The 261,834-nt window shown below is 42.4% G+C and overlaps 1 protein-coding gene across 2 annotated transcripts; it reads right to left on the bottom strand.

The window, feature by feature from the left end:
* Positions 1–1,856: 1,856 nt before the first annotated feature.
* APBA1 (amyloid beta precursor protein binding family A member 1) lies at positions 1,857–238,962 on the bottom strand. 2 transcript variants are annotated; one of them, XM_027549431.1, is made up of 13 exons: positions 238,796–238,962; positions 88,647–89,906; positions 47,873–47,968; positions 43,508–43,547; positions 39,980–40,125; positions 28,695–28,727; positions 27,581–27,667; positions 26,504–26,689; positions 22,802–22,981; positions 20,117–20,329; positions 8,410–8,529; positions 6,295–6,435; positions 1,857–5,560 (listed from the first exon to the last, which is right to left on the bottom strand). In XM_027549431.1, the coding sequence occupies exons 2-13, from the start codon at positions 89,835–89,837 to the stop codon at positions 5,489–5,491; spliced, it is 2,505 nt and encodes an 834-aa protein (XP_027405232.1). In that variant the 5' UTR covers positions 89,838–89,906; positions 238,796–238,962; the 3' UTR covers positions 1,857–5,488. The 2 variants fall into 2 exon arrangements, with proteins under 2 accessions (XP_027405232.1, XP_027405233.1); XM_027549432.1 differs by lacking the exon at positions 28,695–28,727 and having other exon boundaries at positions 238,796–238,868.
* Between the last annotated feature and the right edge of the window lie 22,872 nt (positions 238,963–261,834).

The raw sequence follows: 261,834 nt of genomic DNA on the forward strand, positions 1-261,834 counted from the left end.
ATTTCTGCTTAGAAAAGAGGATTCCAAAGGTGATAGTTATAGGGCCTTGAAGGACATTAACCAGTTATATCTAACCTAGAGGTTTCATTCTAAGTCCTTTTAAAAAACTTAATATTTCGTTCTTCAAAATACTCTTCCCATCTTACCTGTTTCATCAATTCAGTCGCTCAGTTGTGTCTGACTCTTTGCGACCCCATGAATCGCAGCACGCCAGGCCTCCCTGTCCATCACCAACTCCTGGAGTTCACTCAGACCTACGTCCATCGAGTCAGTGATGCCATCCAGCCATCTCATCCTCTGTCGTCCCCTTCTCCTCCTGCCCCCAGTCCCTCCCAGCATCAAAGTCTTTTCCAATGAGTCAACTCTTCACATGAGGTGGCCAAAGTATTGGAGTTTCAGCTTTAGCATCAGTCCTTCCAATGAACACCCAGGACTGATCTCCTTTAGGATGGACTGGTTGGATCTCCTTGCAGTCCAAGGGACTCTCAAGAGTCTTCTCCAACACCACAGTTCAAAAGCATCAATTCTTCAGCGCTCAGCTTTCCTCACAGTCCAACTCTCACATCCATACATGACCACTGGAAAAACCATAGCCTTGACTAGACGGACCTTTGCTGGCAAAGTAATGTCTCTACTTTTGAATATGCTGTCTAGGTTGGTCATAACTTTCCTTCCAAGGAGTAAGCGTCTTTTAATTTCATGGCTGCGATGACCATCTGCAATGATTTTGGAGTCCCCCAAAATAAAATCTGACACTGTTTCTACTGTTTCCCCATCTACTTCCCATGAAGTGATGCGACCAGATGCCATGATATTCGTTTTCTGAATGTTGAGCTTTAAGCCAACTTTTTCACTCTCCTCTTTCACTTTCATCAAGAGGCTTTTTAGTTCCTCTTGAATTTCTGCCATAACAGGGGTGTCATCTGCATATCTGGTGTTATTGATATTTCTCCCGGCAATCTTGATTCCAGCCTGTGCTTCTTCTACTCTGCATATAAGTTAAATAAGTAGGGTGACAATATACAGCCTTGACATACTCCTTTTCCTATTTGGAACCAGTCTGTTGTTCCATGTCCAGTTCTAACTGTTGCTTCCTGACCTGCATATAGGTTTCTCAAGAGGCAGGTCAGGTGGTCTGTTATTCCCATCCCTTTCAGAATTTCCCACAGTTTATTGTGATCCACACAGTCAAAGTCTTCGGCATAGTCAATAAAGCAGAAATGGATGTTTTTCTGGAACTCTCTTGCTTTTTCGATGATCCAGCGGATGTTATCAATTAATGAGTTAATAAATATTTGATACATGTTCATTCTGTATTTGATAACATGTTCATTCTGTATTTGTATGAGTCAGATTTTGTTGTTATAGTTTATTTACAATGTTAATTTTTGCTCTGCAGCAATGATTCAGTTATTGTTCCGTCACTAAGTCGTGTCCAACTCTTGCCACTCCGTGGACTGCAGCCTGCCAGGCTCCTCTGTCCTCTGTGATGGGGTGGGGGATGGGACACGGAACTTTTCCTTCTGCAGTCCACTTAAGCAGGGCTACCTCCCCTCCCTGGAGATTTCTTGGGAAGGTAATTCACTTCTACTTCCTTTCCCTCACTGAGAAGCCCAGAGGGTTCCTATGTCTCATTCAGTGTGCTCCCAGGAGGTCGACGAGACAGTGGACTTTCTAACAGCTGACACAGCCGCTTGTGTTTCCTAGGTTCACAGAACCTGCCCGTTTAGGCAATGGGCTCTGAGCACGGAGCAGGCCCCACGGGGTGGGGAGGAAGTGGCCTTTGGGCTGATGACATCTTTCCCCCACTTTCAGTCTTGTCCCTCCCCTGAAACATGAAGACGCTCAGCCAGGGCCAAGAGGTGATGTTCTTGTTTATTGTTGCGGCAACTCTTACAGACATTAGCGTTCAGTTAAATAAAGGAAGAGAACACATTAAATACATCACAACCCCCAAAACAGTACGGAGGAGGGGAGGGTGGGCCAGCCCAGTGACCAGACTGTCAGGGGAAATACATTCAGTGGGTGTGCGGCATCAACATTCCAGGCTCACGTGTATATATATCTTATTTATATATATTTATAATTATATATAGAGATTGAGTTTTGTGTATACAAAGAACCATATTGTTACAAATACAATACTATACTTCTCCCAACGCTTTACAATAAGCTCTATTTCACCCTCTTTACAGAACAATAGTACAAGTCCAAACTCTAGGGGCTGTGCTGAGTATGTACAAGGAATATCCTTCCCACACAGTCCTCACCATGGCCTTGACGGATGGAGGGTCGGGACGTAAGATCAGGGTTGTGTGTTCAAGTCGGCCTCAACCAGGGAAGGGGCAGACGGACATGAAACTCAGACCAGCAAGTGGCCTTGGGAGTGGGGGAGTAAACACGCCTCAGAGGAGGTGCCCCTAATTGTAAACATTGGTAACAGCCTCACTGCTGGGCTCGGGGGCAGGTCTCATCTGCGTGCAGACGGGGTGGCGGGTGTGACCAGGATAGCGGGAGCGATGGGGAGGTAGTAGGTTACTCTGGGACTCTCTGAGGCCGGGGCTGATGGGCAATGTTGGGAAAGCAGACCCGGGTGCAGGGACTCAGAGTCCAGTGCCCCATGATGGGCTCCAGGCACTGGTCTCTGGGGGCTTCATCTTCTCGTGAACCCAAGGCTGAGGGTGGCTCCCTGAAATGGTCACATTTGAGAAGGCAGAGGCAGGGCAGGTTCTGGCGCATCCTGGCTGGACCAGGAAGAGTAGATGGATCTGGGAGTCTATCCCCAAAGCTGAGTCACCACATGTCCAAGCCAAGTGGCAAGAGTGGCTTTTTGCCTAGGGCCACGTTTGGGAAGGCTGCTCTGTCCACAGTCTTCACCACTGCATGGGGCTTTCAGATATTTACATATGTAACTATAGATACTGGGATGTCAGAGGGAAACAGGCCATTACTTCCCGTGAGACTTCCCAAACGGAGTTACTGTTAAGATCCAGCCTCCTGCTTAACTTCTAAAGATGGGCTGACTCCCCTGACTTACCGGCAGTCAGGCCGGTAAGAATACACTATAGCTGACTGAACCTCCACCAAGCTAGAGATCTGGCTGTCCGGGTGTGAGGAGCCACTCTTATTGATACAAAGGTATGTGGTGGGATAATCTTATACTAAAACATTAGTCTCCTAGGACAGTTTACCAAACTGGCAAAAACACCCACCAGACTTTCTAGATTTTTGTACAATATCAATAGAAAGTGTAGCCTGCCTCCTCCTCTGCTTTGGGTGAAGACGCTGCATTGTAACGACGTGGAGGGCTGCACAGGGATGTGCTGGCGGGATTCCTGGCCAGTGGCCGATCACCGATGCCTCTGAATGGGCATGGGGGCAGGTGGCTCAAGAGCTCACCTGGGAGCAGACGGCACGAGCCTCTCTCCGGTTATATCCAAATACCACCCAGAATGCTGCATTCCTGTTTTATCCACTCTTTCTGGCAAAGGTAAGGTGAACTCAGGACTCTTTAGTATTTAATTGTATGTCATCAGACACTATAGTTTGGTAAATGGTACTGAAGTTCGTGGCTCCTCAGGTTCGCAGTGGGTTAGCCTTGGGGCTGATCTCCTACTTAGCAGCAACTTAGCAACATTCAGCTAATTGTCCTCAAAAGTTGTCCAGGGGTCCCATACTGCCCACCCTGAACCCTTGGAGAAGGGGCAGCCCCATCCCAGGGGGGATGTGTGGGCAGCACAGCCTCTCTTTGGCAGGGTCTGACCCACGGTCACACTGGGAGTCCAGCCACTAACGCCACTGAAGCACCTGGCTTTCCTGCCTAAGCAGAAAACTCAGCACAGAGATCCCAGAATGCACCACCTCTCTGGCAGAAGTCTCTTGTTCCCAGTCTTTTCTCATTCACTTTCTCCCTCCCTGAAATCGCTCTGTTCGAGGTATAAATCCATACCACCCAACATGTGCTCACCAGGTTGCTATTTCCACAGACACAACATAAATAGCCCAGATGTTGAGAACAGGGACTATAATAATATCACAAAATAGTTTCTCTTACCCTGTCTCTGTGGAGGTCACAAATGGAACAAAACGAAAAGCAAACGAAGCCACACCCCACCCACATGAAAACAAAAGCGCTCTTTGGACCAAGAGTAAGTGAAAACTGGCTCAGAATCAAGGTATTACAAGAACATCTGCACCGACTGAGACGAACGAAACCCACGGATGGGAGGCGCCTGATGAGAACACGCAACATTCCACACCAAGTAAAAGCTTTTTCAGGCCCCCGAGGCAGCAAGATGTTTTTGGAATTCATCTGGGGATTCTTAGGCATCGCTTGAGGTTCCGACTGTCCCCTTAGTTTGGTGGTCTGTGTACCGCGCTGGCCTCTCAAATGTCACATCCTGCCTCGTGGCCCTGAGAAGAGAAGGCGGCCGGTCTCACCTTAGACCAGGAAGCTTAACACGATCACATCGGGTTCCTCATCTTCAAGGGGAGCAGTCCATCCTGTCCAGACTCCCAGTGTGTGGGGTGTGTGTGTGTTGGGGTGGGGGGGCATGGGAGTCCACCAGAACCCCCCTGAGCCAAGGAGATGCCGGCAGGGCCGGATCTCAGCCTCAGAGGGCTGTCTCTCTCTGGACAGGGCTCACCGGCCCCCGCGGCCCTCACCTGTGGGGGAAGGGGCCTCACAGAGAGGCCATGTGGGTTTTCCAGGGGCTCTGGGTGCCTCACTGGTGGCGGGCAGGAGGGCAGGGTGGAATATATGCAAGTGAGACGTGTGTACGTACGTGTGGTGTAGAAGAAGGCAGAAGTACCTGCCTGTGTTTATCTAATGGTTGGTAACCTCGGGAATCGCCCAGTTCTCTGCACAGGTATCCGCGTCCCCATAGTTCCCCTTCTATCCCAGGGTGAAAAGGTTCACATTAGAAAAAACAATTATGTTGAAACTAAAACTGGCTAAAGAAGAGGCATAAGGTTGGCTCAGAAATTCCGGGAGGAAATGGCGTATGATGCTCCAAGTACACGGTGGGCCGGCTCCCCCATTACTACCATATTCCCATGAACTGACTGGAAGAGAGCAGAGATCAGCCATTGGATCGTAGGCACTGCGGAATCGGCTTCTTCACCGTCCCCAGGGGCTCCTCCAAAGAGGTCTGCACCTCTTGGAAAGGGAGGGTGCAGCGTGGTGACAACCCTCCTCAGGGCCCCCTCCTGCAAGGGCCCTTCAGGAAGGTCCTCGGCAGACTCTGGGTGACTTTGACCTGCTCTCCAGCCTCAAAGGAGTGTATACAAAACTTCCCTGGCATTTAAAACAAACAAAGCAAACCGGAGAGAGAGAGAGAGAGGGAGGTCACTGCGGATTCTCTTCCTCCGTGTCAAACCGAGTGCTGGGCGTGAGAGGGGAAGGTCTCAGTGGGCACACAGATGCAGCACGAGAAACACAACCACAAGTGAGGAGAGGCCTCCATGCATGCCACCGCGGAGCGCGGCCTCAGATGTAGACGGGCTGCTCCTGGGCTGTCAGCAGTCTGTACATGGCAGCCGGCATCGTCTTCATGTGGATCTGCAGGCAGAAACACATATCAGCTGCAGGCGGGGACTCCAGGGCTGTGTGGGTGCCGCCGCACGGCTGGGGCGCCTTTCAAGGTACAGCCCTCTCCCCGCCCACCCCCTTTCTAACACGGATCTGACCCAGGCAGCCTCCAGGAAGAGCAGAATCCATGGGCTTTCTAAAGCATTAGGGGTGATAGAGAGTGAAGAACGAAAACCAGAATGCTCTACTTTCCCCAAAGCTCTGGCTCTCACCAGGCTTTGGCTTGTTTTTTTTTTTTTTTTTTTTTAAGGAGAAAACCCCTTAAAACAGGACGAGGACAACTGTGGGGTTTTGGCTGCTCCTGCCTCCCTCCCTCCCCCAGAACAGCTGTTCAGACCCCTGTTCAGCCTGGCCGTACCAGGGAGCTGCAGATTAGACTTGAATCTGAGACTTAAATCTTGCAGGCACATTTGGTGAGATTAGCTGGGAAAAATGGAGAAAACTTGGGTAGCCACAGAGAGAATATGCCCAGATCAGAGAACTAGAAGAGGAGGTGGGTAGATGCTGCCAGAGGAGAAGGCTGAGGTGATGTGATGATGTTTTTGAGGAGCAGCTCTCAGACAACCACTTGTTATTGGGTTTCAATTCTGGTCCAAGACAGTTTGGTTGTAGGGATGTGTTCAGGATCTGGAAGAACTCTCAGGAGGGCTTCCTGGCTGGGACGAGGGGCTCCAGGGGACTCCCACCCCAGGCTCCTCCCCTACCTCCCCCACGGCGTTGGAGAGGATGTGGACGATCTTCTCGTGTGGGGTGGCCACCACACTCTGCCCGTTGATTTCAATGATGCGGTGTCCCACGCGGACGCCTCCTCTTTCTGCTATTCCCCCTCGCATGAGGCTGCAGATCTGTCAGAGTCGAAGGCCAAATTTAGTCAGAGGCCAAGTGACCCATCCCAGGGGGCACCATCTGCTAGGAAACCCATTGGGGCAGGAGATTGTCTTTTCTGGAATTTTCCGCCCCCAGTGCTCTCATCTCTGAGAAGCTGCCATGGGCAGGCTTTGGACGTTGACATCTTTGTTTCTACCAGCAAGAGGACTCTGGACCCCCAGGCGGCCCGTTCGTGTTCATGCACTCTGCATAGGGAACGCACACATCACTGGATTTCACGGCACTGTGAATCCAGACTACTTTCCATCCCAGCTCAGCTTTGGTAAAGAGAGCTGTCTGGGCCTGTCACAGAGCTGCCAGTGTTTTCAAACTGTCAGTCTACATAACGCAGGTTAGTATTATCCAGGACTCAAACACTGAACTGTGTGATGCTAGCGGCTGGCTTCTTAGGGTCAGTTACATGACTTACGCTGGGGCTAGAACCTGCTAGAACCCCACTGTGTGTGCCACAGTTTGGCCAGCTGGAGGGCAGAAGCTCGTCGGCCTTCCCAGCGCAGTGGTTCTTGTTCCACTCGCCCCTGGCAGAAACGCTAACGTGGCTGTTTTCTGTCTCAGTGCAGCCAGGCACAGTGGTGGGCAGAGGCTGGAGGCTGGTGGAGGGCTCTGGCCTGAGCCTGCAGTGGCAGGCACCCCCACCTCACCCACAAAGCAGTTGGAATTGTCCCAGAGGAACATGGTTTGAGTTAACAGAGCTGGCTTTTCACTCCTGACTGTGCACCTTTCTCTAAAAGCCTATGAAGACGATACTGCAACACCTCAGGACAACACGCTTTCTGCGTCTGTGAGCATGTGGACCCTTCAGCCTGTCAGGTACTCTGGGAGTTGGGCCCTTAGGTGCTTCCCACACTTGAGATAAAACTGAGGGCTCTGCATCTCTTATAGGACAATCCTCTGTTAACAATTGAACAACTTCTAATATTATTCAACTTGGGAAAAACACACACAAGGAAGTTTAAACTGATAAAAACAGGTAGTCAGACCAGAACAATAAGGAGTAACCTTGGCTCTTCTCTTAAGAAGGAAATGAGGCTACATGGGTACAAAAAATAGTTAAAGTGGGTTAGGTATTTCAACTCCAACTGGGAACTTCAAAGGTATTGCTTAAGACACACTTGGAATAAAATTTTAATTACCTACAAGTCAATTAAAATTTAAGGGAGGAAAAAGGATAGGGTTTTCTATCTTAAAAGATGAATGCAAAGAGAGGGAGGGCACATCCAAAATCTGTAATATCTAGAAGGTTACAGATTTGTCACCAAAGCCCAGAATTACTATGAGTCTAGAATAAGGCAAACCAGGATGAAAGGGGAGTAGTACTGAATATGGGGATTCTGTTTGAGATAAAGATGTTTTGGAAGCATGGTTACAACCACTTCATGAATGTCCTATAAAGGCACTAAATTGTATGTTTAAAAATGGTTTAAATGGCAAACTTACTACTGTGTATGTTTTATCACAATAAAGGGGAAAAAAGGGAAGTACTGAGTTGACCAAAAATTTGTTAGGGTTCATCCCATAACATCTTGTAGGAAAAGTCAAATGAACTTTCTGGCTAACCCAGTATTTAAAAGCAGACATCCAAGTGATGAAAATACACTTTATCCCCAAACTGCCAAATTCAGGTCAAGAAGGCAAGGAGGAAGTCATTCACACATAACCCCCACAGGGGTGGGTTCTCAGCCAAGGCTGTGGGGAAGGTGGGTACCTTCCAAACTATCTCAAGTCGGCAGCTGGGAGGGCCATTCTCCTCCCAGGGGAGGCAATGAATTCTCTGGCCACGGAGGAAGGGGGTCTGCCTTCACCCATCCGCCCCTCTCTTGCCAGATTCTTTCTGGGAACAGACCTGCTTTAAAAATACCCTCCAAAGACCCAAACCCTGGGCCTTGGTTTCGTGGGTCAGACTTCTGGAAGAGGTATGGGGCTGAACTTACAATTCCGTTCTGGACGCTGAACCCTAGCTGGTAGCGAAGGTCTGGTCTCCTGATCAGCACGGTGGTCACCGGGGGACACCTCACGATATTCAGCTTCACCCGGGCCTGATTCTTCAAGCCCTGCAGTGTGAATAAAAGGGAAACTGATGACCATCGAGGCTGACACAAGGTAAGATCAGACAGCACTGAGGGCAGAAGATGCCCTCAGTACCTGGTCAGCTCTCGCAGGGCCCCTCGTCCAGCCGGACGGCGCCCGAGCTGGACAATTCAGGCGAAACTCTGTTAACCTAGGGGAAAAAACTGCTGGGCTTACATGGAGCCCTTCCGTCCTGCTCAGCCTGCGAAGAGACTAGTTTCTGTGAGCAGGGAAATGGGCTGCGTGTAAGGCATCTGAAAAAAGCAGTCATCTATCTGTACAGTTAAGAGAAAAACTGCCAAGTGTGATTTCTGGCTTGAAAGATGTACAATCTCTCTTCTGGACAGGTGAGAGACAGGCTTTCGAGAGGAACTTTACTCTGAAAGTCACAGTCGTAGCAATTTCCCCCTTTCTAACAAAGGACATCTAACTCACAGCAATGGCCCAATTCATCGGGTTCGCTCTCTCTCACCCCGAGGGTCCTACTTCCTCATTCTCTCTGCCTGTTAGGGATCTTATGGTCAGTGTAAGATCCTCCAGGTGCACGTGGGAGAAGCAGGGCACCGGGGCAGGACGGCAGCCCAGAAGACCTCCTTGGGAGACCGAACAGGGTGTTAGGACCAGTGCTGGGAGAGCAGGAAATAGACGGAAAAAGGTCTTGGAAATCATCTCCTGATTTCATGCTCCCTGGTAACTTAGCCCTCCCTCTAAATTGGAATGGAGTGTAGAAGCATGTTGGTCTTGTAAAGATAAAGAGGGACTTCAGCTGGTTTCTGAGCCTGGACCTCCTGCACCTGGTTCTGACTTCTGCTGAGCTCAGGCCTGTTTTCCTGCCCCCTGAACATTTGCTCAGCAGGGACCAGGGCCTGATCTATGCAGGAGCACCCCTAGAAAATCACCACAAAGCCCCTCTTTCCCTCACTCAGGCAATGGGAAGATTCTGCCCCTGCTGGTCCCACCACCAGCTTGTGAGTTTCACCCGAGAGGAAGGGGCCAGACAAAAGTCATTCAGTCCTGAAATGAGCTTCCCTCTCGCATGTCTGCAAGGCTGTGTGCTCTGCCTAAGGGACCTCCTACCTGCCCTCTGGTCCAGACCGAATGGCTACAGCAGGTGCTTTCCAGCCCGCTTCAATCGCGGCATGCAGGAAGAAAGGCTGGGTACACAGATCGCTCAGCTTGTGTTCAGAGGCCCTGTTCTGAGAGGCGAGACAGGGAGAAGTCGGTACTACTGTCAGACGCCTGCCTCACTGGACTCCCAGCAAGTGAGGCCAGCTGTTCAGGAAAGGTTTCAGGCCTGCCACAGCTCCTCTCCTCCAAAGGGGAGAAGCTCTTTGGTACTGCAGCGTTGAGGCAGGAGATGGATGGACCCAGGTTGAACAGTTTCTCCCCTGTGGACAGAAACTCCATAAGAGCAGGATGATGTAGGAGGCTGGGCCCTGTCCAGATAAAAGACAGAAGACCACATACTCCTCATTCCTGAAGTTAGGAAGACCTCCCCGACGACACCTGTGCAGAAAGTCTCCTTGGAGGTCAAGAGAGAGAGGGTGTCCCCGCATAGTAAGTGATGGCAACCTACCCACACGCCTCTTCGCTAGAATCCATCTTGGCTAAGAGACACACATGCAGACATGGGAGGACCCTGAGATACAGGGCCAGCAAAGCAGGATGACTGACCAAAGGAAACTCAGAAGAAATGCCCCAGAAAGGTGATTCAAACCGCCAGAAAGGCACAGCTCTGAGCCTGCCTGTCAGTCTATCCACACACACCGTATTCTTTTTCCTCCTAGTCAACACTTGTTTCACTACTTTCTAACTGTATGTGGAAATCTGTTTCTGCACAGCTGATGGGTTAGGATCTTGCCACTGGTCCCGGGGGGTCTAGTGCCTGCCCTCGATATCAGGCTGGGAACCGAAACCCTGCCTCAGGGCGCTGCAGGCCGAGGGCACCCGAGATCGGGGGAGGAGACATCCCGTCCTCCAGGAGGGAGCAGCCAACAGAGGAAGGACAGGGCAAGGTGGGCTCTGTGCCACCCAGTTTGGAGCATCCCCTGGAGATGCCCCTCCCCGCATCCCACCACCCCCCCATCATTTCACAGATGGGTCCAGTGTGTGCCCCTTACAGGCCAAGTAGAAAGAGAGGGCCTGGAGGACAATGACAAATCCGTTTCAGCCTGAAGGGTGACCTATAAATAGAACTCTGTAAATTGCACAGTCGCTGTTGCCCACTGTCACTCTCCCAGCAGTCTGCAGACACTCTCTCTGCGGGAGGTCAGGACTCCTACTTCAGGTTTTTATAGATGAGGACACAAACATGGACATTACACCTGCCTTGTCCGAAGCTCAGTGGGGTCAGCATTAGGGTGACGGAGGCTCTGCTCAGGTCTCTGCCTTCCTCACAAGCATCCTGCCAAGCTGAGAGGTGAAACTGGTGTTAGATGATTTCAGTGCCAACAGAATTTGTGGCAAGAGTGTGACCTGCCCCTCTGAGTGGCAGGAGTAACCCACACTCCTTTTGCTTCTAAGAAATGAAGATATGCTTTAGACTAAGGGATGGATAGGGGGTTTTTTGGCCTCTAGTTATCTGGCTTTCTTGTGCTTGGCCAACAGGTTCTCAAAGGGGGGTCCCCACACAGCAGCCCCAGCATCATCAGCTACTATTGTTAGAAATGCAGGGTTGGGGAGGGATAAATAAGGAGGATGGGATTAACATATACACACTGCTAAGTCGCTTCAGTTGTGTCCAACCCTGTGCAACCCCATAGACGGCAGCCCACTAGGCTCCCCCATCCCTGGGATTCTCCAGGCAAGAACACTGGAGTGGGTTGCCATTTCCTTCTCCAATGCATGAAAGTGAAAAGTCAAAGCGAAGTTGCTCAGTCGTGTCTGACTCTTAGCAACCCCATGGACTGCAGCCTACCAGGCTCCTCCGTCCATGGGATTTTCCAGGCAAGAGTACTGGAGTGGGGTGCCATTGCCTTCTCCAACATGTACACACTACTATATAGAAAACAGATAATCAACAAGGGCTTACTATATAGCACAGGGAACCAAACCCAGTATTTTTTAATGAGCTACAAGGGAAAAGAATACAAAAAGGAATATATATGTATATAAATAAAATGCATCACTGCGCTGCACACCTAAAACTAACACAGGATTACAAATCAGTCCTACCTCAATAAAAAACCTGCCGAGTGTGGCCTCCAGCCAGAACTACAGAATCAGAAACTCCAGGGGTGGGGCCCAACAACCTATGTGTTAACAAGTCTTCCCAGGGACGGGACACACATTTCCTGGGGGATCCACTCAATTTTGAGAACAACGGCTATAAATCGCCACTGCAGAACAACAAACTCACCTGCGCTCAGGGATGATCTCAGCCGTCAGTTTTCTACTCAAGACCAGTGGCCAGTGTGCTCTGCGAGAGCATGGACTAGCCACACCACAGGGAGGGTGACAACTGGTTGGCCTGGTGCCCAGTCAGCAGCCACCCCTGCGGGGAGCGAGCTCCGCCCCTGGCAAAGGTCATGAGGAAGGAGGCTTGGCATACGCAAAGGCGGGATCAAGCCTCAGGAGTCTCCCTGGAAATGCTCGAGCAATCTACCCCCAAAACCAGAGTCTGCCTACTTTCTGCTTTGTGCTTTCATCTACACCTCTGACTTTACGGGGGGCTGTCCCCCACTACCTCTCTGAAAAAAGAGTTAGCTTACAGCTCCAGTTAATAATTCCTGGGTGTGACAGTGTTTAACCTACAAACTCCTTTGGAAATCCTCTAGCCTGCCTGAATAGGTTTTTCTGGCCACATGTGATTGTTCAGAGCCTCCCATCTGTGAGAGGCAGGAGATGTTCTAAACTGTCTAAACACAGATTCTTTTGAGTAGTTAAAAGATTGATTAGAAATTGTATTGGTGAAGGGATTTTCACTTGTTGGGCCAATGTTTGCTGCTAAGTCTCCATATCCCTTACCTGCTGTGTCCCTGGCAGTGTATTGATTAATATAATTGGTGTAAGTAGTAGCTTTAATGTTTGTAACCTGGGACCCTTGAGTTAATTCTTTTTCTTGTTATAGCCCACCACACCTTTGCTCTGTAGGAATGCAACTTTATCTAATGCTTTTGGAGGGTGGCTCCTGACCAATCACCTTTAGAGAAAAATAAGTTTTCTGAAGAAAAGGTCTTAAAATGTTAACAGGCCTCCGGGCCAGAAGATGATGCAAATCACCTAAGCTTTTGCATATGATAAGTTTGCAGGAAGAAAGCCTGGCTTGCTGCCTGACTCTACCCCTTCCCCCATTATCCTCTATGCATAACTTAAGGTATAAAAACTACTTTGGAAAATAAAGTGCAGGCCTTGTTCACCAAAACTTGGTCTCACCATGTCGTTCTTTCTCTTACCTTCTGGCTGAATTATTCAGCCTCTTTTCTCCACTGAATTTCCTCACTGAGCTATCCTCATTCTATTACTCTTTATATCCTTAATTAACGTTTAATTAAGCAATTGTTTCCTGATCCTCGCCGACGCCGTCCCCGCTTCGAATTCCCTGGATCAGCCGGGGCTGGTCCCCGGCACACCCCCATGTGTGAGAGCACCCCAAGGTCACTGACCATCAAAACCCACCCTGATGACGAAACCAGCCGAACCACCTGTCATTGCACACTGACTCCTGCCAGGCACTGACCTGGAGAGTCGCAGGAGCTGTCTCCTTTAATCTCCTTGACGAACCAGCAGCTCTGATTATGCCCATAATCAGAAGAGGAAACTGAGGCTCCACAACTCACCCAAGTTCACCCACAGCAAGACAACATCCCATGTGTGTTTGTATTTAAACTCAGTGCATATTCTACTCAATGATCCGCCACTTAGACAACTGGATGCTGAGTGTTATTCATGAATAAGGCCTGCTCAACAGAGAAGCTAGGGAGAGTGACTGAAGAATGACCCTGTGCCCCCAGCTTTGCATGGCGCTATGATTTTACTTTCCTACCTAGGGTGAGAGTTCCTCAGGGCTCCTGCTCCCTTTGGGGGTTCCAGGTCGTCCTCTCACATGTGCATTGTGAGGGGTTTGGCTTAACTCCCCACGCCCAGCTGCATCCTCAGGGCCCTGAGTTGCTGTTTTCTGTGGGACTGGAGCTCCCTGTGGCTGGGATTTGGCTTGCGGTGGTGTGTGTGCATCGCAGGAGCTGTCACCAGCATCTCTCTGTGGTTTCTAGAACAGCTCTAGGAGGCTCCTCTGGTTCCAGAAAGGTTTTCAATCAGGAGCAACAGAATAAGCTGAGGTGATTCTGCTGGAATAGGGGCAATCTGTGCAGATCCAGGCCTTCCTCCCGCACAACAGCCGGTCCCGTCACCTGTGCCCAGGGGGACATGTGCTGGAATTCTGCCCGACAGTGTGACCAGAGGGACCTGATGAAGAGGCCTCTGCTGTGGCAGCAGACCTGTGTTTCCACCACCACAGCCCAGGGGGTCTTAGGCCCTCTGTTCTACCTCCTCCTATCTCAGTCTCCATGTCTTCAAAACAAAGGCTGACACCCACTAAGGGCTCTTCCATCTCTAGTTGTGACAATTTTGGCTCTTGTCATGCATTTTTATTCTTTCCTAAATGCATCTGCTGACAACACCACATCTCAACCATCGTGCTTAGAAACAGCTATTTCTAACATTACAAATCAGCTTCTCTTCTGGGGGTGTTGCTCAGATACCATTTGTACATGTATTCTCTCCCCCTTGAGTGCTTCTTCTTTCTCACCCAGTCAGTCAGTACTTACAGATCACCTGCAATGTGCCAAGACACCAGGTGCTGGGAGTTCATGGAGCTGGGCCGTGGTGAGCTCAGGGGAGGGCTGTGGGCACAGGCAGGGCAGCCAGAGTCCCTTCCTTCTGTCTCCTCGTCACAACTCCCCAACCCCCACCCAGAGACCAGGAGGGTGTGGAAAACAAGAGCAAAGAATGCTGAAAACAGGGCAGTCAGAGTCCCCTCCCTCTGTCTCCTCATCACACCTCCCAGAGACCAGAGCAAAGAATGCTGAAGACGAGGAGCACACTGTCAGAAACAACCCTCCAGACAAAGCTGCCTGCTTTAAGTGTTTAACCCTGTGAATCACTGGGGTGGCTCAGGTGTGCCTGTGCGGTACAGGAAAACCTTGGAGAGCTCCTGAAAAGCAAGAGAAGGACTCTGGGTTCTCCATGTTACCTAAAAAGTTCACGTAGGTCCAGTAGGCTCTTTCCTTTTCTGTGAACTGATTTTAGGATGCTGATGTGTCCCTTGATCTAGACTTGGGATACTTGCTGCAAGATGAAGCTCAGAGAGCAATTGAAACAGGCAGACCACACACGCACGTGCTCTGCTGTTCCTCATCTATGCTCCAAGTTGGGTTTCACTAACGTGGATTTCTCAGCTGCCCTTTTATTGGAGGTGCCAATTTAAATAAATGGTCATTTCATCCCCATGACAACAGCGGAATGGTGCAGCAAATTAAGGAATATGGTGGGAGGGTAAGAGTAGGGAAGAGGGGACGGGAAAAGTGAAGTCAGAATGGTCTCCATAGCAACAGGAAAGCAGACCTGTGATGATCCTGTTGAAGGTAAGAAAGCGGTGCTCTACTTTCAAAAAGAAAACAAATCTGAAGGGCAGGACCGTGGAGGTGAGGGTGTGAAGAGGTGGTGTGCTAACACACTTGCCTACCACTAATTATGCTTTAGGAATTATGACAGGAAAAATAAGAGCTAGGGAAGAAAGTAAAACAATTCAATACCTGTAATCTATTCTAGAAATGTACTCTGTTCGCTGTAACCAGGGAGAGAAAAGGCCAACACGCATTACAGTGCCAAGATGCAGAACACTCAGCTTCAGACTCTTGTTTCTCAAAGTCCAAGGCTGGCCAAGTCATCACCCAGGAGTTTACTGAAAATGCAGAATCCTATCCCAGACCCACTGTTTCAGAACCTATAGTTTAACAAGATCCCTGAGTGATTCAAATCAGAGTTTGCAAAGCACTGATTTACCAGGATGAGAGCTGCTCATTAAATTCATCGCAACACAGACACAGCACTGAAACAAGTAATACTAACGCGAAGCCTTGAAGAAGCCCAGAATGGTCCCCTGCAGTGGCCTAGAGGGTGAGGTGGGGCAATGTGAGCATCTGCTCAGGTGCAGGCAAGAGACAGATGTTTTTAGATAAAAACAAGAATATAAGCCATGAAAGAGCTTCATCCCATGCTGGTAATTTTAGCTGAAATCAGTGGGAAAATTCTCAGGGTGGGAGTGGGGAGAGGGGGATGTGGTTGGGCCACTCACATTTTTCCACTTGACAAGGTTGTGCATCCTGCAGCGCCATCCTAGCTGGGCCTGCCTGCTAAAGTACTTCTCTGCCAAGGGTGGCCACAAAGGTGCTGTCTTTCCTCCTTTCCATCTTCATCAGTTACATCTCTCTTCATCACCACATGGCCTTTTAATTTTCCAATTCCACAGAGACTCCATTTATAGACATCAAAGGTCAGCTACGTGTGCAAACAAACCTTTTGCCCTTAGGAAACTGCTCAGACAATGAATCTTGCACTGGTCTGTCTCCACCTCGCTGTGTGATGCACGAGACGGCAGGCCAGTCCCCGGGTGGCATCACGGGAAGGCAGCGCGGGCCTCACGGGTCTCACAGCCTCACCCTGTCTGCCTCCTTCGTGCAGAGGCAGCGAGGGGTGGAGGGGGTCCCGGACATGTCTGCACCTTCTGAGTAGCTGATGACTTATCTATGAACTGGATGTTTGCCACTGCCCTCCCTCGTGGGCTACTGTTTATGAAGAGGAAGGAAGGTGGCCAGTGCCAAGGGCTGGGTGCTGCCTGGCTGGTGTGTAATAGGCTCAGGTATATAGCCCCACAGTCCTTAGGAAGCCACCCGGGCCCCAGCCCCACCTCAAGTTATCCCCTCTTCTGGCTCCTCCTCCCCAAACCTTTCCCCAAACCAGGTACAGATTAACCCCCACCTTCCCTCACCAACCTCTCTTTCTCTCCCACACTGAACTATCTCCCAAGGCAAAGGCTTTCTCAACCTACAGACACTGGGCTGTGTGGGTGTTCCTTAGTTGGGTGGCTCATCCTGTGTATTGCAGGACATTTGGTAGCATCCCTGACCTTAGGGGAGTCCCTTGGACAGCAAGGAGATCAAACCAGTCCTAAAGGAAGTCAACCCTGAATATTCATTGCAAGGACTGATGCTGAAGCTCCAATACTTTGGCCACCTGATGCAAAGAGCTGACTCATCGGAAAAGACCCTGATGCTGGGAAAGACTGAGGGCAGGAGGAGAAGGGGACGACAGAGGATGAGATGGTTGGATGGCATCACCGACTCGATGGACATGACTTTGAGCAAGCTCTGGGAGTTGGTGATGGACAGGGAGGCCTGGTGTGCTGCAGTCCATGGGGTTGCAAAGAGTCGGACACAACTGAGCGACTGAACAACAACTGACCTCTACCCACTGGATGCCAGCATCTCCTCCTCCCTAGTGGTGATGACCCAAACTGTCTTCAGACACTGCCCAATGTCCCCCACAGAGGTCAAGATCCTCCAAGCTGAGAACAACTTCCCTAGGGTCTGACCATAGATGCTGCTGGAATGATATCAGGGTGGCTGAGCAACCTGGCTTCACTACTGACATGCTGTATGAACTTGAATGATTACATCATCTTCTATGCCTGTTTCCTAGCTTGCACAATGGTACCTACCCTCCAGGAGGCCACTGTAGGGTTTTTCAAGTGAACGTACACATTCTAGAATGGTCTCGGTGCACAGCACTCAGTCACTGCTAGTATCAGTCCTTTCATTCACTCCTCCCCAATGAGGCCAAGCTCCTTGGGATGCAGACAGTGTCTAATACAACTCTGATTCTCGGGGCCCCTCAGCGGTTCACACACATGCACAGGTGTTAACTTGCTTCTGGTGTGAAAGTGCATGTGTGAACCTTGGCACGTGTGAGTGAGAAGCCAGAGGTGGGTCCTCTCTTTCTAATCCTGGCCCTCCCTGGCTTTTCCACATGATCACACCATCAAGTCAGCCTTCCCAGGCTGGCTCAAACCTCTCTCTCCCCACCACAATCCTAGTCCACTGTCCGTCAATTCCAGGAGAAACTCCCAAAGGCCAGTTTCCTTCTGGTATCCACCTGGGTCTTACCCCTCCTTCAATATCCACCAAGATCCCACCACCACCAATCTACTCTAAACGCTCTTAGCATCTCAGCTCTATGTTGCCATGAGGGTTCACTAAACCCTTTCAATGATAATTATCCCCCAGATGCATACTTTCATTCTGGCTCCTCCACAGTTCAGCTCAGCCTAACAGAAGCCCAGTTAAACATGTCTGAATGAATATGCATGTTTTAAAGTAGGTTCTTTAATCTTATCTTTAATGTACGTTAAGCAAAAGGTAAAATTTAAGTGTAAGATATAACAAAAAGAAATGAGGCCAAAGATGGCTCTTTCTGGGTGTGATTATGAGTTTGTTTCACTAAAAACAAACAGGCAAAACAAAATGAAAAGACAACCATCAGACTGGGAGAAGATATTTGCAGACAAGGCAACCAAGAAGGGCTTAAAATCCAAACTATACAAACAGCTCATACAACTCAACAACAAAAAACCCCAACTGAAAAATGGGCAGAAAACCTAAATAGACATTTCTCCAAAGAAATACAGATGGTCAATAGGCACATGAAAAGATGCTCAACATTGCTAATTATTAGAGAAATGCAAATCAAAACTACAATGAGGTACCACCTCACTCCAGTCAGGATGACCCTCATTAAGAAGTCTATAAAAAACAAATGCTGAGAAGGTTTAGAGAAAACAGAACCCTTCTACACTGCTGGTGAAAATATAAGTTGGTGCAGCCACCATGGAAAACAGTATGGAGGTTCCTCAGAACACTAAAAATAAAATTACCATATGATCCAACAATCCTACTCCTGGGCACATATCCAGACAAAACTATAATTCAAAAAGATACATGCAGCCCTGTGTTCACAGCAGCACTATTCACAGCAGACAAGGCATGGAAGCATCCTAAATGTCTGTGCACAGATGAATGGATGAAGGAGATGTGCTTCACATATACAATAGCATAGCACTCAGCCATAAAAGAGAACACAGTAATGCCATCTGCAGCAACATGGAAGCAACTTGAGATTATCATACTAAGTGAAGTCAGTCAAAAGGAGAAACAAATACCATATGGCATCACTTATATGTACCTCTAAAATATGACAGAAATAAACCTATCCATGAAACAGAAACACGAAAACAGACTAGACTGGTGGTTGCCAAGGTGGAGGGAGTGGGGAGAGGGATGAAGTGGGAGGCTGGGGTTAGTAGATGTAAGCTTTTAGACATAGAATGGAGAAACAGCAGGTCCTACTGTCTAGCACAGAGAACTATAATTCAGTATCCTATGATAAACCATAATGGAAAAGAATACACAATAAAGAATGTATATATATGTATAACTGAATCACTTTACAGCAGAAATTAACACATTGTAAATCAACTATACATCAATAAAAATATTGATTAAAAAGCAGGCAAAAAGAGACAAATTCCTGTATAACATTAAAAAAGGAAAAAACAAGCTGTCCTATACACTTACCTTGACCTTTCCTCCACCCGAGGCCCCTTGGCCAAGGATATCGTCTCTTGTGATTTTCTCCTGCTTAGAATAACTATTACATGAATTCATATTTATTCTCTCTCATACTCACACACAGAGCTATGTTCTAGTTTACAGTCTTTCAGGAAACCCCAAGGAACCAAAGAAAGTCATAGGATCCCAGTGTGCCTATACCACAGTGCTCGCTACAGAGCCAGTAGGGTCTCCAGATATTGCAGTGGAGGGAAAATATTCTTGTTCCTATTGGCCATGCAATCAGAAAATTCCAATGTGCTCAAGAGAACTATACTTGCATGCTTTGTTTCTAAGAAAATCTAATTTCTTCCCCTTAAATACTCATATTCAATTTTCCTTTAAGTAGCTCTTCTCAGTCTTATGAAAGAGCATCAATTCAGGTTGAACAAGAAATAATTATGTTCAGGTTGTAGAAGGTGTACACAGATGGTACCAGTTTCCTTCCTTCCACTTGGCACGTGAGCATCATGTCATGCAGGCTCTGGGGAGCACTCACTCACCTGGGTCACAGTGGAGGACAGTGCTCTGGCATCTGAAGCATTTCCTTGACTTGTGATAGGGATGGCAAGTCACCTCAGGCACACCTAGCTGACTCTATGTGAGTGTCTTGATTACTGAGCTGAGGAAAATTCTGTTGAGGCCGAGTCTTAGTGGGAGATAGTGCTGTGATTGATTAGTGATGTCTGCAATGGGCATGGTGTTAGTCAGTGGTGTTATGTGAGCTAAATATATCATCACTGAAAAAACAGCTTCAGGGAGGATTCTGTACAGAGCAAAAACAGCCCAAATGCAAGTTCATGCCTTTTGTATTTGTGTCCTCCTTAGTGTCTGGTACTCAGAATACGTTCAATGACTTAATGTCATCTTGGGTCTACAATGGCATTGGACTTTTCCCATCTCTGGTTACCTTAATGATGCTCTGGCAGGTCGACAGAGGCAGGCCCACCAGGCTGGTGCCGTTGATGGACATGATCTGGTCCCCAATATTCAGCTTTCCTGACTTCTCTGCTGGGCCTCCGTGCATCATGTTGGCTATGATCACAGTCGGCAAGATGGATCCCCAGCCAGACTCCACAATCACCACACCTAGGATTTCCCCTTTCTGCTTCTCTATGAAGACCTGAAAGGAGAAACATAACACTTAGAAAGGCTGAATCAGCAACCATCCAGGGTAGAGAGAGAAGTCAAGGCATTTCCCCTGTTCCTGTCCTGATGAAACATGACAGACACTTCCCTGATGACTCCAACCCAGACGAATGCTGTCCTCTCTGTATTCCACGGCATCTGGAGTTGGTAAGAAATGATGTCATGCAGGCACATACCCCTTTTTTGTAATTCTTACTCCGTAAAAGCCATCCTGCCTTGGGGCTTCCCAGTGGCTCAGTGGTAAAGAATCCACCTGCCAATGCAGGAGATTGAAGAGATGCAGGTTCAATCCCTGAGTGAGGAAGATCCCCTGGAATAGGAGTGGCTACCCACTCCAGTATTCTTGCCTGGAAAATCCTATGGACAAAGGATCCTGGCAGGATACAGTCCACAGGGTCGCAAAGAGTCGGACTTGTACAAGTCAGACTCAGCACTTGTACCTGCCTTGGTACTACAACCACGAGGGGTGTCATATTTTGTTTTGTTTTTCCTGTAGTCCCCAGTGAAGGGCAAAAGAGACTGTAGGTGGGGACTTTGGCGGGATCTTATGGTTTCCAGAACAGCTTTCGGATTCTACCACAGATCCCCCATTTCACAGTGCCTCATAAATTCCCTCCAACATTTAAGATTTTTGAGTTAAAAATAAACATGCATTATAGAAACACTTCTCTGCAACAAAAAAGTTAAGAAAAAAAAGGTTGGAAGTGCAAAAACACTGGCCCTAGATATGCGTCATTACTGTGGCTTTCCCCAGCTGGGCAGAGAAGCCGGGAGCTGGTTTCAGATATGTTCAGTTTGATAAGGCAGACACACCATAGACAGGTAAGATGCTTCTTGGAAGCAACCAACAGATAGTATGTGTGTATTTATTTCTTCACATTTACAGATCCACACATGCTCAAACTCATACTGGAGTGGGGGCTGCTGGGGCCTGACAACGTCCCTTCATGGGCTGGTGTCCTCCGCCCTGCTGTTGCTGCCGCTCACAACTGGCCCCTTTCCTGGAGAACTGCCCTAAGCCACATGGCAGTCACCACCTACTAGGAGTTGAATCGTGTACCCCTCCACCCTCCAAATTCATACATTGTAGTCCTAACTCTTAGTACCTCCAAATATGAACTTGTTTGGAGACAGGGCCTTTTAATAGGCAATCAAGTTAAAATAAAAATGATTAGGGTGGGTCCTAGCTCAATATGATTAGTATCTTTATAAAAAGGGGAAATGTGGCCACAGAGACATGTGCAGAGTGAAGACAGAGTGGGGAGAAGGTGACCATCTATCTACAAGCGAGTGAGAGGCCTGGGATAGGTCTTCCCCCTCACAGTCCCTAGGAGGAACCAAGCCTGAAGACACCTTGATCTCAGGCCTCCAACCTCCAGAACTGGAATACAATGCATTTCTGCTGTGGAAGCCCCCAGTGTGGGGAACTCTGAGCACAAGCACACTCACCTACCTCTGTCTGACCTCACTGCCAATGACTGATGAGCGCTGGGCACAGGCCTACCAGCTCTTTTGGCTCCAGGTGGGACAAGACAGTCCTGTGATGTGTGACCCAGTGCTTCCATTTGGATCAGAGGATGCTCATCCCCAGCGAGGCCACCCCACCACCCTTGTGCCCACACTCACTGTTTCCTGAGTGTACCCTGCCCCCACCTCCCCACAGACCCCTTGAACCAGAATTCCCATCTCAGGCTTTGCTTCCAGGGAACCTAGGACACCTAGCAACCATGAGTGAATTAAAAGATCACTGGCCCATGTCTAGGGAATAAAGTCCAGGCCTCTCACCTTGGCTGGACTCTCAGGCCTGCCAGTTCTGACCCAGGCCTTGCATCCTCTCATATACACAGTCCAGCCTCAGTGCCTCATCCGTGGCTCCCCAGATGATTCCTGAGTGTGTGAAACCTCATGCTTCTGTTACTGGGGCCCAGCCCTCTGCACTCTACACTTTTCAGAGAATACCCAGACCCCAGAGCAGGTCAGATGGCCCTGCTTTCCTCTAGCTGTTCCTGCAGAGCTCGGTCCCAGGGGGAGCCCAGCACCGCTCATCTGACCCCAGAGAGCTGGGACCAGCTCCACTCTGCCAGGCACAGCTGTCTCTGAATAGTGCCCACCGAGCATCATCATTTAAGATCCTCCCTGTTATAAATGTGTCCTTTCCTAGACCGGGAGCTTGTAAAGACAGGGTTTAGGTCCTGTCTGCTTCTGGAACCCATCCCCAAAGTCAGCTGTGGATCACAGCGGGCAGAGGACACCCTGCCACGCTGGCCACGGCCCTCAGCTGAAGTCTTTAAGAACCTGGGCCACACATGAGGGGAGCCAGAGACGGGGCTGAGCGCTCCGCAACGTCCTGTGAACACCATGTTCCACCCCAGCACCCTGCCTTCCCCTCCTCAGTGGGCAGGCCCAGCCGGCCCAGTCTGGGGAACAGGTTCAGGGAGGTACTTGCATCTTTGCAGTTTTCCGACTTGGAGAAGTGGATGAGGTCGTCGTTGTACATGTCCTGGGTATTGAGCAGGTCGCTGTACTCCTTCTGGCTGAGATCTTCGGGGTTAATCCCATTGGCCCTGAGGAACTCCTGGTAGGCCACGCTGAAGGCCTGCCCGATGGACTGTGCAATCAGCTGGGCCTGGAGAGGAGACACAAGGTCAGCAGGCCAGTGCTGCCAGTAGATAACCTGGGTCCCTGAAGACTGCCGGGCCCTAGGCACTGGCTAGCCCAGTGGGTCTCCATGGCACAGCGGTGCCTTCTAGAGGGCATTTCCAAAATTACTGGGGACATTTTTTACTATGACAATGATCATAGGGCGCTCCCGGCATTCGGTGGACAGGAGTCAGAGATGCTAGACTTACTGCTGTGCAAAGGACAGTCTTGCCTAGGATGAGCTGTACATGAGCTTTACATCCTGCACAATTTTAAGATATCCCCTCTGGACATTCATGTACATATTAACACCTGTGCTCAATTACCTGAGTCTAGGACTCAACTCTAATTTATATAAAACCATAAGACTTATTGCATGGCTGTAAAACACAGTCAATGTTCCAAGAATATAACTATTATGTGAATTGAGAAAAGATGTGTTCTCCAGCACTTTACCACGAGTAAGCTTCATGACTTTAGAAAATCATCAGCATCAATGCTGTTTGTGAGATGTGGGTTGCCAATAAATTATCTCCGTCATTCTGCACACTGGCTATGGAGTTCTTCATGTGTGTGTGTGCGCGAATGTGTCTATCAACTATTGTATTTTAGCTATCAACAACTTTATTTTGACTTTCCTTTTATTTCTCCTTTGTATTACATTTATGGCAATACTTTGGTTATTTTGTGAAAACTTTTTCAGAAAAGGAGATTATATGATCTATGAATTTCATTCATATTATCTATGAGCAGGACTCTATAAAATATTTGCTATGTCAAAGGACTGTTGGGTCCAACAGAATTGAGAACCCTGATCGAGTCCAACCCTGCATTTTCTAGTTGAGGAGGCTAAGAGGCCCAGAGATGCAAAGGAACCTGTTCAGGGTCACACAGCTCACAGGATGGGAACTCTGCTTCCGTTGATCTTTCTCCTGTACTAGAATTGAACCACCTTTCCCTGCATTAATTAATAAACATCACAACTTGGGAGAGCCAGCAGCAACCAAGCCTGTGCCACATCACATCCCATATAAACAGCATCACATAAATTCACATCAAGTCTATAATGTAAGTATGACTGGTCCACAAGCCTTCATCCTAAGCTCTGGGGGTAGGGTTTCAGAATTCAGAAATGTTCAAATTTTACAAAGGTAACAGACTGCATACATCATACATTGTGTAAAAACCCCACCACAGGTTGGAGAAGTTCCTAAACACATTCAGTAATATTCCTGCAACAAAATGTGTGAGATTCATAGTAAGCTGGACAAATCCTATAAAGTGTCTCATTGCAGCTCAGAGCAAGCTTATCAGCCACATGAATACAAAAATCTCTTTTGTTTCTCAGAGCTCTTAGACTTTAAAACTGTGGATCTGTTTTACGTATTGTTTCCTTGTTTGCACTGGGGAGATGAGGAAAAGGAGGTTGAGAGCTTAAGTTGGGGTGGGGTTGGAGGCTGAGAATCCTGGCAGCTTAATTCCAGAGCCAACCTCCTGCCCGCCCCTGGTACTGCTGCTCTCTCAAATTCCAGGGGGTAGAAAACCCACAGAACAACAACATGCTCTAGGGCAATGTTTCAAACACACAACTCTCATCTCCATTCCTCCTTTCCCTATCTTCAGTCATTTTTGCTGAAAGCAGTTAACAGTGATATCAGAACTTTCTGCATGGTTGGCCTGGGGGAAAGAAATGCTGCTTAACATTTCTCACTCTGAGAGTCTGGTGACATCACATGTCATGCCAAGGACCACCACACTGCCTCCTGCCGAGGCCTCGCTGTGGGCTTCAGAGGCTCGTGTGAACAGACAAACTGAAAAAAGTGTCTGAGAACGCAGTTAGTGGACTTCCCGACCATTGTGAGTGGATGCGCCGGGCCGACAGGTCAGACTACTCCCATCTCTGCTGGGTCTACCTGAGCCACGTGGCAGCCTGCTCTATAGAAACTAAGCGGCTGCACTGCCCGTACGTGGAGGTGGGAGTCACATCCAGGTCTCCCGGCTCTGGAGCCCATGCTCTCCTCTCCTATCCTGGCCTTGGAAGCAAAGATTTCCAGGTCCACTCTTGCTTCTTCCTTCTTCCCCTTCATTGTCTCCCCTACAGACCCAAAGGAGCCCCAAGGGAGACAAAGTCCTCCTTTAGGAGCACCAAGCCTGGAGAGGTGGCTGAGGGTTGAACCGGGACCTCATGTCTGGTAAGCAGAGCTAATGCCATCTTTTTGCAGGCCTGCAGGACACATGAAACAATGTTCTAAGTGTTACTCTGTGGGAGCTTTACAAGAAACTTCTCCCAGTTTGCAAGTTTGGTCTCAGTTTCGCAGGAAAAGTGGACAGAACGGCCAGGACAGGTGCTTCAAGCTCTGTCTTCTCAGCAACCTGTCTCTGGGGCTGAGAACCAGACAAGTAAAAGTTGGTACAAACATGTAAGCATCTCCTCCTGTCTGAGGCTACAGCCACGAGGGCTCCGCTTCCCTGGAGAACTGCCTCTGACTTCTAACTTCTTAGAGGTTCATTTACTGAGGCTCAATGAATACTCTCTGGCAGAAAAACAGCCCCTTTTAAGGAGACAAGGCTACGGGCGGCAATTTTCTTTAAGTAGATAAGGTCTCTCTGCTCAATATATGAAAGACAGCTTGTTTCACTGCGGCAGGAGGAAAATTTATCTCAGTCAATGGCACTGACCTGGCTATCTCCGGGCAGGCTCTGCAGTTTGAAACCATTGCGGGGCTATGGCCCCGGCCTGGAGGGAGCTGCCAAGGCCTGTTGAGCTTTGGGAAAAGGATGGTGCTGAAATAGCTTGAAGCTCGGTGGCCTCACCAGCAATTCTAGGGACAACTGGAGAAGAAGGCTGAAGGGAAGAAGGAGCCCCACCTTTGTTTTAAATTAGCTTCCTCTGCTGACTTTATCATGTGGAGAGATGGGTATCAGGAATCCCTGGCTTTGTGACTAGAAGAGCAGTTGGGTTTGCGAAGGAGCTGGGGGCTGATGCTCATGCCATGTGGTGCGGAGGGGCAGGGACGCCAACTTTCCTGTTAGGGAAGGGCAGTCCTGCACAGCCCTCCAGTGGCTTGTCTCCTTGCCTTTCCCCATACTCCGTCAGCAGGCCTGTCTCAGGGCCTCTGCACCTGTTCTTTCCTCACTCTCAACTCTACTCAGGTTCGGCTCCAATGTGACTTTTGAAAGGACTCTGATCATTGCCCTACCTGAAATAGCCCCTGCCCCTCTATCCCTTGACCTAGTTTTTCCTGATTAAACATTCCTCTGCCTAACGTTATATTATGTATATTTATCTATTCATTTTCTGTCTCTCTACAACCTTCAAGAGAAGTACCTTGTCTGTTTTACTCAGCCTCATATCCCCAGCACTAAAACAGGGCTTGACACATAGTAAGTGCTCAATAAGTATTTGTCTCACCTATCATTAAGGCTCTGAGAACTAGAGGGAACCCGTTTACCCAAGGGCAGCTCAGATCAGATTACGGGGAAGGAGATGAGAGGAGGCCACCCTTACATCTTCAGACTCGAAGACATGGCAGATCATCTTGTACTGCCTTTTTCCGTCCTGGGATGGGTGGGAGGCTTCCACATTCTCCTGGGAGTTGGAGCGGGGCATCCGCCTGCGGGCCATCAGCACAACTATGTTCCCGATATCTGCGATGTAGGAAATGGTCCTCAGAGGGTGGTCCATCATCGTTTCCTGGAGGGGAGATGGGAGAGGCTGGTGAGTCCAGAGTATCATCTAAGACCCAAGAGGGAGTCTGCACCCACAGTGTAGCCAAGCGCAGCCCACATGTGCTGCGGGTGTGGGAGTGGGTGGAGGTGCTCTGGGGCTCACTGCCAACACTGTGTTGGCAAATTTACATGTACCTATCCAGGCCTGGAAGCAGTTCCCTTGACTGGTGATAACCCAGAGCAGGCAGTGGTCTGTGGTATGTGAAAAGGAATTTAAATCATTTTACAACCAGTAGAATCTCTGTGGGTGCGTGCTAAGTCGCTTCAGTCATGCCTGACTCTTCGCAACCCTTTGGACAATAGTGCCCACCAGGATCCTCTGTCCATGGGATTTTCTAGGCAAGAATACTGGAGTGGGTTGCCATGCCCTCCTCCAGGGGGTCTTCCTGACCCAGGGACTGGACCAGCATCTCTTGCGTTTCCTTCACTGGCAGGTGGGTTCTTTACCATTAGGGCCACCTGGGAAACCCCTGGTGGGGAAGCTAAAAAAATAAAAAATCTGCATGCAACTACTGTGTTTTGTTTATGTGTGTATGTGTGGTTTTAAACAAAATTTCTTCAAAGGCTAATCTGTTTAAATTCATGAATCTTCTGACAAAGGTTTGTGAGAATTATTAACAAACAATATCTGTGGCTTGTTTTTCCCTTTGATCTTTAACAGCCCCAACCTTCCTTACCAAGTCCCTCCCTAACCCCTACCCCCCACATCAGCAGCAAGCACTGCAGACACAGCCTCCGAGATTATGTGGAAGCCAGCCAGCATCTGGGCACAGCTACCTGACAGACACGGGCACAATCTCCTGGTTGCCATGCTAAGCTTCACCCCCTAGGAAGGTGGGAGCCGGGGAATTAATACCTGTGTGTCGGCGTTCAATACTTTGATTCTCTGGGTAGAAATGAAGAGATCCACCTCGGTCATTGGCTGAGATTCACCTTCAGGAGCCTGAGAAGGAAAACGCACCAAGGGAAAGCTTAATATGTTGCTCTGACCCAGGTGCGTGGGAGCAAGCTTAACTCACACACAGGGGCTTCGAGACACAGTCACCAGAACAGCGATTCAGACTCCAGAATGAGGCTGCCAAAGCCAGAGGGACCACACAGAGGATGGACACAGGGACAGGAGTGAGCACCTCCAGGCTACAGGGAGAAATGCGGACGTCCTTTGCCTCTTCCGCCATGGAAGCAGTAGCTCACTGCAGCAGATCTAACTCTCTGAACAATGACGTGAATGGCACGTTCTGCAAGGGTTTCAGAGCCCAACAGATGGAAGGAATCAGGGTGACTGACTCATACCCCCAGGACCTTGGAGAAGTCAGAGTTTGCTCCTACCCAAGTGCTGGGGGCGGGGGGGGGGGGGGCGGGTGTCGATGTTTACAGCAGGTGCAACAAGGCAGCTGGAGGCAGTTCTGGTCAGAGGGTCTTCATGTTCCCACACACCGCAGCAACACAGAAGCCACCCCATTAAGAGCGAGCCCCAGTGCCTCAATGTCCCACGGGTAGCTCTTAAGCACTGGAAGCTCCACACCCAACAAAAGCGCACCAATCGGTTCATTTAGGGCTTGACTCTGCACACATGTGGTTATTAGCGAGTTTTCTTTTTTGCATCCAGCAATCTGACAAATCCACAAATCAAACATGACTAGGATTGAGCAGACCCAGGTCCCTGCCATGTGAATGCTCCTGAATGGTGGGCACTTGCACACTACTGCAGGATCCCTTCAGCATTCCCAGTCTGCTCCCTGGCCTTCCTCTGGAGTGAGATGACTAATGAGCAACAGAAAACAGCCACTTTGGGCAACTGAGTTTTGAGAAATGTTGGCTTATGGGGCGGTTCAAAAAGAAATCTGAACAAAAACTTGCTGGATGCAGAAAACAAAAACACGAAGTACGAAAAAAGGCAAAACATAAATAAATGAAAAATAAAAAAAAACAGGCATAACATCAAGCTGATGAAGTTGTTTGTACTGCACCTTCTTCCTGCTTTTGGCTAATTTCTGGGCCATCTGCTTAGCATGGAACAAACAGAGACAGGAGAACAGTTAGAAAAGAATTTGCAGAGACTCAAGTTGAAAAGGGAATTGACAAACTAATATCGACAGTGGTATATAGCATTTCTGTGGGAGGTGGACTGGCTTTAAAAAAATCCCACTAGACTACTGATTCCCTAAATCAGAATTTGGTAGTTGGCAGGGGCAGGAGGAGGAAGGACATGTACTGAGGTGCCTTACACTTAACTGCAATTGATGCTTTCAAAGAACCAACTTTTGGTTCTGTTGATTTCCTCTATTGTATGCCTATATTCTGTTTCATGGATTTCAGCCTATATCTTTATTTGTTTCCACTTTCATTGGGTTTAATTTATCCATTTTTTTCTAGCTTAAGATGAAAACTTAAATCATGGATTTTCAAACTTTTTTCTTTCCTGATAATATTTAAAGCTATGAATCTCCCTCTAATCTCCACTTTAGCTATATCCCACAAATTTTGATACATTGCAATTTAATTATCGTTTCATTCAAAACACTTTCTAATTTCCACTGTGATTTCTTCTCTGAACCTTACTTGTGTTCTTAATTTAAACACATCTGAAGATTCCCTAGTTACCTTTTTGTTATTGACTTCTGAATCAACTGTTCTTCATTAACTCCAGTAATACTTCTTGCCTTAAATTTGTATAATATTAATAGAACCTGTGTGTGTTAGTCGCTCAGTTGTGTCCAATTCTTTGCAACCCCATGGACTGTAGCCCACCAGGGTCCTCTGTTCATGGAATTCTCCAGGCAGGAATACTGGAGTGGGTAGTCATTCCCTTCTCCAGGGACCTTCCTGACCCAGGGATCGAACTCTCATCTCCTGCACTGCAGGCAGATTCTTTACTATTTGAGCCACCAGGGCTTCAATAAAGCCTATTTCTAACTAGAAATGGATATAAGATTTATTCCAGATAGCAGAGTTCTATAAGAGTAGAAACTCTGAGGCCAGACTGTCCAAAACTGAATTCTGGCTCTGCTACGTACTAGTCATGTGACTTGGGACAAAACACTTAACATCTCTGTGCTTCAGTTTCCTCAAATGTAAAATGAAGGTAAAACCAGAATTTACTTCATAGGACTGTTGTGAGGATAAAATGAGTACAGCTGACCCTCGAACAATGTGGGGTTGGGGTGCCAACCACCACGGGCTCATCCGTGTATCACTTACAGTTGGCCCTCTGAATACATAGCTTGGTTCCTCTGCACCCACCATTCTGCATCCTTAGAGTCTACCGATCACAGAGTCAACTGATCTTGGACCACATAATACTGTACTATTTACTCCTGGAAAACATCCAGGTATAAGTGGACCTGTGTTGTTCAAGGGTCAGCTGTATACACAATGCTCTCAAAACAGTGCCTGGTGTGTTATAAGCACTCTATTTGTATTTGCTCTTAAAAGATTATGATGTTAGACGATTATAATTTGCCTGGGTTGGGATGCAATCTCTTGGCTTTGGTAAGGCCTGCTATATACACGCAGACATTACCTGAACGATGGTGAGTCAGTGGCCGAACCACGGGCACTGCTGTGATGATGGGGGTGGGGTGTGGGAAGAGCAGCTCCCTCACACCCTTGGTACTCACCTGGCACCAAAGCTCTTGCTCTCAGCAACACACCACTACCTCATAAGCAACTACTTGTGTTGTCTGTGCAACCTCATGGCGGAGAAACTGGATGAGTCAGCCATCCAAACACTGAACAGCTGATCTGGTACACCCAGCAGACCAGGGCAGCCCCAGCCCCACAGCTCACACTGATGGTCAAGACTTAGTGATGAAATAGTCTACTCTGGGGAAGTCTGGAGGCAGCAACTGCAAGCGTTATCCTAACTGCTGCAATGACAGTGGAAATATCTGTGCATCTGAGGAGTGGCCCCGGGCTGATGCTGTGCCACACAGATTCCTGATCTGCACCAGTTATAACCCTCAAGATGACAACTGCTGTAAGAGCCTAACCTTTGTCTTACCTCCCCTGAAATGATACGGCAGTAATATGTGAATTTCCACTATTTTTGATACCAAAACTTAATGGCCATTGGTCAAAATTCTTCACCTGCAGGATGAGAAATCTAATCTGAAGGGCCCCTCTCAAAGGAAAGCAAGCCTGCCACCAACAAAACGCCCACTTTCTGTTTTTACTGGGATGGGTGATGAGGAAGAGGATCCAAAAGGCAAACCAAGTTTCATGAAAGGAATTTTGAGAATTTTTTTATGAAGTCAAAAATATGTTGTACACTTAAGAGTAACACCACCCTTAAATCACTTATGATGTCCAAGTGCCCTGAAACAAGTTAGAATTAAAAATTTAGGCATAAGTTTGGAAATCTTATGGGGGTCAGGGCCAGAATGAGAAGCTGGAGCAGCAGAGAAAGGACTTAGAGCCTTAAGGCCCACATGCATCTTGAAGCAGGGGCTGATAACATCCATTTAAAGCCCTGGCTTTCACGAGACTTGGGGCTCACCACCAGCAGGCTGGCGATCACCAAAGGACACGTGCAGCAGTGTGCATCCAATCACTCCATCCGCAACGTGTACTGAGTACCCGCTGTTGCTAAGACCCTCTAAGGCTAGTTATGTCTGGGATCCTCTGACCATTCTAGCTTTTCTTTCCCCAGCTAACACTTACTGAGCACTTAGCACATGCCCATATCCTTCTAAGCAGTTCACATGTAACAGTATAAAACCTTACAATAACCCTGTGAGGCAGGCAGTACATTATCCTCATCTTTCAGAAGAGAAAACTGAGGCACAGAGAGGCTCATTAACTTGCCCAAGGTCACACAGCTATTAAGTGGCAGAAGAGATAATCAAACTGGAAACCAAATATATTCCAAATTGCTACGGTGCCAGCTGGACATGTTTCTCATCTATAAACTTCTCAGTCCGTCTCAGTCCATCTGTAAAATGGGGTTAATGATACCTACCTCACAGATTTCCCACCCTCTCCATTTGGAGGAGTTAATGAGATAATGTACGTAAAGGGGCTGCTATCCATGTCAATATCTTCTTTATCGACCATAGACTTCTTCAGGTCAGATGGGAAATCAGCTGGCTTAGACAAGGTAACACTGACAGAAATTCTCATTTTACAATTAAATTTTGAAACACCTAAATAAAATCTCTCCATAAAAGAATGGAAAAAAAAATCTGATCTTTTGGGGCAGGCTAGTAAAGACAGATGTAAGAATATTTGATAATGAACACACCTTACAAAAATGTGTGGACCAAAACAATACCAAAAGGCCATGGAGACAAACACACCACACTGCGTGGACACGAAGCAGTTTCTACAGCTCAGGCAGTTTCAGCAGCTCACCCTGTCTTCGGTGGAGGAGCAGAGAGTGAAGTGGGAATGAGGGTGAAATGAAGCATGGAGATGCAGTGAGAGGAAGGGGCGAGTGAGCTTGCTGTACAGGCTTCTCAACTGGTTCTCTAGGTAGGGTCAAGGCAGGGTTCCCACCTGTGGGAGGGCTCGGAAGGGGATGCCTCTGCCTGCTTTAGATACTGAGTGTAGGGCAAAGCTCCCTCTAGAAGTTTTTCCTAAAACATATTTAAAAGAATCCCAGCAACAAGACGATTAGGTATCACCATAGGGATAATGTATTCTGCTTTCAAGTAATTGTGGAAGCTTCTGGTGAAACAAACTGAATTAAATCTCCTTAGTACAGGACTTCTCAGAGCCTTCACTAAGATAATACATGTGACAGATACCAAAAATATCTATGTGGTGGCGTTTCTTGTGTTTATCTGCCAATAGAACTCCATCAGCGAGAAGCGCTGCACTTGACCAGAATGTGAGAGCACGGCTAGAGAACAGAGGCTCCTTCACACTGGACGGATGGGCCACACTTCTCTCAGGGGGCGGTTCCCGACCTGCAGCACACATTACCACCTCCTGGAGGGCCTATGAAAACAGGTTCCTGGGCTTTACCTCCCTGAGTTTCTGACTGGGTTGGGAGTCTGCACTTCTAACAAACTCCTGAGAGTCTGTACTTCTAACAATTTCCTAGCTGATGATGCTGTTGCTGGTCCCACTTTGAGGACCATTGCTCTAATGCATTTCTAAATCATATGGGAAGCTTTCTGGAAGGTTATTCTTACTTCTCAAAAACAGATGAACTAAGGCAGAAAGAATAGATTAGGGAGGGTGCAAAGATGAAAAAAAAAACTGCAAAAAAAAATGGCAGATATCCTCTAACTCTGCTGCTGCATTCAGATGTACCTTGTATCTTACATTTTGGTAGATGGAAATGTCTTAATTACAGATTCCTCAGTCTGCCTTGTACTTCGGTTACCTAAACACTCTCCCTGACTCCCTCACAAGACTGCAGGTTTCTCAGGGTCAAGGACGTGGTTGACTTTTATCTGCTAAGAGGCCTTGTCACAGGGATCTTGCATAGGGACAGTTTGCTTTTTGAGCCAGATTCATATCTAGAAAAACCACAACTCCAAATCTTCCCCCCAGTTTTGGCAAATAAACCTGCACATTATTTGTAATTTAAGAAAACTGCAATTCTTCAGACTCCAAGTGTAAAGCCAGTATCACTATTAAATGTCAGCCCACAGTTGGTGCTACGTGAGTGACAGACACCACATAATTGACGGACAGACCAGGAATTAAAGCCTGCTTTGAAATGGAAACCCAAACATCAGGGGTAGAGCTGGCTCAGAGCAAAAGCACCTCAAACACAGGGCCACAGGGGGGTCCTGAGAGGAAGGCCTCCCTGGCACCCATCGGGTCAAATAAACAATGCAGGCAGAGGAAGGAGAGGGCCTAGCTGGGGTCCCTGAGGGAGGGAGGCAGGCAGAAGGAATCAGAGAAAGAAAGGAGGACGCTCTTCTGTATGTAGGTGAGAGCACCAAGCCAGGAATTACTCCAGTTTGTGGTGAGGATATCACTAAATGGATTTCTAAATAAATCCACAGAGCATCCCTTCCCCCTTCCTTCCTGGATGGACGTGGCTAGAAAATCGGTAGCCTCATTCTGCTTGCTCTGTATCTCTCTAGAGGTGGCCCAGAGTAACTCATTCCTGAAAGGCCAGCCTCTTTACGAAGAAGCGTGCAGCACCTTCCTCAGAGGAGGGAGTGCATGCGGGCACCCCAGTGCAGGCTTCCCTGGACCACCCGAGTTCATCTGGAGACCCGCTCTCGGCCCCTTGGCTCCCCGTGCACGTGGTGAAGTCTCTGTGCACCATCCCCACAGTAACTTTCTTGGGGGAAAGGAAATAAACCACGGGTTCTGAACGTGGCCTTCTCCACTTATAATTTGAAAAAGTGGCAGGCTGGGTGTAAAGGCAAACAATCTGACAGGCATTTAAATGGATGTAAAAGGAACACGAGGCAGAAAATATTTAATGATAGGCAACATTCCCTTCAGATGCAAGAAGCACATTGTGAAATGATACTTATACATGAAATGCGACTGTTTAATCTCACCACTCTATAATGAATTCCTCACACTAGAGCAATTTGCTGTAAAAATAAATATACATTTTCCAGCTGCTTACTCTGCTCTAGGCAGGTCTAAAATGGATTTATAATCAGAGAGCCTGTCTTGCCTGTTCTGATTGACAAAGCCTTCTAATTTTTTGTTCAAATGATTTGTGGAACTTCTGGATACTAATCCTTTTTGAAGATTCAAAAGTAAACTTTCTGGTTTCTCATCAGGGAGCTGGACTTTAAAAATGGAAAAGAACACTCTCAGAAACCACTGGGGAAATCAGAAAGTATACCGTGCAGAGGACTTGGTGCTTGGAGGGGTCTGGCATGGGGATGCTGGAGTCTGGGGTCTTTCCCCAGACCTGCCCTACATTTGGGTCTGTGCCTGCTGTCCCCTTAAGGTCACTGAACACACACATGTGTCTCAGGGCAGCAGACAGACAGACTCTAGCTGTGGGAGTCAAGGACGACCCATCAGGAAGTCAATAAACAGAAACCAGGAAAAACTCATCTCAAAGCAACATGCAATGCTTGGTCTCAGGGTTCCTCAGTACTCTTTCGGGAGTGGATTATTGCTTTGTTCTGGAGGATTCACCTGAATGGACCCGGGTAGTGTGCCTTGACAGGGAAGGGTGCTCTAGCAATCTGGAGGAGATAAATCTTTGTCACGTGGCTCTATCTTGGACCTAACAGGGTGGCAAAGATCTCTGGTTCTAGCCTCTCATGCCAATAAAAATGTCCCAGGCGACACGACAACAACCAAAAGCACTGCCTCTTTTCCAAATACCCCCTTTACTGGTGGTCCCTGTCTATCAGAGAACCATCCAGGGTCTCTGCACTCCCACTCACCCAGGGAGAGCTAACGGTACCATTATTAACCCTGGAAACTAAGCGCTGGGTCAAGAATTCAGCTAAGTTACTCCATGGTATTACTGCCTCAGCATCCATTCTGTTTGGCTAAGCAGCCTGCCTGAACCTTAAATTGACATTATTCCCTTCATGCACGCAAATGCTGTGGAAAGCAGCCTGCAGAGTCACATGCGCATGTCAGCTCCTAAAGGGACCCCACCCCCACTCATCAGCCCTTGTCTCCCCCAGCTGCCCAGGGCCTTCGCCAAGGCGCCCCTAGCTAATACCTCCATTGAGCTCACCAAGACCCCATTTTGGTTTGCACTGACCAATCTGGCCTTCATCTGGAAACCTCAAAGCATTCTACCCATGGACTCCAGTGAAGGCATGGGCCCAGGTCCTGCCTGACCTCCCCACATGGCCTCTCTAGGTGTGCAGGTGCTTCCTCCAGGACTGCTGAGTCTTAAACTTCTCCATCTCAATTTCTCTTGTAGTCTTCTGCTCACCTGGGGGTTTACTTAACAAATGCTGATGTAACAAAATTATAATCATATCTGGTAACTGTGGGGACATGAGGAGTCAGAACTCTGTCCCTAAAGATTGTGCTTTTCAAGTTCTCCTGTATGAGATAAGGCAGGACAGTCCCTGAAAAGCAGCTTGTTCCCAGGGAGTTTTGTGCATTCTTGAACTCTGCACCTGGGAGATCCTAAATTAACATGGAAAACACTGTGGGGACATCTCCAGGTATTGATGTCACCTCTTTAGGCTCAGGGAGAGCGTAAAAGGAGATCAAGCAAGCTCTGATAGACAGCTCAACAGAAACCTGAGATTCTACCAGCAGCATTATTGTGTCTGAAAGACCCAGAAGGTAGGAGGGTCGGTCTGATACACTGTCAGGAAGTGGTCTAGTTGGGAGTCACAGGGTAAGATGCACCTCTGGAGGTAGGGGTGGGACTTGATATAGTTGTAAATTACTCTCTGGATCATACATCCTAAAGCCTCAGTAGTAGCAGTAGTAGAAACAGTAGTAGTAGTATTGGTCGCTCAGTCGTATCTGACTCTACAATGCCATGGACTGCAGCCCACAAGGCTCCTCTGTCCGTGGAATTCTCTAGGCAAGAATACTGGAGTGGGTTGCCATTCACTTCTCCAGGCAATCTTCCTGACCCAGGGATCGAACCTGGGTCTCCTGCAATTGCAGGCATATTCTTTACCACCTAAGCCACTAGGGAAGCCAATAAATTGTCAATAATGCTATCAAAAGTTGCAGCATGGGCTTCCTGTGCAGTGATGGGTAATGAAGGGCAGGGCCAGCGCTGACCCTGTCGACTATTCAGGACATAGCAGAGCCTGGGCAAATTCGTGAGACGAGCATCAGCCCTGGAGGAGGTGGGGGAGTGGGGGTAGAAGGACGTGAAGTACCACCCCTGCTCCGTGTGACCTCCATGACCTCCGTGGTTGCTGCTCTCTCCTCCCTCAGGCTTCCAGGCAGTGTCTCACCTCACAAGGGCTCCCCACACTCCTGTGGCCTTTTGATCCAGACACCCCTCTCTCCTCCTCCGGCACCCCCTTGTATACTTGCTGGCTTAATTCACTTCTCATGTGTGCTGCTGAACTTGAGTGTAAGGATCTCACCTTATAAATCACTATTTTTCCTCCCTCCCAGGACCCTGCACAGCCTTGCACACGTAAATGCTCAACAAATATTCTTTCCCTTGATGAAGAAAGTTAAGGACTCTTGCTTCTTGTTCCACACTGCCATACAAAGCCCAGGATGAAGCCTGGGCATGTGTGAGAGAGAAGACATGTAAAGGGAACAGTCCCTTGAGAAGGGTGTTGATTCTGACCAATGGAAACTTGACAGAACCCAATCTGGCAAGTCCTAAGCTATTTCAACTCACTCGAAGTCCCCAGCTCTGATTTCAGTGGTGATGAAATGCCTGTGGCTCTAGCTGAAAACAGCCTCAGGGGTTCTAGGTGCTGGCAGCACCTGAATGACACGATGGCACCATCAGGGTCCCTGTCACCACTGGCTTGTCCACGGTTCTAGGGGCACTAGCGTCATGGCGGGTATTCTAGAGGCTGCATTTCCATGGGGTCAGGCCAGTTCAAACCAGTTCAAGCTAGTTTGGCTGGTTCAAACTAGCTGTGAATGACTTAAACTAGACAAAAGTGGTTTCAGGGATCAAAGAAGCTCGCTCCTTTTAAATCTTGACAATACAGATGCAAACAGGTTATGACTGGTTTGAACCGAGTTAGCCTTGCACTGACTTGGTTCAGATTAGCCAGAGTAGATCTGATCAAATGCTTTCTTTTAGGTGAAGCAAGCCAGTTCAGCTGACTGTGGCTCAGATCATGAACTCCTTATGGCTAAATTCAGACTTAAATTGAAGAAAGTAGGGAAAACCTCTAGACCATTCATGTATGACCTAAAACAAATCCCTTACGATTATACAGTGGAAGTGACAAGTAGATTCAAGGGATTAGATCTGATAGAGTGCCTGAAAAACTATGGACAGAGGTTTGTAACACTGTACAGGAGGCGGTGATCAAAATCATCCCCAAGCAAAAGAAATGCAAAAGGCAAAATGGTTGTCTGAGGAGGTCTTACAAATGGCTGAGTGAAGAAGAGAAGTGAAAGGCAAAGGAGAAAAGGAAAGATATCCATCTGAATGCAGAGTTCCAAAGAATAGAAAGGAGAGATAAGAAAGCCTTCCTCAGTGATCAATGCAAAGAAATAGAGGAAAACAACAGAATGGGAAAGACCAGAGATCTCTTCAAGAAAATTAGAGATACCAAGGGAACATTTCATGCAAAGATGGGCACAATAAGGACAGAAATGGTATGGACCTAACAGAAGCAGAAGATATTAAGAAGAGGTGGCAAAAATACACAGAAGAACTATACAAAAAAGATCTTCATGACCCAGAAAATCACGATGGTGTGATCATTCACCTAGAGCCAGACATCCTGGAGTGTGAAGTCAAGTGGGCCTTAGGAAGCATCATTATGAAGAAATTTAGTGGAGGTGATGGAATTCCAGCTAAGCTATTTCAAGTCCTAAAAGATGATGCTGTGAAAGTACAGGACTCAATATGCCAACAAATTGGGAAAACTCAGCAGTGGCCACAGGACTGGAAAAGGTCAGTTTTCATTCTAATCCCAAAGAAAGGCAATGCTGAAGAATGTTCAAACTACCGCACAATTACACTCATCTCACACACTAGCAAAGTAATGCTCAAAATTCTCCAAGCCAGGTTTTAACAGCACATATACTGAGAACTTACAGATGTTTTAAGCTGGATTTAGAAAAGGTAGAAGAACAAGAGATCAAATTGTCAACATCCACTGGATCATAGAAAAAGCAAGAGAATTCTAGAAAAGCATCTACTTTCTGCTTTATCGATTATATCAAAGCCTTTGACTGTGTAGATCACAACAAACTGTAGAAAATTCTGAAAGAGATGGGACTACCAGACCACCTGACCTGCCTCCTGAAAAATCTGTATGCACGTCAAGAAGGAACAGTTAGAACCAGACTAAATGGAACAATGGACTGGTTCAAAATTGGGAAAGGAGTACGTCAAGGCTGTATATCATCACCCCACTTATTTAACTTACATGCAGAGTACATCAAGCCAAATGTTCGGCTGGATGAAACACAAGCTGGAATCAAAACTGCTGGGAGGAATATCAATAACCTCATATATGCAAATGACACCACCCTTCTGGCAGAAAGCGAAGAAGAACTAAAAAGTCTCTTGGTGAAAGTGAAAGAGGAGATTGAAAAAAGTTGGCTTAAAACTCAACATTCAAAAAACGAAGATCATGGCATCTGGTCCCATCACTTCACAGCAAAGAGATGGGGAAACAGTGGAAAGGGTGATAGACTTTATTTTCTTGAGCTCCAAAATCACTGCAGGTGGTGACTGCAGACATGAAATTAAAAGACACTTGCTCCTTGGAAGAAAAGCTATGACCGATCTAGACAGCATACTAAAAAGCAGAGACATTACTTTGCCGACAAAGGTCCATCTAGTCAAAGCTATGGTTTTTCCAGTAGTCATGTATGGATGTGAGAATTGGACCAGAAAGAAAGCTGAGTGCTGAAGAATTGATGCTTTTGAACTGTGGTATTGGAGAAGGCTCTTGAGAGTCCCTTGAACTGCAAGGAGATCAAACCAGTCAATCCTAAAGGAAATCAGTCCTAAATATTCATTAGAAGGACTGAAGCTGAAGCTCCAATACTTTGGTCACCTGATGTGAAGAACTGACTCACTGGTAAAGACCCTGATGCTTGGAAAGACTGAAGGCAGGAGAAGAAGGGGATGACAGAGGATGAGATGGTTGGATGGCATCACTGACTCAATGGACATGAGTTTGAGCAAGCTCTGGGAGTTGGTGATGGACAGGGAGGCCTGGTGTGTGGCAGTCCATGGGGTTGCAAAGAGTTGGACACGACTGAACGACTGAACTGAAGCCAGTTCAATCTAGCTTGAACAGGATCGACAGGTTCGAAAGCAATGACACCTAGTTTGAACCACTCTGTAGCATGAATGTTCAAGGCACTGATCTCTGTCAGCAGAAATGCAGTGATACAGGGCTCACATATTGGAAAGATAATATTTAAAATGCTGTCCTTTCTCATCTTTCCACCTTTCCAAAGCTTATCATCATATGTACTTCTTCCTCAAGGCTGGCCATTAAGAACAATCAAATTATATAGCATTTATGCATCAAGACTCCAACACACTTTGCAAATCATTTTTCTGTTGAGAACTTTGGCAGGTACAGGTATAAGCCCTGCCTGTCATGTCACCTCAGTCCACTCCACTAAACTTGGGACATGTGGTGTGGGGTGACCACTATGGACGGCTCAGCTGCCCACACTGGCCCACCACCCCCCCTCAGGGCACAGGGCACCCCCTCACCTTGATCCTGCTTACTGCTTCCTGGGCCTGCATCATTCGCACGTTTTTGGAGGGAGTTTTGTCTGAGAGCAGCTGGGTGGAGCCAAGGTAATTAGCAGCAAAAATGATTCCATCAATCAAGTCCTCAGGGTCACAAGGTCCAGGAACTGTAACACACAGACCATGGTGATGAGTGAGGCCACGTGTGCCCCCCATCACGCCCCCTCCCCTCTGCTACACGCCTCCAACACAGGTGGTCAGCTCCCGACACCCCTGAGCAGGTGCATCTACCTGAGAGTCTAAGGCATCTCTCTGATCTCCCTTCACTATGCCCTCATTTTCAAACAGAAGGGCAAATTCTTCCTTAGAGGAATCTACTTCACCCAGACCATTTACTATGAGAAACAATGTGAATATTTATTTAAACATAAAATATAAAATTCATTGCTAAATGATGCTGTTTTTTGGGAGAAGGAACACTATACCATCACGTCTGGCTCTCCTGGGTCTAGTCAGCTTCTGTCACACAGTGGGTATCAAATAAATGTTTGCTGGACAAATGGTTAGATGAGCAGAAGGCCATCTTGTTAGACAGCCTCATCATCCAGTAGTTCCTTTGCTTGCCACTGACTCATATCACCTACCCCCTCCATTTTATCCATAATGGGGGAAATAAATATTATAAATCAGAAAAATGAGTATTTGCTGCAGAATGTCTGGATTCCCCAAAGAGCCTCTAACCTGAAGTCTGTAAGAGAGGTAACATGACCCCAGAGTCATGGTCTCGTGCTAATAACCTTGTTGACTTACCTGCTATAATGTGCCCGGCCTGGATCCACATACATACCAATTCCAAGGAAATTTGGAATTTTCTGTTCTCATTCACCAGCCTTTCAAATCAAACCTTTAATTTTAAATAATTAACATGGAGGCATCTGATTCTAACCATTGCTGTTGTTTAGTTGCTCAGTTGTGTCTGACTCTTTTGCGATCCCCATGGACTGTAGTCCATCAGGCTCCTCTGACTATGGGATTTCCCAGGCAAGAATACCGGAGTGGACTGCCATATCCTTCTCCAGGGGATCTTTCTGATCCAGGGACAGAACCCATGTCTCCTGCACTGGCAGGCAGGGTCTTTACCACTGAGTCACCTGGGAAGTTTGATTCTAATCATGATCACCTATAAACCCCACTGGAAATTAAAACGTGTTGGGACTAATACATAACTTTACAACAGATGTGAAAAGAAAGGCATTTTAATTCTGCAGTGAAAACATATGTATTTTCTTTGGCTTGAATGCCATATTTGGAAAGACTAAAATATACTTTTTAACCCACTGTTAAAAACTCAGGCTCTTAGACAACTCGAAATGGAAACAATTTGCCTTTTCCTCTTGAAGAGCTAATCTAGAATGATTTTTATTTTTATCCTTACACATCAAGCTCATCTTGAGTTTAAACAGCTGGTTCCCACGATAAGCTACTTCTCAGGGTACAGACAACGTAATCTATTTGTTTTCCTAAAACCACGGCGCTGGTGGAAAAAAAGAAATTAACTGTTTTAGGAAAGGTCTTCACAAAGCATCTGTGTAAAAGTTAAATCAGGAAACCTGTTAAGTTTTCTGATTCTCAATCTTTCTGAGAAAGGTTTCTGGACAAACACAGAGGGATACAGCCAAACCTGCCTCTATCACATGCCAGTCATTTGTGTGCTTCTTGAAAGACACATGCTTCCTACCCTGAAGGTTTTACAGATATGAGCAGAATTCAGGTTATTTACAATGTATAACTTTAGTTATACAGCAGGGAAGCACTGTTAAAGTAAAATAATACATGGACAAGTTTGGATCTATACTATGTCTTGTAAAAAGTAAAATATCATCATAAATCCCAGTGATGGATTTATAATGTTACATAAATGTAATCATTTTTGACAACCAAGAGAAAAAAAGACCTCATCCAGAACAGCAACTTTTAAAAGACTTCCATTTATTTTGTGAAAATAATGAATGTTAAAAGAAAAAAAAATAAAACATCTTTTTCCGCTTTGGGATTTCTTTTCTCTATGGGATTTCCACTATCATATATTCATCGGTGGGTTTAGCTCTCTTTACTGAAAAGGGTCCCTTTTCAACCACAGTTAAGTATGAATACGTAGATGTGTTTAAGAGTAATTCAGGTGATATTTAAGCAACCATATAAATGTCAAGAAGCTGAGAGAGAGAAATATTGGACCTAAACAAATACATATTTGAGATACAATTTTATGTCAATTATTTTCTAGGGAAATTGACTAGAATCAAATGTCACTGTATTACACTCACAAAAAATAATCCTAATTTCATTTTACACTTAGTGCTAGTGTAACTTTTTTAAAGTTAAAAAAATTAAAGTTATATTTCTCCTAAGTCAAAGAATTGCAGACTTTCCTTTTCAGTGATGCCTTTGTGTTGCTCTATGGGTGAACAAGCACACACATTATATCTTCACATTCATGTTGATGCTGAGCTTGGAAATCTCGAAGAATATTTTCTAAATTCCTGAAAACTCCCCCAAGTGCTCTTCTGGAGTTCTGGGTCTTTGCAAAAACAATGCATATAATTTCCAGGTTACTCAAGAAAGAAACGACCTTGTCCTGGGCTTCAGGCCAAAGGGTTCAAAGGAAGGTTTATGAATTCAGGTAATTTATCCTCGGGCAGTGGAACAGACATAGAACCTGAAGGTCAGACACAATGTCTGGGTATCCTATGGCCCCTAGAAAACCCTCCTTCAAGGATATGATAATGCCCCTGCTCCCTCAGATCATCTGCCATCCTCCCTGGTAGAGGATCAGTAGTCGTGCCATCTGTGTGGTCCAACCTCAAGCTGCGGTGCCTAGTCTGCACAACCACGTGGCTGTTCTGCATAGATTATCAATCCCATGGAGAACGGTGAAGTTAAGACTGCTGGTTCCCAGCCTGTCTCTGCGACTCTCACTGCAGGATCTTGGGAAGGCTGCTCACCCTCGCTCTATGCCTTAGTTCTCATGCATAACACGGGGATAATGATAAAATCCACTTCACAAGATCAATCTGAGGATTCAATTAGTTATCAGTACCTGGCAGAGTAAGAGAGCTTGATAAGTGTTACTATTATTAGCTCACCCAAGCAAGAGACAGGAATTACTGGGAATTTTTTTTTTTTTTTTAAACTTCCCCCTTAGTTAAACACTGTTTCTAATTGAATGGTTCCTGATGAATGCAAGAGGTATACTGGATTGGAGATGAGGAGACATGGGTTTTGAATCCAATATGGCCAGTTCTAGGCTAAGCAAAACCCCCCAGCACCCCTCAGCCTCACCGTCTCCTGGACAGAATCAGCAAGGACAGGGAGGAGGGTCTTTGAGAGGTTCATGGCTATTGCTGTTTTAGTCTAAGATTCTAAGACTGAATAAGTGACTTTGTGGCCTTTCTTTCCCACTAGTATCTTACAGCCCAGTTCTTCCAATACCCAAAATGCTAAAAGATTCATGAATGACTCAGTGTTTAGTATTTCCTTTTCAGCTCTTACCTTCAACGTAGGTTGGGAATGAAGCCAAGCTTTTTCTTGACTGTAAATAAGACAAAAAGTTTCAAAAAGGACAAAGCATCATTAAAAATTCATTAACACAACCATCCATGCAAAATGAAAAATGAATACATCACCAATGGCAGATATTAACAGATGTCAACCACTTTTGGCTACAGAAAATGAAGTGTGAATAAATATATGCATTTATTATTAAAAGTTACCTGAAGCCCAGAACCATCCATTCATATTTTAGATAATCTAAAAACCCTACATTCCATAATCAGAGAAATGTTTGTTATCTTAAAAAATAATCCACGGACCAAAATTCATAATTAGCAGTAACAATAAAGGCTCCATTTATATTTGTAAGAATCTAGGTGTGTGAGAAACTGTTGATTAGTAAAAGCACCAATAATACAATTATATGTTAAAATTAAGAATTCCCTTTGAGAATTTTATTCCACTTTAGGTCTTTGCAGGGCAAATTTTGTTTGTACTTTAGGTCTGATCTCTCACTGTGCTAAAAATGGTTGCTAGGGTTTTTTATCTCTTCCTTTCATCTCTTACTGGTGTATTTTAGTTTAAAAATTCCATTACATAAGTCATTATTATGTGTTACCATGTATTGTATATTATTCTTAAAATAAGAGCCCAATAAACAAAGAAGTTTAAGAAGCAGTTAAAAAATCTGTCACAATAATGATTTATGTAATGGCATTTTTTATATTAAGTAAAACCCCATAGCAAAGGTTAGTCTCCCAACAGCATCCTTGAAGTGGATATAATCAGTTAGAAGGTTTATAGAACCTGACTGGATGACAGTTTAAACGCCAGCTCTCAGAGGACCAACACTTAACCCTTGGTTCCTTTCACAAGCAAATGTCCCAGAGATAACTCTCAGTGGAGTAAGAGTCAGTAATTCATTTCTACTTCAACCAGTAACAGAATTTGCAGCTGACAGTCTGGGGCAGGATGATGTGAGCATTGTAGGAGAGTCGAGAGCTAGTGTAGAAGAGTCCCTAAAATGGGCAAAATCAGAGTCTGCATGGCCAAGGGTTATCTTCAGAAAGCCTAAGGATTTCCACTGCTAAGAATCTACCAGGTGTCAGGTGATGATTTCAGAACAAGACCATCTAGTAAAACATAGCTGCTCAGTAGGGTGACTTGAATTGATGGAATACTCTGGGGTGCCTAGTGGACTGACAGAGGGAAGGGCCCTGTGTGATGGCTGGGATATCATGGGGAACACCTTGATACAGTTTATACAGTGCTGCTCTTCATTTGGAAGATGGGAATGGTAAAGGGATGATAAATTAAATTTGCATAATATTAAAAAAAAAAACAGTAATGTTAGCTGTTATGTGAAAAACTGGAGGGAGTAAAAGAAACAATTTTAAGACTTTAAACTCAACCCAGGACAAGGACAAGAATTCAACACTAATCACACAATACACAATGCAGGGTAATCTCAGTAAACGTGCTGGAGATGTGCTCACTGGGATGAAAAAGCTCCTCATACCAAAGGCGGGTTTCTGGTTTCAGAAAAGAATCACCTTTCGGGACACTAAGGACACAGTTCACCAGGAATGAAAAGTCACTGGCTGCTAGAGCATCTACGGAAAAATGCACACCTAGTGAACGTCAGATTACGTGGACAGGAGAAAAAGGGAACTCCAAGTTCAAAAATGCTTTACATTAATTTTACTTTCTATTTACTCAAACGAGAAGACAGGCCCAGTTGAGTGCCTGCTGGCTTAAACTCTGTTGCTTTAAAGAAAAAAAAATCTATAATTTCATGGTATGCAGATGAAAGCTAGCTTCTTCACAAGGGCCTAAGACTTTTAGATTATTATTCCCCAACCATTTCCCTCTCCTTGCCCTCAGCATTTAGGGGCAATAAGGGCTTTACTTCATCTAATCAAAATGGTTTAACTTCCAGGTACAACTAAGAAGCCAATTTATATTTTCTTGGACTATTCGCATACTTTTCTGAATGCTAATCTCAAGGACAGTGCTCAGATTTGAGCAGAAGCTACAAGAATCGCATTAGTCTACAGCTCTAAAAGCTGCCATTTTCTTTAGAGTCACAATGCAGGGCATTTGGTTCATTCGTGTATTCTCTATTCATGAGCTCATGACTGGCTTTCTTTAGTCTCCAGGGTAGTAAACTTTTTTTTTTTTTAAGAGTTTTGTGAAATGAAAGAATCTCTACTTATTGCACACAAAGAGGATTTTCATCATTATTTCTAAAGATATGCAGAAACATGTGCCAAGTCCTGTAGGAACTGGGAAACTAACAAATTTGCCTTGCTTATTATATCTGATGAATAATCAAATGCTGAATATTCAGATGTCTGATGAGCCCTTTGTTTTCTTACATGTGGACAGAAATGAACATTAGTTGATCCTTAACAATCAAGAATTAACAGAGACACATTCAAGAAGATAAAGGCCAAATCTTTGGGATGTTTAAGAGGTCACACAAACCGTGTGTAGAGCCTGGAGGCCTGAACATTGAAATAATAACACACAAGCTACCTGTCCATACACTGTATGTCCTGTAAGTACTCTTTACCCCAGGGACAACAGATTGTGATGTTAAGAGCCTGGGCTCTCCAGAATTCTGGATTTTAAACCTGGCCCTACTACTTGTGACATCTGGGATGCAAGGTAAGTTACTTAACCTCTCAGCTTCCTCCATTAATAATTGAAGACAATAATTCCTACCTCATAGAAGTCATTTAATGCTTAAATGAGATACTATGTGATTTGCCTGGCCTGGTGCCTGAATGCATAAACGCTCAAGAAATGGTAACTCTCATTACTGTTATCATCACTGTGGCTTTTCTTCTTGCCATTTGTGCTCACCTATTCATGTGCTATGAATAAAATATAAGGGGTGCAGGGCCAGAAGAAACCGTAACCCCATTACTCCTGTTCCCGAGGCCTGATCAAGACCAGAGAAGGACAAAACATATTTCAAATCTAAATTCTAATATTGGTGTCATTTCTGAGACTGTCTCCCTGTGTTTGTTTGCTTTAATATGAATAGATTAATAAAAAATACTTCTCCCCTGCATGAATATTTAATGGCAAACGGATGTGTATTCAATGATACATCAAGGGTAAATTTTAACTAAGACTCCTTTTTAGAAGTGATCGCCACTCAGGTTAAAATGGAGATCACTTTCTCCACTGAATTTAACTTTCTTTATCAGCAAAAAGGAAGGAAAATTAGATAATCATTCATTATGTGGTTTATCTCTTTCATGAACATCCCCAGTGCTGATTAGGCATTATCTATATTTCGAGCGAGCTGAGCCCACGCATAAGATGATCGTGCAGGTCAGTATTGACCTGATGCTACTTCATACACAGGTGGGAGGAGCAGTTAGCCAGGAGTAAAAGGACAATGGGTGCTGAAGAAGGCAATGTTTCCCCCTCAGGGAAAAACACCTGCCCTTTTCTAGCCTCAGAAACCTTAGTAGGAGCCAGCAGCATCTTCTCTCTTAAATATTCTCTGCCAGAGCAGAGCATGGCCTCCATCAGTAGGGTGACCATAGGATTGGCTGTTCAAAGAGACACTTTACAGTTGCACTTCCCAGCAGCCCCTAGCCACACATAGTTATTTAATTAAAATGCAATAAAATGAAAAATTCAGTTTCTCAGTGCCACTGGCCGCATCTCCAGGGCTAGCAAGGCACACACGGCTGGTGTGTGTCTACCAAACAAGACAGTCCAGAAGCAGAACATTCCCGGCATCACAGGGAGTCCTCTTGGACAGCACTGCTTTAGAGTGAGAAGGGGTGCTCACCCGGTGTGCTGCTTGGACAACAAGTATGAACAAGAACTACCCCAGATAAACAGGACAAGCAGTCGCCCTGTTGTCAAAAAGCTATTTTACTTGGGCCTGAAATAAATGAGTATTTAAGAAACCAGCCCACTTCCCAAACCACATAGCAACTGTAATGCCATGGCATCGAGGCTCATAACCTCACTGCTCAACCGTTTTTGATGTTTCACATTCAACAGTATTTTCTGCAATCAAGGAAATGTTCTGTCAACTCTGCTTCCAGTACAATAGCCACTAGTCACATGTGGCTACTGAGCACCTGACATGTGGCTAGTGTGCTCGAGGAAGTGACTTTTTCAACTTATTTATGAATTAAAATAGACACCAGTGGCTAGTGGCTATCGAACGGGATGGCACAGCTTTAATCACTGAAGTCCGTGCTGGAGAGATGAGGATTGTTCTCCCTACAGTAATCTGGGTCAGCAGCTCTATGGGAGGCTGGGTAAAGCATAAACCAGAATTGAAATAAAACATAATGGACTGATGGCTTTTGAGACAAAATGGTATCCTACCTCTTTATTTGTGGAGGCTTCCGCGGGGTCACCAGGATGAAGGGGTGTGCTCAAAGACTCTGCACCCAGGGGTGAGGAACTGCCCGGAGATGGGGACTGGAAAACAGACAGCAAAGCAAAACAGTGAGAACTGCACAGGGAACGCCGGGGTGAACCACCTGGCCTTAGGGACCTGGGGAGACAGGAGAGAGCTGTACACGACTGAAGAACATTTCAGCAGTGAGAAAACTTCCTGGAACGGAGTGCCAACGGTACCTAGAAGGCTTGGATTTGTCAAGCTTTCTTTAAATTCCTGCCCTGTTTTCAGAGGCCCTTACAGTTCCCCTTCTCCCTCATCCACCACCTCAGGCCAAGTGTTGAAACACAGCAAGAGCTGACGACCGAACTTAAAGCACAGATGAATAAAGCTAATAGTGATACTCAAGTGGTTTCTGTTTTTAAAACATTTTTCTTATTGAAGGATACAAAGACTTTGGATGCTAAATGTCTTAAAAAATCACCTGCCTAAGATGACCTAAGTGAAAAAGTAAAAATTAAAGCATAAATTTTTAAAGAGGCAGCTGGGACTGGTTTTGATGAATGGAAACTGAACCAGTTGTAAAATATTTTGTCTGATTTAATCCAGCAGCCACGGAAAACAGAGATATTTCAGCATTCAAACAACATTACCTTGGTGACTCTTAGAAGAGTTAAACTCTTTGTTAAGCAATATGTTTAAAGATAAGGCTTATCACTTAAAATGAACAAACTACAATAAAAGATACAACATGGCTAAATCTCAAGAATATTAAGAAAAGGTTAAAGGCACAGAAAACCAAAACCACAGTTTGATTCCTTCAAAAACAAGGAAAATGAAATAATTTATTAAATAAGGAGAAGGAAGAAGGGTATAGGCTTGAGGAAGAGAAGAAAGGAGCCTTCAAAATTACTGGCAATTTTCCATTTGTCAAATTAGGTGATGAGAACACTGTTTTATTTGTTATAATAAACACAGCTTTTTTTAAATCTATTTTTAATTGGAGGATAATTGCTTCACAGCATTGTGTTCCTTTCTTCCATAGCACAACATGAATCAGCCCTAAGTATACATACGTTCCCCTCCCTCTTGAACCTCCCCCTCCCACCCCCTACCCCACCCCACCCCACCCCTCTAGGTTGTCACGGAGCACCAGGTTGAGCTCCCTGTGTCACACAGCAACTTCCCAGTAGCTATCTATTTTACCTATGGTAATGGATATGCTTCAATGCTACTTTCTCAATGTGTCCCACCCTCTCCTTTCTCCACTTAAAAAAACACTTTTAAATACTCATTGATGTACTTAATAATAAAAGAGAAAGAAAAAGAAAAAGACTTAGAAAAGGTTTGGAAAGCAGGGGTTCCATCAGGCATGTTACTGCCCCCAGGTGATGGGCTCAGGCTCCCTCTGCGGGCCCTGCTTGAATGGATCTGAAGCTCCAGGCCAGTAAAGGTGCTTAAAACTCTCCTCAGCTGATCCCTGAAGATTTCTGTATGCTCCCAAAATCTGGGGGATGAAGAAAATCTTCAGGTGAGCCACAGGGATGCTTAAGAATTCTGTAGCCATGGTCCTCTGAGAGCAAGAACACACCGCTTCACAGCTTGTTTGATGGAAGGCATAAAACCTAGTCCAGGTAAAGATCTATTCTCTGAGGAAGTATAGGGCTATGAGTGAGGAGAGGTACATGCTGGGCAATGAAAGCAAAATCACACGAGCAGTAGCTTGAGCCTGCTCCTGATCTCTACAGACCAAGCCCCAGGGGAAGCGGGGGTACAGAGACATCAGGAATGTATCTCTGCTTGGGGAAGGTGAACGTTCCATGGAGTGTGGTGCAGAGGAGGGGAGGGGGCATGTTCATACATGGCAGGGGGGTCAGCAAGCACTGGGTGAAATCATAAAAACAATACATTCTTTCCAAAAAGTCTCAGTTACAGGAAATACCCAATGAACTGAAGGATGATGTGGTGAGACATAGAGTTACGCGCACAGACATGGTGCTGTCTCGACCTGCTGCTGCGAGGCCTGGATGTGTTTCCTATGAGCTGATGTACCTGATTCTGAGCAGAGAGGTGAGGACCAGCGAGCCTCTTCATCACTCACGTGCAGAAATCAGCTGCTCCATAGTTAAGCCAAGAGGATACACATCAGGGTGACGTGAGGTACAAAGTACCTGAGCCCCTCAGTCTCTGGATGCAAGAAAGGTACCCTGTGTGCCTCTGAAAAGAACACACAGAACTTTTCATTTGGCACCCCAGAGAGGTGGTGGGGACTTGCTGAGTTAGCTCTATGTCTGGCCTACTCAAAATTAATGGAGTAAAGTTTTCATGAGAATTTAATGCCTTTAAATTTTCCTAGTTTTTCAAATATGAAGCACTTCTTAGATATTTATGTCTATTTTTCCCCAAGTAATTTTCTCTGTCACAAAGATTTTAAAGGTCTAATCCCTGGGGAAGCTAGCGCAGCTGCTTTTTCTTTAATTGCTTTGTTTGAGGGCCAATGTATCACTTTCATTTAAAAAAAAAAATGCTCCCAAAGTATCCCACAGTGCCTATTTCTCTAATTAGCTTCTGTTGCAAAGCTTCTAAAAACGGAGGCTTTGCAGTGCTGTGAGCACCGGGTCATCTCTGGATGATGTGAGAAGACAGGTTATCTGCAGAGCAGGCTGGGGTACAGGAGAGGCAGGTCCGACCCCACAATAAGGCTTGGTGACCAGCGCCAGTCACCCACCACGGGACCCCCGGGAAGAGGTACACATGTGACTCTGGTGCGCATGTCTCGCCGAGGCTCTCACGGGACCCACACCAGGCCTGATTAGAAGCCACTTCCCGTCCCTAGCCTTCCACATGCACATGAGGTCCCTTGAGCTTCCTTCTATTTGCACAAGCAATTACTGACCTCCACCTAGAGCCTTCTCCCTTGTTCTCTCCTTCTAAAGCGCTCATCTTGTTGAAGCCTTCTCAGACTCTGTTTAAGCTACTATTCTCCCCTGATGGCAGGTCCCAGGTTTGCTAATTATCTGTTTCTCTGTGTGCCTCCCCTTTCCCAAGAACTCTTTAGCAAAGCTCTTGTCTTCGTCTTGGTGATCCGAGTGCCTCGCCTTGGGCACTCGTGAACAGCAGGGATTCACTCACTAAATGTTTACTGAATAAATGATGTCAATGTGGTTTTCAGCCTTACCATGTTTTCCAAGTTGTGCCAAAAGCAGTCAATAACTACTTTCTTGTATTATTTTTAGAGGTCAGTGATAAGCCTCCTTCTGTTATGGGACCCCTACACTGCTACATCTGCATTTTGAACTGGAAAACTAGAGAAATGGCTTTGCCTGTGAAGACTCTGACCTTAGCTCCAGCAAAGTCCCTTTAAAGCACAAAACTGTCCCCAAGAGATTACCCTACCTGGAAGCCTACTACCCACTACACCACTGCTGACAAAGTCAAGATGCAAAAACACCTTCAGAGCAGACACAGACTCCATGGAGCCCAAACCAAGATGTTAATGTCAATTCATCTCAAATGTCTGCTTTAAAAGCCCTTTGCCCCTCACCCCAACTTCTGCCTCTTCATATGCTGAAGAGCAGAGAGAAAACCAGAAATTGGAAAATAGTTTTTACTTTCAAAGAATGTATTGGAGGCAAAATTTCGCAAAAGTAAAAACTATCATTACATATTTCTGTCTGGAGTCTCATGCTTTCTGGGTTACTGGATGGATATTCAATTTCAGGCAAATGAGACCAAGGGTGGGAAGCAAAGGTGGGCTTGGAGATTGACAAAGGCAAGTGCCTGGGTCTCTAGGAAGGCACTGTTCAAAGATGACTTGACAACTCCCTGCTCTGGAATTACAGGAGGTCTCCTTAAGCTCAACCATTTGTTTTCTGTAGATTATGTTCTAGCTGATTCACCACAGCTCTGGGGTGGTAAAAGCAGAGCTCCCAGTCTTCAGACTTAGGCTCTTTAATGCCAGGACAAGAGATAGATAATCCTGTCCTTAGGTCCGAGGATGCAACAGCATCTGGAGGGAAAGCCAATCAGTCATTTTCATTCACTGGACATCTCCTAGGGGCACATAAACTGTTGATGGTTGGGGGTGAGACAGACAAACAGTTCATGGCACTTTCAGGCTATGCTTGCAGGGGTGAAAAGCAGTGCATGATTAATTATTACTTATTTATTCCTCCAGTAGATATTTCAGTGCCTCCTTGTGTTCCTAGCACTGGACCCAGAAACAAAGAGGCAAGAGATGCTGTGGTTGTTCCATCCACCCCTTTCCAGGTAGGAGGAGGAAACGTATGAAGTCAGCGCCACGGCAGGGGGTGGAGACACGCATTCATACACGGAGACACAGAGTTGGGAGGGCCCACTTCTGCAGGAGGGAAGGAGTGTGTACCAGCAGCGCTACTGCACTGGGAAGGCACTGCTTCAGCTGAGCCCTGAAAACTGGATGGTCTTCATGCAGCAGGATGGGATTGGGAAGAGGGAGGGAACTAGAAACAGAGGCAGGGAGGGAAGCACAGCTCTGCAGGGAGGGGAGAAATAGGCTGAACAGCAGGGCTGGGACCAGTCACTGGAGCCCCACTTGGTGACAGACTGTGCCTACTCTCTGCCCAGAGGCTATTTTCTTTATAAGTCACTGGCCTGTTGTCCTCATTGGAGAAGCACAGTCTAGGCACTTTATTAACTATTTCCTGAATTGAACTGGAAGATCTAAAGGACTGAGGGGTTGAGTTACCACTTTGGTCTTCCCTTTCCCCTAATCCTCTTTCATCCTTGGATATCTGCAAAAAGAACACATTATCACCCAGAAAAGCTGACGGAATGACACTGAGAACACCCCAAGGCTATGGGTAAAGAACCCCTGGCTCTCTCCAAATGGACAGTGCTGTTTTCAGAAAAGCCTAAGGACTGAGGCAGCGCTGAGAGCAAGGCTGTGATGTGGAGAGGTGTACGGGGATGGTGAGAGACTTCAGGAGGAATTCTAGTCAAAAGACAAAAAAGTAAGTTTGACCTGGGTCATTCACTCACTTATCTAATGCGGAAGTGCTGATAAGTGTCTGGAGAAGCCCAGGTCCCTGCCTGTGCCCAAGGAGCTCCCGGTCTGGCAGGGCAGACAGACCCATGAACACATGCAAGATGTCCTCTGTAAGGAATGTCATTGAGGCCCTGAGAAAGCAAGTCACCTTAACATAAAAACCACCACTGAGGAGCCAACTACTTGCAGGGTTAGTGTCTGTCTTCACAGTCTTCCCTCTCAAACACTAGCATCTGTCTGGTCCACATCTTTGTCAGCTGATCTCTGTTGACTGCTGGGACCATCTGGTGTTTCCAGACAAAACCAAACCAGAACAAAACAGCAACTGCACTGCAGGGCAGAAGTGCAAATACTGCAAAAATAAAGAGAAAGCAGAATCTCAAAACTGAAGGTGGTAAAACTGGAGAACTGCTCAAACCCACTATGAGCCATCAAAAAGTTGGCAGAGTTACACCAGTTAACAATTAAAAAGAGAAAAAAGGAAGGATACTGATGTTCAGTTCAGTTCAGTCACTCAGTTGTGTCCGACTCTTTGTGACCCCAAGGACTGTAGCATGCCAGGCCTCCCTGTCCATTGCCAATAATGATGTTAGAGGTGCTTCAAAAAAAAGCATGACTGGAACATCCGATAATAGAGGCCCTTGGGAAAACAGTCTTTAAATATTTTTGCTGAAATGGTCCTTTCTCTGATCGAAAGGACTGTTTCTGCTCATGCTGCAAGAGTCATGTGTGAACTGAAGGCAGTTGTTCTAGTGTATGATTCAATGACTTTTTTCTGAGAAAAATTATGACTCTTTAAGTCAATACTTCTTCTCTTAGCTCATACAACTCAATAACAAAAACAAACAACCCAGTAAAAAAAAAAAAGTGGGCAGAACTAAGTAGACATTTCTCAAAAAAAATTCATATAAATGGCCAATAAGCACATGAAAAGATGCTCATTACCATGAATTATTAGAGAAATGAAAATAAAACTACAGTGAGGTATCACCTCACACTAAAAGCGATGCTGGAGAGGGTGTGGTGAAAAGGAAACCCTCTCATACTGTTGTTGGGAGTGTAAATCGGTGCAGTCACCATGGAAAACAGTATGGAGGTTCCGTAAAAACTAAAAATAGAGTATGATCCAGCAATCCCACTCTGGGCATACATCCAAACAAAACTATATTTAAAAAGATAAGTGTACCCCTATGTTCAGAGAGGATGAGATGTTTGGATGGCATCACTGACTTGATGGACATGAGTTTGAGCAAGCTCCAGGAGTCGGTGATGGACAGGGAAGCTTGGCGTGCTACAGTCCATGGGGTCGCAAAGAGCTGGACATGGCTGAGTGACTGAACTGAACTGACCCGTATGTTCAGAGCAGCACTATTCACAGTAGCCATGACATGGAAACAACCTAAATGTCCGTCAGCAAAAGGATGGATAAAGAAGATGTAGTACATATAGCCAATGGAATTCTACTCTGCCACAAATAAGAATGAAATAATGCCATCTGCAGTAACATGGATGGACTGAGACCATACTGAGAGAAGTCAGAGAGAGAAAGACAAATACTATTGGAATCTAAAATATGACATAAATGAACTTATCTGTGAAACAGAGACAGACTCACAGACAGAATAGACTTATGGTCGCCAAGACGGAGGGAGGAAGGAGGAGGGAGGGACAGATTGGGAGTCTGGGGTTAGCAGAAGCCAACTATTACATATTATATATAGGGTAGATAAACAACAAGGTCCTACCAGGGACAGGGAACTACATTCAATATCCTGTAATAAGCCATAATGGAGAACAATATGAAAAATAACATATATATGTATAACAATCACTTTTCAGCATAGCAGAAATTAATACAACATTGTAAATCAACTATACTTCAATGAGATAAATTGAAAAAATACTTCTCTAAGAGTTCATATATAGATGAAGTTATAATTGACATGTTGATCAAAAAATAAACTAAGCTTATGTTTGTAATTTTTAGTACTGTTTTTCAAGGTAAAGTGAAGTGAAGTGAAGTCACTCAGTCGTGTCCGACTCTTTGTGACCCTGTGGACTGTAACCTATCAGGCTCCTCTGTCCAAGGGATTCTCTAGGCAAGAATACTGGAGTGGGTTGTTTCAAGGTAAAGTTCTAATCAAATCCCTTTCTCCCCATACTTCTTTGAAATCTTGGCATTTGTTGTAAGTGAATTAATTTTAAGTAGACCTTTGAAGGTACACTGACACAAGAATCCTTTGGGACACTCCTGCTGTCTCCCCTGGTTGGTTAAAATATGACATGACAGCAGCCATAGCAGACATGAGCAGGTGGGAGGAAAGACCATTGGATCAGAGAAGGCTTCCAGTGAAGACACAAGTATTCTGTGCCACAGAGCCCAGGACTTGGAAGGCCCTGAGAAAGGCTCCTGGTTGGCGGGAAGTTTAAAAAAAAAGTCAATGAATTCCTAAGACACTGGTCAAGTTTTCAAAGCTACCATGTTCTGGCTTTCCAATATTAGAGTCCATTTTCAAAAGCATAGGTGATTATAGGGAACACAAGTTACATTTCTCCTTTGAAAATACTGACGTTTTAATTTTCTCTTGTGGCAGAACAAGTAAGATTGCAACTCAGGTTTCAGGATACTGAAAGGGCTAAGCACTCAAACAACAGCATCTGGCAGACCTGCACTGCATGTGAATCCTGGCTTCACCACTCACCGTGAGGTTCCCAACCTCTCTGACTCTTTTGAGAATGACATGAGGGTTGGGAATGACATGAGGATTAATCGGTAACAATGCACACAGAATCAGCTCAGTGCCTGGGCATGAACAAAGCACTTAACCAATATTTGAGAATCTTTTAAGATTACAATAATAACAAAAATTACTTTGCCCTTATGGGAGAGTGTTCACAAGGACAATGCATACCCATGGGTATATTTTCTTCATCTCATCTTGCTTCATTCCTTATTAACATTTTATTCATGAATAAAATTAAAAAGCACACAGAAGGCTCTATAAAAACCATACGACAAAGATTTTAAATTACTTTATAAGCCCCAAGACTCTCACTGGTATAATGGCAAGAATAACTCATTATTGGCTATGGCTAGGGGGTACACACCATGACTGTATGAAGTTTCTGGCATGTTCACTATCTCCCATTCAAGACAGCATGTTGGAATATGAAGATTGAGGATGATGCTATAACGGTGATTGATTTACAAAAGAGAACCACGTTCATGTTCATTGTTCTAGGGTTAAATGATGACAGCTCACATATGACCATGACACACTCCACTGTTTAGGACACCTGGTAAAAGATCCCAGCTGGCTCCAGCCAAGTCTGATGAATCCCAATACACAAAGATCCACTTCTTCAAAGGGGACTCAGTGACAAAAATTTCACTGCAACCAAGGGTAGGAGAAATAATTCTTTAAAATTACAGTTTCACCAAGCCTATGAATTATTTAGCAACTTCAACTATATGGAGAAACTCACAGAGCCTGAAAATAAGGTTGTTTTTTTTTGTTTTTTTTTTTTAAAGTTACAGCTGACATATAACATGTAACCCAAACACTAAGAACTCATGAACATTCTTCACCAGTGTTATAGTTAATGTCCCTCTCAAACATATATATTAAAACCCCAACCTGTCCCCCTCCCCGCAGCAGAATGAAATGAGGAGGTGGGGCCTCTGGGAGGTGATTAGTCATGAGGATGGAGCCCTTGTGAACAGGATTAGTGCCCTTATAAGAGGCACAAGATAACTTGGTTCCTCTTCACCTTCCACCCCAACACAGCAAGAAGATGGCCATCTACAAGCCAGGAAGAGAACACTCACCAGAAACTGACCATCCTTGTACCCTCATCTCAGACCTCCTAGGCTCCAAAACTGTGAGAAATAAATTCCTGTTGCTTAAGCCACCAGGTCTATGCTATCTTGTTACATCAGGCAAAACTGAGTAAGACATTGAGACCTCTCATGAAGCACCTATTTACTCTCATTATTTTAAATACAATTTTAACAAGCTATGTGCAGAGTACATCATGAGAAATGCTGGACTGGAAGAAACACAAGCTGGAATCAAGATTGCCGGGAGAAATATCAATAACTTCAGATATGCAGATGACACCACCCTTATGGCAGAAAGTGAAGAGGAACTAAAAAGCCTCTTGATAAAAGTGAAAGTGGAGAGTGAAAAAGTTGGCTTAAAGCTCAACATTCAGAAAATAAAGATTGTGGCATCTGGTCCCATCACTTCATAGGAAATAGATGGGGAAACAGTGGAAACACTGTCAGACTTTATTTTTTGGGGCTCCAAAATCACTGCAGATGGTGACTGCAGCCATGAAATTAAAAGACGCTTACTCCTTGGAAGGAAAGTTATGATCAACCTAGATAGCATATTCAAAAGCAGAGACATTACTTTGCCAACAAAGGTCTGTCTAGTCAAGGCTATGGTTTTTCCTGTGGTCATATATGGATGTGAGAGTTGGACTGTGAAGAATTGATGCTTTTGAACTGGGGTGTTGGAGAAGACTCTTGAGAGTCCCTTGGACTGCAAGGAGATCCAACCAGCCCATTCTGAAGGAGATCAGCCCTGGGATTTCTTTGGAAGGGCTGATGCTGAAGCTGAAACTCCAATACTTTGGCCACCTCATGCGAAAAGTTGACTCATTGGAAAAGCTCTGATGCTGGGAGGGATTGGGGGCAGGAGGAGAAGGGGACGACAGAGGATGAGATGGCTGGATGGCATCACTGACTCGATGGACGTAGGTCTGAGTGAACTCCGGGAGTTGGTGATGGACAGGGAGGCCTGGCGTGCTGCAATTCATGGGGTCGCAGAGAGTCGGACATGACTGAGCGACTGAACTGAACTGAACTGAGGAATTCATTCCTCAATTCAAAAACTTTAGAGGTTCCTTTTGCTTAAAGAATAAATCCTAGACTCTTTTACCTTGGCACTTAAGGCATCCAAGGTTTGACCTTAATTTTTTTTTTACCATTTTCCACCCTTCCAGTTCTTATTGTCTGTGATCAAGCCACTGAACTTTCTGTTCCCTGTGAGTTTCTGCTGTGAACCTTTGTTTATGTTCTTGTCTGAACTCCACATGTTCAGAACCCTGCAAAGGCCCACTTCAAATACTAGTTCTTTCATGAAGTCTTTCCAGTTCTCTTAGGCAAAATGAATCCCTCTCCTATGGGAATTGCTTGTATTTTATCTGTGACATTCTTATGGTGCATTACTTTCTCCATTATATTTCATAAAATTATAATACTATTAGATAATATTTTAGTTACAGTATTTAATAATCACTTTGAAGGCAGAATTTATGATTAACTTACATTTTCTTCTTCAAGTGCTTAATCAGGATTCCCCATAAAAAAATACAAAAGGAGTTCCAGAAAAGTGTTAAATATATGGAAGGATGCATGGGCACCAATTCTTTAATATCAGAGGAAAAAGGAAACACAAAAAAGAAAAAGGTTTACATACAAAGTATGTTCTGGACACACTCAGCATTGCATTCATGTGCTCATATGGAAGTTTGTGGGCACATGTAGCTCAGAGTTCTTGTCACTATTTTTATTTTATTGATTTATAGTGTTGTGCTAATTTCTGCTGTACAGTGGTGATTTCGTTATACATATATATATACATTCTTTTTCATGTTCTTTTTCATTACAGTTTATCACAGAATATTGAATATACATTGATTGCCTGGTGGCTTAGATGGTAAAGAATCTGCCTGCAATATAGGAGACCCAGAAAAGGTCAGTTTTCATTCCAATCCCAAAGAAGTGCAATGCCCAAGAATGCTCAAACTACCGCACAGTTGTGCTCATTTCACATGCCAGCAAGGTAATTAATGCTCAAAATCCTTCAAGCTAGGCTCCAGCAGTATTTGAACTAAGAAATTCCAGGTGTACTAGATGGATTTAGAAAAGGTAAAGGAACCAGAGATCAAATTGCCAACATCCATTGGATCATAGATAAAACAAAGGAATACCAGAAAAACATCTGCTTCATATACTACACTACAGCCTTTGACTGTGTGGATCACAACAAACTGTGGAAAACTCTTAAAGAGATGGGAGTACCAGACCATCTTATCTGCCTCCTGAGAAACCTATATGCAGGTCAAGAAGCAACAGTCAGAACTGGACATGGAACAACGGACTAGTTCAAAACCAGGAAAGGAGTACGTCAAGGCTATATATTGTCACGCTGCTTATTTAACATGTATGCAGAGTACATCATGGGAAATGCCAGGCTGGATGACTCTAAGCTGGAATCATGATTGCTGGGAAAAATATCAACAATCTCAGATATGCAGATGATACCACTCTAATGGCAGAAAGTGAAGAGGAACTAAAGAGCCTCCTGAAGAGGGTGAAAGAGGAAAGTAGAAAACCTGGCTTAAAACTCAATATTCAGAAAACTAAGATCATGGCACCTGGTCCCTTCACTTCATTGCAAATAGAAAAGTGGAAGCAGTGACAGATTTCATTTTTGTTTTTGATCAGTCACGCAGTCATATCCAACTTTTTGTGACCCCCATGGACTGCAGCATGCCAGGCTTCCCTATCCTTCACTATTTCCCAGAGTTTGCTAAAACTTATGTCCACTGAGTCAATGATTTCATCCAACCATCTCATTCTTTGTCACCCGTTTCTCCTCCTGCCCTCAATCTTTCCCAGCACCAGGGTCTTTTCCAATGAGTCAGCTCTTCGCATCAGGTGGCCAAAGTACTGGAGCTTCAGCATCAGTCCTTCCAATGAATATTCAGGGTAGATTTCCTGTAGGATTGACTGATTTGATCTCCTTGCTGTCCAAGGGACTCTGAAGTCTTCTCTTTCAGCATCACAATTCGAAGCATCGATTCTTTGGCACGCAGGCTTCTTTATGGTCCAACTCTATTTTAATTTTCTTGGTCTCCAAAATCACTGTGGATGGTGACTGCAGCTATGAAGTTAAAATACACTTGCTCCTTGGAAGGAAAGCTATGACAAACTTAGTGTATTAAAAAGGAGAAACATCACTTTGCTGACGAAGTTCCATATAGTCAAAGCTATGGTTTTTCCAGTCACATGTGGATGTGAGAAGTGAAGTGTTAGTTGATCAGTCATGTCCAACTCTTTGTGACCCCATGGACTGTAGTCTGCCAGGTTCCTCTGTCCATGTAATTTTCCAGGTAAGAATACTGGAGTGGGTTGACATTTCCCCTTCCAGGGGATCTTCCTGACCCAGAGATTGAACCTGTGTCTCTTACGTCTCCTGTATTAGCAGGTGGGGTCTTTACCAATAGAGCCACAATGGTTTTTTCAGTAGTCACGTATGGATGTGAGAGTTGGACCATAAAGAAGGCTGAGTGCCGAAGAATGCATATGGACTTTCAAGGGCAGGGGATTACCTAGGGCAGGTCACAGTATAGGCTCTAGTCTTTCTGAGAAACTTCTACTTTGGGGGTGGGGTAGGGTGTGGGGGGTGACTTCTGTGTCTCTGGTGTTCTCAGATAGCTTTTTCAGTATGTATATCATTTCAACCAGTGTTATCCTTTTCCTCAAGTAAATGCACACTGTTTTCCTCACTGATACAAAGTGTTTTAAATTAACCTATTCTATGTTACAATTATTAAAAAAAATACCAAATATATGATTAGTTTTTCCTTGCTCCAAGATATGTTTGTGCTTCTGAAAATCAAAACTGCTGAAGAAACCCATAATTATTCACTTTCCATTCAAACTGTATTATCAATGCATATTTGTATTTCCTTAATGTGGTGAAGCAGGAAAGTTAGCATAGGCATTGTAGGGGCATAATTATGTCATTAAAATGATAATAGCCTGGGCCTAAGGAAGTGTTTTATATACACATTTATAATGGATTCAATTAATACTAACGGAACATTTTGAGATAACTGTCAGAATATTCTAAGCATTTCCATTTTCTTTTCCCACAGGGAAAATGCTCACATTCCCAGTCCCAAGTCTGCTAAACCCTCGGCAAGACTGCTAGTGTGAGGATCCAGTCCATCTAGCAGCTTGGAGAAAGCCTTGCACTGCAGCGATCTCCTAGGTACAGGCTGCTTTCCTCTTCAGGGGACCACGCAGATCACTCATTTTATCACTACCTGAAGGGCTCTACGCTTCTGAAACCATGTTCTCAAAGGAAAAAAATCGACTAATTATTATCTAAAGTCATTCCTGAAACATTTGATAACTTATCATCTGATAAAACTGATCTATAAACCAATGTTATCTTTCCCCCTTTGAAAAAGCCTCACTGTATTTATTTGAAATGCTACGACTTGTGATGGACTCATTTACGAGGAGGCCTCCATCATGTTCATTTTCCATCTAGGTCCATATTCCTGATGGTCCTCCTGCACAAGCATCCTCAGGCCATACTGAACGTGAGCTCGGTGAGAGGAAAACCAAAGTGGCTTTTAGTTTGTATTAAGAGATGCAGCTAAGAGCAAACCATTTGATGTAATAACACGTTATCTACTAAAAACAATAATAGCTACTGTTTGTTGACAGCTTACTATGTGCCAGGTACTATACAGGGTTCACTTTGCCCATCAGCCCATTTATTAGCAAATCAGTTCCTAACGTGCAAGGCACTAATCTCCATTCATTTTCATTAGCATTATGGACGCAAAAGACACAGCAAAGAGCCTGGAATTAGAGGCTACAGTGCCTAAATGAACTCATTTATCAGAACGCTAATAGCAAATAATGTGACGCTGATGGAGAGGAAGCTAAGTGCAATCTTTCTAAGTGGTCAGCCTTTTTTTTTTTTCAGGTCGTCTTGGACTAACCAGCAACAGGCAAAGCTGATTACATCTCTTCCTATCCTATTTCAGCTCTGTTCACTTACTCCTACTTTCAAGGGAAATGCAGAAAGCATACAATCTGACAGGACTAGAAGAAAACCAAGAGCAAAGCAGCAAACATAGCTGTGAAGCTGAGGATCCACTTACCTCATCTTCGTGACACTCAAATTGGTACATCCAGAAATTCTCCATCTTTATGGGTGCTTTCTGGGTAGCAGGGCCAGCTCTTGAGCATCCACTTGTGAGCAGAGGCTAACTCCCGATCCCAGTGTGTGTCTGGTGGATTGTTTCCAGTGGTGTTAGATGGCCAAGTCAATAATGTAACTTGTAACAGGAGATGTGACCAACTCCCAGGTGTCTGACCCAGCTGCATTAACCCCTCAGTGCCCGATGGTCCCGGCAGTCGTGCGTCACTGCTGGAGCATCATCACCTGATGTTTCTGAGGAGGGGCTGGCCTCCCTCTTCTGGCAGTAAAGCCTACTATTTCTGGGGGAAAATAAAGTCGGTTCTGAGGTGCTACCAGAAACTTTCACACGCTCTAAACTCTGCTATGTTTATAGAACCTGTGAAAAGAGCATCCAGTTCATATGGAAGGAAGGGGCGGGAGTTGGGGAAAAGAGGCTCACTCAGAGCCAGTGTCAGAACAAACCTGGGCATGTGGCCAGCCAGGGGCTGGGGGCACAGGATGCTGAGAGTGGACCCTCCCCACCTCTTCACATTTCCTCAACACCCTCGCACTGAAATCTGAATAAGCGGAAATGGCAAGTCAGATACCCAAACACAAAAAGAAGCTGCCCCCATGGTCAACGTGGTTTGATACACACCAACAAGAATACACAGAAGAATCACACAAAAAAAGGTCTTAATGACCTGGATAACCATGATGGTGTGCTCACTCATGTACAGCCAGATATCCTGGAGTGTGAAGTCAAGTGGGCCTTAGGAAGCATTGCTACAAACAAAGCTGGTGGAGGTGATAGAATCCCAGCTGAGCTATTTCAAATCCTAAAATAATGATGCTGTTAAAGTTCTGCACCCAATATGCCAGCAAATTTGGAATACTCAGCAGCAGCCACAAAACTGGAAAAGGTCAGTTTACATTTCAATCCCAAATAAGGGCAATGCCAAAGAATGTTCAAACTACTGCACAAATGCACTCATGTCACATGCTAGTAAGGTCATGCTCAAAATCCTCCAAGCTAGGCTTCAATAGTATGTGAACTAAGAACTTTCAGATGTAAAAGCTGGATTTAGAAATGGTGGAGAAACCAGAAATCAAATTGCCAACATCCATTGGATCATAGAAAAAGTAAGAGAATTCGAGAAAAATATTTACTTCTGCTTCATTGACTATATTAAAGCCTTTGACTGTGTGGATCACAACAAACTGTGGAAAATTCTTAAATAGATGGGAGTACCAGACCACCTTACCTGTCTCCTGAGAAACCTGTATACAGGTCAAGAAATAACAGTTAGAACCAGACAGGGATCAATGGACTGGTTCAAAATTAGGAAAGGAGAATGTCAAGGCTGTATATTGTCACCCTGCATATTTAACTCATATGCAGAGTATCATGCAAAATTCTGGGCTGGATGAAGCACAAGCTGGAATCAAGATTGCTGGGAGAAATATCAACAACCTCAGATATGCATATGACACCACCCTAATGGCAGAAAGCAAAGAAGAACTCAAGAGCTTCTTGATGAAGGTGAAAGAAGAGAGTGAAAAAGCTGGCTTAAAACCCATTATTCAAAAAATGAAGATCATGCATCTGGTCCCAACACTTAATGGCAAATAGATGGGGAAGAAATGAAAATAGTGACAAACTTTATCTTCTTGGGCTCCAAAATCACTGCAGATGATGACTGCAGCCATGAAATTAAAAGATGGTTGCTCCTTGGAAGAAAAGCTATGACCAACCTAGACAATGTATTAAAAAGCAGATTCTGCCAACAAAGGCCCGGGTAGTCAAAGCTATGGTTTTTCCAGTAGTCGTGCACGAATGTGACAGGTGGACCATAAAGATGGCTGAGCACCAAAGAATGGACACTTTCGAACTGTGGTGTTGGAGAAGACTCTTGAGAGTCCCTTGGACTGCAAGGAGAGCAAACAGTCAATCCTAAAGGATATTAACCCTGAATATTCATTGGAAGGACTGATACTGATGCTGAAGCTCCAATACCTTGGCCACCTGATGCAAAGAGCTGACTCACTAGAAAAGACCCTGATGCTGGGAAAGATTATAGGCAGGAGAAGAAGCGGGTGACAGAGGATGAGATGGTTGGATGGCATCATTGACTCAATGGACATGAGTTTGAGCAAACTTCTGGGAGATAGTGAAGGATGGGGAAGCCTGAAGTGCTGCCATTCATGGAGTCACAAGGAGTCAGACACTCCTGAGCAACTGAACAACAGTAGGTAAACCCAAACTGGCTTTGAGAGCTGGACTGTGTCCACTTATTCTCAGGAAAGACAAGACTAATACAGGTGGAATTGAGTTGGAAGGAACTAATGGGAACAGAGTTGGGCAGGGTGGTTCTGAAGGCTGAAGACAGACAGACAGACCTCCCAGCGTCAATCTACCTCTTAACTAGCCATGGCAATGGGGGAGGCCGTGGATGCACAAACGATGAAAGGTACAGAACGTGCAAGACACCCACCGTAACAGATGGCTTCAGCCTTCTTTCTCACCAATCCCTTTACGAGACAGGATGACAGGTCTCTCTCCCTAGTTCACCTGATGAACTGTAAGAGTCAAAAGGTAGAAGAGAGAGAAGCAAAGGACCTGAATGATCCACAACTGGAAAATCCACCCATGTTAGGGGACAGCTTCCTGTGCTATGGACAACTCTGTAGGCCAGGCCAGAGAGAGCAGGTCCTCGGGCACTTCTCTGCGCTCCTCGCCTGTTCTTGTGTTTCTGACCGCTCTGCTCACAGTCAGATTGTACCTACTATAATCTGGGTCAGTCTGCTGCAAAACTTGTGGCTGTCAGTCCCATTCAAGGAGGCTTTTTCTAAATGGTGAGCAATGCAGCAGGTATTTCTTCTGAATTTATAGCACTGGGCATTTCTCCAGATACTGTCTTCTTTCCATCGATTATTTAAAAGACAGAAACCTTTGGGTGTTGATTCTCAAGTGTCCAGACTGAATAACCCCTACCACTGAACTCTCCCAGCTCAAGGGTGGAACCAATCTGCCATTATCACTCTTAGAAACTGCTCTGATTTGAACTCATGAACCACTCAGGACAGGCTGAAGTCATCAGAATCTTCACTGTTGCTGTGGAAAGGTTGGAATTTTTTCAGTTATTAACCAGAGAATCACCATCACACCTAAGACTTAAAAATCACTAGAGAGACTACAAAGAAAGGCAGATCTGGAACGTTACAGAAAGCACCTTCACATAGCATCCTCTTGTTGCAACAGAATCCAGAATGCTTCCCCTGGCTCTCTTCTTTTCAGCCTTTCCTTCCCTTTAATGTTCAATCTGCACCCGAAACCTGCTAAATTATTCACCACGGCCTTCTCCATGCCTCATCCATAATGGATAACACCTGCAATGGAAAACAGCCCCCATAACAAGACGACGGTTGAGATGGGAACACAAAGAATGGGAGCCGCACCCACATCTGGGGGAGGACTCAGGGCATCAGGATGCCAGCCAGGCTCCAAGGCTGTTTTCTCAGCACCAGCAAGACCCCTCATCCCAGGCGCCTTGCCACCTCTTTTGTGTCATGACGTGTGGAGAGATGATAGCATTCAGAGTCACCCAGACAGGGTCTGGAGCCCCAATTGATGCTGCCGGAGTTGAAGGCAACATACCCATTGGTCCAGGCCTCCCCCATCCCCAAAGTCCAGGGGGATCAGCAGAACAGTGGTTGAAAGCTCTGCCTTAGCTTAAGAAGCACTCTTTATGGCAAAATCTTTTGGCCCCGGAAGTCCCTTGACAATAATGTTAAAATGCTTCTACTTAAGAATGCGTGTGGTTGTGCGTTTTCCTTCGGGACAATCCCTCTTCCTCCCCATTTCCATAGGTTCTTCTGAATCCCAACTGTCTCTGATGTAGCCACCTGCCTCTCACCCCTATTCTCTTCTGCACCACTTTGGCTTCATTCTTTGCTGGCCAGCAGGATCTGCCCATTCCTGGCCAGATGACAAAATTAATACAGCCTGTGAGTTGGGAATGGCTGAAGAGGTCCACTGGGGAGGATGAGGCCAGCAGCTGCTGGTTTTAGGCCCAGCAGGTCTTGGCCAACACAAGGGGATGACAAGACATCAAATGGAGTAGATGGACTTCTCGAATGGGCCCTGTGATCCTCAACTCTTGGTATACAGACCCTTGTGTAATTCTCTTCCTGGGGAAGAAGAGTGGGCTAGTGATTTACTCTAAATACAGCAAAGGTGATAGGATGTCATTCTGTAATTAGAAGTCACAGTCTTTTATAGCCCAGCTTGCTAACAGACTCAGCTGGCATACTTTATTAACACAAGCAGCCAAGGAGGAGAGTACCCATGTGGCACAGAACGAAGAGGCCTGTGGGCAACACTCAGCTAGGAACCAAGGCCCTCACTCCAAAGGCCTGTGAGGAGCTGTATCCTGCCAACAAGCTTACTGGAAGCAGGGCTTTCCCCGGGTGAGCCTTAAGATAACTACAGACCACTGACCCCTTGACTGCAGTCTGAGAGAGGCCCCAAAGCAGAGGACCAGCGAAGTAATGCCAGAATCTTGACCACAGAAACTATGAGATAATCACCATGGCATGGTTCATGCCACTAAGTTCTGTAGCAATTTGTTACACAGCTGTAAGTAGCTAAGACATTAAAGGTGGCTTCAGAGGAAAGCGGGGAGGCCTGGAGGTCGGACTGAGGGCTCAACAAAGAACTAGCCTGGAACAGATCATAAACTCTGCACAGGCAGGTTCTGTGTTTTAGACAGCACCTGCATCTGCATGCCTGCTATATCCCTGGCGTCTTGTACACTGTTTGAGATATAGGAGGAACTTGAAAATATGTGTTAAATGTGCAGATGATAAGTTGAGCGAGACCTCCAATTTCTGATGAGATACCGTAGTCACCACTCTCTCTGGTTCACTGACAAAGCAAAGAATAGTGTGGCTTTGTGGCCTGGCTCTATTTCTTACTCACAGTGTCTTATATGTAGCCTGTGCTCTATTTAACCCAAAAGTGTTAGCAAGGGAAGTAACAGCTCAACCCAATCACTTCATGGCAGTTTGCATGGCAGGTGGTTGAGAGCACATTTATTCCTTTGCTATCATTCACCTAAGAAGAGGTTTCTTATTGGTTTCTGAGGTCTATTTGGCAAAGTACACTGCGGCCCATTTTTGCTGTCCTGACAGCAGATCCTTTGGTTCTAAAGTTGTGGTTCTGGATAGGCTTCTGGGATGTTAACCTAGAGGGTCTGCCAGCCCCCCTTTGCTAAACAGTATGAACCATACTGCAGAACGAAGTTGGTTTTAGAACCTATACTGGGATGCATATTCTTCTGCAGCAGGCCCGGAGAACACTCTGAGTTAAGGATGTTTAGGGTCTAGTTCTTTTCAAGCCAAAAAATGACACAAAAGCGAGCTGACTGTCTTAGGAAAACTCTCCTTCCTGACTCCTACCTGCTAAGAATACATCACATTCCAGCTCAGAATTTACCCACTTAGGAAAATCAGGCCTCAACAGAACACATGATTCATTCTGAAGTCTGCCTACCTGACTACAGATCCCATTTCAGCTCCATCCTTTGCTATTCAGATCCTGGAAAATCTATGGCTGGCCAGAGCTCCCTGAGGAGATGTGAACTGGCAAAAAGGACCTCTCAGAGAAAGATACTTTTACAGGAATCCTTCATGAAAACAATCCTTCAGCAGCAAAAACAGTTCTTTTCACTCACTCACGTACACTTGACAACACAATCACAACAGGATAAGATGTTGCTAACAAGCCTTAATGAATTAGCATGTACACTTGACCTTGGTCAACAGTTTCCTAGCAACAAGAACAACAATCAAGTCCATGTAGGTTGATGCTGAAATTCAGGGCAGAGGGAAAGGAGAGAGGACAGGGAGCAGGTGACACCAAGGAAACCAAGGCCGAAATGAAGCCAGGATGCTTCTCCACCCTCATCACATCATCTTTCTCAAAAAAAAAAAAAAAAAAAGAAAGAAAAACTTTAGGCACAAAAGTACACATGATCGGGGCAGGTGTTAACATCTAGCCCTCACTTCCCAGGATTTTGGCAATACCTCCCTCTCAGCAGGAGAGTGGCTGGTTTCTGACTAAGAAATGTTAGTGCCAAAATCGTTTCCTGCCTCAAAAGATTTTCACCAATTGGTCTCTGGAATTGGGGACATCAATAAAAGCTAAATGTTAGCTGAAGGGAGTGATGCAAAGTGCCATTATCACTAATTAGCAGTTTTGTTTGACTTAATCAATCAGACTGGGGGTTGGCGAGGGGAAGAGCTTACAATATGACAATACAGTGCTGCTTAAGGTGGAAGTGGAGACCCTGAGGCATTCAGAGTGCCTGAGCAGATGGGCAACACCATGTGAGTGCTTGCAGAAAACAGAGAAAGTGGAGAAAGTGTGCTAATGGCCAACTTCTCTAATTCACAGTCTGCCACTGACCAGTCCTAAATGTTAAATGAATTTCGACCTACTAAGGCCTTCCACTGTGACTCAGCTGGTAAAGAATCTGCCTGCAATGTGGGAGATGTGGGTTCAATCCCTGGGCTGGGAAGATCCCCTGGAGAAGGGAAAGGCTACCCACTCCAGTATTCTGGCCTGAAGAATTCCATGGACTGTATAGTCCATGGGGTCGCAAAGAGTCAGACATGGCTGAGTGACTTTCACTTTCAAGGCAACAAAATACTCCAAAGTTGTAATTCTGATTTCACATTTCCATGGATGACTTAGGATTTGCAAAACCATTTTGCTCTGTAATTCTGGGGAAAAAAATCTGATAACTTATTTTACTGATGAAGAAACTGAAGTCGAGGAAGAAAGCAGGTGACCAACTCAGTTGAGCTACAGCAGGTCAACGACAGGGCTAAGATTTACATATAGTGAGTGCTTACTGAGCATCATCAACATTGTGCAATTTGAGTTGGACTGTGAAGAAGGCTGAGCGCCGAAGAATTGATGCTTTTGAACTGTGGTGTTGAAGACTCTTGAGAGTCCCTTGGACTGCAAGGAGATCCAACCAGTCCATACTAAAGGAGATCAGCCCTGGGATTTCTTTGGAAGGAATGATGCTAAAGCTGAACTCCAGTACTTTGGCCACCTCATGCGAAGAGTTGACTCATTGGAAAAGACTCTGATGCTGGGAGGGATTTGGGGCAGGAGGAGAAGGGGACGACAGAGGATGAGATGGCTGGATGGCATCACTGACTCGATGGACGTGAGTCTCAGTGAACTCCGGGAGTTGGTGATGGACAGGGAGGCCTGGCGTGCTGCAATTCATGGGGTCGCGAAGAGTCGGACACGACTGAGCGACTGATCTGATCTCTGACAAGAGGAGGAGGAAACACTACACCTTCAATAGACTGACAGTGGCTAATGCATGTGAGACAAGTAGAAAGTAAGACAGCAAAGAATCAAGTGTTAAACTGCAGTTTACAGTTTAAGCTGGTGGTTACCAGTTTTGGGGCTTCCCAGGTGGTTCAGAGGTAAAGAATTCGCCTGCCAGGCAGGAGACACACAAGTTTGATTCCTGGATAAGGAAATGGCAACCCACTCCAGTATTCTTGCCTGGGAAATCCCATGGACAGAGGAGCCGTGTGGGTTCATGGGGTCACAAAAGAGTCAAACACGACTCAGCAACTAAACAAGAAAAACAAATTTTGACTGCGCCTTAGAAATACTGATGGTAAGACCAAATCTCCAGAGATTCTAATCAAGAATCCTGGAAGCTATCTATTCAAAGAGTAGGGCCCTGCCTGCACTAAATAGGAATGCAATCTGGACAGAGGTGAGAGCCAGTTTAAGAAGTGGAGTACAGACGTAAGTCTGTGTAAACAAGAGCAGATTTAGGATTTGTAATTACTAGTCCAATGAGTAAGCCAATGCAGGGTAGGGTGGGGTCTGCTTAATCACACCTGAAATTTACATCAGGAAATTACTTCCTAGAGGAATGTCTGTCTTTGCCCAAGATAAAGGGCATAGACATTCGGGATGATTTGTCTTCTAAAGCTGTAAAATATGTCAAAGACCAGTGGGACTCTGGGAGAGCAAGGTGGCTTTTGTCAAAATAAAATAACATCCTCTCTACAGCTGCTCTCGACAAAGTGGTCAGTGAAAATCCGTGTTTCAAAGAAAGTGAACTGACAAGCTACATCTCTGTATTAAGAACACGTCAGTTACACCTGTAATGGGATCACTTCCCATTTAAAAGATGATCACGTTTATAGATAAAGTGCATTTCATAATTCCCCAGGACGACATGGGTCCAGGATTTAATTGGGTTACATATGGAATTCAATTATCTATGATCTATCTGCTCCTCTCCCTGTACCTTCTCTTTGTCCCCTATACAGCCCCAGTCCACTTACAGAAAATACCAAGGGTGCCCAGGTGGGAGAGCTGACACAATTTTTCTAAAGACTCCTGGGAAGTTTCTGGAGTCCCAACTTATTAAGCAAGCATGTCAAGACACCCAAATTGTGGTCCCAAGTGCTGTGATTCTATCTGGAAAGTGATAACAAAATGCTCTCAGGTGAAATCATCAATTTCCTTCCCTGTTGCTTTCCCCGTATTTCCCCGCATAATAGTTTCACAGATACACTGACTAGTGAGACAATTCATTACAAAGTTGAGAAAGATTCCTCTTGGGAGTGGGATCAGGTCAAGAGAAAAAACTGGAGCCTGGGGTTAAGAAAATCAATCTTTCCCATCACTTATCTTCATTCCATTGAGCACAGGGTAGCTAGAGACCTTGCCTTCTGCTGTGCAGATCATCAGACCAGTTTGCTCCGATCATTCCAATACAATGCTGATATGATGACAGTGGGGAGACAACTGCTTGGTCCTGTGGACAGGGCAGGCCTGGAGCTGAACTGACAGGTACCACTCAAAAGGTGAGATAAATTAATCAGCAAAACTTCAGATCCAGGAGGAGAATGCAAAAGCACACATTCTTCTAGCTCCTTTTGCTTTTTCATGATTGAAATAAACTATATATTTGCTCTCTGATAGGGACTTCCAGATCAAATCTTTTCATTTCCAAGTTGTAACAGCAAGATGATGACATGTTTAAAAACATTACGCTGGTCGCATCAGGTCCTCACAGTTCATAGAAAAGTGTATTTTTGTTGTTGTTGTTACTGACAACGAAGTTCTGTTATTTAAGAGCATTACTTGCCATTGGCAGGGATATGGCAATTTATTGCTGACCCTAAGTTGCAGAATGGGCCGTTATATGTACTCTGGTAAAGGTAGGCACATTGAAAACATTTCATTTTAAAAGTATGGACCATTAACTTAAGTAAGTATATAAACCTGAGGAGAAATCAATGCATCCACTTTGACCTCAGCAAACATCATTCTCACTGCAGCTATTCATATTCTGGCTGCCATCCTTCCCACATGTGTTCAGCAGTTTCCACACTCTAAGCCCATTATCAAACCCACAGATCCTGAACTCATCAGGGTTTTTACTGTCAAGATGCAAATCCACTTCCCAATTAGGGTTCTTCACCTGAAGTAGTACAGCCCACTCCTTGACCTACTTTTTACCTCTTTACTCTTATGCGTGTAATATAAGCAAAATGTAAGCGTGTGTGCTCAGTGCATACACAAACACAGCAGGAAATTAAAATGAAAAACTCAGAACACTTAGCTCATCATACAACAGAGGTAATACAGCAGTCATTTTCTACAAATTGTGCACATAATATACAGAAATGTTTGCCTTTATTTTTTTTTTTTCAAGAAAGTGGACAGTAATGTGGAAATAACCCCTTTATACAGTGACTGATCTCTGCATAATGATTCCAGCTCTTATTTTTAAAACATAAAGCAAAGAAATAGAGAAACATAGTTTTGAAAGTCAAATGGTACTATAAGGTTTACAGCAAAAACCGAAGTCCTTTTCCGTATTCCTCCGCGCTCCATGGTTTCCTTTCAGCATTTCTCCCTGTATTTGCTTCCACAGGCGTAAAGATTGTGTTTACACTGCCTCACCTTGATTTTCAACTGCTTACATTATTTCCCAGGGCTCTCCTGGTAAAGAATCTGTCTGCAATGCAGGAGGCCTGGGTTTGATCCCTGGGTCAGGAAGATCCCCCGCAGAAGAGAATGGCAACCCAGTCCTGTATTCTTGCCTGGAGAATTCCATGGACAGAGGAGCCTGGTGGGCTACAGTCCAAGGGGTCACAAAGAGTCAGACACAACTGAATGAATAACACTTTCACCTTCATTTTTCAATTGCAGATATTATTTCTTGGCTTCTACTATAAAAGACTAGGAGTTATCTCCTTTATACTATACCTTCCCTCATCTACTCAATGATACTGTTTTTGGTTAATCAATATTGGGTGTTTGCATTCTGAAGACTATGCACATGCTCTTCTCTGAGACACACACAATGTATTATTGCATTTCTTGCATAACGAATGCTTTTAGTGAGGTAAGTAGCTGAATTGTTTTTCCATTTGCTTAGTTGTCTATGTTCTGAACAATAACTTATGCCAAACTCAGAGGCAATCTAAGATTCCTCTCAGTACAAATGTATTAGGAAACCCAGGACAGAGAGAAGATGGGGGAGTAAAAGGACATGAGCTCATCTCTTCTTAGGAAAACATCAAAATCACAACTAACTGCTGAAAAACCATCAACAGAAAATGCTCAAAGGTACCAATAAAAGATACCCCACACTTCTAAAGGCGGATGCCACAGTGAGACGGTAGGAGGGGCACAGTTATGATAAAATCAAATCCCATATCCGATGAGTGGATGACCCACAAACTGGAAAATAATTGTACCACAAAAGCTCTCCCACAGGAATGAAAGTTCTGAACTCCACAACAGGCTTCCCAGCCTGGGAGTCCGGCAATGGGAGGAGGAGCCCCCAGAGAATCTAGCTTGATCGCAGGAATTTCAAGGGACTCAGGGAAACAAACTCCACTCTTGGAAGGCACACAAGGTCTTGTGCACACCAGGAACTAGGGAAAAAAAGCAGTGACCTCATAAGACACTGGGCCAGACCTACCTGCTAGTACTGGAGGGTCTCCTGCACAGGCAGGGGGTGGCTGCAGCTCACTGCAGACAAAGACACTGGTGGCAGCAGTTCTGTGGAATATTCACTAGCAGGAGCTCTCCTGAAAGTCGCTATTTTCTCACCAACACCTGGGTCCACCCAACTGCCTGTAGCTCCAGTGCTGGGATACCTCAGGCTAAACAACCAACAGGCTGGCAATACAGCTCTTCCCACAGCAGACAGGCTGCTAAAAGCCATCCTGAGCACATGCTGCTGCTGCTGCTGCTGCTAAGTCGCTTCAGTCGTGTCCGACTCTGTGTGATCCCACAGACGACAGCATAGCTGCCCACTAAACACACTCTTTGACAGAGCCTTGCCCACCAGAGGGACAAACCCAGTTCCAACCGCCAGAGGGCAGGAACCAGTCCCTCCCACCAGCAAGCCTGCACAAGTGTCTTAGACAGCCTCATCCACCAGGGGGCAGACAGCGGAAGTAAGAACTACAACCCTAGAGCCTGCAGAATGAAAACCGTAATCACAGAAAGTCAAATGAAGTGAGAGAGCAGAGGAATATCTTCAGGATGAAAGAACAAAATAAAGTCCTAGAAGAACAACTAAATGAAATGGAAACAGGCAATCTACCTGAAAAATAAATCAGAGACATGACAGTAAAGACAATTCAAAATCTCAGAAAAAGAATGGAGGCGCACACTGAGAAGTTACATGCGATGTTTAACAAAGACCTGGAAGAACTAAAGAACAGTGGTGAACAATACAGCAACTGAAAGTAAAAACAGAGGGAATCAATAGCAGAATAACGGAGGCAAAAGAATGGATAAGTAAGCTTGAAGGCAGAATGGTGAAAATCATGTAACAGGATAAAGAAATGAGGACAGTCTTAGAGAGCTCTGGGAGAACATTAAATGCAAGAACATTCACATTGCAGGGGTCCCAGAGGAGAACAGAGAGAGGAAAGGCTTAAGAAAATATTTCAAGAGATAATAGCTGAGAATTTTCCCATGGGAAAGGAAACAGTCACCTGAGTAGAGGAAGCACAGAGTCCCAGGCAGGATAAATCCAAGGAGGAACACACCAAGACACACAGTAATCAAAATGACAAAATCAAAGGAAAAATGTAAGAGTAACAAGACAAAAGGAACAAATAACATACAAGGGAACCCCCATAATGTCATCAGCTGATGTATCAGCAGAAGCTCTGACTCAGTCTTGACAGAGAAATCAAGGTTTTACAGATAAGCAAAACTAAGACATTGCAGCACTAACAACAGATCAGCTTTGCAACAAATGCTAAAGAAACTTCTCTAAGCAGAAAAGATCACAACTAGAAACAAGAATATTATGAATGGAAAAGCTCACTGGTAAAGGCAAACATACAGTAAAGGTAGGAAATAACCTACATATAAATACCCTGACAACCACCATGGTGCTGTCACCCACCTAGAGCCAGACATCCTAGGGTGTAAAGTCAAGTGGGCCTCAGGAAGCATTACTACAGCAAAGCTAGTGGAGGTGACGGAGTTCCAGCTGAGCTATTTCACATCCTAAAAGATGATGCTGTTAAAGTCCTGCACTCAATACGCCAGGAAATTTGGAAAACTCAGCAGTGGCCACAGGACTGGAAAAAGTGTTTTCATTCTAATCCCAAAGAAAGGCAATGCCAAAGAATGTTCAAACTACTGCACAACTGTGCTCATTTCACATGCTAGCAAGGTAATGCTCAAAATCCTTCAAGTCAGGCTTCAACAGTATGTGAACTGAGAATTTCTGAAATGTTCAAGCTGGATTTAGAAAAGGCAGAGGAACCAGAGATCAAACTGCCAACATTCACTGGATCACAGAAAAAGCAAGAGAATTCCAGGAAAATATCTTCTACTGCTTCATTCCTAAAGCCTTTGACTCTGTGGATCACAACAAACTGTGGAAAATTCTTAAAAGAGATGGGAATACTAGACCACCTCATCTGCCTCCTGAGAAACCTGTATGCAGGTCAAGAAGCAACAGTTAGAACTGGACATGGAACAATGGACTGGTTCAAAATTGGGAAAGGAGAATGTCAAGGCTGTATATTGCCATCCTGCTTATTTAACTTCTATGCAGTGAAATGCCAGGCTGGATGAATCACAAGCTGGAATCAAGATTGCTGGGAGAAATAGTGATAACCTCCAATACACAGATGAAACCATCCTAACGGCAGAAAGAAAAGAGGAACTAAAGATAAAGGTGAAAAGGTGAAAGAGGACCCTCTTGATGAAGGTGAAAGAGGACACTGAAGAAGTTGGCTTAAAACTCAACATTCAAAAACTAAGACCATGCATCTGGTTTCATCACTTCATGGCAAATGATGTGGAAAAAAAATGGAAACAATGACAGACTTTATTTTCTTGGGCTCCAAAATCACTGCAGATGGTGACTGCAGCCATGAAATTAAAAGGCGCTTGCTCCTTGGAAGAAAAGCTATGAAAGACCTAGAGAGCATATTAAAACATACAGACATCACTTTCCAGACAAAGGTCCATACAGGCAAAACTATGGTTTTTCCAGTAGTCATGTACGGATGGGAGAGTTGGAATTTAAAGAAGGCTGAGCACTGAAGAACTGATGCTTTCAAATTGTGGTGCTGGAGAAGACTCTTGAGAGTACCTCGGGCTGCAAGGACATCACACCAGTCAGTCTTAAAGGAAATCAGTCCTGAATATTCATTGCAAGGACTGATGCTGAAGCTCCAATACTTTGGCTACCTCAGGCGAAGAGCCAACTCAGTGGAAAAGACCGTGATTCTGGGAAAGATTGAGGGCATGGGGATAAGGGTGAGACAGAGGATGAGATGGCTGAATGGTATCATCAACTCAATGGACATGAGTTTGAGCAGTCTCTGGGAGATAATGAAGGACAGAGAAGCCTGGTTGCTGCAGTCCATGGGGTCACAAAGAGTTGGACATGACTGAGCGACTGACTATCACAATATCAAAACTAGCAATTGTGAGAAGAGGAGGGAGGGTACAAATGCAGGATATCAGAAATGCATTTGAAATTAAAACTCCTACAACTTAAAACAATCTTATTTATGTATAGACTTCTATATTAAAAGGGTGGCTCCGATGGTAAAGAATCTGCCTGCAATGCAGGAGAGTCAGGTTTGATCCCTGGATTGGGAAAATCCCCTGGAGAAGGGGATGGCAACCCACTCCAGTATATTCTTGCCAGGAGAATTCCCAGGACAGAGGAGACTGGTAGGCTACAGTCCATGGGGTCCCAAAGAGTGGGACATGACTGAACCTCATGGTAATTGCAAGCCAAATATCTACAACGGATACACACACACACAAAAGTTAAAGGAACCCTAATACAACACTAAAGTTAGTAATCAAATCACAACAGAAAAAAAAGACCTACACAAGTAAATCGAAAACAATCAACAAAATGGCAGTAAGAACATAGATACCAAGCTTCCAGTTCAAGATGGCAGAGTAGAATCTGTGTGGTCATCTCCTGCTGTGAGAGCACCAAAATCACAATAAGCTATTGAACAATCGTCAACAGGAGGATGCTGGAACCTACCCAAAGAAGATACCCCATTTCCAAAGACAAAGAAGAAGCCATAGCAAGACAATAGGAGGGGCACAATCATGATAAAATAAAATTCCATACTCACCCAGTGGGTGACCCATAAACTGGGTAACAATAATACCAAAGAAGCTTTCCTGCTGTTGCGAAGGTTCTAAACCCATGTCAGGCCTCCCAGCCTGGGGATCTGACAGACAGACTGGGAATCCCCAGGGAATCTGACCTTGAAGGCCAGTGGGATTTGATTACAAGACTTCCACAGGACTGGGGGAAACACAGCCTCCAGTCCTGGAGGGCACAAACAGAACCTTGGGTGCACCTGAGGAAAGGAGCAGTGACCCCACAGGAGACTGAGCCAAAACCACCTGCTGGTGTTCAAGAGTCTCCTCTGGAGGTGTGGGTTGGCAGCGGCTTACCAAGGGACGGGGGCACTGGCTGCAGCACTCTGGAAAGGCCCCCCTTGGCATAAACTCTCTTGGAGGTCGCCATTAACCCCACCATAAAGCCCTTAGACCTGTGGGCTGGGTCACCTCAGGCCAAAAAACTACCAGGGAGGGAAATAAGAGAAAGAAGCAACAACAGAATAAAACAACATTAAAAGAGGCCCTGAAGGTCTATGAATAGGATGAGTATTTTTGGCAAGATGAGTGATCTGGGCGTGTATTTTCTATTTTGATTTTAAAGTGCACATTTTTTTCACATCATAATGTCTCTATACTGATGGTATGAAGTGAAGTGAAGTGTTAGTTGCTCAATGGTATCCAACTCTTTTGTGACTCCATGGACTGCAGCCCGCCAGGCTCCTCGGTCCACAGAATTTTCCAGGCAAGAATACTGGAGTGGATTGCCATTTCCTTCTCCAGGGAATCTTCCCAACCCAGAGATTGAACCCACGTCTCCTGTGTCTCCTGCATTAACAGGTGGATTCTTTGCCACTGAGCCCTAATTATTAATTAATAATTATTAATAATACTGTGTTGCGTATTTGGAAGTTGCTGAGGGAACAGGTTGTAAAAGTTCTCGTCCCAAGAAAAATTTCTGTAACTCTGTATGATGACAGATGTTATCTGGACTTATTGTGGTGATCATTTCACAATATGTACAAATATATACACATCATTATGTTTTATGTCAATTATACCTTGAGAATATAAAATAATAATCATAAAAGAAAAAAAAGAACATATATATTGAAAATTACTTTAAATGTTCCAACCAAAAGACACAGACTGACTGAGTGGATACAAAAACAAGACTCATACATATGTTGTCTATAAAAAACTCACTTACAGTCTAGAGAAACATACAGGCTGAAACTAAGGATATGGAAAAAGGTAGTCAATGCAAATGGAAATCAAAAGAAAACTGGAGGAGCAATACTCAGACAAAATAGACTTTAAAGAAAGTTTAGAGAGACAAAGGACACAAATAATGATCAAGGATCAAGCCAAGAAGAAGATACAACAATTGTAAATATACACGTACCCAGTGCAACAGCACCTCAATATGTAAGGCAAACACTAACAGCCATAAAGAGACACCAACAGTAATACAATAGTAGTAGGTGACTTTAACACCTCACTTTCATCAATGGACAGATCATCCAGACAGAAAATCAATAAGGAAACACAGGCCTTAAAAGATACATTAGACCAGATGAACTTAATTGATATTTATACAGCATTCCATCCCAAAGCAGCAGGATACACATTTCAAGCGCACATGGAACATGTTCCACAACTGACCACAAGCTGGACCATAAAATAAGTGCTGGTAAATTTTAGGAAACTGAGATCGTATCAATCATGTTTTCCCACTATAATGCTACAAAATAAATCAACTACAAGAAAAAGACTGTAAAAAACACAAGCACAAACACAAGGAGGCTAAATAATATGCTACTAAACAACCAACGGATCACTGAAGAAATTGAAGAAGAAATAACAAAAAAATCCATAGAGACAAATGAAAACAAAAACATGATGATCCAAAACCTATGGGACACACAGCAAAAGCAGTTCTAAGAGGGAAGTTTATAGCAATACAAGATTACCTCATGGAACAAGAAAACTCTCAAATAAACAACCTAACCTTATTACCTAAAGCAACTAGAGAAAGAACAAACAAAACCCAAAGTTAGAAGGAAAGAAATCATAAAGATCACAGCAAAAATAGAGACAAAGAAAACAATAGAAAAAAAAGCAATGAAACTAAAATTGATTCTTTGAAAAGATAAATGAAATAGATAAACCTTTTAGCCAGACTCACCAAGAAAAAAAGGGAGAGGGTGCAAATCAATAAAATTAGAAATGAAAAAGGGAGAAGTTACAATGGACAACACTGAAATGCAAACGACCATAAGAAACTACTGAAAGCAACTATGTGCCAATAATATAGACAACTTAGAAGAAATGGACAAATTCTTAGAAAGGTACAATCTTCTAAGACTGAACCAGGAAGAAATAGAAAATACGAACATCAATCACAAGTACTAAACTGAAACTGTGATTTAAAAAAAAAAAACAAACTTAAACAAAAGTCCAGGACCGGATGGCTTCACAGGCAAATTCTATTAAACATTTAGAGAAGATGTAACACCTATCTTCTGAAACTATTCCAAAAAACTGCAGAGGAAGGAACATTTCCAAACCCATTCTATAAGGTCACTATCACCCTGATAAAACCAGGACAAAGATACCACAAAACCAGACAAAGATACCACAAAAAAAGAAAATTACAGGTCAATATCACTGATGAACAGAGACACATAAACAGACACGGTGTATGATTAAAGGGATCATACACCATGATCAAGTGGGATTTATCCCATGGATGCAAGGATATTTCAATATCTGCAAATCATTCAGTGTGATACACTACACCAACAAACTGAAAAATAAAAACCATATGATCATTTCAATAGACACAGAAAAAAGCTTTTGACAAAATTCATCACCCACTTACAATAAAAACTCTCTAGAAAGCACCTTAACATGTTGTTCAGTCACTAACACCTCAACATAAGCCATATATGAGAAACCTACAGCTGATATCACACTCAATGGTGAAAAGCTAAAAGCATTTCCTCTAAGATCAAGAACAAGGCATGGATGCCCACTCTTACACTTTATTCAACATAGTTTTGGAAGTCTTAACCAGAGCGGAGAAGAAAAAGAAATAAAAGGAATGTAATTTGGAAAAGGAGTAAAACTGTCACTATTTGCAGATGATGTGATACTATACATATAAAATCCAAAGATGCTACCAGAAAACTACTAGAACTCATCAATGAATTTGGTAAAGTTGCAAGATAAAAAATTAATTCATGGAAATCTCTTGCATTTCTATATGACAATGAAAGATCAGAAAGAGAAATTATGCAAACAATCCTATTTACCATTGCAACAATAATAATAAAATTTCTATGAATAAAAACCTACCTAAGGAGACAAAAGACATGTAGTCTGAGAACTGTAAGGCGCTGATGAAAGAAATTGAAGATGACACAAATAGATGGACAGATATACCCTGTTCCTAGATTAGAAGAATCAATATTATCAAAATGACTATACCACCCAAGGCAATCTACAGATTCAATGCAAGTCCTTTCAAATTACCAACAGCATTCTTCCAGAACTAGAACAAAAAAACTTTAAATTTGTATGGAGACACAAAAGATCTAGAATAATCAAAGCAATCTTGAGAAAGAAAAATGGAAGCTGGAGGAGTCAGGTACCTTGACATCAGACTATACTACAAAGCTACAGTCATCAAAAAACAGTATCATAGTGACAGAAATATAGATGAACGGAACAGGACAGCAAGTGCAGAAATAACCCACTCACCTATAGCCAATCTATGACAAAGGAGGCAAGAATACACAATGGAGAAACGACAGTCTCTTCAATAAATGGTGATGGAAAAATCAGACAGCTACATGAAAAATTAGACATTCTTTAACACCATACACAAAAATAAACTTAAAATGGATTAAAGATCTAAATGTAAGATGGGACAGTATAAACTCTTAGAGGAAAACATAGGCATAACACTCTGAGATAAATTGCAACAATATCTTATTTGATCCATTTACTAGAGTAATAGAAATAGTAACAAAAATAAACAAATGAGACCTAATTAACCTCAAAAGATTTTGCACAGCAAAAGAAATCATAAACAAAATGAAAAGACAACCCACAGAATGGGAGAAAATATTTGCAAAGGATGTTAACTGACCAGGGATTCATCGCCAAAATTTACAAAGGGCTCATGAAGCTTAATATCAAAAAGCCAAACAACCAATCAAAAAATGAGCAGAAGATCTAAATACACATTTCTCCAAAGACATACAGATGGCCATGAGGCATATAAAAAGATGCTCAACATTGCTAATTATTAGAGAAATGCAAATCAAAACTGCAGTGAGATATCACCTCAGATTGGTCAGAATGTCCATCATCAAAAAGTCTATAAATAATAAATGCTAGAGAGGGTGTGGAGAAAAAGGAACCCTCCTACAGATGGGAGTATGAACTGGCACAGCCTCTAATGGAGAACAGTATGGAGATTCTTTAAAAAATGAAAAACAGAACTATCATATGACTCAGCAATTCCATTCCTAGGCATATCTCTGGAGAGAACCATGGTTTGAACGGATATGCACCCCATTTTTCATTGCAGCACTGTTTACAATAGCCAGGACATGGAAACAACCTAAATGTCCATGGACAGACGGATGGATAAAGTGGATGTGGTGTGTGTGTGTGTATACATATATAATGGAATATTACTCAACCATTCCATAATATAATGGAATATTACTCAACCATTAAAAAAAATGAAATAATGCCATGAAGCAACATGGATGGGCCTGGAGATTGTCACACTAGGTGAAATCAGACAGAGAAAGATAAGTATCATTTGATATCACTTATAAGCAGAATCTTAAAAAAATGATACAAATGGTTATTTGAGCTTATTTACAAAACAGAACCAGAATCATAGACTTAGAAAACTAACTTACAGTTACCAGGGTAGGTAGGGTGTGGGGAAGGTTCAGGGAAAGAGTAAATTGGGAGTTTGGGACTGACAAGGATCTACTGTATAGCACAGGGATCTCTGTTCAATATTCTGCAATAACCTAAACGGGAAAAGAATTTCAGAAACAATAGATACATGTATTTGTATAACTGAACCACTTTGCCATACACCTGAAAATAAGCAACACTGTTAATCAACTGTACTCCAATATAAAATAAAAAAAAATTTAAAGTAGCATATCCTTCAAAGATAAAAAGTCCTAGTGAAATATAGATTTAAAATATTTTTAAAATATTAGGAAATCTCTCATTTCCGTGTTTTCTGGAAACCTCCCACGTGGAGCCCTTCAAACTCCAGTCCACCCTGAGCTGGCCTGGCTGCTGCAGAAAGACCTTGTCTTTCTACACACCTACCATCTCCTCCCCTATCATCACAGGCAATGCCTGGTCTCTTTCCTGTGTGAGATTCTGTTTCCCAGTCCCATCTTCTTTCTTGAGTTTGATTTACACTCCCATTTTGGAGGGAGCAATTCTTGAACAGCTTCCTGAGAAAAGGTGCCAGGGAGGTAAATGTTCTGGGGTTCTGCGTAACTGAAAAAGTCTTACTCCACCTTCACACTTGACACTGGGTGTCGGCCTCCCAGTTTCCAGTGTTGCTTTTGAAGCGTATACCATTGTTGTGATTCCTAATCATTTGTAACCTGTTTCTCCCTCTCTGAAAGCCTGGCAGATATCCTCCTTCTCCTCTGTTTTGAAATTTCTGTAGGTCTTTTATTGTTCTAGGTACCTAGTAGAATTTTCCAATCAGGAAACTGTCATGTCCTTTGCCTTGAGGACATAGCTTTTCATAATTTCTCCATTTTATCTATGTTCCTAATTCTTTCCATCTAGTGACTTAACTATTCTACTTTTTTGAAGATTTTTTTCTACTTTGTCTTCTAATCATCCCACTGAAGGATTTTAAAAATTTCTGCCATTTTTTTAAATTAAATTTTGTTTGGAATGTTCTCTTTTAAAATGGCATCCTATTTTAATTTATGGCTCCCCATCTTCTTATCTGGTCCCATCACTTCATGGCAAATAGATGGGGAAACAGTGGAAACAGTGACAGACTATTTTGGGGGCTCCAAAATCACTGCAGATGGTGACTGCAGCCATGAAATAAAAAGATGCTTACTCCTTGGAAGAAAAGTTATGACCAACCTAGACAGCATATTAAAAAACAGAGACATTACTTTGCTGACAAAGGTCCATCCAGTCAAGGCTATGGTTTTTCCAATAGTCATGTACGGATGTAAGAGTTGGATTATAAAGAAAGCTGAGCGCTTAAAAATTGATGTTTTTGAACTGTGGTATTGGAGAAGACTCTTGAGAGTCCCTTGGACTGCAAGGAGATCCAACCAGTCCATCCTAAAGGAAATCAGTCCTGAATGTTCAAGCTGAAAATCCAAAACTTTGGCCACCTGATGCGAAGAACTGACTCATTGGAAAAGACCCTGATGCTGGGAAAGACTGAAGGCGGGAGGAGAAGGGGATGACAGAGGATGAGATGGTTGGATGGCATCACCGACTCAATGGACATGAGTTTGAGTCAACTCTGGGAGTTAGTGATGGACAGGGAGGCCTGGCATGCTGCAGTCCATGGTGTCGCAGAGAGGTGGACACGACTGAGTGACTGAACTGAACTGATCTTCTTTGAGAGTGTTAGTGAATGTTTTATAGTTTTTCCCTGCTCTAAGCACTGCCTTTATTTCTCCAAGTTCCTTTCCATTTGCTTTTTGTGTGTCTTTCATGTTAGAGATGTTCTTTAAATGTCCAGCGATCCTTGGATATCCACTCATATATAAGAGGGTCCCCAAAAAGCCTACTGGAAGATCCATAAGTGGCAGTAAACTGCACTGTGGGGTGATCAGGTGGGGACCCAGAGTTTTGCAGGAAAGCACCCAAACATTAGTAACTGAAGGTGTCTATTCTTGGGCCTTTTTGTTTCCTCAGAGAGGAATATTCTAATCTCTGGCTAGTGGGTGGGAGAGGGTAAATTCTAAGCCTGATCGCTAAGAACTGCAAGACCTTCTCAGGCCCAATGATTAGTGGCCCTGTGTTCCATAAGGCACCCCTAACACCCACTTTCTGCCGTGGCTAGTGTCCCCAGTTCCAGCTTTTCTCTGGTCCACGATTTCTTTCCAGTAAGCCTCCCACCTTCTGTGGAGGCGAGGGAGGAATGGTAATCTGGTGGCATGGGCTGGAGAACAGATTTGGAGTCTAATTTCTCCCATGACACAACTCCGAACAATCCTCTCTTCTTTTTCAGCCATACTCCTGCCATCTGAGATATCCAGTGTTTCATTCCTTAGCCTTTTAAGGGGCCTACAATACAAATCCTCACAGACACTAGGCAGAGTAGGGAACACAGGAACCTTATCAGTGTATTGTGAGAACCCACCAGGCTATGAGGCTATGCTGTGGCAATGAACCACCCCAAACCCCCAAGGTTTAAAGCAACGAACACTGAGTCCTCTCTCACACTACATGTTTGCGGGGGCAGCAGGGAGCCCTGCTCATCAGTCACCCAGGTGGACAGAGGCTCTATCATCCTGTGACACCAGCACTTCTGCCTGAGGCTTCGGCAGAAGACGGTGCTCTGAGCTGCTCCCACGTAGAAGCAGCATCACGCTGCAGTGCGCCCATGCCACTGCCGCGTCTCACTCTGCGGGGATCAGGAGGGGCAGGACAGTCCTCCCTGGGCTAGAACGCAGAGAACAACCGGCAATACAGGGTTGGGGGCACAAATGTCTACCACAGCCAACCACCACTTTGGTGTTCCAAAATTTTGTTCTCACCTGCTGCCATTTCCTGTCTCCTGGCACTTATGGGTTTATATATTTTTACTATTTTTACTGTCACTTTAGCGTAGCTTAAAGAGCAAGTAGAGATAAACACCAATTCAAGCCACACAACACACTATTCCAAGTAGCCAAAACGCTCCCATTTATGATGTGTGCTTGCTCCTATCCATGTCTCTGATTCTACCACGATTCTGTTCTTTACTCAGAGTGAATCTCCTGCCTAAAGAGAGAAGGGCTCAGCTCGGTGCTCTGTGATGACCTAGAAGAGTTGGGAGGGGGTGAGGGTGGGAGGGAGGCTTAAGAGGAAGGGATATAGCTATACGTATAGCTGATTTCGGAGAAGGCAATGGCACCCCACTCCAGTACTCTTGCCTGGAAAATCCCATGGATGGAGGAGCCTGGAAGGCTGCAGTCCATGGGGTCGCAAAGAGTCGGACACGACCGAGCGACTTCACTTTCACTTTTCACTTTCATGCATTGGAGAAGGAAATGGCAACCCACTCCAGTGCTCTTGCCTGGAGAATCCCAGGGATGGGGGAGCCCGGTGGGCTGCTGCCATCTCTGGGGTGGCACAGAGTCGGACACGACTGAAGTGACTTAGCAGCAGTAGCATAACTGATTCACTTCGTTGTAAAGCAGAAACTAACACAACATTGTAAAGCAATTATACTGTAATTAAAAATAATTTTTTTTTAAAAGAGAGAGATGGGTAGACTGTGGGACTTTCAGAACTAGTCATTCATTAACAATATTTTCAAGAAGGGGACTGGAAGGTAGTTCTCAAACACATACCTGGAAAAGAGACTTTACTAGAAGCAAAGCATTTATAAAGTACTTTTTTTCAGAATTTCCACTCACTGCTGAGCATCTAGTCTGTATTCAGTAAGTCCTTGCTAATGAGCAGTTCTATTTTTGCATTTTGTAGGATTCAGTAGCAAGCAGATGTCAGTTTCCTCCAAGTAAGAGGAAAATGCTAAAGTTCCGAGAGAATTAAAAGTAGTGTGAAGAACAAATTTAGCTATCAGCAGGTATCTCTGGCAGGTAGTAGTACAGGTGGTTTTTATTTCTGTCTATTTGCATCACTATGGTTTCTGATGATGCTATTTTGAAAATGCACTGCTTCTGTAACAAGAATTCCAGCGCCCCTTCCCCAGGCCTGTTGACCATAACCAGAGTGGGAGAGACCATTCCAGGAAATCACACCCATGTTAATATGAGATTTAGCTAGGTCTCTAATCCATAGGGGCTTACATGGAAAAACTACACACATGATACTTGTCTTTTACATCAGTGGTTGTTTTTTTTTTTTTAAACACACTCAAGAATCATAGGGAAAATTTACAGAACAAAACAAAGCAAGGAAAACAAACCCAAAGAACAGGTCACTGGACCCCACCTAAGGTATTCTGGTTTGGAAAGAAAAGGTAGTAATGCCATTTTTAACAAGTACCTTCCAGAAAGACTTCAGACCACAGTGCTTTTAATAGTGTTTTTCCATTTTCTACAACAGTATACATGAAATGAACACTCAGTAAATATTTTTTGATGCTGAGGTGGAAACTAACAGAATGTATACACTTGTATTTTCCCCCATAATATCATCAAAGAGGTAGCAAATGAAGGGCTTTCCTATGGCATGACAGATGAAATGCAACGCACAAATTCAGACGGTTTAAAGACAACTGGTGGATTACTTTAAGGTACAGGGTTTTGGGTTTGCTTTGTATTAACTATTAATAACTCAGAAAGCCCTATTCACCAATTTATTAGTGTTAAGTTGAATTTCTGACGAGATGGGATTCTAAAGCATCACCAACTATTCTAAAATCAATTCTACCTTCTGAATGAAACAACTTGTAAGAGGGTTGTTTTATTAGTTCAAATGGATAAAAGCAAGCCCCCCAGCCCTAGTGGAGGCTGTGTGGTGGGTTCATCATCAGGTTGCAGGGACCAGGTGGTGAAGCAGGTCGTTTCATGGAGCTGGTACAGGTGAGAAAGCTGAAGGAAGAGGCCAGCATCTGTACCAAATGCTCCTGTGGCTTTTTTCCAACAGCTTTCCAAGTTTCTAAAAGGATTTAGAACCTGGTTTCCTGCCAGCTCCCTACTTTTAAAAGCCTGCTCCATTTCTACTACATTTGCAAAAATGCTAGCTGCACTCCATCCCTCCAAGCCAGGAGAAACCTGTTAGAGACTGGAGGTCACTCAGAATCCTGCATAGGAGCACACCTATTTTAAACTGTTTGAATGTGAAGCCTGGACTACAGAGGGGAGATATCGAGGAGGCTGAACTCACCCAACGCCGCCCCCTGGCTGGGGAGGATGCAGATCCTTTTCCAGCCTGTTCCAACCCTGCCTTAAAAGTGATTGAATCAGCTAACAGCCGTTGTTGAAATTTCACTTTAGTGTTAGTTGCTCAGTCGAGTCCGCCTCTTTGCAACCCTATGGAGTCCTATGTCCATGGAATTCTCCAGGCAAGAACACCAGAGTGGGGATATTCCTGATCTGGGAATCAAACCTGGGTCTCATGCATGGCAGGCACATTCTTTACCATCTGAGCCACCAGGGAAGCCCATGATTTAAAGGTGCCTGTGATTTAATCAGTTAACAGCCCATGCTGACTGTTACTAAAAGAGGAGGCAAATGACATCTCTGACCTGCACAGCCTTTTACCTATAAGTGAAATGAACAAACAGCTTCCAATAATGGTTTCTCACTCCAAAAGGTATACTCAGAAATAGATAGGTGCAATCATAAAATGCAGAATTAAATGAAACCACATTTAACCTCTTGACCCTTCTTTTACTCCAAGCTCCCATTTTAAATGAAAGTGCTTAAAAATTATTCAAGAGAATGGAAAAGTGAGAGTTGGAGGAGAAAGAGAATCTTTAGAGTCAGGTAGTGGGGGCAAAGGTTAGCCTTCTTGATTTATTTCTGAGTAGACTGTGACACCCAAGCTTGCCGAGTTATCAAATTTCTTGGATATTTCAAAAATGGAAAGTGAAAGGCCGACGAGGCAGCAACAGCTTTCTGTAGCTCTTCACAAGAAAGTATACTTCCATTCAAAAGCATGTCTTTGTGAGGTGAGAAGCTCCCTCTCTGGTACCACCAGAAATGAAAATTAAGCCCTTCTTGTAAGTCACAGAGAAGGGGAAAAAAAAAAAAAGGCAAACAAACTGTAAACACCCCTTGGCTAGAAAGGGCCTGGAAGAATTTCCTTGATTTCCTCTAAAAAGGCCACTATTCATCTTAAACCTATAAGGGGTTGATTTAAGACAGTGGTTTTCAAATTGTGGTCCTGGGACCAGCAGCCATCAGTATCACCTAGGAACTTATAAGTGACGACGCTGAACTTAACATGAGCCCTGAGATCCCAGAAAACAGCAAAGGTTAAAGACCCCCCAATCCTCCCATTTCGTTTGTGAATATGACTTATGCAAAGAACCTCTTTCCCATAGGACTTGAGTAACTCACAGGTGCCCCTTTGTTTACCTATGACAAGGCCAGACACAGACCCCTCAAATTCCCATTCTTTGCCTGAGAAATGATTAGCTGAGCTGATTAGTCAAAACGGAATGCTTATTAACCAACCTTTGATTAAGCTTCTCACCTTCTTCCAGGTACCTGGACTTTCGCCAGTTTACCGCCCCTCCTCAGCAGCCCCTCCTAGGAAAAGGCTGTTCTCAGATTAAAACACTATCAAGGGCAGTACGTTCAAGCCATGCTTCATCCCACTTCTTCACATCTTGTCCCTTCAGGCCTTGCTTACTCCTACCTACGAAAGAATCCCCTTTTGCCTAACCCTAGAGACCCTTGCAGATCCCACAGTTCTACTCCAAGAGTTCCTGTTACAACAGTAACTTTCCAATGAAGTCTCTCCTTCCTCAATCCAGACTTGTTTTTTATTTAACGTTAAAAAATACAAATTCGCAGGCCCTGCCCCAAGTCTAAGTGTGAAACTAGGGGATGGAAAGAGGTGCGTCTAGAAACCAGGTTCTGAACACGTGCTCCAGTGACAGTTTGAGAACCACTGATTTATCGCAATCTCTCAACACTTAACTCCTTCCCACCTAGTTTTCGCTCACCGGCTGTTAAGCGCAAGCTGTTTCTGAGCATGCCCAGAGATCATTTCTGTCATCAAGTCATTTCTAATGACAAATGACGCCACCCAGGGCCCGTCTCCCCTCCTGGCCGCTCGTGGAGCTGAGCGAGCCCAAACCCGCACACACTTACATCGCCATCCACCGGCCTCTGGTCGTCACAATCCCTGGTGGGACTAATGTCCTGGCGCATGACCCAGATGGGCTCTTTGGGCTCGTCGGGGGTGTAAGGCGAACGGATGGTCCTGGTTTTCACCTCCTCGATGGCCTCCTTGATGTCCTTGATGGCCAGGGAGATAGCATCCCTCTTCTCCTTGCTGTACCGCTGCACCGCCTCGCCGGCGGCCCGCTGCGGCCCCGCCGGCGCTTGCAGCCCGGGGCTGTCGGGGCGGCCCCCGCCCGGGGTGGGGGCGCGCTCCAGGTCCTGCTCGGCCTCGGGCATGTCCTCGGCCGCCTTGTCGAGGCTTTGCGAACTCATGCTCTGCTTGACCTCGGCCACGATCTGGTCGATGTCCTCCTCCTGCTCGTAGCTGTCCATGCGGGGGTAGGGCGCGAACTCGGCCTCCTTCTCCGGGCTGTCGGACTCCCCGTCGGAGCGCTCGTCATAGTGGTGCAGCCGCGCGCCCAGAGCCTCCTGGCGGTAGGCGGCCGCCTCGTCGCGCTCCTGCTCGTACAGCCGCAGACCGTCGCGCGCGTCCAGCTCGGGCGCGTCCCCAATCTCCTCGTACACGTGCTCCTGGAGGCCCCCGTAGTCGGCGTAGGGCTCGGCGTAGGGCTCGTCCTCGCCGCGGTGGAAAAGCCGGTGCGTGTAGACATAGCCCGAGTAGGCCGCGTTCATGGCCTCCTCGTGCTCCAGCGAGTGGAAGTGCAGGTGGTTGGGCAGCGCGCGGCGGTGCGTGGCCTCGGCGTGCTCAGCCTCTGCCTGCTCCGTGTACTCCTCGGCCTCGGGCCGGTACTGCACAGCGTAGGCGCTCTCGTCGTCGGGGTCCTGAGTGCGCTCGGCGTCGTAGCCGTCGCGGGCCGCGGCGATCACGTCGCCCTCGGCCGTGTCCGTGTGGTTGTGGAAGCCGCTCTCTGTGCTAGCCGAGCGCGCCAGGCACTCCCCATGCTCATCTTCTTCCTGCTGCTGCTGCTGCTGCCCAGGCTGGGCGCGAGGGTCCTCGACGGCGCGGCGGCGCCGGGGGCGACCCGCATAGTGCTGCTGCTGCTGCTGCTCCTCCTCCACTTCGGGGTGCTCCAGGTCGGCCTCCACCGACTCGTTCACCTCCCCGCCTGCCGCCTCGTCCGTCACCTCCACCTCCGCTGCCCCCTCCAAGTGGTTCATGGTGGGCGTCGGGGACGGCTGGGAGAGAGGCTGGGCCGGCTCACTGCGCTCTCATTTTGCTCCACCCGGCTGGAAAAACAAGAAGGGGGAGGGGCTATTACGTGGTTCAGACTGTAGGGAGAAGCCGAGTACCAAGATAATCATAAAAACAGCTGTTATTGATCTCGTCTGAATCGCGGTCAATTAAAAAGTGATTGCAAATTTAAGCTCAAACTGACAGCACATAGTTCATCATCTTCGTAGCACGTGTCGTAATTTGTAATTACATGTCTCCTTGTTTCATTGCTTACTGGCTTTCTCTCTTCCCCACCCCTAAGACCGACAGCCTTCTGAGCCTTTAAGTTCCCCACCGTGCTTACTATTCAGGTTCTGTTTCTGATGCATATGAATAGAGAGTACTACCACATTGAATGAGCCAATTGACACATTTTCCATCTGCTAAGAGATAAATCTCTCTAAATTAAACTAGGATCCTAGACACTTTAGAAACGATTTTAAAAATAAATTTCAAGGGAAAAAAGGACTTTCCTGGTGATCCTGTGGTTAGGACTCCGAGCTTTCACTGCAGGGGGAAAGGGTTCAATCCTTGGTGGGGGATCTAGGATCCTGCATGCTGCGGGGCCAGGGAGGAGGAGGAAAAAAAGCCTTGGGATGTTTTGAATCCACTGCTGTCAGTATAATTATGCAGCCATTCTGAGGGAGGCTTCAGCCATCAATGGGTTCTCATCCTGGCATTACTGGCTGTGTCACCTACCCTTAAGTGGTTTAATTTTCTGAACCTCCACCATGAGACTGGACTCATTTCCTGCAGCAGGATGTTAACAGCTATTACGCAGAGTAAAAAGGCTCCCTGCTCAAGTAAGTTTGGGAGATGCTGACTTAAGTTGACTTTCCTTGTGAATATGCAAGCGGAGGAAGATACAGGATGCAGGGGTTACCCAACTTGTCTGACTGGGAAACACCTTTTCCCTAGAGGCCAGCCTTCCGACAACTGCACTTAAAACACTGACTAGCTAATTTCTAATATTCGCTCCCCTCATACACCCTGGATCTAAAATTCTTTGATTCTGTAAGTTAGCATTATAGCTGATACTTTACAACATGCTAACTTCTTTAAAATACGGGTATGTCTCTTTCCCTATTTCCAGAGGGACTTGTGACTACAAAGATGGCTTTGGTTTCAACCACTATCAAATTTGGTATTTTGGTATTTGGTAAATTCAGTATTTTGGTTTCTTCTTATCTAAAATAGCTTTATAGCATAATCTGCATACAGTGTATGGAAATAATTGCAGGGGATGTAAAGAACAACAAAAACAGGCAGGATCCCCATGATTTTAAGGCAGTTGTAAATGGGTTCAATGTGTGTAAACTTTCTTTAGTGTCCTTTTGGGGGGCTCATTTTACACATGGACAAAACTGGGAAATGAACTCTTTAATGTAAAAGTAGAAAGCCCCAGTAGGACCAGGGACATCTAATGGACTCTAATATTAGGATGCATTATATTCTACTCAGCTCCCACCGTAACGATGGCAATTTCCTTCAAGCACGGTGATAGCCCCAGTTGTAAAGGAGGCCATTTTGGAGCTGCCAAGTTCATCTTAAAGCAGTAGTTACCATCTTTACCCCCTTCTTTGATGGATCCACCCCTAACACTCACTAGAAAACAATTATGGTTTAGCAGAGATGATCAATCCGTAATGCTTTCCTCCTTGACAAGAATCCCACTTCATACAAATTAGACCCAGTCGTCTTTGAAAAATTGTGGCTTCCTCTTATTTAACCCCTGAGAACGGTGACTGTGGACAAGGTATAAGAAAGTTTTCTAAGTACGCGTTTCTGTTCAGACCAGATGGTTAATGCACGTAACAGAGGAGGCAAATATTGGTGCTGACAGCACCCAGGTTAGATGGCCTCCAGTGGTGCATGAAATATACAAAACAAATATTCAGTTCCATACAAGGCATGGACAAGAACAGTCTACCCAAGTTTCCTTCATAAGGACTCTCTGGAAAAGACAACAGGTAAGAACCACACTCACATTCAAATCTAAGTCTGCTGAGCACAAAGCAAGCATTCATAATGGAGGGATATGAAACACGCCAGATACTTCCCTGGGTAGGGCAACTGCCCTGCAGTGTGTCAGCTGTGTGTAGTCAGTTAGAGATGCAACGACCACTGTCCAAAATACATGAGCAGGCCAGCAATTCATAATAACCACGTGCAGAACTGACCAAAACTCCATTTTCAGTGAAAATGGCACTTTCTTTTCTAGCCTGATGAAAATCTATTGATATATGTATCAAAAAGAGATTTTAGTTTATTCTGGATTAAAATCGTGTCTGACCAGGAAATAGTGCTGTCTTATAGAGCACTGATTGATCCACAGGCAATGTGATTTCTGTGCATGTCCATACACTGAGTCATGTAAAGAAAGTGACCAAAAAACAGTTCTTTGGGGGAAAATATGTTAAACTAAGGTAATTTTTATACATTGAAGCTTTCCTTTCACTGGGTGTATGGTCCTTATACCCCTTCCCCAGCTTCAGGGGAATGTTCACATACAGAGTGAACCATCCTGGTTTCAAGAATATAGTTTGGGTTATAGTGTTGGCAGCATGTTAATGGTGCCCCACTCCAGTACTCTTGCCTGGAGAATCCCATGGATGGAGGAGCCTGGAAGGCTGCAGTCCATGAGGTCGCTGAGGGTCGGACATGACTGAGCGACTTCACTTTCACTTTTCACTGTCATGCATTGGAGAAGGAAATGGCAATCCACTCCAGTGTTCGTGCCTGGAGAATCCCAGGGACGGGGGAGCCTGGTGGGCTGCCGTCTATGGGGTCGCACAGAGTCGGACACGACTGAAGTGACTTAGCAGCAGCATGTTAATAACAGGCATCAATTTGAGGGATTCCCTAGGACAAAGGCAACTACCAACTTTTAAAGATGGAGCTGACACTGGTGGTCAGGTCCATTGGTAGCACACGAGAGGACTATTCCCTATACACTGGCAAATTTGCTTATTTAAAAAACCTCACTCAAGCTGTTTTCTTTCTCTTTTTGTTAAGAATCCCAGGTTATTGTAGGATTATATATTGGTACCACCTTTTGAAAAGAAATTTGGCAAGATGAATTAAAATCTTCAAAAGGTAATATACATTTGCCCCAGTAATTCTACTTACAGAAATCTCAAAGGAAAAATGCAGATATGGACAAAGATATTTCTCATGCTATTTGCTTAAAAGGCAAAGATAAACATTAAATATTAAGCACTAGCATTAAGTATCAATAAGTACAGAGCTAATAAGCACTTCAGCATATTGCAATCCAGGAAGGTGTGGGGGGACCTTCTGGCTGGGTAGCTCCACCTGGCGTTCCCATGGCACCCAACCTCTACCTGCCACAGCTGAACAAAACATGCCTCCACAACCTCCTTCCCCATTCCAGCTCCCAAACCTGGCACCCCCCCCACCCCCGTGTTTCCTGTTCAGGTGAAAGGCACCACCAAGTTCCCAATCCAGGAATTATTATTGACTTGTCTCTTTCCCTCACCTCCTTCCCCAAACTGATGACCAAGTCCATTGTCTTAATAACTCTCGCATCATCCTCAGTGCCGCTACATTGTCTTGGTCCCTCTAGTCTACAAAATTATTTCCTTAACTAATTTCTCAGTCTCCTCTGATCCATCCTTACCACTGCTAACCCGCTCATCTTTCTAAATACAAACCTGAATCCCATAACCCTATTTCTTAAACTCTTCAGTGACCCTCCTCTGTGTAGTACATGGTGAAAGTGCTTAGCTATCTACCAGACACTACTAGGCATTTTCCACATAATGACTTATTTCATCCTCCCACTAGCCTATGAAGAACGTACTCTCCTATTGTCTTTATAGAGATTATTGTCAGCTCTTTTAAAAATGAGGAAATGGAGGCAAGTGGTATTAGGTGATTGCCCAGTCATGTACCTGGCAGAACTGGTGTCTGACCCATACTCTCTGGCTCTAGGCTCTGGGTGCTGGAGTCCTACTCCTGATGCTTCATCAAACAAATGAAGCCACATCTCTCCTCCAGCCTCATCTTCATGCTTCATCTGTATCCTGCAGTCTAATACCCAGAGTCCTGACACTGGCCCTGGCTGCCTTCCCTACCCTAGCATATTTTTTCATTTATAATTTTTTGCTGGTGCATCTGTCTTATCTTCCCCAAAGCAAGGGGAAGTCACTTCTACCTAATGAGTGTCTATTATGTGCCAGCCTCCAGGCAATATTCTGGGCATAAAGGCAGAGCAGTGGCCAAGCCAGAAAGGCTGCTCTGTTCTTGGGAAGCCCCCATTCTAATGCATGGGGGTGAAGGGGAAGGAGAAGGGGAAGAGACAATGATTATGTTAATAAATAAATCAGATAACATCAGAGAACAAAAAGTCTTATGAAGAAAATGAAACAGGGTAATGGCAGAGAAACTGACTGAGAAGAGAGGGTTATATAGTGGCCAGAGGAAGTGATTTTGGAGCTGAGGCCTGAATGATAAAGAAAGAGCCAAGTAAAGATTCAAGGGCAGGGCCTTGAGGTGAGAAAGGACTTGCAGTGTTCAAAGACAGAAATAATGTTTGTGAACTGAGTAACAGATGATGTGGTAGGAGGTGAGGATGGAGAGATGGGAAGGGCCAGCAGGGCAGGGCCTGGTATGTCACGGCAAAGCTATTTCAAGTGCGCTGACATGCTACTGGGCTTCTCTGGTGGCTCAGACGGTAAAGGATCTGCCTGCAATGCAGGGTTTGACCTAGGTTCAATCCTTGTGTCAGGAAGATCCCCTAGAGAAGGGAACTGCTACCCACTCTAGCATTCTTGCCTGGAGAATTCCATGGACAGAGGAGCCTGGTGGGCTACAGTCCATGGGCATGGTACTGGGGAAGGTTTAAGCAGCGGAATAATACAATCTGATTAACCCTTCCCATCATCCTCACTGAACTCTATCTAAATATCATAACACCTGTTGTTCTGAGTAGCAATTCTTTATAAATATGAAATCCTTGAGAAAAGCGCACAGGTCATTTATCTTTGATTCCCCAGTGCCTAGTACAGAGGAAACATAGTAGGTAGTCAATAAATTGTTAGTGATTAAAAAGAAAATAATTATCTTCCCACTTTTCAATATCAGGGGCCTTTTGGACATTGGCATGCCTAGCCTTTTGAGAATTCATTTCTTCTTTCCATCTTGAATCTCTGCTGCCCTCATCCACCCCTGCAACCTTCTCTATCTTCTTTTGATGCTTTACGTGCCCAAAGAACTCCAGTGATTCAACATTTGCCTGCATTTGAGGGCATTGATCCAATAGCAGGCACTGTACAAGGTGAGGGGGATGCAAGTTTCTAAACCATGGTCCCAGCCTTCAGGGGCAGACAAGCTTCAGTAATTGTAATACCTGGTGATGACTGCAAAGCAGAAACAGGTCCAAGCTACAGAAGGAAGCTAGAGTTAAAACAACAACCACTGCATCACCTTTGTGAATCATGTAAGTGCTGCTGTTCTTACAGGTTCTGGATTTCACAGCTGGTAAAGTCCTAGGAACTAAGGCTTAAGCGATGACTGCCATTACCTAGCCAGAGTCCTTGATTATGACCCATGTGCCTCCGGAGGCTGGGAGAGTAGAAGGGAGGAGTTACAGCTGGTTGAAGAGAATCCCTCCCCTTCTACAAAAAGGCTGGATGACCTGGAAGACACAGGCAAGGCAGACCCCTCTGCAGGCATGACCAGGTAACATGAAAAGGAGGTGCTGTGGCATCTTGGCTGCAGGAGTCAGGGAATTCAAGTTGTAGTGAAGCACTGGTGGCTTTCTGGCTCCTGGTTCTAGAATGTTCTACAGCTGAGTTGGAAAAAGTGAATAAAGGGAAGGAATCCATTGCAGCACACCATTTAGAAATAAAGCATTTCATGATTCAGCAGTTGAACCCAGGTAGCTCATAACATTAGCTAAGGCTCATGCTGGTTTGGGATGAAAAGAAGGGGAGGCTATAAATTACTTTGGTTGATCTGTCCTTATGTAGTTGTTAAGAAGACTTTCCAGTAGATTGTCCCTTTTAACACATTCAGAAGTAGTTTTAGTAGTTCGGTAGTCAGACTGAAGACAAAATGAAATGTAAACAGTAGCAAAAGGGATGATACAAGCTTGTTAATCTGGAGAGTTCTGTGTGTACGGGGGGAGGGGGGAGCAGTGATGCAGTTGTAGGGAAGACACACGAAGGTGGAGGGGAGAAGAGTGGGAGAAGAAGAAGAAAGTCTGTACTGGCCATTCTTTCCTCTGAAAAAGCTAGAATGAACAAAACAATTCCATTTATATATGTTTTTATACTTTTGCATGTATTTAAAGTATAAGAGTACAATGCTTCTCATGGACTTAATGAATGTTGCTTGTCTTCCCCTGCTGGAGTTGGAAGGGAAGTCCTATATCTTGGGACTGCATGCATGCATGAGTGCTCAGTCGCTCAGTCATATCCGATTCTTTGTGACCCTATGGACTGTAGCCTGTCAGGCTCCTCTGTCCATGGGATTCTCCAGGCAGCCTGTCCTAATCCACCTGCACACATACTGTTCCAGTCAACATGACGTCTGACATCAAGCCATTGGAGGGCCGTCAATGACACTGAGACGATCACTGATAATTTCCATAGAAATGGCTTGCTGATCAAGATTATGTCCTATATGTAATGTAGACACACATACACACACAATTGGCATAGGTTGGGAGATTAATGGTTTTCATTCAAGGAAAAAAAAAAAAAAAGATGAGAGAATAGGAATACCCAGATATTCTTATCTACCTTCCCAACTGTATAAATGGGTTTCCCTTCCATGAGTGAAATCAGTCATGAAGCATCTACTATGGAATCCAAAGGACATCAAGAACCCCACTCAAATCATCAGCTTTTCTAAACAAAACACATCTATTTATAAGAGTCAGATAAAAGCCAGAAATATAAAAGACTGCTAAGTTGCTTCAGTCGTGTCCGACTCTGTGCAACCCCATAGACGGCAGCCCACCAGGCTCTGCCATCCCTGGGATTCTCCAGGCAAGAACACTGGAGTGGGTTGCCATTTCCTTCTCCAATGCGTGAAAATGAAAAGTGAAAGGGAAGTCGCTCAATCGTGACCCCATGGACTGCAGCCCACCAGGCTCCTCCATCCATGGGATTTTCCAGGCAAGAGTACTGGAGTGGGTTGCCATTGCCTTCTCCCTATAAAATACTAGAATTCATTAAAGTTTAATCTCCTTTGAATCATCCAGAAATTAAATTTAATGATACTGGGAGCCAAGATGGATATGGAATACACATTCACCTTCCTAAAATCATTGTCAGTTTAAACAAGCTCACATGGTCAGAAAAAGCCCCCTCACATAGAGTTATCTTGCCTCAACAAATTATTATTTTGTTTTCTCTGATATCCTTGTGCCTGAAATTGTGAACTATGGCTTGGCAGATTGTATTGGTAATGGTTTCAAACTGAGCTGAGTACCAGATGTCAACCAGGGTGAGGTCTCTGTGGTTGGAATTCAGGGCTGTATCCTTGACCCTGTGCATCTTTGATGAAGACACAGGGGTTGGACATCTTCCATTTCTCTCTCCAGATTCACTCTGCACCTTCCCTTCCTTACTCTGTTCCCTGCAAGGCTGGCCTCCTTGGGCTGCATCAACGGTTCCCTATTCCTCTGGCTTCTCTTTGGGTTTGGCCAATGGAAAGCTCTGGTGGATCTTCCTATTTCCTGATCTTCCATTCAGGGACTTGTGTTCTTTCTCTGTGGACAGACTGCTCCAATGTTGGCTGCCTCACCACCTTAGACACTCATTTTTTTTTGGATTAAGAATGCCAATGACTTATCTGGATGGCCACTCGTTGATCCCTTAGAGATAGTGGACTACCTGCTGGACTACATGTCTGACCATACTGTAGCTGAATTTGCCTTCTAGCACCTGCCCAGCACAGGTTAGTGGGTCCTGGGCCTTCTCAACAAGCCATGGTACACTCGATACTTGCATGTTTCAAGAACATGTTTACAGGAACAACTTTTGAAGTTAATTTATGGGGTTTGAGGTTACCAGAAAATTGTTCTCAATATTCTATTCTAATATGTAGTCATATTGACTTTTGACTTTAAAGGATTATCCCCCACCTTATTTACAAGAGTTGGCTATAAATGGTGCTTATTAGTTTTTAAATACCAGGTTTATCCCTAATAGATCTTCTTGTCACTCACTATATTTAATGAGGTATTTTAGTGGTTAAGGGGCTTCCTAGGTGGCACTAGCGGTAAAGAACCCGCCTGCCAATGCAGGAGACACAAGAGATGTGAGTTCGATCCCTGGGTCGGGAAGATCCCCTGGAGGAGGGTATGGCAACCCACTCCAGTACTCTTGCCTGGAGAATCCCATGGACAGAGAAGCTTGGTAGGCTACAGTCTATAGGTTCACAAAGAGTCAGACAGAACTAAAGTGACTTAGCAGGCAGGCTGGCAGGTAGTGGTTAAGGAGACAGGTGTGGGTGAAAGACTGCCTGAATTTGCATTCTAGTTTCATCTTTCAACTTAGTAGTTCTTTGACTTTGGATGACTTAATCACAGAAAATGCTCCCATTTTACTATTTCTAAAACCAGTATGTGTGCTTAGTCACTCAGTCATGTCTGACTCTTTGTGACCCTATATATTGTAGCCCACCAGGCTCCTCTGTCCATGGGGATTCTCCAGCCAAGAATACTGGAGTGAGTTGCCATGCCTTCTTCCAGGGGATCTTCCCAACCCAGGGATCAAACCCAGGTCTCCTGCAATGCAGGTAGATTCTTTACCATCTGAGTCACCCAGGTAGTCCAGTATATGAATGAGTGTTAGTCGCTCAGTTGTGTCTGACTCTTTGTGACCCTACATACTATATATAGCCCATCAGACTCCTCTGTCCATGGAATTCTCCAGGCAAGAATATTGGAGTGGGTTGCCACTCCCTTCTCCAGGGGATCTTTTCAACCCAAGGATCAAACCTGGGTCTCCTGCATTGTAGGCATATTCTTTATCATCTGAGCCACTGATGGTTACTGGGTAATACAAATTAATATATATATATATATAATACTTAGAACAATGTCTGATATGTTGTAAGGGTTATTCAACATCCATTACTGCATTTTCTTACACATTATAGTTAGTATTGAGCAAACAATACAGCATTTTTAAAAAGCAAAATAAGTTAATATAAATGACTAGAGGGAGGGGGGTTCAGGATGGGGAACATGTGTACACCCGTGGCAGATTCATGTTGATGTATGGCAAAACCAATACAATATTGTAAAATAATTAGCCTCTAATTAAAATAAATAAATTAAAAAATATATATATAAATGACTAGGGCACATGGCTTACTTATATTTATTAATATTACTCTTTCCTAAATAAAACTATGTAGGGGTGGAAAACATACATTTAAGCTCCCTTTAATCAATTTTGAAGCAGGCTGGGTATAAATAAATCCATCAAATAATCACAAATGCTGTACTACATGTAGGCCAATATATGTGGTGTTTTACATGCTGCTGCTGCTGCTGCTAAGTCACTTTAGTCGTGTCCAAATCTGTGTGACCCCATAGACAGCAGCCCACCAGGCTCCCGTCCCTGGGATTCTCCGGGCAAGAACATTGGAGTGGGTTGCCATTTCCTTCTCCAGTGCATGAAAATGAAAAGTGAAAGTGAAGTCGCTCAGTCGTGTCCAACTCTTCGCAACCCCATGGCCTGTAGCCTACCAGGCTCCTCCGTCCATGGTATTTCCCAGGCAAGAGGACTGGAGTGGGATGCCATTGCCTTCTCTGGTGTTTTACATACTATATTTCTAACCCTCACAACAGCCTCAGTGGGAATTATTATCTCCAATTGCTAATTTTGAAGCAGAAGCTAAGATAGCTTAAATAACTTGTCCAAGGCCACTCAGAGCCAGAAGAAGTGAAGGTAGATCCCTCTGGCTTTTTGCTGTTCTTCCTATTACATTGCACTGCACTCATAAAGTGATGTGATTGATTTTTTTTAAACAAACATTTAAATTGGTGTAATCCCTTTTGAAATAGTCACCTTGGCAGACGCTATACTTACATGTTCCAAGGGCACTGTCTTTGCTCAAAATACTTTAGCCACTCCTTTATTGGAACTGATTTCAAAGTTAATTTGAGGTATTTGAAGCTACCAGCAAACTGTTTTCAATATTCTATAGTCATATCTAGTCACATCTGATGTTTGACCTCAGAGGGTGTCATCCAAATTTATCTTCCACTTTATTTACAAAATATGGCTGTGAATGCTGTTTGATGATCTCCAAATACAAATCCATCCCTAAAGAATGAAGATATGCGACAGCCAAGATTATTAAAAAGACTCTGTTTGGGCTCTGAAATCTACTCCAATAGAGGGCTTTAAATATTGTTTTGGCCAATGGCCACATTTTTCACATCTGCTTTTATCCTTGCAGAGTAAACAGAGGAACTGAGGCCATTTGAAGCAATACATTCTTGTGTGATGGCTACAAACAGGTTCATTATTTTCATCCACCTTGAAATCTGTATAATTGTGGCTAGCACCAAACAGGCAGGAAAATTAATTCACTCACTTGGATGAATTTAGTCACTCCGACCTCAAAGCTCTGATCACAATCCAGCCTTTGATGAAAGAGAAAATTCTGAATGGATGCAGATTACCTGATTGCCTGGCTCTTTGTCTAACGCTCTAACAATCAAATCATTCATTTATCATTTTGATTTCAATAAAATGCATGAAATAAGCCTAAGACAATCATGCAAACTCAGAGGGAAAATCTTGTAAATTTTATAGAAAACTCAAGGGACATTGTCTGGAAATCAAAGCTGATTTAAAGTCTATCTGAATTTTTGGGAAATGACCCTGGTATAAAATCAGCCATAGCCACATAATCCATATTTACTGCGGGTTACACAAAATTGGCATTTTCCCCTCATTATAATCCCTCTTTTTCATGCCCCATACATAACTTCCTTTCCTTGCCCTCCACTGCATTTACTATCTCTGTGGTACACGACATTCACTTCTGGGGTACTAATCGCCAGTGACAATCAACTTGAACCATTTTCCTGGTATTTCTTTTCTGTTATTATACAGAAAGCCATGGACACACCACACTTTCATATTAAAGACAGTAAATCTCTGAAATCAGTTCAGCCATGTTAGTTTTCAGAGGCTCATTACTTCATCCTGGAAACGGGAAATACCGGCTCAGGATGAACTGAACAGTAATTCATTAAAATATAGTCCTTCCTTTGAGACGATATCATCTCAAACTTACTGCTACTATCACTTTTATAAATTATTTGGCTCATTAGGAAGTCCGTTAACTTGCTTCTCTCTATTCCCTCAAGTTTTCTGTAACTTCCTCTAACATTTTCCTTCCCAAAAATTAATGCCAGAATGTCAGCTCCAGTCCTAATTATGAAGCTTCAAATCAAATTCTTGTCTCTGACGTTCTTTTTATTTACAAGAAGACAGCATCAGGCATTCTGGCCACTGTCCTCAGACATTTTTTCCGTTATGCCTCATATCTGATATGCAAGGGTTACAATAGATGATTAAAAACAGCTGTATCCAGGAAGGATCGCTCCCTGACAATTCAGCTTCACAACACCCAAAGAACAAAAGTCCATTAAGCAACTATTAGGTGGCAACATTGGTGATGATTTGAGTTTGAATTTGATGAGCCAGAAATCTCATACTGATTCAAAGCCTCCCTGGACAATCAACTCTCTCAATTGAGTCACATTAGCACAAGTTAACAGGGAAAAAACCATCAAGTGGGGAAAGAAGAAAACCACTTTCTCTTAAAAATGATTCACAGATAATCTGGAAACTCTTAAGAGTTCCTTGGACATGCTGGCTAGAATGTAAAGAGGTAGAGTATCTAACTCTCAGAATTTCTAATTTACTGGTTTCATTTAGGTCCCAAATGTAGACCAGTGAAATTCAAACAGTTTTTTAGGATCTGGAGGCTTTTAGTCACCTCAAGAGAATTCATGAATTTCTCCAAAAGGAATTATTTTTAATTTATTTTATTTTAAAATTGGGACTTCCCTGGTGGTCTAGTAGATAAGATCTGCCTGCTAATGTAGTGGACATGGGTTCAATCGCTGGTCCAGGAAGATCCCACATGCCACCGGGCAGCTAAGCCCGTGCACCACAACCACTTTGCTCTAGACCCTGGGAGCTGCAAGTACTGAGCTGGTGAACTGCACGCCTAGAGCCTGTGCTCACGAGAGAAGCCACTGCAGTGAGAAGCCTGTGCACCAGAAAGCCTGAGCAGTAACAAGGATCCAGCACAACCAAAAATAAATAGATAAACAAATTTTTAAAATAATGTAGATTTTACTGAAGATTTCATAGGGAAGACTGAGGTGAGATTCTACACTGCACAGCACACCAATTACCCTTCCAAAACCTCATCAATTAATTTTCTGTTGTTAGCTATAGGGCTTCCCTCTCTCGTGAATTTTCCCCTAATGGTCCTGAGTCTTTGTGGTTCTTATCCCTTTCCTCTGGATCATCACAGTTCAGTAGAAACATATTGCAAATCACATAGGTAATTTTAAAAATTCCAGTAATCACATTTTTTTTAAAAAAGGTAAAGAATGTACCACTAATTTTAATAATATATTTAATCTTTAAAATATATCAAAAATATTATCTCAACATATGTCCAATATAAACAGTTATTACTAAGACAGTCTGCATTCTTTATTCCCTAAGTCACCAAAATTCATATATAAGTGAATTTTATACTTACACCCATCTCAATAGCCCTGTGTCCTCTACACTGTACAGTACAATTCTAGATCTTCCGTCCAGGCTTCCTAAACTCTCTCCTTTTCTTTTGTTGGAAAATCTAACTGTGTGCAAGCTCTTCCAAAAGTATATACCACCACCCTGTTCAACAAATGAAAGGCCTTCCAGTTATCAGAATTTTCCCTCCAAATAATAGGAGATTATGAACAAATAAATGAATGAGTGAAAAGCCTGCTTGTTGTCATAACCTGGAACCAAGTGTCCCATACTGTCTGGTTTGTGGTCTCTCGAAGGAACTGGTCCCATGTTCTTTCCTCCCCTAATTTTCACTGCTGTCCTTTAATCTCAGACCTCCATGTCCCCGAGGCCAGTGTTGCTGTACTGCTCCTCTCCTCTCTCCATCACGTCCCGCCTCACCCTCCCTTTTCCCTTCTGTCCTCCTCACTGATAACCGTTAGGCTCCAGCCACAGCTAACCCACATCTCCCTGCTCTTCAGCACCCAGGCTTCCTGCTGTAGAGAATAACAGAAGCTGCTCAAAGATTCCTCAAACAGACAGCGAGGCTCTGGGAGAGCCAGGTAAGTAAGAACTGAGAGAGCCCTTTTTGCTCACCTGGAGGGGGAGTGGGAAGAATATAGAGAACCCCAGGGATCAGGGAACCAAATCAGAGGTAGTACAGCACAGCAGTTAGGAACGTATCCGAAGTCACATTGCTAGGTTCAAGTTCAGTTCCAACACTCACTAGCTATGTGACCCTGGCCCAATCACTTAACTTTATGCGCCTTAGCTTCCTCTTCTCTAAATGGGTGTAATAATAGCACCTACCTCGCAGGATTGCTGGTAGTGTGTTAATGTAGCACTAAGAACAAGAATAAAAAATATACTTGTTGACCCTCAGAAGGTACAACACCAAAAGTGAGTCTTAAGGTGAACTGTGGACTTTGGGTGATAATGTCGTGTCAATGTAGGTTCATCAACTGTAATAAATGTACTGCTCTGCTGTGGGAGGTTGTTAGTGGGGGAGACTATGCATATGTGTGAGAGAAGGTTTATGGGAACTCTCTGTACTTCCCATTTAATTTTTCTGAGAACTTAAAACTGCTCTAAAAAATAAAGTATATGAAAAATTCCATTACTTAAATATTTATTAAATACGTATTTAAAATGTAATTTATATAAAATATGTATAATTTACATGTATGTATAATTTCTATTGTGCATGCTCAGTCATGTCCAACTCTTTGTGACCCCATGGACTGCAGCCCGCCAGGCTCCTCTGTCCATGGAATTTTCTAGGCAAGAATACTGGAGTGGGTTGCCGTTACCTGCTCCAGGGGATCTACCTGACTCAGGGATCAAACCTGAGTCTTGTGTCTCCTGCACTGACAGGTGGATTCTTTACCACGGCACCTCCTGGGAGGGCATCCGGTCCCATCATTTCACAGGAAATAGAAGGGGAAAAGTGGAAGCAGTGACAGGTTTTATTTTCTTGAGCTCCAAAATCACTGTGGATGGTGACTGCAGCTATGAAATTAAAAGATGCTTGCTCCTTGGAAGGAAAGCTATGATAAACCTAGACAGCATATTAAAAAGCAGAGACCTTTGCCAACAAAGGTCCATATAGCTAAAGGTATGGTTTTTCCAGTAGTTATGTACAGATATGAGAGTTGGACTATAAAGAAGGCTGAGCACTGAATAGTCAATACTTTCGAACTGTGGTGTTGGAGAAGACTCTTGAGAGTCCCTTGGACTGCAAGGAGGTCCAACCAGTCTATTGTAAAGGAGATCAGTCCTGGGTGTTCATTGGAAGGACTGATGCTAAAGCTGAAACTCCAATACTTTGGCCACCTGATGTGAAGAGTTGACTCATTGGAAAAGACCCTGATGCTGGGAAAGATTGAGGGCAGGAGGAGAAGGGGGCGGCAGAGGATGAGATGGTTAGATAGCATCACTGATTCAACAGACATGAATTTGAGCAAACTCCAGGAAATAGTGAAGGACAGAGGACACTGGCATGCTGTAGTCCATGGGGTCACAGAGTCAGACACGACTGAGTGACTGGACAGATAAAAAAAAATTCTATATGTTTATTTGTATATGTAATTATATATGCATATATATTAAAATATACTTCATATTATACATTATATATATTATATAAGTAAAAATATAGATGTATAATTATATATGTGACATATATAAGTAACATAAATATGTAAAATATTTAAATATACCTAACATAAACATCATGGACGGAGGAGCCTGCTAGGCTACAGTCCATGGGGCTGCTAAGAGTCGGACATGACTGAGCGACTTCACTTTCACTTTTCACTTTCATGCATTGGAGAAGGAAATGGCAACCCACTCCAGTGTTCTTGCCTGGAGAATCCCAGGGACGGCGGAGCCTGGTGGGCTGCCGTCTATGGGGTCGCACAAAGACACGACTGATGCGACTTAGCAGCAGCAGCAGCAACATAAACATCATATTATCCCGACCCAGGGATCAAACTGGGGTCTCCTGTATTGTAGGCAGATTTTTTACCATCTGAGCTATAATGAGTGGCTGCCATCATATTATATAGGAATATATAAATAAATACACACACACACATATATATACATATTTTATTATTTAAAATATGCAAGCAAGGCTGCTCTATTTTAACAAAACTACCCCACTATCCCTCACTAAGCTTAAGTGATATGGTTGGTCACAACTCTGCCACTGAGCTATCCACGTCCCCAGTCTAAGGCCCAGTGAAGCTTGCTGTGGGTGGCAGAAGCTGACTGGCACAGAGAATCACCCCCTGGCCACCTGGCTCAAAGACCACCCTGTGATGAGTGGAACTGCTATTTCTGGAGCCTCTACAAGCCAGTGTCCAAACCCTGAGCTCTGGCTCACAAAGTGCCTGCTCTGACATTGGCTGTGCTCGGCTCACGTTTGCTTTGTGACTTCCCAGTGCTCCCCTGTCACCAAGCCTCATTCTTCCAGCTTGCACTCTGGTGAGCTATTCTGCTTTCCCACCTCACAGCAGCCCCCCTCAGCTCACAACAGCAGACCCATCACAGCCATCTAGTTCTGACTCAGGAAAATTACACTTGTGAGCAGGCGAGCTGGATACAGCCTATGATTTGCACCTATAAATTCTTAGCACTATTCCTCATCTATAAAATGGGTCAATGAAGGGTAATTTGAAAGTATCTATCAATATTATCACTCTGAGCCATTTATGTATATATCCATATGCAAGTGTATGAAATGACTTATGTACAACTCTATTTAAATTACTAAAGCATAATCTGTGTTCACAAAAGGCTAGAAACAAAACAAATAAATTTTAGATAGAATGCTATAAAACACAGAGTGGTTTTTATGTACAGATAATAGAAAGAACTCCCTGATATATTAAATTAAAGCAAGGTCAGAACAGGGTCTAATGAGTATTGTGCTATACGCAGAGGAGGGAAAAGAATATATATGCATGACAGTCTCTAAAATGACAAAAAACTAGTACAAGTACTTATTTCTTTTGGGAGGTGGGAGGATGAAGAATGAGAACTGGACAAATGGGGGACATTTCATGACATGCCTTTCTATACTTTTTAATGTTTGAACCATGAAACTATTAAATCTGTAATGAAAATAGCACCTGCCCTGCTTACCCTATAGGGATGGTGATGGCTTTATGAACTGTAAAGTGCCTGGAAAAATTGATCACCCTGTCTTGTTGAAGAGGGTTTGTGGTGGGGATAATGAGCTGAATCCCCATAAAACCTTTCTTTTCTGGAATCAACCCACTCCAGAATTCTTGCCTGCAGAATTCCATGGACAGAGGAGCCTGGTGGCTACAGTCCATGCGGTTGCAAAGAGTCGGACGTGACTGAAGCGACTTAGCACGCATGCACGCACTGATGGAGATTTCTCACCATGAGTCTGCTTCCTTGCTACCACGCTGTGTCTCAACCTTGTTTTTCTTTGAGCCTCACTATTCAAGAGTGAAGTCTCTGTGATGGGTTGCAGGGATGGGTATGGTGAAGACTTTAAGAGTTGCTATACTTCTAGTCCAAGAGTACTGGAGTGGGGTGCCATTGCCGATGGAGGAGCCTGGTAGGCTGCAGTCCATGGGGTCGCAAAGAGTCAGACATGACTGTGCGACTTCACTTTCACTTTTCACTTTCATGCACTGGAGAAGGAAATGGCAACCCACACCAGTGTTCTTGCCTGGAGAATCCCAGGGACAGGGGAGCCTGGTGGGCTGCCGTCTATGGGATCGCATAGAGTCGGACACGACTGAAGTGACTTAGCAGCAGCAGTAGCAGTTAGCTTTGTAAGAAAACTGAGAGGGAGCTACAGAGATTTACCATTTACCCCCTGCCCCCACACATGCACAGCCTCCCACATTATCTATATCACTAACCAGAAGGGCAAATTTCTTGTTTTTTTGTTTTTTTGTTTTTAATTTTGCCTCCCAGGTGGCTCAGTGGTAAAGAATCCACCTTCCAATGCAGGATACATGGGTTCGATTCCTGAATCAAGAAGATTCCCTGGGGAAGGAAATGAAAACCCACTCCAGTATTCTTGCCTGGAAAATTCCATGGACAGAGAAGCCTGGCAAGCTACAGTCTATGGGGTTGCAAAAGAGTCAGACATGACTGAGAATGTATGCATGCACACATTTTGCCTTAAAGTGCTTTGATTCTGCCCTTACACTCGACTGATCATTGGGGATAGAATTATAAGTTCAAAATAATTTTTTTTTCTTACCATGAAGTCATGATCCTGTATGTTCTAGCCTGTCCATGAGCATATGAATCACCTGGGCATCTTCTTAAAATGCAGATCCTGACTGATGGGTCTGGGATGGGCCTGAGACCTGCATTTCTAGTAAGCCCCCAGGTGCTGATCTCGCTGCTGGTCTGAGGCCCTTGTTCAAAGAGTGAGTTTCCAGCATTTAATACTGAGGTGTAATTGACATATGACACTGTGTAAGTTTAGGGTGTGCAGCATGTTGATTTGTTACACTTATATATATTGCAAGATGATTACCACTATAGTATCAGCTAACACTTCCAGTATCATGTATGGATGTGAGTCATGTATGGATGTGAGAGATCATAAAGGCTGTGTTGAAGAATTGAAACTGGTGTCAGAGAAGACTCTTGAGAGTTCCTTGGACTGCAAAGAGATCAAACCAGGTTTCTTAGGAGAAACAACAATAACACACTTATATATACATATATGTATATATGGGTATATATAAATATGGATGTATATTATATATAAAATGCACATATATAGATAGTTCTTTATATATCTATATCACATTTCTTTATCCATTCATCATCCAATGGACATGTAGCTTTTTCCATATCTTGGCAATTGTGAATAATGCTGCAATGAACATGGGAGTACAGAGATGTCTCCAGGAGATTTCTGTTTTTTCCACTAACTTTATCTCTTTCTCTTTTTTGCTTCACTTATTTTCCCCAAGGTCTTCTACCAGATTTTTGGACAGCCTATCTTTAATCTCTAAAAGCTCTTTCTTTTTCTATTGTCTGATTTCATGTCATTTTAAAATGGATATTATGAATTCTTGGATCACTCTGAACATACTAGTGGGGCTGTTTGAAGTTTCCTGGATTGTCTTTGCTTCCTCTAGGGGTCCATTTTTCTGTTTATCTTAGCCCTTTCTCTTTCATGATGCTATTTTTTTTTCCCCTATGTATTTGATGGTTCCTGTCTGTTCATACTTAAGAAAAAAGGATTAAGTAGATGGTGTGAATTTTGCTTGATGCTATACGAGATTGTTTCCCCCAATTTACTCTGTTTAATAATTAGGTCAACATATATGTCATTTACATAATCATTTTCTTATTAATGATTATTAGCTTATTTCCATATTTTTCTTATACAGTGTCTTAATAAACATCCTCATAGATATATATCCATATGGACTGCTGCAGTTATTTCTAAGAAAAATATTCCTTAAAGTGAGAATGCTAGTTGAAAGTAATACACATTCTAAAACAATTTTTTACTATGGAAAATGTAAAACACATAGAAAGCTAGAGAGAACAGTGTAACTACTCTCTTAATTTGATTGAGAAGATATAAAACCTTGCAGACATGAAAAAGGACACTTTCGATGCTTCCATACCTCTACCCACTTGTGCCCTCCTCTTGGATTATGTTGAAGAAAATAAAAGAGACCAAATCACATCATTCAAATGTGAAAGTGAAAGCGAAGTCGCTCAGTCGTGTCTGACTCTTTGCGACCCTGTGGACTGTAGCCCACCAGACTCCTCCATCCATGGGATTCTCCAGGCAAGAATACTGGAGTGGGTTGCCATTTCCTTCTCCAGGGGATCTTCCTGAACCAGGGATGGAACCGGAGTCTCCTGAATTGCAGGCAGACGCTTTACCCTCTCAGCCACCAGGGAAGCCCATTCAAATGTATACATGTTCAATTAATAGAAACAGCTGTAACCAAGCAGGACCCTATGGGGCCTTCCAGTGATAGACACCCTGCCCCTCACCCTCGCCCTGCTTCTTGTTTGTAGAAAAACCTTAGCCTCCTAGGCTTTCTCTAAAGTTCAAAGAATAAACTTGATCAGAGGGGTGAGAAAATGCAGAAACAAAGGAAAACAGTCAAGCAAGACAAAATAATGATAGTTTGGCCATTAAACAAAGTCAAGTAACTTTAGTTCCTCCTCAAAGATTGTAGACAGTAATCTGAGTCATGTCCTTTGAGCTGTGTTGCAGATACTGAAACTCCTACCTGGTGGAAGAAGCTAACTGTGTCCTGACCACGAGCATGTAGACCCCAGACTGACTGGAACCAGAAGGCTGATGATACTGACTTCTGGTCACCTCACCACTGACCAGTCAGAAGAACATCCTCGAGCTGATCACATACCCTGCAACTCTTTCCCTCACCTTGTCTTTAAAGACCTTACCCTGAAAGTCTTTGAGAAGCTCAGGACTTTTGAGCATGAGCTGCTTGCTCATGCTTCTTGCTTGGCACCTGCAATGTATGCTGAACTTTCCTTCACCACAATCCAGTATCAGTAGATTGGCTTTACTGGGCGAATAGATACAAGTTAGGTTTGATAAGAGTGCTAGGTGTTCCCCCCCTAAATTTTAGTTATTCCCTTCCAACTCCAAGGAATCTCAATCTTCCCATGTGTGGTCATGGATATATGTATTCTTTTTTTTTCTCTGGGAAGAGGGGCATACAGGAATCAATAAACATTCTTCTATTTTCTTTTCAAGTTCTGAGCCAGCAAAGAGATAGAGGAGCCACACAAATAGAGATTTTAAAACATCATCTGAAAAGCTGGATTGGATAATTTGTCTGTATAGTTTTAGCCAAATTGTCTTACACTTCACCCCTGCATTAAATAAATGTACCCCACCAAGTCACTGGGATATCAGTCAAACACAGGTGTCCCTCACAGGTGCTGTGCCTGTCTGTGGAAGCTTGCCAAGTGGTTGGAGCACATCAGAATACACACACTGCAGGCAGGCAGAGCTGGAAAAGAGACAGAGATTGCACCAATCCAACACAGTTTCCTTTCTCAAATTCACGACACAGTCCTCCTCTTCTAGGCAGAAGGGAATGGGGGCCAAGGAGAGGGGCCACCAGTGTTATTCCACAGTGGATCTTGAGACAGAGAAATATTGTTCCCTGAACAGATGTTGAAAGCCAGACATCCTGGAGTGTGAAGTCAAGTGGGCCTTAGGAAGCATTACTATGAGCAAAGCTAGTGGAGGTGATGGAATTTCAACTGAGCTATTGCAAATCCTAAAAGATGATGCTGTTAAAGTCCTGCACTCAATATGCCAGGAAATTTGGAAAACTCAGCAGTGGCCACAGGACTGGTAAAAGTCAGTTTTCATTCTAATCCCAAAGAAAGGCAATGCCAAAGAATGTTCAAATTACTATATAATTGCACTAATTTCATATGCTAGCAAGATTATGTTCAAAATCTTTTAAGCTAGGCTTCAGCAGTACTTGAACCAAGAAATTCTAGATGTACAATCTGGATTTAGAAAAGACAGAGGACTAGAGATCAAATTGCCAACATCCACCAGATGATAGAAAAAGCAAGGGATTCCCCCAAAACCATTTACTTCTGCTTCATTGACTATGCTAAAGCCATTGTGTGGATTACAACAAACTGTAGAAAATTCTTAAAGAGATGGGAATATCAGATCACCTTACCTGTCTCCTGAGAAACCTATATGCAGGACAAGTAGCAACAGTTAGAACCAGACATGGAACAACAGACTGGTTCAAAATTGGGAAAGGAGTACATCAAGGCTGTCTATTGTCACCTTGCTTATTTAACTTAATGCAGAGTACATCATGGGAAATGGCAGGCTGGATGAAACATAAGCTGAAATCAAGATTTCTTGATTTCAGAAAATATCAACAACCTCAGATACGCAGATGACACCACCCTTATGGCAGAAAGCGAAGAGGAACTAAAGAGCCTCTTGATGAAAGTGAAAGAGAAGAATGACAAGCTGGCTTAAAATTCAATATTGAAAAAACTAAGATCATGGCATCTGGTCCCAACATTTCATAGCAAATAGATGGGGAAAAAGTGGAAGCAGTGACAAATGTTCTCTTCTTGGGCTCCAAAATCACTGCAGATGGTGACTGCAGCCATGAAATTAAAAGGCACTTGCTCCTTGGAAGAAAAGCTATGACAAACCTAGACAGCACATTAAAAGCAGAGATATCACTTTATACAGCCAACAAAGGTCCATATAGTCAAAGCTATGGTTTTTTCAATAGTCATGTATGGATGGGAGAGTTGACCATAAAGAAGGCTGAGCACTGAAGAAATGATGTTTTCCAGTTGTGGTGCTGGAGAAGACTCTTGAGAGTCCCTTGGATAGCCAGGAGATCAAACCAGTCAACCCTAAAGGAAATCAGTCCTGAATATTCATTGGAAGGACTGATGCTGAAGCTGAAGCTCCAATAGTTTGGCCACCTGATGCGAAGAGCTGATTCACTGGAAAAGATCCTGAAGCTGCGAGAGATTGAGGGCTAGTGGAGAAGGGGGCAACAGAGGATGAGATGGTTGGATGGCATCACTGACTCAATGGACATGAGTTTGAGCAAACTCCAAGAGATGGTGAAGGACAGAGGAGACTGGCATGCTGAAACTCATGGGGTTGTAAAGAGTTGGACACGACTTAGTGACTGAATAACAAAACAATAGTTGTTATCAATATATTTCACTTTTGCCAATCTGATATGTCCTGTTTTACCTTGAGTTTCCCTCACAACTAACAGAGTGGCCTCTTTTCCACAGGCTTATTGGCCATTGCATTTCTTTTTCTGTGAACTGCCTGCTTTTCTATCAAGTCCTTTTCTTACCCACTTGGAAGAGGATTTTTAAAAAAGAGTGAAGAATATTAACCTTTTGACTGTCATACTGTTGCAAATATCTTCTCCTAATGTATTATTAGCCTTTTGACTGGATGTATAGTTTCTCTTTTTATAGAGAAACAAAATTTTTATTTAGTGGTGCCACTCAGCAGAGATAAGGGCTGCTTTGTTGTGATGAAATACAACAGAATTTCGGCATTCCAGGTTTATTGAAAATACTGTAAAAGCCCATTGAAAAAGTATGAAGCCCCCCTTCTCCTTTTTTATTGATGCAGTAAAAAGACAAGCTATAATAGTTTTTACCTTTTTTTTCTTGATTGACAAGGGTAATCTCATTAAAATATTTTAGTAGTTCCCCAGCTATCTGTATATCATCTGGCCACTTACATGGACAGAAAATTGTAAAATCAATTTAAACAGTTTGGGGAGTGAATGAGGTCACTTCAAAATGATTTTAATCTACTGCACTAATTGCACCTAAAATGCCCGCACACATTTCTCCCAATTTAAAATTCTAATTAAGGGTTGACATCTTTAAAATTTCTTGGTGATACACCCTGGAAGGGGTGGGAAATTTGTGCTGATTTTCCCTTCCTCAGTCTGTAGGTGACAGGATTTGCTTATATCCCAAATCCATGGAATTTAAGGATAATAAAGGCTCTTAGAGCTTTCCTCAGCCAACCTCCTCTTTGTTTAAGAAACGAGAAGAAGAGCTAAAGTGGCTGTTCCTCCTGTCTCTAGAGCCATCCCTATCTCCCTTTCTAATCCCTAGTCTGGGTCAGGAGTCTGATGTTCATCTCTGTAGCCCTCATACTTTACACTGTGCCTAACACATAGTAGGACTTCAGAGAAGTTTGTTGAACGAGTTTCTCAAGATTACACAGCAAGTGTGAAAGCCCCACTGGTTTCTGGTTCAGGATCTCTTCCCCTGTTGTAAAGTCTCCAGACTTTGGAGTAAGAAACATGTGAGTTAGAATCCTGGCTCTGCTACTTAGTAATCTGTTTGAGATCATCTCTTGGTTTCTTCTTTCTCTTTTTCAATTCTGTTGTCAGCCAGCTCCAGTCAGCTTCTCCCCCTACTCCCCGACTGAATCAGCTTTTGTCCAGGTCATCTACAAGTTTTACGTTGCACAAGCTGGCCATCATTGAGCGTGACTGTTGGGCAGCACTTGATAAAGCAGATCACAGCCTCTCCCTCTCTAAGCACTCTCCTCTCCTGGCTTCCAGGCGCTATTTTCTCCTGGTTCCCCTCCCTGACTGTTCTTCACCATCACATTGATTGGGTCATCTCCCAGGGCTCTCTACACTAGAGAGGTCAGTCCTTGGATCCTTTTCTTCACCATCTACATACACCATCCCCTGAGGGGATCTCATGCAGGCTCATAGCCTATAAACCATCTATACAATGACAATTCTCAAATTTATATTTCCAGCTCAGGCTGACACCCCTGGACTCCGCTTGACACCGTCTACCTCCTCAACAACTCACCATAGATATCTGACAGCCACCTCAAAATGATGTCTATAAACAAACTTCTGATTTTTCCTTCTAAACCTGTTCCTTCTACTATCTTCCTCGATGGCCCTTCTTGCAGTTGCTCGGGTAAAACCTTGGCATCATCCTTAAATCCTTTTTCTCATATTCTGTATCAAATCTGTCAGCAACTCATGTCCTCCCTCCCTTCAAAACAGATCAAGAACCAGCCAAGCACTTTCATCCCTCCAATGCCACCGCCACCAATCTTACCCAGACATTTCAACAGCTTCATAATGGGTGTCCAGGCTTCCAGAATCCTGCTGAAACATGAGCTAGATCTTGTATCTCCTCCAGTGATTTCCTGCATTCTATCAAGAAAATCCCCAAATCTTTACAATGACTTCCCTTATCCAATCTGGTCCCCACTGCCACTCTGGTCTCCATTTCCAAGCTCTCCTCAGCTAGATGTTTGCTCAGCCATCCTAGCTTCTATGATATTCCATGAAATGCCAACATGTTCCTTTGCACTCTCTGTTCCCTCTGTCTAGCAGGATCTTCTCCCAAATAGTTACATAGCTCATTTCTGTCATTTCCTCATGTTCCTGCTCAAATGTCACCTGTTAAGAGCAGTTCTCCCCAACTATCTATCTAAAATTGCAGTTCCCCTATCACTATCTGCTTACCTTACTTTCTTGTTTCTTTCTCTTATCTTTATTATTATTTAATATTATACTGTGTTTCTTACTTTTATTACTGTATTCTCATTTCTTCACAGCACTTTTCACCTGCTGCTGCTAAGTCACTTCAGTCGTGTCCGTCTCTGTGCGACCCCGTAGACAGCAGCCCACCAGGCTCCCCCGTCCCTGGGATTCTCCAGGCAAGAACACTGGAGTGGGTTGCCATTTCCTTCTCCAATGCATGAAAGTGAAAAGTGAAAGTGAAGTCACTCAGTCGTGTCCGACTTTTCACGACTTCATGGACTGCAGCCTACCAGGCTCCTCCATCCACGGGATTTTCCAGGCAGGAGTACTGGAGTGGGTTGCCATTGCCTTCACCTGACATAGGACAAATTTGTTTGTTTATTGTCCTTCTTCCCTCCACTGCTATGCTCTCATTTTCTGGAACAGAGTGTGATAATTAACAAGTGCCCAGTACATTTTTGAGAGAATGAATGAACAAGCTTCTGTTTGCTGCTGCTAAGTCACTTCAGTTGTGTCCAACTCTGTGTGACCCCATAGGTGGCAGCCCACCAGGCTCCCCTGTCCCTGGGATTCTCCAGGCAAGAACACTGGAGTGGGTTGCCATTTCCTTCTCCAATGCATGAAAGTGAAAAGTGAAAGTGAAGTCTCTCAGTCGTGTCTGATTCTAGCGACCCCATGGACTGCAGCCTACCAGGCTCCTCCGTCCATGGGATTTTCCAGGCAAGAGTACTGGAGTGGGGTGCCACTGCCTTCTCTGGAAGCTTCTGTTTAGTAATGACTAAAGTAATGTATGTAAAGCATTTAATAGAGTATGGGCACAATGTGAGTTGCTCAATAAATTAGTAATGAAAATCTGGAAAAAAAAAGGAGAAAAGTTTAACAGCATGTTTCCAAAAGAAAGGTAAATACACTATAGAAAAACAATTTATCAGTAAACATGCTATCTTTTATTTTCTTTTTAGTTCCAAATCAGAGAATGTTGCTTAAGAAAGATGACCACACATCTCTGCTCTTTGGGATAATCCCAGTTGATACCTTTTTTTTTTTAACAGAAGAATTTTACTTTTGTAAAAATAATTTTATTTTTGAAAATAGTTTAAAAATATAGCTATCTATAATAAAACTGATTAATACATATATCCAAAAATTACATAATTAACAAATAATAGACCTTACTTTTTTAGAGTTTTAGGTTCCCAACAAAATTGAGCAGAAAGTGTATAGAGTTCCTACATATCTCCCTCCTACTCATCTGCCCCAGCCTAATATCTCCCACTAGTGTGGAATATTTGTTACAACCAATGAATCTACACTGAGATGTTATTATTATCCAATGTGCATAGTTAACATTAGGGTTTATTTTTTCTGTTGTTCACACTACATGTTTCGATAAATATATAACACATCCACCATTATAGTATCAAATAGAATAGTTTCACTGCCCTAAAAATCCCCTGTATCCCACCTCTCATCTTTGCCTTCCCTTTAACCCCTGGCAACCACTGATCTTTTCATCGTCTCCATAGTTTTGCTTTTTCCATAATATTATACAATTGGAAACATTCAGTAAGTAACCTTCACAGATTGGCTTCTTTCACTTAAGTAATATGCATTTAAGGTTCTTCCATATCTTTTCATGGCTTGATAGCTCATTTTTTTTAATGCTTAATATTCCATTGTCTGGATATATCACAGTTTCTTTATCTATTCACTGACTGAAGGACACCTTGGTTGCTTCTAAGTTTGGGCAATTATGAATAAAGCTGCCATGAACATCCATAAGTTTTAAACTCCTTTGAGTAAATACCAAGGAGCATGATTGTTGGATCATATATATGTTAAGAGTGTGTTTAGTTTCATCAAGAACCTGCTAAATTGTCTTCCAAGAAAATCTATATAATTTTAATTATGCTTAGCACCTCCTTTCATTCCCGTGTCCAAATTTTATCCAATTTAAATTGAATGGTCATTTCTATTTAAGACAGATAATCTCTCATGAATTACAGAAAAACAGTGTTTCACCCAACTCTAGTATCTCTATATAGCTGTATTTTTTTGAGCCAAGTCAAAATGAATTCCAAGTAGCTATTAATCTGTGGACGACTGGGGAGAGGAGAGAGGGCAAGCGAGTGGGCTCTCATTTCCCTTACAGGGAAAATCAGCACAACAAGGTTAAGAGGCTTTTGCAGCCCCAGATGGCTGGCTGCAGAGCAGGAGTGCAATCAGGATCTCTCCAAACCCCATTAAGCGCGCCGTCGTCTCTAGACCAAAATCTTCTTTTATTGTCCAATTAGTTAGGGTTCCTTAGTTTCTAAGGATGGCACTCGATGGATTTAAAATGGAAGTGTGGCCGCCCTGAAAGGGGCAGCAGCTGCTAATTGGAGGGAGGCCCAGACAGGTCTCGGAGCCTAGACTGTGGGCCACGCTGGGACTGCTCCGCCTGGCCAGTCCTCCACAGTCCAGTGCCTGGGCTCCTCACTAATGTGTTGGTGCAAAGACGTCTGGAAACCATTAGTACATGGAGAATCACGAGGCTGAAGGAGTACCTGCTGTTGTACCACACTACCTTTCCAGACGGCCCCATTAATCTGGCTACTGAGCTGACAGAAGTAGCCCCAGGAAGATCCCTTGGCTATGCTAACACCCCAAGTGCACAGCACCTCCAGGCCAATCAGAAGCACCCAGATGGTAGTTCCTGTGTTCCAGGAACTCTTCTATGCACTTAAATGATTTAACCATCACAGTAACTCAATGAAAGAGTTACTATTCTTCTTCATTTAAGAGAGAGGAAACCAAGGAACAGACAGGTCAAGTAACTTTTCCAGGGTCACAAAGCAAGTAAGCAGTGGGGCTGGGATTTGAATGTGCACGGTCTGGTTTGTTCCAGGATCCAATCTTAATGATGAAGCTATGTGTCTCTTCAACATTCCAGCAATGTCTGAATTTTCCCCAGTTAACCTAATGGGTTAATTGGATCTCTGTCAACATTTCTTCCATTCAAAGGAGTATTTTACAAACAGTAAAAACACATCTGGATCCAAGTAATTTGACATAAATGGCAGGCTTCTCAAATTCAACTTCCTTCCTTATAAAATAGGGGTAGATATGGTATTGACATTTGTTGCAAAAATAAGATGAAAACATGCTTATAAAGTGTGGAATTCTTGTATCAAGAAACTGCCGCAATAATACTAGCTTCTACTATTATTTTATTATTACTGTTATTTTTAGGCTGAAAGGGAAACTTTCCCTTTGCAATATCTAGTAAGAGAGTTTCTAATAAAATGCTTCAAATAGTACTTTCAGTATTTAAGGTACCTTTAAGGGACATTTTAAAACACTTTAAAAGCATCTGCTCCTGTGTCAACAATCACCGTGCAATTACATGCCGGGCTTAAATATTGCTCATGGCACATTACAAAGTTCCTCTCTTATTAACCCTTTTATTGGCTAAGTTCCTGTCACTAAACAGAGTTGAAAGTAACACAAAATCAATTTAAATATTCTTTATTAATCAGAATGGGCTTTCTACCAACTTACTATATCATGGATATGAAGCACTTCTGTCCAGGAAGGTGGTTATGGACAAATTCATGACAATACAAGAAAATAAAGGAAGGACGAATAAAATAAAATTCATGTGTCAAGCTTCCTGTAAATAAGCTGTGATCATCACAGCCAACACCTACAATTATGTACATAGTCTCTCAGTCCGTACCTAAACTTATACACAGGGGTCCTCAACTATTTTCCCTAAAAGGGACTCTCACACAAGAAGAGCCTTACTACCAGTGTCCATTGATTGAAAAAGATACAGGATGGCCAAAGACAGGATGACTTCACTAACACATGTAAAGAATTAAAATTGTATTAATTATAAGAGCATCTACACACAATTAAAAACCACCTACACCCATATGCTCAGGTTTCAAGGAACAAGCCATTAATAAATATGAGACTCTATACTCCCACCTGCATTCCCCACCCACGGTCTTGGCCCACTGGTTAGAAACCAACGTTCTGTTCTTCAGTCAAACTAGAAGACAGCTTATCACAACCCTACCTTCTCTAGAACTGCTTTTACATCATCCACATGTTCCTAGGGGTTAGCCCATTGTTAGTCTCGTTAATTCCACTGGAACTTAGCCAAGTGACCAGGGGTGAGTCCCTTACCCACGACAGGTTAGAGTTCTTTCAGCAGAAACTCAGAAGTGGGACCAAGAGTTTTCAGTTCTCCTCTGGGCTGGTTGCATGAATGGAAAAAAAAAAAAACCAAAAAACCCAACTTAGTCATTGTGGACAAAAGGAACTTGGTAAAAGATGTGTTAACTGTCATAGACTGAAACTGAGAAATGGTAGATGAGTGAGGGAAAAAAAAAGACAAAACAAACACCTGCCTGGATTCTTGCTAGTTTTCCCCTTCTGTGGTCAGGCTACATGTTATTAGGATCCATAAGATGCTACATATTCTTGACATGCAGATGGCCAAGAGGCATATGAAAAGATGTTCAACATCACTAATTATCACAGAAATGCAAATCAAAACTACAGTGAGGTATCACCTCATATGGGTCAGAATCATATGGGTCAGAATGGCCATAATTAACAAATCTACAAATAACAAATGCTAGATAGGGTGTGGCGGAGAAGGCAATGGCAACCCACTCCAGTACTCTTGCCTGGAAAATCCCATGGATGGAGGAGCCTGGTAGGTTACAGTCCATGGGGTCTCGAAGAATTGGACATGACTGAATGACTTCACTTTCACTTTTCACTTTCATGCATTGGAGAAGGAAATGGCAACCCACTCCAGTGTTCTTGCCTGGAGAATCCCAGGGCCGGGGGAGCCTGGTGGGCTGCCGTCTATGGGGTCACACAGGGTCGGACACGACTGAAGCAACTTAGCAGCAGCAGCAGCAGCAGCAGCAGATAGGGTGTGGAGAAAATGGAACCTTCCCACATTGTTGGTGGGAATGTAAATTGGTGCAGCCACTATGGAAAACAGTACAGAGGTCCCTTTAAAACCTAAAAATGGAGTTGTCATATGATCCTGCAGAACCTACTCCTGGGCCATATATCCAGAGAAAATAATACAAAAAAATACATGCACCACAATGTTCATAGAAGCACTGTTTACAATAGTCAAGACACGAAAGCAATCTAAATGTCCATCGACAGGTGTATAAAGATGTGGCATATATACATATATGTATGTATACACACACACACACACATACATATACATACACGCAGTGGAATACTCAGACATAGAAAGAAGGAAACAATACCATCTGTAGCAACTTGAATGGACTTTGAGACTCATACTGAATGAAGTCAGAGAAAGACAAATACCATATATCACTTACATGTGGAATCTAAAAAATTGATACAAATGAATTAATTTACAAAACAGAAACAGAATCATAGGCATAGAAAACAAATTTATGATTACTGAAGGGGGAAGAGAATGGGGAAAGGATAAATTAGGAGTTTGGGAATAACAGATACAAACTGCTATATATAAAATAGAGAAGCACCAAGGTTCTACTATACAGCACAGGGAACTATATTCAGTATCCTGTAATAAACCATAATGGAAAAGAATATGAGAAAAATATATATTAACTGAATCACTTTGCTGTACACCAGAAACTAACATAACATTGTAAATCAACTATACTTTAATAATAATAAAAAGACACTACATAGTATACTTTCTCGCCTTAATTGAGCTTTCTCCTTAATCTTACTTTCTTCCCTCCTTAATCTAGCTTGCCTTGGTTTCTGTTAATTACAACCGATAGTCCTAACCGATATAAACAAGATCATGTTAGGCAGGAGACATCTGCTAATTCAGATAAAATGCTTGTAAACTGTCATAAAGCACTGCATCACTTTTTTTTTTTTTTTAATCAAGTGTTTAGTCTATCTCTCGCTTTAGACTGTAAATACTTTCATGGTAGAGACCAAGCCTCCGTTACAATTAGGAACTCTCAGGGTGCCTTTTATAATGTACATGTGCAGGAAGCTCTCCATAAATTTGCATGCATCATGACGATTTTTCAGTGTCCTGAATCTTCTCATTTTGACTCAGATGTGAAATTATTTTCAATACTTAAAAAAAAAAAAGCCCTAGAATTTGAAAACAAGATATTTAAGCCAAGTAATTTACCAACAAATGACCTTCAACATAGGGGCTTTTAAACGTCATAGAAAATCGAGGTCACAGTTGTCACCTTTTCAAAGAAAAGAAAGGCTTTTGAAGAGTGACCTCTGCTCTGCCTGGTGGAAACACTCTTTTTCTCCTCTTCAGTTAATACATTTTCTAAAGCATTATGATCTTTTAAATTATACAAGATAACATTTACCTTTTAAAAGTTCATAATCTGTACTGAGAATTCTTCAGTCCTTCAGATGGGGGCTGTCACTGTACTCTTTGGCGTAGATTCCATGGTTTAATTAGAGGAGGAGGTGGAGAGAGTTGGAGAAAGTCAGAGAACCATGGGGTGATACTTGCTAGTGGCTTCTGGGGTCACAGATCAACATGTAGGGCCTGGCCACCCTCATTTCCAAAAGGTCCCTCTGGCTCTGACCAACTCCTCCTTCATTAGAACCAGCGTGCATAAGTTGCCCAATGTTGGGGGGAGAGAAGCCTTAAGAAGGATAATCTTACAGTTTTTCCATGTTAAATATACATCACAGGCAAAGAAAACAATTTTTGTCCTTTTATCACATCCTATGTTAGCGATTCTTTAAAAATATTAACATTAAGAAATAAATATTATGAAGCAAGAAGCAGGATAGAGCAAATGGCTTAAAAGTAGAAATAAGGACTTGGGGTCCATAAGAAGGCCACTAAAGCCTTCAGTTTCTTGAACTGCAAATGAAAATGCCAGTGTCTGACCTACTTGCCTCATGGAGTTATTCTGATAATAAAATGAGATAATGTGTCTGAAAATGATATTGCAGTTTTTTAAATGTATGTTACACATACATGTATACCTACTTTTGTTTTGAAATCATTTGATAAGAGTTAAATATATTAAGAAATGGTTATTTTTCATAGCTCATTTCCTATTGGCAGGGGATACTTCCGAATCTGGTGATAATTCTTAGAGTAATAACCAATTGTGAGAATACAGAGACCAGTGAGGAACTGGATCCAGCGGCTTAGAAACAAACGACCTCTTACTTCCTCTCTCCTCTAACTCTGTCATTGGCATCTTTTTCTCTCATAGAAAAGAAATCTAGAAGTGGGCAGTCCAGGGCTGGTATGGGAGTTCAGCAACCTCGTTGGGCACTTGGCTCTTTCCAGTCTGCCATGCTTAGGGCTTGTCTCTCATCCACAACTTCCAAGATGGCAGCCTGAATGCTTGTCGTCATGTCTGCATCCGGGCAGGTAGATGAGGCAGGGCACAGGGCAAGAAAGGGTGTGTACCAGCTAAGTCAGTTCCTGCTACAGAGCTTTCCTGGAATTCCTATTCAGTAATTTCCATTTATTTCTCAACCAAAAACGTGTCGCACTGACCACCTCTAGCTGCGAGGAAAGCGCTAAGCCACAGATTTTGTTGTTTGGTTTTTGGCTGTACGCCTTGCTACCTCAAATAAAACCTGGTTTCTCTCAGCAATTAAGAAAGGAAGAGTCAGTAGGTCTCTGTCCTACCAATAATAGAAAATTCTGGCTACTAGAACGTCAATTTTATTCATCTTCGATTTCTAAGTCAACTTAAAGCTGGCCATCTTGGCAGCATCCTGAAAGAAACAAAGCTTCAGAACCTTGGCTGGGGTCATGACCACAGGACTGGGATGAAATCTAAGCTTTCCCCATCCCTGGCCAATCGCTTTACTAAGCAGGACACCCCACATCTGGTTTCAAATACAATTACCATGTGAGGTTCCTACCAATGTAAGAGCCAGGATCAGCAGTGTGGTCAGTAGAATAACGGCTCTGAAAGACATCCATGCCTTGATCCCTGGAATGTGTGCAGATGTTACCTTATATGATAAAGGGACTTGTAGTTGTGATTAAAGGGAGGAACCTTGAGATGGGGGAGATTATCCTAGATTATCTGGGTGGGCCCAACCTAATCACTTGAGTTCTTAAAAGCATGGAATCTTTTCCAACTGTGTCACAGAGATGAGATATAAGGAGGAGAGATTGGAAACTGGAGGGACTGGAGCCCCATTGCTAACTTTGAGGATGATGAAGCGGGGCAGGCTTGAGCCAAGGAATGAAAGTGGTTTCTAGAAGCTGGAAGGGCTGTTAGCTGCTGGCCAGCATGGAAATGCAGACATCAGTCTGACAATCTCAAAGAACTGAATCTGCTGACAATCTGAATGAACAAAGAAACAGATCCTCCCCAAGCACCTCCAGCAAGGAACAGAGCCCTAAAGACACCCTGATTTCAGCCCCGTGGGGCTCGTGTCTGATTTACAGAACTGCAAGATAATTTTTGTTGTTTTAAGTTGATAAGTTTGCGATAATGTTACAGCACAACAGGAACATAACACAAGTGGGTTGAGAGCTCTCAGACAGAGGCTGCAAGCTTGTCTATAATATCTTCATATTTGTGAGCAATATGTTTCCTTACTTGCACAGGAACAGCTTCTGACAAATTAACAGATGGAAAGCATTAAAGGGTAAAAAGAGGTGGTGATACCTGAATTCCCAAGCATTAGAAGAGCCCCATCTTAGTAGTAATACAGGCATCACATGCATTGTTTCATTTAAGTAACCTCTGGAGCACAAGTTGGGATCAGAGCTGGGGCTAGGCAGGTAAATTAAATGAATGCAGCTGTAGGTATGTGACTGTTTGAGTGGTAGGGACTGTGGCATGAACTGAACAGCACACAATGTCCAAAGAGCTTCGAATGCAACTGAGTTAAAACATACCACCAGCCAAAGAACATCTGCTTAAGCATCAAATTCAGCCCCTGTGTTAGTGTTAGTCGCTCATTTGTGTCTGACTCTAGCAACTCCATGGACTGTAACCTGCCAGGCTCCTCTGCCCATGGAATTCTCTAGGCAAGAATACTGGAGTGCATTGCCATTCCCTTCTCCAGGGGATCTTCCTGACCCAGGGATCAAACCCAGGCCTCCTGCACTGCAGGCAGATTCTTTAGCATCTGAGCCACCACCCCTGTATTTCCATCAGTTTCTATTAGAGCCACTGGAGGGAGCAGAAAGCAATGAGAAGATAACATGGGATGAAAGAGGTAAAATGGGAAAGACAATGAAATAAGGTAAGAAATAAGAAAAAGGAAAAGATAAAAAGAAAAACCACCTGGGAAGAAAAAGGACAGGGTCCCATATGCCACTGGTGGCTGTCTGGTGCCACCAACGTTTGGCCACGGGTGCCCTCAGGGCTAGCCACGTTCAAGATGCTCCAGTTAGATCATCCTGCTCATCGGTTGGCCCCCCTCCTTCCCACAAAGCCCTTGGTTCTTCTCTTTGAGGCAAACAAGGTCATTTAACCTCAGATCTCATCTGGAGAAGAAGTAGCTGACACCTCCTTTGTTATAGCAGCTGCTGAGGCAGCAAAGCAGCTGAAGGCCTGAAATGCCCAGGGCAGTGGTAACCAAACCTCTGTACCTCTGTCTCTCTCTCTCTCTCTCACACACACACACACACACAAAGCCTAGGGGTAGACAGGGCTTGTTTTCACAGTGGGCAAGGTGAAAGAGGACAGACAGGGAAATCACAGGGACAAAACTCAAATGTCTACAGGAACCAGGAGTTAATGTAAAGAGAGTGGAACCAGCTAGGTTTACAATAAAGCAAACTGTAACAGGTATGGGGCAGCATGTGGGCCAACACCAAACACAGCCAGCTGCAGGCCATTGCAAGTTTTTTGCTTGCAATCTCATCTCCAAAGCAAAACCCAGAGATTAGTGGGCACAGGCTGTCAGTCACCCTGCTAGACAGTGAGTTTGGGGGAAGAAGGGGCTGTGTCCTTGCTGCTATTGTTCAAACATCCAGCACAGAGCCTGAAACACTGTAGGTGATCAGAGTTCAATTCAGTTCAGTTCAGTCGCTCAGTCGTGTCCGACTCTTTGCAACCCCATGAATTGCAGCATGCCAGGCCTCCCTGTCCATCACCAACTTCCGGAGATCACTCAAACTCATGTGCATCGAGTCGATGATGCCATCCAGCCATCTCATCCTCTGCCGTCCCCTTCTCTTCCTGCCCCCAATCCCTCCCAGCATCAGAGTCTTTTCCAATGAGTCAACTCTTCGCATGAGGTGGCCAAAGTACTGGAGTTTCAGCTTTAGCATCAGTCCTTCCAAAGAACATCCAGGGCTGATCTCCTTCAGAATGGACTGGTTGGATCTCCTTGCAGTCCAAGGGACTCTCAAAAGTCTTCTCCAACACCACAGTTCAAAAGCATCAATTCTTCGGCGCTCAGCTTTCTTCACAGTCCAACTCTCACATCCATACATGATCACTGGAAAAACCATAGCCTTGACTAGATTGACCAGTGATCAGAGTAGTGTTTGCTTAAGACATCAATTATGTCAAGGTTAACTGTTGCCAGCTGAGTCCTCTGCACTATTTGTCCTCTTGTATTCTGCTACTCTCTCATCCAAGGGTGTCCAAAACCCACAGATATTTCCGTTCTTCCCACCTTGATCCAATGAGTCATCAGCTTCACACCAGGAGTCATGACATGGTCTCTAAGTTTTCCAATTCTTTTACCACTTCTCATAAACCCCTCAAGTGGTCTTGGCCTCACTGGCCTGTAAGTGCCCTCTTGTGGTGAAAGGGAGTACTTGCAGAGTTAAGTACCATCTGGGAAGTGAAGTGAAGTGAAGTGAAGTGGCTCAGTCGTGTCCAACTGTTCGCGATCCCGTGGACTGTAGTCTACCAGGCTTCTCTGTCCATTGGATTTTCCAGGCAAGAGTACTGGAGTGGGTTGCCCTTTCCTTCTCCAGGGGATCGTCCTGACCCAGGGATCGAACCCAGGTCTCCTGCATTGCAGGCAGACGCTTTACCCTCTGAGCTACCAGGGAAGCCCCTCTGGGAAGTGAAGTGAAGTTCAAGTTGTTCAGTGTCCAACTCTTTATGATTCCATTGACTGGAGCCTGCCAGGCTCCTCTGTTCATGGACCTCTCCAGGCAAGAATGCTGGAGTGGGTCGTTCAGTGTCCAACTCTTTGTGATTCCATTGACTGTAGCCTGCCAGGCTCCTCTGTTCATGGACTTCTCCAGGCAAGATTGTTGGAGTGGGTAGCCATTTCCTTCTCCAGGGGATCTTCCCGACTCAGGGATTGAACCTAAGTCTCCTGTATTGGCAGGCAGATTCTTAACCACCAAGTCACCTGGGAAGCCCTTAGATTCTAAATGTCTGGCATCAAATTTGAAATCTGGTATGCATTAGATGTAAGATACATGTCATTTAAAGTCTCTGAGACTGAGTCTTCACATCTGAAAAATGGGAATAGTAATTATACCTGTATCATTGATTTGGTTGTTATGAGATCATGCAGTGTTTGCTATATTGGACCTTATACTCTTCAGCATGTAATATACTCTCATCATTACTTCTCACATGACCTGCTTTTATTTAGTCACTCAGTTATAAATAATGTCATAAACTGTATTTGTAATACACAGATATTATTTTCTCATGGATTAAGGAAAAAAAATATAAACTCTGGGACAAATGATGCAGTTTATACCCACCAGCCATCTTTCTATATATAATACAGATAAAATAATGGGTCAGATTGATTTCTTCTTCCTCCCTTTCAAATGCTCTCGAAATTTTCCTCCTCCTCTTTCTCAACTTGGATGGTTACTTATTTTATTTTTACCTCTCTGGACTCTGTTTCCATATTATTTCCAAGTGAATTTTGATTAATATGTGATTGTAGGTTCTTACTGGGAATGATACAGAGGGAATTCACGTGTGTGGTAGAAGGTTGGCTGATGATTTATAAGTCATTCATTCAACATTCATTTTGCAAATATTTAATGAGCACCTGTATGTGTGTGCTAAGTACAAGGGATACAAAATGAATAGAACAGATAAGACCCTAGCCCTTGTGGATCCCACATTGAGAAGTTTACAAGTAACCAGATACATATACTGTGAGTTCTGAGAAGGACTGTAAAGGGAGCAAAGAAGGATGAAGATACAGATGTGAGACTGAGCACACAGTTACTGGGAGGAAAGCATTCCAGACAGAGTGAACAAACAGCAAGGTCAGAGGTCCCGAGGCAGGAGCAAAGATGAGCGTTATACTGTCCCCCGGATCATGTGTAAGTAATTTATTGATCATGTCACAGACGTGTAGGTACACACTAGGTGTATATGTAAATATGTATAATATACATAATATAGATATTATATATGTACATAAGTAAAATGGGCTTCTCAGGTGGTGCTAGCGGTAAAGAACCCACCTGCCAATGCAGGAGATATAAGAAACTCAAGTTTGATCCCTGGGTCAGGAAGATCCCCTGGAAGAGGATGTAGCAACTCATTCCAGTGTTCTTGCCTGGAGAATCCCATGGACAGAGGAGCCTGGCAGGTGTCAGTTCAAAGGGTCGTAGAGTCAGACATGACTGAAGTGACTTAGCATGCATGCATACATATATATATTAATACATATATGAAAAATAAAACTTTAACAGAAGTTATGTTAAATTTTTGGCTATGAGGCAAAGTAGTGTTGCCATATTCAACCTTCGAATAATGTTAATTAAACACACATTTTTGTGAAAAGAAAAATGTCTGGAAAATAATTCAATGGACATCTTTTGGCTCTCTCACCAGCTATTAGGCCTTGGTGACAGATTACAGGGGACAAGGTCACAGCAGCTCATAACGCTGCCACACACTGTGGCTCACAGCAGAGTGTGGGGCTTTAAAACTTAACATTAATATTTTAAATTTAATCTGTTTACTCTTTACATTTTAGCATACTGAGTTTAAGAATCAATCTCTCTTTTTTTTTTTTTCCTGCAACTGCTAAACTATTTTGTTACAAGAAGTCTGGGTGATCTTTTACGTTCCTGGAACAAAAATCTTAATTACTCAGTATTATGAAGTTCTGAAGTCAGGAAAAGACAAGGCTTTTGAAAGGTTCCGTGAAATCCTTTTTAGTGCAAAACCTGTGTACCATGAAATGGTAAATCTGAAACATTTCATCGTTTCTTTTCATCTTCACTGTTCAGATGCAGGCTTTCTCTTCACTTAATTCTGTAAACTCTCAATGCCTGTTCTGTGTAAAGCATGGTGTTTGTGATTAATTCAGAGGTGGGAAGCACGTGGAAGAGGCCAGAACATAATTGTTGGGAGAGTTTTAAAGAAATATCACTATAGTTCATTGCAGATAGAAAGCTAGGGGTAGGGATCCCTTCAGAAAAGTGGGGGGACATGTCTAGAAAGACTGAGGGAAAAGATCATGAAAGGCTTTGAACAGTACAACAGAAGAAGTCATTTACAGATTTTTCAATCAATGTTTTTGAGGAAAAAAGTGAAGTGACACAGCTGACGTTTGCCTTCAGATGATCTTCATAAGCTGGGTATTTATGTAGGTGACACCTGGATATGTCCCCCCCCACCCCTTAATTGATTCATTCATTCATGTGTTTCTTTCTTCAGCCTCAGAAAAAAAGCACACTACAGAGCAAAAGGGGAGGAATCAGTTAAATGACTCACTCTTTCTGCATAAAATGAAGGTGTCCTGTATGAAAATCAATTTGAGTTCAAAAACTCTCGCATTCAACTCTGAGTAATTTATCCTCCTGCTTCTCCCATGGAGTTTAACAAACCCAAGATGGGAAGATGCATCTACAGCATCATGTGCTCTTCTCTTTGAACTGAACTGTCAATTCATCCAGAGACATTTAAAATCAATATTCCTTCTAAAGTCAAACTTCTGACATTTCAGAGCTGGAACTTACTGGGAAAGTGAGTACTGTTGCTACTGTTTTATTCAGTCTCAGCTGAAACTTTACCTGAAAAGTAAAGGGATCCAATATATTCATCTACTGGGAGCTACCCTGGTAAGTTTTAGTTTTAAAATCAGAATTCGATGATAGATTCATTTTTACAGAAACAGAGCTTATAAAAATGTAAACCCTAGAAAGTTTGTTATTTTAAGAGTAGATTTCTTTCTTACCTCACCTTAACTTTCTCCAAACAAAATGGTGCTCTATTCGGACAATTTGTTTTAATGGAGATATAACTTACATATTGTATATGGACAGATTTTAAGTGCGCAGCTTGACAAACATGTATATATATGTATGTGTGTGTGTGTGTGTGTGTGTGCATACACACCTTGTTATCTATAAGCTACAGAACATTTCCATCACCCTAGAAAATCTCTTTTTGCCTCTTCCTAGTCACTATCCCCGGAGAAGGCAATGGCACCCCACTCCAGTACTCTTGCCTGGAAAATCCCATGGATGGAGGAGCCTGGCAGGCTGCAGTCCATGGGGTCACTAAGAGTCGGACATGACTGAGCGACTTCACTTTCACTTTTCACTTTCATGCATTGGAGAAGGAAATGGCAACCCACTCCAGTGTTCTTGCCTGGAGAATCCCAGGGCCGGGGGAGCCTGGTGGGCTGCCTTCTATGGGGTCGCACAGAGTCGGACATGACTGAAGTGACTTAGCAGCAGCAGCAGCAGCAGTCACTATCCCAGAGATAACTGCTTCATCCCCAGAGAACTGCCATTCTGACCTCTGTCCTCACAGACTGGATTTGCCTCTTCACAAACTTCACAAAAATGAAAGCTTCAGTATATGCTCTTTTGTGTCTGGCTTCTTTGACTCAACATAATGTATTTAAGATTCACCTATGTTGTTGCATGTCTTCATAGCACAGATTCTTTTAACCATTGAGTAATATTCCATCATATGAATATACAGTTAGTTCATCTATTCTCTTAGTGATGTGTATTCGGGTTGTTTCTAGTGTGAACACTGTTTCTGACAGGTCTTCATGAGTTTAAGAATGGGTTAGACAGGTATAAGAAATGACCTAAGCTATAAGCACAGACTCTTTTTTTTTAACTGAGTGTTCTGGATACTTTATATTACAAGTTCCTGGCAGAAATAGAATATATCTTTCTCACATCCTATAAAGTGTCTGAATCAGAATTATTAAGCATCCAATTAAATATATTTGGTTCAGCATGGTGCTAATGAATACAGAATTGTGGACTGTATCCTATATGGGCTTGTTGGCTTTTGTGGTGAGAAGAGCTCCACCCCTAGGTCTCAGAAAACAATAGGGAGCCTCCCCCTCCCCTGACCACCAATGCATGCCATAGGGCACAAAGCTGGTGGAAACGGTCTTGTGAACCACCTGGAAAAATCCCACATCTAGACTAGAAATTGAACCCAAAATGCACTGGGTTAATTTAGGTGAATCACAAACTCATTAAAAAAGCAGCTTATTCACATACTTCCTCATACAATATTAATAAAATGCTAAGGAACTATTAATTAATTAACACGTTGGTTCTTACATATCAGATATATAATCATTATCATCACAACTTTGCCAAGTGAGTGTTGTTATTCCCCACATGTCAGGTGAAGAATCAAACTTCACCTTATGCAAGGTTGTGTTAAGTAAATTAAAGTTAAGTAGCTATTTTCTAGCAGAGCCAGAATTTGGCCCCCGGGTGACACAGTCCAAAGTCCACCCAACCTCTTTAGGCCAAGACATCTTTATAAAATCTGTGGGCACCATAAATCCCATCCTTGAGGAGTGAGACACAGATGCAACTGGCTCATGTGAGATCCACTCACAGTTTTCGATGGAGAGGAATCCAAACCTCTAACATTTCCATGCCCAAAGTGTCAGCACACAAACAGAGCTCAAAGCTTGCATCAGCACCACTCACTCACAGGGAGCTTAAATATACAACAAAGACTTATCTGATGTGCTTACGAGAACAGCTTTCATTGGAGCTTCAGTGACGTGCCAGTCAAAACGGTTCATCATTTCTAATTTTTTTCTACCTTAAAAACAAAATTATGTTGATTGTGAGGTTTTGCTGCTGCCTCTTGAAAGAGGCACACCCTTTAGAAATAGCAAAGAATAGCAGATATTTTTAGGTTGAAAGAAACACACACGGCAGTATCTCAGATTCCGAAGGTAAGCCTTTCTTTGAGAGCTGTCTCTATTCACGTTGTTTCAGTGGTAAGGACACCTGCAGAAAGGTGGGCTGTCTTCACAGGGCGGTTTCTAAAGAATTTGTCACAGACACAAACAGATGACAGGACAGAGATAAGCTAAGGGAGCTGAAGGACGACTGATGATTCTGATGTCTTGTGTGCGTGCGTGCTAAGTCACTTCAGTTGCATCCGACTCTTTATGACCCCATGGAATGTACCTGCCCAGCTCCTCTGTCCATGGGACTCTCCAGGCAAGAATGCTAGAGTGGGTTTCCATGCCCTCCTCCAAGAGATCTTCCAGACCCAGGGATCGAACCTGAGTCTCTTATGTCTCCTGCATTGGCAGGGGAGTTCTTTACCACTAGTACCACCTGGTGGAGAAGGCAATGGCACCCCACTCCAGTACTCTTGCCTGGAAAATCCCATGGATAGAGGAGCCTGGTAGGCTGCAGTCCATGAGGTTGCCAAGAGTCGGATATGACTGAGCGACTTCACTTTCACTTTCCACTTTCACGCATTGGAGAAGGAAATGGCAACCCACTCCAGTGTTCTTGCCTGGAGAATCCCAGGGACGGCAGAGCCTGGTGGGCTGCTGTCTATGGGGTCGCACAGAATTGGACACAACTGAAGCGACTTAGCAGCAGCAGCACCACCACCACCACCACCATCTGGGAAGCCCTCCGACGTCCTGTAAATGTGCAAATATCTCCATAACTTAAGTATTCAAAATTAAGCGAGGCACTGCAGGAAAGAATGTTTCAACATCAGGAACTCATTTTCCTTGACAATAATCCAGGTCTCTTCCAAACAGTAGTTGATGATTTCACCAAGGAAATGAGTTTTAGTATTCGTACAACCATTTTCCAGTGCATGGGGGGAAGTGGGCTATACCACCAGGCTGCTTCATCCAGGTGTTAAACATTCCTTAGGCTATATGAAGTGGGAATAAAAGGGATGGTTGACCACCCTGGTGATTAGTGGGCGCTTGATACCACCCAACTTTTATCCTCCCTTAGACCCTATTTGCAGCCAGGTGGCTCAGGGTTAAAGAATCCACCTGCCAAGCAGGAGATGTGGATTTGATCCCTGGGTAAGGAAGACCCCCTGGAAAAGGAAATGGAAACTCTCTCCAGTATTCTTGCCTGGGAAATCCCATGGACAGAGGAGCCTGGCGGGCTACAGCCCATGGGGTCACAAAAGAGTCAGACACGCCTGAGCAGTTAAACAGCAGCAGTAGCGACAGACCCTACTTGACTATGTAAGACGTGCGGCTGGGGCTATGCAAAGTGTCATTTGTCCTTTTCATAAGCCTCTCCTCTGTGTTACTTAAAATCTTCATAAATATTCATTTATTTATGAAAGTATTATATAGTTATACAATAATTTCTTTTCTCATTGGCAGCATTTTTAACTTATTTTTCAATCGGAGTATAATTGCTTTACAATGTGTTAGTTTCTGCTGTACAGCAATGCATCAACAGCACTTTAAAAATGGATCATCTCAATGTACACGAGAGTGTAGAGAGACAGGCATGTCCTCCCTGTACTGGCATACCTGGGAGTATACTTGGTAACAATACTTTAGCAAACCCTTTAGCAACATACATTAAAATCTATTAATTCAGCAAGGTACATAAAAATATTTAATGCCTCATTATAATTAAAAGTCTTAGAAAAACTTGACTAACCTACCAAAGTAGAATTTTAAAGATGAGAAAGGATACTTTGTGGTTGTTTTAACTGACATTTCTATGCTTATTAGTGAGCTGAACAGTTTTTCAAATGCATACTGGCCATCTGGTTTTTCACTTTAGGGAATTGTTCATGTCCTCTACTCACTTAACTGTTGTGGCCTTAGTGTTATTCATAACAATTATATAAGCTATTTATGTAATAAGGATATTGTCCATTTAACTGTCAAATTTTATGACTCAGGTGCCTATTTTAATCTAAGCTTTAAACTGATGAACCTGAAATGAGGAAAGCAGTTAAGTGGTAAAAAAAGAGAGCGAGAGAAAAAAGAAAACATCAAAACCAAATCACTTTCATATTTATAGCTCAACATGAATTGCTATTTGAACCTAAATCAGAAAAGTATTTAAGTAATTCATCAACTAGGGACTCACATGTGGTGAATGAAGTCTTTCATAGGAACCCTTAAGGCACAGCAATTACACAAACATGATCCAGAGAAATCTGTCTGTATCACACTGTGTCCCCTACTTTATATCAAGTGGAAAATATTGAATCAGTTCAAATATATCCAGGTCTGCAACAACACCAGCTCTCCTTTGGTCTGGTGTTGAGCAAGGGCAAACCAAAGTATTTACATCTCTGTTCGGTGCACTCGTTAGAATCTTAGGGGTAGTTATGGGTAACCGGACAGATGCTGGATGCAGATACCAAGACTGCAGGTTTGTGAACACAACTGGGCTGACAGACTGTCAGATTTTACATAGGTGCAGTCAACGATGACTCCCTCTGTGGCAAGAATTCTGATGCCTAATGTGAGCTTGTGATCAAGTACAGTTGTAGTTTACTACTCTTTGCAAAGGGATCAATGGTTAGCACTCTTAGAAAAGCATACAAACCGAAGCATTCTTTATTCCTTAGAGCTAGGCGTGATGCTAACCATTAACGGTTGCTTTAGCTCTTCAATTACACTGTAAAATTAACTATGATGGGTTGTTTTATTTCTCTTTTGTCAACCAAAAACACTCATGGGATACATAATTTAGTGATCAAAGCCTTAACTTAAAAAATTAAGAAAGATTTTAGAAGACAGATTGATATCTAGTATGCAAAAGCAGAGCAGAGAAGGAAATTAGCAAACATTCAGCTAATATGTTCTCAAGGGCAGGGATTCATGGTAATAAATGGAATCATTTCAAGCTTGAAGGAGGTTACCTGTGGGAGACTGCTCAGATCGCTTCAGGGATCACTGCATTTCATCAGCCTAAAAATGGAGCTGCCTGTAGAATTTCTAGGTCAGCAAAAAGACACATAGAAATCTAACAAAATGAGAAGCTATCATGAATCATTTGTAAGAGGTTAAGACTGCTATAGATTAACAAATTAAAAGGATACACACCAATTCTAGAGTATTACAGCCATGATACTGAACAATATTGAACATTATTCATAAACCACAGAAGAGGAGGTGAGACAATTAGATGTCTAAGTGAAGTCCCACAGCGTTTCTGACAAATTCTGCACTCACCCAGCTCGCAGAGAATCTATGTCCAGGATTTCTCAGGGTCACAAAATTCTTTCAGCCATGACAAAGTGCAGGCTCTTACTTAATGTGTACAATACATAAATAAAGTCTTATCTGAATCCAAGAAGAAAATCATTTGATAATTCTTCAACATCTTCAGAGAAATATTTCACACAGTCTCTTATAGAGGTGACCTTTTGAGGACCAGGGACAACGAATAATCCAAAATTCATCAGAGAATCTTTAAACCTAATTTGAGACAATAGCCTCTTCAGCCCCCATGCCCTGTCACCCCACATCAGAAGTGTTGACTTCTGATGACTGATTTTGGGGGACAGGGTCTTATTCACTGATAACGCCTTTCCCTTCTATGAATACAGCTGTCTGAACTGTCAAAAGATCAGAGTAGGCAACAAGATGGAAAGGCAGCAGCAAAGGCCTGTGCTTGGATGAGTCCAAAATAGTGCAATCACTTAGAAGTTTCTAACCGAGAAACCAAAATACATTCTTTTTTTTTTTTTTTTATTGTTAAGAAGGCAATCACTCTCGTTTGCAACAAGCCTCAACACTCCCAGTTGTTTTAAACTTTGTCTGATTTACCTTTACTGATATTTCTTTTGTATCAATAATACATGCTCAGATTTATAAATGATGTATGTCCCTTGGAATCTATATTGCCCAAATACTGGGGCAGGGATCTTTATATATTCAAAAGATTAAGTGTATTAACAGTATTGTTCAACTCTTCCACATATTTGCTCATTTCTCTCTGCTTAAGGTACCATTTTCTGTGGGATGTGTGTTAAAATCTCTTACTATGTTTAAGAATTTGTCTATTTCTTCTTGTCATTCTATCAAATAATGCTTGATTTACTTTCAGGGTTCAAGATTAGGGTTTTTATATCTTCCTGATGAGTTATTCCTAAAAATATATTCTCCCTTAAAGTTTATTTTGCAAGATATTAATGTAGCTATATCAACTTTCATTAAAAAAAATCTTCCTAATTTATCACATTCTATCCCTGTGGCTTTGCATAATCTGGTTTGGGAATCTTGCTTATAAATAATATGGTAGATTCTCTGTCTTCTCACATGTTAAAAAATTACATCTGTTAATAAGTTATATTTATAATTACTAATTTAATTGAATATATTTCTTCTATAATTTTTTCCTATTACTAGGCCTTTACTTTGCCTCTATTTTTCTCTTTTCCTGCTTACTATTACATTGAATAAGTTCTTTTTTTATTTATTGGGGCTTTCCAGGGGGCTGAGTGGTAAAGAATCCACCTGCCAAACAGGAGATGTGGGTTTAACCCTTGAGTAGGGAAGATCCCCTGAAGAAGAAAATGGCAACCCACTCCAGTATTCTTGCCTGGAAAATTCCATGGATAAAGGAGCCTGGTGGGCTACACTCCATGGGGTTGCAAAGAATTGGACACGACTTAGTAACTAAACAGCAGCATAGTAGCTTTACAATGTTGTATTAGTTTCTGCTGTACAGCCAAGTTTCAGCTATGTGTGCACGCTAAGTCTCTTCGGTCATGACTAACTCTTTGAGCCCTACAGGCAAGAATACTAGAGTTGCCATGCCCTCCTCCCGGGGATCTTCCTGACCCAGGGACTGAACCCCAGTTTCTTACATCTCCTGCACTGGCAGGTGGGATAGCTCAGTTGGTAAATGAATCTGCCTGCAATGTAGGAGACCCTGGTTCGATTCCTGAGGTCAGGAAGATCAGCTGCAGAAGGGATAGAGTACCCACTCCAGTATTCTTTGGCTTCCCTTGTGGCTCAGCTGGTAAAGAATCTGCCTGCAATGCAGGACACCAGGGTTCGATCCCTGGCTTGGGAAGATCCCCTTCAGGGAAAGGCTCCAGTATTCTGACCTGGAGAATTTCATGGATAGCCCACGGGGTCGTAAAGAGTCAGACATGATTGAGCAACTTTTACCTTTCACTTTTCTTTACCACTAGTGCCACCTGGGAAGCCAGAATCAGCTATACGTATACACATATCCCCTCTTTGTTAGCACAGAGACTGAGTACAGTTCCCTATGCTATTCAGTAGGTTCCCATTAGTTATCTGTTTTATACATAGCAGTGTATATATATCAATATTGTAGCCAGTGAGGTTTATCTGAGGAGTGGTTATTAACAATTGAATAACTTCTTAATTCTTATTTTACAATCAATTAACATGAGAGTTAAATATTCTGTCTGTACTATTTTTGTTACTACCTTAAACTTCTAACATTGACTCAAAGTTAATTACATTTCTACCCTCCTCCAGAAAAAAGCAAGAATCTTAACAATGCTTTAACTCCAACTGCCAAACACCACATTCACTGGTTGTTACATAGGGTTTAATTCCATCTTGCTTTTAGTTCCCACTCTTCAAAGTCATTATTATTTTTGTGAGTCAATGTTTGTTTAAAAGAAACCTCTTATTTACCACTTTCTTTTCTTACTTCATTATTACAACCCACTCTGATCCTCTGGGTTCTATCTCATTCTCACAGAAATACATCTTTAGCAATTCTTTAGTGACATCCATAAGAAGCAAACTAAAAGTCTTTATTATGTCTTCCCTGTTTTTAAAGATATATTCTTCTTGGAGAGGGTCAAAATATATACAGTGAGGTACATAATACACATGCATGTAAAGGGCTTATCTCAATTTTCACATGTGTACACACCCAAGCCAAGTCCCACCCAGATCAAGATTTATAATAGTTTCATCACACCAGGGGGTACTCTCATGCCCCTTCTCTGTCAATACTCACCCCCACTATTCAGACATTTTCCCCTACTGATTATTTAATTTTTTGAATTTCATACAGATGGAATCATCCAGTAGGTACTCTTTTGTGTCTGCTTCTAACAAACATTCAACATAATGGTTGTGAGATTATTGTTTTTATCAGGAGTTTTTCATATCACTGTGTATTCCATGTCATTATCACTCTTAAACAATGGGTTGCCAGGAAGAGAATTCCAGGGTGATAGCAATTTTTAAAATTAGATGTTATTTCAATGTCTTTTAGACTTTATTGTTGCCAAAAAGAAGTATTACTGGCAGTTGAATTGTTTTTCCTTTAATAGTAACTTTATCTTTTTTTCCTATTTGCTTTTCTTTCTTTTGGTTATGCTTATATTTTAAATGCCCCTTTCATCCTTGTTGTTCTGAGATTTCCATACATTATGTCAGAATGAGGATCCGCTTTTGGTAATGCTAGACGAATGGACAGAAATCAGTGTGCTTCCTCAATCTGAAAGCTATGACTCTTCGGGTATAAACAATCTCTCCAAATTTATGCCTCACTGGGGTAGATTTGGACTCCACATCAGTATGTGGAATGAGTTTGATGGATGGAATTTTTCAAGTTCCCTTCTTGAAAAAAGGTGGACCCTTGAGGAGTTCGTCTTCACATGGAGTTTAAGTTGTAGCTCCCTGCTTGTGGAGGGCCAGTCACTGCATGCCTGGAAGTTAACACAAGGGTCTATTTCCAGATCCAGGGGGCCTCAACTCCTAGGGCCCTAATGGCAGCTTTCCCATCAGGCTCCCCTGAGCCTCACTTCCTTTCTTCAAACTGGTGACTTTCTTTCAATCTCAGATGTTACAACATTTTTAGAAAGTACATCTTAAGCAATTTTTCCATTTGTTTTGCATGAGGTTTGTCCACCACGTTGCCAGAATCTGAATCTGATTCACTCATTTATCATTTAGCCAGCTGGCCCATATGGACTTCTGAGTAACTAAGAGCAAGGGCCCTGAAGCCAAGTAGATCTGATTTTGAATCACTGCTGTAACGACTGATGAGCTATTTGATACTGGGTAACTTTCTTTAATTTCTCTAAGCCTTAGTTTTCTCATCTCAAAAAAGAAGATGATCAAAATCTTACTGCAAAGAGTTGTTGTGAGATAAAATACGCTAATGCATGTAAAGTACTTGGCAGAGTTCCTTAGTAAGCACTTGTCAATAACTATTAATATTATGAAACATTGCACAATATTATTTGATTAACTGATTTGTCTACTTAGGAGTCAAGTTATGTACAAGTTGATGCTATACAGAAACAGAAATGTATCTTTTATGAAAGAGAAATAAACTGAATAATAACTAAACATGCTAATATAGACTCTGTATATGTGGGATACAGAATGTTGCTCTTTGTAAATACTGCCCTGTAAAAATCTCATGTTCTCATAATTTATACATTCTGAGTTGAACTTTCCAAGTTTGGAGAAAACCCTTGAAAGTCAGAGAGAGGACACTATATGAGAGAACACTAGCACTTGCTCCCCAAGATGCAAGTCACTGCATTTGTTTCCTTCATTGAGGAAGTCGCCATAATGCAAGATGAACTCAACAGTGTGCTTAGTGATGGAGTGGGTTTCCATGGGGGTGTGAGCTCCTTTAACTCCCTGCAGAGCAGTAACAAGCAGTTCACTGACTGGGTATAAGGATCACACTCTGAACAGCATGGCTTTAGGGACATGTGTGTGCTCAGACAACACAGGCTGTAGCCCACTGGGCTCCTCTCCCCATGGGATTTCCCAGGCAAGAATACTGGAGTGGGTTGCCATTTCCTACTCCAGGGCATCTTCCAGACCCAGGGACTGAACCTGCATTTCTTGCACCTCCTTCACTGGAAGGTGGATCCTTTACCACTAGTACCACCTGGGAAGCCCACATTAGCACCACTGTAAAGAGTGTTATTATTGTTACATAGGAATAAAGGTGCCCTTTCTCAGGAAAGGATGCTTGGGATCTGAGTTAAGCGATAAGCTCAGATGGAGAACAAAATTAATTATGCTACATATTCAAAGGAAGTTCACTATTGGTGTTTAATAAACAAATCAATATCTGCTATAGAGTCCAGGGGTCCACTGGATTCTTGACTGGAATTGATTTGGGGACCTATATGGATTTGCCAGTCCTACTATTCATCACTTGTGGGTCTAGGGGCCAGTCCTTTTAAGGGGACTATGATTACCACAGAACTCATTTCTGCTATTTGCCGTCTAACAAGTTTTTGAGTTTTTTTTTGGTAGAAGGTGGTAATTTTTCTCATTTTTCTTTAATTTACAATAAAAAAGCAGCAGTTGGAATGACCTGTTGTACTTCCAAAGCAGATCTAATAATATTTTCCATGTACATTCAGAAGGTATTGGATTGCTTCTGTAAGGTCAAATCACACATGAAATCCAATTCAGAAGCAATATTTTTAAGTCTTATAATCAGAACTGTGGAAAATTCTGAAGACATGGGAATACCAGACCACCTGACCTGCCTCTTGAGAAACCGATATGAAGGTCAGGAAGCAACAGTTAGAACTGGACATGGAACAACAGACTGGTTCCAAATAGGAAAAGGGGTTCATCAAGGCTGTATATTGTCACCCTGCTTATTTAACTTATATGTAGAGTACATCATGAGAAACGCTGGGCTGGAAGAAGCACAAGCTGGAATCAAGATTGCTGGGAGAAATATCAATAACTTCAGATATGCTGATGACACCACCCTTATGGCATAAAGTGAAGAGGAACTAAAAAGCCTCTTGATGAAAGTGAAAGTGGAGAGTGAAAAAGTTGGCTTCAAGCTCAACATTCAGAAAATGAAGATCATGGCATCTGGTCCCATCACTTCATGGCAAATAGATGGGGAAACAGTGGAAACAGTGTCAGACTTTATTTTTCTGGGCTCCAAAATCCCTGCAGATGGTGATTGCAGCCATGAAATTAAAAGACGCTTACTCCTTTGAAGGAAAGTTATGACCAACCTAGATAGCATATTCAAAAGCAGAGACATCATTTTGCAAACAAAGGTCTGTCTTGTCAAGGTTATGGTTTTTTCAGTGGTCATGTATGGATCCGAGAGTTGGACTGTGAATAAAGCTGAGTGCCGAAGAATTGATGCTTTTGAACTGTGGTGTTGGAGAAGACTCTTGAGAGTCCCTTGGACTGCAAGGAGATCCAACCAGTCCATTCTAAAGGAGATCAGTCCTGGGTGTTCATTGGAAGGAATGATGCTAAAGCTGAAACTCCAGTACTTTGGCCACCTCATGCGAAGAGTTGACTCATTGGAAAAGACTCTGATGCTGGGAGGGGTTGGGGGCAGGAGGAGAAGGGGACAACAGAGGATGAGATGGCTGGATGGCATCATTGACTCGATGGACATGAGTCTGAGTGAACTCTGGGAGTTGGTGATGGACAGGGAGGCCTGGAGTGCTGCGATTCATGGGGTCACAAAGAGTCGGACACAACTGAGCAACTGAACTGAACTGAACTGAATCAGAACACAAGAATATTAAAGCCTATCATGGAAGTATTACTGACTCTCAAAATATGGCAGATTTTGTTGATTCTATTTGAATTTTTGCTTACTCGAAACATTTAAAGATCAAATTTATGGACTAAAAAAGAAAAAAACAAAACCTACAACATGTTGTGTCTGCCTGGCTTGTTGTAAAGAGAATATTCTAGATCTGCCCAAATAGAAAATTTTAATTCTGGGCTTTATAATAAAATATGTGATCTTTAAAAATATTTATTAAAATAATGAAGTTAGAGACAATCTGATAAAACAATATTTGTTAGACTTGAATGCCATAGAAAATTATTTAAAAACTCACTATTACTATCAATTCCAAGAAGTATGGTTCACAAAATTAACCTGGTTACTTTGTAGATGACTGTTTTCTAAATCGTGGACAGAATTTAAAGTCATCTTATCGGAGAAGGCAATGGCACCCCACTCTAGTACTCCTGCCTGGAAAATCCCATGGATGGAGGAGCCTGGTATGCTGCAATCCATGGGGTCGCTGAGGGTCGGACATGACTGAGCGACTTCGCTTTCACTTCTCACTTTCATGCACTGGAGAAGGAAATGGCAACCCACTCCAGTGTTCTTGCCTGGAGAATCCCAGGGACGGGGGAGCCTGCTGGGCTGCCGTCTATGGGGTCACACAGAGTCGGACACGACTGAAATGACTTAGCAGTAGCAGTATGATATGTAAAAGCCTTCAGCTAATCTTTGCTCTGGGTGACATTTTCTGGGCTGGGCCAGTCCATCTGTAAACCGAATCCTACCCCGCAACAAGTCTCAAGTCTATCTTAATCTAAAACATAATGTCACTGAAATTTGGAAAAATTCTTAAAATCTGAATTATGTACTCTTATATTTTTGGTTATACATCACTTCTAATAAATTTAAGAAAAAGTATATATCTATCTAACTTTTCAAGTTCTGGTTTAAACTGTTTTCTCTATCCACTCAAAAGTGGATATTTGAAATTAAAAAGACTTAAATGTTAAATTTCTCTTCCACTTTCACTAGCAAAGGAGATACCAACAAAATCTCTCTTCTTAAATGCTTACAAGGGAAAAGCTGTCCCAAGATTAGCACAATTTTCATCAAGATCCAACTTAAAGACCTACATTGCATTTTCTGAAATTAAAAAAAAAAATTCTTAAGTACAAAAGTAGCAAAAGTAAATATACCAATTAGTACATGGTTGTGTGGCTACCAAATAAGCCACCAAGCAACTCCCTAAATTAACCTTTTCGGCTTTGCAATAGTGAATATGTTGGCTCACAGTATTCAAAGTTTACTGCTTACTTGGTTTTAATTTGTAAAAAGTTGCTAGAGAGACCTGCCTGTGCATCGAGCCGTCAAGATTCAGATCACGCTGAAGAAACCAGATCCTTCTAGACGACCTGCTTTGGATCCCGGGGTTCCTGTCCCTCAGAAGGACAGCTTTCTCCAAGATGCCTGTGACAACAGGAGGTCTCTAGCTTTGCCAAAGACTGATTATTTCCATAGCACCCGCTGGCTTTTGTTAATGTAAAAGTCACCGGGATAAAATGTCAAGAAATACAAGCTACAGTCTTTGAAAACACACAGTGCAGCCTATCCTCAAAGGGGGTTCCCAATCAAGTGTGTATGGCTGCATTCATGTGACAGCAAGAGAGCCTTCTTGCGGTAGTGTTCTAATCCCAGTGACATTATCCCCATAAAGTGCACACACAAAAATGCAATTCCACAAACTATGAATTCCAGACGCTCTTTGCAAGCATTCTCTCCTGACTTCTGCATTTCTAATCATACCTCCCAATTCCAGAAGCACAGGCCTGCAAATGAACAAGGGAACTCAAACCAAATGCAGTTACTCTGAAGAGCAGTGAAGGCACAGGGCCAATTTCATCTCCATGGCAATGCTCTGAAACCTGGTGATGACCTTAATGGCTCTAACACCTAATGACAATCTTCTTTCGAGAGTTTTATGAATATTAACACCCTGATCCAAGAGGAATATTTAAAAACAAAATGTATGTCCTCACTTTTGACTGTGGTATCTCTTAAATTGTAAAAATGGTACCCCTTATTTTTACAGGTAATGGATGTGCATTTCAATAAGGTGGACTTGACACTGCTTTTGCTGCTAGGGTGAGAGGTCACGAAGTGTTTCTATAATCTTCATGCTCTTCTTTAACTGGCAAAAGTCAACTCATTATTTCAATCTGTCAGTTTTTAGATAGATACAAGTAAGTAACTCCTATATATTCAAAACAAGGCTAGAATTACTGGAAGTAAGTAGTAGGAGACATCATTCCTGTCTTCAAGGAGCTTATCCTCAAATTGGGAAAAAATTACTAACAAGAACAATCAGTATACAATATAAAATACTTTATTTCTACCCTGTGCCAAGGACTCTGCTAGTCCTAAGGGCATAACAAGATCATCTAGAATCTTTCCCTGTGTGGGGGCAACAGACAAGCATGCTGTACAAAAAAATGTAATAATAACAAAACAACAATAATGATCATGAATAAGGATTTGTGAGGACCTACTATATATTAATGTGCCTGGTATTCGAATGGACTAGCATGAAAGTCCCGGAGAAGGCAATGGCACCCCACTCCAGTACTCTTGCCTGGAAAATCCCATGGACAGAGGAGCCTGGTAGGCTGCAGTCCATGGGATTACGAAGAGTTGGACACTACTGAGCGACTTCACTTTCACTTTTCACTTTCATGCATTGGAGAAGGAAATGGCAACCCACTCCAGTGTTCTTGCCTGGAGAATCCCAGGGATGGGGGAGCCTGGTGGGCTGCCGTCTATGGGGTCGCACAGAGTCGGACACGACTTAAGCGACTTAGCAGCAGCAGCAGCAGCATGAAAGTCCACATTGATTTTATTATGGGTGGAAATAAGGAATGAACCAATTCTCATTCTGAGCAATCAGAATAAAAAATATCCCCACAATCAAGATTTACCAAGAATGATCAATTCTGCTTTGGCCAAATATGGTTCACTAGATGTTTGCTTTTTCATGGCTACACCTCTGAAATCTCAACTCTCTGTTACACTTTGTAACCCTTTTGAAGTTGTATGAAATATTTTTCTCCAGCTTTATTGGGATATAATTGATACATAATATTATATACGTTTAAGGTGTACCAACATACTGATTTGATAAATGCATATACTATAAAATGATTTTAGACCACAATAAGGTCAGCATACCCATCACCTCACAAAATTACAATCTCTGTGTGTGAGTGTGTGTGTGTGTGGTGGGAACTTTTAAGAACTACTCTTTTAGCAGCTTTCAGATATACACTAATGTTAACTAGAGTCACTATGCTGTGCCTCACATCCCCAGAATCTATTCATTTTATAACTGGAAGTCAGTATTTTTGGACTACCTTCAGCCATCCTGAAATCTTGCTGATGTGAATTTAGTGAAAAGCCACAGCTCAAGTCTGTAAGAAAGAAAAAAAATGCACATCTTCCTTTGTTGTTCCTCATACAGGATGGGGATGTGGCCAAGAAAAGAAAACATTCTAAAATACTCTTTCTAATCCTGAAGTAAGAAACAGAAAACAAAACTGATTATTCGCCCGCAAAAGCCTCCAAATAGCTGAAATGAAAAGGTGATGGGAGGCACTTGTCAGGTGGAGACCTGAGCTCATTTATCATCCTGAGGCAACCTTTACCAGGACCCTATTGCCAGGTGCCTGCCCTGCTCTGCAGTCGCAGAATGCACACTGCTGCACAGCCTCCGCTGTGCCCAGAGCCAGTGCTACTGTGAGAGCTGTGATGGGTCTGAGACTTTAAATAGACATCTGATGAGAGTCCTTGGGTGGTCTCAAATATGGGTGTTCATGAATTACACACACACACACACACACACACACGGTAACACTCTCCCTGAGCGATCCATTCCCATGACCCTGACTACCTGCATGCTAATTCTCCCAAGGATGCTCTGTGGAGTTTCCTACCAGAACATCCCTGGAGCTGTCTTAAAAAGACCAAGGAGTAACTGATTGTCTTTCTCTCCCATCACATTTCTTCTCCGTATCGTATCATTTATCTTGATCAACAGTTCTGACGCCCACCACTTCCAGAGCAGCACCTGGCACTTTTGACAGTTCATCTCTCTTCCTTGCCCTACGCATCCAATAATTTGCCCAGTCCTCTCGCTTCATCTCCTACATGCTGTTCAAATCCAGCACTCTGCCCCGTTCCCACAATGTCCACTGTCATCTAGGCCACAGGTTAGCCCCTCACTGTTTTCTTTCCTGTCCCTGCTCTTTTCTAGAACATTCTCTACAATGCAGCCAGACTGATCTTTCTTAAATGCAACTCTAATCATGCCCCTTCTTTCTTTAAAATGCTCCCCCCCGACACACACTGTTCTTTGAGTAATGACCCAAGCCCTGACCATGGTCTCAAGGCCTCCATACTCAGACCACCCCAATCAGCCCGGCTTCATCTCTCCTGCTCCTGCTGCCATCTGGGTCTCCCTGCCCTGTGCTGGGCAGTTATCTGAACTCTCCCTCTTGGCTTGACCAGCTACTGCTAATCCTTCAGAACCAATCCTAAATATCCTTTCCTCAAAGATTCTTCCCTTTCCTTCCACAGACTGAGGTAGGCCATCCTCTTACGTATCCCCATAGCAACGTATCCCCACAGCAACAGATGCTCCTGCTTTTCCGACACAGATTAGGGCCATCATTGACAATGACCTCATCTAGAAAAGCTCATCCTCGGCCGGCCCTTGCCCTGGGTTTCTTCATCCTAGCTCCACAGCCCTCCACCATGATGACCACGACAATAACCCAGTGTGGAGCTGTCCATTTGCCTAGTGATTTCCACACCAGACTGCACGTTTCTTGAAAGCACACACTGCGTCTTCTATCTGTCACTGCCTAGTATCTAGGGCAGGGCCTGGCACTAGTGGTGCTTGGTAATTGCTGGGTGAAGGAAAGGTCATGAAAATGCTCTGAAAGTGATGCTTACAAACACAAGTCCATGCCTGACACTTTCCTGCTCAATGGCTTTGCATCTCAGTTAGAATAAAATTCAATGTCCGTTTCATGGCCAATCAAGCTCTGCATGATTTGCCCTTGGCTACTTATCTGACCTCATCTTCTAAAGCCCTCATCAGGGCCTTCACACATGCTACTCCCTCCACGTGGAACCATGTGTTCACAGAGATCCCTATGGCTGGCTCCACGACTGCATTCAGGCCTCTGCTCAGATGTCTCCCTGCCCAGTCTGACTTGAAGAGCACCAGGTCCACTTTACTCCCCATCACTCAGGGCTCTCCTGCCCTGCTTTGTATTTCTTCATGGGGCATTATTATCTAACATATATTTGCTTTGTTTACCGTCTGCCTCATCGTCCTTGAATGTCAAGTTTGAGGGGGCTGAGATTTTGATCATATTCCTCCCGCCTGTTTTCCCAGATGTTGGAACAATGCCTGTCACCCAGTAGGTGTGCAGGAACTATTTGATGAATGAATAGTGGATGGATGAATGCTCAAAACTGAATGGTGTATACACATCAGTACTTCTTGAGTATTTTTTACAAAGACCGTTTATTATAATAGTACCACTGTGTGAAAAACAGATAACTAGTGCGAAGCTGCTGTAGGTACAGGGAAGTCAGCTTGGTGCTCTGTGATGACCTGATGAGTGGGGTGGGTAGGGGAGGGAAGTCCTTAGAAGGAGGAGATATATGTATTCATATAGCTGATTCACTTCATTGTACAGCAGAAACTAATACAACATTGTAAATCAATTATATTTCCATAAAATTTTTAAAGATATAGATTCTAGCATGGAAGTAGCCATTTACTTGATAAACATTTCTGGATTCTGCACATGGCAGTAAAGCACAGAGAAGGGTTCAACCATTTCCACACAGAAGATACCTCCCAGACAGGGAAGGAAAAGCTACAGAGAAAACTGCACTTGCACAGGGAAGTCCAGGGGTATGAAAGCTTCTTTCAACACTAAAAAATTCCTGCCACCCTCACCCCTACCCAACTTAACTCGAATTGTTAAACTTTGAGTGTTTAACACTTTTCATTAACTTGGAATCCCAGGTTGCTGACTGAAAATGAGAGGGGGCTAGAGGAAGCAGAGTTGCTTTAGACAAGGAGGGTCTTGGACATCCTCTGTATTGGTGGGCCCTGCGTGCTGAGCTTCTCTGACCTGTGTCCCAGGGTTGGGGGAGTGCTGCATGCCCCCTAGAAGGAGGCAGGACAAATAATGGAGACCTTGGACTTGTGCTGAGAATTCTGGTAAGGGTGGCCAGCCCTGGATGAACAACCAAACTGTCTTAAGGTTTTCCAGTTACAGAAGAGCAACAGAAGTCACTGGGATTTCCTGAGAAGGTCTCACATGTCCTAAGCGAAAGTTCTCATTTCTCAAAAGCTCCTAACCAGGGTCAGCTGGTGATAACACTTCAACAAACCAGGATATGGGGGTGGGGGTTAAGCCTTATGGTTGAACCAGAGCTTTCTCTTAGTTCTCAGGTGAATCACTCTCTCGTTTGAAAATTTAAATTTGGGGAGAAATATTCTGCCTGTACTCTGCATTTTAGGGCTTTAATATGTTATTCATTTAGAAAAAACTATTTACATCTTTGGGCTTCCCTGATAGCTCAGTCAGTAAAGAATCTCCCTGCAATGCACGATACCAGGGTTTGATCCCTGGGTTGGGAAGATCGCCTGGAGAAGGAAATGGCAAACCACTCCAGTATTCTTGCCTGGAGAATTTCATGGACAGAGAAGCCTGGCAGGCTACAGTCCATGGTATCACAAGAGTCAGACACGAATTAGCGACTGACCATAACCACCATTTACATCTTTTCCTGGTGACTTAGATGGTAAAGAATCTGCCTGCAATGCAGGAGACTGAAGTTCAATCCCTGGGTCAGGAAGAGCCATTGGAGAAGGGAATAGCTAGCTACCCACTCCAGTATTCTTGCCTGAAGAATTCCATGGACAGAGGAGCCTGGCAGGCTACAGGCCATGGGTTGCAGAGTAGGACACCACTGAGTGACTAACACTTTCAATCTACAACTTTTGCTTAATTAATATAAAAGTACAGCTGGAAAGTATGCATAATATCATATGTAGCCAACAGAAAGAGAATCTGCCTCCCCAACCACATTTCTGCTTTCCTCTACCAGAATTTTAAGTAAATCTTCACCTCCTCCAGCCTTATCTTATTTCAACCAACAACAGAAAAGATCACATAAAAATGTAAAAGCCATCTATTGGAGTAGTTTTTGATGTAGTCATTTGAGGTTCTTGAGAAGCAAATCTACTGATCTTTTGGAAGGTAACACAATGCAGTGGTCAAGGGTTAGCTGTGTTGAGCGTTTTATGCTTGTCTATTCACATGTCTAACTGGGAAAGTCACAGCGCCTACATTATGAAACTATTGTGAAGACTATAAGAAATAATTTTCTGGCTTATTCTATGAACCAACAGATGCTGGCAATTTGATCTCTGGTTCCTCTGCCTTTTCTAAATCCAGCCTGTACATCTGGGATTTCTTGGTTCAAGTACTGACCTGATGCTGGGAAAGACTGAAGGCAGGAGGAGAAGGGGATGACAGAGGATGAGATGGCTGGATGGCACCATCGACTCAATGGACATGAGTTTGAGCAAGCCCTGGGAGATGGTGAAGGACAGGGAAGCTGGGCGTGTTGCAATCCATGGGGTCACAAAGAGTCGGACATGACTGAGCGACTGAACAACAACCAAAAGAAATAATATAGGTAAAGCACCTAGGATAGAGTCTGGCACGCAGTAAACAATGCAAAAACAGCTCTGCAACTTCCAGCTAAGTACGTCAGATGTAAATGTGAGCCAGTGTGTAAGACTTGGATACTTCCGGAAGGTTCAATCTCTACAATCCAGTAAATTCCCCAAATCCAGCTATGGAAAAGAATGTTCAACGCCAAGAGAGGGGAAACAGGAAAGAGCAAATACGGAACCCCTCGTTGAGTCACTTAGTCATGGAACAGGCATCCTGCAGTGTGTCCATTTACCTCCTGTGGTGCTTTCCCCTAAAGGGAAAGTTAATTTGGTCACCTTTCTATGGAGACTAAGTTTTTCACTTGGGTGTGGTTTCATACACACACAGACACATACATTACCCTACACTAGGTCACATCCCTAAACTGGACAAGTATTTCTAAAAGAAGTGATTTTTATACAAGAAATGAAAGCCAAATGGGATTTGCCAAGTGCCAAGGCTATATGAGATTGTGAGCAGATGTGTTTATGTACAAATTTCTATATATTAGTGTGTGTGTATGTGTATCCATGGGTCTCAACTGGAGACAATTTTGTCCTGCCCCATCTCCTTGTGATGTTTGTCTGTATCTATATAACATTTTTGATCGTCACAAGTGTGTGTGTTGGGGGATGGGTACTGGCATCTAGTGGGCAGAATCCAGGGGGGGCTACTAAATACCCCACAATGCACAAGAATCTCCCCCACAAAAAATTAGCCAGTCCTAAATGCCAACAATGCCAAGGTTGAGAAATCCTGAAAAAATATATTCACATACATTTCTGTTATTATTGAAGGTGACTGGATAACAGTACATGCAAAGTTGCTTCACTTGTGTCCAACTCTTTGCAACCCTAGGACTATAGCCCACCAACTCCTCTGTCCATGGGGATTCTCCAGGCAAGAATACTGGAGTGGGTTGCCATGCCCTCCTCCAGAGAGTCTTTCTCACCTAGGGATCAAACCCACGTCTCCTGTATTAGCAGGCAGGTTCTTTACCACTAGCACCAGCTGGGAAGACTGGGTAACAGTACAGATTGCTATTATCAGGAAAAAACAAAGTTTGTCCACTAGACTTAACGTTCTTCATGTGAAATAAAACTCTACTGTGGAGGTGAATGCCAGGCTTAAAAAGGAAAAACAATTATCCCTGCTTTCCTCTGGGATAGCACTGATTCTAAAGTGGACAAGAAACTTATTAGAGTCCTTTTTCTTCCTAAGCACACAAGAACAGTTTGAATCAAGCTCCAGAAATAATTAAATCAAATTGCCAAGCATGCAATCTTCACTGTGAGTGAGTGACGCTATAAATTCTTGTTCCCCTGCCAGGTAGGTCAGAACTAAAGGAGAAGTTTGAGTGTTTTCTAAGACAGAAAATCAGAAAATATTAATTGGGCTTCTGAGAAGCCTGAGAAAGCACTTAACTCACTACCTCTCCTTCTAGCAAAGAGGGGGCTGGTATGGGTGTCATTCAGATCTGGGAACTTGCCCAGATTTTAGGACCTAAAGTCTTAGCACAATTTAATGAGTCACCTGCTTTCTGAAATGGAAGCTTTTGATTCAACATAGAATGTATTAAGTGCCTACTGCGTGACAGGTAGTGAGGACATAAATGGAGGTGAGACCCATCCCCTAACCTCCAGTGGCTCACGGTGGAGAGGCCCACAACAAAACAACGATGGGGTTGTGTCACAACACCTAGAGTTCAATGTTCACAGGATTCTAGAGAAAATGCAGAGGAGTCATAGTGTGGGGTAGTTCAAGGAAGGCATGCTGGAACAGGGCATATCTTTCTTGGGTTCCAAAGGATGAAGAATATTTTCCAGATGTATTCAATGGACTGAGGCAGGATGGCTGTGAAGAGGCACTGAGGTGTCAAATGGCACAGCAGATTCAGGAAGCTCAATACTGGGTTTCTGGAGCTGAAAGAGTGTCCTGGTGTGAGGGGAGGAGATACTCCGGGGGATGCTGCTGGAAAGATGGATCAGTCCAGTTCAGTCACTCAGTTGTGTCTGACTCTTTGCAAAACCACGGACTGCAGCACACCAGGCTTCCCTGTCCATCACCAACTCCCAGAGCCTACTCAAACTCAAGTCCATTGCATCGGTGATGCCATCCAACCATCTTATCCTTTGTCGTCCCCTTCTCCTCCTGCATTCAATCTTTCCCATCATCAGGGTCTTTTCCAATGAATCGGTTCTTCTCATCAGGTGGCCAAAGGATTGGAGTTTCAGCTCAGCATCAGTCCTTCAAATGAATATTCAGGACTGATTTCGTTTAAGATTGACTAGTTGGATATCCTTGGAAAGATGGATGGGGCCCAGCAAACAAATACATTTTTGATGGTATAAAGTTAAGTTTTCTCATTGTCATATAGGATTACTTATACAGTTTATAATATCATAATCTTTCATCTTAAATTCGAAGTGACCTCCCAAAGATATTGTGGCCCATTAGTTTTTGTTTTTTACATTTAGAGATATATAAGTAGATATGCTTAAACTGCCTCACAATTGCACTCATTTCACATACTAGTAAAATAATGCTCAAAATTCTCCATGCCAGGCTTCAATAGTATGTGAACTGTGAACTTCCAGATGTTCAAGCTGGATTTAGAAAAGGCAGAGGAACCAGAGATTAAATTGCCAACATCCGCTGGATCATGGAAAAAGCAAGAGAGTTCCAGAAAAACATCTACTTCTGCTTTACAGACTATGTCAAAGCCTTTGACTGTGTGGATCACAAAAAACCGTGGAAAAGTTTTTAAGAGATGGAATACCAGACCACCTTTCCTGTCCCTTGAGAAATCTGTTTGAGGGTCAGGAAGCAACAGTTAGAACTGGACATGGAATAACAGACTGGTTCCAAATTGGGAAAGGAGTACATCAAGGCTGTATATTGTCATACTGATTATTTAATTTATATGCAGAGTACATCATGAGAAACGCTGGGCTGGATGAAGCACAAGCTGGAATCAAGGTTGCCGGGAGAAATATCAATAACCTCAGATATGCAGATGACACCACCCTTATGGCAGAAAGCAAAGAGGAACTCAAGAGACTCTTGATGAAAGTGAAAGAGGAGAGTGAAAAAGTTGGCTTAAAGCTCAACATTCAGAAAACTAAGATCATGGCATCTGGTCCCATCACTTCATGGCAAATAGATGGGGAAACAGTGGAAACAGTGACAGACTTTATTTTGGGGGGCTCCAAAATCACTGCTGATGGTGACTGCAGCCATGAAATTAAAAGACGCTTGCTCCTTGGAAGAAAACCTATGACCAACCTAGACAGTGTATTAAAAAGCAGAGACATGACTTTGTCAACAAAGGTCTGTCTAGTCAAAGCTATGGTTTTTCCAGTGGTCATGTATGGATGTGAGAGTTGGACTATAAAGAAAGCTGACTGCCAAAGAATTGATGCTTTTGAACTGTGGTGTTGGAGAAGACTCTTCAGAGTCCCTTGGACTGCAAGGAGATCCAACCAGTCCATCCTAAAGCAAATCAGTCCTGAATATTCATTGGAAGGACTGATGCTGAAGCTGAAACTAATTCTTTGGCCACCTGATGCGAAGAACTGACTCATTTGAAAAGGCCCTGATCTGGGAAAGATTGAAGGTGGGAGGAGAAGGGGACAATGGAGCATGAGATGGTTGCATGGCATCATCGACTCAATGGACATGAGTTTGAATAGGGTCCGGGAGTTGGTGATGGACAAGGGAGGCCTGGTGTGCTGCAGTTCATAAGGTCACAAAGAGTTGGACATGACTGAGCGACTGAACTGAACTGAACTGGCTTCCTAAAAGAGGGGTAAATAAATTCTTTGTAATAGAAAAGACCTACCTCCTAAGAGTTCTGTTGCTCAAGGAACTTTTGGAGATATTTTGATAGAGTAGTTCTCTGTCACGTTTTCCCCTCACCTCTCGCCCATCTAACAAATTATATCCTCACTGTTATAGCCCAGATTCTATATTTCTCTCCCTACGAAATGTTGTAGATGCCAAAGTGAGCAGGCTATAAACTGAATTACATTTCACTCTCAGAGCCATGGATCACCAAAGCCCCTGATTAGAATCCTCAATTTTCCCTTTGGTTTGTTTGTGACTATGTTCAGAAGGAAAAAAAAAAAATCAGACAATAAATCAGCATGAACAATATCAGCCTAATAAAACAAGTCTCTTCTTGTTTTTATTACTTTTTATATTGACAAAGTAATTCTCCATCTCTCAGGTGGGAGTGGGTGCTGTAAGGCAGTCTTTCATCTCCACACTGGGATTTCTACTGGAAAGCATAATTCCCCAGTGTTTTGCAGCCACATTGTCATAGTCACACTGTGTTTTCAACAGCAGCAACATTGAAAGGGCATTGTGGAGAATTTCTCTATCTCCTTCCCTCCTTTCTCTCTCAATGTGCATTTCCTTCAAACCCAAAACCAGAATGGGATGTCAAACTGAAGTACAATTTTATTATTAATTGGTGATTTTGGCAACTGTAAAATGATGAAACATTTTTCATTGCTGAATGAGTTAATGCCCAGAGCTGAAAGTTTTTTAAAAATTAAGTCATGAAAATAACCACATTAGAGAAAATAGAAGAAGAAATTCATAACCCCAGCATTATTCATTTGTTACTTATGCCAATTTTACATAGCTGCAATCAAAAGTCCTACAACTTTGTATTCTTGTCTTTTATCCATTTAAATAATTATTTGTCTATAAAACGGATTATGCATTTATTAAAATGTACGTTTTTCTGAGAATACTTAATGATAAGCATGGGAAAATGCTTTTAATACAATGGGACAAGATATAAAACTATACAACTTACAAACCTAATTTTTTGTGTGTATGCACACATATATATATACAAACATGTAGAAGAAAAGTAGTTATTTTTGGAAAGTAGGCTTACTTTTTTATTACAGCTTTTCTGAATTTTTCACTTTCTACAATGAATATTTATCAATTTTATACTGGAAAAAGTTCTAAACATTAGATTAAGCATTGTCCATATTTCTAGTGTTGACAACTATCATTTTAACGCTTGCACACTTTTCCACTGAATGCACATAACTTTTTTGCTGAATTCTTCTTTGTGGGGAAATGCAGGCTATTATAGATCATGTTTTGAATTTCTCCCTGACTCCACATCCAAGTTGCTTTACATGGAAAATGAGGCCTCAATAATTTGACCTTGGTCAGCTGCTCAGCCTCAGGGCAAAGCTAAGAACACAGGCATTGCAGTTCAATGTTCTGGTCAAAACTTTGCCTTGGCACTTCTTCATAGCCTGTTCAGGGGATGAAACAATATGTTACTCTACATGGATACATAGTTCCTGGAACATGGAGGGCACTCAGAGAAGGCTCCTGCTACTGTGGTTCTCTCTCCCTATGCCCAGCCCTTCCTCAGTCACCTGAAGCTCCAGATAGAATGAATCATTCCAGCTTGCTGAATAACACCCCCTTTTGAGCTTCTACTGCTGTTGTGTGTATTACTCTTGTTCCAGAAAGCTTCTCCACTTTATCTCTACTGGGGCTGACTCATGCCCACCAAGTTCAAGTATCCATCCTTTTGTCATCCTGCTGGGACTCCTTGTCTGAGTTAGTTGCCCCTCTTTGGGGAGATGTCCCAGAGCCCCTAGCAAGCACTTCCAGTTGAGCACAGCATGCACACTATGCTTGCTTGTTTATTCCTCTCTCTCCTCCAGGTCAGAGCTGTGGATTCCACCCCAAGCCTTTAGCACAGGGTTTGACACACAGCAGATCCACAAGATGGGGAATGCTTCAATGGCTTTTTGCCATGTCACACATCTTTAAAAATATGACTTTAGTGGTTACATAATATTTAATTGTGCTATAGGCTTTCCAATCTATTTAACCATTCTCTATTATAATCCTCTTCTGGTCAGGGAGGCAGGTGGGAGGATGGGGGCGTATTGTAAATATACAATTTACAGGGAACATCCTAATATAGAAATCCTATTCTTTAAAAAAGAGAAGATCTAAGGTAAAGAATTGTTGACTTGCAATGGAGAGATTTGTATCTTTAGATTCCAATGTCCATCCTAAAAGTCTCCCCAGTGGCTCAGCGGAAAAGAATCCACCTGCAATGCAGGAGATACCAGAGATGTGGGTTCAATCCCTGACCCTGGAGGAGGAAATGACAACCCATTCCAGTATTCTTGCCTAGAGACTTCCGTGGACAGTCTGTGGGGTCACAAAGAGTTGGACATGACTGAGCACATGTGCTTTGCTTCTCCATCCTACATTTATGGCTGTTGTCCTTTCAATGAATCAACTCAATTGCTTGTACTGACTTCTTGCCCTGTAAAGTGGCCTTCCTGCTGAAGAACCTCAGGGTTTCCTTGATTCCCCAGATGCATAACCTGGGGCCCTGATGACACACACACATTCCACCCAGAGGGGCACCCGCAGCCACCAGGCCTGGGTAAGGGGAAGGAGCTGCTGGGTTTCCTTCAATTTTCTGCCTGCAGAGGCCCCAGAGGTGACTAAAGCTGGAGTTCCTGCAACTTAGTTCAGAGGCTTAGAAAGCAACACTTTGGTTTCACCACCTTCAGGTTCAGTGGTATCTCCTTTCCCCTGACCCAGTGATGACACATTCTTTTGAACTTTATTTTATCAGGCAATATGAAACTGGTGATCTTCAAACAGTTTTATCCTGAACAAATAACAGTTCTGTATATATGTGTGTGCATATTTAATGTATATCCAAATACATGTTTTATTGATAAAAACAAAAATCTCCCCTACCAAATATCTTTAAAATGGTAAACTTTTATACCCACCAGTATTCTTGCCTGGAGAATCCCAGGGACGGGGGAGCCTGGTGGGCTGCCGTCTATGGGGTCGCACAGAGTCGGACATGACTGAAGCGACTTAGCAGCAGCAGCAGCAGAGAACTTTAAAGTGTGGTCCAGTCCCTGGACTTGTGTAAGGATCACCTGGGGCCACACCTACCTGTTGAGTGGGCACAGGGATCTTTATTTAAAATGCTCCCAGAAAAGCTCTTTTTCCCTCCCAATTTTATTGGGATATAACTGACCTATATAACATGTGTAAATTTAAGGCATACAATCTGATGGCTTAATATGTATATCTATTGTAAAATGTTTATACTCCATCAGATCACATAATTATAATATTTTTGTTATGGTGAGAACATTAGGACTCTATTCACATGCCGAGTTTCGAGGACATAATTCAGTCATGTCAACTACTATCCCCATGCTGAACACGAGCTTCCTGGAACTTGTTCATCTCGTACGTAACTGGAAGTTTGTATCCTTTCAGGAACATCTCCTCATTTCCCTTACCCTTTAGCCCATGGAAATCACATTCTACTCTGTTTCTGTGAGTTCAGCAATTTTTTAATGATCTCAAATAAAAGTGAGATCATAAAGTAATAGTCTTTCACTGTTTGATTTATTTCACTTAGTATAATGCCTTCAAGGTCCAGCCATGTTGTTGCAAATGGCAGGAGTTCCATCTTTTTTATGGCTGAATAATATTCCAGCATAAATATAGATATACAACCTTTATTGATAGACATTTATGTTGTTTGCATGTCTTGGCTACTGTGAATACTGCTGGAATGAACACAGGGGTGGTGCGGATATCTCTGAGAAAGTGATTTCATTTCCTCCAGATATATTGCTAGATATAGGACTGGGAGATAATATGGTAGCTCTATCTTTAATTTTTTGAGGACCCTATACTGGTTTTCATAGTGGCTCCACCAATTTATATTCTTATCAACAGTATATAAGCATTCCCTTTTCTCCACATTCCACCATCTCCTATTTTCTTTTCTTTTTTTTTAATAATAGCCAGGTGGGAGGCAATATTATGGTTCTGAGTTGCATTTTCCGTATGATGGTGATGTTCGATACAATTTCATGTACTTGTTGTCTCTTTGTATATATTTATAAAAATGTCTATTCAAGTCTTTAGCTCATTTTTAACTGGATTTCTTTTATGTTACTAAGTCATAGAAAAATTCTGAGCTTGCTAAAGTGTGTAAATCATTACATGAGAGCTTATTTTGTTATAACTATGATACAGAGACTGTCTCCCCAGCCTCAAACTTTCCCTTTCTTTAATTTTCAAGGAACCCATTTTCTTCTATGCATCTTTTCTTCACTGACAACTTCACTTGTTTCAGTTCATTTGAAAATTTTGGATACAGGAGAATAGGTCCAGGTTACAAAATTAAAAAAAAAAATTTAAGCCTCTATCTATATAGATAACCATCCATAAAGCAAATGAATTTATTGATCTCATTGAAACTCTGGCAAAAGAGATCCTAGGGAACTAGGGAAATTTCTAGGGAACTACAGTTTAAAGACTGTAAAGGGTCATGATCATTCTTCGGGCTGGTGTGCTGGTTTTACTCTTCTTTCAGGTATATGTGAAAAACATCTATAAGAACTTCACAAATAATTCTGAGTAAGAAGTAAATCCAGCCCATCTGAAGAAAATATCAAATCGTTGCTAGTAGACACGGCACACAGATATGGCAACAGCTGTGAAAGCCAGATGGAACTGAACAGTGGCTGGGAAGCCCTGCATGGCCAACCCCACATTATGTGAGACCCAAGTGGCTGTCTGATTTTCTAATAAGGGCCCGTCTAGCACTCAACACACAAAGTAAACAGTTCCTCTCAAAACCATCACGAAATGAATGGGCAGGAAGAAGACTTTGGAAAGGACATTGGAGGGTTTTTACAATTCAGGGCCGGAGGCCCAGGGCAAATAAGGAGTCATGGTCCGCTTGTGAGTGAAATCACATGATGAAAATAAAATTATTTTAAAGAAATGATTATCATTATTATGAAAATCCAGTATCACTAAACATAAGTGGAATGGACCATGAAAATATATGGCTAGTAAAAAAAATGCTTATCCTTTAGCCAAACTTGAAATGATGTGACTCAGCACAGTTGAGGAAATTTTAATTTAGGCTCCTTATATTTCAGATGAGAAAAATACTGTCTAGAGAGGTGCAGTGACTTGACCCAGTTCACACAGTTGGAATCCACGTCTTTGGACTTCTCCACTATGACACCCCTGGTGTAGCAGCAGCCCAGGCAGTCACCAGAACTGGCCCAGCTGGAGAAATCCTCGTGTCCCAAGTGACTCTGTAAATACTCTCCTCTGAGCCTCTAAGCTGATCTAAAGTGAAGTGCCTCAGATCTGCTGTGCCGAAGGTAACTGCTAAAGGAGTCTAGAGGCAAATTAGAAAACATCAATAGTACTTTCTTCCTCTAGAATGAGGAATTAAATCAACCAAGTAAAATTAGAGCATCTCAGTGGCAGAGTCAAGGGAGCCCCTGGCAAGGCCCAGCACAGCACGAGAAGCAGAGAGGAAGCCCTATAGTCTGGAACACAGAATCCAAACACTAGGTCCTCATAGATGCTACTGCTCTAAGCCAGGACATGCCTGGGTACCCAGCGGCTTTCTTTGTGATCCTGTGCTGATTGTGCATAGAAGCCTAGGGCGACTAGGGTCAAGATTTTAATCATCTTTTGAGGATTCAATTCACAGACCATTCCCTGTCTTCTCACCTTCACTGATTTCTCCTTTCCCTAAATTCTACCCAGAATTTCTGGATGGAAGGGGCTTTGAGGAGACAATCAGGTTGAAAGTAAGTACATTGTTTTTTACTTAGTTTATATGCTTTAAAAAAAAAAAACACTGAAGGTTTCTAAAAATCCTCTTATTCCTACTTTAAAGATTGATAAATCAATTGTCTATAATTGGAAATATTATCACACAGAAGAGGGAAGATATGGTGGATTTTATGGGAGCACGCAGCCCTCTCCCCTGGCCACCAATTGGTACCTTCTCTGCTCTTCCCCTTTTAGACTTTAGAGTCAAGTTTGGCACAGGCAGTCTGTCTGCTACCACAGGATAATAATCTCTGTGTTAGCAAATGCAATTTCATTATAACTCTGCAAATATTATATTGCTCCACGAGGACAGGGACTGTGTGTATACCATTGTACCCAGCACCTAGCACCATTTTAGCACATATTAGGCACTAAATTTCTGCCAGATAGGTGGATGAATACATAAATGGATACATGGATGGAAGAGGATGGATGAATCAATGAGAAACCTTGGGCTATCAAAAATTACGTTATCAAATATCATTCTTTCAATGGGTAAAATGGGATCAGGGACCAGAGTTCTAGAAATAACTGAGCTCTCTTTCCTATAGAAATTTCAATAAGCATTTTGTACATGAAAGGGTAAGCCAAAAAAAAAAAAATTACAAAGTGTTACTAAGAAAACTCAGTGTTTGTTAATATGCAGCTCAATGTTAAGGGTTTCCCTTATCTCCCACCCATCATAATGGAATCAAAGTCAGCACAGCATTATCTACACACTGGAGTGATAATATACAAAGTCACACAAAGAGTGCCACTGGGTTGCACTTGGAGTGGCATTTTTTTTATCCCTAGGGATGGTACTAATTCCTGATCAAGACTAGGTCATCATTGACAAAAGCCACTTGATGGACATGATGAGCCCCAGATTATGGACACTCATGTATCAGCGCTTTATGGGAACTCCAACCGTAAGAGGAATGTCTGCATTTTTGTTTTATTTATATTTTGCCAATCTAATTCCTCAATTAGCACATAAGCAGGGGCTATGACACCATCCTAATGGCAGAAAATGAAGAGGAACTAAAAAGCCTCTTGATGAAGGTGAAAGAGGAGAGTGAAAAAGTTGGCTTAAAACTCAACATTCAGAAAACAAAGATCATGGCATCTGGTCCCATCACTTCATGGCAAATAGATGGGGAAACAGTGGAAACAGTGTCAGACTTTATTTTGGGGGGCTCCAAAATCACTGCAGATGGTGACTGCAGCCATGAAATTAAAAGACACTTACTCCTTGGGAGAAAAATTATGACCAACCTAGATAGCATATTCAAAAGCAGAGACATTACTTTGCCAACAAAGGTTAGTCTAGTCAAGGCTATCATTTTTCCAATGGTCATGTATGGATGTGAGAGTTGGACTGTGAAGAAAGCTGAATGCCGAAGAATTGATGCTTTTGAACTGTGGTGTTGGAGAAGACTCTTGAGAGTCCCTTGGACTGCAAAGAGATCCAACCAGTCCATTCTGAAGGAGATCAGTCCTGGGATTTCTTTGGAAGCAATGATGCTAAAGCTGAAACTCCAGTACTTTGGCCACCTCATGCAAAGAGTTGACTCATTGGAAAAGACTCTAATGCTGGGAGGGATTTGGGGCAGGAGGAGAAGGGGACGACAGAGGATGAGATGGCTGGATGGCATCACCAACTCGATGGATGTGAGTCTGAGTGAACTCCGGGAATTGGTGATGGACAGGGAGGCCTGGTGTGCTGCAATTCATGGGGTTGCAAAGAGTCAGACACGACTGAACTACTAAACTGAACTGATGCTTTATCTTCATCTTTGTGACAGTAAAATCATCTACTGGCCTCACAATAAAGTGATGCGGGTGTCAGCTCTGTGCTACCACAGAGATATTGAGGTTTTGAGAAGTTAATTTGGCTGAGGTCTTACAGCTAGTAAGGGGAGAGAGTGAGGGAAGCAAATAGAAACAGTTCGACTTTTAACCCGAAGTTCATAAGCATCTTGTCAAAACTACTGAGGTGCTCACAGAAAAGTTGTAGATTTCAATTAATGGATGTTACCTGATTCCCATAAATATAAATGAAATAAGAGGGAAAGGGAGAGGTAAATGAGTGGGTGGAAGAGGAGGAAGGAAAGGAGAGAGAACAGAGAAAAGCCAATTTAGGAGTAGATCTGATCTGATTCTTGCTCATTTTATCCCATTTTCAAAGGCCAATTAGCTGCAGAGTGGTTTTTATGAGTGTGCACACTCGACTGTGTCAGCCAGACTTTGACCCAGAGTTGTGGCTATCTGTAGCTCCATATGGAGGGTTTTTTCCCTTCCACTTTCTTAAAAAAACAGTCACATCTGCCCGTGGGTACCATTAAAATGCGATTCCTAATTTAACATCAGACCTTTAACTGGGCAGTGAATGTAGCCAAACATAAGTGAAGAGATAGGAAACCGTGGTCTCTGTCCTTGAGGAAATCACTTTAAATACCCGGATGGCACCCAGCTGCTGTTTTTCCTGCCAACCCCCATTGATTGATTGTGGCAGCCACGAGATTTGCTAAGGATTATGAGCCTGAATCCAGGCTGAATGGGCGAGTATTGTTGTCAATTAGCAATATCTACCAAGGGCATATAGTGGGGAAGCTTCTAGCACAGTGCCTACATTGAAGCTATACTCAACATATAATGTGTCTTTTACTTCAAATTAAGCCCTAGAAACCTTCATATTGACCAGAGCACCAGAGCACAACCTCTTCTGCACCCAGTCTGACTTCAGGACAGACAACAGGCATTGAGAAAGGAAGATGAACTTTGTGTGAAGGGTAAAAATCCAGATGCCAGTGTTCATGGACAACCGTCCTGGCCTGTGTTAACAAATCCTATTGGCAGTGATTAGAATCCTATTATCCCAGAAAAGCTGTAAATTCCTCCTCCTAGTGGGATGACATTATCTGATTGGCTAGGACCCTGAGTGAAGTTCAACTATGGCACAGTTATTTTTTGCCCTAGGAAACCTGCTGACAGGAGTCCTTTGAAAAACCAAAAGCGTGAAATGCATTTTAGTCCACTGAATGGGTGTTCCACATGACACATACTGGCTGAGCCTACAGAATCCTGCGGGCTATATAAAGTACCTTCGGCTCCCCACCAACACACTTCACAGATTTCTCTTCATGTCACCTTGGCAGCTTCATGGTGTTGTTGTCAAGCAGTTAAATAAAATGAAGCCCCATTAGGAGCTGAATAGTTGTCCCTAAACTGAACACTTGAATTGCTTTTCCAGATTCCTGATGGGTATCTTGACCTGGATCCATCTTTGACAAGCCTCTGAGCCTCTGATAGTTTATGTAATTGATAGTCACTCATTTCCTAGCAGCAGGTGACAAAGATCAAAGAAGGCCCCGATCAGAGACACCACTGAAGTGCCCTGAAGATGGCATCATCTCCAGGTACCCTTTCCTGGAGTTGGAATTTCCTAAGCCATCTGACTGAAATCAAATTCAGGTTCGCAACAGGCCACATAAATAGTATCGGTCAAAGGAAGAGTGTCAAAATGCATTTTCCCCTCACCCGGTCTGCAGTTTCCTCATCTTGGGATAATATGTTAGCATGGCCACAGTTATTATTCTTGCTGCAAGCAAAAATAAGATCTGCCAGTAAGACTCACTGAGAAAACATCCCTGACATTTCCCTTAGTGTATCCAAAAGTTTAACTCATCACAGTTCTTTGGGGTCAGGAAAAAAAAAACAAACAAAAAGAAGAATTCTGACTCCTTCAATGATATAAGGCAGCAGTCTCTAACCTTCTTGGCATGAGGGACCCATTTAATAAAATACAATTTTTCTCACAGACTGGGAGAGGGGTTGGTTTGGGGATGACTCAAGTTCATGACATTTATTATGCATTTTATTTCTATTATTATCACATCAGCTTTACCTCAGATCTTCAGACATTAGATCCATGAGGTTGGGGACCCCTGATATAAGGGGTTAGGAAAATATACAGTCTGCAGGTGCATGTGTTTGACCAGAGAAGGGGCTTGACTGCACAGGACTTTCACATTTCAAAGACTCTCGTATTTAGCTTTTTGCAATTTGGTTTTAGAACAAGAAGGCAGAGGCGTGACCAGCCCAGAACAGTCCCAGGACACAGTAGGTACTCAAATATTTAATGAGTGGAAGAAAGCCTCTGCAGCAAGATTACTCCTTCTGACAATGGCCAAGGGAATGAGCAGGGTGCAGGGTGACAGCTGCCTGGAGGAGCAGCAGATCTGAGGAAGTCCTATGTCTTACTTCCTGGACACGTGGCTGGGTCAAGTCACCTCACTCACTGAGCCTGAGTTTTCTTGAGGGTAATTTGAGGATAAAGACAGGGCTGGCTTCTCTCTCAGAAGTAAAGTGAGGGCAAGCTGGGAAAAGTGAAAGTCATCTGTGAAACAGGGACCATGCTTAGTAGGGTCTAGTGAGTGGATAAAAGGAGTCCTGGCTTGAAGGCAATGTGTTAATTGTCCTCATGGGACAGAGACAGCTTTACACGGCAGAAAAAAAAAAAATGTGCTGCTGCTCTGTGTGACTCTTATAAATGGTCTGAGGCCCTTTCTTTAGTGACCTCCTTAATTCCACAGGAGAGAAAGGAGAAGTTACATTTTTAGCCACCAGACATGCCAACTCTAAGTGCCCCTGGGCATCTAAGCTAGCACTCAACCCATCACTCAACCCACAGGACAATTTGTTTTCTGATTTAAACAATCAGATAGAAAGTCAGATAAACCAATAGTGCGAGGCTCTTTAATAGCTAAGCTCTCCCTTTTAGATACTGCAGGAGTCCAAACAAAGAAGTGAAATTGTGTGTGTGTGTGTGTGTGTGTGTGTGTGGTAAGAATATTTAACATGAGTTTACCCTCTTAACAAAATTTTCAGTGTACATTATAGAAGTGAAATCTTGCATTTTCCAAACTACTTATAGCACAGCTCAAATAGCTCTCCCCGTCAGGACCAGTTGCTCCCTACCCTCAATAATTAGAGATGGTGATACAACAGCCCATCAAGCTAAACCACAGACTTTTAGATGACGGAATAAGTAAACTGGGTATTTTCACAGATTTAAGGCACAATGCCTGTTACTCTCTCTGGCTTATGTTGCTTCCCATCCCACCTCTCAAGTCTCCTCTCCTCCCTGATAAAATGAGGGAAATACTACTGATGTATCCTGCTGTCTCCTTAAGATTCCTCTCGACTTCTACCCCACCGGCTTTTTCTTCCCATTTAGGCTGTTCTCATCTTGGCTTCACTTCACTAGCCCCACCACTAGGGGCTCCTTCTTCTAATTGGGGGCTTACCCTGCCTCCTTTCCTCTAATTTCCTGCCTTCACTCGCTTTCCTGGCTCCTTCAGCTATGAAAGTGAGTTAAGATACAGGCAAGCTGGAATCTGTCACGTTCACTTAGAACAGATCCTGTGTAGGCTCACAATACAGATTTGCTGGATAAATGAATGAATGAAGCAAATGAATGAAGACATATACAACCAGCCTGTACAGAAATCCTGGCTGTTAATGTTTTTGTTTTTTTTTTTCTGTTAATGGTTTTGACAACTGGGATTTATTTTAAATCTATTACTACAAAATTACCTGTCATCAATCAGACACTGTTCTTAAGAATCTTATCTTAAGCTTCTATATCTCAAGTAATTACACTAAAGTGGTGTTGCTAGAGCTAACTCAAGAAAACATCCAGCAAATGAATGGACTTAAAGGAAAAAATCATCATAAAAGAGATTTCTAATCATACAGTTTAAAAAAAATAACCAGGGCTTCCATTCTGACTACACCCCACATTTTATAAAATGTCTTAGACAGTGGCAGTTTTCATGCCCAAACTCTTCTCACCCAGTGAATGCTGTATTGGGTGGTTTTGCAGAATCACTGATAACACTGGCTCTGTCATATATGCTAGCCAGCTGGGGAACCTCAGGCCAGTACTTAGCCTCTCCAGGCATTCATCTCTTCATCTCCCAAATGTGGATAACAGTATTTAATCTGAAGGCATGTGGTGAGGATTCAAGGGTATAATCCATGTAAAGTGCTTAGCACAGTGTCCAGCCCACATTGAACACTGAATAAATGTCAGCCATTTTCTTTCTGCTTGTAAAATGCTTTTTATCAGGTTAGTTGAAGAATGGCTAAGATCTGCAATCTCCCTAGTAGTGTTTCACATTCCCTTCCTGTGTGTTTGCTAAATAAACTTCATTTAATATCACTGGCTCTTTCCCCCCGCCTTCTGCCATTGAAGTACTGACTAAGCCCAAATAAAAATCTAATAAAATATATATATAGGTATATATATCCATAGGGGTATAAAAATATAAAATCCGTAGATACTTATAAATATCTATATACCCATATATAGATATTTATAAAGCACAGATATCCATGTTTGTCACCTGTACAATACTGTAAGCTTTTGGAGGGTGATGGTGAATGGAAATAAATAACATTTATTGAGTGCTTACCATAGGATAGACACTGTTTTAATTGCTTTGCATGTATTACTTATTTCATCTTCACAAGAAGCCTATGAAGTGGTCAATATGTGTTATTCAGTCTCTATTCACTCAGTTAATGAAGACTAAGGTGATGGTTACCAACACACCATTGTTGGCTGTACTGTCTACTAGTTAAGAATGCTTCTGGCTCCTTTACTTATTATCAGTATGACTTTAGGCAAGTTACTTAACCTCCTGGTACCTCAATTCCTCTAATATAAAACTAGGATAACAATAATAATTACACATGTAACTGTTATAAAGATCTGCTGATAAAGAATGAAGTATAGGACTTAGATTAGTGCCAGACACACAGTAGTCATTCAGTAAATTTTAGCAAACTTTACCACAGGTCCATCCAAAAGAGGAAATAATATCCTTCTATATCCATCTCGATGATTATGAATACAAACAAGAAAAGCTTACCTTTCCTCTATTGCAGGAAAATGAGAAAAAAGGGTCAAAGTTAGAGTTAACATAAAGACTGGGATTATGTTCAGAGTAGCCAAGAAAACAAAGGAATGTTCATTTATTGTCCAGGATGAAATAGTCATCATTTGCCTACAACATCCAGAGGAACCTTTTCATAACAAGCTTGAACCTGTAAATTATCTCCTTCAGGTATAATGTGTCTACAGACAGAATAGAGCTATCTATACCAATAACCTCAGATATGCAGATGACACCACCCTTAGCAGAAAGTGAAGAGGAACTAAAAAGCCTCTTGATGAAAGTGAAGAGTGAAAAAGTTGGCTTAAATCTCAACATTCAGAAAATGAAGATCATGGCATCTGGTCCCATCACTCCATGGGAAATAGATGGGGAAACAGTGGAAACAGTGTCAGACTTTATTTTTGGGGGCTCCAAAATCACTGCAGATGGTGACTGCAGCCATGAAATGAAAAGACGCTTACTCCTTGGAAGGAAAGTTATGACCAACCTAGATAGCATGACATAGCAGAGACATTACTTTGCCAACAAAGGTCCATCTAGTCAAGGCTATGGTTTTTCCAGTGGTCATGTATGGATGTGAGAGTTGGACTGTGAAGAAAGCTGAGTGCCGAAGAATTGATGCTTTTGAACTGTGGTGTTGGAGAAGACTCTTGAGAGTCCCTTGGACTGCAAGGAGATCCAACCAGTCCATTCTGGGAGAGATCAGCCCTGGGATTTCTTTGGAAGGAATGATACTAAAGCTGAAACTCCAGTACTTTGGCCACCTCATGCGAAGAGTTGACTCCTTGGAAAAGACCCTGATGCTGGGAGGGATTGGGGGCAGGAGGAGAAGGGGACGACAGAGGATGAGATAGCTGGATGGCATCACCGACTCGATGGATGTGAGTCTGAGTGAACTCCGGGAGTTGGTGATGGACAGGGAGGCCTGGTGTGCTGCAATTCATGGGGTTGCAAAGAGTTGGACATGACTGAGCGACTGAACTGAACTGAACTGACTGATACCTATTAGAATGGAATGTTCTTTCTTCATTCATTCACTCAGCAAACATGTTGAGCATCTACTCTGTGGCAGACATTGATCTAGGCACTGTTGGGCCCAGGAGTGAACAAAACAAAGTCCCTGCCCTCGAGGAGCTGGCACTGTTTTAGTTGAGGTAGACAGCAAACAGGTTAAGTACATAATAACATGTAAGGAGTGATAATACCATGTCTAATTAGTATATTACATTTGCACTTGCAAAATTATCTTTCTCTAAAAATACTTGAAGCAGAGGGGAAAGATTTAAAGACTAAAATAGTTTCTAAACCATAATAATCTATTAGGTCACTAGCTCAGCTATTTGACTCCAAACCTCTGCTGGGATCTTCTGAATGAATGAAAAAGAGATGAAGAGAAGAACCTGGGCCATAGGGGAAGGGGTGTGTGCTGGCTTCCTCCACCCCTAGAGGGGTGGGAGGCTGGCCAAGGTCAAAGCTCCCTGGAGATAAGGGGAGTACTGCAGGGACTAGGCCAGCCTTGACTGTGCTTCCCAACTTCTGCATTTCTCCCCAGGTCCTAGGGATACCATCTGACCTCCAGCTACAGGCTCAGCCCAACCAAGTCCCCACATCTTATTCCTGACCAGCTGGTAGTGGGACTGCTGGAGCTCTGGTCTGACATCTGGGGCCCAGTATCCAGATCCCCTCGACCATTTCTGATCTGTACTCATGCTCTGAAAAGTGGTCTTCCTCCCTCTTCGTGAGCCTTGGTTCGCAATCAGTGACTCACTTCTAGTGACAGGATTCCCGGTTTTGTACCAAAGCCCGTTCTGGCCACCTACAGGGCACTCCAGAACTCCTTAGACTGTAGTCTCTGCATCTTCTTCTGTTCATCACACATCTCTCATAAAGCCCTGGGTGGGCCATGCTTTCCCAGCATTTTCAAGTTGGGTCTGTTTCTGAACCATTCACTGGTATCTATGCCTGCCTTGTCACTTTATAATGGAACCCTGCCACAGTGACTGATTGGCCCATGAATTTGGCTCTGTTCCCTTGGAGCTTCTGAACCCTTATTGTGACTGCTCACCAGGACTTCTGCTGGGGCAAGCATTTTGGGCCATCTTGCAACACGGCCCTCCTCTCCCTCCAACACAAACATCATAACCACTACAAAGACAGGTGTAGTGGTTGAACTTGGCCACTGCACTAGTAACTCCAAGCACCATGTAGTTGTATCCAGATTGACACCTTCCTGCTCTCTTCCTGCTCTCTCCTGCGTAGAATCAGCCCAGAATCAGAACTCTCCATATTAGGCTCTGAATGTCTACACACCTCTATTATCAAAGTTTCTATTTAAATATTTGTCTATCTGACTAATGCCTACCTTCCCTACTTGACTGTAAACCCCATGGGGACAGGGGCCACATCTGCTTTGCTCACACTGTACCTGCTGAACTTAACAGTTCTCTTGGCACCCCAAGAGAAGTGGTCTCTGATTAACAGACAACACTCTCCCTTGATTCAGCCTATACTTGAGCTGAAATCCTGATAAACTGGCTTCTGGGAAAAGGATCTTAAAACAATCTTTTTGTTGAACATTATTTTTCTAAGCACAACCTGGTGATCTTATAAAGGCACAGCTGTCCCTCTAAGGTTCTCAAATGGTAGCTAGCTTTCTTTACCACAACCCTTGTTTTCTTGGGCTAGGAGGAACAGCTGATATCTTACTCAATCATTTCTGCTTCCAGATAATTCTCTCCTTACTCCCTAAAACTTCTTCAGCTTTGAAACTCACCCTATCACACAATAAATTAGTCACTACAACTCAGTCATTCCAAAGTCTGAGTCCCTGAGCTTAATTCCTTGGATTCTGTGATGCCCTTGCCATCACAGTCCTGGGTGATTTCAATATACAAGCAGATGATCCTACTAATACCATGACTCCAATTTTTCTCTTCTGATGATCTTGGTATCACCTTCAGCCACTCAGTCTTACCCTCAACCTTACCATGAGCTATAACTGCATCCTCTGTAACCTCAGCAGAGGTGGGGTCATAAAGGCAGATCCTCACTGCTCATGGTAACCTACAACTCAAAATACTTATTTTTTAAGTGAAATGAAGCCACTGAGGTTTATCCTTGGTCAATAAGAAATTCAGGCTAAAATGAGACCAATCAAAGAACTAAGAGTTTCCACATACTTTCACAAATAGTTGTGGCCGTGAACAATATAGCTTTTGGTAGAGACCACTGCTGTCAGAGGTAATTTAAGAAGAAACACCTTTCTAAAAATGTGGCCTATTGATCCTGAGATAGGTTAGTTTGGGAAGTATTTAGAATTGCACTGTGTAGGTCAATAAATGCTATGAGCGGTTGTAGTGAATGTTTGATTTTTTGTGTGCCTTTGGCATTTCATTATCCTACACCCTTAAGAAGCGTTTCAGTTCCACCTCTTCCCAAATCTTGATCCACTGTGGTTCAGCTGCACTCCCATCTCCCAAATTCAGGGATGGAGAATGTAATATTGATCTAAGATCGCATTCCCTTGGTCATAGTAATTAGTTATGTGATGGGAAGGTACTTCACTCAGAATCAGTGAGACTTCTGCTGAGGTTTCTAGGAAAGGGTCTTACTCTTTATCATTGTAGATGGCAAGACGTGGAGCTTCTGCACCCACCTCACTTCAGTGAGAGGAAAGCCTATCTGAGAAAGGAGGCAAAGTAAAAGAGAGTCTGGAGATGAAGACAGGACAGAAGGATCCTGGTGTCACTTGTATCTTGACAAAAATGACACACTTGGATCCTCAGTTGCTGAGCTGTGGCAGTCAACCATGTGTGTTCCCATACTGTTTCCCTTTCCTGAGCACACAAGAAAGCTACATTTCTGAGCCTCCCTTGCTGGAAGGTAGGGTCTATGAGACTGGCTTCTGGTTAAAGGAACATGTATAGAACTGAAATAAGCTTTTGCCAAGCCCTTTCCCCCAAACGCACTGAGATCCTTCAATATTTCTTCCCATTCTGTGGTACCCTTGGAGATGTTCCAGGAAGTACAAAACAAAGCACTGTGATATACAAAACTGGATGGGGAATGAGTGGGGAGGCAGGGCCAGGGAAGACTTCTTTGTGAGAATGATATTTGAACAGAGACCTGATATGCAAATATAAGCAAGTGATGAAGCTAGTACTGGGGAAAGGAGAGGAAGAAAGAACATTCCCAGTAAGTAAAACAGCTAGTGCCAAGGCTCCGAGGTAACAAAGGGCTTGCTATCCTGGAGGAACAGAAAAGGGATTAGTGTTACTGGAGCTTAGTGACAGCAGGAGAATGAAAGCGTCCCACAGTCTATGTTGGGTAGGCAGGACCTGGTGATTGAGGCAAGAGATAGTAGGGCCTTGGACCAGAGCAGTAGCAATGGAGACAATGAAAGAAGTGGGCAAATTCGTGATAATTTTTGAGAGCAACATAAACAAAACTTGCTGGGTAGTTGGAAATTAAGGACCAGAAGAAGGGAGGTCTCCTAAGTCTTTGGTTTGTACAACTGATTCAATGGTGATGTCATTTAGTCAGATGGTAAGATGAGAAAAGAACTATTTTGGGGCATAAGTAATTAGGATTTCCATTTTCAGACCTGCTTAGTTTAACCTTCCTGTTAAAGAGTCATGCGAAGATACTAATGTAGACACCAGAGCTTAGATGTCAGAGCTTTGATGCTCTTGTTCAGTCGCTAAAAGTCATGTCTGACTCTTTGTAATCCCATGGACTGCAGCATGCCAGGCTTCCCTGTCCTTCACCATCTCCCCTCAAACTCATGTCCACTGAGTCGGTGATGCCATCCAACTATCTCATCCTCTGTTGTCCTCTTCTGATGATGATGATGGCGACAGCTACTATTTACTAAGCATATACTATATGCTAGACATTATGTCGGAGAAGGCAATGGCACCCCACTCCAGTACTCTTGCCTGGAAAATCCCATGGACGGAGGAGCCTGGTAGGCTGAAGTCCATGGGGTCGCTAGGAGTCAGACACGACTGAGCGACTTCACTTTCACTTTTCACTTTCATGCATTGGAGAAGGAAATGGTAACCCACTCCAGTGTTCTTGCCTGGAGAATCCCAGGGACGGGGGAGCCAGGTCGGCTGCCATCTGTGGGGTCGCACAGAGTCGGACACGACTGAAGCGACTTAGCAGCAGCAGCAGCGGACATTATGTGAGGTGCTATACATAGACTTAAGACTTAAGATTTAACAAATAGATTTAAGGGACTAGATCTGATAGACAGAGTGCCTGATGAACTATGGATGGAGATTCATGACATTGTACAGGATACAGAGATCAAGACCATCCCCAAGAAAAAGAAATGCAAAAAAGCAAAATGCCTGTCTGAAGCAGCCTTATAAATAGCTGTGAAAAGAAGAGAAGTGAAAAGCGAAGGAGAAAAGGAAAGATATACCCATTTGAATGCAGAGTTCCAAAGAATAGCAAGAAGAGATAAGAAAGCCTTCCTCAGTGATCAATGCAAAGAAATAGAGACAAACAATAGACTGGGAAAGACTAGAGATCTCTTCAAGAAAATTAGAGATACCAAGGGAACATTTCATGCAAAGATGGGCTCAATAAAGGACAGAAATGGTATGGACCTAACAGAAGCAGAAGATAATAAGAAGAGGTGGCTAAAACACACAGAAGAACTATACAAAACAGATCTTCATGATCCAGATAATCATGATGGTGTGCTCACTCACCTAGAGCCAGACATCCTGGAATGTGAAGTCAAGTGGGCCTTAGGAAGCATCACTATGAACAAACCTAGTGGAGGTGATGGCATTCCAGTTGAGCTATTTCAAATCCTAATAGATGATGCTGTGAAAGTGCTGCACTCAATATGCCAGCAAATTTGGAAAACTCAGCAGTGGCCACAGGATTGGAAAAGGTATTTTCATTTCAATCCCAAAGAAAGGCAATGGCAAAGAATGCTCAACGTGCTAAGTCACTTCAGTCATGTCTGACTCTCTGAGACTCTATGGACCATGCCAGGCTCCTCTGTCCATGGGATTCTCCAGGCAAGTATACTGGAGTGGGTTGCCATTTCCTTCTCCAAGACTGCTCAAACTACCACACAATTGCACTCATCTCACACACTAGTAAAGTAATGCTCAAAATTCTCCAAGCCAGGCTTCAACAGTACGTGAACTGTGAACTTCCAGATGTTCAAGCTGGTTTTAGAAAAGGCAGAGGAACCAGAGATCAAATTGCCAACATCTGCTGGATGATCGAAAAAGCAAAAGAGTCCCAGAAAAACATCTATTTCTGCTTTATTGACTATGCCAAAGCCTGTGACTGTGTGGACCACAACAATCTGTGGAAAAGTCTTCAAGAGATGGGAATACCAGACCACCTGACCTGCCTCTTGAGAAATCTGTATGCAGGTCAGGAAGCAACAGTTAGAACTGAACATGGAACAACAGACTGGTTCCAAATAGGAAAAGGAGTATGTCAAGGCTGTATATTGTCACCCTGTTTATTTAACTTATATTCAGAGTGCATCATGAGAAATGCTGGGCTGGATGAAGCACAAGATGGAATCAAGATTGCCGGGAGAAATATCAATAACCTCAGATATGCAGATGACATAACCTTTCTGGCAGAAAGTGAAGAAGAACTAAAGAGCCTCTTGATGAAAGTGAAAGAGGAGAGTGAAAAAGTTAGCTTAAAGCTCAATATTCAGAAAACGAAGATCATGGCATCCAGTCCCACCACTTCATGGCAAATAGATGGGGAAACACTGTAAACAGTGACAGACTTTATTTTTTGGGGGCTCCAAAATCACTGCAGATGGTGATTGCAGCTATGAAATTAAAAGACGCTTACTCCTTGGAAGGAAAGTTATGATCAACCTAGACAGCATGTTAAAAAGCAGAGACATTACTTTGCCAACAAAGGTCTATCTAGTCAAGGCTATGGTTTCTCCAGTGGTCATGTATGGATGCGAGAGTTGGACTATAAAGAAAGCTGAGTGCTCAAGAATTGATGCTTTGAACTGTGGTGTTGGAGAATACTCTTGAGAGTCCCTTGGACTGCAATGAGATCCAACCAGTCCATCCTAAAGGAGATCAGTTCTGAGTGTTTATTGGAAGGACTGATGTTGAAGCTGAAACTCCAATACTTCAGCCGCCTGATGTGAAAAGCTGACTCATTTGAAAAGACTCTGATGCTGGGAAAGTGAGGGCAGGAGGAGAAGAGGACAACAGAGGATGAGATAGTTGGATGGCATCACCGACTCAATGGACATGAGTTTGAGTAAACTCCTGGAGTTGGTGATGGACAGGGAGGCCTGACATGCTGCAGTCCATGGGATTGCAAAGTGTCAGACACGACCGAGCAACTGAACTGAACTGAACTGATACATAGACTATCTCTACTAATCTCACCACATCCCTCTAAGCTAACATTTCCATCTTACAGATTAGAGACCTGAAGCTCAGACTTGGTAAGATACTTTGTCAATAGTGACATGGCTACCAACTAAATCAGGAATAGAGTTCTACCTTAGGTGGCCTGAGACCTTGTCATGAAGTGTACTGTATCTCCTGAACTAGAATATAAGGTGCTTGGGGAAGGACAGTCTTTTCATTCTTTACATTCCCGAAGTACTTTGCCCTTACAAGATGCTCAATCAATACTTGTTGCTCAATTCCATCACTCATGGGAAAAGATCAAATGGCATAAGGCAAGGCCCAAACAAGACAATTTTCCCTCTAGTTCTCTCTTTTCTTCTCCTCACTTCCCTGTAACAGGCTTCTGACCCACTGGGCCCTCTTCCTCTTTCATAAACATTTAGAACACTCCACGGAGGGGTGTGTACAGTACTTCATGACGAAATTTGGAGCATGACATCACCACAAACATGGGCTGGCAGGAGTCACTTAGCACACAGCTTCCATTCAGTAGCTCACACAACCCACAGTTTTCAAGCAAGCATCTCAAGTTACTGGGGCTGTCTTTAATACATTAAAGCCAAAACTCACTCTGTACTGCTCTGTAAACTCATGTAGCTTCCAAAAACACTGAAATCATAAGCAGGAAGATCTGCAATCCTGACTGAACCAGATTCAAGTAATTCAAACTAGGATTGCTCTTTTATTTCTGCTTGGCCAAACACTTTAGGTCAATCTTTGTCTTGATGAAATAGGAAACAAATAATTTAATACAATTAGTACACCCTGCACCTACAATTTTAAGAGATATGAGGTTACTGAACCCACAATGAAATCCATACTGCTTCTCAGTAGAGGATCACAGGGAGTGGTCTGGCTGCTGCTGCTGCTAAGTCGCTTCAGTTGTGTCCGACTCTGTGCGACCCCATAGACTGTAGCCCACCAGGCTCCCCCGTCCCTGGGATTCTCCAGGCAAGAACACTGGAGTGGGTTGCCATTTCCTTCTCCAATGCATGAAAGTGAAAAGTGAAAGTGAAGTCGCTCAGTTGTGTCCGACTCTAGTGACCCCATGGACTGCAGCCTACCAGGTTCCTCCGTCCATGGGATTTTCCAGATAAAAGTACTGGAGTGGGGTGCCATCGCCTTCTCCGTGGTCTGGCAGGAAGACCTAATGGAGAGGCTGATGCTGCCTCTCTCCTGGATGGCCCTTTCACCTTTCCTCACCAGATTCACCCTCGCCAGTCATGCAGCCTCAGCTCTAATGGCATCCCCTGAAGCTCACCTAGGATGGCTCTCCCACTGTGTTGCTATGCATATACTCATTCTTGTGTTAATTTCTGAATTTCACTCTGGCACTGAGTGAACTGTGTGCACAGATGGGAAAGCAACTGAGGATAATGCATTCATGCAGGCTGGCTCGACAAGGCCCTCACCATTAATCACAATTCTCCAGTCTGACAAAATTCCTCCCTAAATGATCCCTAAAGGATGTTGCACACAATGAAGGAGAAATAATCACCCTCAATTTCCACACAGAGACTCATGTTCTAATGTCTATTAATTGTGTCAGTCTCTCTCAGGCACTTCTCCTGGCTTCCTCCCATCCCAGAGCCACACCCGCTGCCCCTCTAGAGTGATGACGGGCAGTAGACATGCCCGGATATCCAACGCAAGCAGCCTCCTGCTCTCTGGCATGCACTGCACACAGCTGAACAGCATGGAGAATATTCTGCATATTTTAATCCCTAGATCTGGTTCCAAGCTCAATATTAAGACCAAAGTCCTAAGGGAATACTGGGGGCTTTCAGCAGAAAGATTTTGGCCAAGATCAAATATGAACAGATCCAAGAAGAAAACCTTTCCCACAGTTGCCATGACTCCAGGAGGGCCCTGGATCCCTTTTCCAGACTGTGAGAGATGAAAAAGTGCATGTGATGCTTCCTCTGTGAGGCCAGGGATGGCTCTGGGCAGACAGAATGCACTGCCGACTCGACTCCATTTTCCTGAATGCTTTCAAGACAGAGCTTCAGATTTGAAGTCCTGATGCTTCCCAATACTACATTCCCAATCACTTCTTTCCTTCTCTTAATTCTATCTTTTAAATATTTTTTCCTCCTATGGATTCCTGGATCCAGTTAATACAAAAACTTCCCAGCAGAATAACACTTTATATTTTCAAATACAGGTGGCTCACAAATATTCTTAAATGTCTTAATGTATAAAATGTCCAGTCTCTTCAATTAAGTGTACCCCTCAAAGCCAAAGGTGAGTATGCCACTTTTGAATGCCTAACACACAAGCCATCAGCAACATGAAGCCCAGTGGCTTTCAGTAAGCTGGTCCTCAGGCCATGCTCATGCTTGCTGACTGTCTTTGATGGGATAGGTGTTTTTAATGATAATGACCAGTCTTCACCTTAATTTCCATTGCTGATAGAAATTTCACAGACTGTGTTCTGACTAAGTTACATCTTTTTGCTTGGTTTCCTTTTCTGTAGATACATTTATCATTTTCAATAATTACAAAGGCACTTACCCAAATTACCCCTCTTAGACTGCTGAACAAAAAACTAAAGTTCCTCCACATCCTATAGTCACAATATTTCATGATAGCTTCATGCTTATGGATCCACAAAGCATATATAATTTTTGTGCTAAAGAACATGGTTTCTCATATAAGCTTTTCTTCATTTGTCAAGACTATCATTGTCCTGAAACTGAACTGCAAATATGATTACAGTCCATTAATAGGGCCTGAAGTCTTCTACATACACAGGAATGGTAGGTCAGTTTACCATATTGAATGAAGTAAAATGATAAAGGCTTCTGCAATGAAGAAGGGTTATAAAAAGCCATATAAGAAATTTACTAGTCATTCAAATACTATATTTATGATAACTGTTATAAGACCCTAACTGTTGGCACTGCAGTGTCTATCTCACACAAAAAAGTATTTTCTGGAGATAATGCATTTAAAATACAAAGCCAAGAGTCTGCATTTCTATTACATTTTAAAAATGTATCCATTGAAGTCAAATAGCAAACTATAGTTTTACCTGTACTTACCTTTGTCTAGTCATTTATAATCTCTGGGAAGCATGATATTTCTTCTTCTAGAGCTGGTTTTTAAATCAGCAACCACACTATCATGCATACATGGTATAGGGTTACTTTGGTAGGAAAAATGCAGTGTGTGGTATCTCACTTGCTCAGATCTCATCCAATTACCATCAAAAAAAAAAAAAAAAAATTCAAGGGATTATCAATCATCAGAGAGAGAAGAGAAAGTGCACAGAGGAGACCCGAAGAGAGGGAGGAGCAGAGTTTCATGTGTAATCAAAGAATAGACATAATATGTGTTTCAGGTTATTACGGGAGGTTAACATAGCAAGCACATGCCTGAAGCAGAAGCATTATTTTTATGCACCAGTTTAGGAAACAATGGAGCAGAAAACAAAGGTTTGACCATTTGCTGAAAGGAAATTTCAAATGAGGTCAATTCTTTCACACTCCTATTGGCCCCGATGAAAGCCAAAGTAGAAAAGAAGGTTAGGACTTTAAAAAAAACTAAGATATTTAGCAAATAAAATAAAAATCTACTGTTGAAAAAGGGAAACTTTTTGTTTCATCGGCTCTTTTCATCCCTGAAGAATTCACTCCTTAGGAAAAGAAATTTTGTTTAGTGAAGCTCTTTTAAATGAATTCTCTTAAATGACTTTAATGCCCTTGATTACCCAACTCTTATCTAACTCTCTGTAGTTTCCAAGTTGGGCTGACTCTGTTTTAATTGTATCTGTGCAAAAATCTGTTTCTTTTGCTGTTAGATTCCATAATGTTCTTTATTTAGAAGAAGTCTCTCCTCTTCTTGGTTTATCATTCCCCTGAGCTGGGTCACAGGCTCTGGGTCTTCTTCCTGTTGGTTCTGCGCATCCCTTCCACTTGTAAACAGCCTTTGGGATTAGCTGTGCTGTGTCATGACTGCAGCAATAGACAACAGTATTGATTCTCAAATTTTAAGGTGCCTAAACTCACCTGGGGTGGGGGAGGGAAGGGAGTGTTCTTTAAAACACTGATTCGTTGTGATGTACGGGCTTCTCAAGAGAAGTCTCTGGAGAGTCCTTTAGACTGCAAGAAGATCAAACCCGTCAATCCAAAGGAAATCAACCATGAAGATTCATTGGAAGAACTGATGCTGAAGCTGAAGCTTCAACACTTTGGTCACCTGATGCGAAGAGCTGACTCATTGGAAAAGACCCTGATGCCAGGAAAGACTGAAGGCAGAAGGAGAAGAGGGCAACAGAGAATGAGATGGTTGGATGGCATCACCAGTTCAATGGATGTGAACTTGGGTAAAATCTGGGAGATGGGGAGGGACAGGGAGCCCTTGGGTGCTGCAGTCCATGAGGTCACAAAGAGTTGGGGAGGACTGGGCGACTAAACAACAAAGGGCTTCTCTTTGTGGTGCCTTCCCTTGTTTAGGAGCATGGACTGTAGGCACGTGAGCTTCAACGGTTGCAGCACGGAGGCTCAGTAGCAGCATGCTGGCTCAGTTGCAGCAGGCAGGCTCAGCTGCAGCACGCAGGCTCAGTTGCAGCAGGCAGGCTCAGCTGCAGCACGCAGGCTCAGTTGCAGCAGGCAGGCTCAGTAGCTGCAGCTCACAGGTTTAGTTGCCCCTCAGCATGTGGAATCCTCCCCGACCAGGGACTGAATCCATGGTCTCCTGCATTGGCAGGTGGATTCTTAACCGCTGGATCACCAGGGAAGTCCCCAAAGAGATCTGAAATGCTTTCCAACCTAACATTTTTTAGCTCTTTTCTAATGAACAGACATTATCCAAAACAATCATAAAATACTTTCTTGTGGGGAAAGAGAACACTGCTTCAGAGGCTGACAAGAGGCCAGAATTACACTCTGTTCTTATTAGTTAAACAAGTTACCTTTCTGGACATAAATTTTATCATCTGTCAAAAGAGATATTAACAACTACAATTTAACTGTAAGAATTAAATGAGAAATGTGGTATGATATACTTAACATAAAGCCTGGCACAGAATAAGTACTCAACTCATAACAACTATTGTAAACATTTTTAATGATACAATCTAGGTTCTACAACCACATATTGTTAGAGTTCACCCTTGAGGTGATGATCTGGGCAATGAGGTGAAAAACTGAACCTCAAATAAACCTTGTACAAAAGCTGCCACTGAGTATCCAGGTAATGTCTGCAATGTTGCCTTTTGGCCTGAGGTCTAATACTGAAGTATTAGTTGCTTAGTCCTGTCCAACTCTTTGCAACCCCATGGACTGTAGCCCATCAGGCTCCTCTGTCCATGGAATTATCCAGGCAAGAATATTGGAGTGGGTAGCCATTACCTTCTCCAGGGGATCTTCCTGACCCAGGGATCAAATCTCCCTGGAGAATTCCATGGATAGAGGAGCCTGATGAGCTATAGTCTGTGGAGTCATAAACAGCTGGACACGACTGAGAGACTAATACTTTCCTTTCTAATACTAAATATCATGCAGGCAGTAAGTCAAAGAAATACTTATCTAATATTTAATTTTTTAAAACATATTACATATTTTCAATAAATACTTAACTAAATATTTAATATTTCAAATCCCCTTTCTTTTCTCTCCTAGTTCGATCTCCATGTAAATCTGCGCTTATGAGGAAGCATGGACTGTAGGCACATGAGCTTCAACAGTTGCAGCACGCGGGCTCAGTAGCTGCAGCTCACAGGTTTAGTTGCTCCTCAGCATGTGGAATCCTCCCTGACCAGGGACTGAACCCATGGTCTCCTGCACTGGCGGGTGTACTTATGTACTAAAGAAAATCCACTTAGTTCCCAAGCTCTGCCTTTCTGCTTACTAATAGAATCATATTTTGTTAGAATGGCAAAAACCTCTGATATTACCTAGTCCAACTGTTCTCCTGTACTTGGGGCTATGTCACTCTTTCAGGAAATATGCAAGAGGACCTCTAACTCACATGCCATTTTATGTCCACTGGTGGCAGTCTGAAGGTAGCCCCATGTTTCCCATGCAATAAAGGATATGGGCTGGATGATAACAATTTCCTTTTATTATCAAGCGTAGTTTTGTTTATTCATAGGTTCCTAGATTATTTACAGATGGCTAAATTGGTAAAAGTTCACCAGTTTATGGCTAAATCTAGCCATATCCACACTGAAGTTAGACACTCCAGATGCACTGGGCTGGTGTTACATGATGATAATAACAAGATGCCTTTCTGACTTACTTCTTTATGATAGTTTCTAGATTCATCCACGTCTCTGCAAAGGACACAATTTGGTTCTTTTTTATGGCTGAGCAATATTCAATTGCACGTATGTGTCACATCTTCTTAGCCATTCCTCTGTTGATGGGCATCTAGGTTGCTTCCATGTCCTGGCTATTGTAAATAGTGCTGCAATGAACATTGGGGTGCATGTATCTTTTGTAATTATGGTTTTCTTTGGGTTTATGCCTAAGAGTGGGATTGCTTGGTCATATGGCAGTTCTATTTTCAGTTTTTAAAGAAATTTTCGTATTGTTCTCCAGAGGTCTGTATCAATTTACATTTCCACCAACCTACTATATAGCATAGGTAACTCTACTCAATGCTCTGCAGTGACAAAGAAGGGAAATATGTATACATGTGGATGATTCAATCTGCTGTACAGCAGAAACTAACACAACATTATAAAGCAACTAAACTCTAATTAAAAAAAGATAAAAACTGGATACCTAAGGAGCTATCCTAAGGTGAGCTCAACAGTTAGAGTGGTCTGAGGGATGGCTCTATTTACCTCTAAGCTTGGGAAGAGATCCGAAGGTCACACATGCCATTTTTAAACTATGTCCTGCTGCAGCAGTTCATCATTGGAACTGCCTCAGAGTCCCAGCAGAAAGGAAGGAAAGCGGAGCCATGAGGACTCTGGATACCTCCACTCAATCAGAACTGCTTCCTTTTTATCTATTTCCATGTTGGGATTCTGCTGCATTTTTTAAACTACTGATGCAGAACTTTTTATTTTTCAGACATATAATTTTTTTCATCAAATTTATCTATGTATTAGTTACAATGAGGTTTAGCTACAAGTAGCTGAGGTGCAAAGTAATAGTGAAGGAACAAGGTATAAGTTTATTTCTTTCACATAAAAATCCAGATTATGGCTGACACAACAGCACCAGTTATGTGGGACCATGTGCCACTTCCCAAATGTGTTTTCCTGATCCTCATGGCTTAAGCTGGAGTTCAGCCACCACATCCACGTACTAAGCATGTTTGAAGAAGGTTACATGCCATTGGTTAAGAACACTCTACAGAAGAGGCATTCTGTCTCCATCTCGTTGGCTAGCACTGTCATGTTGGCTGCACGAGTGGGGCTGGGAAACGTGGCCTGCCCTATTTTAGTGGCCACGTGCATGCATGCTCAGTCGCTTCGGCTGTGTCCATCTCTGTGTAACCCTATGAAATGTGGTCCCAGGTCCTCTGTCCATGGGATTCTCCAGGCAAGAATATTGGAATGGGTTGCCATACCCTCCTCCAGGGGATGTTCCCGACCCAGGGATTGAACTCGTGACTGCCTGGTCTCCTGCATTGCACGAGGATTCTTTACCCATGGAGCCACTTAGGAAGCCCTTAGTAATCCCATGTCCAACTAAATATTGGGAATTCTATACATCTAGAGTAGAAAGAGAGATTGAAGAAAAAAAATCTCTCTTCTGTCACAATTTATTTTCAGTTAGATGGTTCAAGTTTGAAATATCTGATTTTCTCTTCAGGTCTCCCTAGAGCTAGCAAATTAGAAGGGGCTATGAAGACACCTTGAAAAGTGAGAGCTGAAACTGCAGTGACTGCTAAGTTAAATGCAGCAGCTCACAGCCATTTAGTGGGGGAACAAACCAATAATTACTGTACAGTGAAACACAGACGTGGTTATAGAGGGAAGGTTAAATTATGTTTGCCACATTCTTCTTAAAACATTGGAGGACAGATACACTATGGAAAGATTCCCATCATGGTTAAAAGTTTTGAATGACATTTAAAGTCATGTGCTCCAGCATCTAGTAAATTTACCTGATGCAGCGTTTCTCACTCTCTGAATGTCCCAGGCCTCAATGCAAGCTTTGGGGTTAGAGAGAGGCCTAAGGAAGTATAGGGAATCCAGCTCCCCTCCAGGTCCCTGTACCTTGAACAGGGCCTGGCACTTAGTGTGTGCTGAATAAGTGTCTGCCAAATTCATAAACGGTTAGATGAGGTTGGGGGCCCAAGACTCAGCTCAGCTTTGGGACCTTCAAGATGACCACATTCTTGTAAGAACTAGCAGCAAGAGTCACCTAGGTCTCTATTTTCTTAAGCCTCTAGAGGATTGTGAAGCATGCTAAAGTTTGAGACTCACTGCTTTAAAGGGTCTATGACCTCCAAAGTGTTGAAAACCAGCATGGTCACTAGAAGGGTGAGCACAGTCAGAAGGCCAATATGTTTCTTCTCTGGGGGTTCAGAAGCTTTTTCCTAAGACTGACCTAATACAAGTCAAAGGTTCACTCTATATTTCTGCAAACGTCTCATCAGATTATAGCCTCATGTCCCCCAGGAAACAAGACTGAAGCTCCCCACACTGACCTTCCGGTTTGTGTCAGGGGAGCAGCAGGAATGGAGTGCTCCCCTGCTGACCTTCTGGTAGGGACCAGGGAAAGAGAATATTTCACCACTGTGGCTATCACACAGACCAGGACCTCTGTCAGCCCCCCACTGAAGCCTCACAGAAGCTCACAGAAGGATATGAAGAGGGCAGGCTGTGGTTACATACAGCTTCTACTGACCATGCTTAAGGTGATTCTATACAGAAAGCACCAGATTTCAGGGCTGGAAGACCTCAGTTTAAGTTTGCTTCTCTCTTACTAACCACTTGACCCTGAGCCTTCACTTCCTCATCTGTAACATGGCGGTGGCAGGGTTCTTTAGTAGTTCAAGAAGATGTAAGTGAAAGCCTCTTATGAGAAAGTAGTCCCAGTTCTACCGCATATCAGCTATGCATGACTTCAAAACAGGGGTGTCAGGAATTCCTTGGAGTAGACTACAGTGGTTAGAATTTCATGCTTTCACTGCCAAGGGTCAAACAGTGCAGCCAAATAAGTAAATAAATAGTCATAAAACAGTCATAAAAAATGACAACTAGAAGTAAATATAACAAAGTTCAGAACCTAAACAGAAAACAATTTTTTAATAAATGAAAAAAATAGGGATATCAATCCATCTTCCATCTCAGTGTGTTGTTGTGAGGATTAAATGAGACAGTATAAATAAAGGGCATAGCACACTTCCTAGACATGGTAAAAAATGATAAATGTTTAGGAAGAGTAATAGTAGCAGTAGGAGTAAAGCTTATAGTGTATAGGTATCCTTAGTATAATTTCAGAACATAAAAAGAGAAGAGAAAAATTGGTAACATAACAACATGTATAGCAGAGTTAGATATTTTAATAGTGGAAGAGATGTAAGCTATTAAGCTCATTGGTTTAATATGAATGAGACAGAATATTCACCTTGCATAAAAATTTTCAAACACAAAAAGTTAATATATTCCAAACCCAAAGAGTCTTAAACTCCTGTTTTGATCAACAGGTAAGTTTCTCTGAACATTGTTCTTTAGACAGAATAAAAACCATACTATTCAATATTCTTATAGTGGTAAACACTCTCTTAACTAATTTCATATTTAATATCTCAGAGAAAAGAAAATATAAGAAAATTAGCTGAAGTACAGGAAAGTGTTTGGTTTTTTTTAAAGAATTCAACATGACGTTGTGCTAAAGAATATATAAAACCATTCTCATCTCTACAAACTGCATCTGCTGACTTGTTGACTATATAACTACCTGTTGGCAACTAGTAAGTGGCTAAATTACATGAATTCTGATCAATCCTTCCAGGTTAGTGGTCACCATACAGTCAAATGTTTTGGGTGATGACATTAATCTGTTTTGACAGATTTTGCTCTCTGAAGAGTGACAGATTTACAGGGACTTTAAACTGACTTAACAAGAGCATAGAATTAAAAGAGCTGGAAAGATTTGAACTGAAACTGCATCTGACAGAAGCCTCTCTCCTCCAGTATTAAAAAATATTCAGAAAGTATCACACTGCAGTGCTCTTTGGTAGTGCCAGAATCAAAGTCTCTGCAGACAGGCAATTCTCTTATCTTGGACTCACAAACAAAACTACTTTCCCATAGAGACTCTCCTACGTTTTCCAAACTCCCTCTAATCCCAGATGATTCTCAGGCACCACAGTAAGCCCTAAACCCAAATGTTTTTAGCCAGATAACTACCAAGCCATGTGACACAAACTTGCACATACACACACTATGCTTAGAGAGAAACATTTACACAGCCTATGTTGGTAGAGAAAAGCAGCCATTCATTCATTCAAAACATACATTTACTAAGCACCAACTATGAGTACAGAGAAGGCAATGGCACCCCACTCCAGTACTCTTGCCTGGAAAATCCCATGGATGGAGGAGCCTGGTGGGCTGCAGTCCATGAGGTCGCTAAGAGTTGGACACGACTGAGTGACTTCACTTTCACTTTTCTCTTTCATGCATTGGAGAAGGAAATGGCAACCCACTCCAGTGTTCTTGCCTGGAGAATCCCAGGGACAGGGGAGCCTGATGGGCTGCCATCTATGGGGTCGCACAGGGTCGGACACGACTGAAGCGACTTAGCAGCAGCAGCGGCAACTATGAGTAAAGCATACAATTCATACATTCATTCACTCTTTTCTTTGCAATTAAAAAAACTGAGATATAATTGCTGTTGTTTAGTCACTAAGTCATGTCCAACTCTTTTGTGACCCCATAGACCGTAGCCCACCAGGTTCCTCTGTCCATGGGCTTTCCCAGACAAGAATACTTGAGTGGGTTGCCATTTCCTTCTCCAGGGGATCTTCCCAACCCAGGGATCAAATCTGCATCTCCTGCATTGGCAGGTGGATTCTTTACCACTGAGCCACCAGGGAAGCCCTGAAATATAGTTAACATTCCATAAACTAAATCTCTTAAAAATGCACAATTCAGTGGTTTTTAGTACATTCACAAGGTTGGGTACCATCACCACTATCTAATTCCAGCAATTTATCATCACCCTCCAAAAACCATACATTCATTAGCAATCATTCTCATTTCTCTCTCTCTACCTCAGCCCCTGACGCAAGTCAATCTCTGTCTATGATTCATTCATTCATTCATTACTATTTGTGAAATTTTATTTATTTTTAGTTAAAGGTTAGTTGCTTTACAGTATTGCGTTGGTCATTTGTTATTATTTTTGAGCATTTTCTCAGTACTTGGTGCTGTTTTAGGCACAGGGGGGACAGACTGGTGAATAAAATAGGCCACAAGTTTCCTCTAAATGGAACTTTTTTTATAGTGACTACATGCATTTCACCAAATTAAAAGCAATATATATTAGTGAGAAGGAAATACAAGCAAGAAAATAGTATATTCTCAGTCTGATAAAAAAGAAAACCCAAACACACATATACACACATGCATACCATGAAAATACGCAAAACAGATTCAAACATTTTTTTTCTATCAATGACCTTTTTGAGAAAACTGATGTGTAGAAGCTTCCCCTTCTTTCTTCCTTCTGGTCCTCTGAGAGGGTTGCAAGAATCAAAGGAAACAGCTCAAGAGCAAGAAGCAGGAGGTGAAGCACATTCTGAACCATGGTCAGATTGGACAGTTGGCTCCAGAACGCCCAAAGGTCTTTCCTCATCTTGTGTCCATGTGCCCTACACCACAAACCACCAATTGAACCCCCAAACCAGCTTAAGACCTTAAAACCTTCTGACAAAGGTAGGATTATCATCCAAAATAGCAGGTTCCAACCTTAATTTCTGAGCCTGACCCAGGCAATGAGATGCTTTTTTAAAGGCAGGACACAATGAAACAATTCACTTTTAATTTTTGAGGAGTGTGTTTAGGTCCTAGAAGTTCACTATAATAGGATTTGCAGGATTTGACTTCCTGGATGTGAAAAGTCCTGATCAGTTCACATTTCACAAAGTTTTGCTGAAGCTCAGACAATCACTGTTCCAAACTTAACAATCCCCACCATTTCTATGAAAAACTTGCTGTTATCCCTAAGAGATTTGCTACCAACCAGTACATGTATATCACCATACCTTTCTTCATAAACATTTCCCAATTGTGAAAACTCAAACGTAGATCTATATTTAGGAGTAAGTGAAGAAAGAGAATTAGTGATTAAACTGAGTCTGTGAAGCAGTTTCTTTATTTGGATCTAGTAAGATCATAGAGCCAAAGTGTCTTGTGTAACTTGAATACCTTGCAATTTATTATCCAAATAAGATACTTCTGAGAGTGAAAGTGGACACCTTTAATAAGCTGAGATAGCAGACATAAGTCTGGACAGTGGCAGACAAATGGGGGGACACGTCACCCTGTGTATGGGCATCACACCAAATCATAGCAGAACTACCTCCCAGTCCTACCCTGGAGCGTAGAACCTGGAAGGAGAGATCAGATACTCTATATTACATAGCAGGAAATGCTAATTACTATGAATATATAATCTCATGATTGCTCTTTAATGCTTCTTGGACAGGCTCAAGTCATCCTGAATACCAATACTTTGAAAACAAGTCTTGTAACCTTGCACAATGAGTTCATAATGAGGACAGGTCCAGAATAAACAAGTGATGAATTTAATTCAGTCAGAAGATTATAGGTCGACATTCATGTGAGTATGTATTCACATGAGTACAAACACGTGTACACACGCGGATAAGTGGACAGGCACGGCAAGGACGAAAGAAGTTGGTGTACATGTTTTCTCTTCTAAAAGAATTAATGAGAAATACTTACAATCATGACAACTCAGTCATGACTAACATAAAAACAATAGCCTGCAGGATATGCGGGTACAAACAATAGGTACAACCTTTCCACATAGCCTTTTTCTAATTGTTCTGTGAAAGCAAGGATATAACTAGTTCTTGCTAAACTGTCCGTATTTCCAAAGACTTTCACCTGTAGAGACACTTTCTCTGGAACATTTCTACACTTAAATAATGGTACTGGCTTCCTTTACAACAAAAAATTATCTCAGCAACCCCCATTCTTGGGCTAACTAAAAAAATTATAAAGCTGTAAATTCCTTATGTTTTAAGTTCTAGTATAGCTATAAAATCAGAACAAATTTATAACTGATAATATAAACAAACCCACAAGGCCAATAAAATCCAAATGAATCACATTAACTAATCTGATATGTAAAATACTGTTGAAATTAGATTTCCACACTGTGGCCTGGTTCTTTCAAGTCTGACCTCTTTTTCTATTGTATATGATGTGATAACTCAATGCGCTAACCACTTTCTCCTGTTCAGGCTCCATGTGCCGCTTCCATTGTCACAAACACTGCCTCATATTGTCATCTGGCCTTGCCTTAGTTGGAAGGCATCATTTGTGATCATATTCACCTCTGCCCCTTGAGCCACTATTAAAGAAAAACCACTTGATGCCAGAGCATTAGGACCATACATCACTGTGAACACGAGATCTTGCAGCAGCATTTAGTTTCAAGGTGGTTATCCACTGAGTCTGGGACATGCTGCCATTAAATTTGTTTTTAAATTATCATAAAAATGAATTTCATTACCCTCGTAAGCTCCATGAGGTCAGGGATTTAGGTCTGCTTTATTGACTGTGGTGTTCCAGCACTTAGTAGAATGCCTAGCACAAACTATTAGAGAAATGCAAATCAAAACAACAATGGGGTGTCCCTTCACACAAGTCAGAGTGACCATCATTAAAAAGGTCTACAAGTTACAAATGCTAGAACGGATGTGAAAAAAATAGGACTCTCCTGCACTGTTGGTGGGTCTGTGACGTGGTACAGCCACTGTGGAAAACAGTATGGAGGTTCCTTAAAAAGCTAAGAACAGAGTTGGCATATGACCCAGCAGCTCCACTCCTCGGCATATATCCAGGCAAAACAATAATTCAGAAAGACACATGCCCACGATGTTCACAGCAGCACTGTTCAGAATAGCCCAGACATGGAAACAACCTAAAAGCCCACGGACAGACGAATGGATAAAGATGTGGTACGAATACTCCTCAGCCATAAAAGGAATGAAATAACGCCATTTGCAGCAACATGGATACAACTAGAGATTATCATACTAAGTGAAGTCAGAAAGAGAAAAATAAATACCATATGATATCACTGACATGTGGAATCTAAAATATAACACAAATGAACTTATCTTTGGAACAGAAACCAACTCACAGACATAGAGAACAGAATTGTGATTGCAAAGGAGGGTGTTGAGGGAGAGATGAAGTGGGAGTTTGGGGTTATCAGATGTAACAAATAAGGTCCTACTGTAAAGCAGAGGGAACTATATTCAGTATCCTGTGATAAACCATGATGGAAAATAATATTTTTAAAAAGTGTTTAGATATGTACAAGTGAATCGCATGATTGTACAGTAGAAGTTAACATTGTACATCAACTATAATTCAATTTTTAAAAAATTAAAAAGAAGAATACCCTAGTACATAGCTAGCACTCAATATATACTTATTCAATGAATGACTGAGTGAATGAATGGAAAATTCTCAAAAAGAACTCATATAACCATAGGAAATATCCATGGTCCTCAGTCTCCTGGAATCTGAAAGAAGAATACAGGCAAAGGGTCCCACCAACAGACTTCGCAACTGTAAATATACACAGAATTCCACATATACGTACTAGAGTTTATAGCCACACCTTGATAAAAAGCACTGGTGTGCAAGCAAATGGATTGGTCTTCCTCTAGAGTATTAGTGCAGCAAAGAGAGCTCCTTGCCCTCTATCCATTAGCAGATAATTGCTTTTGATTAACAAAGCCCAGCACTGGCAAACGGTGGTGTAAAGGAGCAGGGAGAGAAGAGGGAGAGAGGCAGGACCTAAAGTGTGCTGTATCAGTACCCACTACAGGCCAGCAGGCCCTGTAATAGGCACTCACTATCCTTCACTTAATATAAACTTCATAAGAACTCTACCCATTAGGCTTTGTTATCATAGAAGTTAAATAAGGTTCACACAGCAAGTGAGTGGGAAGTTGGTTTTGAATCCAAGTCTGTCCAATTACAGTCCTTTCTCTATTTCCACGCCATGTTGCTTCCTAAAAGAATTGACACATGGGAACTTCCCTGGTGGTCCAGGGGTTAAGACTTCGCCTTCCAACACAGAGGGTGTGGGTTCGACCCCTGGTCAGGAAGCTAAGGTCCCACATGCCTTGGGGTCAAAAACCTAAAACAGAAGCAATACTGTAACAAATTCAATTAAAGAAAAAACTTTTAAAATAGCCCATATTAAAAAAAAAACCTTTAAAAAAAGAAATGATTCATGGCGATAATAGGGCAAGAAAGCAAGAAGTAAAAAATGTGGATGACGGTAAATGAATAGATTAAAAATAAAATGATACTGCCACAATTATTTCTAAGAAACACAGTTTGAAGCTCTTTAAAAGAAGCCCTCACAGTCTCAACCAGAATTTAATTTGCTTCAAAAATGAGGAGTTCTGCCTTTAGTTGATCCAGTGATCACCTCCCTTGGAGCGAAAAAAGAGAAGCAGCAGCAGCTGCAGCCTCACTTACCTCTAGAACCAGCGAATGGGCACATCTGTAGTTTTTACTTCAAGCTTCCTCTGACCTTCAAAGCTAAGCTTTATCATATGTACTTTGAATAATACGCTGTAGTACTCATCTCTAATAAAAGCACATATTTTTCTTATGTTTCCCCAAAGTATTCTGCGTTAGCTTTTGACTTATTAAATAAAGCATTAATGGGACCAAAACTGGTCAGGTTGTGCCAACCAACGGAACATGGAAGGCAGTACTAACCAGCGATGAGACCTGTGCCTCCAGATTCAGACTGAGTGGGTTAGAAGTTTGGTGCCGTCTCTTATTGACTGACCTTGAATAAATATTTTAAGTTCATTAATCCTTAATTTCTCTATCTGTAAAATGGAGATATTACTAGTGGCTCTTTTGTAAGATCTTTCTGAAGTCATGCATGTAACATTATAACATAAAGCCATGCATGTAACATAAGAAAAGTGAAAGTCGCTCAGTCATGTCCGACTCTTTGCAACCCCCTGGACTGTAATGCAGTCCATGAAATTCTCCAGGCCAGAATACTGGAGTGGGTAGCCGTTCCCTTCTCCAGGGGATCTTCCCAACCCAGGGATTGAACCTGCGTCTCCTGCATTGCAGGCAGTTTCTTTATTGTCTGAGCCACCAGGGAAACCCAACATAATAACAGCTAAACAAATATCAGTTATTATCATTAGATTATGCCTGGAAAATATTAGTGCTAACAAGGTAGCACAGGGCAGAAAGAAGCCACGTCTATTTTCAGATTCCTCTGACCACAGGAGATCATCGCTTAATTGGAAGTACATCATACTGTAAACTACCCTACAATTCACCCTTTTTATATGCAGTGGTAGTCCCTGAAGAACACTTAGCATCATATTTGGAAAAGAAATCACAAAATCTTTTTAATTATAATGATGAAAACTGTTGGCTGCAAACTCGGTAGTAAAAAATAGAAATGTTTTTACCAAGGTGGAAACTGCTACAGTGATGAATTAACACACCCACACACAAGATCAGGTACATCTTAATCCATCCTATTTCCTCTTTTATTTTTTAACTGAAAGGATTTTTATAAAAACTCTATACCATCATCCAATTACTCAAAAGGAAGTGAAGGAGGGTAGGTGGATCAGAGAGTGGAATTATAAACAATACACACAGTTAACTTCAAAATATCAAAAGGGCTAAAAAAAACCCTCACAGGTAAAGAATAGTGACACTGTGGGAAGGGAAGACAGACCATTACATGCACAAGTCTTCTTTAAGGCACTGGCCCTCATAGAGACAGTGTTTCCAACATACTACTTCAAGATACACAGGGAAGAGAGGTCACAAAGTAAAGTTTAAGTACCATTATCTTCAAGAGGTCCTCTTTGATTTTCTCCTCCTTAAAAGCAGTGATATAGACCCAGTAGTAATTTCCTGAAATTACTTAGAGCAAACAAAAGTAAAGAGTATCCATGCTGAGAACCTAGTCCATTGGGTAGCAAGAGTCAGATGCAACTTAGCAAGTAAACCACCACCACCATGCTGAGAACCTAGGTTTTGGTCATACTCCCATCAAGTATATCAACTTTGATTCCTAATTATGTGATGCTTCCATCATCCTCTGTTCCTCCTCTAAAGATATGACTTTTTTCCATCCTGTGCCACTTTGTTAGCTTTAATATTTTCTAGACATAATCTAACAACAACTACTAATATTTAGTTAGCCTTTCTTATGTGCTATTAGGTGAAACCCACTGTGGTAAGGGATCAGCTTTCCATTTAAAATAGCAGTTTAACTTACAACACAAGTAAAGTGCTGCATGTGTGACACTATGCTAGGCACTGAAATGAACATAAAAACAAACCAAATGCCAATTCAGTTCCTTCATTCAACATTTTTTTAAACGCTCACACTTATTTCCTTCTGAGTACTATCCTGGGGAGTGGGAAAGAGAAATGATATTAAATAACAGTAATGACAATTCAGGTCTTGGAGGGTTCATCTTCCAGTGGTTGACTTATTTCCCATCTGTAGAGAACCTAAAGCCAGATGGAGAAGACTTACACAGTGCCAAGATAGCACAGTGCAGAAACTGACTGAGCAATTGTATTCATACTGGATAACCAGTGACAGAATCTAGTCTAGTGAGTATGTATGTATTCCACCTACATGTGGTCATTATCACCAACAAATATTTATTAACTATTCTCTATACACACAACCCCACTTTAAGATCCAGAAATACAGTTTAATAATGAATGTACCCCAGATCATGATGCATATCTGCTGTAGGCTTAGAAAACTGTTTAGAATTGGAAGTCTGATCGAGAGGAAATAGGGATTATACCTCCCACACCCCCCTAAACTGTATTCACCCCTGGAGCTCAGACATGCAACTGTCAACACCAAATATCTGGAACTTGTACCTCTTTTTTTTCAACTGTGGTAAAATAGACACAATATACAATTTATCATTTTAACCATTTTGGGGGTTTAGAATTCAGTAGCATTAAGTACATTCACAGTATTATGAAATTATACTTTATTTTGGAGAAGGAAATAGCAACCCACGCCAGTATTCTTGCCTGGGAAATCTCATGGACAGAGGAGCCTGGCGGGCTACATCCATGGATCACAGAAGAGTCAGACATGGGTTAGTGACTAAACAACAACAACAAATATTTCTTTTTAAATACTGCTTTCCTGCCAATGAGAAGATCAAATCTGAGTGTTTACTGACATACTTAAAACAGGCCATGTTAAAGTTCCAGCCTCTCAATGTTTTACTATAAAATTCAGACACACACACGTGTGCACACATACACACACAAACACACACACACCCCTCTAGGTAGACCAAAACAGGAGCAGCAACCACATTTTCTTAAATGTCAACTTCAATTGCTTGGTAATACTTGCTGGAATGCTGTGTGGGAGGTGGAATGGCAGCATGGATGCTCCATATTTGTCATCCTTGGACTAGTCATTTTAGTACAGGTTCAGAAAAACGGAACAGAGCTCAGTCTCTGACAAGCACACAGCCACAGACAATAGCTCTGTGCAGCACCCCACCACTTCTCAGCCTCCCTGATGACTGCAGGTATAAGCAGCTGGGATGGCACCGATTCTTTTCTAGGAATCACTCAGCTTCTTTTGATTCAATTTAATTTGCCCAACATTTAGTGTATTCTTGCTCTATGCAAGAGACACTGCTCCAGATGCTGCAATGAAAAGTAGGATAAGTTCTAGTCCCCTAAAGCTTGCAACGTGGAGGGAGGTTATGGCAAGTACTAGGATAATTATTATGTTTGGAAAGATACGGGACTTTACATGGAAAAAGACAAACAAAAAATGGAGGTATAAAGCAAGTCAGTATCACCTGTTACATTCAACTGAGATCAATTTGGGCTAAACAAAATCAGAGGGTTGTAACCTTGGGAGGATCAGGCAAAGGTGAGAGGTGGGGTGGACCCAGGGAGAAAGAGAAGTATGATCGACGGCACAGGGCTTAGGCTGAAGTCAGATTCACTAACACAGACAGAGGTGAAGGCTCAAGTGTCACAAGAAATTCTTAGCAAATACTTTTAGCCTTTGTTTTTATTTTCTTAAATTTTATTTTTATTTATTTATACTTTAACACCAAAAACATTTTGTATTGGACTATAGCCAATTAACAATGTTGTGACAGTTTCAGGTGAACAGTGAAGGGACTCACCCATACATATACATGAATCCATTTTGACCCAAACCCTCCTCTCATCCAGGCTGGTATATAACATTGAATCGAGTTCCATGAGCTATACGATACATTTTTGTTGGTTATCCATTTCAAATATAGCCGTGTGTACATGTATATGCTGTTTTTTAAAGATATATAGAGGAAAGGTACAAATATGTTGGACCCAGAAAAATCTGGGTTCAAATCCTAAGCTGCCACCTATTAGACTTACTTGGGGGACCTCAGTTAAGTCTCCCAACTTCTCTGAATGTCACACCTACAAAGCAGGGACAATAATGTCTACTTTGATGGGCTGTGTGAAAGTTAATTGAGATGCAGTCTGTACAGCAGCATTGAAGGATTCAGCACATGGTAGGTACTTAAAAAACACTTCAGTTTCCCTTTATCCAAGGGACTTCTGAGGACTGCACATTTATTGAAATAAGCACAGGATTTGTTGCTCTGAGGCAATTCAAAAGGGATTGAAGTCTTAGGTCTCACTCTCAAGGAACTCATACAGTGGTGAAGAAAAAGAAATATATATCTTCAAGAGCCATCAGAAAAGAAATTACATTCATGGAAAGCAACCCATAATATGAATATTACTTTAGAAACATACTCTCTGAGTGATTGCCCAATAGTCATTTGTGAAGCCTGAGAGGACCAGTGAAGCAACTGGAGAGATCTCTGTAGATTAGGGAAGGAAGATCTCCATAGATCAGGGAAGGAAATATGAGACTCATAACAGGAGAGTCATAAATACCACAAACATATTCACTATTTCACAGCTAGTAAACAAACCTCTGTTTACTAGCTGGGTGACCTTACACAAATTGCTTAACCTCTCTGAAGCTCTCCTCCTTCAACCATGAAAAGCAGATTGCATTCTCTTCTGTCTATCTCACATGGGTGTTAAGAGACTCAAAATAATGTGGGGGGACAGGCCCTGCCAACCGCCAAGAGCATATAAAGACAAGTCATCATCATCATTATTACCATCACCTTGAAGGGCACACCAAAATCTCTCAGTTATTAAAATACAGGCCCCTCCCTGTGCTTAGATTAGGACAAACAGAAAAGCCAAGATGAAATTTTGCTGCTGCTGCTGCTAAGCCGCTTCAGTCGTGTCCAACTCTGTGTGACCCCATAGACGGTAGCCCACTAGGCTCCTCCATCCCTAAGATTCTCCAGGCAAGAATACTGGAGTGGGATGCCATTTCCTTCTCCAATGCATGAAAGTGAAAAGTGAAAGTGAAGTCGTTCAGTTATGTCCGACTCTTAGCGACCCCATGGACCGCAGCCCACCAGGCTCCTCCATCCATAGGATTTTCCAGGCAAGAGTACTGGAGTGGGGTGCCATTGCCTTCTCTGAGATGAAATTTTACCTGCTAGCAAATTAAAACCTGCTTTATGAGGAAGTTTGAGTCTGATGCACACTGATACCTTAAATTCTGGGTTTTAATAGATGTGTCCTGACCTAATGACATATGCTTAATGACATAAATAGCAAATTTTCCATTCCTTGTTTGCAGGGCCAACAAAATTCTCTGGTTAAAAATATAAATTCTTATTCTGGCTTTCTCTGCAAAAAGTTGCCGGAAATCTCTCAAACACTGGGAAAAATAAAAAGTTTCCCAACACATTGAAAAACAGGCAATTAAATACCGAACTGAAAGCAGTCTTCCCTTGATGTCTTGGTCTCAAAGCTCTGCCTATCTTCTGGAATACTAGGTCCCAGTGACTAGCATTGCCTCTTCCTCTCTCTCCCTGAATTAGATCTGGCAGTTAGTATGGTGTTTTGCAACTTCTCCTGAGGGTAGTCTAGGGCGTCTAAAAAAATTATTCTATAAGCCAGGGCAAAGCCTGGCATAAATGCTAGTCCCCCTTTCCCCTGCAAAGTCCTCAGGAAGGACAGGAGAGGCTGCTGGGGACATGCTAACCGGAGGAAACAGGTGAGATGAAGAGTCTGTCCCTAGACTGCTGGGAGGTGATACACTCCCTCTTCATTCTGTGACACATAAGGAGAAACCCCACAGGTCAGAGAGTGGCCGCAGGACCCTGCTCTGGTGCTTTACACCCACTCGCTCCATCTCTGCATGGGAAGGCCCAGGTGAGAGGGGGAAGGCCAGGCCAGTTTGGCCACACCTGTGTTGTGCACAGGTGAACAACAGTGCTCCCGAAAGGAGGAGGCAGCTGGAGCAGCACAAGGCAAAAGCAGCAGAAGGAGGTGGTGGCGCTGGGGGTGAACGTGTGGGCTGGGCTGGAGTCTCAGCCCTGCCGTCTTCTAACTCAGATGCAGGGCAAGTTATATAAAATCTCCTGACCTGTAAAATGGGGGTGGGTAGGAATTTTTGCTAAGATCAGTGCTTGGCTTGGGGTAAGCGTTCACCAAATGACAGTTATTATCACGAACAAGGTGAGCTTAACTACAGATGCTGAAACAAAAGGTGCTGACTTCCCTGTGAGCTGGTCATCTTGATGCAGGTGGGATTTTCTTCAAGTACTAACTCTGAAGGTATTACTTTGTAGAGTAATTAAGTTAAATACAGCACATCAACGTGGTTCCTTGCTGTTTGGTACTTCAACACCCTAAATTCCCTTCTAAAAAGTTACCAATGAAGTGCTAGTTTTCTATTTGTTTGACACTGCTCCATCTGACACTTTCTCTCTCCTTAATTTGAGAAAATCTGTGTTCTCTTGGTTTTCTCAACCTGCAGCCCCATGGTTCTCCCGTTTCTTCTTTGTTCCTTTGCCCTTGGCCAGTTCCCTGTCCATCTGAGACAGAAGGGGGCAATCCTCATGGTGGTGGTTTTCTCTGGTTCCCCCAGCACTCTGTATCCATCTCCTCACCTCCATCACCCATGTCCCTTCTAGTACTGCCCTCATTCTGTTCTACCCATGGTTCCACTTCAGAGTCAACTTTTTCCAAGATCCATGATACATCTCAAACTCTACTTGCCAAATGGATCTTTCCCTGGAAAACCCATGGCTCCTCCACTGCCTTGTCTTGAGCATCCTTCTACTCAACCAGCCTAGTAGTCTGCAGTAAAAGCAGACAAGCCAGAGACAAACTCTTATCCACAGAGAGACTGTACTAGCACAGCAGCTCAATGTACCACTCTTGAGTAGGCTGCTCGGGTGCAAGTTCAAGTGAAAGTAAAAGTCACTCAGTTGTGTCCAACTCTTTGCGACCCCATGGACTATACAGTCCATGAAATTCTCCAGGCCAGAACACTAGACTGGGTAGCCATTCCCTTCTCCAGGGCATGTGCAACTCCAGGCATCACTACTAATTAGCTAGAGGAAGTTATATATTCTGTCTCAGTTTCCACATCTACAAAATAGGTACCATAATAAGTCCCACAATATAGACTGGAATATGAATATACCGTGGAGGTGACAAATAGATTCAAGGGATTAGATCTAGTAAACAGCATGCCTGAAGAACTATGGATGAAGGTCCATGATACTGTACAGGAGGCAATGAACAAAACCAGCCCAAAGAAAAAGAAAAGCAAGAAGGCAAAGTGGTTGTCCGAGGAGGGCTTACAAATAGATGAAGAAAGAAGTGAAAAGAAAGGGAGAAAGGGAGGGGTACACCCAACTAAATGCAGAGTTCCAAAGAACAGCAAGGAGAGACAAGAGGGCCTTCTTCAACAAAGAAGAAGAATTTAAAAATAGAGGAAGACAACAGAAGAGGAAAGACTAGAGATCTCTTCAGGAAAATCAAAACTATCAAAGGGGCATTTTTCCCAAAGATGGGCACAAAAAGGACAGAAATGGTAGAGACCTAGTAGAAACGGAAGAGAACAAGAGGAGATGGAAAGAATACACAGAAGAACTGTACAAAAAAGATTTTAATGAATCAGATAACCACGATGGTGTGATCAGTCACTCAGAGCCAGACATTATGGAGTGTGAAGTCAGGTGGGCCTTAGGAAGCACTGCTTTCGGTAAAGCTAGTGGATGTAATGGAATTCCAGTAGAGCTATTCAAAATAATAGAAGATGTGTGACACTCAATATGTCAGCAAATCGGGAAGACCCAGCAGTGGCCACAGGACTGGAAAAGGTCAATCTTCATCCCAATTCCCAAGGAGCAGTACTAAAGAATCAGACAATTGCACTTATCTCTCATGCTAGTAAGGTTATGTTCAAAATCTTACATGCTAGGCTTTAGCATTATGTGAACCAAGAACTTTCAGATGTCTAAGCTTCATGTAGAAAAGGCAAAGGAATCAGAGATCAAATTGCCAACACTCACTGGATCATAGAGAAAGCAGGGGAATTCCAGAAAAATATCTACCTTTGTTTCATCGACTACACTAAAGCCTTTGACTGTGTGGATCATAACAACTGTGGAAAGCTCTTAAAGAGATGCGAATACTAGACCATCTTACCTGCCTCCTGAGAAACCTGTATGCAAGTCAAGAAACAACAGTTAGGACCTTCCATGGAACAACTGATTGGTTTAGGATTGAGAAAGGGGTACAACACCTTGTCACCCTGTTTGTTTAACTTACACATTGAGCACATCATGAGAAATACTGATGCACTGATGACATGAGTGCATCAAACTCCGGGAGATGGTCAGAGACAGGGAGGCCTGGCATGCTGCAGTCCGTGGGGTTGCAAAGCATTGGATAAGATTAGGCAACTGAACAACAGCATAGAGTGGTTATGAGGATCAAACGAGTACTCATAGTATCTCAAGTACCTGTATGTATCTCAAATACTTAGAAGAACACCCGGCCCCCAACACTGGGTATTGGCCATCACTATAACTATGCTTTATGCATATGATAGGAAAATAGGAGTGAGTCAGGCTCAGCATGCTTTGTAGGCAAATGTTTTGTGATCTTTAACCGGATTTCTACTAGCAAATAAACCACAGCATTTTGGCAGAAACAAAGCAATTAATTGGAACCCTATGTTGGCTGTGATAAGCTACAAACCATGTTCTCTTGTCCCAAATGGCAACCCAATAAACAGGATAGGTGTTGCCTAGTCCATCTGAGACAGAGGGTTCTGAAAGATCACCTGATGCAGTGACCACCCAGCCTGAAGCACACCCAAAACACCCGGAGAGCATGGATTCCCAGGGCCCAGACTCTGCGATTCTGTTTCAGGAGGTCTGGGATGGGTTCCAGGAATCTGGTATCTTCCATGTTTGGGATCTGCTGACTCACTCCATTCTCTTTCTGTCAAAGATGATAAAACTAAGACTGAGCAGAATTAGCCCACCTCCCACAAGATTTAGAGTCAGTAAAAGACAGACCAAGGCTCACACATGTCACAGATGTCTCCTCCAACAAAGCCATCTCTAGAAAATGAAACAAAGAAATGAATCATACACTGGGGGCTTAATCTCCAAAGGTGATTAGACATGAGTACATCTGTGTCAAGTTCATTACAAGAAGAGGGAGGTTCTGGCTAGGTTTCGTGGGTTCTTTCATTTGCATAGAGAAATGCTATTGACAAATATTTCTGGCCTGTGAAGTCATTCAGTACCAATAGCATTTAACATCAGCGTGATGAAACCAAGACCTGTTTTTATACCTCTTTATACCAAGCAGCCTTTGGGGATCTTCTTGCAATTACATGTTCTTCTGTATGTCCTATAACAGCCTATTCAGAGCTCAGGAACTTAATTCCTGCTCAAGCTAAAGATATCTCCCTGGAGGTGTCAGTAACGATGGGGAATACAATTTTCCAACCACTCATGATGAACTCTTCTAATGTTTGCACAGCAGCTCATGGTCAGCTGTGGTTTTGGCAATCACAGCCCACAGAAACAGCATGTGTTGTCTTCGTGATTAACACAGGCAGCTACAGAATCTGCAACAATGACCTCATGACTCAAGTGTTCACACCCGTGGCATAGCCAGGGGTCATCTCCAAAGACTCTTTAAGTCTTTGGAGAGTCCCAAAGGCGGTCCCTAAGGGGGTCCCACTAGAAAGAGAAGAATCAGGCTTTGTTATGAAAGCGCCAGTGTCTGACATGATATTTGGCTCAAACAGCCAAGCTTTATTTGAAAAGTCAAATTAGAATTTCATGGAAGTCTCTAGGCAAGAATACTGGAGTGGGCAGCCGTTCCCTTCTCCAGGGGATCTTCCCAACTCAGAGATCAAACTCAAGTCTCCTACATTGCGGGCAGATTCTTTATCATCTGTACCACCAACGAAGTCCACTTGAAAAGTCTGGGAACCAGCAAGTTCAAGATAGGCTCATAGGCACCCTACCCCCAAAACCTACATTATCAATCTGCTGTTGTTTGGAAATGTGCATCTTGTGGGTGAGTGCTGTACCCAGAACTGACTGGAGATGGCAACAGAATAGGTGATATGAAGGTAATGCTAGAGGTTCAGGGAGGACCTCATTCTCCTTGATTCCTACATGCTTTCTCCACTTCTCCAAAAGACCTTCTTCTTTCTTTCTTTTCCTTTTCTTTTAAACTTAGGTCAAGGTCTCTGTGTTACAAGGCAGAAATCCTACGGAGGAGTGGTACTTTTAGCTCTTGCACATCCTCTTTTCAGATGGGGTCTGATAAAAGAAAGTGGTGAGTAAGATTAATGGCTCAAAGGGAAGTACAACATTTGGAGTAGGAAGTGGATGGGTCACAGAAAATCATCCCCAAGTTCATGATTTTGCCAAGGGCTGACTGACTAGACCTATTAACTGTTCTCAATTTTACCACATACAAAAGTGAGCTGGGCCATGGTGCTTGAAAAATACAGATTCTAGCTCCAAACCCCAATCACTAGAGAAAGTGATTTAGGTTTGACGTGGGGCCCCAAACCTGCATTCAGACAGGCTCCACGTCCATCTGAATGCACGTGGTTGACCCTGACACTGGGGAACATAGCCCAACCCCCTTCACAATGTGAGAAACATAACTTGTGGGCAGTTCTGTTGTTTTGGGCTTTGTGACCTTAAGTAGATCACCTTAATGCGTCTGAGTCTAATACCTCTCTCATGTGGGTATCTTGAGAAAATAAGGTAGGTGTGAATGTAGTTTTAGGAATGTAACGCAACATAAAATGTAAAACATAAATTATCATAATCCTTTTTTTTTTTTTTTCATTTACTCATTTGTAACCTGTATTTAGAACATGCTGGCAAACTGCTTCTGAGGGATTGTGGATCTGAAACATAAAGTTCTGGGGGCCCAAATTAGGATATTGTATAGTGTGAGCCAGTTTCTGGTGAAAATCAAACAGCCTCTAAATTTAATAAAGAGAAGCATGAATTTATGATGAAGTGAGTCTTAAGAGTAACCATACTGCATAAGATCAACATAAAGATGGATGAGGTACACTTCAGATGAAAGCATCTACACACTTACAGACAAATGATGCTTATTCTTACTGTACAAACAATGTTCTCAGACTGAGAGAGAACCCAAATGAACACACTGAATTTTGAAATGATTTTAATAGTTCTAATAATTTCTTTAATTTTCCTCCCTGATTAATTGCTAATGAAAGTACCCACAAAATGGTATTCTTCTTTGAGAGTAGGAGGGTCCATGTTCAGTTCCTGCTGCTGGCCTCTTGGAAGCTGAATAGAGCACCCCATCCCAACCTGCGGAGCTCAGGTGAGGTGACTGGCAGGTTAAAGACCTGGTTTTGCACTCTCACCTAAGCTGGACCTTCCTCCTTCAGTGGAAGGTGAAACATGTTCTTAATTCTAGAAGACAACCCACCAAAGTCAAACTTCCAAGAAATTACATCAGTCTTCACAACACAATTAAAAGGGTGTGCCCACAACTCTGTTCATGAGCGAGGGTTTTAAAACAAAGCATGATTTACAGTTTAAGATTTCATAAATGCAGAGAAATCCAGATGTGAAATTGAGTTTAAGTAGATGTCAACAATAAATTTAAAATGTCTTAAATTCTTTCTCCATTGTCAAAGCAGGACATGTTTTTCCAGGTTTTTCTTTTTGTCTTTCAAAGCAAAAAATAGGTCATGGCCAGCCTTTGTTAGAAATATATAATTGCTGACAACCAAACCACAGCAATAGTCTGAGGAGGAGCATGGAGGTCCCTTGCCTCCACCCTGCCTTCATGGAGCTTCCATTCCAGGGATCTTTGGGCTCTCTTTGTGTTTAATATAAATGCAAGCTCCTTTCCCTACCACACAGGGCTCTGTACAACCTGGCCTTGACTCTGGGCCACCTTTCCCTTTCCTAGTGCATACAGCCCACAAAGGCCTTCTCCCCGGCCTTAAACACCTGGGCTTGCACTAGCTGTCCCTTCCACCTGGAATGCTTTCTCCCCTCATCTTTCCCAGGACTGCTCCTTTGTGACACTGAGCTCTCCATTTAAAGTCTGTATTTCTCACTGAGACCTTCCCATTCCAGCCTATCTGAAGTAGCTGCCTGATCACTCTTTATCATGAGGCCTTATTTAATTCTCTGCATAGAATTATCTTATCTCTGGCTGATACTTCTCTTGAACATTTCTATTTTTGCTTATTGTCTTCTTCCTCAGAGGGAATGTAATCTCCATAAGACCAGGGATCTTTTCTCAGTTGACCACTGCACTACCCCCGGTACGTGGAACAATCCTTGGCACAGTCGACCTACCAATATTTACTGGACATGGGAATGGGGGGAACAAGGAGGCTACATTAACTGGGCTTAGAGATATGTCACCCATAGACCAATCAGTTTAAACTGCTGTCCTCTGCTGGGGCTAATTTAGTTAAAATATAATTCAAACTTTTTGTTTGTTCTTGGTAAAATTTAACATTAATCATATTTATTAGAGAAGTGCTACTAAAGTCTGAAACATATCCCAACAATTATAAGAGGTTCTGACTCAATGCACGGCCATAAAGTTGAATATATAAGAGAGTAACATATGTCACTGGGCTTGAGTTTCATCACTGCCTAAATTACTCTCGGAATAAATTCAGCAGCTTAATTCTTAAGCACATTATATGGGCAGTATATCCAGTGCTACCCGGATCATCTGAAAAGGTTTTATCTGAGTTATTTGGTAAGGGGATTAACTTGGATACTGGGGGAAATTCAAACATCAACTACCATTTAAATATCATTCTAGGTCTAGAAAAAGCAATTTGTTAAGTACAGGTTATGTCAAATTTCCATTCAAGCCTTTAAAATGAAGTTGCTATTTTTCCAGGACCAGTTGGTAGACTGTAAATATTGTTCACAAGCTTATAAGGTCAGTGAAGGGCAACACACATACCAGTGATGTGTGCGGCTATGCTGATGACAAACTGAGCTTCAGCCATAAGCCATCTACCAAAACGTGAAGAGCATCTGTACTGGCTCAGATCTTGGCCACAGAGGTCTTCCTACTGCATAGGAATAAACTATTTTTTGACAAACATACATTAGGAGCTGTTAGTATTTTAAAAGGATAATATAAAAGCCAACAGTGGTGATCCAATTAATTAAATTCAAATCCATATTTCTCTATATTAATATGTTATCATGCTTCCCATTAAGGACTAGGAGTCACAGATTTTATGACAATGCACAAGAAAGTAAGAAAGTGCTGTAAGCTACACTGGATAAATCAACATCTCCTCAAACATGGAATATGAAAAATGAGATGTGCTGCTCTCTGTCTATCAGCCGATTTCTGGGACCTTTGGCTGTTGATATAAATTCTCTTTAAGACTTGGCCAAACCTCCTTGAGAGAATAGAATAGGAACATAAGCTTTCAAAGTCTAAGAAAAGAAAGAAATATTATGATTTTCTGTTCATGTCCTAAGGCACACCAATATCCATAAAAGCCAATGGCATCTCTTCTCTTATTTATTTACCTACCAACGCCAGCCATTAAGTCTGCAGAGTTTATAATCCTGAGGCCAGTGGGAGAAAAGCAGCACTTACAAGGGGAAAAAAAAGAAAACTTGGATAAATTCAGAAGTATTATTTTCAATAATGCTTCTTTTGCAGATTTCTACCTCACTAATTCTGGTTGTCAGTGCTTAAAAGTGCCTTCCAGTCACTACTCAAAACCCTCCATACAATGGTGCACACAGCTGATCTATTCTTTATTTTGAATAACGCTAAAGCACTCTGTGGGCATTTCTTAAAGCACTCCAAAAGCAAGTCATAAGTAAGAATGTAAACACAAATATACTTCATCATATTTACCACAAATATGAATGTTTTCAATGTGACAGAATTTTTAAAATGTCTCAAAATTACTATGTTTTTAAACTGTGAAGGGTCCCTTTTTATGCTGGTTTGGTTTAGGGTTTTTTTGGTTATCAAATAACACTGTTTTTAGCTTCACTATAGTTCAGTGCAGTTAACAGTCACCCTAGGGTTTTTATTTTTCCTTCTCTCTCTGTCAGTCTGGAAAACAGCTCTTCCGTTAACTAGATCTCTGGGGAATATATCCTTCCTTAACTGGCCTGCATGGGAGGGGAGACGTTCTAATTTTACGGCACATGCAGAATATCTGTGGGTGGGATATGCTCGTTGAGTTCATTTGGACTGGCTCCCACCCTGACTGCAGAATTCCTTTGACAGTATGTGTGCCATCTGGGTGTCAACTCACTGTTGTAACCCAGAGGACTTCTTTCCTCAGTGACGAAACGAGAAACCAGTGGAAACTGTGCTAATGCCACATGAAACACAGACGACAGCTACTCCAACACTCTGGAGCCAAACTTCTCCTTCCTGAGGAACAAAGTCTTTGATTTTCTTCCATTACCCCCAAGGGGGCTTCCCTGGTGGCTCAGCTGGTAAAGAATCTGCCTGCAATGTGGGAGACCCGGGTTCAACTCCTGGGTTGGGAAGATCCCCCGGAAAAGGGAATGGCTATCCAGTGCGGTATTCTGGCCTGGAGAATTCCATGAACTGTACAGTCCATGGGGTGGCAAAGAGTTGGATATGACTGAGCAGCTTCCACTTTCACCCTCAAAGACTCTTTCTCACCCCCAAAGTAACCAAGAGAGACCCCAGAACACAGAAAGAAGCTGGAGAAACAACATGAATTAGTCTCACAATTAGAAGAAAATTAAGATTCAAATTCCTCCATTTTATGCAACCACTCACTTTAGCAAAAGCCATGACTCACTGAGGCAAAAGCATCAGTGTGGGAATGAGATATCAGAGCATGGCAGACAGATCCTAACATGAGCCCAGTGATGCTGCCTCCTCCTGTTCATACTTTTGTGTGATCCTTTCCCCATGAATGCAAGCATGACCTGTTGACTTGCTCCTAACCAACAGAACACAGCAAGGATGAGAGGATGTCACTCCTATGACCATGATATAGTGAGAGATTTTCTTTGCTGGCCTGATAGAGTCAGCTCCCGTGTTGAGAAGTCCACATGGTAAAGAGCTGTAGGTGGACTCCTGTTCAAGGCTAGCAAAAGCTGGGCCCTCAGTCATACCGCCCCAAGGACATAAATTCTACCAATGACCTGAGTGAACATGGACGTGGATTCTTCCCCAGTCAAGCCTCCAGATGCAAACCTAGGCTGGTGGTCACCTTGAGTGAAGTCTTGTGAGTCTCTGAACAGAGGACTGAGCAAAGTTTTGCTCAACTCTTGACCCATGGAAACTGTGAGGTAAGAAACATATGTTGTTTCAAGCTGTCAAGTTTGTGGTAATCAGTTTGGCAGAAACAGAAATCTAATTCACTGAGAGAAGAAATGAAACAAGTCTCTCTGTGCCCACCCTGAAAAGGAACTGAGGTCGTTCTAAGTCTGGCTACACAGCTGTTTACTAACCCCTCTCCTGTACAGATAATCCCAGGAAGAAACATTCAGACAGAGCTGGACAGAGCCAGATGAGTGCTGTGTCAACCTTTCCAAAGGATGCCTATTAGCTTCTTAGATGTTCTGGGTCCCACGGTGGAAAGCTTATTAACCAGAGAGGAGCTTCTTAAGCAGACAATGAAAAATAATGGGCATAGTGACATGTTCTAAAATCTTATTATACTATACAGGGAACTTCTAAGTAGCTTTACTTAAAATTCCTGGAAATGCACAACAGTGAAACAACCGGTTTTTCTTCATCTGCATATAACTCAAGGTTTTGCAAATAAGTTTCCATTAAATTTCTTTTTTTTTTTCCTTTTTATTTATTTATTTATTTTTTTTCTAATTTTATTTTATTTTTAAATTTTACATAATTGTATTAGTTTTGCTAAATATCAAAATGAATCCGCTGTGAGTTTGCATCATAGTTCTGGAATAAAAATGAATTCTATATATAAAAAAAGAACACCTAACGTGGCCTTCTGGTTTGAAGGTGTTTTTACAGGGACGTAAAACTTCATGTGTTAATCTCTATCTATGTTAAAGCTTAATTACATTTCTTAGACTTTCAATAATTTTTTATACCTTTTTTTATAGGAAGGCAACTTTAAAAATTAATCACAGAAGATTGCTTATATGAAACTATACAAAAGGTAACTTTAGAATATGTAGCCTATGTAATAAGTGGAGCATAAATGAAAAAATGACAAAGTCTGAATTGAAACCAATTATAACTCTTAAATATATCCATTATATGTTCAGAATTCTAGCAGGATTTTTCTCCTTCACTTATTTTATGTCAGTGTCAAGTATCTGGTTAATGACAAGGTTATATAACATCTGGAATATTCAATTCTTAGTTGAGTTTTTACTACACATTTTAATTAGATAGCTGATGTTAATGTTAGCCCAATTCCTGATATCAATCATTGTACATAATATAGATTTAGATAACCTCTAAGAATAACTCGAGTGCTAATAGTTCATGATTAATTTTACTTTCTGAGTCATATTTATTCAGCATATATAGGTATTAAGAAGTAAAAACAGATATAATATCATCCATATAATGATGACAACAAGTTGCATTAAATGGAGCCAGAATTTATATTGTGTTACTGCAGACGTTGAAGTTCCAGAAACTTCCAGAGGGACACAGCATGGCAAACGAGAGTCCAGGTTGAGAATCTCGATTCAGTAATACTTAAGGCAAATCAAAAGTCAAGTCTGGGAGTTCATTCAGTTTAGGGAATGTAACCATCAATCACTGAACAAATATTTATTGAGCACCTGCTACATACTGGCACAGTTCTACTGCTGGGGTTATAGAAACAAGTAAGACTGACAAGGTCCCTGCTTGCATTCCAGTTGTGGGACAAATAATAAACAAGCAGGCCAAAACTGATCAAATTTCATACAGTGGGAAGTAAATTCAAGTGAACATATATTAGGGATGTCCAATTTCTTGCCAGGCAGTGCTCCACCACTAGAGATGCATCAGTGAACAAAACATAGATTTCCACCCACATGGAGATCACACTCTACCAGGGGAGAGAAAGAAAAACACAGGTAATTTAGGCACTGTGTTAAGAGGTGATATGTGCTATGTTAAAGAGAGAGAAAGAACAGGATAAAGGTAATTAGAAGTGTGTATGTCGAGGGGCAGTGGGTCACGATTCCAATTGGGGCAGTCAGAGTGGGGAATGTGCTATGAAGGAGGTGCGTGCACACTGTCGCTTCAGTCGTATCCGACTCTTTGTGAACCTATGGACTGTAGCCCACCAGGCTCTTCTGTCCATGGGATTCTCCAGGCGAGAATGTTGGAGTGGGTAGCTGTTCCCTTCTCCAGGGGATCTTCCTGATCTAGGGATTAAACCCCACATCTCTTATGACTCCTGCATTGGCAGGTGGGTTCTTTACCAGTAGCGCCACCTGAGAAGTCCAGGAAGGAGGTAACACAGGGTTATGATCACGTAAATGTTATTCCCTCTGACAAGGTGCAGGATAAGAGGACTTGTTGATACACCATCTCTCAAATGATTCAAGTTTCCTCTCCATCTGCATATAATCCACCAAGGCATTTGCTACCATGTCCTTAAGAACAAGTTCAAATGCAAGTTTCTCTAACACTAACTCACCTTTTCCATGCTGGCCTTCAGAAACGAGTTGAAAAATGCTTTCTGGAGCTCTCCCTATTAACAATCAAGGCAGCAGTAATACTGAATGCCCCGAGGCTGCAGCTCTTAATTATAACCAGGAGCTTAATTTTAGAAGGTGACACCAGCAGCAGTGACCAGCTTCACCATATGAATTAATCATTAGTTGCATCTTTAGGTCATACTCTATAGGAGAAAATGACTCAATAAAAGTTTGTGGGCTGCTTAGTGATAAACCATTGGCCCAAGTAAATAAAAAGGGTAAAGTACATTTCAATAGCCCGGAGCAGCAGAGGCAGTTCTAACATGGAGAATTTCCCATGCAGAGAAGCTGTTTGTTGTGTATAACACTTCCATTTAATATAGACCTAAGAGCAAAGGTGATATAAAATATTAAGATCTTCAATATTGACACTGTATTAAAAATTATGATTAGTGAATAATACTGAAATGACATCTGATTAGGAAAAATGGATAACGGGTCTAAAAATGGAGTTAAAGAAGAAGCATTTAACGTAAGAAAAGAGAGCCAGGACACATGAGATAAAGAAAATTCAGGAAAATCAGTCTGACTGCATTGTCTAAAACATGTCCAAGATTGGCACATGTTTTACAAATCATCAGGTTACCATGAATCCCTTTTTGCAAAATCCACAACTGAGTAGCATTAGCAGCCTCTGAAAATTGTGTCGTTTCTTCCAAAACACAGCACAGCTGATGAGCTATAATTTTATTGACTCAAGAGAGATGCTGCTGAAGAGCTGCGTACAAATCAGATTTTTGTACAGAGAATCATATTTCAAATGCACTAGGGGATCCAGCTTCATGCATGAAACACTCAAGTGAATACTCCGTAAAGAGAATAATAAAGCCCTTGCCCCCAGCCCTCTCTTTATTCATGTGTATGAGATTAAGCAGTTGGTTTGTGTGGGGATGCATGTGGGTATGTGTGAATATGGGTTAAATAGTGTAAAGAATCTCTGGTTCAGGTCAGCAAAAGACTCTGAAGTAGTTAAAAATCATATCAAATGTTTACTAAGAAAAGACCATCTTGGAGTCAGTCTGGGCTTCCCAGGTGGTGCTAGTGGTAAAGAATCCACCTGCCAATTCAGGAGACATAAGAGAGGCAGACTGGATCCCTGCATCGGGAAGACCCCCTGGAGGAGGGCATGGCAACCTACTCCAGTATTCCTGCCTGGAGAATCAATCCCATGGATAGAGGAGCCTGGAAGACTACAGTCCATAGGATTGTACAGAGTCAGACATGACTGAGCATCTGAGAACATGCATGCTAGAGTCAGTCTAAGCAAAGACATGGAAAAATCTTTTATACTTCAGATCTGTCTGGGCCCATTCAGAATGTTCACACACACACACACACACACACACACACACACACACAAAACGTTTAACCTTTAATGAAGTCACAAGAGAATAATGTAGAGATTTAGCCTAGGACAGAGCTTCTCAAACAGGAGAGTCCATGCTCTGTGCTAGAACTATAGACTTACCAAGGTTTTCATTTCTATAATAATCCAATCTTCTACTCCCACCACTTGCACTAAATCATCTTATTATTTATAAATGCAAAAAAAACCAAAAAAAAAAAAACAAAAAAAAAACCACCCTATACTTTGTAGGGACAGTTTGTAATTGAAAGATATTTTTATAATATTATTTTCATTTATTCTTAACTGAGGTCCAAAGCTTATAGAAGCTATATGGTTCTATGCAAATTTTTCTATTTTAAAAGGTAGTTATAATCCTGTAGTGTTAAATCTGAATGGGAAGGATCAACATGAAGTTATGACATGTTTTATCTTTTTTAAAAAAAATATGCACTTTCCAACTCTGCCAATTATACTGGCCTGGAAATAATGAGCAAGCCAGTAGCAATGAGTAGCCCCAGCACACTGCGGTCTTTACCATTTCTCACTAAAAGGAACCAGTGTTCTTAGGAGAAATAGTTGAATCTTGATATGGAGCAGGAAATGTGAGAGAGATGAATCTAGGGTATGTTATCACACCAGAAGAAAGGGAGCCATCAAAGACTAGTAAGACTATGTCCAAAGAATACAGGCCAAACCGTAGTGAATGAAAACACAACAAATGTGTTTAAATTCATGGCACTGAAGTCAACAATGGGCTTCCCAGGTGGCACAGTTTATGACCAACCTAGATAGCATATTCAAAAGCAGAGACATTACTTTGCCAACAAAGGTCCGTCTAGTCAAGGCTATGGTTTTTCCTGTGGTCATGTATGGATGTGAGAGTTGGACTGTGAAGAAGGCTGAGCGCCGAAGAATTGATGCTTTTGAACTGTGGTGTTGGAGAAGACTCTTGAGAGTCCCTTGGACTGCAAGGAGATCCAACCAGTCCATTCTGAAGGAGATCAGCCCTGGGATTTCTTTGGAGGGAATGATGCTGAAGCTGAAATTCCAGTACTCTGGACACCTCATGGGAAGAGTTGACTCATTGGAAAAGACTCTGATGCTGGGAGGGATTGGGGGCAGGAGGAGAAGGGGACGACAGAGGATGAGATGGCTGGATGGCATCACTGACTCGATGGACGTGAGTCTGACTGAACTCCGGGAGTTGGTAATGGACAGGGAGGCCTGGCGTGCTGCGATTCATGGGGTCGCAAAGAGTCGGACACGACTGAGCGACTGAACTGAACTGAACGCAGAAGATGCAGGAGATGTGGATTTGATCCCTGGGTTGGGAAGATCCTCTGGACTAGGAAATGACAACCCCCTCCAGCATTCTTGCCTGGAAAATTCCATGGACAGAGGAATCTGGCAGCCTATAGTCCATGGGGTTGCGAAGACATGAGCACACATGCACCACACAAAATCAACAGTAACAACACAAATCTCTCCTCTGGCTACCTCTGGAGGGTGTAAGCAAACCAATGCCTTACTTTGAAAACTGATAAACAAAGAAAAAGAATTAAGCAATTAGCCTGCCTTGTCAGTGTGAACTGTACTTCATAGTAACCACATAGCTGACAGGGAAAATTCCTCTTTAGAGAAGACATGCATCTATTGATGAGAAAATTATACAATTAGAATATCATCATTTTGTAATGCCCAATAAATTAATAGATTTAGAAAAACCATTTATGAAATGGTCTTGCAAAAAAATCAAAACTGAATCTGATGAAGCTACCAATTTATATAAAATGCAGAGACCAGAGAGCATGTTAAATGACATCATAGGGAATGGTCAACAAAATATAAACTCTGGGACTACTTACAGGAGATTGGACCTGTTTGTTTTTTCAGCAAATAAATTGTAAAGGGAAGAAAGATAACAGAAAGTGTGAACGAGAACAAGGTTTATTCAGGTTTCATACCAGCCTATTGTTGCACAGTATATATATGTACAACTTTTGCACAGTATGTATATGTACAACACAGTATGTATATGTGTATGTACAATGCATATATACACAGTACGTATATGTACAGTCTATTGTTGCCCAGTAGGTATATGTACAACTTAAATCCATTACACACACACACACAGAAGAAAAGATGTCTTATATTCATACATAAGCCAAAAATTGCTTTAAAATTACCCAAAGTTATTACAAATTTAGAATATCATATTTTTGACTGGGAAATCATAGAACATACTGTGAGCCCTCACACTTGGGAAATAAAGGAAATTTGGAAAACTTATGATAGTTATCCTCAAATAAGGCACAGCACCCCGTAGGGGAGGTTTAGGATGGTTGGGAGTTATATAATTTTCAAAAGTTTGCAAATTATATTAAAATATGTTTATACTTGGAAAAGTGGAAAATATTTAATGTATATAATACTATTATGAAGAGTCAGTATTTATTGATTTCTTACCGAATGCCAGGTTCTATGCTGAATATTTTTTGTATATTATATAACAATCATAGGAACAAGCATTATTATCTCTATTTCTCACAAGAAAGGGAGTAATTTCTCCAATGCTATATAGCTAGTATGTGGTGAATCCAGTACATGATTTCAGAAATTTTGTGATTTTGTTTTACCACCTCACCATTCTGCTTCAAGAAAAGCTGGATCAGCTCATCTTGGATTCTAGATATATGTGGAACATATACGGCTTTTAACCAGGATTTGATGTAGAGTATCTGATGGATGAAAACAAATCCTTCAGAAGCATTCTGGGAATCTCCTAGTGAACATGAGATTTTATATTGATCATATTACAGCACAGAATTTGAGATGAGGAAACAGTATCTTAAAGGCTAACAGAATACAGAAAAATCCATTAAACCAGACGTTGGTTCTTTAAAAAGAGCAATAGAATAACAACTGATACAGAAGAAATACAAAAAATCATAGAAAAATACTATGAACAGTTATATGACAACAAATTGGACAACCTAAAAGAAAAATCCAAGTTTCTAGACATACAGCCTGCCAAAACTGAGTCAAGAAGAAACAGATAATTTGAGCAGACCAATCACTATAAGTCAGAACCGCTAAAATCAAACCTGAGGAAAAAGTACAAAGCTGGAGGCACAGCCCTCATAAACCAAACTTCAGACAATACTACAAAGCTATAGTAATCAAAACCGTGTGATTAAAAAAAAGTGTGATATTGGCACAAAAATGGACATCATATAGATCAGTGGAAAATAATAGAGAGCCTAGAAATAAATTCAGACATCTACAGTCAATTAATCTTTTTTTTCAATCAATTAATCTTTGACAAAGGAGGACAATGGAGAAAAGATAGTCTCTTTAGCAAATGGTACTGGGAAAGCTGGATGGTCTCATATAAATCAACGAAGTTAGGACACTCCTTCATACTATATACTAAAACAAACTCAAAATGGTTTAAAGATCTACATATAAGGCATGACATCATAAAATTCCTAGAAGAGGACATAGCAAAACATTCTCTGACATAAACTACAGCAGTATGTTCTTTCATCAGTCTCCCAAGACAAAATAAATAAAAGCAAAAATAAGCAAATGGGAACTAATCAAACTTATAATCTTTTGTACAGCAAAGGAAACCATAAACAAAATGAAAAGACAACCTACAGTCTAGGAGAAAATATTTGCAAATGATGTGATCAACAGGGATTAATTTCCGAAATATACAAACAGTTCATACAGCTCAACAACGAAAAAAATCAAACAATCCAATTAAAAAATGGGCAGAAGACCTGAATAGACATTTCGCTAAAGAATATACACAGATGCATGCGTGCTAAGTTGCTTCAGTCACGTCCAACTCTGTGACCCTATGAACTGCAGCTCACCAGGCTCCTCTGTCCATGGGATTCTCCAGGAAAGAATATTGGAGTGGGTTACTGTGCCCTCCTCCAGGGTATTTTTCTGACCCAGGGACTGAACCTGTCTCTTCCATCTCTTACATCTACCCACCGGGTAGGTTCTTTACCACTGGCACCACCTGGGAAGCCAACAGGCAAATGAAAAGGAGCTCCACATCAGTAGCTACTAGAGAAACGCAAGTCAAAACTGCAGGGATGCATCACCTCACACTGATCAAAATGGCCATCATCCATAAGTCTACAATGGAAAAAGGGAGCCTTTCTATATTGTTGGTAGGAGTGTAAATTGGTACAGCCACTGTGGAAAACAGTAGGGAGCTTCCTTAAAAAACTAAAAATAGAGCTACCATATGATCCAGCAATACCACTCCTAGGCATATAACTAAAAAGATTAAAAAAACCTTAATTCTAAACAATACATGTACCCCAATGCTCAAAGCTGTACTATTTACAATAACCAAGACCAAGAATGCTCACAGGAGTACTATTTACAAATGCCCATCAACAGATGATTGGTTTAAGAAGATGTGGTTGTGTGTGTGTGTGTGTATATATATATATAAAAGAGAAGGGGGCAGCAGAGGATGAGATGGTTAGATAGCATCACTGACTCAATGGACATGAACCCGCGCAAACTCCAGGAGATAGTGGAGGACAGAGAAGTCTGGCATGCTGCAGTCCATGGGGTCACAAAAAGTTAGACACTACTTAGTAACTCAACAACAACATATATGTGTGTGTGTGTGTGTGTGTGTGTGTGTGTATAATGGAATATTACTTGGCCATAAATGAAATATTGCCATTTGTAGCCAAAAAAAAAAAAAAGCTGAAATTCCAAGTGTTGGCAAGGAAGGATGCAAAGCAACTGGAACTCTCATCTGTTGCTGATGAAAAAATCACTATGGTATAGCCATTTTGGTAAACAGTTTGGCAGTATGATGGTTAATTTTGTGTGTCAAACTGGCTAGTACCCAGATATTTGGTTAAATATTATACTCAGTGTTTCTGTAGAGATGTTTTTCAGATGAGATTAACACTTAAATTAGTGTTCAGTTTTTTTTGAAGTAAAGCAGATCACCCTCCATAACATGGGTGAGCCTTTTCCAACCAATCAAAGCCTTTAACAGAACAAAAACTGACCTCCCCTGAGCAAGAAAAAGTTTTATCAGCAGACTGCCTTTTCACTCAAACTCTTCCCCAGTTCTCCAGACTGCTTGCCTACCCTGCAAATTTTAGATTTACTAAGACTCCACAGTCACATGAATGAAGTCTTTAAAATAAATCTATCACTCTCTCTATATATACATATCCTGTTGGTTCCATTTCTCTGGAGAACTCTAGTATAAGAAGTTTCTTATCAAATTACACATATACTTACATATGATCTAGCATTCCCATTCCTAAGGATTTACCCTTCTTAAAAAACCCAAATATCTACACAAAGACCTTATATGTTAATATTCTTAATAGTTTTATTCACAATAGTAAAAAACGGGAAAAAGCCAAAATGCACATAAAGTGGTAAATTGATAAACAAATTGATATGTCTAAATAATAGGACAAAAATAAGATGACAAAAAAGGAACTACTAATCTATGCAACAACACTGATTAATCCCAAATGTATTATGTTAAGGGAAAGAAGACATAAAAGATTATATACTATTAATATAATATTCCATTTATATGCTTTCTTTAAAATAGCAAAACAATAGGGACAGAAAACAGATTGTGGTTGCCAGGGGCTGTGAGGGAGGGGAGGGGATTGACTATAAGGTGGTACAAGAAAACTTTTTCAGGTGGCATAAATGTTCTGTATCTTGATTGTGGTGGAGGTTACAAAACTGCATATACTAGTTAAAACTTGTCAAACTGTATACTTACAAATATGGATTTTATTTGTATGCATATTATACCCCAGTTTTTATAATAAGCCTAAGTCAGCTGTGCAGTATGCATCACAAACACTGAAAGTACCTCCAAAAGTGCCTATAATATTTCAGTTTTTGAGGCTCATGAGGTCTTTCTTCATCTGCCCAGACCTGATGACCTTGCCCTCCTCAATGTCAAGAGCCCCCTTTCCATACCTCATATGTGCCATAGAATGGTGTCTGCCTTAATGCCCACTGGGTCTAAAGAAATAGTATCTGATTCAAGCGAGCTTAAGTATATGTGAATTTACTAATGAGGAAATGGATATTTTATGGAATTTGGATGTAGAAAGTACAGGGAGGTTTGAGACCAGGAACTGGCACATCTCTCCTCAAGACCCAGGGTTCTCTCGTATCTGTTTCTCCCCAGTCATATCTACCTCATGCTTCTTCTATCTTGTTTCAGAAACAGGAGCCAAACATGGCCAGCCCGATCCTTTCTGGTCTCCTATCACTTTACATAGTTCCGCATCCAAATTCTCAGGAGAAAGAACTGAGTTGATTCATCTGGAGTTCTATTCAGCTAAGGACACAGAGCTCATACCCCAAGTTCCAATGTTTGGTGAGCAGGGGCTGGCCTAGGAGACAACTCCTGGGGAAGGGGGTCAGCTTTCTGATTTGTGAGGTCCTGCTTGAGCTCATGCTGACCACCATTGTTCACACCATTGTCCTTTAGCCTCTTGTTATTCCCAAGGACTCCCGTCATGCTCCTGGCTTCAGTGTCTTTGCTGTCTCTTTGTGTAGAAGGCTCTTCCCACAGATATTCCCAAAGGTGACTCCCTTACTTCATCAGGCCTCTCTGTTCAAATGTTCAAGTTTTCCCTGGCTGCCATTTCTAATATCTAAAACAACAACCTGTATGCCAAATTCTTTGCCATTACTCTGATTTATCTGTCCTCAGAGCACTGTAAAAACCACACACACACACACACACACACACACACACACATACGTTAATCTATTTTTCTCCATTAGAATGTAAGCTTCACAGGAGTGAGGACTGTTATGTTCCCTGCTGTATCAATATAACTCTTGGCATCAGGCACAGAGGAAACACTTTATAACTATGTTTGATAAAGTATTAATTCATTTTTACATACCCAGTTTAATTCAGTGACCACCATCACAGTCCCTTTATCCCCACTGATAATCTCCCGTAGGGGGTGGGGTATTTCCTACTGTGTCTATGCCAATATTTTCTACTCTTTCAATGTTGATCTAGTTCTTGTCCATTCCCCCAAAGTCTGCTGTTAGTTCTCAATAAGAGGTGCAAATTAACTCCTCTTTACCATTTCATCACATCCTGGCAGCTTCAGTTTGGCTTTATCCATAAGACTCAAATGCTCTCACTAGGGAGTTCTGTTTTCACAGATCAAGGAACCCTATTCTTCTTTCCAACTTGGCCATGTCTTAAATGGGACCTCAAGAACTGAAACTTCTTTAGACTCACCCATAGGACTTTGCACAGTAACTTGTAAACAAAATATGCTTAGCAAGTGCTCGTAGACTGAGAGTTACTGATTGATCATTCAGTACACAAGAACTAAAAATAAAAACCTTTGTTCTAGACAATTTAATAATAGTGAGCACATTCTATTGTTGCACTGTAGTGGGGGCTGGAGCCAGAAGAGATGAACAATCCACAGTCCTTAGACACTGCCAAGGGACAGACTGTTCAGTGCAGGAATTAAAACATCCATATAAATAACTATTAAGGTAGGTTATAAGGGGGCTACTGAGAGGGGAAAAAGGCTCAAAGTCAAGGAGAGTAGAGTAAAACAGATTCTGGATGTGTGATGAGGGAGGCGTTAGAATGGAGGAAGTATGTAAAAAACCTTCAAGAATGGAGAAGAGAAATATTTAGAACTGAATTAAAAGGCAGATAAACATTACATGTGAAAAATATGGAGTTGTGGCTAAAACAGTACTCAGAGGAAAATTTATAGTTTTAAATATAAGAATCAGGAAACAAGGGAAGCTTTTATATAAATGAACTAAGCACTCAAAAAAAGTTGGGAGAAAAAAAATCTGAGAGCAAACCTAAAGTAACAAAAAGAAGGAAATATTTAAGGTAGAAATCAATAACTTAGAAAACTACAAAAACAAAATTTAAAAATTAGTAAGATCAAAAGATAGTTATTTTAAAAGGTTTGATAAGATAGACATCTGCCAAGACTACCAAGAAAAAAGGAGTAAAGATTCAAGTAAAACAGAATATGAAAGGATAAATGAGAATAGACACCGCTGAGGTTTAGAAATAAAAGAGTGGAGAGTGTCTTAACAGAAGGAGATGAGGGACTACACTCCAGGCGTAGGACATGATGTGAGCAAAACCTGGGGGTGGGCATATTTGGGAGACAACAAGTAATCAGTCTGAGTAGAGGAAGTTGGGGATATCTGTTTATACTGTGAAATAATTCTGGCTGGAGAGTCTGGGTCCTAATGGTGAAGTCCCTTGGAAGCTGACATTATTCTGAGTAAGGCCTGAATAGGGTTGTGGAAATGGAACTCTAGAGAACAACACTGGGGGAAGAATATATCCAGACTGGAAAGTGACTAGAAGTGTGTGTGGGGAAGGGAGAGGTGTCAGACTGCTGCCAAAGAGTGAAGTCAGAAGCCATTGGATTGTCTATTAGGAGATGCATGATAATCATCAAAGTTAACAGTTTCGGATGGTGATTAGACTGCAAAGGAGATATAAAGAAATTGGTTGAAGGGATGAATAATTGTAATTTACTTCTTTACTGTTTCCAAAGCATTTTTCTCCTTATTTTTGACATAGGCAGGTAAGAAAGACTGTAACTTGTCTAAGCCACATGAGCCAAAAGAACTGAAGTCAATCTCTCTCTTCAAGAGAGAAATTCAGTCAGTTACTTGAAAGCATCAGTTAAGTAAGGACTCAAAACAACGTGACTCATGTAAAAGATTTTTCATTCACTGGGCTGTCCCTGCCTGGATTTCAGTCTGTATTTGGTGAGTTCACCATTTTATGAGTCCAGGTTAGGCGAAGAACATGAGAGAAAAAAACTAGATACTGGCTTGCCCGGTTTCTCTTGTAGCTCGAGAAAAGGCATATGACCTGGGCTCTGTCAACCAGGCAAGCAGGCACAGAGGCAGACTCAGAGCTCGTGATATGAAAGGGGAAGAAGGGAGCTCACTTTCTCCTCAGTGGTGGCAACAGAGGTCGTGGCCCCTTGGCTGAGGACCGGCCACACAGATAGCTTCAGCGATTGTGGGCCCAGCTGTTGTGAGAAAGTTATGGTCCTGCATGATCATTTTCTGATACACCTAGAACTAGTGTAGTGTTTCAGGTCAATTATAGTTAAAAAAAAAAAAGAAAAAAAGAAAAAGTTAAGGTCCTGGCAAAGAAGTCCTGTGTCATGAAGAACTCAGAAGTGGTAGCATTTTCTCGTCAGACCAGTTCTGAGGCTTGATAGTGAGGGCTGTTCAGGAAACTCAACTTTCATCCCACCCCTTTGGGTCACCAAACAATTTTGCAAGCTATCCTGTAACTTTTCTGCTTGGTCAGCCAATCACTGTCTATTTCTCATGTCTAAGAACCCTGACTGATAAACATTAGCACTATACATGTCACATATTTTGCTCTAAATCCTACATGTATATATTCATTCACTAATCTTACAACCAGTTAAAGCACTTCCTCCAACATATAAACAAGCTGAAAACAGGAAACATTTTAGTTTGATAAGCTCCTAGGCATCATCTTCTAGATTTATTACAATTTATGATATTGTTAAGTGAAATGAGGCAGGATACAAAATAGCATACATGCTGTATTTTTGTTACACACACAGGAAGAGATTACACCATAACCTAAACGGTCATTGCCTTGGGCTAGTGGGATAAAGAGCGATGCTGATTTCCTGCATTTTGCTTATAAACAGTTTATACATTTTCTACCTTGTGTGTGTAACTCTCATATGATAAATGGTCACTGTAGAACACCTACAAACATGTCTGATTTTTTTCTGCAGGTATGCCAATCATGACTTTTCTTCATTTTAAGAACAACTGCCTTCCCATGGTCTAATATTCCCACAAGGGATTTTTGAGGGAGTAACCCTCCTCTGCCTCTCTGGCCCCACCCTACACTTCAACATTCATTCCCCTACACAAGAAACTCCAATACTTTGGCCACCTGATGCGAAGAGCTGACTTGATGGAAAAGACCCTGATGCTGGAAAAGACTGAGGGCAGGAGGAGAAGGGGATGACAGAGGAGGAGATGGCTGGATGGCATCACTGACTCAATGGACATGGGTTTGGGTGAACTCCAGGAGCTGGTGATGGACAGGGAGGCCTGGCATGCTGCAGTTCATGGGGTTGCAAAGAGTCGGACATGACTGAGAGACTGAATTGAACTGAACTGACACAAGAAAGGGTGTGTCCCGTGGGAGGTGGGAGAGTTGGGAGAAAGTCCTGAGCATGCCCAACTTCAACTCTTCCTCTGTCTCACCTCTGCCTGCCCACAGTGGAGTGCACTGCCATCTGCTCTCTGCCTTGAGTGAGTTTACCTGCTGTGGCAGGGTGGAGGGTGTGAATGAGATGGGCTTCAGTCAGTCCTAGGTGGCGGCACACCTAAGGCACAGCTTCCAACTGGCGTTGTCAGTAACAGAGCTCCATTTGTCTTCTGCCTTTTGTTCTTACCTGATTCCAGTTGGGAGGGGAGTTGTGGGATGTGATTCAGTGGTTCCAGGCACCCAGGGACCTGTGATGAGTACTATTTCTCCAGGCTTTTCGGTGCCCTCCATGTGTAAGTCCCAGGACACAGGGAACACAAGGTGGTGGACAGTTCCACTGAATCCCCCGTCACTGAGGAGAAGACAGGCACCCCAGATGCACTGCCCATCTGGCCAGCCTCTCTCCTGTGCTTCGTGGGGAGATACATCATTACTTAATATTCAGAAACCACCCTCTCCCAAATAGGACTCAAGGCCTAGCTACAGCAATACATAACCTGTGCAATCAAAATATCTGAAGCCAGGCCCTGAGGTTTCATTAGCAGCCAGGCATTTTAAAGGGACTACAGCTCTTTTTGTTCAGAAAGCACTGTGCAAGCGTATAAAACTTATCCATTGATCTTAACCTTTTCCTTCACAAAGTATATGAAAAGGAAGCAAATTATAGAATCTCAAATCTGCTGTTCTACCCTGGCTATTTTATTGTTCCTCGCCTCCTTCAGATAAAACATCTAAGTTTCATAAATCATTACCCTTAAAATCAAGCCATATAAAACACATCCATCTTCCCAAGAGTTTATCAGTATTTTGCAAAGTAGCTGGATGTGGCAAGTGCTTTAAAAGCCACAGTAAAGGAGCCAGCCAAATTCCAAATATTACATGTAATCTCTATCTGACAGCTTTCAGGATAGACAATAACTTCTTTCTTGGGTTTCCTGACAATATTTTTCTCAAATTTATTCTTCAGTTATAACTCAAGGTCATGAAAGCAACAGTTTAAGATATGCATGTCATTAAACAGAAAAACAAACCTCAAAACACTCAAGCTTTAAAAGTTGCTTCCTGAATGTACCAGAATGTACACTATTAACATATTAAGACCCAAGCACACAAAAATACACAGAAATGAAATAATACTACTGAATATCTAAAATCTTTAGATAAAATGTTTCTGACAGCATTGTCTTCCAGGAAATCAAGCAAAAGGTTCCAAATGACCAATGAAGCTCATAATAAGTTTATTTTAATAACAAGAGCACACTGTTCAGCAGGATGTTGGTTCCGGCTTCTCTGGAAGTAGGAACATGGAGGTGACCAAGGTAGGCCTTGAAGGCTGGGCCACATTGCTTGGGCCTGAGTCCTGTCCTAGCCCTCTGTGAGTCTGGGTCGGAGCTCGAAGGCACTCAGATGTCCTTATTTACAGTGTGTTCATGGGTGAAGGGCTAGTAACCTGCCAGGAAGATCAGACCACAGGTAAAAGTTGTCTGTGCTGGCTTCCCACAGTCTGGCCACAAGACCCTCGGCCTCACCATTTCTCACCTAGAGTGATGCCCTTGGGTCAAGTCTAAAGGGTTGTTGTTCAGTCACTGCCATGTCCGACTCTTTGTGACTGCATGGACTGAAGGACATCAGGCTTCCCTGTCCTTCACCATCTCCTGGAGTTTGCACAAACTCATGTCCATTGAGTCCGTGATGCCATTCAATCATCTCATCCTCTGACACTCCCTTCTCCTCCTGCCCTCAGTCTTTCCCAGTATCATGGTTTTTTCCAATGAGTCAGTTATTTGCATCAGGTAGCCAAAGTACTGGAGCTTCAGTTTCAGCATCAGTCCTTTCAATGAATATTCAAGGTTGATCTCCTTTAGGATTGACCTGTTTGATCTCCTTGCTGTCCAAGGGACTCTCAAGAGTCTTCTCCAGCACCACAGTTTGAAGATGAAAACAAAGTTAGGAACAAAACTACACCAGAGTCTGTGTCAGAAAACATAGATGGGTTTAACTTCACAACAAAGTTACAAGGAGTACTTGAATAAGCAGCTCTAAAATACCTAAAGCCCAGGACATAGAAGTAATCTTTCCAATTAATCAGCAATTGATGCTATAAACTTTACTATCAGCAAGTTTGCATGTAAACATGTTTATAAACATTTACACAAACTGTGCATCTATTTTAAAAACAAATCAGTCAAATACTTTAACAAATTTTCAGTTGAAGAGCAATTGAAAAGCTTGGACCACTCATGCTCTGATAGAGTGCCATGGTTTTAGGACGCCAGATGCAGTTTAGAGGAGTGAAGCTTTCAGAGAGGGCAATTCAACTAGCCTAACTCCTGGTTCTCTGCTCTAGCCCTCATCCACACTTTTTTTAAACTAGCACTCGATCTCCCCAAACTCAAGGCATCTGTATGGATAAGAATCTCATTTCTAAAGCTTGATTAGCATGATCTCTAGTCTGGATCTCTCGTTAGGTTCTAGACATCCATATCCAAGCACCCACCTTTCGCCTGTTCTTGCAGACCTCACAGACACCTTACAGTCAGTGTCCTCTTGGCTCCCTGCCCACTCTCCCAATGAGTCACTTTCCATTTTTCCATCTCTTATTTCAGTAACTGGAGACCCCATCCCTCTAGAAACACAAAACAGAACCTAGGAGCAGGCTGTGATGCCCTTGCCTCCATCCCCAGGTCCTGATGACTTTACCTGCTCAATATCTTTCCTGTCTGTCCATCTCCCAGCTCTTCTGCCAACATTTCCCAAACCACCACCTCCCCCTTTAGAGTCTGTGATGGGCTCTAATGGGAATCACCTTCCCTTTTGCAAAATGTTTACAAATGGGCTTTCCCTTGGGCCCTCTTCCCAACCTAGTATCTCAGAAAGCACACATCTGACCATGGCTTTCCTTTATTTGAAACATTTAGACGACTCCCTATTGTTCTCAGTGTGCAGGCAGCTGTCCCCTCCCCTTCCCAGGACTCTGGTGCACCCTCTCCCTTCTGCCTGTGACTACTTCCCCACCTCAGTTACTTCTGCACATACAGAAGCCCTTCTTGAGAGACCCCAGAAGGGCTGGCTCCCTGTCACACACAAGCAATCTTAACTGTCCTTCACAGCACACATCAGGTGTAAGAACAGCAATGACATTTCTATGGTTTGTGTAAGTACCTATCTCCTGTGCTCAACTTTAAATTAGCTCCCTAAAGAATAGGGCTTCACTCCAATAAACCCCTGGAACCTGCACAGGGTTGGCTTACTGTCCACGCCCACCAAATATGTGTAGGATGAATGTGATAAAGAGTGAACGTGAGAAAGGGATTAGTGCTCAGATCATGGGGGTTAAGACCTCTGTTGCTGAGCATCATTCTCCAGCCATACGGAGGTCAGTCTTTCAGGGCTGTAGAGGATCTGCAGGAACATCCAGGCTCTTCCCTTAACAGATTTCCCCAATATAACCCAAAGGCTTAAAGTGTGGGAAGGAGGGAGAGAGGTATTCTTTTTTTAAAATTTTTATTGGAGTAAGGTTGATTTACAGCCTCATGTCAGTTCCAGGTGTGTTTGTATATATATATATATATTCCCCCCCCACTCTTTTTTAGGTTCTTTTTCTCATATACACCATTACAGAGTATTAAGGTGAGTTCCCTGTGCTATACAGTAGGTCCTTATTAGTTATGTTTTAAATGTAGTAGTTTGGATGTGTCAATTCCAGTCTCCCAATTTATCCCTCCCCCACTTATACTCTAGTAACCACAGGTTTGCTTTCTATACTTGCAACTCTATTTCTGGGCTTCCCTGGTTGCTCAGTGGTGAAGAATCTGCCTGCAGTGTAGGAGATGCAGGAGATGCGGGTTCGATCTCTGGGTCAGAAGATCCTCTAGAGGAGGTCATGGCAACCTATTCCAGTATTCTTGCCTGGGGAATCCCACGGACTGAGGAGCCTGAAGGGCTACAGTCCATATGGTCACAAAGAGTCAGACACGACTGAAGTGACTGAGCATGCATGCACAACTCTATTTCTGTTGATATTCTTTTAATGTGATTTTTTTCCAAGACAGTGAGAGCAGGTTGGCATCCTTTAGGCATCTGATTAATGGAATCTGTTCAATAATAAAGACTTTAACTGCAACAGCTTTAATCCAAAATGAGAAAACTTCTAAGAACTGAGAAAGCAGGAATGCTGTTTCCCACAGCCCCCTCCACCATGTATAAACAGAAAGATAAAAAAATGAGTTAAAAGGCAGCATGGTATAGTGGTTATATATGTACATACTCTGGATCCTGGCTACCTATTGGTTGTGTGATCTTGGGCAAGTCACTTGACCTCTCTGTGCCTCGGTATCCTCATCTATAAAATGTATATAATAATAGCAAGTGTTGCTGTGAGAATTAAATGAATTAATGTACATCAAGTGCTTTGAGCAGTGTTTTAGGTTACTTAACATAATATATGACTTAATATATAAATGTTTTCCTTTCTATTATTACTGTTTTTTTTTAAAGCTGTTTTACAGTATTCGAGTGAAAATAAATATACTTTGATTAGAATGGGGCTCAATTAATGTTTAAAGCTAAGATGCTAAAAACTAAAATATGCACTGGCTTGTTCTGTTGTACATAAAACTATTTTCAATGGAAGTATTCCAAATCTATAACCTTGTTGATTCAGATAAAGCAAACAAAATGTGTTAGTGGATGGTTGTTAACTTCTTAACAGAGTGTGACAAAAACACTCTTCAAATATGCATGAATAACCTGTTTAGTGTCCAGTGAATTCACAAGCATATGCCTCATTTACCTTTGATATATAAAATAACAAAATCACATTCTGTTAACTGAAGGAGACAATAAAATTAATCAGAAAAGAATCAACAAAACATATCTCTGCCTTAAAGCAGAGTAGTATACCTATATCTATCCTTGAGTTGTGAAGAGGATATGTTAAGATTACATCAAACAGAAAGGTATTCACAAAAACAATTGATTAAAATGTTTCTAATTAGACACACACCTATCCTTATGATCAAGGAATTCTGTTCCTAAATACGTACTCAAAAAATAGGAAAAAAGGCAGAAAGATATACACAAGAATGTTCATAGCAGCATTGTTCATATAGTCAAAACACTGAAAACTCAAATGTCCATCAGCAGGCAGAGATTAACAAATCATTATGTATTTATACAACTGAATACCATATAGCAATGAGAAGAATGACCACTGTTACACATAATAAAATGCACGTATCTCATAGATATTATGCCAAGTAAAATAATCTGTACAAAAAAGAAGTACGTAAGTGATTCTTTTTAGATGAAGTTCAAGAATCATCAAATCTGATAAATGACGGTAGAAATCACAACAGTGTTTGCGTCTGGGGAGACAGGAACAGTATAGACTGGGGGGAATCTATGGGGTGTTAGCAGTGTTCTACATCCTGACCTGGGGGGTGGTTACCCAGGTTTATACATATGGAAAATTCCTTAAACTGTACACAAAGACATATGTACTTTATGTACCTCACTGTATGTGTTTAACTCCTATTATTAAACAAAATCTTCCTAATAGTTTAAATCATGACCAACTGTACACTGATTTAAGAAAACTGACCGCCATCTGAGTTCTTCACACACTGCTGCAGAGTTGGCAGACAGCTCTTTCCATGTACACACCAAACTAAGTGTTACAGAATGAACTGTGTGCCCCTCGCCCTTCACGTGTTGATGCTCCAACCCGCAGCGTGACTGTATTTGGAAATAGGACCGTTAAAGAGGTAATTAAAGTTAAATATCATCATAAGGCTGGACACATAACAAAACATGACTGGGGTCCTTTTAAGAAGAGGAAGTGATATCAAGTATGTGCCCTAATGAGAAAAACCCATGTGAGGACATGGCGACCAGGTGGCGGTCTTCAAGCTGAGGAGAAAGGCCTGCTGACACCTTGATCCTCAACTTTCAGCCTCTAGAACTGTGAGAAACTGAATTTCTGTTGGCCAAGCCACTCAGTCTATGGTAGTCTGTTATGACAGCCCTAGTAGACTAACACAGCAAGTAAAGAGGCTTCAAGAAAAACTCTTGGAGCTTGACGTGGGCTCTCTGGAGTTTGTGGGACCCAGGATGTTGTCTGATTCTTGCTGTGAGAAATCAAGAAGGTAGTCAAAACCAGCAGGGCAAAGAGAGAGAGAGCTGTCTTTGAAGCAAAAGGCACATCAACTGCCACTGGAACAGCAGTGTGTGTTTCCTGTGGGCTCCATGGAAGCAGCCTGCTTGAGCTGGAGGAGAAGTTTAACACTAGACATATTTAACACCACTACACACCTGAAAGGTCAGTTTTCATTCCAATCCCAAAGAATGGCAGTGCTAAAGAATGTTCTAACTACAAGACAATTGCACTCATTTCCCATCCTAGTAAGGTTATGCTCAAAATCCTTCAAGGTAGGCTTCAGCAGTACTTGAATTGAGAACTTCAAGATGTACAGAAAAGGCAGAGGAACCAACATTTGCTGGTTTGTAGAGAAAGCAAGGGAATTCCAGAAAAGATGCTGAAGCTGAAGCTCCTATACTTGGACCACCTGATGAGAAGAGCTGACTCACTGGGAAAGACCCTGATGTAGGAAAGATTGAAGGCAAAAGGAGAAGAGGGTGGCAGAGGATGAGATGGTTGGATAGCATCACCAACTCAAGGGACAGAAACCTGGGCAAACTCTGGGAGACAGTGAGGGACAGGAAGGCCTGGCATGCTACAATCCATGGGGTTGCAAAGAGTTAGACATGACTTACAAACTCAACAACAACAACACACCTACCAGAATGGCTAGAGCTAAATGAATGATATGAGACCAGGTGCTGATGAGGATGGGGACCAACCACAGCTCTCATAAGCTGCTGTTGGGGGAGTAAATTGGTCCACCACTTTGTAAAACCTTTGGGCCATATCTCAAAACCTAAACTTTTACCTGTTCCATGACTCAGCTATTTCGCTCCTACAGAAATGAATGCTTATGTGCACCAAAATGTTTAAGAATCTTCAGTGAGACAACCTAAGTGTCCAATAGAAGATCAGAGAGTAAACTAAGTATATTCACACAACCGATTCACGCTCATGCTCGGTTGTGTCCGACTCTTCGTGACCCCATGGACTGCAGCCCACCAGGCTCCTTGGTCCATGTGATTTTCCCGACAAGGATACAGGAGTAGGTTGCCATGCCCTCCTCCAAGGGATTTTCCCAACCCAGGGATCGAACTGCATCTCCCATACTGCAGGAGGATTCTTTACTGCTGAGTAACTGGGGAAACCCCACACAATGGGTTATCAAACCACAACAGAAAGGAATGAACTACTGATACATAAAACAACATGGATGAATCTCTAAAAAATATTGAACAAAAAAGGCAGACACAAAAGGTTACATACTCAAGGATTCCATGTGTATGAAGTTAAAAGCAAGCAAAATACTCCATGGTGACAGAGGTCAGACAGAGCAGTGGTTACCTTTGGGCTGCAGGTGATATTAACTAGAAATGGCCATGAGGGAGCTTGGGGGAAGTGGAGGAGGGGCAGGATGTGTTCTGTGTCTCATCTAGGTGCCAATTATATGGTTTTCAGATACACAAGATTCAACAAACTGCACACTTGAGATTTCTGTACTGTGTTCAGGTTTCACTGCAATTTTTAAAAGTCAAGAATGAGGCAGGGGTTTGGAATTTTTATTATTACACTGGACTGTATTATGTGATTAATAAGCTGGTTTTGACTTCACACCACTCAAGAGAGGGAAATCTAAAGGACCTGTGCAGGATTGTATTCCAATGGGGAAGAGAAAACAGATCCTCTGAGAAAACAGATACGTTTTTTCAGTCCACAATTCTGCTTTAGCTTTTATTTTGAGTAGCTCTGGTTAAAGGTGGCAACTAGACCATACATTTTATTAAGAGAAACAGAGAGATAATAGCCACAAACAAGAGATTTTTAACACATTTCTTTGGAAACGACTAGACTGTAGAATCCCTGGCCAGGCATACAGGCCTGGCAAAGGATGGAGGTACACAAGGCTCTGGAAAACAGGCCTTTTTTCCTGTAACCAGACAGTTGGATCCCAGACCTCCGCTCCATGTGACACACACACATCACCAGAAGCCAGCAGCCACTTCTCAGGAAAGAGAGTGGCATATGGGGATTCCCAGGGAAGCGCTGAACTGGCTCCTTGGTTGACCACTGTAAAAAGCAGCTACTGGTCTGGTGGTGGACAATGTTGGTATCACATCCAAATCCTCACCTGGTCAATAGCCAGCATCCATGACTCATTGACCAGCTTTGCCTTTTCATATAGAGAACCAGAAATACCTGAGGATGTATGTTCCCCTCCCCACAGTCCCGTCTCAATGCCCAAGACCCTTACCCAGTGACTGACAGGTATGCAATGCGTACCACCAAAGCCACCGACTCTGGTTGGGACAGTCCTGAGACCACATCATACCAGAACTTCCCCACCCTCAAGCCTTTGAGATCACGCCCTTGTCTGACGGACACCCTCCCCGCCCCCACACCCTGCTTCTCTTCCCAGAGCATCTCCTTAATAAAGCAGTGCCTGAACATACCAACCCTCTTCTTAGTTTCTGCTCTGAGGGGCCCAACCTAAGACCTTTACAAACCCTGCCAACTAATACGGACGCTTTGCCATCTCCCATGTCACAGCCCTAATATGAATGGACAATCCATGATGACCAGACATTAGCTGAAAACCACTGGCATGGAAGGGAGCCATCCAAATAAGCGAGATATAAACAAGCCCGCTGTAATTCCCCGAATGGAAAAAAGAAGGAGGGGGTGGTAAGAGAAGAAAAAATTTAACTCAGGAAAAGAAGAAAAAGTAAGACTCACTGTGCAGATAATATAATGAACAAAACCTTAATCATCCACCTTCATAAGTATAGTCTCTTTACTTCGTCAAGGGGAGCCTCATTCCATACAAGAAACTGCAGACAGATGGTTAATTACACCCCCTCCACACCTTGCAGTTCTCAGGTAAGCCTGCCCGCCTCTACCCCGACCCCTGTGCCTTCATCTACTGAGAACAATTTTGAAATCTGTCTTTGCACTGCCAGTAAGTGGTATGTTGTGTCTCACTGGGAGCAGCTCAGACACAATAGCAAACAACATCCTAAGCCCCTCAGCCTCCATTCGTCCCCAAGCAGGCTTCGAATACCTCACACAACTAAAATGTAATATGCACCTCTAACACTGGCTTAACATTCTGTCTTCAAGGCTAGACAGCATCTACCAGAGCAGTGCCAATTTATACCAAGCTGAAAGCACACTTAGTAATTTCTTTTACATCAGCCATGGATCTTTTCTCCAGGTTAACACATTTTGGCAGGCTAAAAAAGATAAGGGCTTATTTGAAAGCTAACCTAACTGTTCTTTTCCTTAACAAATTTTAATAAGGGGTATAGACTATTAATGATTTTGGTTACAACTTTCTAGCACATTCCTTTCTTCTCACCCCTTAAACACACACATACACACACATATATAGTTTCTTCATGACAGAACACAGAGTAACAGACTATTTGGAAAAATAACACACATGCACACTGTAATTTCACCATCCAGCTTTTGTCCATCTCATTTTGAGAAGAAAATTTTAGATTTATGTATTTCCTAATGCTTCCACTCCTGAGCCTGCTGCTGCTGCTGCTAAGTCGCTTCAGTCGTGTCCGACTCTGTGGGACCCCATAGACGGCAGCCCATCAGGCTCCCCCGTCCCTGGGATTCTCCAGGCAAGAACACTGGAGTGGGTTGCCATTTCCTTCTCCAATGCATGAAAGTGAAAAGTGAAACTGAAGTCGCTCAGTCGTGTCCGACTTTGTGGGACCCCATAGACAGCAGCCCATCAGGCTCCCCTGTCCCTGGGATTCTCCAGGCAAGAACACTGAAGTGGGCTGCCATTTCCTTGTCCTACATACCTACTAAGAAATAAAATGGGAGTTGTGTTCAAGGCTTTGCTCTTAAAGAGACGTGACTCCTTGATACATGTTGAGAAAATACAGATGAAAAGACACAGTACATTTTACCATTCTATCTTTATTTATGCCTAATGCAGAGTTCTGACCCCTGAATTAAACTTTGGGTAAAGCACAGCAAAAAGCCGGGCTGCTGGCAGCTAAGGCTCAAAGCACATCAGCCTCCAGAGCTCCAACAGTGACAGAAAGCCTCAGGGACCAAATCTAAATGTTTAGCCACTTCAGTTATTCTCTAATAAGCCCTTTTCGTGTTGAAATGTTGGCTTTGTTTTGTCTGTTTGCTTTTCTCTTCTTTCTTCCCTGACATTCTTTTCCTTTTTTGGTTAATAGTGGGGGGGGGGGGGAACATGATTGCTAAAGCCCTTAAATTTAATTACAAAATGTTAACTCAACCATTCCTAAAGGTTCACTAGAGAATAGATAGAATTCCTTTTAAAGATGGAAAAATAAGATACACAGAAAAGCAACATATTTTCTTATTATGTAGACCATATATTCAACAAATATATATTCAGCATATACTATATGTGCATATATGTATGTGCAGAGTATCCATACGCTGTTAGCTCTCGCAGTGCTAAAGAAGATGAGAAAAAGGTCAGTGGGTGGGTGTATATTGTAGAAGGACAAGAGAGGGATGGAATAAAGTAAGCACAGTGCTGCAGTCCAAAGTGAACTGCAGTTGCTCTCTAACCAGTGGTACCCAGGGCTGTGAGCATTTATACCAGGAGTCAGCGAGCTCAGTTCCAGGAAACATATCTGGCCCAGTGCCTGGGAGTTGGGAATGGTTTTACATTTTTAGATGGCTGGAAAAAAATCAAGGGAAGAATCAAAATTTTGTGACAAGTGAAAGTGATACGAAATTCAAATTTAAGCATCCAGAAATAAAGTTTTATTGGAGCACCGCCCTGCTCGCTGCCTTACACGTTGCACACAGCATTTGTACCACCACAGCAGAGCTGAGAAGTTGTGACAGGCGACAGAGACTGTACGGCCCCGTGGAACCTTTTTTACTATCTGGCCCATTCAGAAAGAATATGCTGACCCCTAGTTTAGAGTGGGGAGATGTCACTTATGCCCAAGGTCATCATGAGGGGAGTGACACATCTCCCTTACTTTCCTAGAGCCCTTGACAGCCCAGTGGCCCTGTGTGGGAAGAGAAGAGAAGGGTAGGTTTCATCATCCCTCCTTTTACTGCTGAGGAAGCTGAGGCTCAGCTCAGTCAAGAGAGACTTGATCAATGTTGGCAGCTAATGAATGGAAGCACCACGCTCCATCCATTTTGAGCCTTTCCATCACAGCAGGTAGAGACTGGCGAGATGCTGGTGCAACAGCTGCCCACACAGAGACATCCCAGGTGGGACAGGGCATCACAAACAAGGGCGTCCAGCTGGGCAGGTGGGGTGGGGGGCTTTTGCTGGGCCCCAGGACAAAGGGGACAGGAGCCGTCAGGGCCTGCTCCCATCCCTGGACCCAAGGTGAGGCCCTCTTGCCCTGTCCGTTAGTCACTGATAGAACCTCTGAGAGCCTCAAGTCCCATCTGTAATTTAAGTCTTCTGATACAGTTATGAAGAGTAGGTGAGGTCAGTATGAGAATCAAGTGAGTTAACTGTGTATAGTGCTCAGCACAACGCCTGGCATTCTGTAGCTATGATGTTAACTTGCTTTCATTTACTGGATGGGGAACCTATTGAGGTTTTTTCCTTCATTATTGCAGTAAAAATGCTGTATAATGTTGTGTTAGTTTCTGCCATACAACAATGTGAATCAGCTGTAAGTTTACATACACTCCCTCCCTCTTAAGCCTCCATCCCACTGCACTCTCCCATCCACCGCTCCAGGTCTTCACAGAGCACTGAGCTGACCTCCCTGGGCTATACAGCAGCTCCCCACTAGCTCTCTATTTTACATGTGGTAGTGTATATATGTCAATGCTACTCTCTCAATTTGTCTGACACTCCCCTTCCCTCCCTGCTCCCCATGTACAGAAGTCTATTCTCTATGTTTGCGTCTCTATTCCTGCCTATTAGGCTTTGAAAATAGGAACTGACATGTCCTTCTACTAGACAACAGGAGAGCCATAAAGAGTGTAATCACACCTCAACACCAGACTAGATTAGACTTTAATACCACCTAACACTATGGAAACATTCCACCTGTGGAACAAATTCTCGCTTCTTTAGGTCCCCCTCCCCACCCTGCCTTCAACACACATGCCAGGTATGAGAAAAAAAGATTCCTGTACTTTTAAGTTATTTGGAAGAGAAGTGGGTGTAAAAAGTAGTTTCATATCTAGGAAGAAATATATTAGGTTGAAATTGAGAAGGAAGTAATTGAACTGAATATCTAGCACTCCTGAGATTTGGGGGTGGTAGCTTGGGAAAGAAGCAGGAAAGGAGGGGGCAGGAAAGAACTGTGAGGAGAGATGAGCCAGACTGGGAATGCCGGCCAGTCCAGCCACGCAGTCAGGACCCAGAAGCTGAGCACGGTTCATACAGCCCAGGAAGCCACTAGATCTAAGAACCAATCCACTTGTCTGATTCCACTTTCCACACTAATAGTTTCTTCTTTTGGAAATAAAACATCTACTCAAAAATAAATTTCCCTTTAGTATTCTTGTGACCTGCTACACTCACACTACCAAATATACAGATATGCTAATAATTTGAAACAAATTTTAAAAATCCTCTGATGTGAAATTATTTCATGCTTTAAGGAAACAAGCACTCTTCTGATGGATATAATACAATAGAACAGTGTTTCTTCAACTGCATGTCAGGAACCATTAGAATTGAAATAAGCTTAGTGAGTTGACAATCATATAGAATAGAATGGAAAAGAACAGAAAATATCCAAGTGCTTCACACATAATAAAGGACCAGTATTGTCAAGTGAAATTTTTGTTTCAGTGATATGTTTGTGTGTGTGTGTGTGTGTTTAAACACACTCATCTATATTGTTAGGCTATGATATAAACTATATTCTCACGAGAGGTCTTGGTTAAACAAGTTTAAAGGCACTGAAATAGAGTGTGATCCACATAGTAAGTCCAGTATAAAAATCCTAATTCATTGACTAGCCACATAAGAGGGTAATTATTGCTGATAATTGGAATCTCTTTCAATGATAAGCTCTTCCTCTGAATTTAAGATATGCTACCATTTACAAGAAAAAGGATTTATGCACATCTTGTCAAGTACACCTCTTCTCGAAAATAAAGTGTATCTGTCAATCAATATGGAATTGAACATGAGATACAAAATTTATCAAAAGTCAGAAACGTAAATGGTCACATTGTTCAGAACAACGGTTAATCAACTGCTCAGTGAAACAAAATCATTACTGTATTTTTCACACTAATTAATCCACCATGGAGCAGAAGAGCAGGAGGTTGGAGAGGAAACTTACTAGGCAAGGATCACCACACCTCAACAACCTCCCATGATGACATGGCATACACAAAATGAGATTCCTAATCTCCCCAAAAAGTGAGATTTCAGAAAAGAGAAAGTCATCTTGTGTTTAACTCCATATAAAGTCTCCCTTACTAAGAGCCATTCTCTCAGTTACTCTCTTCTGAATGCCAAAAAGCTTATTATCTCAAAGATAACAGGAATTAAAATCAAGCAATTAATTAATAATGGATGTGATGACCACTGATTTTAAAGGGAAAAGCCATGTCAAAAAATTTACTTAGTAAGACTGAAGGTTTTATGAAAAGATGTAGGTTTCAGAGGTCACCTGAGAACTGTTTGGAGTAGACAGCCAGAAACAACTGCAATCAAAACTAGATAGGGATGCCTATAGAGGTCATGGGATTGAAACAGAATAGGTGAATGAATGAAGGGAGTCAAGATTTTAACACCAATTTAAGTAAATACTCCTTCATAATTGCCTGTACTGGATGACTTTACACAAATCATGCAGAAGGGCTGGGTTGTAGAGGGCACGAATATATACCTATAGGAAGACAGCAAAAAAACAACTGTCTTTACACTGTGTGAATAGGCATACAGGGCTTAGAATTAAGGGCGGCGCCCCATGGAAGGACAGCATCACATGCACATTCAAAAGTACTCTATGACATACAAGTTAGATAGGTGTGAATATGCCAAAAGTGGTGTTTACAGATGAAAAAGATGCTGATCAAAGCAGCATGTAAAACATTTGAATAAATGATTTTGTAAAATGTGAGTGTAGAAGAATGTCATATTTTAAAATGACTACTTTTATAATAAGGTGATTTAAAATATATGCAAGTGAATTAATAAATATAGATTATTAAATATAGTATAAACGTTTATAGTAAATTAAATTTAACAAAATATTATTTATTAAATAGAAAAAATATCCTTTACCTATATCACTACATTGTGCATATTCAAGTTGATGTAAAGACTTCTAAAAACTACCTCGCTGGAAAACTGGGTACTACCTTATAATCCAGGGTACTTTATACATGGGCATACATGGTAATGTGCATCCCAGATAATTGAGGATTGTCAACAGTTGGCTTATGAGTAAATTTGAAGAGCAGGAAGCTGCTACAATATATTAAAACCCCTAAAATAAAATAACAGTAACTGCTATCCCACAAATTCTTACTATTAAAAATTCCCTGTGCTATCCCTGTGCCAATGTGCACAAGAAGATGTTGTTGTGCTGCCCCCATCCCCCTTTGGAGAAGACAATGGCAACCCACTCCAGTACTCTCACCTGGAAAATCCCATGGACAGAGGAGCCTGGTAGGCTGCAGTCCATGGGGTCACTAAGAGTTGGACACGACTGAGCGACTTCCCTTTCACTTTTCACTTTCATGCATTGGAGAAGGAAATGGCAACCCACTCCAGTGTTCTTGCCTGGAGAACCCCAGGGATGGAGGAGCCTGGTGGGCTGCCATCTATGGGGTCGCACAGAGTCGGACACGACTGAAGCGACTTAGCAGCAACAGCAGCATGCCCTTTTAGCCCACCTGTGAGTTCACGGGTGGCTCTGCTGGACAGCTCCCCTCACACACTGCTGGTTTCCTACCTCCACCCTCTCAGCCTCTCTGCTTAACTACCCACAAGGGTTTTCTGCAGTTCCTACAAAGTTTGCAGCATTAAAGTGCTTGGGACTTGATGCCCCCAGGATTAAATGGGGGATAAAATCCCACCTTCCCCACTGGGTGGTAGACAATCATAAAGACTAGCGCCTCCACTGCCCACAATGGAAATCTGCTCACTAACTTGCCTCTTTTCTTACTTCCCTGTTTTCCTTCCTTCCCTGTCTCATTTTTTCCCATTCCTCATTTGTGCTTCTTGGGATCACCTCCCAAACAGACTATTTGTACCCAAGTCTTCATCTCAGGCCATGAGTGCATAAACTACTTAGCACCAAGGGGAAATTTTGTGTCTTCTTTTAAAAACAGCTGTCTGCAGGGATCAAGGTCAAAGAGCTTTAGAAACCCCATTCTTTATACCTGGAAATGTCTCATCCATTCTTTGCAATGAGTATTTGATGATACCTTACTAAGGCAAGGAATTTTTCTACGGGTTGTAGGGTTTTTCTATGCCCAGATGAACAAAACAGAGCTCTAGTTTCAAAGGTCTTAGACCTAAGAATGAGATATGAAATATGGAAGAAGAAAAGAAACCCTATGGCCATCTTCACAGTTCAGTCCAGAGAAGAGTGAATGTGCAGTTTCAAGAAAGGGACCACTTCCAGCTGACTAGTATTTCAGCACTACTCAGACACAGCTACTCTCCAAGTTTTCTAACTCAAATGTGTGATTCAGGACATATTCTCTTTTTAAAAACCCAGCACCGACTCACCCACAGGTCAGCCCGAACACGGTAGTGTGATACAGCCTTACAGGTGACTGATTCAATACTGAAAGGCAAAGCATCACATTGCAGGGTCCCTAAGTGACAGCTCCATGTATCTGTGTGACACTACATGGCCAGGAGAAGCAAGGAAACCAGCAAGGTTTACCTGATTATGCCAAGCATGTTCCTGTCTCAGGCCCTTTGACATTCACTACCTAGAAGGTCCTGCCCTCCAATACTGGGTTGGTCAAAAAGTTTGTTTGGGTCTTACTGCCCCATCAGTCAGAAAAACTCAAATGAACTTTTTGGCCAACCAAATACTTGCATGGCTCACTCTTTCAACTCTTTAAGCTCTGAGCTCAAGGCATTCCCTGACCACCCACTATAAAGTAACAGCCACCCCTACACTCCACACTCTACTCCTTCCTTGCTTTCTTCTTCATAGCACTCACTGCCACCTGAAATATATGTGCTTATTTATTTTTTAATCCCTTCCTCTAAAAGGTCGGTGGTAGTAGGGACCTTCTTGCCCCTGCTCTATCCTTTGCACCAACAATAATGAGTGGTGGAGAGAAGATGTTCAGAGAACATTTGTTGAAGGAATGAATAAATGATTTCAACATTAAAACCTCAAAATCAACACTCACCACAGTCAGATTTCTATAAATTTGTCTGGAATCACACATGACCCTGTAGACCCCCTTTAAGGGTCTAAAGCATACAGAATTATTTCGTGAAAAAAAATTTGTAAAGCTTCAATGTATGTAGCAGGTATGAATAAATAAAAGTTTTAATGCTGTCATGAACTTGAACAGGCCATGGAATGCAACTTATTCAATGTCCATGATGTAAATAAGAAAGAAATCCTGAAATTTTAGATCTTAGATACTATACCTATCTTTACCAAAAAATTAATTTATTCATGTATTCATGCAAAAAAACTTTACTGAGCACTTACAATAGGCATTGTGTTGGGAGAAGAGCTATATTTGATTTTTCTTTTGCCATATGTTGGCACTGCAGATAGGGAAAGCTCATCTTTTCAAAAACACTTAAATTTTCCTCCATTATTTACTGAAGTCAGCAATCCTTGAGAGAAAATCTTTATAGGAAATACTTCAGGTGGGGTCTTTTATTCAGCTAATTTTAAAGGCAAACATTTTTCTCTTTTCATTGAGTTTATGGGAAGGAGGAGTTACTGTATTTAACAAAATTTAATGCTATTAATTTTAATAACAAAAATTATATAAGCAGTTGTCAAACTTTAATTATATAGGACTAATTGGTTCTACCACAAATTTATGCTCTCCAAACACAGGAGGCCTTCATAGTCAGGTAATAATCTTTTATTTACCCCTAACTAACTCACCACTACATTCCCACAACACTTGGTCTAAGTCTTTATTATTCTACCCATGGCTTCAACCCTGCCCAGCTCTCTCTGACTTGACTTAGAAGACCATGGCCAAATTCTTTTCTTTTCATCTCAAATTTCCCATGCTTCTGTCCCAAAAGAGCCCTTCTCTTGAACAGTCCTATCTTAAAGATTATGTTCCCATCAGCATCCCCATTAGTTAGCCTCTCCCATTAGTTCCCATTACCCTCTCCCTTACACTTTTGATCTCTATCCTTCACTGGTTTCTTCTCCTCCACTTATAAGGTAGATTCAGGTGTCCCTATACTAAGACATTACTTTCCCTACACCATGCCCTACCTTTGATGTAGCAAACTCTCTCTCTCTCCCCTTCATCCTACTTATTAAAAAGGAAGTCTGTCCTCGCTGCTCTCCATATGCATCACCCTCCCCTATTCAATCCCTCACAGCGTGGGTACACTTCCACCTGCCTCAGGATAATCAAGGAAAGCCAAGTCAAACCCAACGGCTCTTCCTTCCCTGCGCCTCCACCTGCTTGGGGCGTGATGTAGGAAGGGTGGTACTCCCTCACCTTCCCCAGCTTCCATGACACCACACTACTGCCACCGCATTCCTCCAACCGCCCCTTGTTTAATGCTCATAACCTCTTTTTTCTCTTTTCCCCTCCAACCCAGATGTCCTCCAAGGAGCCTACCCTTAGCCTTTGCCTCTTCTTGCTCCACTCTCTTTATCAGTCATTCCTGAGACATTAAGTGAGTGAGTGAAGTTGCTCAGTCATGTCCAACTCGCTCAGTCATGTCCAACTCTGTGGACTGTAGCCTACCAGGCTCCTCTGTCCATGGGATTCTCCAGGCAAGAATATTGGAGTGTGTTGCCATTTCCTTCTCCACGGGATCTTCCTGACCAGGGATGGAACCCGGGTCTCCTGCATGGCAGACAGACGTTTTACCTCTGAGCCACCAGGGAAGCCCCCCTGAGACATTAAAACTGCTCCTAAATAAATGACTTACAAATCTCTCTTTGTTGCTCTAACCTCTCTCCAAAACCTATACCTGTACTGGAGTCCCTTCATTTGGACAAACCTGTCAGGCTCAAAATGAAACTTCTTTATAAAGAAGTTTCCTCATCCTCCTCTGAAGGAGGATTTCTTGACAATGACCCAATCATTCTCACAGCTGAGCCTGACAATGACCTTTGATCTCCCTGATCAGTGTTCAGATTATTCTTGTACCCTGTCTCTTGAGTTTGCTCTCTCCCTTCACTCTCACTCTCTCATTTCCTCTGACCTTTAATTTAACAACAGAGCTTATCTTGTCTCCCTACTGCCGTTCTTTCCTCATTTCATTACATCCAACACAATTCAAGATTGTCACTGTGAAGCTCAGTTATAGTTCTGTCAACCTTCATCCTCAAAAACCTTCCAAGGCTCCCTGGCAGTAACTGAATAAAATCCACATAAAAGTTGCCCCACAACCTTGAATGACTGTCTTTTCCTTATCTCTTACTTCATCTCTGGGCATCTCCTATGCTCCAGCACACACCATTCTTTTTACCCCCCACCCCCCAGTTTAATTGAGAAAGAATTTTAAGCACACCGTTCGGAGAAGCCTGGTAGGCTACAATCCATGGGGTCACAAAGAGTTGGACACAACTGAGCAACTTCGTTTTCATTCTATTCCCTGAATGGGCACACACTTCCCACCACCAGGCCTCTGCTATGCTGTTCCTCCCACAAATATGCCCTTCGTTCCCTGCCAGCTCAAAACCCACCTATTTAAATCTCAGCTCAAAAGCTCATTCTTCCAAATCTTTCTTGATTTTCTTCCTTCTGAAGTCATTGTTGTATCACATGAACTCCTAGAGCTCTACAGGCATATAGCTTTTTCAGCACTTCACCACTTTCCACCATTTTTACTTGCATGACCTGTCTCTCCTTCCTGGCCATGAACTTCCTCTGGGCAGGATCTAGGTCTCCTTATTTTTCAAATCTCCAGCCATCATAACATTTCTCAAACTCTATCCAAAGGTATACCCTGCCTAAGATGTTGTAGGCAACAAGTAAATATTTGTAAATTAATGATTGTAACCTAAAGGGTTAACTTGGATTTTAGTGGTTGAAAGTCTCTCAATTTTAACAACAATTACTTTTTCTTTATAGGATGTAAGTTCAACCTCGCCCACGGTACCACAGTTTATTCCTTTTGACCCCACAGGTCAATTTTCAGATGTCTTTTATTCCCAAATCTTCTAAAAAACAAACTTCTTTAAGTGACCCTATAGTGGAAAAGAACAGAATTAATGCTCCTTTAAGAAAGAAAACACATCCATGCAAAACAAATGACTTGCTTCAGGCTACAGCAAAAGGTACAACTATTTACAGACTGAATTACAGGATTCAAGCTGTATCATTAACCTTAATAGTGCAATCTTTAGAAAGCCAGGCATTGAATTTTAAAAATTATCACAGGTTAGAAAGGAAATCACTAATTTCTGAGTCATCAATTGTGCTGTTGTATAATTATTCTTTCTTTAAACAGTTTATTTACCTTGATAATTCCTAATATTCTTAAACTTTATGGTAAGACATTTATATCTCTGGATTTTACTTGCACATATAAACTTTTCTTTAAAAAAAAAGCAAAAACCTCTTAGAATGCCTTTTACGTTCCAAAGTACTTTTCTCAGAAAGAAATTGGCAGAACTAATAAGAGAGTTAAGGACTAAGATTCCAAATTCATTTTTATAAATCTATCGTAAAACTTTGGATGCGATCCAACAACCTCACATTAAAATTTTAGAAGGCTTGACTTGAAGGACATGAGGAAATTTATTTTAATGTTCACAGCTCCAAGAAAACCTGGTCTACAGATCATCATTAATTAAGAGAAGACAAATGGGAAGACAAAAAGCATATGTGGACAGCCCTGGTTCTATTATTTTCAATGCAACCTCTGTAAAACATAACAAAAATTTTTTTAAAAGAGAAAGAAACATCTGATGCCAACATGTTGTATACCTACTTGTGTAGCTATGACTGCTATAGGCTTTTCAAGAGGACTGGGGCAGCCAGTTTGGATTCTGACAGCAATGCAGTAGAATTTAAGGTGTTATGATTCAAATATGTTCTAAGCAGGTTAATCTAGTTCCACAACATTTTAATAAATAAGTATCAAGATATAAAGTGTAAAGGTGCATCATTCTTATAAACACTGCAAGAGAAAAACAGGAGCTGGGGAGTCAAACTGCAGTGGACGCACATATGAATACAATATCTCCCTTCGTGTCTCTCTCAACCCAACCCCACATAAGCGGATCTTTATCACGCAGAGACAATTAAACAGCTATAGACCCTGGATGCAATTCCGTGTCCTGGCTCCCACTGGGTGACTTATTGCCAGCCTGACATTCTCCAAATTTTCTACTTGCAGGCTACACTGGCTAGGAAAGCAGACTCACTAACCTGGGACCCCATCACTATGAAGCTTGGGGGATTTTAGTTCCCCAATAATACATGGTACCACCTAGCCATTGTGAAAGCTGGAAGAGTGGATGCCACTAGCATTAGAAATAAACTATCCCTTTTCCTAAGGAAAACGCCCTGCTTGTGATGCTGACCAAGGGGTGGGCGGGGGACCAGTTTCTCAATGATTTTTTTTTTTCTGTTAAAATACTACCCCCTCATCTCTCATACACACCTTCAGAGTTCATTCTACAAGATCCAAGATAAAGACCATATTCTTCAACCATAAGATCTGCAGTGTTTAAATGTGGATCGAGAAGGTTTAGTTGACATTCAAAGTTGTGGGGACAGTGGCCATTAGACCCTTCTCCTTCAGGTCAGACAAGAGAAAAACAATAGAAATTGCAGAGTCAGGGCATCTAAGACCCTTACAGACTAGGAGCTGAGGAAAGAAGTGTCACAGGATGGAAGCTCCCTTCAAAACCTGACTGCCAGCAAGCCCAGGAAAGGTAACCATTATACTGTTTCCCTGCCATGTGCCCAAAGCCACATGCACACTTTCACATCCCCATCTCAAGCGACATGTGAAGGAAAAGGGGAAATGAGGGGAAACGAAGGGAAGTGAGAATCCCTACAGCCGGCCATCCCCAGGCGGGAGCAGAACAGAGACTGTGAACAGAGTTTCAGGGAAGAAATAACATTGTCCCACAGTCAGCGGGTGACAGCAAGTCAGGGCACCCACAGATCTCTGGGTTTGGAGAGCAGTTTGCAGTCATACGAGTACACACACACACATACACACATAGATTCACACACATGGGATTTTACAAATCCGCACCCACGCCTCTGCCTCCCTCCACACTCACACACCAAGTGCATCCTGCTCACTTCACCGTTGTCATCACCACACTCTTTCTCCCGGAGAGTCCGCCGAGAGCTGAGGGATCCTAGCGGGGATTCCTGAAAATGTCATCCCCCAACACCTTCGGTCCGCCACCCCCATCCCTTCGACTCTACCTTTTACACACACACACACACACACACACACACACACACACTCCTGCCATGACTGTCATCAGACTCACCGCTGCCCCGAAAGCACGGCATGTCAGCGCGCACAGGACACCAGGCGTCCGTATCCTCAACGCCCCCTTCCCCCGCCCCGTTAGCTCGATGGCTCTAGGCATTGCCTCCCTGGATGTCGCCGGCTGTCCCCTCTCATCCGCACTATTGTTCCCTGCAGGCGCCCGGGGGCGCCCTTCGGCGAGGACGGGGGCCCCGTCGGGGGCAGCATCAGCACCGGGACCCCCCATTCACCCAACCCTCCCTGGAGGTGGTACCTTGCCTGACAGCTGGGTCCGCGGGCCCGCAGGAGCAGGCGGCGCTAACGACAGCGTTGGTGCCAAGTCTGGGAATAAAGCTCCTCTCCAGCCGCTCCTACCTCCAGCGCCACCATCTTCTCCCGCCGCCGCCGCCGTAGCGACCGCAGCCGCCCTCGCCCAGCTCTGGCTGGGGCTTCGCAGCAGCCGCTCAGGCCCCTCCGGTCCTGCGGCCCCACCCCCTTCTCCCCACCCTCCCGCCCCTCGTGACGCGCGCCAGGGCCGAGCCGGCAGGCTGGCGAGGGAGGGCGCCGGGGCGGGGTGGGGGAAGCGCGCGCGCACGGCTCGAGCTAGGCGCGCCCTTGCCTCCCACGCCCACCCGCGCGCACGCGCGGCGCGCGCGCACGAAGCAGCCGGGCGGCGTCCTCCACGCGCAGCCTCTGAAGCGCCCCAGCCCAAGGGCTGGTGGGCGTGAGGGGCTCTACAGCCTGTCGCTGACTGTCGCGCCTCAGCTCTGGCAGGCGCGTTCTGGCGTGCGCGGGTTCCGTCGGAGCTCCCGGGACATCCCTCTGGCTTTCGCGTCGCCTCACGGAGTGGGCAATGCGGCTGCTTCCCCGAGGGGACTGACAGGGATCTCCACCCTCTTCGGTGGAAGCCCAGAGGGTCCCCGGTTTCCTCAGCAGCAGCTGCAGCCAATGTCTGCGCGCAGAAACAGGCCGCGCTGCCGGACCTCAAATCCCGGCCGCCGCGTTGGCTCCTGAGGGGTATTCCCTTAACTGAGTTACTGCCGAGCTTTCCCGCTCCTCCAGCCCCTAAAATGATGCCTGTACTGCACTGCCTGGCAGGCACACAAGGCCCCCTAAGAAAAGAGGGTTGCTGATATGTCTGGAGCCGGCTGCAGGCCTGCGATTTCGCCACTAGGGAGTGAGCCACTCGGGTTCGGACCGGAGCGGCGCTGACCGCGTGTGCAGCCCTTGAGGGGAACTGCCCAGTCCTGCGGGAAGAGAAGAAAGCCTCTGGATTATGATGCCGGGAGTGTAGTTGAGCCTGGCTTAGGGTATCAGCCCAGATATGCCTGGGAAGGAGGAAGGCGGGGACCTTGGCAGCAGGGACCAGGTGGCAGGTGCTGTGCGTTAATGAAAAGCAGTGGGATGGACAGGCCTCAGGAGACCTGGGTTCCAGTGCCGGCCTCACCTGTAATTGGCAGTGTAATATGAGTGAAATCATTTCCTTTTTCACCGAATACTCAGTAATAATAAGAAATGATATTTGCACAAAGCCATCTTCATACATATGTTCTTATCTGGTAAAATGAAGATAAGCTCTGGTTATCCAGATTTCTTGGGAAAGGGTTCTTTCATCACACTGTTTCCATATTAAGCCGAATGCCTCCAGAAAAGCATTATCAAAGTCTTGGTTTTAGCTTTAAAATTCACGTTTCCATTCTATTCCATAAATCTCTTTTTCGCTTTAATTAAAAAATAGCTTCTCCCCCGCCCCCCAAAAAAGATCTTTTAGTAAAATTGAAATATTATGTACTAGGAAGGGGGCTTCCCTGGTGGTGAAGTGGTAAAGAATCCGCCTGCAATGCAGGAGACCTGGGTTCGATCCCTGGGTTGGGAAGATCCCCGGAAGAACGACATGGCAACCCACTCCAGTATTCTTGCCTGGAGAATCCTATGGACAGAGGAACCAGGGAGGCTGCAGCGCATAAGGCCGCACAGAGTTGGATAAGACTGAAGCCCCTTGGCACCGCACAGCACATACTAGGAAGATATATCTATTCATCTTGTAATCTTACATATTCATTTTTTGCCCCAGCAACTATTGGATATTTATGCCAGACAAGGTCCTTGTTCTCCCAGAGCTCATAGAACAATGGAGGAAACAGATATTAAAACAATCAGATGAATAAGGGCAACTGTGATGTGTTCTCAAATGCAAAGGTGCTGAGGGTTTACAAGGAAACCTAATATGAACTACAAGATTGGGTAAGGCTCTACAGGGAAATGACTTTTCAGTTTGCCCAGGAGAGGCACTTCCAGGTAGACAGAAGGAAATGTGCAGAAGCCCACCCAGGTGCGCCTGAAGTGAGAAGGAATGAGAGATGGGCAGTTGCAGCCAGAACCTTGGGGGCCTTTTTTGAATAAGGATTTTATTCTGTGTGCCTTGGAAGTTCACTGCAAGACTGTAAGAGTTGGGAGTGAGTGATTATGATCACATTTTAGTTTCTTAAAAATGGGTGAGGGAACTATGTGAAGAAGTGTTTCATGGAGGGTTGCGACATCCATGCCTGTATATTCGGTAAATATTTAGGGTTTTCAGTTTTTACACGGACTGTTCTTCTGTTTGTTTTTAGTTACTGCCTCTGCTTCCATTCATACTAGTTTTGTGGTCTTTCTGTAGTAGTGCCTACTTTGTTACTTTTAATCTGCTGTGTTTTAGGGAAGAAATGAACTAATCTTGTGAGAATTTCAGGTTGAGTAAGAGGCTTTTTCTGTGCATACACTTGGTGTCATTTGGTTTGTTATGCTTATTTTCTACTTTTCTGTTGTGCTTACATTGAGGCAAAGTTCCTTGATTCATGAATAAGAGATACATTATTGCTTTAATAATGTAATATATTTCCCTCAATCTTGCATCACAGGATTTTTGTGCAGATTAAAGAAAGTGTGTGAAATGACTCTGCACAGTATTAAGTGCCATATAAAAGAAAGTAATCATTGTAATGGCAGCTTCAGTTCAGTTCACTTCAGTCGCTCAGTCGTGTCCGACTCTTTGCGACCCCATGAATCGCAGCACGCCAGGCCTCCCTGTCCATCACCAACTCCTGGAGTCTACTCAAACTCATGTCCATTGAATTGGTGATGCCATCCAGCCATCTCATCCTCTGTCATCCCCTTCTCCTCCTGCCCCCAATCCCTCCCAGCATCAGGGTCTTTTCCAGTGAGTCAACTCTTCGCATGAGGTGGCCAAAGTATTGGAGTTTCCACTTTCGCATTAGTCCTTCCAATGAACACCCAGGACTGATCTCCTTTAAGATGAACTGGTTGGACCTCCTTGCAGTCCAAGGGACTCTCAAGAGTCTTCTCCAACACCACAGTTCAAAAGGATCAATTCTTTGGTGGTCAGCTTTCTTCACAGTCCAGCTCTCACATCCATACATGACTACTGGAAAAACCATAGCCTTGACTAGATGGACCTTTGTTGGCAAAGTAATGTCTCTGCTTTTGAATATGCTATCTAGGTTGGTCATAACTTTCCTTCCAAGGGGTAAGCGTCTTTTAATTTCATGGCTGCAGTCACCATCTGCAGTGATTTGGGAGCCCCCAAAAATAAAGTCTGACACTGTTTCCACTGTTTCCCCATCTATTTGCCATGAAGTGATGGGACCGGGTGCCATGATCTTAGTTTTCTGAATGTTGAGCTTTAGGCCAACATTTTCACTCTCCTCTTTCCTTTCATCAAGAGACTTTTTAGTTCCTCTTCACTTTCTGCAGGAGACCCGGGTTCGATCCCTGGGTCGGGAAGATCCCCTGGAGAAGGAAATGGTAAACTACTCCAGTATTCTTGCCTGGAAAATCCCATGGACGGAGAAGCCTGGTAGGCTACAGTCCACAGGGTCGCAAAGAGTTGGACACGACTGAGCGACTCACTCTCTTTCACTTTCTAGAGACCTCTAAGCTAACCGCTTACCTAATAGTCACATCTTAGAAACTCCCTCCCTTCTCCTCCCCTGAACCTTCCACAAAAAACCAGAAATGCCTGTTTTCTTTTGGTGAGCACAAATGTTGTCCGAAGTGCTCAAGTTACTCTTTGTGCCTTGGCTGACAGGAAACTCAAGCCTAATTTGCAGGTCATTGTAGGAAAAGGGTAAATTCATATGGCATTCTTATCTATGTCATAGCTCTTCCTTTGGTCTTGTTTTTCTATTCTATCTATAGTTTTCCTGTGCCTGCTTTATTGGTATTTTCTATTTTATTATAGGTATTCTTATAAGCATTTCAAATATGTGTACCCACCTAATTTTAACAAGGGTCAGAACTGCACTTCAAGGTTTCAGAAGCCAGTATATAAAACACTGGCACCCTGCCAGCCGTTGTAGCAGGTACAATACTATAGAAACTGTGCCAAGTGACTTGGGTTTAAATTAGGCCTTGTCCAGGATTGCATGTGGATATGAAGTCTCTATGCATGCCAGTCTAGAGCCTCCTATATATAAGCAAGCCAAGTTTGTCTCCCAGTGGCTTATAGATAATTTCATAATTTTCTTTAGTGTGATCTCCATGTTCCCAAACTCCATCACCCTGCTCTGTACTTGCAAGTATATCTTAGTGGCACAAACACTGTCTGTCACTGGTAAGAGGGCAGGGATCCATGAACTGTTACTCATTTAGGTTTCTTTTCATCAGCAAAGACCTGAAGATTCTAGGATTCACTAAATTCATTCACATTTTAAAAGAGTGTGACCATGTCTTTCATCCTCTTTTATGATTCTGGACAGCCCAAACTGGACATGTCTCATTGGATACTTTGTTATTGTTCACTCGCTAAGTCCTGTCCGACTCTTTGTGACCCCATGGACTGCAGCACACCAGGCTTCCCTGTCCTTCATTATCTCCCAGAGTTTGCTCAAACTCATGCCCATTGAGTTGGTGATGCCATCCAACCACCTCATCCTCTGCTGCCCCCTTTTCTCCTGCCCTTTCGCAACATCAGGTTTTTACATTGAGTCGGCTCTTCCCATCAGGTGGCCAAAATATTGGAGCTTCAGCTTCAGCATCAGTCCTTCCAATGAATATCAGGGTTGATTTCCTTTAGGATTGACTGGTTTGATCTCCTTGTAGTCTCAAGGGCTCTCAAAAGTCTTATCTAGCACTACAATTTGAAAGCATCAATTCTTCAGCTCTCAGGCTTCTTTATGGTCCAGCTCTCACATCCGTATATGACTACTGGAAAAACCATAGCTTTCATTATACAGACCTTTGTCGGCAAAGTGATGACTCTGCTGTTTAATATGCTGTCTAGGTTTGTCATAGCTTTTCTTGCAAGGCTCAAGCGACATTTACTTTGGTAATGGTAGATTCTTTTCCTGGATTTCAAGTCCGTATCAATTGCATTCTATCTCAGGCCTTGAGTTTAAGTCTTATGAGCTGAGTCTGTGTGTAGAACAAATAATCAGCAACCTTTGGGTAGTGAGGTTTTTCTTGAGGATTTCAGCTTTGTTAGCATTAGATAATCTAGCAACCTTTTCAATTTGTTACTTTTGTCACAGAATTTTAAGTATATGGACAAAATAAACAATTATGAAATGTGTATCTCCTAAACTTCCATGAATCTTTTACACATCGATTCTTATTTCACCAGCTTTTCCTCTAGATATACATTCTGTCCTGGTTTCAGCCAGATCCTTGTCTTTTCTATTCCTCAAATAGGTCAGGTTCCCTCTCTCTCTTCCTTGAATCACATTCACTGTACCCTTTAATGGTTCCTATCAGAATTTTGTACTGTAGCTATGTGTATCTGATGCACTGGAAGATATTCTGGTTCCGCACATAGTAATTCTACCACTGAAAATGAAGTTTCTGAATGAGAAGTGTCATGGGATCATATTGTCTTATTTAAATGGTTATGTGCCCATTCCTGAACCAACCTCCATGGCTAACAGCAAGGCTCCCACCCCCGTAGCTGGGTCAGTTCTCCCCAGACCACATGGTTAATAATAGAAAAAGACCTAAATACTACTACAAAGAGGGGGAAATGGACAGAAGCAAAGGAAAACAACTATCTTGTTCATCTCAGGCTTGTACTAGAGAAAAATGAGAAAATTTAACCCAACTGTACAATAATAAGAGAATTAGTACATAGATGAATATGTCTTTACAGTGTTATATAATGCAGCCATTAAAAATGTTATGTCCATAGATTTTTTTAATAATATGGAAGAAATACAAGCTTATGTTCTCATCATAGTTTTTAAAAATCAGGATTCAACATTAGGTAGAGAGTTGATCAAAACTTTTGAAAAGTGCATAGAAAAAAAAAGGTACATCAAAATGTTGGCAGTAGTCCACTTGAGTAGTACTGTTCTTTTCCTCTTTCTGTGTTGTAGTAGTTTAAAAAAATTTTACACTATACACATGACCTTAACAATTTGAAAAAATAAGGTTACTAAAAATGTGGTTGTAAAAATTAACATTACCACCAGATGCCTAGTGACATCCCAAAATAACTATTGGGTCACTTTGCATTTCTAAAGCAGTTTTCCAAATTTGATTTATCCTTCAGGCTTATTTCAAATACCACATACTTGAAGAAAATGTTTTCAGACTGTGTTGCTATCATTGATGTACCTTACTATCTGAGCGTTTGTTTGAAGCACTGGGAGCCTTACCGCGTCTTTGAAATGTCAGGATATAAGTAGACAAAAATTGATCAAATTGTTTGCTCATTCTGTTTAACATCTGCTTATGCACTTGTTGTTTCCCATGTTATGTCAGTAGTAAGACAGCTGAATATTATGGTCATCTGGTTGGAGCAGCATAAAATATTGACATATTTAATTCATCATACACACTGGGAACAATTTTACTGGAAGAAAATATGACCATGTGTTCTAGATAAAATATAACATTGCAACCAGGAGTGTATTTACTTAAAAATAAGAAGTTGGGAAATTAAGTGCTCAGCAATTTCAGAAAAATTTTCTCTTAATATGTGTTTGCTATAGATTTATATCTTTTTGCCACTTTACTAATTTTAATAATGATTGAGAAAATTCTGATAACCAGTCCTTTTCTTTTATCAGTTTAAGAAATAGGCAACCATTATTCATTTCAGGCAGGAGATCCCCTCAGTGCTGCTTCAACACTAACACTAACACATGAAAGTGTAATTTAAAAATCACTGTTCTAGTCCTATTTTCTGTTAGGTATTTTGTTCTGGGTTTGATGTATCACCTCCCCAATTAGTTCCTGAAAACTTAAAGATTAGTGACTAAATGTCAGTTATATTCCCTTTGTGTTCCTTCTACCAAACACCTAGTATATTAATAAAGTATCTAGCAAGTACTCATCAAATATTTGTTGGCTGGTTGCTTTATTTGCTCTCATTCCAGTCACAGTTGGGTTGTTCAAGAAGACTATTGAAGTGATTTGCCTTTAAAATAATTTCCTTTTCCTTCGTTACTATTTTTATTAGAATTCACATGGCCTTAACAATTTGAAAAAATAAGGTACTAAAAATGTGGCTGTAGGTCTCTCTATTGACTCAAAAATAAAGAGCTCAGGTAAGGCTTTGAAGGTGAAGTTGCTCAGTCGTGTCCGACTCTTTGTGACCCAGTGGACTGTAGCCTACAAGGCTTCTCCATCCATGGGATTCTCTAGGCAAGAATACTGGAGTGGGTTACCATTTCCTTCTCCAGGGAATCTTCCCGAATAGTTTGGTCTACTATTAAAGCTGTAGTAGACAAAACCAGTGTCAGCAATTTTATCAGAATTTCATGCCCTTTGCCAGCCAAGAGGGGTAATGTTTTCTCTCCTTCTCTCTCCCTCCCAATCCTTCCTCCCCCTCATATTCAGGATGAGTAGTTAACAATATAAGGGCTTCTCTGGTGGCTTAGCGGTAAAGAATCTGCCTGCAGTGTAGGAGATGCAGGAGATGTGGATTCTATCCCTGGGTCAGGAACATCCCCTGGAGGAGGAAATGGCAACCCGCTCCAGTAATCTTGCCCAGAAAATCTCAAGGACAGAGGAGACTGACAGGCTACAGTCCAAGGATTGACAAAATAGTCAGACATAACTGAGTGACTAAACAACAAATAACACTATAACTAACAATTATGGCCATACTGACAGTTTTCAGTAGGTTATACTATCAAAAAGTCACTAAATACTGCATTTTCATTCCTCAAGCTGCATATGCTAGTCACTGTGGTAGGCATTTGTGAGACCAAGTCAAATACCACAATCTCTCTACCCTTGAGGACTTTTGTACTTTAAAAAAGGCAGACAGATCTATAAACAAATCATTTCAGGGGTTGTACTGGCTGTGATAAAATGAGGTGCAAAGGAGAACCTGGCAAATTTTTTTTTTTTGTTGTTAACATCACTTTGTTTTGCTAGATACTATGTGTTTAGGGAATTAAATAAATTCTCTAGAAGTCAGGTCTGTCATTAAATGAGTAGGACTTTTTTTTCCTTAAAAGAAATTTTGTTTCCTAATTTAAAAAAATACTATAATAAACCCAAAGCCTTGTGAGTTTCTCCAAGATGAGAAATACATGTATTTTTAAAGCACCTATGGGCCGACCATTGTGTCTGCTTCCAGAAAAATAATTGAGATCATCTCCCTAATGAACAAACCTTCTGAAAGCTGAAAAAAAAAGGACTTAAAGTCTCTGACTTTTTCTGTCAAACAGAAAACTGACTCTTTAAAAAGGACATTAGTTAACATTAAAAAAAAAAAAAAAAGAACTAACCACTTTCTACTTTTATTTCTCAAAGCAATTTATCCTTTTTCTGCCTTCCATCTCAATCTCATACCTTTTTATTAAATCTAACTGTGGAGATGCTTCTAAGTTAGGTCAGTTTTGCTGTGGATTGAAAGCACACTTTAATTTCAGCATTCATGCAGCCGAGCACTGCTAAATTGAATAGGCTGTGGTTATGGGAACTGCAGGAACTGAGATGGAACCAAGAAATCTGTTTCTGGAGAAACCTTTTGAGAGCTGACAGATTTTAAGTTACTCTTAATAAGGTCTGATGGGTTAAGGAATAACATGTTCTGGAATTTAGGAAAGCAGCTTTTCACCCTTCCTTGCCATTTGGGAATTATTTTCATCCTCATGCTACTGCAAGCCTATCAAGAAAACTGAATTGAAATGGGTCTCAGTGAGCTGTGTAGCATAAATCTAAAACATGCAATAATAAAATTCTCTTGCCAAGTGAATAGGCAGGCTGTGTTGCTAGCATGCTCTCAAAGGGAATCAGGTATACATTTTAATTCTGTTTGTATAGAATATAGAGTAATCCTTTAGGTGTCTGATATATATATATACACACACATAGTTGAGAGATTTCATTTACAGACTCTCATGATCAATGTTGAATCTTAATGTAATAGAAAGTTAAGTATTTCCCAAATTCTTCTATGGATCACTAGTTCTGCGGGAAGATAGTAGTTATACAGTTCATTTCAGTTCAGTCGTTCAGTCGTGTCCAACTCTTTGCAACCCCATGGACTGCAGCATGCCAAGCCTCCCTGTCCATCACCAATTCCTGGAGTTTACTCAAGCTCATGTCCATTGAGTCGGTGATGCCATCCAACCATCTCATCCTCTGTCATCCCCTTCTCCTTCTGCCTTCAATCTTTCCCAGCATCAGGGTCTTTTCAAATGAGTCAGTTCTTCGAATCAGGTGGCCAAAGTATTGGAGCTTCAGCTTCAGCATCAGTCCTTCCAATGAATATTCAGGACTGATGTCTTTTAGGATGGACTGGTTGGATCTCCTTGCAGTCCAAGGGACTCTCAAGAGTCTTCTCTAACACCACAGTTCAAAAGCATCAATTCTTCGGCACTCAGCTTTCTTTATGGTCCAACTCTTACATCTGTACATGACTACACAAGAGAAAACTCTACACATGAACATCACCAGATGATCAATGCAGAAATCAGACTGATTATATTCTTTGCAGCCAAAGATGGAGAAGCTCTATACAGTCAGCTAAAACAAGACCGGAGCTGACTGTGGCTCAGATCATGAACTCCTTATTGCCAAATTCAGAATTAAATTGAAGAAAGTAGGGAAAACCACTAGACCATTCAGGGATGACCTAAATCAAATCTCTTACAATTATACAGTGGAAGTGAAAAATAGTAGTTATTATGTGGGAGTAAAAAAGTTCCAGGATCACATAAATCTGAAGAACATAAAGTAAAATTTACAGTTTGTTGTTGCTTTGTTTTTTAATTTATTGCAGGACTTCTACAAGCCTTTAATTGTGAATTTCCAGGAGAATAGAGATGAAAGATCTAAAATATTTGGTATTCCCTTTGCAGGACATCTTTTAAGAGACAGACAAGGCTATATTATGACTTTTGCTGGCTCCTTCCTTCATAAAAAATAGTAAAGGATACATTTTATAACTATATTTGTACAAAGATGAATATATTAATTTATACAACAAAACATTTTCTTGGACTTAAAAGTTCTCTTTCATCTCCTATTTTAAAAGAAATTAAGACATCTTTATGGGTTCCTTAAAGTATTATGTGGAGAAGGCAATGGCACCCCACTCCAGTACTCTTGCCTGGAAAATCCCATTGACAGAGGAGCCTGGTAGGCTGTAGACCATGGGGGTTGCGAAGAGTCAGACAGGATTGAGCGACTTCACTTTCACTTTTCACTTTCATGCATTGGAGAAGGAAATGGCAACCCACTCCAGTGTTCTTGCCTGGAGAATCCCAGGGACGGGGGAGCCTGGTGGGACGCGGTCTACAGGGTCGCACAGAGTCGGACACGACTGAAGCGACTTAGCAGCAGCAAAGTATTATGGGCCTAAGGCATTGTACCTGCTCTGATAGGTAAGTTGGCCATAGATTTAGGTGCTACATAGGAGGAGTGAATCACTGCACAAAACCCACACAATGGAATTGAGAGGCATAACATGGCATTCAGTCTGAGGTACTAAGACGGTGGGTCACAGGGTCATTCCTTTCCTTCATGTTATGGGAACTGAAGAAACAAAAGGAGACACACTATGGCAAGACTGTGACAAATCTCTATCATTGATTCTTTTTGAACTCTATGGCAACCCACTCCAGTATTCTTGCCTGGAAAATCCCATGGATAGAGGAGCCTGGCAGGCTACAGTACATGGGGTCGCAAAGAGTCGGACACGACTGAGAGACTAACACACAACACATACACCTATGCAGAAGTGTTTCCTTAAACTGAAATACTGTATCTGTTTTTATATGTTCAGTGTAAATCCACATAGGATTAGGTACAATAGCTGGAAAAGGAGATTCTTAGTTTCTCACCTATGTATATGAATATAAACAGCCCCATTGGTCATATTCAAGTTCCATAGCTTAAATTTACATCACCAACCTTTACTATATACAGTTCTTTCAATTTGTGGTTCTATTATTTAGCCACAGTGAACTGTCTGTTTAGAGATAAAAAATGGACTGTATGGATCCTTACTTGACAAAGTAGGGGTAAGAAACTGTGGGTGAGGCCCAAGGTGACTTGGGCATCATACCAAATTTGACCTTTTTAGCCATGTTGACCATATTGCCCAAGACTGATGATTTGTCTTAAAAGATAAATTAGTAAAAGGAAATTTTTTATACAGTCTAAAGATGTTCAACTCCAGAACAATAGTATTTTGTTTTTCTATTAAAAGTGTGTTTACTCAAAGATAAATTGCCCCTTTATGGCTCAGGAGCAAAGGTAAATGGATCCCAGAGATACACAAGGTCTATACGAGAATTTAGTACATCATAAATGTGGCATTTCAAGTTAGTGCAGAAAGATGGATTATTTAATAACTGATATTAGGTCAGCTGGCTAGCCATTTGTGACAAAATAAACTGCATCTCCATCCTACTGTTTATACCACTTGGCCTGTAGGATCATAGTTTCTGGACCAGTGATCCAAAGGCATTCCCCTGCAGTAGAAGTATGGAGTCTTAAGCACGGGACCACCAGGGAAGTCCTTATCCCACTCTTTATATCAAAATAAAGTGGAAGTGGATTCACTCAGTCATGTCTGACTCTTTGCTACTCCATGGACTATAGTCTATCAGGCTCCTCTGTCCATGGTATTCTCCGGGCAAGAATACTGGAGTGGGTTGCCATTTCCTTTTCCAGGGGATCTTCCTGACCCAGGGATCAAACCCAGGTCTCCCACATTGCAGGCAGACACTTTACGATCTGAGCCACCAGGGAAGCCCCATATCAAAATAAATTCTACATATTTAAAAGATAAACATGAAAAGATTAAAATACTTGAAGAAAACACAGTAGATATTATTTACAATCTTGGAGTGGAAAGGACCTTTCTCATCATGTCACAAACCCAGAATTAGAACATTCCAATAAATATAACTACTTTAAAATTAAAGAATTTCTACACCAAAAACTGAAAACAAAGCATCAAAAGAAAACCTTAGAAAATTATGCAAATAACATAATGAAGGGCTACTTTGCCTGATATAAAATCAGTTCTCACAAATCGCTAAGAAAAGATAAATAGAAATACAAAGGACAATAATGGTCAATTCCTAGAAGAAAAACAATTGACCAACAGATTGGTGAAAAGGTGTTCAACTTCTGTATTAATTAAAGAAATACAAAAGATGATAATATTTTACACCTATTAGATTGGCTAAAACAAAACTTGATAATAAACCACATTATTAAAAATGTAAGAAAACAGGTATTTTCATTAAATGCCTGCTTAGCTAATAAGCTTTGACCCTAAAATTCCATTCCTGGGGATTTATCACACAGAAATACTTGTCATGGATACTTATTGTAAAATAGTCATACAATTCAGATATTTTTTCATTGTACAAGTGTACAAAGACATGTACATATTCAGTGTAGCATTGTTTATAATAATGATTTGGTAACCAAAATGACTCTCAAACGGAACTGGTTAAATAATTTATCAGATCAGATCAGATCAGTCGCTCAGTCGTGTCCGACTCTTTGCGACCCCATGAATCACAGCACGCCAGGCCTCCCTGTCCATCACCAACTCCCGGAGTTCACTCAAACTCATGTCCATCGAGTCAGTGATGCCATCCAGCCATCTCATCCTCTGTCGTCCCCTCTCCTCCTGCCCCAAATCCCTCCCAGCATCAGGGTCTTTTCCAATGAATCAACTCTTCGCATGAGGTGGCCAAAGTACTGGAGTTTCAGCTTTAGCATCATTCCTTCCAAAGAAATCCCAGGGCTGATCTCCTTCAGAATGGACTGGTTGGATCTACTTGCAGTCCAACGGATTCTCAAGAGTCTTTTCCAACACCACAGTTCAAAAGCATCAATTCTTCGGCACTCAGCCTTCTTCACAGTCCAACTCTCACATCCATACATGACCACAGGAAAAACCAAAGCCTTGACTAGATGGACCTTTGTTGACAAAGTAATGTCTCTGCTTTTGAATATGCTATCTAGGTTGGTCATAACTTTCCTTCCAAGGAGTAAGCGTCTTTTAATTTCATGGCTGCAGTCACCATCTGCAGTGATCTTGGAGCCCAGAAAAATAGTCTGACACTGTTTCCACTGTTTGCCCATCTATTTCCCATGAAGTGATGGGACCGGATGCCATGATCTTCGTTTTCTGAATGTTGAGCTGTAAGCCAACATTTTCACTCTCCACTTTCACCTTCATCAAGAGGCTTTTTAGTTCCTCTTCACTTTCTGCCATAAGGGTGGTAATATCTGCATATATCTGCATATCTGCATATCTGAGGTTATTGATATTTCTCCCGGCAATCTTGATTCCAGCTTGTGTTTCTTCCAGTCCAGCGTTTCTCATGATGTACTCTGCATATAAGTTAAATAAACAGGGTGACAATATACAGCCTTGACGAACTCCTTATAGTATACCAAAAATGGAACATTTTAAATCATTAAAACAAAGGAGGGGGCCCATGAATTCTTTCAAGGGAAATTGTCTGCAATACATGGTTAACAAAGTTGCAAAATAGTATGTTTAGAATGATCCCATTATTATTTTTTAAGTGTTAGATATTCATAAAAATTTGGAGTAACATACACCAAACTATAGTAGAGTTAGTCACTGTATCATAAATACCTATAACACTTGAAATGTTTATAACAAGGATTTATTATTCTTATATTCAGAACAAGTAGTTTAGAAAACAAACAAGCAAAAAAATTACCATGAGCAGACATTATTTTTCTAAAAGATGCTTTTTCCTCCTCAGCCCCAACTAATCATCAGATGTCTTATAGCACTGAAGCACCAAGCAAGAGAATTTCTGGTCAAACTTTTTTTATATACTCAACTTCTGATGGCTCTTATTAATAGTTCTAGAAGGCATTAGCAAAACCATCATCATTGGCTCAAAAGTTTATATTGAATTTCATTAAACTCAGAAACCTGGAAATCTATAATAAGCACATACTGTGAGATTTCCCTGCTGCCCCAGACGTAATAGTGATTGTTTATGAGTCCTACTATATATTATAAAATATAAGCTAATATATTCTTCTCATAGAAAATGTGACCCCATGGACTGTAGCCCACCAGGCTCCTACAACCATGGAATTCTCCAGGCAAGAATACTGGAGTGGGCAGCCATTCCTTTCTCCAGGGAGTCTTCCCGACCCAGGGATCAAAACCTTGTCTCCTGCATCTCCTGCATTGGCAGGCAGATTCTTTACCATCTGAGCCACCAGAGAATCCCAGTATATTCTTCTCATTGAGAACGAGGTAAATACAAGAATTGAAAGAACAAAATCTGTTACAGCTTCTCCACTCAAAGCTACTATAGTTAGCATCTACTTTTTAAAATCATTTTTCCCCAGTCTTCTTTTTTACAGGTATGTGATCATATTGTATAAACAATTCTGCATCTTACTTTCACTTAGCACATTTTGTCACATTATTTTAAAAGTTCTTTCATAAACATTTATATGGCTATATGATATTTTACTATTTATCTAATAATTCCCTATACAGCTTGACATTTAAGTTTTTTACTTTTCATTAAAATATAGTTCTTATTGAACATTTTTATATATAAAGCTTTTTCTTTTGTTCACGATTTCTCTTTAGGGTGATTCCTAGAAGTGGGATATCTGTATTCAAGGATGTCAGGATTCCTTACACAAATGACTAAATTTATTATTCTTATTTACACTCCCAACAATAAAGAAAGAGGATGCACCTTTTATTATACTCTTGCAAACATCTGATGTTATTACTAAAAACAAAAGAAAACCAAAAACCTTTGCTAATTTGATAGGTATTGAAGTCTTATTTTAATCTGCATTTCTTTTCACAAAGACATTATTTTTCTGTTTATCTGTTAACTACCTTTTTGTCTTTTGTGTGTGTGTGCTTGTGGATGTATGTACTGTCTGTTTATATTCTTTACCCATTCATCTACTGGGCTTTTAATGTTTTTTTTATCAAATTGCAGGAATTCTTGTATCAAGGGTGTTTATAATTTTTTTAAATAACCCTAAAGCTTACAAAAAAGTTGCAAATAGAATGTAAAGAGCAACATTCATTTTTGGCATTCCTTGCAAGTATTACTTTTCCATTGTTTATCTTTCCGTTGTTAGGATTTTACTTTTAGATTTAAATTTTGAATTTACTGGGTATTTTGGGGGGCTGGTCAATTCTTTTTCTAATTGAAAGATAGTTAATTTACAATATTAGTTTTCAGTTCAGTTAAGTTGCTCAGTCGTGTCCGACTCTGCGACCCCATGAACCGCAGCATGCCAGGCCTCCCTGTCCATCACCAAATCCCGGAGTTCACCCAAATGTGTGCCCATCGATCGATAATGCCATCCAACCATCTCATCCTCTGTCGTCCCCTTCTCCTCCTGCCCCCAATCTTTCCCAGTATCAGGGTCTTTTCCAATGAGTCAGTTCTTTGCATCAGGTGGCCAAAGTATTGTAGTTTCAGCTTCAACATCAGTCCTTCCAATGAACACCCAGGACTGATCTCCTTCAGAATGAACTGGTTGGATCTCCTTGCAGTCCAAGCAACTCTCAAGAGTCTTCTCCAACACCACAGTGCAAAAGCATCAATTCTTCGGTGCTCAGCTTTCTTTATAGTCCAACTCTCACCTCCATACATGACCACTGGAAAAACCATAGCCTTGACTAGATGGACCTTTGTTGGCAAAGTAATGTCTCTGCTTTTTAATATGCTGTCTAGGTTGGTCATAAATTTCCTTCCAAGGAGTAAGTGTTTTTTAACTTCATGGCTGCAGTCACCATCTGCAGTGATTTGGGAGCCCCCCAAAAATAGTCAGCCACTCTTTCCCCATCTATCTGCCATGAAGTGATGGGACCAGATGCCATGATCTTCGTTTTCTGAATGTTGAACTTTAAGCCAACTTTTTCACTTTCATCAAGAGGCTCTTTAGTTCTTCCTCACTTTCTACCATAAGGGTGGTGTCATCTGCATATCTGAGGTTATTGATATTTCTCCTGGCAATCTTGATTCCAGCTTGTGCTTCCTCCAGCCCAGCGTTTCTCATGATGTACTCTGCACAGAAGTTAAATAAGCAGGGTGACAATATACAGCCTTGACATACTCCTTTTCCTATTTGGAACCAGTCTGTTGTTCTATGTCCAGTTCTAACTGTTGCTTCCTGAACGGCATATAGGTTTCTCAAGAGGCAGGTCAGGTGGTCTGGTATTCCCATCTCTTTCAGAATTTTCCACAGTTTCTTGTGATCCACACAGTCAAAGGCTTTGGCATAGTCAATAAAGCAGAAATAGATGTTTTTCTGGAACTCTCTTGCTTTTTCGATGATCCAGTGGATGTTGGCAATTTGATCTCTGGTTCCTCTGCCTTTTCTAAAACCAGCTTGAACATCTGGAAGTTCATGGTTCACATATTGCTGAAGCCTGGCTTGGAGAATTTTAAGCATTACTTTACTAGCGTGTGAGATGAGTGAGATTATCAGACTTATCATTTACAAATATCTTCTTCCATTTAGTAGGTTTTTTATTTGTTAATGGTTTTCTTTGCTGTCAAAAGCTTTTAAGTTGAATTCAGTCCCATATGTTTATTTTTGCTTTTGTTTCCCTTGCCTGAGGGGATAGATTCAAAAAAGTTTTGCTGAGCCTTATGTCAAAGAGTGTACTGCCTAGTTTTTCTTCTAGGAGTTTTCTGGATTTTTCATCTTTACATTTATGTCTTTAATGCATTTTTAGTTTATTTTTGTATATGGTTTCAGAAAATGTTCTAATTTTATTTTTTTATATGCAGCTATCCATTTTTCCCAACAACACTTATTGAAGAGACAGTCTTTTCACCATTGTATATTTTTACTGTACTCCTTTGATTAATTGACCATATGCATATGGGTTTGTTACTGGGTTCTTTATCCAAATTATTTAATCATTTCTAAGGTAAATAATTTTCCCCACTTCAGAAATTCAATATTCACTTTTATTTTTCTCAAGACTTTTAAAATAGTTTGACTTATTTTACATTTATGTTTTTATGTATATCTAAAAATATGAGTATCTGAATTGATTTTTCCCAAAACATTTAATGAGTGTTTCCCAAGCAATTTATTGAATAATTTTTCCTGTTGTTACTGGTTTACAATGCTCCATTGACCACATATTAAATTCTCATCAACAATAGAGCCTGTTTCGTAGGTGTGTCTGCCTACTCCTATGTCTATATATGTGTTAAATTACTATAGCTTTAGATATGGCTATTCTTCCATTGAACAGTCATATTTATTTTTCCAAACTTTATGGTCATTTTATAAAGAAAATTGTTAGCTATATTAAAATTCAGTTAGATATATTAAATATGATAAACAAATTTACAAAATGTGTTTTCTCCATCAAAGAATGTGATCTCTCTCCTTTTATATCTTTCAGGAGTTTTGTGAGTTTCTTCATATAGGTCATTCATGTTTCTTAGTCTGTTAGAATACATGGTGAACAGAATCTTTTCCCATATTTTATTATGTTTGATAACTGATTTCTGCTGCTGTGTTGAGAAATAGCAAAAATGTCTTCCAATAACAAGGAACCAACTGCATACTTATTTTATGTCCAGCACCTTATTGAGCTTTGAATCTAGAAATTCCATTTTTTATCATGGCTTTTCTAGTATATAATACCATTCATAAGTAATAATAATTATGTTTCCTCTTTTCCAAAATTTAGATCTCATTTATGTGCCATGTATGGTTTGCACTAGCATAATTCCAACTCAGTATTAATAATGGTAGAAGTTATATACCTGAATTTTGTTTCTAATTTTAATGAATATGTTTCTGTGAAGAATTATGTGGCTTTTGGTTTCAGATAGATTTTGTGTGTGTGTGACTTATATTAACCTATTTTTTTAACCTTAGGATATTTCTTTATTATGAAAATAATACATGTCCATTAGGAGAAAAATTGGAAGTACAAATAAGCAAGAAGAAAAAGATGAAAAGAAATCATTAACAGCAAAACCATCACTAACACTTAGGCATTTCATTCTTCAGGTCTTGTTCTGAGCATGCTAATGCAAATAAACAACTATACATTTTATAAAAGTGAGGGTATAGTATACACAGTCTATAACCTGTTTTACGACTTAAAAAACATACAGCTAGTATGTTTCCATGTTATTTAATGTTAGTGTCCCCAGATATCAGTATTCATGACAACTCCTTAGGAATTATCACTTAGCTTTCTAAACATTCTCTTCTTTTAACTATTTAAACTATTTACAAATTTTAACTGGAAAACATTTAAGTAGCTTCATGCATACGTTAGAATACCTAACCACATTCATCATTAGAATAAATTATTTGAAATGGAGATGTTGAGCCAAAGTTTTAAAGGTCTTTGAGTCTTGCTAAATTGCTGTCCCAATGATATGTGGGCTCCACCACCAGCAGGAAAGGGAAATGACTGTGTCTGAACCAACACTGCATGTTGTCATTGTTTAAAAAAATTTTTTTATTTAATTGGAGGCTAATTACTTTACAATATTGTGGTGGTAGATTTTTTAGACATTACAATAATAGTTTTTGAGTACTGGGTTATTAAGAGCATTTTTTTAAAAAGACATGATTAATCTTGATTTTATTTTGTGCCTTTCAGCATCAATTAAAGTGATCTAGGTTTTCTTTTTTCTTCCTTAGTTGGGCTACTGATCTTATATATTAATATATTTAAAAATATTAAACAATCTTTAAGTTCCTAAGATATGTAAGCTTCTCTTCTATATTATAATGTATTATCAATTAAATTATATATGTTTATAAGAAATCATTTCCTCCACTTTATCTCAGTGGATTGAAGGCTGCTTTTAAGAGTATGTGGAATATAATAGGATAGCAAATATTCAAAATGGGAAATGTTACATAGGCTAGGCCAGAGAGAGGTTAACTGACTTGCCCATGTTCTCATGGCTAATTAAGTGGTAAAGCCTAATTAAGTGATAATGCCAAGTTCAAACTCAAAGCATATGCTCTTTACTACCACAGTTGCTCCAGGAGTACCTGGCTTTCTGATATCCTTCTAGCTTGATCTTGGAGCACAGGTTTTAAAAGTGCATGGATCTTTGTAGCCTTCTGAAATTCTCCGTCAATACTGTGTTTCTCAGCTGGAATTTTATTAATGTTGGGCAACAATGAACTTGCATTCCATAATGAGTTCCCAGACTTGTTATTTTATATTCCTGGCTAAACAGAAACACGTTTTCCGTAACAGACAATTCAACTGAGGATGGACCTATATTATCTTATGAAAACAAAGGAGCTGAAAAAGTTCTAGAGCTGTAAATAAAATGCCCTGCCTGATAGAAATGAGCAAGGGAGGGTTCCAGAGGCAGGGTCAAGCTTTTCCTTACAAAGAGCTTTGGACCCCCTCTAACATAGGTATAAAAGGGTGGCCTTTGGTGCCAGGTTTTGTTTATTATATCACAGGTATGATATTTTTAGTCTGCATATATATAAGGCAGTAAAACCAGATGCCTGCTTTAGGCATGAAACAGATATATTAAAAATCATTGATCACTTAAAAAACAATAACTTCTTAAAAGTTACGTTACTTCTAGGAGCACTATTCAAGGTGAATGTGTATAACAGACCCTGCTGCTGCTGCTCCTAAGTCGCTTCAGTTGTGTCCGACTCTCTGCGACCCCATAAATGGCAGCCCACCAGGCTCCCCCGTCCCTGGGATTCTCCAGGCAAGAACACTGGAGTGGGTTGCCATTTCCTTCTCCAATGCATGAAAATGAAAAGTGAAAGTGAAGTCGCTCAGTCGTGTCCAATCCTTCGCGACCCCATGGACTGCAGCCTACCAGGCTCCTCCGTCCATGGGATTTTCCAGGCAAGAGTACTGGAGTGGGGTGCCATCACCTTCTCCTAACATACCTCTATGTTCCTGGAAAGTTAACTGTGTGGGATTATTATTTTAAATTTGTTGAGTAGTGGGAAAGACTTCCATAATTATGAACTTTGTTTCAGAACAATTCATCTGTAGTAATTCTGCTATGGCAATAATTAGGTAGCAGTGTCCGTCGTCTTTAAAATCACTCTTGGTTTTATATAAAATTATAGTTATAGTATCTGCACATAAAAGAATGCTTTTCTTTCAACTGTTACATTCAGGTAAATCCCCAAATGACAGACTCATTAAAAACATGTTAAACAGCAATCCTGTTTTATCCTGTTGGAAAAATTTAACCATTTATGAAGGGGCTATTTCTTCTGCAAGTGTTTTTAAGTGTTGTTCTGTGTAAGACAAGTGTAAATGACTCTTAAAGTAATCAACAGAGGGTAGATTCTTCATTGGGGCTAGGCTATGTGAGTGCAGCTGGCTTAGAACAAATTCCTATCTGTGGATTCATAAACCAGGGCATGGAAATAAATGCCATAATCTAACATTGTTCCTGGAGATTTCTCAAGGTAGTAAAGAATATAACAAAGATTTGAGGAGAAACCTTTTGATTTTTGTATGTTGCTCATCTCACACGCTAGTAAAGTAATGCTTAAAATTCTCCAAGCCAGGCTTCAGCAATATGTGAACCGTGAAACTCCTGATGTTGGTTTTAGAAAAGGCAGAGGAACCAGAGATCAAATTGCCAACATCCGCTGGATCATGGAAAAAGCAAGAGAGCTCCAGAAAAACATCTATTTCTGCTTTATTGACTATGCCAAAGCCTTTGACTGTGTGGATCACAAGAAACTGTGGAAAATTCTGAAAGAGATGGGAATACCAGAACACCTGATCTGCCTCTTGAGAAACCTATATGCAGGTCAGGAAGCAACAGTTAGAACTGGATATGGAACAACAAACTGGTTCCAAATAGGAAAAGGAGTATGTCAAGGCTGTATATTGTCACCCTGCTTATTTAACTTCTATGCAGAGTACATCATGAGAAATGCTGGGCTGGAAGAAGCACAAGGTGGAATCAAGATTGCCGGGAGAAATATCAATAACCTCAGATATGCAGATGACACCACCCTTATGGCAGAAAGTGAAGAGGAACTCAAAAGCCTCTTGATGAAGGTGAAAGTGGAGAGTGAAAAAGTTGGCTTAAAGCTCAACATTCAGAAAATGAAGATCATGGCATCTGGTCCCATCACTTCATGGCAAATAGATGGGGAAACAGAGGAAACAGTGTCAGACTTTATTTTGGGGGGCTCCCAAATCACTGCAGATGGTGACTGCAGCCATGAAATTAAAAGACGCTTACTCCTTGGAAGGAAAGTTATGACCAACCTAGATAGCATATTCAAAAGCAGAGACATTACTTTGCCAACAGATGTTCGTCTAGTCAAGGCTATGGTTTTTCTAGTAGTCATGTATGGATGTGAGAGTTGGACTGTGAAGAAGGCTGAGCACCGAAGAATTGATGCTTTTGAACTGTGGTGTTGGAGAAGACTCTTGAGAGTCCCTTGGACTGCTAGGAGATCCAACCAGTCCATTCTGAAGGAGATCAGCCCTGGGACTTCTTTGGAAGCAGTGATGCTAAAGCTGAAACTCCAGGACTTTGGCCACCTCATGCAGAGGGTTGACTCATTGGAAAAGACTCTGATGCTGGGAGGGATTGGGGGCAGGAGGAGAAGGGGACAACAGAGGATGAGATGGCTGGATGGCATCACTGACTCAATGGACTTGAGTCTGAGTGAACTCCGGGAGCTGGTGATGGACAGGGAGGCCTGGCATGCTGCGATTCATAGGGTCGCAAAGAGTCAGACACTGATCTGATCTGATGTTGAATCATACAAAAGCCCTTCATTTTTACAACAAATCCTGCTTGAAAGTGAAAGTCACTCAGTCGTGTCTGACTCTTTGCGACCCCATGGACTTTTTCAGTCCATGGAATTCTCCAGGCCAGAATACTGGAGTGGGTAGCTATCCCTTCTCCAGGGGATCTTCCCGACCCATGAATTGAACTGGGGTCTCATGCATTGCAGGCGGATTCTTTTCCAACTGAGCTAGCTTGGTTGTGGTATATAATCTTTTATATTTTGCTGGATTTAGATTGCTTCTATTTTTTTAAGGATTTTTGTGTCTATATTCATAAGGGATATTGGTCGTTTTTTGTGTGTCTGTTTTGGGGCTTCCCACGTGGTGCTAGTGGTAAAGAACCCATCTGTCAATGCAGGAGGTCATAAGAGATGTGGATTCAATCCCTGAATTGGGAAGATCCCCTGGAGCAGGGCATGACAACTCACTCCTGTAGAAGTGAAGTGAAGTCGCTCAGTCGTGTCTGACTCTGCAACCCCATGGACTGTAACCTATCAGGCTCCTCCGTCCATGGGATTTTCCAGGCAAGAGTACTGGAGTGGGTTGCCATTTCCTTCTCCAGGGATCTTCCACTCCCAGGGATCGAACCCGGGTATCCCACATCGTAGGGAGATGCTTTTACCATCTGAGCCACCAGGGAAGCCTGGAGAATCCATGGAGAAAGAAGCCTGGCAGGCTATAGTCCATAGGGTCAGAGAGAGTCAGACACGACTGAAGCAACTTTGCACACACGCATGTGTCTGCTTTTGGCATCAGAGTAATATGGGCCTTTGAGAATGGGTTCCTTCCTATTTTTTGAAATATTTTGTGATGGATTTTTATTTCTCCCTGAAACATTTGGTAGTGTTCACCAATGAAGTCATCTGATTACTGTTGTTTGTGAGAAAAAATTTATTACTGAATCAATCTTTGTTAGAAGTCTGTTTAGATTTTCTATTTCAAACTGAGTCAGTCTGAGTAGTTTTTTTTTTTTTTTTGGCCACTTCGTATAGGTCATCTAATTTATTGTTCCTAAGTATTGTTTATAAGTATTTATAATCCTTTATATTTCTATTAAG

The sequence above is a fragment of the Bos indicus x Bos taurus genome, chromosome 8, assembly GCF_003369695.1.
Source record: "Bos indicus x Bos taurus breed Angus x Brahman F1 hybrid chromosome 8, Bos_hybrid_MaternalHap_v2.0, whole genome shotgun sequence".
In the NCBI taxonomy this organism is placed as follows: domain Eukaryota; kingdom Metazoa; phylum Chordata; class Mammalia; order Artiodactyla; family Bovidae; genus Bos; species Bos indicus x Bos taurus.

Excerpts from the sequence above, each read along its gene's own strand:
- APBA1 (XM_027549431.1), bottom strand. The coding sequence starts at position 89,837 with ATGAACCACTTGGAGGGGGCAGCGGAGGTGGAGGTGACGGACGAGGCG. Across the intron at positions 40,126-43,507 it reads ATTCCCAACCTACGTTGAAG|TTCCTGGACCTTGTGACCCT; the intron begins GTAAGAGCTGAA and ends TGTGTGTTACAG. Across the intron at positions 27,668-28,694 it reads TAGCCAAAAGCAGGAAGAAG|GCTCCTGAAGGTGAATCTCA; the intron begins GTGCAGTACAAA and ends TTTCCTTCTCAG.